This window comes from Battus philenor, unplaced genomic scaffold, assembly GCF_028537555.1.
Source record: "Battus philenor isolate CCGP_79_NKW_IND1 unplaced genomic scaffold, ilBatPhil1.0.hap1 SCAF_27, whole genome shotgun sequence".
Lineage (NCBI taxonomy): Eukaryota > Metazoa > Arthropoda > Insecta > Lepidoptera > Papilionidae > Battus > Battus philenor.
Window position 1 is genome coordinate 7,065,744 of NW_027181690.1, and position 278,541 is coordinate 7,344,284.

At 36.2% G+C, this 278,541-nt stretch overlaps 58 protein-coding genes across 58 annotated transcripts in view; 29 read left to right on the top strand and 29 right to left on the bottom strand.

The window, feature by feature from the left end:
• Window positions 1-5,421: 5,421 nt before the first annotated feature.
• On the top strand, window positions 5,422-46,809 carry LOC137925537 (solute carrier family 2, facilitated glucose transporter member 8-like). Its single transcript, XM_068768996.1, has 9 exons — window positions 5,422-5,503; window positions 20,012-20,179; window positions 29,507-29,736; window positions 35,853-35,969; window positions 37,694-37,900; window positions 40,067-40,199; window positions 44,760-44,989; window positions 45,479-45,673; window positions 46,295-46,809. Exons 1-9 carry the CDS (start codon window positions 5,467-5,469, stop codon window positions 46,562-46,564), a joined length of 1,587 nt encoding a protein of 528 aa, XP_068625097.1. The 5' UTR covers window positions 5,422-5,466; the 3' UTR covers window positions 46,565-46,809.
• A 4,017-nt stretch (window positions 46,810-50,826) lies between these two features.
• Window positions 50,827-61,729, bottom strand: Gmppa (GDP-mannose pyrophosphorylase A). The gene is made up of 9 exons (XM_068768929.1): window positions 61,556-61,729; window positions 61,098-61,296; window positions 59,833-60,001; window positions 58,621-58,832; window positions 57,409-57,505; window positions 55,562-55,723; window positions 53,244-53,364; window positions 51,923-52,066; window positions 50,827-51,219 (listed from the first exon to the last, which is right to left on the bottom strand). Exons 1-9 carry the CDS (start codon window positions 61,593-61,595, stop codon window positions 51,119-51,121), a joined length of 1,245 nt encoding a protein of 414 aa, XP_068625030.1. The 5' UTR covers window positions 61,596-61,729; the 3' UTR covers window positions 50,827-51,118.
• An 839-nt stretch (window positions 61,730-62,568) lies between these two features.
• Window positions 62,569-62,996, bottom strand: LOC137925690 (chorion class A protein Ld2/Ld41-like). The gene is made up of 2 exons (XM_068769162.1): window positions 62,940-62,996; window positions 62,569-62,859 (listed from the first exon to the last, which is right to left on the bottom strand). Exons 1-2 carry the CDS (start codon window positions 62,994-62,996, stop codon window positions 62,569-62,571), a joined length of 348 nt encoding a protein of 115 aa, XP_068625263.1.
• Window positions 62,997-63,347: 351 nt separating this feature from the next.
• Window positions 63,348-63,904, top strand: LOC137925691 (chorion class B protein PC10-like). Its single transcript, XM_068769163.1, has 2 exons — window positions 63,348-63,401; window positions 63,479-63,904. The coding sequence occupies exons 1-2, from the start codon at window positions 63,348-63,350 to the stop codon at window positions 63,902-63,904; spliced, it is 480 nt and encodes a 159-aa protein (XP_068625264.1).
• Window positions 63,905-66,521: 2,617 nt separating this feature from the next.
• Window positions 66,522-66,949, bottom strand: LOC137925693 (chorion class A protein Ld2/Ld41-like). Its single transcript, XM_068769164.1, has 2 exons — window positions 66,893-66,949; window positions 66,522-66,812 (listed from the first exon to the last, which is right to left on the bottom strand). The coding sequence occupies exons 1-2, from the start codon at window positions 66,947-66,949 to the stop codon at window positions 66,522-66,524; spliced, it is 348 nt and encodes a 115-aa protein (XP_068625265.1).
• A 350-nt stretch (window positions 66,950-67,299) lies between these two features.
• On the top strand, window positions 67,300-67,860 carry LOC137925694 (chorion class B protein PC10-like). Its single transcript, XM_068769165.1, has 2 exons — window positions 67,300-67,353; window positions 67,435-67,860. The coding sequence occupies exons 1-2, from the start codon at window positions 67,300-67,302 to the stop codon at window positions 67,858-67,860; spliced, it is 480 nt and encodes a 159-aa protein (XP_068625266.1).
• A 1,693-nt stretch (window positions 67,861-69,553) lies between these two features.
• Window positions 69,554-70,918, bottom strand: LOC137925695 (craniofacial development protein 2-like). Its single transcript, XM_068769166.1, has one exon. The coding sequence runs from the start codon at window positions 70,916-70,918 to the stop codon at window positions 69,554-69,556; it is 1,365 nt and encodes a 454-aa protein (XP_068625267.1).
• Window positions 70,919-71,846: 928 nt separating this feature from the next.
• Window positions 71,847-72,274, bottom strand: LOC137925696 (chorion class A protein Ld2/Ld41-like). The gene is made up of 2 exons (XM_068769167.1): window positions 72,218-72,274; window positions 71,847-72,137 (listed from the first exon to the last, which is right to left on the bottom strand). The coding sequence occupies exons 1-2, from the start codon at window positions 72,272-72,274 to the stop codon at window positions 71,847-71,849; spliced, it is 348 nt and encodes a 115-aa protein (XP_068625268.1).
• Window positions 72,275-72,625: 351 nt separating this feature from the next.
• LOC137925697 (chorion class B protein PC10-like) lies at window positions 72,626-73,186 on the top strand. The gene is made up of 2 exons (XM_068769168.1): window positions 72,626-72,679; window positions 72,761-73,186. Exons 1-2 carry the CDS (start codon window positions 72,626-72,628, stop codon window positions 73,184-73,186), a joined length of 480 nt encoding a protein of 159 aa, XP_068625269.1.
• A 3,835-nt stretch (window positions 73,187-77,021) lies between these two features.
• On the bottom strand, window positions 77,022-77,449 carry LOC137925698 (chorion class A protein Ld2/Ld41-like). Its single transcript, XM_068769169.1, has 2 exons — window positions 77,393-77,449; window positions 77,022-77,312 (listed from the first exon to the last, which is right to left on the bottom strand). The coding sequence occupies exons 1-2, from the start codon at window positions 77,447-77,449 to the stop codon at window positions 77,022-77,024; spliced, it is 348 nt and encodes a 115-aa protein (XP_068625270.1).
• Window positions 77,450-77,800: 351 nt separating this feature from the next.
• LOC137925700 (chorion class B protein PC10-like) lies at window positions 77,801-78,361 on the top strand. The gene is made up of 2 exons (XM_068769170.1): window positions 77,801-77,854; window positions 77,936-78,361. The coding sequence occupies exons 1-2, from the start codon at window positions 77,801-77,803 to the stop codon at window positions 78,359-78,361; spliced, it is 480 nt and encodes a 159-aa protein (XP_068625271.1).
• Window positions 78,362-81,569: 3,208 nt separating this feature from the next.
• LOC137925701 (chorion class A protein Ld2/Ld41-like) lies at window positions 81,570-81,997 on the bottom strand. Its single transcript, XM_068769171.1, has 2 exons — window positions 81,941-81,997; window positions 81,570-81,860 (listed from the first exon to the last, which is right to left on the bottom strand). Exons 1-2 carry the CDS (start codon window positions 81,995-81,997, stop codon window positions 81,570-81,572), a joined length of 348 nt encoding a protein of 115 aa, XP_068625272.1.
• Window positions 81,998-82,348: 351 nt separating this feature from the next.
• On the top strand, window positions 82,349-82,909 carry LOC137925702 (chorion class B protein PC10-like). Its single transcript, XM_068769172.1, has 2 exons — window positions 82,349-82,402; window positions 82,484-82,909. The coding sequence occupies exons 1-2, from the start codon at window positions 82,349-82,351 to the stop codon at window positions 82,907-82,909; spliced, it is 480 nt and encodes a 159-aa protein (XP_068625273.1).
• A 4,109-nt stretch (window positions 82,910-87,018) lies between these two features.
• Window positions 87,019-87,446, bottom strand: LOC137925703 (chorion class A protein Ld2/Ld41-like). Its single transcript, XM_068769173.1, has 2 exons — window positions 87,390-87,446; window positions 87,019-87,309 (listed from the first exon to the last, which is right to left on the bottom strand). Exons 1-2 carry the CDS (start codon window positions 87,444-87,446, stop codon window positions 87,019-87,021), a joined length of 348 nt encoding a protein of 115 aa, XP_068625274.1.
• Window positions 87,447-87,797: 351 nt separating this feature from the next.
• Window positions 87,798-88,358, top strand: LOC137925704 (chorion class B protein PC10-like). Its single transcript, XM_068769174.1, has 2 exons — window positions 87,798-87,851; window positions 87,933-88,358. Exons 1-2 carry the CDS (start codon window positions 87,798-87,800, stop codon window positions 88,356-88,358), a joined length of 480 nt encoding a protein of 159 aa, XP_068625275.1.
• Window positions 88,359-91,507: 3,149 nt separating this feature from the next.
• On the bottom strand, window positions 91,508-91,935 carry LOC137925705 (chorion class A protein Ld2/Ld41-like). The gene is made up of 2 exons (XM_068769175.1): window positions 91,879-91,935; window positions 91,508-91,798 (listed from the first exon to the last, which is right to left on the bottom strand). The coding sequence occupies exons 1-2, from the start codon at window positions 91,933-91,935 to the stop codon at window positions 91,508-91,510; spliced, it is 348 nt and encodes a 115-aa protein (XP_068625276.1).
• Window positions 91,936-92,286: 351 nt separating this feature from the next.
• On the top strand, window positions 92,287-92,847 carry LOC137925707 (chorion class B protein PC10-like). The gene is made up of 2 exons (XM_068769176.1): window positions 92,287-92,340; window positions 92,422-92,847. Exons 1-2 carry the CDS (start codon window positions 92,287-92,289, stop codon window positions 92,845-92,847), a joined length of 480 nt encoding a protein of 159 aa, XP_068625277.1.
• A 2,667-nt stretch (window positions 92,848-95,514) lies between these two features.
• LOC137925708 (chorion class A protein Ld2/Ld41-like) lies at window positions 95,515-95,942 on the bottom strand. The gene is made up of 2 exons (XM_068769177.1): window positions 95,886-95,942; window positions 95,515-95,805 (listed from the first exon to the last, which is right to left on the bottom strand). The coding sequence occupies exons 1-2, from the start codon at window positions 95,940-95,942 to the stop codon at window positions 95,515-95,517; spliced, it is 348 nt and encodes a 115-aa protein (XP_068625278.1).
• Window positions 95,943-96,293: 351 nt separating this feature from the next.
• LOC137925709 (chorion class B protein PC10-like) lies at window positions 96,294-96,854 on the top strand. The gene is made up of 2 exons (XM_068769178.1): window positions 96,294-96,347; window positions 96,429-96,854. The coding sequence occupies exons 1-2, from the start codon at window positions 96,294-96,296 to the stop codon at window positions 96,852-96,854; spliced, it is 480 nt and encodes a 159-aa protein (XP_068625279.1).
• Window positions 96,855-105,456: 8,602 nt separating this feature from the next.
• LOC137925711 (chorion class A protein Ld2/Ld41-like) lies at window positions 105,457-105,884 on the bottom strand. Its single transcript, XM_068769181.1, has 2 exons — window positions 105,828-105,884; window positions 105,457-105,747 (listed from the first exon to the last, which is right to left on the bottom strand). The coding sequence occupies exons 1-2, from the start codon at window positions 105,882-105,884 to the stop codon at window positions 105,457-105,459; spliced, it is 348 nt and encodes a 115-aa protein (XP_068625282.1).
• A 351-nt stretch (window positions 105,885-106,235) lies between these two features.
• Window positions 106,236-106,796, top strand: LOC137925712 (chorion class B protein PC10-like). The gene is made up of 2 exons (XM_068769182.1): window positions 106,236-106,289; window positions 106,371-106,796. The coding sequence occupies exons 1-2, from the start codon at window positions 106,236-106,238 to the stop codon at window positions 106,794-106,796; spliced, it is 480 nt and encodes a 159-aa protein (XP_068625283.1).
• A 2,594-nt stretch (window positions 106,797-109,390) lies between these two features.
• On the bottom strand, window positions 109,391-109,809 carry LOC137925713 (chorion class A protein Ld2/Ld41-like). Its single transcript, XM_068769183.1, has 2 exons — window positions 109,753-109,809; window positions 109,391-109,681 (listed from the first exon to the last, which is right to left on the bottom strand). Exons 1-2 carry the CDS (start codon window positions 109,807-109,809, stop codon window positions 109,391-109,393), a joined length of 348 nt encoding a protein of 115 aa, XP_068625284.1.
• A 9,431-nt stretch (window positions 109,810-119,240) lies between these two features.
• On the bottom strand, window positions 119,241-119,668 carry LOC137925714 (chorion class A protein Ld2/Ld41-like). Its single transcript, XM_068769184.1, has 2 exons — window positions 119,612-119,668; window positions 119,241-119,531 (listed from the first exon to the last, which is right to left on the bottom strand). The coding sequence occupies exons 1-2, from the start codon at window positions 119,666-119,668 to the stop codon at window positions 119,241-119,243; spliced, it is 348 nt and encodes a 115-aa protein (XP_068625285.1).
• Window positions 119,669-120,019: 351 nt separating this feature from the next.
• LOC137925715 (chorion class B protein PC10-like) lies at window positions 120,020-120,589 on the top strand. The gene is made up of 2 exons (XM_068769185.1): window positions 120,020-120,073; window positions 120,155-120,589. The coding sequence occupies exons 1-2, from the start codon at window positions 120,020-120,022 to the stop codon at window positions 120,587-120,589; spliced, it is 489 nt and encodes a 162-aa protein (XP_068625286.1).
• Window positions 120,590-142,598: 22,009 nt separating this feature from the next.
• Window positions 142,599-143,159, bottom strand: LOC137925716 (chorion class B protein PC10-like). The gene is made up of 2 exons (XM_068769186.1): window positions 143,106-143,159; window positions 142,599-143,024 (listed from the first exon to the last, which is right to left on the bottom strand). Exons 1-2 carry the CDS (start codon window positions 143,157-143,159, stop codon window positions 142,599-142,601), a joined length of 480 nt encoding a protein of 159 aa, XP_068625287.1.
• Window positions 143,160-143,510: 351 nt separating this feature from the next.
• Window positions 143,511-143,938, top strand: LOC137925718 (chorion class A protein Ld2/Ld41-like). Its single transcript, XM_068769187.1, has 2 exons — window positions 143,511-143,567; window positions 143,648-143,938. The coding sequence occupies exons 1-2, from the start codon at window positions 143,511-143,513 to the stop codon at window positions 143,936-143,938; spliced, it is 348 nt and encodes a 115-aa protein (XP_068625288.1).
• Window positions 143,939-147,474: 3,536 nt separating this feature from the next.
• LOC137925719 (chorion class B protein PC10-like) lies at window positions 147,475-148,035 on the bottom strand. The gene is made up of 2 exons (XM_068769188.1): window positions 147,982-148,035; window positions 147,475-147,900 (listed from the first exon to the last, which is right to left on the bottom strand). Exons 1-2 carry the CDS (start codon window positions 148,033-148,035, stop codon window positions 147,475-147,477), a joined length of 480 nt encoding a protein of 159 aa, XP_068625289.1.
• Window positions 148,036-148,417: 382 nt separating this feature from the next.
• LOC137925720 (chorion class A protein Ld2/Ld41-like) lies at window positions 148,418-148,845 on the top strand. Its single transcript, XM_068769189.1, has 2 exons — window positions 148,418-148,474; window positions 148,555-148,845. The coding sequence occupies exons 1-2, from the start codon at window positions 148,418-148,420 to the stop codon at window positions 148,843-148,845; spliced, it is 348 nt and encodes a 115-aa protein (XP_068625290.1).
• Window positions 148,846-152,383: 3,538 nt separating this feature from the next.
• On the bottom strand, window positions 152,384-152,944 carry LOC137925721 (chorion class B protein PC10-like). Its single transcript, XM_068769190.1, has 2 exons — window positions 152,891-152,944; window positions 152,384-152,809 (listed from the first exon to the last, which is right to left on the bottom strand). The coding sequence occupies exons 1-2, from the start codon at window positions 152,942-152,944 to the stop codon at window positions 152,384-152,386; spliced, it is 480 nt and encodes a 159-aa protein (XP_068625291.1).
• Window positions 152,945-153,326: 382 nt separating this feature from the next.
• LOC137925722 (chorion class A protein Ld2/Ld41-like) lies at window positions 153,327-153,754 on the top strand. Its single transcript, XM_068769191.1, has 2 exons — window positions 153,327-153,383; window positions 153,464-153,754. Exons 1-2 carry the CDS (start codon window positions 153,327-153,329, stop codon window positions 153,752-153,754), a joined length of 348 nt encoding a protein of 115 aa, XP_068625292.1.
• A 3,536-nt stretch (window positions 153,755-157,290) lies between these two features.
• On the bottom strand, window positions 157,291-157,851 carry LOC137925723 (chorion class B protein PC10-like). The gene is made up of 2 exons (XM_068769192.1): window positions 157,798-157,851; window positions 157,291-157,716 (listed from the first exon to the last, which is right to left on the bottom strand). The coding sequence occupies exons 1-2, from the start codon at window positions 157,849-157,851 to the stop codon at window positions 157,291-157,293; spliced, it is 480 nt and encodes a 159-aa protein (XP_068625293.1).
• A 382-nt stretch (window positions 157,852-158,233) lies between these two features.
• Window positions 158,234-158,661, top strand: LOC137925724 (chorion class A protein Ld2/Ld41-like). Its single transcript, XM_068769193.1, has 2 exons — window positions 158,234-158,290; window positions 158,371-158,661. The coding sequence occupies exons 1-2, from the start codon at window positions 158,234-158,236 to the stop codon at window positions 158,659-158,661; spliced, it is 348 nt and encodes a 115-aa protein (XP_068625294.1).
• Window positions 158,662-162,198: 3,537 nt separating this feature from the next.
• LOC137925726 (chorion class B protein PC10-like) lies at window positions 162,199-162,759 on the bottom strand. The gene is made up of 2 exons (XM_068769194.1): window positions 162,706-162,759; window positions 162,199-162,624 (listed from the first exon to the last, which is right to left on the bottom strand). The coding sequence occupies exons 1-2, from the start codon at window positions 162,757-162,759 to the stop codon at window positions 162,199-162,201; spliced, it is 480 nt and encodes a 159-aa protein (XP_068625295.1).
• A 382-nt stretch (window positions 162,760-163,141) lies between these two features.
• LOC137925727 (chorion class A protein Ld2/Ld41-like) lies at window positions 163,142-163,569 on the top strand. Its single transcript, XM_068769195.1, has 2 exons — window positions 163,142-163,198; window positions 163,279-163,569. Exons 1-2 carry the CDS (start codon window positions 163,142-163,144, stop codon window positions 163,567-163,569), a joined length of 348 nt encoding a protein of 115 aa, XP_068625296.1.
• Window positions 163,570-167,105: 3,536 nt separating this feature from the next.
• Window positions 167,106-167,510, bottom strand: LOC137925728 (chorion class B protein PC10-like). Its single transcript, XM_068769196.1, has one exon. It carries the CDS (start codon window positions 167,508-167,510, stop codon window positions 167,106-167,108), a length of 405 nt encoding a protein of 134 aa, XP_068625297.1.
• Window positions 167,511-168,047: 537 nt separating this feature from the next.
• LOC137925729 (chorion class A protein Ld2/Ld41-like) lies at window positions 168,048-168,475 on the top strand. Its single transcript, XM_068769198.1, has 2 exons — window positions 168,048-168,104; window positions 168,185-168,475. The coding sequence occupies exons 1-2, from the start codon at window positions 168,048-168,050 to the stop codon at window positions 168,473-168,475; spliced, it is 348 nt and encodes a 115-aa protein (XP_068625299.1).
• A 5,696-nt stretch (window positions 168,476-174,171) lies between these two features.
• Window positions 174,172-174,732, bottom strand: LOC137925730 (chorion class B protein PC10-like). The gene is made up of 2 exons (XM_068769199.1): window positions 174,679-174,732; window positions 174,172-174,597 (listed from the first exon to the last, which is right to left on the bottom strand). Exons 1-2 carry the CDS (start codon window positions 174,730-174,732, stop codon window positions 174,172-174,174), a joined length of 480 nt encoding a protein of 159 aa, XP_068625300.1.
• A 351-nt stretch (window positions 174,733-175,083) lies between these two features.
• LOC137925731 (chorion class A protein Ld2/Ld41-like) lies at window positions 175,084-175,511 on the top strand. Its single transcript, XM_068769200.1, has 2 exons — window positions 175,084-175,140; window positions 175,221-175,511. The coding sequence occupies exons 1-2, from the start codon at window positions 175,084-175,086 to the stop codon at window positions 175,509-175,511; spliced, it is 348 nt and encodes a 115-aa protein (XP_068625301.1).
• A 2,395-nt stretch (window positions 175,512-177,906) lies between these two features.
• Window positions 177,907-178,467, bottom strand: LOC137925732 (chorion class B protein PC10-like). Its single transcript, XM_068769201.1, has 2 exons — window positions 178,414-178,467; window positions 177,907-178,332 (listed from the first exon to the last, which is right to left on the bottom strand). The coding sequence occupies exons 1-2, from the start codon at window positions 178,465-178,467 to the stop codon at window positions 177,907-177,909; spliced, it is 480 nt and encodes a 159-aa protein (XP_068625302.1).
• A 348-nt stretch (window positions 178,468-178,815) lies between these two features.
• Window positions 178,816-179,234, top strand: LOC137925733 (chorion class A protein Ld2/Ld41-like). Its single transcript, XM_068769202.1, has 2 exons — window positions 178,816-178,872; window positions 178,944-179,234. The coding sequence occupies exons 1-2, from the start codon at window positions 178,816-178,818 to the stop codon at window positions 179,232-179,234; spliced, it is 348 nt and encodes a 115-aa protein (XP_068625303.1).
• Window positions 179,235-180,928: 1,694 nt separating this feature from the next.
• Window positions 180,929-181,484, bottom strand: LOC137925734 (chorion class B protein PC10-like). The gene is made up of 2 exons (XM_068769203.1): window positions 181,431-181,484; window positions 180,929-181,354 (listed from the first exon to the last, which is right to left on the bottom strand). The coding sequence occupies exons 1-2, from the start codon at window positions 181,482-181,484 to the stop codon at window positions 180,929-180,931; spliced, it is 480 nt and encodes a 159-aa protein (XP_068625304.1).
• Window positions 181,485-181,866: 382 nt separating this feature from the next.
• On the top strand, window positions 181,867-182,286 carry LOC137925735 (chorion class A protein Ld2/Ld41-like). The gene is made up of 2 exons (XM_068769204.1): window positions 181,867-181,923; window positions 181,996-182,286. Exons 1-2 carry the CDS (start codon window positions 181,867-181,869, stop codon window positions 182,284-182,286), a joined length of 348 nt encoding a protein of 115 aa, XP_068625305.1.
• Window positions 182,287-186,694: 4,408 nt separating this feature from the next.
• LOC137925737 (chorion class B protein PC10-like) lies at window positions 186,695-187,255 on the bottom strand. Its single transcript, XM_068769205.1, has 2 exons — window positions 187,202-187,255; window positions 186,695-187,120 (listed from the first exon to the last, which is right to left on the bottom strand). The coding sequence occupies exons 1-2, from the start codon at window positions 187,253-187,255 to the stop codon at window positions 186,695-186,697; spliced, it is 480 nt and encodes a 159-aa protein (XP_068625306.1).
• Window positions 187,256-193,046: 5,791 nt separating this feature from the next.
• On the bottom strand, window positions 193,047-193,599 carry LOC137925738 (chorion class B protein PC10-like). Its single transcript, XM_068769206.1, has 2 exons — window positions 193,546-193,599; window positions 193,047-193,472 (listed from the first exon to the last, which is right to left on the bottom strand). Exons 1-2 carry the CDS (start codon window positions 193,597-193,599, stop codon window positions 193,047-193,049), a joined length of 480 nt encoding a protein of 159 aa, XP_068625307.1.
• Window positions 193,600-193,981: 382 nt separating this feature from the next.
• On the top strand, window positions 193,982-194,409 carry LOC137925739 (chorion class A protein Ld2/Ld41-like). The gene is made up of 2 exons (XM_068769207.1): window positions 193,982-194,038; window positions 194,119-194,409. Exons 1-2 carry the CDS (start codon window positions 193,982-193,984, stop codon window positions 194,407-194,409), a joined length of 348 nt encoding a protein of 115 aa, XP_068625308.1.
• Window positions 194,410-195,710: 1,301 nt separating this feature from the next.
• On the top strand, window positions 195,711-196,885 carry LOC137925740 (chorion class A protein Ld2/Ld41-like). Its single transcript, XM_068769209.1, has 2 exons — window positions 195,711-195,734; window positions 196,595-196,885. Exons 1-2 carry the CDS (start codon window positions 195,711-195,713, stop codon window positions 196,883-196,885), a joined length of 315 nt encoding a protein of 104 aa, XP_068625310.1.
• A 3,291-nt stretch (window positions 196,886-200,176) lies between these two features.
• On the bottom strand, window positions 200,177-200,727 carry LOC137925741 (chorion class B protein PC10-like). The gene is made up of 2 exons (XM_068769210.1): window positions 200,674-200,727; window positions 200,177-200,596 (listed from the first exon to the last, which is right to left on the bottom strand). The coding sequence occupies exons 1-2, from the start codon at window positions 200,725-200,727 to the stop codon at window positions 200,177-200,179; spliced, it is 474 nt and encodes a 157-aa protein (XP_068625311.1).
• Window positions 200,728-201,078: 351 nt separating this feature from the next.
• Window positions 201,079-201,499, top strand: LOC137925742 (chorion class A protein Ld2/Ld41-like). Its single transcript, XM_068769211.1, has 2 exons — window positions 201,079-201,135; window positions 201,209-201,499. The coding sequence occupies exons 1-2, from the start codon at window positions 201,079-201,081 to the stop codon at window positions 201,497-201,499; spliced, it is 348 nt and encodes a 115-aa protein (XP_068625312.1).
• Window positions 201,500-202,656: 1,157 nt separating this feature from the next.
• On the bottom strand, window positions 202,657-203,802 carry LOC137925743 (chorion class B protein PC401-like). The gene is made up of 3 exons (XM_068769212.1): window positions 203,749-203,802; window positions 203,265-203,671; window positions 202,657-202,753 (listed from the first exon to the last, which is right to left on the bottom strand). Exons 1-3 carry the CDS (start codon window positions 203,800-203,802, stop codon window positions 202,657-202,659), a joined length of 558 nt encoding a protein of 185 aa, XP_068625313.1.
• Window positions 203,803-204,186: 384 nt separating this feature from the next.
• LOC137925744 (chorion class A protein Ld2/Ld41-like) lies at window positions 204,187-204,613 on the top strand. Its single transcript, XM_068769213.1, has 2 exons — window positions 204,187-204,243; window positions 204,320-204,613. Exons 1-2 carry the CDS (start codon window positions 204,187-204,189, stop codon window positions 204,611-204,613), a joined length of 351 nt encoding a protein of 116 aa, XP_068625314.1.
• A 1,635-nt stretch (window positions 204,614-206,248) lies between these two features.
• Window positions 206,249-206,668, top strand: LOC137925745 (chorion class A protein Ld2/Ld41-like). The gene is made up of 2 exons (XM_068769214.1): window positions 206,249-206,305; window positions 206,378-206,668. Exons 1-2 carry the CDS (start codon window positions 206,249-206,251, stop codon window positions 206,666-206,668), a joined length of 348 nt encoding a protein of 115 aa, XP_068625315.1.
• Window positions 206,669-210,757: 4,089 nt separating this feature from the next.
• On the bottom strand, window positions 210,758-211,321 carry LOC137925746 (chorion class B protein PC10-like). Its single transcript, XM_068769215.1, has 2 exons — window positions 211,268-211,321; window positions 210,758-211,183 (listed from the first exon to the last, which is right to left on the bottom strand). Exons 1-2 carry the CDS (start codon window positions 211,319-211,321, stop codon window positions 210,758-210,760), a joined length of 480 nt encoding a protein of 159 aa, XP_068625316.1.
• Window positions 211,322-211,706: 385 nt separating this feature from the next.
• Window positions 211,707-212,126, top strand: LOC137925748 (chorion class A protein Ld2/Ld41-like). The gene is made up of 2 exons (XM_068769216.1): window positions 211,707-211,763; window positions 211,836-212,126. The coding sequence occupies exons 1-2, from the start codon at window positions 211,707-211,709 to the stop codon at window positions 212,124-212,126; spliced, it is 348 nt and encodes a 115-aa protein (XP_068625317.1).
• A 2,739-nt stretch (window positions 212,127-214,865) lies between these two features.
• Window positions 214,866-215,429, bottom strand: LOC137925749 (chorion class B protein PC10-like). Its single transcript, XM_068769217.1, has 2 exons — window positions 215,376-215,429; window positions 214,866-215,291 (listed from the first exon to the last, which is right to left on the bottom strand). Exons 1-2 carry the CDS (start codon window positions 215,427-215,429, stop codon window positions 214,866-214,868), a joined length of 480 nt encoding a protein of 159 aa, XP_068625318.1.
• A 349-nt stretch (window positions 215,430-215,778) lies between these two features.
• LOC137925750 (chorion class A protein Ld2/Ld41-like) lies at window positions 215,779-216,199 on the top strand. The gene is made up of 2 exons (XM_068769218.1): window positions 215,779-215,835; window positions 215,909-216,199. Exons 1-2 carry the CDS (start codon window positions 215,779-215,781, stop codon window positions 216,197-216,199), a joined length of 348 nt encoding a protein of 115 aa, XP_068625319.1.
• Window positions 216,200-219,713: 3,514 nt separating this feature from the next.
• On the top strand, window positions 219,714-220,133 carry LOC137925751 (chorion class A protein Ld2/Ld41-like). The gene is made up of 2 exons (XM_068769220.1): window positions 219,714-219,770; window positions 219,843-220,133. The coding sequence occupies exons 1-2, from the start codon at window positions 219,714-219,716 to the stop codon at window positions 220,131-220,133; spliced, it is 348 nt and encodes a 115-aa protein (XP_068625321.1).
• Window positions 220,134-221,839: 1,706 nt separating this feature from the next.
• LOC137925752 (chorion class B protein PC10-like) lies at window positions 221,840-222,395 on the bottom strand. The gene is made up of 2 exons (XM_068769221.1): window positions 222,342-222,395; window positions 221,840-222,265 (listed from the first exon to the last, which is right to left on the bottom strand). The coding sequence occupies exons 1-2, from the start codon at window positions 222,393-222,395 to the stop codon at window positions 221,840-221,842; spliced, it is 480 nt and encodes a 159-aa protein (XP_068625322.1).
• Window positions 222,396-267,909: 45,514 nt separating this feature from the next.
• The window catches only part of LOC137925578 (uncharacterized), a 12,101-nt gene continuing 1,469 nt past the window's right edge, over window positions 267,910-278,541 (top strand). The window contains exons 1-5 of the mRNA XM_068769039.1: window positions 267,910-268,735; window positions 269,423-269,609; window positions 269,854-269,953; window positions 271,256-271,364; window positions 278,057-278,148. Coding sequence (XP_068625140.1) covers window positions 267,910-268,735; window positions 269,423-269,609; window positions 269,854-269,953; window positions 271,256-271,364; window positions 278,057-278,148 — 1,314 coding nt within the window. The remainder of the gene's footprint in view (window positions 268,736-269,422; window positions 269,610-269,853; window positions 269,954-271,255; window positions 271,365-278,056; window positions 278,149-278,541) is intronic.

Sequence of the window (278,541 nt, forward strand, 5' to 3'; positions counted from 1 at the left end):
GGAACGCGAAGATGTGGCCGCCCAAAGCAAACCGGGCGGCGGACGATCACTGCAGAAGTGAAGGCATTTGGAATGACGTAGACGGAAGTAAAATGCGAGGCTCAAGACCGTTCGAGATGGTGACATACTGTGGAAGCCCTCGGCACCGTCTTGGGGTCATAGGAAAAAATTATGAACAGAGAATAAACATTAGTTAATACTGCTTCGAAAAGACACAAGGAGTGGCAGAAGAAATTCCAGCAACGCTTCTATCTATTACTATGTAATAACTTATTAAGGCCACCTAATGCTTCTAGGCATTTTCAGATTTTCTTCTGACTTTCCTGTCTGGTTTAGAAACGTTACATGTATATCTAACTCTCTCACGATATACTTCTAACTCTACGACCAAGTAAGGAAGTACACGGTTTATCATCATTTTAGCTGTTTAATACAGCCCCACTGCTTTATAATAGGACTGGTTAAAAGTCTTCAGCGTGTTCCGAAGACTTTGAGTGTGTACTTCTTGTACTGTCCTTGTGTGGTTTCCACTTCAGAAGTTTAAGATCCACGTAGCTTATATTAACTGTTTGACTATCAAGCAATTCTTGCAGGAACGCACGAAAACTGGGGTACATATTCTGACTTTATATTGTCAAATAAAACACTTTCATTTGGACAAATATCAATCAATTTTAATAAATCTAGTATTATCGAGATTTATTCTTCTAGTATTATCGAAAAATAAAATAATAATGTATAAAACGGTCAAGTTATTTTTGTAATGATTCTTTTTACAAAGTACACGTGAGGCCAGACTACGTTCACTTCTATGGAGCAACAAAGACACACTAAAACTCGGAGCGCAAAAGCGATGCATCGCAGTTTTAAATACAAGACAACGCAGCGCTTTTTCGCCATGTAGCATTCAAAGGTTTAAGATATTTTTTACTCTGGTCGTTTATTTTTTTTTAATGATATATTTCTATATCAATTAAATGCTTACTTGTTGTTTCTAGTTTACCGTGTTCTCTCGTATCAAGGTCAACGTGAGCTCGTAAAGTGAATGTAATACACTTATTACCTAACTTCAATTAAAACGCATGTATGCAAAAGTTATTACTGTATACACAAAGGTATAATATATGTATTAGTGTGTAAAAAGAAGTGTTTGTAAATAGATTTGCAACGTTTGCTTAGTCTATAGAGGTAAAGTTAACTAAACCGTGGTATTAAAGATATTAACGAACATATTTGTTCAGTCGCATCACAAATCATTTTATAATAAAGAAAGTACAATACATTGTTTAACGCTTGGTGACAATTAATTTTATATTGAATGCAGGAAAAAAGGGAAATTATTTAAAATAGACAAAAAAAAAATTTTAATATGTTACCTCGCATTTTGTGATGCTGATTTTTAATCCAACAGTGTATTAATTTATTTTTAATTTTATTAACTTATCATAAAAAAAACATTACAATTAAGTACAATGTTCATGTACAATATATTGTTAAAATACAAAATACTAATAAAACAAACCCATTCGACTTATATGAAAAATAAGAATTTTATAATGTTATACCCTATACAAGTAAATATAAATATAATAGAAATGAAAAGCATTTATACCAAAAAAAAAATATTTTTTTGTCTGTCTGTTCCAGTTAATTTTTGAAATAGCTAAACCGATTTTGACGAGACTTATAGTGGCACTTAGCTGATTTAACAAAGAGTAATTTAGGCTATTTTTATTATAGAAACATTCTTAAACAAAAAAAAAACTAAATAATTTTATTGTTAAATTCCACGCGGGCGAAGTCGTAGTCAGCTAATATAAATAATAAAAATGTTACCACTATTGTAAGATTATCTGACAATGTATAAAACAGCGAATTTTTCTCGTCCATTATCCATGTGTCTTTAAACGTACAAGACGTTTCAATGATCTTAATTATATGAATAAGACAGTAGCATGTAACGCCACTGCTAAAACATATACATGTCCTGATAAACACGATAAATTTATGGAAACCCTAACAACATTGTTTGACATCTCAGGTTAAGTCAACAGTAGTGTAATGCGGTAGTCGACGGCCGTTTTTTATCAGAAAACACACACAAAAGAACGACACGTTTATCAATGTTAATATAATAAACTCTATGGGGTTTTCATATTTTAATTTAAAATAACTAGTTTATTTCTAGTTCGTTATCTAATTGATGTAGCTTATTAATAAATACTACAAGACGAATTATATGTAATCAATGCAATTAAATACATGTGTAACAACTAGGAACTTGATATATTACAAATACGTACATATACAGGATGATTGATCATAGCTGTTAAAGCTTTCAACTAGTGTATAGCGTATTTACAGTCAATTAATATATGGTACAGAATATTCAACAATGGTTTAAGAAATAATAAACAACCTAATTTTAATAAGAAAAATCGTTTTTAATAATCGACTTACTACATTTTTATCTTTCATTTCTGTCAGTAAAAAGTCTGCGGGGACAGACTTTGTTTTGTGTATCGTCTGTGGAATTGAGTTTTAGAGTACTTGCTTTATACAGGAAGTTTGGAAATAGATGTGAAAGCTTTATTTGATGAAAAATATGGAATATATTTACACCTATAATCAATCACCCTGTGTATTACGTACATACAAAAACTAGAATAGAACTTAGAGGATCACCTTCAACGTAAATGGTTTACAGTTAAACTATGTAATCTTATATCCGTGTACGTGTTAGATTCGATTCTTTGAATATACACATTGAAAACCCGAATAGACATCTCACTGTCTAAAGTTATTATAATGAATTTGAAGTCACTTCAAAAATATTTTTTAAACATCATTTTTATTTCGATTGACGTCATACATATATTTGATAAATACAGAGAGGCGTTTTAGGTCACTTTGGAATTTGTTTTTTAAAAAAAACTGATGTTTTTGCTATTCTTCATAATTTTTAATTTTCATTTTTCTCACCGCATAAACGTTCCTAGTATCTTAATAAAAATAAAAGAATTATAATAGCCGAATAGATATTTGGGGAATAATTTTATTTATATATCAATTTATGCGATGCTTTTAAGCAACCTAGATATAAAGTTTTCGCTTGAATATTTCCAATTATTTTATTTCGTTGTTAATATATCACCGATTTCTCCGAGTAATGATATATGTGTGTTTTGCTTTTCATCGATAGTTGCTGTTTATCCGTTTCCACTTACAACTTCACCGTGTGTGATATAACGGAGCTGTTTTACATGATTAAGAAAGTGAGTTTACAAATTACATTAAAAATACACAGATGATAATCTATGGTATTTCGTATATATTATGATCTATTTTTAAAAATATACACGAACGAGACTGGTTCTTTTTACCCATGTACAGGGCCGCTTTATCTACGCCCCCAGAAAAATCCACATCTGTGCCCTCAAACTAGACTCCTGCATTTGTTGAATTTTAAAACACCACGCGTTCTACAAGTTACAATTTTTAAATAGTAGTAACACGGAAAAATCACTTTGGCACCTATACGTATAGTTGACTTAAAACATAAAAAAATAGAATTTATATTATTATAATTAGTTAAAACATACCTAGGAGTGAAGATTATTCAAGTGTATGTATCACATACATTGAATTTCTTCATCACCATCATAATCTCTGCAGTAGAACGTCTATCGCTATATATACACTTTCCTTACATTCAAGTTTTTGATTAGTTAAATTATTAACTACTATATCACTTATTTTATGTATGTTTTCGAAAAATATCTACAATTGTAAGAATAATATATTATACAAGTAATATATACAGATTATTTGTTTGTTATTTTGTGTATAAACTAAAAGAAGCGGAAACGAGAAATCATTGTTAGAAACTTTTTTGTCTAATTCACGGCCGGGACGATTGGTTGAAAAACTATATAGATATGATGATGTAATTTCTATTCCCGTAGAGCTGCCACAATGTTAATTGGTCGGCGACCCAAAGACGTTCTACGTGTACGCATGTTACGGAGATATTAAGAATGGCTATAGGCGCCATATGCCATAAAATTAACAAAATTTTCAAAGAGTCAATAACCAAACAGATCGAATGGTTCTCCTCAATAGGTGTATGAATATTAGGATCCCAGATAATTTCTAGAAAGCTCCTAATGCTAGGAAAAAAAATATATGCCAAGTTATTTCTATGTCTATCAAATATGTAATGAATAATTCAATACGTTATTTTAAATTGTTATAAAAAAAATATTGTCCCGCTAAGTTTCTTTCGAAGATAAGTTATTTATTTTGTAAACAATTGGTGAACTCTAAATTCATTCTTTGTAAAATAGTTTTTTTTTTTTAATTTGAATTTGACACTATAGTAACTGGTCGAGCTGAGCTTCGGCTCTCCTAAGATTCCTCGAAGCATAACGGTAACTGCCTATTAAATCACATCTTTCTTCCAAGTCAATTCAATTTTATTGAATTTAATTATCTTCTTACAAATGGCGTACACTAAAAGTTACACATTTAATTTTTAATTGAATGTGTAACTTTTATACATTTTAAGTATACATCAATATCTAAATATACTGTAATAAATATACTCTCCCGCTGAGTAAATTTCGCCTGATTTTCAATTTTCAATTAAATTTTGCTGTCTTGGTTATACACGATTGAAATGTAAAACGAGTTTTGATTGAAGGTTCAAGACGAAGATCGCTCAGGTGACCTTACCCAGTTATATTACCAAGAGTCCGCCTGGGTAAGTTTATCGGGCTCCTAATCCGGTGAACAGAATAACGGTACGTCCAAGCTAAGGCTAATCAAGCTAAAAACCCCCTCCGCCCGATGGAGTCTTGAGCGTGCTTAGCTTGCTGAGGGCGCTTAGTTACTGTAAAGAGGTGTAGAGGTCTCTGCCAATTCAAGCCGTTGCCAACGGACAAACAACAATTACTAATTGCAAAAATCTTTAAACCCTGTTAGGTTTTTAGCAGAAAATTTTATAATTTTCTTACTAAAAATAATATTATAATATTATTTGTTGATAAGAAAAAAATATTTACATTTCCAACAGATTTTGTAGACAAAAACTCTGCCGTAAGGTCATTGGCATTTGCAACTCAGTGAAAGTTTGACATTAATTCTATCGGTAGTCTAAACAAAATGTATTTCTAGTTTGAATCGTGAAAAATTCCTTGTAATTTACTTTTTTACTGGAATATGCATTTAAAATTAATTATCGCTTAAATTTTTAATGTTTTTTCAACAGACGATATGAACTGTAAAAAGTACTTTCAAAACAAATTGTTTTAAACGGTCCAATCTTCACGTTTCTATTAGCATGCATTAGTTAATATACAAAGTTAAACATTCAAACGTATTATTTTGTCAACGACATTGTGTCAGTGTTGTAGAATTAACTTCAGGAGAGGGGGTTCTAAAGTGTGTTTTGTGGTACCGGTTGGTATGTACACCAACAGAAGATGGCGCTCTTCAAAAATAGGTATACAAATCATTAAATTTCGATCCAAATTAAAACAGCCTTTGCTTTTATAATTTATCCCAAATATTTTTATTTATTAATCAAAATAGAATTTATATTAACATATTTAATTAGTACATCATTTAGTAATTTGGCATAATCAAAGTTAACATATGTTGAAAATCTTATATTCTTAAAAAAATTTAAAATATAATGACATTAATTCCTATTAAAAAATTAAGAAAAAGTAAGAAACAGTAATTAATAATAAAATATTTAAATCATAGTCTAAAACTTAAATACAGCATTATTAATATTGCCCAACGTGTTTATAATTTGTTTAAATAGAAACTAAACGAGTTTAGCAATAACACGGCTAACGTATGTTAACCAAAATAAATTACAAGTGTAACTTTCCTTGCCGAATCGGCGTCATTGTACGCCGCCATTTTGGCCGATGATCGATGACTCATTCATTCATCGTTCATTCCACACACGTGCTCTGAATTTTACTGACGGATAGATTGTATTTTTGTGTTGTTAGTTGTGATTAAAGCGTTACGATAATTCTGCGTTTTTTTTATTACACCACGTTACGATATCTAGTCAAGACGATTCTTTGCATTACCTATTAGCTTTTATTTAAGTGAAAATACTCGAAGACACTAAACGATTCCTTCCATACAAGCTCAGAAATGTTTACTAAAAAAGGTAGATACTTTTGAATTAATAACTCACTTTTAATTATTATTCTCGTAAATTATTATTTTATTTTTTGTGTTTTATCGAAAAAAATTTAACAATATTTTTGTTAAAAAAATCTTGTTTATACATTGTACTATAACAAAACGAATGTTATCTCTCAAATGTAACGAGATGGCAGATGACTTTACGGAACATTTGTGACGTAATAACATTCTGACGCTCAATGTAACTGTATTTTGTTTTAAATATTGAACTATTTGTATATATTACATAAATAGTGTGATTGCTTTTAGTGAATTAATAATGCGTGAATAATAGGAAATATCATTATTGTTCAGAAAATAAATATTATATTTATTAATAAAATATCCCTGCGTCCTTTAACACGAATTCGCGGTGGATTTATTTATATTATTTAGTTATTATATATATATTTATAATTATATATTATTATATATATTTATAATTTTATAAAACAATTAAGTGTATCGTTATTAAAGTTTAAGTATTAACATAAATAAATAAATTTTCAAGGAAATCCTTGTGTGTCCTGTGCCTAAAATATTTATTAATTTTTTTCGTAAAATAAAACTCAAAATTATTTAATCAACCTTTCAAAAATATAGTAACGTATTATGGTATAGGTGCTTAGGACCAACCGTGTTGACATTTTAGTATTCATTTTCGTCGCGTATTTATTTTACGGAAAATACAGTGTTCTATTTTAGACTTAACAATTATAATAAATATATATATATACATATATATATATATATATATATATATATATATTTATATTTATATGTATGTATATATGTATACATATATACTTAGAAATATGTGTATATATATTTATATATGTGTGTATGTGTGTATATATTTATATATAACATGCAGTCGACTGGTAGAAATTATCATTAAAGTTCACAATGCGGATGATGATGATGACGAAATGTAGCATGTTGTTATGTAAATTTGCTAATAGCATTGTCAACAAAAAGTTTTAGCTACTTAAAAAAAAGTAATAAGACTTAAACTTTTATTGTGTTTGTATTTGGATATTTCGTTGTCTTATTTGGGAATACCTGATAACCATAATTGGTGGCCAATTTTTCGATGCGGGAAAGAAACGAAGATTTTGTTTATGTCGGAAGAAATCTAAAAATTTATCTTATTATATATTTGAACATTTTAAAAATACTTATTTATTTCCACTTTTTAAACATTGTGCATTAGCCGATGCCTGCATTATCATCACTTCAGTCGTAGGACCTCCTGACATAGGTCACCCTATAAACTGCGAAAAGAACTAGTCTCCACCCTAGAACTAATTGTTGATTTTCTCTAATATTGGTATCTAATTCATTCCTGATTTTTGCGTTTCGGTTCTTCCCCAGCTTACTCAGTAAAAACTTATCACTGTGTAGATGTATTCCGTGAATTGGAAGTTTGTTTACATAAACCTCGTAGCAAGAATTGCAACTTACAAAAAAGTTTTAAAAAAAGTTATTTAGCGAGAAAAAAATTGTGACGTGTTTTATAAGTTATGCTAACATATTTTTATGACTTTCACGCAGTTGGGCATACTCGCTGCGGTGGGAATAATCATATCATCACCGTCTTCATAATTTCAACCATAGACTGTCCAATGCTGGACATGAGCCTTCCACATAGATTTTCAATTAGACCGATTGAAAGCGGACTAATTTCAAATTCTTCCTCTCCTATTTTGAAAGGAAAGCAGCTTACTGATACATTTTGTATATACACATATGTTGTTTTTTTATTGCTATTGCGTAATGTAGTTTTAGCGCCTTTAGGCTCATCACTAGATGATTATTGAAAGTCAGAGTTAAGATGTGATTTATATCACAACATGCTTGGTCACCTACCATTAATGTAAGCAAACAGCTACTGTTGTTTTTTTATCAATTCATTTCATCATCATCATGATAGCCTTTAGAATTCCACTGCAAGGTAAAGGCTTTGCCCACTGCCACTTCAGACTTCACATAACCTGTATTTATTTATGTTGAAATAGTTTTTCATATTTTTACTGATTATATTTATTACTCGGCCGTTTTAGTGAATCTTTTTTATCGGATCGGATCGGAGATCGGATAACCAGATGTGTTTATGGAGTCGGCTTTTATTATTTACTTACAGATAAATTAAACACATATATTTTTAGTTTATCAGATAAGGTACTATTTTTGGAGTCTACTAGGATATGTCTTGTTTGTACTACTATTTAGAATCAGGTTACCGTTTACCGGTTATCCGTGTATAATACAAAAGCGCTTTCCATATTATCACGACAGCCGATGGACCTCCATTGTAAGACATCAGACTCGCCCAAAGCTCGCCTCGACGTCCGGTTCCTTTAGCATGGAGTCTACATAGACCGCGTGCACCGGTTCTTTGTCGCCACTCGTGAACCTTTCATGCCCAATGCCCTGCGGTTGCACGAGCGATGTGCCTCTCCCACTGCCACTTCAGACGAGCAACCTTTCGAACCACGTCGTCCTTATATTGTGGCTGTTACTTGCTTCGCTGCTATCCAAGTGGCATTAGAAGTTTCCGTGGGTTTGAAGGAGTAAGGCGCTAATGGTTCTTAGCTATCACCATTGAGATAGCGAAGCTTGGCTCCCTCGAGAGTATAAGCTCAGGCCGTTGTTTTTCGGTTTACCTGATACGTACAGCTATACTTTTTTATAATAGACAAGTACGTCCCTCTATTATTGCCATAATTATATTCAAGGACTTCCTTATAAAGAGGAAAAAAAATTATGAAAAAATAGTATATTGTTATTATATTTATAGTGACCTTAAAGGTTTACTTCGAAGAACCAGATGAAAACATCAATGTTTTTCGAGGACAACTGTGTGTATTACACTCCCGTATAATATCAATTAATTATCATGTAATAAATTTACGAAGTTTACTTGATAAAAACTACTTTTTACTCGGTAAAAAATTCTTCATAGTTGCTATGAATTGCTTTACTAATGTACTGTGAAAGTGACCACATTAAAAAAAAATCGACATAGTTTGTTGTGAATTCTTATATATATAAGTTGAAGGATGTCATTATAAAAGAGCTCGTTTTGATTCAAGTTACTGTCGAATTGGGCTCTTTTGGTGGCATTCTCATGAGGTACACGAGTGGTCACAGTAAATGATCATGTGTGGATAATAATACAAATTAATAATTAAAATGACCCTATGTATCATCTCAGTTATGATACAGTTAACAGTCAAGCATTTGACTTTATTACTTTATGACTGACTTTTTTATTCACGTGTTTTGGCAGCAAGTTTCTATATTATATCAACATCATGTCAGCCCTACATAGATAAACGCCCACTGCAAAGCATTGAACTTCTTCAAAGATCGCCACGATGGCCTTGCGCTGTTCGTATCCAGCGACTTCCCGTGACCTTGACTATGTCCTCCATCTACCTAATGAGAGGAGGGGGGGGGGTCGGATGTAACATCGGGTCTACCGGTCGTAGTCATCTTTCGAAAACTTTTCCTACTGCCACTTCAGATTATAAAGATGTAATTTTTCAAGCTACGTCTGTGACCTTGGTTATTTTGCGTGGTTTTCTATATTCTGATTCAATCTCCCAGCCAAGTTCAGAGCATAGCCATCTCCACTGTTCAATATCACGCCACATCTCGGATCCATAAGTCATCACCGGCAACAAACACTGGTAAAAGACCTTAGACATCAGACATTGCGGTAGTTTGAACAAGACGATGTTATAAAATGGCTCATGTTATTTGTACTGACCCATTGATTAGTGTCAGACGATTGGTTACAACAAATGCGGTAGTAGACTTCCTCGTGGGTACTTTTTATTATCTCATTACATCGATCTAAATTATCGTATTATTTCGATACTGACATGCATCTAATGTTTTATCTTTTAATTATTGATACAGTTTTTGACGAATTGATAAGTGGGAAGTTTTGTTATACATAATGCAATAATCAGTTATCAGAATCATTTTTGGAAATTGAATCACCTTATTTATGTAATAAAATCTTGAGGTAAAACGGGTGTTTTATCTAGACCTTTCTATTGTTTTACTGATTTATTCATTTAAAAAAGAACACCAGAAGTAAATGCGAGAAGCCAATAACTTATTAAGTCGTTAATAACTTCTGGCTATACAAAGTCTACAGGAACATATATAAAATAATAATTTAATTTAATATGTAGTAATACGGATTGTACACATTTTATTTACGTTATTTATTATTTATGTCATCGATAAGTTAGGGATAGGAATTAATTAAATATGCATTATAACAATTACGTTTACAACATTCGCAATATTTAAGACGTATAACAGAAAATAAGTAAGAAAAGTAGGTTTATGATCTTATAATATACGTACATTAATACATATGTATATATACATAAACCATATATTAAAAAAATGGAAGAAAAATTAAATAATTATTCATATTTATCTACCAATTGTGTCAATGGTTCCCTTTCGGAACTTGCATAAAGATGTATCAAAGAAGTCGACACCAGGCGATGTTTCATGTTGCATATATTTGTATATACAAAAAAGTTTATATCATTTCTGGATATTAATTGCGGCTGTTAGACTTTTTAAAGATAGTCGTGATGTAGAGATTTCTGTACAGCAACTATTTTTTAAATAAAGAACAGATCTTGAAAAGACAATTCGTAAACATATAATTAATTACAATTACATTTGTGAATCGCGAGTAGTGGTAGCCCAGTGGTAGAGGACGGAGTCTTGCGATTGTAGGTCGCGGGTTCAATTCTCGGGACACGATCTTATATAATTTACACGTTGTGCTTTAATTATATAAGATTGCCACTGCTTATAACAAAGTTTCCATTGGATGGGCAGCAACGTCTTCTGCGTATCATAATACCATTTCGCGATCGCCAACACGTTTGTCAATTGTGGCAATTTATTATACAGATATATTTGAGGGAGACCTATACCTTGCAGTGGGCGTCTATGAGCAGAAACGTCGACATTTGTAAACTATTTTCGACTAATATTAGATAAACCCCACAAGACTACCCTGTTAAATTCGTCGGAAGATGTTGGATATTAGCCGCTTTCATGCGGTAGTATTGGAAATCTATCTGATGAACTATGTCTAGCTGTGAATGGCTGTAATGGTGATGACAAATGTTATGGTACGTTTGAAAACCTAAATATGCTAGGTAGATGTTTATCATATTCAGAATATTCTATCAAATTCTATTTAATGCCTACATATATATTTATATATACACACACGCGCAAAGTAAGCTCTTTGAACTATTATAAAATCATAACACGTAGCATATGGTTTATATTAGTTGTCGTAATAGCAGTGTGCTGGATCATTATGGTAGTGAATTAATTATTTATTTTTTAATCGGATGATGTTATATGTTTTGTTAGGTATGGCATTGATTGAGATATTAAAATTTAAGGAAAATGCCGTTCGTCGATCTGTAAAATAAGCTTTAGTCACTATTTTTGCAAATTATTTCATCACTAGTAAATATTTCTTGGAATTCAAGTGTGAAAATACGAACATTACTTGCCATTTAGAGAGGAGATAATGATATGAGGGATTTCTTAGCATAACTGTCTCCTCGAGTGTACTTTAGATTTTAGTATTGTCTTATATATTGTCACTAATTATAAACATTTAGTTACGACTAATTTATTTAAAAAATTATCTGTTTGGTATGTAATGTGAAGAAAATCGACTTATTAAAGCTATACTTATCATCTATTGTTGACAATATAAATGTAGAAAAAATGCATCTAATGGATGAAGTAAAGTAAAAAATTAAAATGGTGAAGTAGGCATATTTATAAGATGATTAATAATTAAATATTAATTATCGACATATCCCGGATTGGCATGTTAAAATGATAGCGGGCGGTCTACATAGCGCGAAAAAGAGATTGCCGCTGTGGCTCAAGTCCCTCGTCCACGGCGACCTTTTGCGACGACAGCATCGCTACTAACGTGTCTTAGTTGTATTTGCAATGTGTTATTGCGGGAGAACGGAGATTACTGAATATGCACCGCGATAGAAGGGCAATAGTATGCGTTTGAATCACGACTGAATCCTAGACGAGAGCACACAGCTAGTCACTGCTTTGCGACTGTATCTATGTGTATGCGTAACAACATCGCTACAAAAGGGCCTTAAGATTCTGAAGTAAAGACTATAGACCGGAAAGTGTAGCGTACGACATCAGAATAGAAAATGAGGAAACGTCATCAATCAAATGTCATCATCATATAAGTTAATAGACGCGTTAATAGACTTAGGCTTCGAGCAGAGACCGCTACGATGACCGATCTTGCGCTACCCACATCCCGCGAACTATGTCGACGAACCACGTAGTGGTGGGTCTTTCCACACACGCTTTAACAGGCTCTTATATAATATAGATATATTTAATAAATATCACGATAAGCTGTTTCGAAATTAAGTTCGGCCCGTCTGGCTGGCTCTTTGTAACACCGTATTGACCGACTGGGGAAGCTACAAAATCAAGATAAGTTACACTATGCTGATATATTTTGTTTTTACACTTAAACCGTCTGATGAGGTATTAAGGATGATTGATGACTTAGATTATATGCAGACAATTAACTTATCATTGATTTTCGACAAAGATCTGATATTACTGCAGACACTGAAATCCAAAAATATTTCAGTTTACACTTTGGCGCAACTTATCATATAGGAATCCTGCAACGATTTTTACTGGTTACCGTCATAAACAATATTCTGTATTCGTGTTCTTCGACTTATTTTACCTTCTCTTTACGTTAACATGCGTTGTATGTATCTACATTAATATATCGGTATATACCATTGCTCAGTGGTGGTAGCCCAATGATAGAGGATTGAAACTTACGATTCTCGGGATAAAATCTAATATAATTCACACTTTGTGCCTTAACCATATGGAATTGCTACTGTTTACACACAATTTTTAAAAGGATAGGCCGCAGCGTTTTCTGCCTACCGTAATATCAAACTCCGATCGCCAACCCGCTTGCCAAGTATGGCGATTACGGTATATCCTCCTAGGTAACTTTGGGAAAGGCCTATGCTTTACAGTAGGCATCTATGGTCTAAAACGACGATGATATACAAGGTGATTGGTAGAAAAGCTTTAAAGGTGTGAATGGGAACAAAGAGCTTCAAAACTTTTTCAAACATGTTACTTTAGTTAATTTTTTCTACTGGTTAATTATAAACCACCAGTTCTTATAAATCGAAAATCATCGTTCCAATAATATTTTTATTGTTTGATACAATGTAATGTGTTTTTATTATATGACAGATATTAAAATATTAATAACATTGAATTGTTTACAAAAGCTTTGAAGTGGTGAATGTATAGTTCATTACTCAGTAAAAATATTTAAAGCCTTTACACCAAATAACGCTGAATAAGTGATCTTTTGGAAATACGTGACAATAATTTATTTTTCATATTGGAATGCGACAAGCTAATAACTTTTTGCCGTACAGTCTGCGGGAATAAATAGTAAACAATAATTAATTTTAATATGTAATAATCCGAATTTTAAACGCTTTTTTACTATAGTATCATTACGTTATTAATTCAGAAACCATAGTTTTTTGCATAGGGTGTACCATGCATTAATTGTCAGCTGACAAAAGCTACATACATCCATTTAAACCTTTTACACATATAACTAATCATCCTGTATTTATAAATACTAATTAGCAGCGCAGTTAAATTAAATTACGACTTCGTTGGGAATATCAGATGATAACAGGTACTCTCTCAGCATTACGTAGTATTTACACAACTTATTCCAGTGCGTATCATATATTCCTAGACGTAACATTTGTTCGGTCATGATAATCACGATTCTTGTAAATGTTTGTAGCGGGATTTTTTTTATTTCTACCCTCGGTTTTCTTTACAGATTGCCACTGCAATACTTTACCACATAATAGAGCAAAAGGCTGTAATTGAAGGAGAAGTCGCTCTCAAATTTTTATAACTTACGTTGGTTTGGTTAAACCGCTTTATCATTGATATGTTCATAACAAATTACAATTACACAAAGAATTGCACTTTCGCTTAGCTTTATATTTCCACTGTATTTAAAATGTTAAAATCAATAGAACCGCAGTTAAAGTCGAAAGGGTTTTATTTTCAAGCCACTATCAAATCGAATGACAAACGAAAAAGGATGAAGGTAATTAGTTTACCTGAGGTTTAAGTGATTACCTGTTCATAAAACCGCTATGATATCTGGCTTCACAAATGTGAAATTCGACATCGTTTGCGTTCGTAACTATAAATACTAATGCTTCGATCCATTATGACGTGAAATTTGGTTCGAGGTTTTCATCACAATTTTTGTATAATTCGCCGCCATGAATAACACTTCAATATACATTTTTATGGTGACAAAATAATAGGCTCTTCCGCCTACCTCCTGCTGTGGACCACCTACCGCTTATATGATGGTAACATCCAATGGTGTTAAAAGGATTTCCATTTATTAAGTTCACAACAGTCAAATGAGTGTTATGTTGTCAAAGAAATGGGGAATTAATGAGTTTCGCCGAAACCGGAAAATTATCGCTTCGAAATTGCAATGTACCGATTAATATAAATGAGTAAAAGTGATAACCGGTTATAGTCTTTTCTTACTTAGGTATATTAGGGGATAAGTTATACTGTTCTCATTTGGCCAATAGCCTTCATCTAGTTCCATTTAATTTTATTCAAAAATATGTTTGTACATTTTCAAATGGTCTCCACTAACAATAGACATATTACGCTTGTGAGTTGGTTTTTTAACATTTTGTGTAACCCGAGAAAATTTATTATGACAGAAGATATTCTAATTTGAACCAAATAATTGGTTATAAAGGGTCTCATAAGAAGACACAAGGTCACCAAGACAACAATGGTTGAGGGTTATGTTCAGAGTTTTGCTGTGAGATCGAATCAGAAATGAGGTGATGGGCAGAAGAACCAAGATCACCGAAGCATCTCGAATAATTGCTCGTCTTAAGGCAGTGGGCGGGGCACATCGCTCGGGCAATCGATGGCCGTTGAGGCCGAAAGAATCACGACTGGCGACCATGTGTCGGTAGACTCCACCAAGTGAACCGACGACACAGTTAATGGATGCAGGCAGTGATCAGGACTAGTTATCGTGGGCATCTTTGGAGAGGCCTATGCCTTGCAGTGGACATCTATCGGTTGAAAAAAAAAAGAACCAAGAATTCAGAGTAAAGACGTCCGCTTCACGCACAAAATCAAAAGATACCGAAACTCTTAAATTTGTTATGCTTTATTTAACTTTTTTACGATATAACTACCTTTTTTTCTATGAAATATCGTATTATCTATTATGGATAGTATTTAATATTCCTAAAAAATATTCTGGACAAGTTTTACGTTCGTTCCGTTCCGTTTCGTTCATAAAAATCATATTTTCTAACAGCTCGTGTACTCTTAGAAAATATGATTCTTCAATCACCTTATAGGTGGAATTTCTTGAAATCCGTTCTTAGCTGGCCTTTAATTGGAAAAAAGGACGTTTTGACTAAATTTCAAGTTTTTCAGACAAATAATACCAGAGATATCATGATGAGTCATCACAAAGGTAGAAATCTCTTATGTTTGTATAGATATGTCCAAGTTAAAATAGGGTATTAAAAGATTTAGAATCTGTCTGTTTTCCTGTTTGGCCCCTCTATGTTAAGTATTATGATAACAGCCGTTCTCTTCGAGATAGCGCGTACAATTTTTAACATGCATATAAATTTAATTAAATAACAATTTGCAAATCTCTTCAATTTGATAAGATATGGAGTCAAAGTTTACAGCAAAACTGTAAGGACAGTGCAATCGTGGATTATAATACTAATATCAAAATATTGGATCTTTGAGCACGAAATTAGTTATAAATAAAAAAAGGGTAAAGATAATCTATTTGGATGGTTTTGCCTGTGTCACTATTTTTAATCTGAAGTTGTTTTTTTTATTATGATAATGGATGTACTAATGATATAAGATGGAGAAGCAATGATAATACAAAAGTATAATCTATTTAGTGGTAGGATTTTTATATGTTAAAGTTTTAATACTGAATCTGTATTCACATGAGATCAATGGTATGTTCTGGCCAGTAGTATTCCTTTCTGTATTTAGTCATACATGATTCAGCATTTTTTATGATTAACATTTATGAATCCGTATGGAATCTTATAAAAACTATTTCACTAGTGTTTATTCAGGTCGCATGAGGCTTTCTTGGTATATATCACAGTAATACACGTACCTAATCAGTGTTATAGTTTGAAAAACGTCATAGTTACCGGGATAAGGAGGTGTAAGATCAAAAGTTGACATATAATATTGTAATAAATACGTTTATATTGGCTTATGAAAGCACTTTTGTTTAAAAAAAAATCTTGTAATGCTTATGAGCAAGTGTAATAGGGAATTAAATCTGATTGTGTTCAGTCGTCACGTCAGAAACTTCTTCCATAATTTCTAAATGACGAGCTTAAAATTATGGGATTTTGTACTAAAATTATACCGTTCAAGTTTTTAGATAAATTGTATAATGTACAAGACGTACACTTCTGATTATTAGATAAATATAGGTCGTAACCCAATTGAGTAGGTGACCTTTTCGATACAGATTTCAAATAACCTTTATTTTTATCAAAGAAGTATTTGATCACGCCTTTCCGTAATGCACTTTTTAAATGCGTAATTGTTTGCCCTATTTATTTCGGGTGAGATTAATATTAAATAAAGTTAAGCTTATAGTAAATTTTAACTAATGTATGCATAATAAATAGCATACATTAGTTATTAGCGATCTTGTTCGTCAGAAAGCGTTGGAAACTGGCAGTTTTTATCTGGGCTCTTTGGATATTAACAAGTAAGGCTTAGGGTCTACAGTGGACATCATACGGTTGACTTAATACTGCGTTCAAAAAGTAAGGTAAATTTGTTTATAAAATGTAATTTTTTATTTATACTTCCAAATCAATTCATTCTCTTCAAAAGTAATCCCTGACGGATAAAACGTATATTTGCCAACGCTTTTTCAAGTCTTCGAAACAGTCTCAACAGTCTTATTCCGGTATATCTTTCAAGGCTCTTCAATTCGGTTTTTATCTTCTCAATCGTTTCAAAACAGCGTCCTCGCATTAGCCTTTTGAGTTTGCAAATAGTCAGACGTCGCACGAAGCCAAATTAGGTGAATACGGTAGTTGCGGAACGATAGGAGTTGAGATTTTTGTGGGGTTTTTTTTCCAAAAAAATTGAGAGACTGACGCGTTTGAGACACTAAACTTAAAAATGGTTTGGGCTGAGCCAAATGATATTCCAAATGTTGACAAACAGATGGATGGAAATGTTTTAGACAGTCCTATCAACATAGGAAAAAAATTGCCTACCTTCCTAATGCCCGGGAGTTTTGAATGACAGTTTCACCTTCATTTTTTATCAATGTTACATATTGTTACATGTTAAATCATTATGTAAAAGTTTACGAGATTTTCATATTTTGATTATTTTCTTATATTAAAATATATTGTTACATGAACGAACTATGAGCGCTAAAGAAATCAGCTAAATGCTTTAGAAATCTTTTAAATTTATTTAAAGAACTATCCTTAAAGGGTTGTACTTGTGATCAACATATAGGTAATTGGACGTATTCTTGTTGGGAGATTGATTGCATATACATATAAGTTTAAGACCTTGTTAATGTCGTCGGACGATTCTAGATTCAGGCTACTTCCAAGCGGTCCTATAGGAAATCTATGTGTGAAGACTATTTCCATTAGCGGACGTCATATGGTTGCAAAAATTAAAAAAAAAAATTGATGCTACTTGTGAGATATTTCCATTTTACTTTCGTTACTTACCCAGAATTGTACATTTATTAAGTGTATAATAAAAATAAAGTTTGTTATCCTCTCAACTTATTTTTGTAAGTTAAATTTTAATTAGGCTTCTCCTAGGTCAAGTAGATCTTTCACAATTAAAAATAAAGGACTAGTACAAAAAAAAGCAAAATAAAATTGCATGTTATAAAATAGCACAAAATTATCATGATGTGTAGGAATATACACATCATGATATTTTTGATGACATTTATAAATGTATGTCCCGATTTCTAAAAAGGTGTTAAAATAACGATATGCTATGTTGTTACTGAATTCACTTTACCTTATCGGTATTTATAAAACCATATACCTTAATATATATATCAAGCTTGTATATTAGTAATAAAAACATTGACGCATAAAAATAACGTTTTTAAATAAATGTAACAACTCAAAAATAAATCAAAAATATCTGTGATAATATTATAAGATTACTGGATATTAGATAATATTACAATTACGCACAAAATTTTGCACACAAATTTAAAGTGCGAAGGTGCCAAGATATGTAATAGATTACCTAAAGATATGAAAAGAATCAAAATCGATATACATACGAGTATTTATGGTCTTACTTTATAACAAGACTGAAGGTCAACCAGATAGCTATGCTTCGAAGCTTCTCTGGGACATCGAATCCGAAATGAGATGCAGAGCAACTAAAGTCACCGATATTGCTCGTAGAATTTTGAGGTGGCAGTAGGCTGGTCATAACGCTCGTGTAGCCAATGGCTGTAGTGGCCAAGAGGTTCTCGTCAGGCGACCAGGGGCTGGTAAACGGGACACGGGTAGGCTCGCCACTAAATGGACGGACCACATAATCAAGGTCTTGGAAATTCGCTGGATGCGGACAACACAAGACCGTTTATTGTCGCGATTTTTGGGGACAGACTATGCCTTGCTTAGTCATACATGTATGAATCAATGAACACATATTTATAAACCTAAAGCACAATTTTATAAAAAACAAATAAGGACAAGTTTTTTGTAGAAGTTATAATAAAAAAGAGTAGTATTAATAACAGGCATTATACCAGAACCAGTTATTATTATATAAGCAACATTCAATCATTCGGTCTGTTTCCACGAACCACATTTCACGAAGGACCAGCGCAGGTTGAAAACCTCTGTTGTCGCACCGGTTTTAATGTTTTATTTTCAACTAAATGTAAAATTTATTTAAATTGTTGTGATTTATTATAATTGGTGCCCTTAATAAAGTGTACCTAATAATAGAAACGAAAAGTAGGTAATATATTTTATTAATACCTGTAGTAAGTGAAATAAATTCAAAAATCTTATGAAGTCCACTCCTTTTTTGTGTCAGTGTCAGTTTTGCCCTTTTGGCATTTACAATGTTATTAGTTTGAGGAGAGAGACCGTTGAACTCGCTTGGCTATAACCTTTTTACTGTAACCATGTTCGACGGCGTATTGGTTATTCCATGAGACTGATGTGATGCCGTGTTATTAAATCGCTTAAGCTCGATAAAGACTCCTGCAAGTGAGGACTTGTAACTCAATTCCTGTTTGAATTCAGATCCGAGAGTCATACCTAGGCAGTCCATCCCACGTTTCGATTAGTTGAAATTGTTGTTTTGTTGAAAATTGTACAGCTAACACTGTTATCTTACCACAGTAACCACTGTACTGTGACAAGGTCAAGGGTAGTCGCTGTTTACAGACAGCGAAAGATCAATCATCGATCAATCAAGATCAATATCTTCTTGAAGGCCTAAATCTTGGAGGGAGAAATGATCGTGATAATAAAAATCTAGCTTTCCCCTACTTTTTTAATATATATGTATTAATATGTATGTTTTTAATTTGCTACAGATACTTCGGGTCTCGGGTACGATGCGCCTCTGATAAAACCAGTGATAGCGGTGGTTGTGAAACAGCCCGAGACGGAGCCGCCCGACATGCTGGCACTGCTGCCGACGCGATGGCTCGCCAGGATCAACGAGGGCGGCATCGCGAACCAGTTCTTTATGGCGCTTATGGGTGAGACGGATATTACAAAATGAAACACACATTATTTACTAACGTAGCTCGAAAATTTACTCATATCGGCAGTGGGAAAGGCACATCGTTCGTGTAAACGATGACAATCATAGCGTCACGAATAGGCCCCTGACTAGGTAGACAGATGACATAGTTAAAATCGCAGAAAGTAGCTGAACAGCGTAAGATACATCGTGGTTATTTTTGATGATGATGACGTACAATAATTATTTCGATCACCTCGATAACGAGCACCAAAAGAAAAAAAATCATTCGTTATACATCTACTGCTAAACACGAGCCTTCCCCTTTGATTACCTTATAGGACCTGTTGTTTATTTCTCTACTTTATGGGTGTACGTTCACGCTGCGCTTGCTGATCCATGGTCTCCTGTGCAACACCTTAAAGCCCTAACGGCTATCTTTTCTATGCGTTATACGGTCTGCTCATTGTTATAAGTACTGTTTAGCTGTTGTTTGTTTGTTCATCGTCACGTTGAGGGTGTCGTTTTGCACATGTGATCTATTGTGATATTCGTTGTGTATTTGTTGTCTTTTAACAGTTTGTGTCTTCTGTAAGAATATGATAAGACCAAAAAAAAAAAAATAAAAAAAAACAGTAACTGTTTATATTATTATTTATAAAAAATAGTAAATACATTTTAAATACACCAGCTTGGACGTGTTGAATGAGCTTTTTAATTATTTATTCATACTTTGACTGTGATTATAAGAAAGACAGAAATTCTCCTTTGATAATACAAAAACTTTTCAATTCATAATATACACAGTTAATATCAGAAAATGCATTACATATACTCTTAGAGATAAAAAGGAAAGGATGCCTTCATACGAAAGCAAAATGTTAATCTCCATCTTTCTACTGCACAGTGTAAACGCTTTTTCTCGCACTAATGGTGATTGTTTGTATTTTATCTATGACGTCTACCTATTTGCATAAATACATATGCGTTGTTTGTATATCTCTTAAAAAATTAAAAAGTAGCTACGTGTAAACGTATCTTTAAATTTCTTTACAACTGTTGACGCCAATAGAAACCAACAAAGAGATTATTATGGCAATTTTTATAAACAGAATAAGCGGTTGTTGAAAAAAAAACAATAAAATAGCATACCAAAATTGTTATATGTGAAATAATTAAATTTGTTTACAGATATTTATGACAAACACAGTTTTTTTCATATGTTTAAAAAAGTTCGTGGCAAGAAAGTTAAAGCTTACACGTGTGACAGCAATTAAATTTCTAAAACTGTTTAAGTAAAAATAAAACACAAACACCTGACAAAACCTACCTATAGCAACAGTTAATTTCAATTCCATTAGAAATACAACAACACAAGAGGCGTTGAAAGGATTTCTTAAAAATAATATAAAGAGCATATTTGGAATCGTGCAGGTACCTGCAACGATCTATATTTAGAGTAGAACGTTGTCGCACGCTTACGAGAATCGTTTCATGATTATGGAGAATTAAAAGATAGACATATCTTTGTCCAAGAGGAAAATTAAAATATTTAAAATACGTGGTAAATATTATATGATATGCATATTATGAATTATCAACATCATCATCATTACTTCAGCCGTAAGATATCCACTACTGGACATAGCCTTCACCAAAATTTTTTCTCTTAGCACCCTCGCATCCCAAATTAGTTACATTAATGTTAGGTGTATATATTATCTCGGTATTCCGATGACAGTAGCCGATCTCGTTTGGGTCTGACGCGGAACCTTTTCCAGCGATAGCCCAAACTATGGTCCCCCAAAGGGAGATTTCGCTTAGTCACTAAACGACAATTCACATACACAACAACTAGCCAATACAAAAACAAAAAAAAAAACACAAATTAATCAAATTTTGTTTTTGTTTCAATAGTTTCATTGTTTATAACGCAATTATTCTTTATTTCATGTGTATTTATGATTCATTTTTTTATAGCTTTTAAAAAATTAACTCTTTTATACTTAATCTGAATAAAGAAGTTTATGAACATATTAAAGCACTAGTTTTAAGAATTTGTTTAATATTTTTTATCTATGTCGATGTGCCTTAACATGTAAAATTGAATAATAAGTACTCTGCCTGTCTGACTTAATGACATGGCAATGTGATGGTAATGTTACGGCATCGGTATCACTCGTCTGTAAACTTCCTCGACTTCGTAAAAGGCGGGATGTTGTTAACCACATATTGATATACCATCGTCGTCTTTCGGTAACCACGATAATGTATGTAATATTTTTTTTAATTATTTAAACTTATTAAAAAAGGAAAAAATCTTTTTCATTTAATATTTTTGTAATTGAAAAATGCTATTTACTCTTTTGGATTAAGAACTTTGGTTTCGGTGTGCTAGAACTAAAAACCTGCTGCGGGGTGCTAAAACTAAATAAGATTTGGGGTACCCTCGGAAGCCTCAGATTACGTATATTAAAATCAAAATTGATTTATTATATAAGATCATTACAATCACCAATAATCGTGTAGGTGATCTTTTAATCATAGGTAACGCGCCACCTATTGAGAACAAGCAACAAGTTTTATAATTTTTTTTTGATATTTGTATTGACAAAATTTTCCTCCCACTTGAAATTAGAACACATTCTAAAATAGAGTAATAATTCGTTGACAGATCCTTTGCTCAATAAATTTATTGGATTTACTAAAAGATAAATTTACCGTGTCATAAACGACCTAATTATATAAATTACACAGAAAATTATAATCGTTTTATTGGAACCTCATGTTTAGGTGTAATTTCAGATTGAATAAAATGGTTGTTTACAAATTATGGTCACAGTAAGAACATCTTAATGTCGATGTAATTGATAAAACAAAACATGATACTTTGACCTTTGGTTATATTCAAAGAATAAATGGAAGTAGTACAGGGCAGATTATAATTTGTGTAAGTTATAACCTATCATTCATACCTTACAATTTATATCTACGTGTCATTGTATCAAAATCTGCTGTTGATGTTATGATTAATGAGTTGAAACAAGCTGTTTTTCAACCTTATTATTATCATTTTTATTTTTTAATAACTAGCTTGATTAATGTGTGAGATTTAAATTTTTTTTATTTTTTTACGGAAATTGATTCGTTATGCCTATTCATATACCTGTTTCACATTGGTTATTTTTTATATCAGTTACTTCAAAGTGGTTTCAAAAACTACTTAACTAGAGAAAAAAAAATATTAATTTTGGATAATAATGTGGTTTTTTCCACGATAAGTTTATATTTCTAGTTATTTTCGAGGTTGAATCCGTAAAGAACCTTATAAATGACTACAACGTTTAAGGAAGGTAATAGACAATCCAATCACAGCTTAGGAAAATAATAAAAATATACAAGTACGTAGCAACTTGCTCGCCAAGAGACGAGTTGTTGTTGCTTTGTGATGTTTATTTTCATTTAGAGTAATAATGATACTCTAATAGATTAAATAAAAAATGAGTACATTATTAGACGTACGGGAGTGACCAGATGGCAGCTGCTGCAATGTACGTGATGTACTAAAAGTGATTTTTTTACGTGATCGAATCAGAAATTAGGACATCCGTAGACAAACGAAAGGACCCAATATAGCACAGTGAATTCGGCAAGTTAAAGTAGTAACGAGCAGGCTATATAGCGCGCTGAACAAATGGCGTCTGGGACCTTAAGGTTTTGGAGTGGAGACCAAGAACCGGCAAGCGCAGTGTAACTATGGAAGCTGCTGGATGCAGTCAGTTTTCAACCGATACTAAAGAAAATGTGTGCCTAGGTTCAGCAGACGTCGTATGAGTAAAACAATTATGATGATTATGCAAGTCATTCAAAGAAGACAATTTAGCATATAATTATACATTTACAAATTGGATATGGGTTTGTTCAAAGTGTTTTAGTCTAGTAATATATTTCATAGGAGCTAAAGTTCGATACGATATAATTATAGACTTCGAGGAAGTAAAAATAAAGGGAAAAACATTAAAATTAATAAACCGGGCGTAGACGTCTGCACCATTTCTTTGACTTCCAAGTGAAACTATAATAAATTTAAAACAAGTCTGTGACTCAGCCGCTAAGATATGTCCGAAACGGGTTTTCTCATTTACACTACCGCTGAGAGCAGGGAAAAGGTTTTATTCTATATACAGAACGAATGGTGAAGGTTGTAAAAGCTTTGAAGGGGTAAACCTATTGCTAATTTCTTAACAAAAAGCTTTAAAGATTTTACACCTACTTTTAAATCATCCTGTATATAGTGATTTGAATTTTGTTGACAGAGCTATAACTTTTGGCAGTTGAAAGCCTAAATGGATAGATAATAAACAATAATTAATTTTAATATATTGTAACCTTAATTTTTGAAACGATTTTTCTTACAATATTATTACGTTGATTTAATCTGAAACTATTGATATTTAGACATTGTGTACCATACAAAATTTCATTCCTTAAATCGTTCACATCTGTAGCGATCGCCTTGTACAGGGATAAGTTTTAAACCGTAATACAAATATGGAGATTAATGAAAACCTCTATTAATAAACGCCTAAAAATTTTACGTTAAAATCATTTATATACAGTATTACTAACTTTTTATAGAATTGTTAAACTTCTGAATTTATAACCTAGTTATAATAATTAAAAATGACATAATTGTTAATTAAAAATAATATTATTGTATTCCTGAATTAAATTCGATTAATTGGTTTCACTTTTCGTTACATATTTTCGTTACATTTGCATTATTATTTTATTTTTCCTTTCAAATATCTATTTAGTTTGTTTACATTGCATGAACGTTAATTAATATTATTATTTGAATGTTATATTTATACGATTTTGTAGGAAAATATAGCGCCTTATTACTTTTATATATTTACTATTGAGAACTGTTTTACCAATGTTTAAACAAATAAATAATTTATTATTGTTATGGGGATGGCTATAGTCGGAATTTCTTTCAAAGTAACCGACTAATCTTAGTGAATTAGCAAGTGAAGTTTGCAGGCCACATAGTGCGCGGAAGAGGCATAGGGCTGCCTAAAAGATATCTATGGGGAGATATACAATCACCACTCTTGACAGACGAGTTGGCGATCGCAGTGTGGTCTTATTGTTCGCAGAAGAGGTTGCTGCCTATCCTCTGGAAACTTGTTTGTAAGAAGTGGCAATCCTATATAATTAATGCACAAAGTGTGAATTATATTACTTCGAATATAAGAATTGGGAATCGAATCCGCGACTTGTGATCGCAAGATTCAGATCCGTAGCGCAGGGCTACCACTAGTCATAAAGAAAATGAATATTTATTTATTCGTTTTAAGTTAGTAATTATAAATCCATGGGTTTATAACGGGAATTATTGAAATTTCTTTCCTCACAAAGTTATACACCAAAAACTTACGTTAATTATACGAGTATTATACGATAGTTCATTATTCGCATACGCTCTTTTGTTAATACTACTTAGTCATTCTAATTATAAAAAAATTTATCAATCTGAGGTTATCAGGCAGTTGGTGACGTCATTTGATGACCTTAAGAAAATTTCGGCCTAATCTGTCTTTTCGTATCTTGTCATACATTTTTATTAAAATAATACACGTATGTTATTTCGAAATCGGTAATAATTAACGATGAAACCAGGAACAAGGTTACGTAGACGAACCAAAGTAAATAGACCTATGAATAGACCAGTGGTTTGACAAGTAGAAGTGACAGTGGACAAGCCACATAGCGCAGAAGAGATGGCTGCTAGAACCTTAAGGTTCTGGAGTGAAGATTCAAACCGGTAAGCGCAGCGTCGGCTGTAGCTGACTAAGGAGGTTAAATGCAAGCCGCTTTGAATCATTAGAAATCTACGGGAGAGGCCTATGTTCTACAGTAAACACGGCTGATGATTACCTCGATTAAGTATAAAGTAAAGGGGTTGATTTGTTAACACTTCAACGAGCTTATTTATTTAAAGTAAAGGTAGTAAGTAGTTAAGGAATATTTTTTGACGGATGATTAATGTTGCCTTAGCTTAATTCTTAACAAGGACCAAGCGCTTCCTGAGAAGTCCCGGCTAGGCTGCTGTACATTTTTTACCGAATTGAAAGAAGATATGCAATCGATGTACAGAATCTCGTTTAAAAGCTGTGTTCATCTATCATGGTGAACATATTTGATTGAATATAAAACTTATAATGCAGATAATATTGTACTTGACAGTCTGTCATACAATTATTCCGTCTGAAGTTAACTTGGACCGTTGTCTAGAACGGTAATTACCGGTTAGGTCGGTCGAAGGCGAGGTTACACAGCAAGATATTATTGATCTGAGGACTCGAGATTGTATTATATCATATTTATGAATAAAACAAAACGAATATATTGATAACTTTATCAAATTTCATGTAGTATTTTTAGTTTATGACAACTAGGGAGATAGACCTCTGATGGTCAGACTAGGTCGACCCATAAGGCCAGGCTCTTAGAGTTATGTTTCAAGGATTTTCTTAATTGTTACATAGTCGATCAGAACAGGTGTTACAAAATTCTAATTTTGCTTATGTCGGAAATAGAACCCGCAATTCCTCAACTGCAAGTCACAATTCCATTCATTTACCACTGCATAGAAATAGTATGGTATGCCCATTCGTAGACTCCCTATGGTTAAAGTTATTATGATGATGATTGTAGCGTTTTAATAGCGCACCATATTACATATACACTGGCCTAAGCGGTCTTCAATTTTTAGAATTAGTTTATTTTCGTTAATTCATTTTGTTCTCCAAATTCAAATTAGATTCAAACACGAATTTGTAATTGGACGCTGACAGTCATTTTTCTTACCAGTGAAGAAGGAAAAAACACTAGTAAGGATGGTTCGTATCTGCAAAACGCTTTTAGTATATTTCTAGCAAGTCTAAAATTACACTGTCCATGAAAGGAAATAATCTAACCTTAATGAATATGTTAGATATACATATACAGAACATATATAGATTCAAAATTTATGACTTACAATTATTTATAAATGAGCCGTGTTTTTTAAAGATGGCACATGTCACTTTGTTTTGAAGTCCAGATTTTTTTAAAAAAAATGAAAAGATACCTTACAGTTGTATTTAGGTGTTACGATTAACTCGATTTAATAAAAAAAGTATAACATTGAATGGTGTTGACTCTTACGTATGCTAAGACAGAAAAGCTCTTAGAGCTTGTCCTAGTTTCATTTGTACTTAGTTTTCTTGATCTGTACACACACACAACCTCACTCGTATACACGCACCAACTATTATTAGTTCTATTTCTTGTTTTTTCTACACTTAATTATACTATCTGTGTGTTTGTATGCATTTTATAACGATGTTGCTATCCGGAGGTAGGCGTTGCATACATCGACACGGTTATTATACCTACTGCAGTTAGCAACAATAAACCGGCCTTTCTCGTTCAGGTATTAATAGTATCAAACTAATAAATATAAATATTAGAGTCTAAAAAATCTCTGAAATGACATTAACAAACGTAGAAGACGTTCTTTCAAATAGCAGTATAATACGATCAATTGAAACAATTATTCTAATGTTAATTTAAACGCGGATGTGTTTATATAAATGTCATATTGAAATGTGCATTATATGTGTCCTTGTTATACATGACAACAAACTCGACAATTAAATTGATTTATTTGTAATTACGAACAAGTTCGCATATGTTACCATAGATCATACTTTTTAATTCTGCTTTAATAATTGTTGCAATAATGCTTTCGTGAGTAATATTTCCGTTCTTAGTACCTGCTAGAAATCTATCTGTAATGTTTGCGGCATTTCGACCAAATTGGATGGTTACATTACAAACTTACGAAGCTCAGATATAGTAATCTTTATTCTTGGTTCTTATTACTAATGACTTTACAGTACATTTAAACGTTCCAGAATCTACGTATCCAATACTCAAGATTCTCTTATTGTTGGAAGTCTTTAAAGTTATGACTTCGACTAAAATTAAATGAAAAATATTGTAGATTAGTAATGATTCGTGACAAGGCAGAGAAAAAAAAACTTATTTAACATATTATTCATTACATCTCTTACTGTCGTCAAGAGTCTAACACCTGTTCAGATGATGAATGCGTCATACGTGAAAAGATCAGACGAAAATTACATACATAATTAACACAGAAACAGCCTGTAATCAAACTTTTTCTATGAACACGTTTATAATGTAGAAGTTCGCAGTACGTAAAAGTTCTTAGAGATTTTTAAGTCTAGCAATGGAGTTTTCTATACATCACCTGGGATCTTATTTCAAAGTGTATAATTTACCAATAGAAATATTTACTAACTTGATGAAGTCGAGTAGAGTAGGCAAAATTTGCTTTTGTTCTGGTTTTTGCTATGCCTGGGAAAATCGGTCATGTCTTTGTGAACATACATTTTCACACGCATTTAGAAGCAACAGTCAATATTTTAGATAGAAAAAATAGTCTGCTAAATGACCTAGTAGACCAATCATGAACTCATTGTGAAGTTTTTTGCTCTTTTCATTGTAAAAACTGATCTGATGTCGTGAAACACGCTGATAGTTTTATAATGAAAATTTCTGCGTATTATTTAGCAATGGGTATAGTATATATGGGTAGGTATATATATCCAAATAAAACATTTTGCTGTTCTAATACAAATATATAATGTAAATTAAAAAGTTTTTTAGATATATTACATTATGAACAATATTCCCTTTGTTAAAATATGAACGGATCATACGTGTTATTTCAAACCGTTGATAAGCACCGTCGTAATTGAACGTCTTGTTAAGAGGGAATGAAATGAATGATCTTTTACCAGACTCACCGAATGAGTTACAGTCTTTATGAAATTACATTCTGCCATGTCTTTTTATTCCATTATGAATTTTAAAGGTTTCTTTAATCATCACGAGAAATCTTTTAATGTTTTGATTATACACATTGTTGTTAATATGTTTAAAATCTTTAATATTACTTCGTGTGTTTCCGATATCTGAACTTAAATGATAATTAAAAAATGAATTCAAATCGCGAATTAGCAACATATTTAAGAAGTTCTTGAGTTGTAAATAATTATACGTAATAAAATAGTTTTTTTTTTGTATTATTTGTAAGTGAACAATTTCTTTGCGAAACTTTGGACTCTCTTGGACTATTTCACTTTGTTTATCATGACTATTTTGAACTAATATGCACGTACTTTTTATGTATTCTCTATTTCTTCTCATTGTAATTAGTTTTCTTAATAACTGTTGGTTCTAATTCTAATTTTATAATTTACAGTGACAATCCCAGTATTAAACTTCGGAATGCTGATGGGATGGCAGTCGCCGATGACGCCGATTCTTCAGGACCCTGGGGGCCCAGCGCCAGAGCCCATAAGCGATGAGACCATATCCTGGATGGCGTCGATCACATTCTTCCCACCGATATTCTGCGGCTTTTTGATTGGTGATCTGGCTGACCGGTGGGGAAGGAAGTTAACTACCCTGCTGACATCACTTTCGCTTGTGGTAAGTTTTTAGATTAATGTTATCACTGTCCAGGAGACACCTTTTCAATTAAAAAAAATCGTACCAAAAGCTCTTTATCGAATGAGGAGATTTTAATTTAGTCATTTATTTTATTAAATTATGTCTGTATACAGATATCGCAATTTATTATAATATAAACCATACACACTAGTTAAGAATAACTTGTACAACTAATTACAACCAAACGCTAAATTCGAACAGTGCAAACACGAAATATATAGTAAAAAATAAACAATACAGTTGTGGACCGTAGTCAGTAGACAGGTGGTGTAGATATAATAAAACGGCGGACTGTACTTATTTGGACAAGAGAAACTCATTTACACACTATAAGAACACAAGGTGTAAACGAAATATGATTACGTTGAAGTTGCCAACAAAGACAAATACGTGCTAGAAGAATATTATGGTAATTTATTCCATTTATTATTAGGACAAAATTTAGTGAGGTAGACAATTTTGATTTATCCTTTCTAGCTAAGGACGCTCTCTACAAGGCCTAACCACCAAAAGATTGCCACAATCACTGGTCTTGTGACCCCCGCATTAAAGACTTCCTGTGACCATTAATATATCTCCGCACAGGACATCGGATTATACAAAACCAAACTGTACTAACCATACCACAACACTCGTTTCTAGGGAGCGGCCGCCCGCTTCCTAACCGCGAACAGCGTGGGCAACCCGAATTAGGATTCGGATCCCTCCTTGGCTCACCTGTGGTCCACGCGGCCGTCCGAAGGCGCATACATACAACATCAACACTACATAGACCTACTCAATTACGTACAAACGACTTCATACAACTGGTACGCGCCTGTCTAGCTTTTTTAAGTTCACGGACCATTCCTCTCCGTGAAATCAGCTCCGACGAAGCTGTAAAAGCCCCCGGGCTAACAACAATAACTTAGATAATTTTTGTAATTATTAGATTTAATTATTCTTTTTAAGTCAAGTACTTCTCACGGTCATAGACTTTTATTCTTAATGTAATCAGTGGAAAAAAAGGCTTCATGCATAGTTGCGTTTGTTGAGGTATTTTAAAAATCACAGCAATGTCACACAGGTATTAGACGATTAGATTATTAGCTTCTAATGATTCGAATAACATATTTGTAATATATTACAAATATGTTATTACGGTATACCGAGTTATATACGGTATACCGAGTGCAGTAAGATACATCTATTGATGGAAATCCTTTATAATTGTCACAGAGACATGATCCAACATTAAATGTTGTTCAAAGGAATTTGTTTCCCGTCAACAAGATACGTTGCTGGTTTATCTTCCCGATTTGAATATAATATTAATTTTATTAAAATAATCTTTTTCTGGAAAGCAAAAAGATAAAATGTAGAAGATAAAAAGTTTCAACAAGAAGAGAAGGGTCTTTGATACTGCTAGACATAAGCATCTCCGATGAATTACTAATAGGATCGGTTTTAAGCAACTTGCATTCAGCGTCCTTCCACCTTAAAAATGCCTTAGGCAGAGGCTGCGCTTGTCGGTCCGTTGCGTCTACTTGAGAAACTTAAGCCTCCAGCAGCCATCTGTTCTGCGCGCTATGTGACCTGCTCAATGCGACTCCAACTGGTCAATTCGCTGAGCGATGTCAATTACTTTTTCTCGACTACGTATCTTCTCATTACCTCATGTATCACTGACTATTAGTGAACGGCTCGTGTTCTTTCAACTTTCATTACAAAAAAAAAAATACTCGGGGATTAATTCTTCAAGAATTAAACAAATATTGCACAAGGATTTTTAAAAAAAAATATTACAAAGTCGGATGTTTTTCTTGGAACTTTGCGGTTAAAGTTGGTATTACCACGAGGTATTATAACTTTTTCGATCGCTTTATATTATTATTGATTTCATTATATTTCCTGTATTTGGTAAATATCCATTCGGTTATCACATTTCTGATGAAAACCGTTATTTTTTAAATGAACCAGAGTTTGACAATTAGTGTTAATTAATTTATTGTAATGACTCACTAAGTTTTTTTGGTAAGTACTAGTTGCTCAAATGACTTTTGCAGTTGTCGCGGGCTTAATGATGCAGCGTCCGATGACGCAGATCCTAAACCTTTTTTTTAAATAGTAAAGCTCAGAGACTCCAATAGAACCATTGACTCGGGTCGCTATATTCTACTACATTACCGGATTGGAAAGCCATCGAGACCTTGGGTCGCTTAGGTAAGCGCGAGAGTGAGCTGACGAGACGGGGGGGGGGGGGGGGACCTTTGGCATGGGCTGTCACTGACGACGCATTTAGCATTCCGACAAAAAAGTGGAATTTCAATTTAATACACGTCGTCAGTTAAAGGCCTTGATATTATTATCGCAAATATGTAATAAATCAAACGCATACAACTGATCATTGTAAATGATACTGTGTTGATAATAATACGCATAAATGAATAACATGAATATATAAAAGTGCGAAATGAGGTTGCAAATTCTTTTAAACGTGTTACTAACAATAAGACGTAAATACTCCGCTTGTTCTTAAAAGCTTATATTTCGAAAATTCTTCGCAATTAATGAAAATTAATGCTTATACCATCGTTATTCTATTCACCGATCTACTTGTTATTCTAGTTATCATTTGACTCTTCGTTATTAATGCAGTAGCAAAGAAATGAACTTGTGCTCAAAAGAATAAAATTGAGTGCTTAAAAAACCAATTATCAATTACAGGGAAGAGCAACATGTGCCCGATAAACATGTTTATACGACCCGCCAAGCATTTCTAAAATTGAATTTATTGAATTTCTTTCTCACATTTCTCACAATGTATTATTATAAAATTAATTATAATAAAATGCTAGTACGTGATACACTGAAACAATTATTTAATAATAACGATCGATTAAAGCTGAGTGATGCACGATTAGAAAGCTGCCCCCGTATTATATTTACAGTACCCGGCGATAAATATTGCACATCGACCTTTGGAAAGAGACAATCGTCTAATTTCGGCTTTGTAGAGCATTATCTCTGTCCACACTACCTATATGACGTTTTGTCAGTCGTTTTATTTCGTGCGTACATGTAGCCTAATTAAAATTACTTCTCATTAAAATTTTCATGTATATTTATTTTTCCGTACTTACCTTTATTTTTTTTATTTTCCATTAAAATTTATGTATTTTCTAAAGTTATATATTATAAAGTTTTGTAAATTATTAATAAGTACATTTTGAGCGGCCCGCCAAAAACATTTTAGAGACTAAAACATGAACTGTATTACAACTCTGTATTGTTAGAAATGATTACCTACGTATGATATGGAATACATTAAACTAATAAATAAATTAAATTTATTATAAGTTCAATTTTATTTTTAAAAACTTGCAACTTAAGTTTATATGGAGAATGCTTTACATTTTGCCTACGGATATTACAGTACCACTTAAGGTTATATTATCATTATCATGTCAATCGATAGACGCCCACTGCAAGATATAGGTCTCTCCGAAAGATCGTCACGATGACCGATCTTTCGCTTCCCGGGATACATACTTTGTTAAAGATTTATCAGTCGTAATCAAAGAAGGAACCCTTAAAGTAGTTTTATATCTTTGAACTATTAGTATTGTTTGCGCTAAAGCTTTTATTGTTAGTAACCTTAGACCTCGCTCATAAAGCTGAAATTGGCTTAAAGCGACCTTTAATAATAATTAAACTTGACACAAATCATTGCGGTCGTAACCAACCGTTACCAGTGAATGTACTAACGATAATTATCCGTCTTGTATTTATCACGAAACTCGCTTCAGTACAATCAAACACATAAATTTATGTACAATACTTTGAAATTTTGACTTACTACAGGGCCGTAAAGTTCACAAGTTAATCAAGTTAATAGTACCACGTTTAATGTACGTGATTGTACATTATTATTTTCTTTATTGATCCGTATCGAATATCTAACAGTGTGTTATTTATAAAACTTATATTCTCCGTAATACATCTCTTACGTTTTTCTGGAAAGACTTAATAATTTTTATGACTGGTTTAACCAGCAGACGTTCTTAGCTATGAGTAATAAATTTTAGTCTTAATCAAAAATGTTATTTAAAAATAATAGTCATATTTTATACACATGATTATTATTTCTATTTTATGGTGCGTAAATAAGTAAAGGTACTTTTTCAACACGGGAACAAGTGACTTACAATTGGTCATATTAAAAAATATGTATTTTCGAAATAGATGACAAAAACACTTAACGATTGTTCTTGTGATTTATTTATCGACATTGCAAATTTAAGAGGCATTGAAAATTTTTTTATAAGGAATATGTCTTTAAAAGTATTACTAAATTTCTAAAAAAGTAATGAATGAAATCGGTAAAGCCGTTCCCCAAGTTATGGCAAAGCCAAGGGAAATTGGGATTATTTTCATACAGTTTGGTTATAAGTGTAGAAGCTTTAAAGGGGGTTAATGTTTAGTTCATTTGTTATCAATTAAAATATTAAATTACGCATTAAACTTGATTATTTTTTTACTATCTGTCCCAAAGGCTTAGTGCCAGAAATTATTGACCTGTCCCATTACAATAGAAAATATAAATTAGTTTTTTTTTATTTAAAAACTTTATATGTAAATAAGTGAAATGAGCTGTAGTATATAGCAGTGCTCCTCAACCTTTTCTCATTTACGGCACACTAAAATCTTTCCTAGAATCTGGCACACCGAAAGCTAAATTCGAGACACGAGTGAACGTGATGTGCAACTGTGTCTCAAATACAAAATATGTACAATGAAAAATTGTTAAATTTCAATTTATTAATTTTTTCCGTAGAACAGTTGTATTTGACCTACGGCACACCGGTTGCAGAGCACTGGTATATAGTGTTAGGTATGTTGTTGTGTAGATTTTAGCGATGTTGGGTTTATTTACAAATTATTTAGTTTTACCTCTTATATAGTTTTATAGTCTGTTATATAGACTTCGTCAAAAGTTATCGTTTATTTCTAAAAAAACCGTCTTTGCATCAATATATTCTAAATTTTTAACTGTTTTTTCAATTTGCGTTTCTATAGCGATTTCATATAAAATAAAAAAAATATTAATTTTATTCCACATTATTTCAAATTAAAAACGATTTCTTGGTAAAGTAATTCCAATTAAAACATAGTTTTGATGGCTGATCTGATAACTAAAATATATTTAAATAAATACGGTATATCCAACAGGCCTTCTTAGAAGGCAATACATTGAGTGATAGTTTATTTGGTGTTATCTTCGCCTACCACATACATACACGTTCCAATTAAAAAACAAACTTTTTCTTAGAACACAGGTATGCAGATTGTCTGATTAAAGACTGGTTCTGTACTGTGGACTCTAAGAATATTTATCTTGAGATATGGCTATATAATTATTTAATGGAATTTTTGGACGGTGTTATAAATATATTTAAGTACATAGGAGTGTACATTATTTGTAGTAGTTTTAGTCTCTGATGAAAATTGTAATAATATGTTCGTCTTTCAAAGACGTTCCGTTGCTTGAAATATCATCATCATCATCATTTCAACCGTAGGAGCCTCCCCTATGGATCCCGAATGGAATCAGTTGGAAGCGACCTGAGCCCAGTGATTTCTGAAGACTTTAATAACTTGAACCTTGTAGGCGGATCTCCTACACTACGCTTGTCAATCCTTGATCACCACTTCAGAATCTTAAAGCCTATGCAGTCATCTTTTGACTGGCACCTAGATATTAAAAGTAATCATCGACGGGAAAAAACTTTTATGAATCATGTTATGCAGAGCTAATACCTTGGTTATTAGTAAATTGTGCCAATAGTGAAAGTGCAAACTAAATCTTGTTATTTGAATCATATGTCCTTGTTTAGTAGTTAAAATAATCGACTTTATTTGTTGATATTTTGTACACAATTTATAAAATTTTAAAACCAGTAAGCGTAATTCAGTAAGTAGAAAGTTTACTGTATACTCTTTACGAAATTTGTGGGGGAGGCATACATCTAACAGTTGACGTGATACTATGGTTGAAATGATAACTATGCAGAAGCTCTAAATTATAAATATGTCATAATTTTTTCTCTCATCAGATCTGCTGGGCGATAACGTTGTTCTCTCTACGACCCTGGGCGCTTATCACCTCACGCGTAGTGGCCGGACTGGCGTGTTCGGGCTGTTATGTCGTCACGCCCCTCTACCTAAAGGAGGTGAGTACCACTTGTAAAAGATTAAACGTGATTTGAATAACGCTCTATTCTCTATTTCGATTGAGTACTTGACCTAATATGTAATGTTTTGTTATGTATCATGTCCTTAACTATTGTATTGCATTTTTCTATACTGGCAACTTTGAATTAAAATTGCTGACACGTAGTTAGATTCCAAATTCAAATTTATTTCAAATTATAGCTAACACAATTTTAATTCGAAATTAGTCATTCATTTGTCATTGTCCAATTCAATTTTGTATCCTGTAATTGACAAGTAGTGATAGACAAACAATATATTTATTACGATGTCATGAAGGAATGTGCAGGGTTTTGATTTTATAAAGTCTTGGTGGTGGTCCATTTTTTAGCAAACAGCACGTATGACTAATCAGCAGAACGCCATGTTTGAATCGTGATTATAAAATAAACATGGTCTTTATTTGGTTCAACGGAATACATAAATATTAGTATAGTAGATTATTGCTGATCAATTATAAAATAACTTCGTCGCAACTACACCCACCAACATACTTATAAAATGTATATGAACACAGCATGGTTCGAAAATTGGTCGATTATAGGTTTAAATGCTTTAAAAATTTTAATGGAATCAGGCGTTACCTTGCGGAAGTCCATCCTAAGTAAGAAAAGTACCAATATTTAGCTACTTCCGCAATGCGACTCTGTGTTTGGCACTAATCGGTGTAACATAACTCTTGATGATGCCCCGTCGGGGGGTGAAACACGTGTTGAGTGATTTGACGGTGGCAGTTGTGTAATTCGCATTGTTTGACGCATACACATTTATCAGCGGGCTGGCGGGTGGTACACTTTATTGCACAACTACCACGGCATGTGCGGAAGTGGCTAAATATTGGTCCTTTTCTTGCTTTAAAAAAGTAAATGTATAGGTCGTTTTCTGTCAATTAATGTATGTTACACCCTATCTATTATATATGGAGCAGTGAAAACACAGCGGACTGAGACTTATGGTCATAAGTCGCGGTTTCGATTCCCGGGGTACAATCTTATATAACTCCCACTTTGTGCATGAACTACATGGTATTATACCTGTTCACAAACAAGTTTCCAGAGGATGGGCAGTAGCATCCTGTGCATAAAATAACATCAGACTGGGATCGTCAACTCTGACAAGCATAGCGAATATTGTATATCCCACATAGATATCTTTGAGGTAGGTCTACGTCTTGCAGTAGGTGTCTATGGGCTGAAACGATAACGACACATTATAATATCAACTACAACAACAAGCGTTGATTAAGGCATATCCCCCCATAAAAATATCTTTGGGGGAGGCCTAGGCCTTACAGTGGGCGCCTTTGGTCTAAAACGACGACGACGATACCCCATCCAATAATCAATGGTTTCAGAAATAATAAATGACGTTATACATAAAAACTGTTATCAAAATACGGATTACTACATACCCATCCACACCGCGTCTATCGACATGTGTTCGCAATTCGAAAACCTTTTGGCCTCAACGGTCGCCTAGTTCTGATTCTGGGCATCTCCAGAATTTTAAATGATATATACTATCATCACTATCATTCCAGCAGAAGGACATTTAATGCTGGATATAGACTTTCTCCGTAGATTTACAATAATACCGATTGCAAGCGGATGACTTTAACAAGTTCATCTGTCCGCTTTATAGGCAAATGGAATATGCATTGATTTAATTGTTTATTATCCAACAGATTGCATCGGACAACGTGAGAGGTGCACTGGGCTCTCTTTTCATTCTGTCGCAGAACCTCGGTTACCTGGTGGTGTACGTTGCGGGAGATGTGATGTCGTTCGATGCGGTGATGTGGATATGCACTGCGGTGCCGGTGCTGCACATGTTCGCATTCCTCGCGATGCCTGAGACACCTGTCTTTCTTGTAAAACAAGGCAAATTCAAGGTATGTAATCAAACAATAGTGATCAGCAAAACTGAAAATTCAAAATTATTTATTCGAGTAGGCATTTATATGCTTTTGAATCGTCGATTGTTTTAACATTATAAGTAGTACAACTGGCTCGTGACGCTGATTTGCTGTGTCGGAAACTCAACAGTTGCTTTTAAAAATGAAATTTAACAATTTTTGATGTATACAATATAATATAGCAGTAGTAGCCCAGCGGCAGAGGTCAAAGAATTGTTATCGGAGGTCGCGGGCTCGATTACCGGGACAAAATTTTATGTTATTAACACTTTGTGCATTAGTTATATACGATTGCCACTGCTCAAAAACAAGATTCCCGAGAATGGGCAGCAGTGTCCTGTGCATAAAATAATATCACACTGCGGTCGTCAACCCGCCTGTCATGCAAGGCGATTATTGTTTTTTCCCCCATAGATATCTTTGTGGGAAGCCTTGCAGTCGACATCTATACAACTACATTATGATACCAACTATGTAAATATGTCAGCCAAGTGCCACACATTTCGGTCTGCTAAAAACTCTTGAAAGCTATAAGATTTGATTAATAATATAATTTTAAATTAGAACTAAGAAAAGGAAGTACCAAGATATATCGCGGAACTTTATTATATATGCGTACACTCAGAACGGTGATTGTTAATGCTTTGAAGACGAAATTTTAGCGTTACGAATATTTTTAACTCTCGTACTTCATGTGTTTGTAAAAATTTTTACATAAAATTTGAAATTATGTCGCATAAATTATATGTTGTTAAAAACGTATTGTGAAGCAAAAGTTAGAATACAACTTTCTTTAAAAGCACCTTTTAGGGAATATTTATCTTTTAAGATAAAAATGGCCTCTACAGCTGTATTTTATAAATATTGAATTAATATTAGAAGTACTGCTCATTATTATAACACAATAAGAGAGGATGCTATGAAAACAACGTTTGATTTGGAAAATTTGAAAATATCTCTACTATGTTTAAGATAAATTAAAATTCTAACTTTTTTATGAATGAAGAATAATTCTCAAACCAGACGTAATTTCTTAAGACTACGAATCGTAATATTTGTGTTAAGGATACAAGGCTTGATTGTCCTCGACAAACAAAATAATAAATGAAGCCTTTATTATTGTCTTTTTTATTACACTCTACATTACTTTAGATTTGAATCTATGATTTTACTTGATACTGTTTTGTTTACTTCGGCTGTTTAAACAGTATATACACGTTCAATTGTATGTTTGTTTCTTTGGGAATTTCTAATCTAAAGAATACAAAAAAGGTACATACAACTTCATATGATTAAAATGGTTGTAATTTACTGCATCTTCAATTATAGATGGATAAATCATGTCAGCCGATAGACATCCACTGCAAGGGATAGGCCTCCCCCAAAGATATCTATCTATGAGGGATATGCCATAATCGCCACGCTTGACAGTCAGGATGGCGATCATAGCGTGGTATTAAGGCTACACAGAGGATGCTGCTACCCATCCTCTGAAAAATTCTTTGTGAGCAGTGGTAATCGGTTAATCGGTGTAACATAACTCCTGAAGATGCCCCGTGGAGGGGTTAACCACGTGTTGAATAGTTTGGCGGTGGCGGTTGTGTGATTCGCATTGTTTGCCGCATACGCATTTATCAGCGGGCTAGCGGGCGGTGCACTTTGTTGCACGACTACCACGGCATGTGCGGAAGTGGCTAAATATTGGTCCTTTTCTTACTTACTTAATATTGTATCCCGCGATTCGAACCTACAACCTACGATCGTAAGTCTACTTTTGGGCTATGACTGCTCAGGTCCGAGCGTGGTCCTCTCCATTTCTCTCTGGGTGATCTTCAGCCTTCATAAACTACTACGTTTTAATCCATCACCGATAATACGCACTGGTCACAGACCTTCGTCTTGAGATATTAAGATATTTTGGTCGATAATACATCTAATATTATACACTATCATTATCATGATATAAATATTAGAAGTAATCATTATAATCAATAAAAATAATTTGCATATAAGTTCAAAGAAATTATGTTTACCTGTTAAAAATGAACTACAGTTTACATCAAGGGTTAATAGATGTAGGTTAAAACATTTATAATGACAAAGACAACGGTTCAGTGTAGTAAATAAATAATAATCCCCCAGGAAGCACGAGCTGCATTGGCCTGGTTGAGAAACACGAGTGTAGACGATAAGAACTTGGAAGAGGCGGTGCAGCAGCTCGAAAGAGAGGAAGAAATCGCAAAATCTACGAAAAAAGCCAGCTGGAAGAGCATAAGTAAGTTTTAATTATCTTAAGATTTTGATCAGACTCGTGATCGCTTCATGAAATATTTAATAAAGTTTTTTTGGCAATCCCTGGCTTACATTTTGTGTGCAATTAAAAATTGAACTCACGACCTACACTCTGAAATAGCAATCTTTAACCATTAGATCATCACACTTTTCAAATATAGATCTAGACTCTAGAAATATATAAATATATTGATATGATTAATATCAGGAAAATCATTAGGTAAACTATTTACTTTGCTCGTAATTTCATTAAGGAACATCATAGGAAGTTAGATGAGATTTTTGAACATATTTTTTGGCACCTATTGGCGGTATAATCGTTGAACCATTTCTCTAATTGCGTTCTATATAGTAATGTAAATGTGTATCTGCATTTTATGTTTATTTTTTATTCTTCTATTCTCTCTATTTATCATGTATGTATAGCATAATATTACATATATTTTATTAACATTTACACTCCTATTTACTTGATATCTCTGCTGCCTAATAGTGAAATTTATATGACTTTAAGTCCGCTTTTAAGCAATCTTTTAAAAAATGAATAAATTATGAGGGACGAAAAGACAAAATACATTACAAAGGTAAGATATCGATATCATAAACATATTTTTTAAAAATTCGCAATTCGAAAAAAGAAAAAACTGCAACCCATTAAACATTAAAATTAAATACGAGTATCTCTTGTTTGTTTTGCAAGTCGTCTCACTGTCTGGTCTACTTCAGTGCAAAGTAATTGCCTTCAGTTAGTTTACATCTTTTGTTTTGATATGACATATCTTTATTATAATTATTTATTTAGTTATCTTCTGTCTACAGACTGCATATGACAATTTGTTTGACCTGCAAATCACTGATTAAATTCATTCTATACACTGCACTTGCTTTAGAGCACTGTTTTCCTACCTTTTTTGTGCCATGCTCCACATAATTATTTCTAAAATTATGGTCCCCTATGTTATATTAATAATTTTTATATTAAAGAGATAAGATTAAAATCGAGTCGAGTTTATTTTCGATTTGTCTCTCTTAACAATGAAATTGCCCCCTTGCGTTAGCCCCGCGTTGTGAAACACTGCTTTAGAATTGTTTATGTAGAAGTACTAGTAATGCAAAACACTGTTATAAGCTCCGTGTGTAAAATAACCACTACTTCCTCCTACTCTGTAGAAAAATAATAAGCAAAGTAATAGATAGAAATAAAAGCTAATAAAAATGTAAAAGAGTAATGAGGGATGTATGAAAGGCGTTACAGAGCGAAAGGGAAAGACAGAAGAATTGTGGCAAAAATAATAAGAACGAAAGATCATATGATGTATAAAAGAAGATAATGAAGGGGGTACAAGAGGCTCCCAATAGCGGGGGCCATTAAAAAAAAACTACTATGTCGACATAATTACAAAGATCAACACTATGTTAAAAAAAAATTAAAATGTCGATAAAATATAATAGAAAAGTGTTGCAGGGATTGCATTCCTCCAGTGTCCAGTATTTAAAAATCGATAAAATCTATTGTTTATCTCCATCAAACTGATTTGTTAAAATAGTATATTGCGTATGATCGAAACATTCGTATTCCGTATCCCCGCTCGATCAGTACAGTGTGGCATTAAATCGATTACTTGCAGTTGATTCCCGTGATAACTAGTTATAGCAATGCGATGACAACACGCCATATGATTACATCGATTGTATGGACGATAATAAAGTGATATTATTGAATGTAAAATAGGCGTATTGGAACCTTATTATCAACTTCGATCGTAGATCACAGATTATGTTTAATAAATTCATGTGTATTATATAATATAAGACTTTTTTTGTTTATTTTGTCATTATTATCTTTGCTCTAATTTTTTGTTTGCTTATGTATTTAATTAAGAAAATAATTTTTGTTGATACTAATTTAAATAAAAACATCGTGAATGTTTTTCTAACAACTTTATGTTAGCATTGTGAAATACAAAGAATAATATAAAAAATACAAAAATCCGTGAGGTAACAGCTATTTCCTAGATCTACTAAGACCAGATTTATTTGGGTAGTGTGTTTTGAAATATTAGGGGGACCGGAAAGTAATGTCGTTTCTGCGCATGTCGATATTTGATTCTCATTATGTACTTGGAAAACCTTGTATACTAGATGTCAAAAGGTTGTTGATAACGAAGGTGAATATATTGTTGATTAGGAATAAAAACTTGTTAAAAATGTAGTTGTGTGAATTAAATTTAAGAAAGCGACATTACTTTCCGATCCCTATAATATATGATATATTATTAGTTACTGTAGTATAGTATCAATTATAAATTATATAACACTTCTTAGTCTTTTTCTCATGATTGAGGATCGTAGTCAATGTCATGTCATGTCTGTCTCCACTTCCATTTATCTACAGGATTTCCTGTTTTCTACAGAACTTACAAATTCGATTCGTCAGTCTTGCTAATAAGTGACCGTCCACAAGGCCTTTTATCATTTATATTACCAACAATTATAAGTCTTCAGATTTTCTTCTGCAATATGATCGAAGTACTTATGGATTCATAGGAAGTAAACTGTGGATAGTCGGGTCTTTATTTTGAGCTCTTTGAATATTGACTAATTAATACGATGCGCTTTCTACAAAATTCTTTACATTAGACGCTAATACCATATCTTAAATGCATCCATCCTTTGCTTTTTACAATACTTAAGCGTACAAGTTTCCAAGAAGAAAAGAGATTCATTTTGATGTTTCTGTATTACTATTTGGATGTGTTTACATTTCGGTACTTCCTTCAGTCGATAAAAGGTCATTGGATTCCAAATTGTATGCAATTCATCCTAAGGTTAACAAATTTTTTCTACTAACAAAAGTATCACGTGTTTTTTTATTATCATAAATTGACATTATAGAAAACAAATGTGTGACATTTTCACAGCAATTTAAAGCAAAAACCGTTCATTAAGAAAACAAAATTTTGCCTTGCCTTTTATCATATGTACAAGTTTAACATTACATATGCAAATTTAAAGTCCGATCTTAGCCGTTATTCGCCTTTCTCTTGATCAAGTTTCACGTTTTCCCTACGTGCTATGTTAATCATATTCTCGTATTGACATGTACTGCCATTTATGGATATTATTTTTTTCTATCTTAAACTAGTTCTCAACTGTGAAAAATCTGTATTTCTAAATATTAAGACCTGTAGGAGGAGTAGTGTTTTAAAATTTAACAGATGTTAGATTCTGTTATTAAAATGGGTGTCGCTGTGGGCGTAGGGAAAGCGGCTATGTATCTGGCTGCACTCGATTGCTAGTGTCCGACTTGGCTCCGCGTACCGCAAACATTAAAAAAAGGTTTAGACGCATTACAACAACACGTAGTGTATATAGTTAAAAACGGATTGTATTATACACGAAATCCACTTAGATAGTCGTCTATATAGATTCATTCGTTAAACCAATCGGAAGGGTGCATTACAGACTTTTCGAAACGTATTGTTACTAAACCTTAACTTAACCTTACTTAAAGCACCGGTTTAATAATATAACATTTGTCGAGTTAGTCGTTCGATTGTTCAAATTCTGTACGATGGCATATTTGCTTACACAGCAGTTAATAACTTGACACAGCTTCATTGCCAGCATTGTTGTCATATTACTTCGCACGATGCCGGTGCATAAAAATTGGTTTGACGCGAGAACAGCAGCTTATTTTTAAACACTAATGTTTTCTGAATTTGTGTTTTGTTTCTTTTAATAATTTGAAGTATTATTCATATTATTATCCAAATAGAATCATTTATTATGACCACTTATACAATATATACATCACGAGACGAATGCTAGAAGAGCGCGAATTTAAAAGAAAATAGATTCAGATTGAACTCGCTTGTAATGAAATCCTTCAAATCAATGCTACGAAGGCTCCTAACGCAACCTGAAGAAGACCCCATTTGATTTTTATAAACACTTTCACAATAACCTTAATGAGAAATTCATTCCACAGCTCTATTATTACTTAGAAAATGTTTTACACTGAAATAGGATTTTTAGAAGTTTTTAAATTTATTACATGACAATTCAGATGTGAAATCGTACACGATCACCAACAACAAGTTACAAATTTCATGTAGTTTTGAGTAAAGTATTACCAGCTTATCTTTATTTATATTGTTAACATAACTTCTTATATGTGTTAAGATTATTATGCACATAAAGAAAATTATTATATATAAGTCGACTATATCCACGGTCGTTTGATCTCTTTCCTTCCATTTTCCTGACTCTATCAAGAATTCCAATTTATAGTTAAATTAACACAAGCGCTGTGACAAAAATATCGCGGTATACGTTGCCAGCTATTTGCATAATTTAATTATAATAAAAAAAATATCCAATCAAGTTTTTTTACAAGTTTATTTTAATAAAGTTTTTAAATTTATTGCAAGGTAATTCATCAGACATTATACCTGAGTTAATATCGTATGGGTACGAAAAAATGGCTTGATTACTCTAGTATGTTTCTATTTTACATCGTAATATGTGATAACATTTCCAGTTCAAGATAAAGCGACGTTCAAAGCGTTCCGCATCGCAGTGAATGTGATGCTGTCGCAAGAAACTTGCGGTTACCTGGTGGTGCTCATGTATGCCGGGTCCATCTTCGAGCAGGCCTCTGAGTCTATTAGTCTGAAGCTCAGCCCCAACAAACAGACTATCGTCGTCGGCGCGATACAGCTGCTGGGATCAATAGTCGCCAGTTGCATTGTGGAGAAGACTGGGAGAAAGGTAAACGAGTTGCATTTTTGGGTTTGACTTACTATTTAAGTGTAATTTTTTCTGTGCCCCATTTTTGCGGCCTCTGGTTCAACCACTCTTGCGGACGGGGCCTTTTTTTCCACTATATTATTTCAAATAACTATGTAAGTGGTATTAGCAGTTTGTATTTGTATATATGGAACTTAGTCTAAATCTCTTATGTAAGCAGCATTGGTCGAGAATCCACTCTGGAGCCTCTCAGTTTTGCATTGACTTTTTTATGAACGTGACCATTGCATAACAAAAGCCAGCGCATTGGCAAGTTGAAGTGGTAACGGACAGGTCATCGGAAAGCCCAGCGCAAGACGTCCTGGATCTCCTCGTCTTTGGAGAACGCAGTATACAGACTTACAACCGCTTTTATTAGAAATCCATGAAGGAGGCTTAGATATAGCAATGGAAGTCCTACTGCTGAAATGGTAATAAACAAACATCTATTCAAACATTGTTATATTTCAGTGGCTGTTGGCGAGTACATCGTTCGCGACGGGGCTGTCGATGTTGGCGCTGGGCGCGTGGTTCTACATAACGTCGATGTCGATCTGGCTTCCGGGCTGGTTACCCGTGCTGGCTATGTGTCTCTGCATATTTGCGGACGCGGCAGGGTACCAGCCGGTTCCCTATGTCATCACCTCGGAACTCTTCTCTTTCCAGGTAAGCGGAGGCACAAGTGCTTTCTTTTATTTATTTATTTTATTGTGGTATGGGAAATCAAAGTTACCAATATAGCTCGAACAATTCGTTCTGGTTCAGGTTAGTCGTTGGGACTGAAAGGTGCTCGAGTGGCGACCACAAGCTGGTAGACGCAGCGAGGGTAGGCCTCGTAGGCCAGGTGGATCGCTAATATAGTTAATAGTCCAGGTCAGGATAGGATACAGGGAGTGGCATTCTTTTGGGGAAGTCTATGACTTGCAGCATGCGTTTAACGGTGTACATGATGATAGTAGAGAGTGAGACACAAAGAGTGTTATATATTTTTATCCTTTGAGGGGTCCCCTCATAGAGTAGATCCCTTAAGTATAAACTAACTGTAGTTTCAATGAAAGTCGATGTATGCTATAAATTGTTTCTATTTTATAAAATTTATATTATTTTGACTTTTATAATGAAGTCAATTTTTTGATAAATGGTGAATGTTTTGCGGATCCTAAAATAGCTTTAACTTTACTTTTAGAAATAAAATTAGGGGAGCCCCATAAAAAACCTCGATTCGGACTGTTACATATATATTTTTCAAGTTTTTTAGACCGAGTTATATATCTTTATTATTCACAGCACCGTGGTATGGTTACTTCATTCGTGAGCAGCGTGGACGCGCTGAGCGACTTTCTCCAAACAAAAGCCTACGACCCACTTCTAAAACTTCTCGGCATCCATTGGGTATTCATCATGTTTTCTTTGGTCTGTTTCGTTGGAACCGTCTACACGGTTCTCTACGTTCCGGAGACGAAAGACCGAAGTATAGAAGAGATTTACGCTATTCTAGACCGCAAGAAGGAAAAGAGGAAAGACATTGAAATAGGAAAAGAGTCTAGTCGTCTATAGACTATAGGTTAATTGACAAATTATTATTAATTACAATTCCTTTTTTATTGTTATAGTTCATTTTTAATACTTAACGCAAAAATATATTAATTTCTTAAAACAAAGATACTTAATGAATAGTTAATAAATTATTTTAAAATGTCATTAAAATTACCTTTAAATAATTAATAATATAAATGAAATATCAAAACATAAGATCGATTATAATTTATGAAGTACTTTATGGCAAAAATAATGAGATCTATTTATATTGGAGTTAAGAAAAGAGTGACTTTAACTACAGCCCTTGACCGAATTATAAGGGCTTAAAACTGGTCATTATGAACATGGATTTATAGTTTATCCACTGTAAGTAAAAGACGGTATATTAGTTAATATGATGAGTCACTATTTTCTTAAACCTACTTGACTATTGTCTTCAAATATACAAAATAGTATCATTCCAAAATTAGATCAAATGTATGCCTGTATATCGTTAGTAAAATCTCTTTATTTATTAACACAAATAGTGATAGCTGAGACTTTCAGCAACTTTCTTTACGTACCATAATAGCACACTGCGATTGCCAACCCTCCTGCCAAGCGTAGTGAATATGGTATATTCAAACAACACCAGTCACAGAACGTCTGTCTGTATTAAGAAAATCAGAAGGTTCTGGATGCAGGCTGCTCTGATCCTATTTTAATTTTAGCGGTCAGGCCTGTGATCTGCAGTGGACATCCTATGACTGAAATGACAGTGATGATCATGAATAGTGATATGATTAAATTTTGGATCAATCTATTGAATATATAAATTTGTCATACAAGTGTTTTAAAAAGTTTCGAATTATTCAAGCGTTTTATAACGAAATCCGTTTCAATTTTAAAGTCAATACTAATCGATCATGTAATTAACGTTTAATTATATTTGGGGACCAATCAATTGAAATTTGTCGCCCTGAGCTAAACCTCCCAAGAGAGCTCTAAAGCCTAGTCACTGTTAAAGGTGCTTCAAATCTAATGTTATTAACAAAAATTAGGGAATTTTATAAAGGCGGAAGAACCATCGGTTATTTTGGACAGGAAATGAAATATACACTAAGTCTGCTTATTTTGATTGATAGTGACAACCATAATTAAAAAAGTAAGGGAAAACTTGTAGGTAAAAGCATTTTTATATGTAACTATAAAAGAGGTTATTTTTGGGATATAAGTGTAATTTGGGTGTGTAATTTTGTATGCGTAAAGAATAAAAAAAAATGTAAATATGCTTTTACACCTTACTTCTGAATTGTTATGGTTTAGTTTGGTTTTAGCCGAAAATTTTTATTTGAATCTTTGTAAATCACTACTAATTTGCAGGTTCTCTTCTTTTAAAATAAAATTAAAAATAAGAGGTTTTACCACCGCGAAATTTTTACGGAATGATTTTTATAATATCCTGATTATTTTTTTAAATCAAAAGTTATATTATTACAAACAATATATAATTAAACAATATTGTTATAATATTAAATTGCCAATATCAGCTCACGAAATGTTATAAATGATCTACTACTTATGTATAATATCTGTGTAATATAAAAAAGGAAATGAAAAGATATTGTTCCATTTGTGTATTTAGATATAAATGAATAGATTTGTTCAAAGATAAACGCATTGTGCCTTCTGACTTGTGATATTAATGACGAATTATTACTGTTTAAATCCTGGTATTATTAGCTTTAAGTTCGTCTGAAGGACAATAAAATATGTTTATTTTAAATGCTTATTTATTTTAATACCTTACAAAATTTTACGTTCCCATAAATCTTAAAATTTTTCCTTTCACTACTTTGATCGCCTTTTTGCAGACTGAAAAATCTTAGCCTTCCACGTAAGAAATCATAAAAAATTCGGTTCTCTTTAACCTAACTTCACTTAAATATTTGACACCGATTGGCGCCAAAATCAGAGAACATAATAAATATAAAAATGACAAATTCTAAATTCAAACTTTATATAACGTTTTTTTATTTATTGTAACAGTGTTAATGGCCAGAGTAAATATATTGTTTATAGCATAAAAATTGGAATTGTCTTTAAATTCGACAATTCACATTTAAAATAAAAAATAAAAAAGATTTTAACTCGATATTTTAATAGGTGAGTGAATGAATATTGAAGAATAGAAACTTAGAATAATAAGACTTTTTTCAACTACGCTTTATGATAAACTCGCCACTTGCAAAATCCAAGTCCTATCTAAAAACTTAGCATAGAACTTTAAACTTGATGATGATATTTTATTATTGATTGATATGATATTTCTTTTAAAATTGTAATGTTAAAACTGACTTTGATGTTAATAATATTCATAAGTATATTTCATTTTAGTTACAATTTTGATAAAAAATCAAATAACTTTTTACTACATTTTAATTTTTATTCTAAATTGAATAGTTACTGATCTGTCAAAATATGAATGCAAGTTAATGAAAAAAATCTTTCTTTTCTGTACCATGCGATCAGTCGTGATTATGAATAGATGTGTTGGAAGATGACGGACGGTAATCGTCGATTCCCCGTTAGAAATATCTCTGCATGTAATTGATGCTATCATTGCCCAAAATTTGTTTTTCCCTCAGCAGGCGCATTGTCTGAGGGATCACCTGCACAGCAAGTTGATTAGGATGACTTTCACGTATCGCTTTACATTTCTTGCAACCGGGTTTCGTTTCCTGTTGCATTGTGTTGATTTTAAAGTACTCGTGCATTTTCGACATTTTTAGAAACCAAGGAGCATTGGACACTTGCTTAAGAATGAAGTTCTAAGATTTATGAATTTTGGTTATATTGAAGTCATAGATTGTGCCCCAAAGCTCAACTCCCATAAGACTATTGGTTTTATCTGTGTAGAAGTAGAGAGTTCTCTATCAAAATATAACGTATGACTGTTCCGTATGGAAGGTTACACTTCTAAGAAGAAGGATTTCTAGTCACGCGGCGTAGTGACCCCTTTTGGCGAAGTTTATGTACGTGGTGCACGTTAGGCTTTCTCTCTTCGCTTAAAATATGTAGTCAGTACTCGCGGGTTTGCAATTTGAATTAAAAACTCAAATAACAAAATGCGTTTGTCTGAGTTTTTGACATAAAACTTATCTTTCGGGAGCCATCTATCTTTCTGCCCATAGATGCCCACTGCAAGACAGGCCTGTCTCAAAGATATTTATGGACGATTATACTATAATCATCACGTTTTGTATGTGAATTGACAATCGCAGTGTGGTACTATGGCACATAGAGGGCGCTGCTACTCATCCTCTGGAAAGTTCGTTAGTGAGCAGTGGCAATCCTGTATACTTAATGTATATCATGTTTTATCGGGGATAACGAACCCGCAACCTACGAACTCAAGTTTCAGTCCAACTGCTGGGTTTTCTCTGCTCGGTAACCATACTAAATAAAAACTCTAGAAAGGAATAAGGTAATAATAAAAAAAAACTTTATTCATATAATTTATTACATTTCTTAGTAAAAATTAAATAATCATAAATAATAGAAATCGTATTAAAAGTTTATGAACATTGTGCATCACTTTGGTACGGCCATTTTAATATGATATTATATAAAGATTGCTTGTTACATTGTTGTTCATGTAAAAATTGATATAAATTTTTCACAACCGGTTTCATTGTAAGAGAATATAAACATTATCTTATGAATTCATCATTAATCGAAATTTAAAATTTTTAACAAAAAATATCTAACATTCTATTATGGGTTGAATTAAAACTGCATTCATCGAATTTTTATTGATAAACATAATAAAAATAGCGGTGCGCATAAGGTTAGTGCTAAAACTGAAAAAAAGATTTTATGTATATTTATACATGTCATAAAAGTAGTAACTATTTTGTGGCTTATTGTGTACGGTTTTACAATACATGAACACGTCATAAAAATTTCTTTATTCAAATAGGCACATGCGCTTTTGAACTGTCAATTATTTTAACATTAAAAGTAGTAAGCTACCACCGACTCGGAATGCGGACCTGTTAAGAGCCGGCCAAAAACTCAGCAGTTGCTATTTTTAAATGAAATTATACATTTTTTATGTATACATTATAATATCTATAATGGAAATGACTTAATAAACCAAGTTCCTCACATTTCTAGGAACAAAAAATTCTCAAAGCTATGATAAGATGTTTTTAATAACATACTTTTAAATATACTCATGTTGTGAAAGATTATTCATCACGTGTCACTAATTATACATTAAATATTAAATGCGCATAAAAAATGTATCAAATATACAACGAAACGATAGCGCGATGCAATCTCCTACTAGCGCCATCTATCACCGATCCGTAGTAACAGCATTCTGATGTTTATTTCATTGAACGCTATTTTAAAACCACCGAGACTAAATAAAACTAGTAATATTTATACAGTAGAATAAACACAATTTTGTAATAAAAATTAATCTTATAGGGAAAAGGGTTTAAATTCGTATAAAAAGTAATTATTTTAAATAACAATAGACAATATCAACAGTCTATATATACATTTTAGTCGCATGAGAAAATACTATAAAATAATTTCGTGCTTGAAACTTCTTGAAAGGAGTTTATGTGGCAACACTATGGAGTTTAGCAACATTGTTTCAGCCGGAACCACTACACTTGCACCTGGGGACATTTTAAAATAATAGTAAAACAATTGACAAGGAATATTATTAATATTTGTATAGTGTTGTGTTGTATCCCTACAAGCAGATATGGAATATATTCAGATAAATATTATGTATTCTTGGAATGTTGAACTATTAAGAAAAACAGTTTGAATCGAAAAAATTCCCAGATTCAAATGGGAAATTGAGACGAATAATCATATCTGTTAACTATTAGTAAATAATTATAATATATATTTATTGCAATTTACAAATAAATAAAATGAATATTAATTTAAAGTTTGGTTGATAGATCACACATGTCTGCATAAATAACTTTAGTTTTATATATATATACATATTTATATATTTATATATATATATATATATATATATGTATTATTTATGTTTGTGTGAATATATGGGTCATTTGGCAGCGAAAGGTATTAAAACCTATTACCAATCACGCTGTATAAAATGACCATTGAAAAATCTTACATTAACTATTTTTTCTTATTGAAATAAGACAGGCAAAAAACTTTTGGCATTGTTAAATATGCAGGGAGAGATTGTAAACAATAATTAATTTTCACATGTAATAACCTGAATTTTAAAAAGTTTTATCTTAGTATATTATCATTATGTTATTTATTATATTAGACAATTTTGATTTCTGGATACAACATAAGGTATATTGTATATAGGTTGTAACTACCACTCACCTAATATAGTGATTGAAGGGTTTAACCGTCCATCTGTGTTGAACAATGGCTGATTGTCCATTTTTGCAAATGGCTTATTCGGATCAGGGTCGGATGGTGTACCTTCAACCCTTGACCACTCCCCCACCGTAGCCTCTTGACCAACTGGAAGGATATAAATTATTTTAATTAAATATACGAGTAAGAATCTGGCATCAATTTATATACAGATTCTAATTAATGTTATTGGAAATCTGTGGGGGAGGCCCTTGTTATACCTCCTATGACTGAAATGATGATAATGATGAATTAATGTATAATTTATAGTATCACACAGTTTGTGGAATGTATTATCTGAATTATTTATGTTGTTTGTGTATATATTATGTCTATTAAGACCCTTTCTTCTCTTTCTTCATTTTCAAAGTTTGTTGGTTGCCAAGACTGCCTCTAGTGCCTCTGTTGCATAAAACGTATTACTCGAATTTTTAATATTTTTTTAAAATTGTTTTTTGTTTTTTATCCAACTGCCCAGAATAACTAGTTCAACAGTTTTATTATTTTTAATCCTTTGCATTGTCTTGTGTGGGTGTAATTTTCTCATTATTGAAAACTCTTAACATGCCTACATATTAGAAACTAACTGACAAAATAAAATTTCCTTACCAAAGATTAAATCAAACACCACTAATAATATAAAAAGAAATGGTGATATTTTAAACTATATATAATCTTCTAAACTTCATTGGAGGCCTCACATTCAATCAAGTTGAGATCAGGCTTAGTGCTGCAGCTTATGCTGTTAGGTTAGGTAGAAATCCCACTCTGATATTGATATTGTTAGGATAATGTATTATAGTTATTTTCACAGCATTACTTAATAAGGATTGATGCTTTGGGATAGATAAGGGGATATTAAAAATATATTTGTTTTGCAAAAGAGCAATCCGAGCTATTTACAGCTTAGGGCCGCGAATCTCCTTGAGAAAGCGATTTAAAGAGGTCGATGTTCTTACAGTGACCTCACAATATACTTATGAAAATATTTTGTATGTTTACAATAATTACAATAAATTAAAAAAAAGTAAAAACCAGCTGTACTAATAGACGGAATCAGATTCTTTAAATAAAATTCCGGAAGACATTATTGTGTTTTTTTAAGTAGTCGAAAGTTTAAGTTATATCAAGCTTTATAGTTCCAGAGGTATTGAGGTAGGTGTAAAGTCAATAATATAGGTGAGTATCTCTCATATGACGATGTAAATGTCGTAGCAAACTTGTATTTTCACTCTGACAACTACTGGAACATTTATAAACAGCTTAAAAAACTAGCAGTACTCACCGACAGAATGCATTACAAGGGCATGTTCATTTATCGTGGCGTTGTCCAATATAATCGACTCTTTGATTCTGGCACCGGCCTTTATAGTCACACCTGCACCAATCGATACATTCGGGCCAATCTGTGGAAATAAAACCGAAGTCAAGCAGTTGTAGTAATTATATTATACACAAATCAAATATTATTATATATATATATATATTTATATATACTAGCTGATCCCGCAAACGTTGTTTTGCAAAAAAAATTAAAGTTTTTAATTAACAAATAAAAAATAAGGGTTAATCGTAGAGGGGTGAAAATTTAGGGTTGTATGCATTTTTGTATGCTGTATCATAATAAGAGAAAAAAAAACTAAAAAAAATTGTCTAAAAAATAAAAAAAAATTAGGGGTGGACCACCCTTACCACTTAGGGGTATGGAAAATAGATAGTAGCCGATTCTCAGACTTACTGAATATGCATATAAAATTTGGTAAAAATCGGTCAAGCCGTTTCGGAGGAGTTCAAATTCGAACACCGTGACACGAGAATTTTATATATTAGATATAGGTGTGATTGCATTGTAAACACTGATTGTTATATAATTAATTGTTAAGATTGAATCATGTTTTCAAGGCTTTGTTGAAGATAGGCCAGTATTTTCGTAATCTTTATATAGTTATAAAAACAGAAAACGCCTTTTTGCATATTAATGCATTAATGATAAAATTGTGAAACAGGATTAAGAAGTACAAAATTAAAATAGCCAAACAAGATAGACAAGTAAAGTAAGCCGAAGAATAGAACAAAAAAAAAACAAAACAAATCAAAACCATATAACTAGTCTAGCCATAAGTTCTTTTACAAAGAAAATATTTGGATTTCGACGAATTCTGACCTTCAGATGATTAACGGCGGATCTCTCACGGTCATCAACAGACATGATTTCATTGTACTCTTGGATGTTACGATACACAAACATTCGGCTAATCCCTAGCTTTTTCAATGTATCAAAAATGTCGGCTGGCTCCTTACCTACTTTGTACAGTGCAAATACTGCAATCGTATTCTCTTTAATGCCACATTACATTTTCAAAACAAATAATTCTAATAAAAAAACACAATAATAGCGGGAAAGAAGTTCGAAATTCAAATTAATATTTTTTTAAATGTATGTAAACAGCCAGTAACAGAATTTATGGCTACCTAGTCTAGCATGTCATTAGTATTTCCGAGGGAAGGAAACGGAAGTGAGCTGATGCATCGAAACATGAAATATAAACAGGATTGAAAGATGTTGGTGTTGAATAAAATAGTAAAGAATGTATGAGATTTAGACGAAGATGAAATGTATGAAAATGTATTTAGTCGAAAGTTGCTGTAACCATAACAGGGAGTGAACGAGGTCCACAAAAAAGAAAACATGTACTCTTTAGACTTTTCTTTGGGGAATAAGCTGTCTAGAAGATGGTGTAAACATATAGTGTTAGATATTAATTTCTAGCTTAGACTCGGAGCTTCTCAAAATCTACTTTAGAGGAATCTCCCTATTAGGAATAGAGGCTTCATACTGGCTCTTAATAACATTAAAACATTGTTAAGTAACAATAGTGTGACAAATGAAACAAGACTATAAAGTAAACACTTATTTTGTTAATCTTGTCAATGTATAAGTAATAATGTACTATAGAATTATTACAGTTAAAATACCACTCAAATGACCAGAGTGTTATAATCTCGCAAGATATTAGTTGAAAATAAGATTCCCCAAACTTGTGTTTTAATGGAAGGAGGGTAATCACTAAAATCAAATTACTAATATTGGCAACACTGATATCATCCATGAGTGTACAGCTCCTAGACATATATCTTATATTAATAACTTCATTATGAATTTATTACTTTGTCATAATTTAGTACAAATTAAATACAGATAAATAATAAAAAAAAACATTTTTTTTAATTTGCACATTCAGTTAATAATAAAAAAATTTCTACCTTTCACTACATTTCAACATACACTGGGAAAAAAAGGAAAAGATAAGATAATCATCATCATTATTTTAATTGTAAGACATCCCACCATTGGACATAAACCTTTCCCAGTTTTCCAATTTGACAATGTTATCTATACACGTAACAGTAAAAAATTAAGCAATAGAAAAACCTTCCAACATTAAAATGGATTATGCAACTAAAGCGCCATTGGTGCTTTAGAAAAACAGGTCTTCATTGTTTCCAATGACAAATAAATATTTTATAGTGTTAAAGCAGTCTCTATATTTTCTTAGCTATACCAACTTTTCAATCTCTGCTTAAATGTTAACATGTTATTACCACAGCTGTGCTGTCAACGACAGCGGTTGGATGTAGGAATACATCTGGTATTATGTGACACGGTGGAGGCTCCAGCTGCTGCTTTCGGTTCAGTTCTAAATAGTGGCGGTTGGCGTATATGGCTGATCCAGCTGTCTTGACCTGGGACCACCAATTCGTCACCTGTAAATGTAAAAGTTAATTTCCTTAGCATGAATCATAATTAATGTTAGAGCATAATTTCTGTAAAGATATTTAGGTCTGCCACCTTAAACTTTGTAAGCTGATAATGCCAGCAAACAACATGTATTTGGTCATGACAAATAATAAAACAAACCATGTTTGTTCAGTTATGAATACACATCCCAATACTAGGTGGATAGAGCTTTATTTATTAATGCAAACTTAATTTTATGCTTGGAACCTTTTGTTGAGAGAAATAGTGTAATAGTAAAGAATTAGTTCCATATTTAAAATATTTAGAAAAATATAACTTATGTTTGTTTAGAAAATAAAAATTAAATATATATGTATAAATACATATGTTTATATAAATATATCAACTAAAGTATTCCCAAAGTATAAATGTTTGATTTGTAATGTTTACATTGAAAATGTTCTATTTACTGTTAATAATGTTTATCAATTTTGTGACATATTGATTTTACCTCATTTAACTGGTACCTCTGAAACAATTTGAATATGTAATTGTTATAAAATGTATCAAACTAGTTTAATATGCAACATAAAGAAATTATATTGGCCATGAATTCTAATTGGTGAATATATTATTGACTCCTGTCTCGCAGGTTAGTTTGTAAACGAGCTGAAGTTGGTTCTAGAGTTTCAATATACACTAGGGAACACTCTAAATAAATTTATTAGTATGAATAAATATATAAATATTTAAAAAGTTAAATTAAATGATTAAATTTTAATTAAGTGGTAGAAGAACTGTATAACCAAAATAAAAATTTTATCATAAGCCAAAGCACAATAAGATGTACAAATTTTTTTGCATTCATTTGATTGTTTATTACTAAATAGGTTGCTGTGACCTCTGTAAATAAATCTTAATAACCTGATATCTCTTCCTGTGTAGATAATGAATACTGTTATATAAATACATATTATGTGTTGTTAGTTATTTCTAAAACAATATTAATAGTAATTAAAAAAATAAAATGTTTATGTTATGACAGTAGGTATGATCTTAAGCACAGCACATACAATCTTATTTGTGAATAAAAACAAGAATATTAATTTTATTACACAAGCATAATGTTTTTTATGTATCTTCAGTTAAAATATGAGTAGCTTTGGTTACTTTAATGTTTTAAGTTGACCTAGTTCTATAGGTACCAGGAAAAACATGAGATTTTAGTAGACAAGATGCCAAACAATTGTTTAAAACTAAATACAGATATTCTGGACTTTTTCCATAGTTCGACGGTGGTTAAAAATAATTATATACCTTTTGATTATTATGCATCACTTTAAGTACCGTTAAAATAAAAAAAATACAATAATTTAATATGCAGAAGTTGCATACATCAACTAAATGACAGTAATTGTGATATTCATAAAAAATATTTTTGCAATTTTTTTTGTTCTTTTATTCCAGTCTTGCGAACCAAAAAAAAAATTAAATTTGTATTATTATAGTGTCAATAAACATTTCATTAAGCTTTGATTGTAAGTGAATTTATTAAATTTCCTGCAAATAGAATGGCAGTCCTTAAAAGAAACCTTTGTGCTGGAGTATCTCCAATCACCTAAATATAAAACATATTAACAAATTGTACAATATATTGTTAATTATTATTACAATATATTCACATTTACTATATTTTCCAAATGTTTAATACCTGCATTGCATAAAGCTTGTTTGTTCCCGCCAATGGAGCCAAAACATCCTGCTCCCAGGACATGTAACCAGGGTGTGCGCCATTTTGACCATTAGCACTGAAAATTTAACAAAATAAAAAAAACACCCATAAATCTAGTAACCTTTTTCCACGGATGACCAATGTAATACATATTAAACTTGTAAAAATAACTTAAGAAAAAAAGAGACAACAGATGTTATGGTATACAGAATTGAATATTTAGTTAAATATGATTTTGGTTATATTCTCTACATATACAAGATGTCTTATAAAACAAATTGAGGACAAAATGGGATGTTGAAGCAGGTAGCCCTTAAAGGTTATTTAAATATCTATGACATGTGTTTTAAATTGCCATTCATAAGAATACATTAATTTTATGTACCAAGTGATTGCCAATATTTCTATTACTATAAAGTAATGGAAAGCATATTTCATCAGTCATCCACAATTCTTTACAATTTTAATACTTTTTCACTTTAATGTTCTATTGAGTAACCCTTCTGTAAACTACAAAATTCATACTATAATTGCCTGATTTTTAAAACAATAATTAATAACAAATATATTTATTAATTGAATTTCTAGTGTTAATTAGGTTGATTGACACCTTGTTTATTGAGGAATCACTTAGAGATACATGAGGTCACATGAGGGAAACAAATGAACTAAGAATATGTAACAATCACCATTGTAATATTTCAGCACTATGGATACTCTAAAATCTTTGCTAACATATGAACAATAAATAAATATTATTAGTTTTTCATCATCATGTTCATCAGCAGATATACACCCACAGCAAGGCAAAGGCCTATCCCAAAAACAGGTGCAGTGACCCCGGTGTAGTGCTGGCCGCATCCCATGACTTGGCCCTAGCTCCTATTGCCTTGTCTCTAGCTTTTGTGACGTTATATTTCCAGGCGACTCACAGAAAGTATACCATAGCATGACAATCAGGGAGGAAGTGATTTGGAAATGTAAAAGTCCAGGTAACATATTTTATGAATAGCCCCAAACAAATATTGGCAAATAAACTTGTTTTACATTTGTTTTTAAAAAGAACTCTTATAGTACATGCTTCTTGTTAATTAGTGCCTGTCATTTATGCCCAATTACAAGGAAAGAACCGAAATATACAATGTAACGACCTAAGTGAAAGCGAAAAATAAAGAGAAACGTTGTTCTTACCTAAAATACCCATCCTGCTTCCTTTGAAATGCCTCAGCCATAGTATGAAAAACTTGAAGCGAGCACATGTAAACTCCACAGTTTATAAGTGTGGATACATAAGAGTTAGGTTTCTCTACATAATGTGTCACAGCTTTTGTGGCCCCCTCGCATACCATGCAACCATAATGTACAGATTGCTGACGCGTAGCCTCTGTTCCCATTATAGTGACCTAGAATGTGTTACCAAATTTATTATTTACCAAATTTTTTATCTTTAACTATATTAATATATTAACATTATTATTCACATAGAATCATTTACAGTGACCACTTGTGTATGACATAAGAATGCCAGAAGAACCCAATTCAATAAAAACCAGAATCAGCTTAAGCCACCCAACAAGGCATCCTTCAACTTAAGATTAAAAAGGGTCCTAAATGCACCTTCATCTGAGATGAGCCTACATGAAACTCAGACATTCGTTGTCGCTTTTACAATATTACCAAAACAATAGTAGAGCAATTCATTCTCAAGCTATATAATCACTTAAAATTGTTTCATACTCTAATAGAATTTTTTGTTCATATTCTTATTTTGTTTACAAAAATTCGACAAATTTTTGTTTAATACACTTCTTAAATTGTTTACATGATAAAATAGTTGTACAAAATAAGAAGTTCAATTTTTATTGTCATTGGCCCAGTAATAGTAATAGATTCTTTTTTCACTGAGCAATTGTACAGATTCAAATCAGAGTCAAATCCACAACCTACTATCATAGTACAGTCTTAAATAATAATAAGCTTCCTCAAACTCAGTAAGTACATATTATATTATATAAGAAAGTTAATAGAATGTTTACTTAAAAGCTATGTGAGTAACAGCAATTCTGCATTATTTAAAAATTTAGACACATTCTAATTCTGCAGTAGACATTCACCTAGTAGCACAAATGAGCCGAGTCATACTGTGGAGTAGCCTGAACCCTGCACAGTATTAAGGCAGTGTTTTTGGGCCAAATTACAAAGAAGGCATAAGTTTTTGCAAAACATGCCTAATGTGTTGCTGTGCTGAGATGGACCCATCAAGGTCCTGATACCATTATTACATTGGATACATAAAGTTTAAAAACCTAAAGTAATACTCCTGATTTTTATGTCATAATTTGTTTGATACACATGTAAAATTTGAAGCCTGTTCATTTTCTGGAATATGTTAAAACAACCTACCAGAGCATTAGGCCTTTCTTCATGGAACGCCCACAATTCCTTCAATGGAAAATCAGCACACACATCACCATTCAATAAAAAGAAAGCACTGGGGTTGCCAGCTCTCACTTGGTCCCTAAAGTGATATAGTCCTCCTCCTGTGCCCAACGCCGTGAACTCTTGCAAATATCTGCAGAAGATATTTCCTATACTTAATTGAAAGTGAAAAAACATGGCAACATTTTTTGCCTTAAATGGGTATTTCTTAAAATTACAGGATTTTTACAATAAAAGCTATTACAATTTTTATAAAACTATTAATGGTGTTATCAACAAAATTATTTGTTATTAGAATACCATCAAGGAAATATTAAATCTACAAAATGGAAATAGGTGGATTAATTGAAAGACACCGAAGAAATATAAAAGAGCTACCAATTCCAACACATAATTTTTATATCATAGTTTTTATAGTAAGTTAACAATTTTTTAATGTCTTAAATAAATTGACTAGTAAGTGTTTTACTAATTGCTAGTTTATGCAGTTGAATAGAATCGCCTGTGGCCTTTATCATGTGATAATCAACATAAACAGACATAAAAAAGTAAGTTATCCTAAAATGCTTTTTCTAATTTAGTAAATTATGATTTAAAGTTTGCATTAAAAGGGTTAGTTTTAAAAGTATTAAATTACCTAATTAAAAACAATAACAACAATAAGCAAAGATAAAACCTTTTACATAATTATTTTGAGTTTATTTTAATATTTGATTGATGATGATGATTTTTACAATAAAAAAGGCATTGTAATCAAATTTGAACTTCTATAATAGCCATCACTCTTTTCAATATCAAATTGAAATTTTATATTTTTACCATTTTGACACTTGATATTAGGGGGACTGGAAAATAGTATTGCTTTCTTAAGTTAAATTCACACAACTACATTTTTAACAAAATTTAATTTCTAATAAACAATATATTGACCTTCCTTATCAACAACCCTTTACCATCTAGTATACATTGTCTTACAAGTATGTAATGAGCTACCAAGTGACAATCAAATATTGTCATGCGCAGAAACGACATTACTTTCCAGTCTACCTAAAAGCATATTTTAATTAGTTACAAATGTGTGTCACATTGGTTTTTTATAAAATCAATTGCATTCATGTGGACAAACCTTCCCGTAGGTTGTACAAATGGATAAACATAATAATATGAAAATAAAAAGTACATAGAAACAAGACTAAGAGTAAAGTTGGTAATAATATTCATACAATTACCTTATGATTACATGATATTCTTTCTGCATATCACTCACAAATTGTGCCATGTGTGTGGTAGTGTAAGAACCTATAATTAATATCTCCTTACATTCTACCAGCTTAGCGCATGCTGCTATGTGGTGTTGTATAAGCGGGAGGCCTGCTAGAGGAAACAGTGGCTTTGGGGTATCCAAGGACAAGGGCCGAAACCGGGTACCTAAAATTAAAACGGTAATATCAACATATGCTAGTGATAATGGAAATCTTTTACTAATATGGCTATATTTGTTCGGAAATTTTACATCGCATATATGTAATAAAATAGGACGAATATAAAAGATAAAATAATCAGACGTAATGTTTAAACATTATCAACGAAATATGTCTTTTTGTATGCATATATGTATTATGTGTTTTTGCAATATTAACACTAGTTGATAAGGAATACCGGTGACGTTGACAAAGTTAAGAAATACCTTTTTGCGGTCCTCCGATTAATATCACAGCTTTTAACATGTTTAAAATTTACGTTAGGTAAGAGTTTGACGGTTTGTACTCTATTAAATCGTTTAAAAATTCTGATAAAAGTAAATAGTGTATGTGTCAACTTTGAAAGTTAACGCTACTCTTTATGATAAAATACCATAGTGTTCAAATAACAAAAACATTGTATGAAGTGTATGTAGTGTCAAAACACACGTATTAAGCAGTATGGTTGCCATGTTAAAAAATATAAAAAATAAGTAGATATGAAAAAGCCCAAAAAACCATTAATTTGAAATGCCTAAGTAAATAATAATTATTTAACTAAGAGTATTTGTCTCATAGTTTTATCAATGGCGTCAAAAAGACCGCACAAATTCATTAAGCGGGAGTCTTTTTCATTACTGCCGAAAATGAAAAAAAGTTATAACATATTTCCAAAAAAGGGTAAATTTTTCTAGTTGCAGCTGTGTGCCCTGGCGAGATCCTGAAGGAGATGTGGGTAAGAGCAATCCACTAGGCTCAATTGCAATTTTTGCAATTTTAGTAAATAAAAATATGTATATCCTAAAATTATTAGGCATGGTGTTAAAAAAAATCAAGATATTTTCCGGGTATTATCTTAATCAACTTGTTCATCAAACACTTCTCAACAACTATGTAAAGTACGTTTTTGTTTGCTAAGGTCTTGATAGTTTTATACGGTTAAAATAGAGTAGTGGGCATTTTATTTAAGACATTAAAATTATTCATATAATTATAAAGGATATATTTTTCGAGAAGGGTGATAATGTCATTCATTATCCTAATTATTGTGCTTGTTGAGTATCGCAAGCCAACACGAATCCGGTACTAATTGATTTGCTTCATAAATTCGATACCTAATTTTCAGTTTTTTATTTTTTTATATTATATTTTGATTATTTAGTCGCACGTTTAGTAGCAAAAAAAACTTAAAAACAGCAATATTGGTATAAAACTTTATTGAAAACTTCTATTTTCATGATCAATACAGCAGGTTGCCATGGCAGTCACAGCCGCACTGTCCTACGATGGTGACCACGCCTGCCGAGGGCACCTCCCCTGCGAACTGCACGGCGCCCAATATCGGTACCTGTCCGGCGACGAGCGTGGTGCCCGCCACGGGCAGCTCGCCGGCGACGTCCAGGTCACCCGTCCCGGCCCCGCCGTACGCGCCCACCGGCTCCGCAGCGCCCCTGCTGCAGCCGCCCAGACCGCGGCCTCCCAACGCGACACCCGCTCCGTATTGTGGCATCACACACTGCCCGATCGCATCCTGAACATTAACAAATACGTTCAAAACCTTTTTATGATACGAGTAGACAAATATGTTTATGGACTATGCTCCTCTTTTACCTGAACCCCGCACGCGGTCATGCACAACAGTGCTCCGAGGAAGGCGAACGGTGACATGTCTGTTTCTTTCTTCTGTTTCACTGACTTGGTAAATTATTTTCACGCGTGTATGCTTTTATACTATGATTTTGTATTAGTTTTGAAACCGCCTTCAATTAATCAGCGTGTACGTGGTTTCGCATCAACAAAGATTTCTGAACCACAATCTTAAGACAATAAGTTCATCGTTTTGACGGAAATAAACAATTTAATTGCAAATTATCATCTACTTTCATAATTTGGTCACGTATAATTTTCAACAATTGAGAAACATAGGTATGCCTGGGCTGTATAAAAGCCGGGAATAAAAGCGTAAAGTTACTAACTACTCACTGGTTCATACAAAGTACTGAAGTGCAAGCAAACAAAATGCCAGCCACGAACATCGTACGCCTCTGCAGCTTCCTCGGATTTTTAGTATCGGTGAGTTTAAAGAGAAATTTTTTTTAAAAAATATTGAACTAGTTGTAAGCATTTGTCTTAATTGTGATTTGGTTCAGTTGCAGAGTGTCCGCGGGCAATGCGTGCCGCTGCGCGGGTACAGGGGGTGCAGTGGGGGGCGGTACGACGTGGTCCCGGCTTACCATGAGTGTTCTCTGGCCGCCGCCGCCGCGCTGGCCGCCGCCGACGGCGGAGGCTTTGCCGTGACCAGCGCCTCCCCCGTGCCACCGCACGGCGTGTCCGTGCTGTCGGAGAACGAGTACGCGGGAGTGCTGGCTGTGACCGGGCAGCTGCCATTCCTCGGCAGCACGCAGCTGGAGGGCGCGGTGCCCTCCGTCGGTGCGGGCGCCGTGTCGTACGGCTGCGGCTACGGCGACGTGGCCATCGTGAGCGAGGACTTGGCCGGCCCCGCGCCGGCCGCCGGTCTACTGCCTGAAGGCGCTTTCAGCGGCTTGCGAGGGTGCGGGTGTGGAGCTCTCAATTAAATACGTCATTAATGATCTACATAATAATATGTTCACGAACTGAATTCGGAAAATAAAATTAAAGAAAAAAAAACAATTATGTTAATCCTTATTTTTCTCATAGCGTAGCCAGTAATTTTCCTTTTTATAAAATTTACAATTGACATGTATAAAAAAAACTAGCTAAATTAAAAATAATATTTCGACTGTGATAGCAGCTTGATCACTATATACAAAAAATTAATGGTATATTGGCTTTGTGTTTTGATATCGAATTATTAACGAATAGATGAACCTTATTGTTTCGAGCACGCGGCGACTGTCGGTTTCCTTAGTCACGATACTCCTACGGGGGTATAAATAGTTTTTAGGGAGGTACAGACTGTTTTTGCAATTAATGCCTCTTGAGGACCTCGGTTTCGGAAGTCCAGTTGAAGCCGTCAAAGCCGCAAGGATAACAGCAACAACATTAACCAAAAAAAAAGCCACTTTAAACGTATTGCGTTTGCAGTAAAGGTGCGGGTGGCTATAGGAATAATAAACGTGCATAATTGATTGGGGGGTTTGGATGAAAATGACGTCTAGAATAATTGCAAGCCTCTCATTCAACATATTTCAATAGGACATGTTAAACATTAATAATAACACTATGCTTTTGTAAAACATCCTTCAATTTAGTTCTTTGTGAGAAGAGTAACTATACCTGCTTGTGCAAAGTAGACGACAGACTTTATTTGTTTACGTGCGAGTAGAGACTCTGAAATAAATCCTTTTGTTGCTAATATAAAAAATAATGTAACGTTTTTCAGAGTGATCACATTAATGTAATAGGAGTAATGCAAAATATGGAATAGGTGTAAAAGCTGTAAACGTGATGATCGTGATAGATTCATATCACGTTATTGCACATTGCTCATAAAATATCGTTGTTAATCAAAATTAATTTTTCACTGCTACACCTTGATTTAATTGAATAGTCTTAATTATAGATTGCTAGAAAATATCTACGTTCATCGGGCGCCAACGACAATGTCTTCGATAGATATAATGATATAATAAATGTGCTTAGATGTCGTTGAATGGTTTAAAATAATTTCGCTATTAGTTTTTGTAAGTTACAACTGAATTTCGTCCATTAAGCAAGCTTTACCTTCAGTTCAAATCTACTCCGCTTAAGTTTTGTAATCTCGAATAATTACTAAAACTTTGGAAATATCTGAACTGTTCTGAACAGTTTTGTTTATACAGCATTCGATTATAACATGGTTTCGGTTATGGTTCGATGACATCTAAATCTATTTACACTTTGCTATTTTATCGACAGAGCTTTAGTTCTGCAATATAAACAACAACAAGATGCAGAAGAATCTTACAGATTTTTTTGAATCTAGGATAGCATGTGTGTATTTTATATTTAACTTTCAATTTCCTAATTACTCGTTTTCAGAAATAAAGAGAATATCACCAAAACTATTTAAGCGTGCCTAGTTACCTTTTTTATAATAAAACTGCTGAAAGTATTGTAGAACTCAATAACGAAGTTGCACATTTTGTCCATAAAATTATAACGCGGCCGTCATTTTTTGTTTTAATTTAAGGAACTAGTTTAGTTTCGCAACATGTGATGTAAAACAAAATATTCTCATATGAGAGTTTGTTTAGAATCAGTAAAAACAATTAGGCTTTGCGTTTTAAGAAGGCTGGATTTATAAACTTATAACTGTCTGCCCAGCGAAAGCGTATCCCTTATGGGATTTCATGACGTGACAAAAAAGATAAATTTGTCGATGAAGATTTACCCGTCGCAGCTCGTCTAATGTAGCCACCGTCTGTGGACTAGTGTGTGGCAAGGCGATGTTCTGATAGAGCAGGAGCCAGGAACAATCAAGCGGGCATAGTTGTTAAGTAGCGAGTGTGGTTTGCAATTTTTGAAAATACAAGTACACTGAAATAAACTGGCATGAGCTTCATAAGCTGTAGTAGACAATGCCAGAGGAAAGTCTTGGACAAAGACATGTCCATGGATTATAATATGTGATGTAAAACAAGTGACAATAAAATTAATGTGCGGTAGTAAGTAAACTTAGTCGGTAAACAAAATAGGGCAGTAGTTTATCGACAAAGTATTGAAAGAGTTGTCAATTACAAGATGGAAGTTTTCATAGACAACTAAAACTATTTTTAATATATATCAGATGGACATTTCAAATATATTAAAGTCTGTTAAATGTCAGTAACGATTTGTAACGATACGACGCAGAAGAGCCCTTGAACCAGATTTTCACCATCTGAAGACTGCAGGACATACAAGTCAACTTCTTGCACAGGGCCAGGAGCGTTAGTGCTACGTATAGATTTGAGCAACCAAGACTAGATTTTTTATTCTTTAAAATTAAAAAGTAATTTCGTTTTTCGTGCCGACCGGGTTGCAAAATGATATGCAAGTTTGTTGATGGCTTATTATAATATAATAATAAAATGTAAGAGTCAGATGACGTATTATTAGATTTAAATAAAACTTGAATTATTTATCACTTTGCAATTATACGAATACACTGCACAAATAATGATTTGAAATAAAAGTCAAAAGTCGAAAACATAAGATCAAATTTATTTAAATCTTGAATTAATGAATTGATCAATACAGCAGGTTGCCGTGGCAGTCACAGCCGCACTGTCCTACGATGGTGACCACGCCTGCCGAGGGCACCTCCCCTGCGAACTGCACGGCGCCCAATATCGGCACCTGGCCGGCGACGAGCGTGGTGCCCGCCACGGGCAGCTCGCCGGCGACGTCCAGGTCACCCGTCCCGGCCCCGCCGTACGCGCCCACCGGCTCCGCAGCGCCCCTGCTGCAGCCGCCCAGACCGCGGCCTCCCAACACGAGACCCGCTCCGTATTGTGGCATCACACACTGCCCGATCGCGTCCTGAACATTAACAAATACATTCAAAACCTTTTTATAATACGAGCAGACAAATATGTTTATGGACTATGCTCCTCTTTTACCTGAACCCCGCACGCGGTCATGCACAACAGTGCTCCGAGGAAGGCGAACGGTGACATGTCTGTTTCTTTCTTCTGTTTCACTGCCTTGGTAAATTATTTTCACGCGTGTTTGCTTTTATACTATGATTTTGTATTAGTTTTGAAACCGCCTTCAATTAATCAGCGTGTACGTGGTTTCGCATCAACAAAGATTTCTGAACCACAATCTTAAGACAACAAGTTCATCGTTTTGACGGAAATAAACAATTTAATTGCAAATTATCATCTACTTTCATAATTTGGTCACGTATAATTTTCAACAATTGAGAAACATAGGTATGCCTGGGCTGTATAAAAGCCGGGAATAAAAGCGTAAAGTTACTAACTATTCACCGGTTCATTCAAAGTACTGAAGTACAAAAAACAAAATGCCAGCCACGAACATCGTACGCCTCTGCAGCTTCCTCGGATTTTTAGTATCGGTGAGTTTAATGAGGAAATTAAAAAATGAAATGCTATTCAATTAGTTTTCATGAGTGTGACTTAATTGTGATTTGGTTCAGTTGCAGAGCGTCTGCGGGCAATGCGTGCCGCTGCGCGGGTACAGCGGGTGCAGTGGGGGGCGGTACGACGTGGTCCCGGCTTACCTTGAGTGTTCTCTGGCCGCCGCCGCCGCGCTGGCCGCCGCCGACGGCGGAGGCTTTGCCGTGACCAGCGCCTCCCCCGTGCCACCGCACGGCGTGTCCGTGCTGTCGGAGAACGAGTACGCGGGCGTGCTGGCTGTGGCCGGGCAGCTGCCATTCCTCGGCAGCACGCAGCTGGAGGGCGCGGTGCCCTCCGCCGGTGCGGGCGCCGTGTCGTACGGCTGCGGCTACGGCGACGTGGCCATCGTGAGCGAGGACTTTGCCGGCCCCGCGCCGGCCGCCGGTCTATTGTCTGAAGGCGCTTTCAGCGGCTTGCGAGGGTGCGGGTGTGGATTTCTTTTCTAAATATATCATAGATTATCCGTACAATAATGCGCTTACGAAATAAACTTGAAATTTAAAATAAAAAACGAATCATTATTTGTTTTTCAACTCTGATGTTTTATTTCTTTTCGTAAGACGTTAACATTATATATGTAAAACAGTATTGAAAGTTTAGAAGAGTTTAACGTATTTTCGCTATGTATTTTGATAACGAACAGGTAACGGATCGATAATTCTCGATGATGTGATCACGCGTGGGAATATCAGCTTCATGTATGGCAATATTACCTTCTTCTTCTTGAAGTGCCTCTCCAACTAGTGGAGGTTGGCTATCAGCTTCCTGCTCTCTTCCTTATTTTTAGTTCTGCGTAATAGCTCAGCAGCGCTGGCGATTCCGGTCCACTCTCTAGTATTACGAAGCCACGACTTCTTTCTCCTACCAACCTTCCTTTTACCAGCGACCTTTCCCATCATGATAAGTTGAAGGAGATTGTATCGTTGGTGTCGAAGAACGTGTCCTAAGTTAGCGATTTTCCTTCGTTTAACTGTGAGCATTAGTGCGCGTATATGGACGATTCGTTTCAGAACTTCGACGTTGGTTACCTTCTGAGTCCAGCTTATGGACAGCATGCGTCTATATGTCCACATTTCGAAAGCCTCTATACGTTTACGAAGGTCTTCCTTTATGGTCCAGGCCTCACATCTGTACAGTATAATAGGCCAGATGTAACAGTGAAGCAAACGGGTTCGCAGCTTGATGTTGATGCTGCGACTACATAGCACTTTCTTCATCGCGTTGAAAGCGCCACGTGCAATTTCAATTCGCATCTTTATTTCTAAGTCGCTATTCCAATCTTCGTTAAGCCATGTACCCAGATATTTGTACTTTTGAACCATTTCCAGATTTTGGCCTGATACCGTGATGTTCGTGGTGGTGTCAGATGCGTTAGAAATGACCATAAATTTCGTCTTCTTAACGTTCATTCTGAGACCAGCTTCGCTGCTGTGCACCTCCAAGGTTTCAACCATTTTTTGAAGATCAGCCGCTGTAGATGCTATCAAGACTGTATCATCGGCGTAACATAAGTTGTTAATATTGCGGCCGTTTATTTTTACGCCACAGTCAAGGTTGTAAAGAGCCTTTGTTATTATGTCTTCTGAGTAGAGGTTGAAGAGGAGAGGTGATAAAATGCATCCCTGTCTTATCCCTTTTTGAACAGCAACAGCGTTGGTTTCTTCTCCGTCTACTCTTATAGTGGCCTGTTGATTCCAATACAAGTTTTTGATGAATCTGATGTCTTTGTCGTCAAGGCCAATGTCCTGTAGTATGTCAAACATTCGATCGTGAAGTACTCGATCAAATGCCTTTTCATAGTCGACGAAACAAAGAAAGACATCTTGTTGCATTTTTCTGCATTTTTGGACCAAAACCTGCAAACAATGCTTCTCTCGTGCCCATTCCAGATCTAAAACCAAACTGACTGTCCCCAAGTTGTTCGTCACATTTGACCCTTATGCGCTCGTGAATGATTGAGAGGAGTATTTTAAGCACTTGGCTCATTAAACTTATTGTCCTAAATTCTTCACACTTTTTCGCATTCGGCTTCTTTGGGATAGTAATAAAGACAGATCTTATCCAGTCATGCGGAATCTGGCCCGTATCATACACCAGGTTTAGAAGCTTTGTTAAGGCACCCATGTTTTCCTCTTTGACTTATTTAAGCACCTCTACGTAGACGTTGTCTGGACCCGCAGCTTTTCCTGTTTTTGCCTTGAGTAATGCCTTCCTAACTTCGTCTTTTAGAATTGGAAGTCCCTCGAATGTGTTTGTATCGGCATTAAAACTTCTTGAGGCGTCTGCAAACATGTTCTTAATGTATTTCTCCCAGATGCGTTTCTTCTCTTCCGGGTCCAATACAGGGAGATTATTGGCGTCCACTAGTTGGTGCGTTGGGTATTTCTTTCCTACCATGGCTCTGATCTCTTTATGCAGATTGAATGCATCATGTTTGTTGTGAAGCTCTTCAAGACGATCACACTTCTCACTATACCAGGTGTTACGAGCATAGCGAACTTCTCTTCTAATTTCTATGTCTGTGCTTTTGTACAGCTCGTCGTCGTTTTTGTGAAGTCTTCTTTTCTCCATTAGCTGGTAGATTTTTTCAGTCATCCATAGCTCTTTGGCAACCCACTTATCTGGTTTTAGAATATCTGCGTTGATTTTGTGTACTTTAGTTTTCAGTTCGTACCACTGCTGTTCTACAGACTCATGAGACTGCTTAGCTTCTGTAGCCCATTTATTGATCTCTCTTATCACCTCGGATTTGCAGTTCATGCAACTTATCTTCCGAATGTTGGCTCTATTGTTAGCCTGTCGTTTTCGTATGCTCTTTAAGACAAGTAGCATTTCTGCAACCACTGGGTTATGATCCGATCTTATATCAGCACCTGGGTATGTTTTAGCACTCTTCACACAGTTTCTGAATCGGCTGTTAATCATAATGTAGTCGATTTGATTTCGAACAATACGGTCGGGTTTATGAAGGGGCGAGGTCCATGTGTACAGTCTCCTATGCGGTAATTGAAAATACGTGTTCATAATGACAAAGTCTTGATCTTGACAGAACTGGACTAACCTATCTCCTCTATCATTTCTTTCGCCCAGTCCATATTTTCCCACTGTACCTTTTACTTCTCTCCGACCAACCTTGGCGTTCATGTCTCCTAATATGATGTTAATGTCATGTTTCTTGGTGACTTTTATTAGTTGTTCCGTCTGCTTATAGAATTCTTCGACATCTTCATTTGTGCCTTCCGTGGTGGGGGCGTAGAGTTGAATAATATTTAAGTTCAAGGGTTTTGACTGGATTTGAATCATCATAGCACGGTTTGAAACTGGCACAAATGTGATAGGTGTGTTTAACGATCTTGTATTTATGATCACGGCTACATCATGCATGTTTGACGATTCTTCCGACCCAGAATAATACATTACATGGTTGTTATCCACCCGATGTTCACCATGATGTTTCCATCTAACGTCGCTTATTCCAAGAATATCAATGTGGAGTCGATCCATTTCCTTGCATACGTTGTATATTTTCCTCTGGGCTGTTAAGACTTCGTACATTCCAGGTTCCTATTTTTAATGGCCGCCCGGGGATTCTTCGCACCCCTGTCCCATCTAAGGGACGCCGGGCACTCGGGGCCGTGGCTTTATCTGACTTTTTCATGCTGATTTACTAGGGAATTTTAATGCAGTGGTTTCCCGTTGCCTTCTGCATCAGTCCTTTTGGCGACTATTTAGGTCGCCAGGCTGCTGAAACCTCTTCTGGCAGGTGTTCTTGCCATGTAAGTGCGTGGTTATACCGCCACTTCTCGGTCGCCATATCCTCGTCTGTTGTCTAGCAGGGGGCACCGCGAACAGGTGAGGTTGGCCATTGGGGTCGACTAGATGTTATTGTCCTTCTCCCCCTTACCCCCCAATATTACCACTGGGATATAAATATTAATTTTCGCAGCAACCTGTTTCTGCAAATATTAGCTTTAGAGAACGAACGTCTGCTCCGGAGGCCCAGTTGAGTCGAAGCTGTCAAAGCCACAACGTCAACAGCAATAACACTATGGACACTACAGACCTTCCATAAATACACGTCAATCTAGAGTCCAAACACCAAACGCTACTACAACAACGTAAACGTCTCATTGGTGCAGCAGTTTAGATAATTGCAACACTCTAACGACAGCACAGATTTATTCGAAGGAGAGAGAGAAAAAGAGGTCTTATTTCCAAAAACATCACATAAAATTGAGCCAAAGTCCCTTTAACCGTTTTCATTTACAGTACGCAGCATGTCATGAATACAATATATATTTTACTAAGTTCATCACATGTTGTTGTCACTTTGCGATGTTACGAACACACTGCACAAATAATGATTTGAAATAAAAGTCAAAAGTCGAAAACATAAGATCAAATTTATTTAAATCTTGAATTAATGAATCGATCAATACAGCAGGTTGCCGTGGCAGTCACAGCCGCACTGTCCTACGATGGTGACCACGCCTGCCGAGGGCACCTCCCCTGCGAACTGCACGGCGCCCAATATCGGCACCTGTCCGGCGACGAGCGTGGTGCCCGCCACGGGCAGCTCGCCGGCGACGTCCAGATCACCCGTTCCGGCCCCGCCGTACGCGCCCACCGGCTCCGCAGCGCCCCTGCTGCAGCCGCCCAGACCGCGGCCTCCCAACACGAGACCCGCTCCGTATTGTGGCACCACGCACTGCCCGATCGCGTCCTGAACATTAACAAATACATTCAAAACCTTTTTATAATACGAGTAGACAAATATGTTTATGGACTATGCTCCTCTTTTACCTGAACCCCGCACGCGGTCATGCACAACAGTGCTCCGAGGAAGGCGAACGGTGACATGTCTGTTTCTTTCTTCTGTTTCACTGACTTGGTAAATTATTTTCACACGTGTATGCTTTTATACTATGATTTTGTATTAGTTTTGAAACCGCCTTCAATTAATCAGCGTGTACGTGGTTTCGCATCAACAAAGATTTCTGAACCACAATCTTAAGACAATAAGTTCATCGTTTTGACGGAAATAAACAATTTAATTGCAAATTATCATCTACTTTCATAATTTGGTCACGTATAATTTTCAACAATTGAGAAACATAGGTATGCCTGGGCTGTATAAAAGCCGGGAATAAAAGCGTAAAGATACTAACTACTCACTGGTTCATTCAAAGAACTGAAGTGCAAGTAAACAAAATGCCAGCCGCGAACATCGTACGCCTCTGCAGCTTCCTCGGATTTTTAGTATCGGTGAGTTTAATGAGGAAATTAAAAAATGAAATGCTATTCAATTAGTTTTCATGAGTGTGACTTAATTGTGATTTGGTTCAGTTGCAGAGTGTCTGCGGGCAATGCGTGCCGCTGCGCGGGTACAGCGGGTGCAGTGGGGGGCGGTACGACGTGGTCCCGGCTTACCATGAGTGTTCTCTGGCCGCCGCCGCCGCGCTGGCCGCCGCCGACGGCGGTGGCTTTGCCGTGACCAGCGCCTCCCCCGTGCCACCGCACGGCGTGTCCGTGCTGTCGGAGAACGAGTACGCGGGCGTGCTGGCTGTGGCCGGGCAGCTGCCATTCCTCGGCAGCACGCAGCTGGAGGGCGCGGTGCCCTCCGCCGGTGCGGGCGCCGTGTCGTACGGCTGCGGCTACGGCGACGTGGCCATCGTGAGCGAGGACTTCGCCGGCTCCGCGCCGGCCGCCGGTCTACTGCCTGAAGGCGCTTTCAGCGGCTTGCGAGGGTGCCGTTGTGGAGCTCTCAATTAAATATGTCATTAATGATCTACATAATAATATGTTCACAAACTGAATTCGAAAAATAAAATAAATTAAAAAAAAACAATTATGTTAATCCTTATTTTTCACATAGCGTAGCCAGTAATTTTCCTTTTTATAAAATTTACAATTGACATGTATGAAAAAAGTAGCTAAATTAAAAATAATATTTCGACTGTGATAGCAGCTTGATCACTATATACAAAAAATTAATGGTATATTGGCTTTGTGTTTTGATATCGAATTATTAACGAATAGATGAACCTTATTGTTTTGAGCACGCGGCGACTGTCGGTTTCCTTAGTCACGATATTCCTACGGGGGTATAAATAGTTTTTAGGGGGGTACAGTCTGTTTTTGCAATTAATGCCTTTTGAGGACCTCGGTTTCGGAAATCCAGTTGAAGCCGTCAAAGCCTCAAGGATAACAGCAACAACATTTACCAAAAACAAAGCCACTTTAAACGTATCGCGTTTGCAGTAAAGGTGCGGGAGGCTATAGGAATAATAAACGTGCATAATTGATTGGGGGGTTTGGATGAAAATGACGTCTAGAATAATTGCAAGCCTCTCATTCAACATATTTCAATAGGACATGTTGAACATTAATAATAACACTATGCTTTTGTAAAACATCCTTCAATTTAGTTCTTTGTGAGAAGAGTAACTATACCTGCTTGTGCAAAGTAGACGACAGACTTTATTCGTTTACGTGCGAGTAGGGACTCTGAAATAATTCCTTTTGTTGCTTAATGTTTGAGTAAATTATTAAAGCTGCGTCCATAATTTCAAAGCTTAACCGGTCACATACTGATTGAAAAAATATTGTAACGTTTTTCAGAGTGATCACATTAATGTAATAGGAGTAATGCAAAATATGGAATAGGTGTAAAAGCTGTAAACGTGATGATCGTGATAGATTCATATTACGTAATTGCACATTGCTCATAAAATATCGTTGTTAATCAAAATTAATTTTTCACTGCTACACCTTGATTTCATTGAATAGTCTAAATTATAGATTGCTAGAAAATATCTACGTTCATCGGGCGCCAACGACAATGTCTTCGATAGATATAACGATATAGTAAATGTGCTTAGATGTCGTTGAATGGTTTAAATTAATTTCGCTATTAGTTTTTGTATGTTACAACTGAATTTCGTCCATTAAGCAAGCTTTACCATCAGTTCAAATCTACTCCGCTTAAGTTTTGTAATCTCGAATAATTACTAAAACTTTGGAAATATCTGAATAATTTTATTTATAGAGCATTCACTTTTAATATGGTTTCGGTTTTGGTTCGATGACATCTAAATCTATTTACACTTTGCTATTTTATCGACAGAGCTTTAGTTCTGCAATACAAACAACAACAAGATGTAGAAGAATCTTACAGATTCTTTTGAATCAAGGATAGCATGTCTGTATTTTATATTTAACTTTTAATTTCCTAATTACTTGTTTTCAGAAATAAAGAGAATATCACCAAAACTATTTAAGCGTGCCTAGTAACCTTTTTTTATAATAAAACTGCTGAAAGTATTGTAGAACTCAATAACGAAGTTACACATTTTGTCCATAAAATTATAACGCGGCCGTCAGTTTTTGTTTTAATTTAAGGAACTAGTTTAGTTTCGCAACATGTGATGTAAAACAAAATCTTTTTCATATGAGAGTTTGTTTAGAATCAGTAAAAACAATTAGGCTTTGCGTTTTAAGAAGGCTGGATTTATAAACTTATAACTGTCTGCCCAGCGAAAGCGTACCCTTATGGGATTTTATGACGTGACAAAAAAGATAAATTTGTCGATGAAGATTTACTCGTCGCAGCTCTTCTAATGTAGCCACCGTCTGTGGACTAGTGTGTGGCAAGGCGATGTTCTGATAGAGCAGGAGCCCAGAACAATCAAGCGGGCATAGTTGTTAAGTAGCGAGTGAGGTTTGCAATTTTTGAAAATACAAGTACACTGAAATAAACTGGCATGAGCTTCATAAGCTGTAGTAGACAATGTCAGAGGAAAGTCTTGGTCGGTTTGGTTATTTTATAAATCTATATATTCTCTTAATTGCTATTAAATCCGTGCATATTTGCCTTATTTATCTCTATATTTAATGCTGTTTCTTCATTATTTATTTTTTAATCGCGCACACGCCGGTCTATATTGTGTGATGCTGATGTTAATAATTTTGTTTTCACCGAATTATAACGTTTGTTTCAGAAACAAATCAATGTGTTTAATTTTGTAGTCTAGTTATTGCAATTAGTGTTCTCGTGAGTACCATATAATGTTTCGAAGCTTCGAAACAAACACCGGGTCGTAGAGCAATTCGTTAGCGCGATAATGACACACGCCAGACCCTTCGTTTTGCATACTTTATCCCTTACCACGTTTATTTATATGAGGTTAAATCTGAAAATTAATTAAAATACAGACATTTAACTCAAAGACATGTCCATGGATTATAATATGTGATGTAAAACCAGTGACAATAAAATTGATGCGCGATAGTAAGTAAACTTAGTCGGTAAACAAAATAGGGCAGTAGTTTATCGACAAAGTATTGAAAGAGTTGTCAATTACAAGATGGAAGTTTTCATAGACAACTAAAACTATTTTTAATATATTGTGCCGTTATAGGAAAAAAATTAAAAATGAAAGGGTAACGGTAGAAGAAATAGATTTATTTAATTAATTAAGGGTAGTGGGCAGAAGGCCTGGTCTAATTTTGCACCGCAGCTCGGTACTCCCCTGATGGTGGTCAGCCGCACGATCTCCCAGGACTGGTCAGGCGGCAGCAAGTCGAGAGCAGGGAGCGCCGGTAGTTTACTGGTGTGTCGGTTCCGGTGCAAGGTTATGAATTCTACCTCGATGATAGTAGGTATTTTTAAATGGAAAACTCGCAGTGTAAAAGTCGCAGTGTAAACCTTGCAGTGTAAAACTTGTAGTGTAAAACTCGCAGTGTAAAAGTCGCACCCCTTTGGGGTGCGAGGCGATGTAAAAGTTGTGGCGTGAACTAAATGATGCCCAGAGAATGAATAGGACCAAGGCGTGAATTTATAGCGTAAATTCTAATTGGCCCCGGTGCGTGAGACGAAACCTAGCTAGTGAACGCGACCGAGGCCAGGATCCTTCTCCGAGCACTGGTGTAAACTCTGTGTCCTGGTGCGCGGGCGCATTGGAATTTTTGTTATAAAAACAAAGATCCGTTGAACCAATAGCATGCTCCCACGACCCCACGCCACTTGATATGTACCGTTACCCGCTAAGGGTTGAACAATTTTTTGCTGTATTGCGATTTATGAGACGTTTCTCGTGTTTATATTTTTTTGGTTAAAATTTTAACTAAGATTTATGGGACGTTAACTTGCAACGTTACAATATATCAGATGGACATTGCAAAAATATTAAAGTCTGTTAAATGTCAGTAACAATTTGTAACGTTACGACGCAGAAGTGCCCTTAAACCAGTTTTTCACCATCTGAAGACTGCAGGACATACAAGTCAACTTCTTGCACAGGATCAGGAGCGTTAGTGCTACGTATAGATTTGAGCAACCAAGACTAGATCTTTTATTCTTTAAAATTAAAAAGTAATTTCGTGTTTCATGCCGACCGGGTTGCAAAATGATATGCAAGTTTGTTGATGGCTTATTATAATAATAAAACGTAAGAGTCAGATGACGTATTATTAGATTTAAATAAAACATGAATTATTTATCATTTTGCAATAATACGAATACACTGCACAAATAACGATTTGAAATAAAAGTCAAAAGTCGAACACATAAGATCAAATTTATTTAAATCTTGAATTAATGAGTTGATCAATACAGCAGGTTGCCGTGGCAGTCACAGCCGCACTGTCCTACGATGGTGACCACGCCTGCCGAGGGCACCTCCCCTGCGAACTGCACGGCGCCCAATATCGGCACCTGGCCGGCGACGAGCGTGGTGCCCGCCACGGGCAGCTCGCCGGCGACGTCCAGGTCACCCGTCCCGGCCCCGCCGTACGCGCCCACCGGCTCCGCAGCGCCCCTGCCGCAGCCGCCCAGACCGCGGCCTCCCAACACGAGACCCGCTCCGTATTGTGGCACCACGCACTGCCCGATCGCGTCCTGAACATTAACAAATACATTCAAAACCTTTTTATAATACGAGTAGACAAATATGTTTATGGACTATGCTCCTCTTTTACCTGAACCCCGCACGCGGTCATGCACAACAGTGCTCCGAGGAAGGCGAACGGTGACATGTCTGTTTCTTTCTTCTGTTTCACTGACTTGGTAAATTATTTTCACGCGTGTATGCTTTTATACTATGATTTTGTATTAGTTTTGAAACCGCCTTCAATTAATCAGCGTGTACGTGGTTTCGCATCAACAAAGATTTCTGAACCACAATCTTAAGACAATAAGTTCATCGTTTTGACGGAAATAAACAATTTAATTGCAAATTATCATCTACTTTCATAATTTGGTCACGTATAATTTTCAACAATTGAGAAACATAGGTATGCCAGGGCTGTATAAAAGCCGGGAATAAAAGCGTAAAGTTACTAACTACTCACTGGTTCATTCAAAGTACTGAAGTGCAAGTAAACAAAATGCCAGCCGCGAACATCGTACGCCTCTGCAGCTTCCTCGGATTTTTAGTATCGGTGAGTTTAATGAGGAAATTAAAAAATGAAATGCTATTCAATTAGTTTTCATGAGTGTGACTTAATTGTGATTTGGTTCAGTTGCAGAGCGTCTGCGGGCAATGCGTGCCGCTGCGCGGGTACAGCGGGTGCAGTGGGGGGCGGTACGACGTGGTCCCGGCTTACCATGAGTGTTCTCTGGCCGCCGCCGCCGCGCTGGCCGCCGCCGACGGCGGAGGCTTTGCCGTGACCAGCGCCTCCCCCGTGCCACCGCACGGCGTGTCCGTGCTGTCGGAGAACGAGTACGCCGGCGTGCTGGCTGTGGCCGGGCAGCTGCCATTCCTCGGCAGCACGCAGCTGGAGGGCGCGGTGCCCTCCGCCGGTGCGGGCGCCGTGTCGTACGGCTGCGGCTACGGCGACGTGGCCATCGTGAGCGAGGACTTGGCCGGCCCCGCGCCGGCCGCCGGTCTACTGCCTGAAGGCGCTTTCAGCGGCTTGCGAGGGTGCGGGTGTGGATCTCTTTTCTAAATATATCATAGATTATCCGTACAATAATGCGCTTACGAAATAAACTTGAAATTTAAAATAAAAAACAAATCATTATTTGCTTTTCAACTCTGATGTTTTATTTCTTTTCGTAAGACGTTACCATTATAGATGTAAAACAGTATTGAAAGTTTAAAAGAGTTTAACGTATTTTCGCTATGTATTTTGATAACGAACAGGTAATGGATAGATAATTCTCGATGATGTGAGCACGCGTGTGAATATCAGCTTCATGTATGGCAATATTACCACTGGGATATAAATATTAATTTTCGCAGCAACCTGTTTCTGCAAATATTAGCTTTAGAGATCGAACGTCTGTTCCGGAGGCCCAGTTGAGTCGAAGCTGTCAAAGCCACAACGTCAACAGCAATAACATCTTCCGAAACTATTCTAATGTAAGCATTCCTTTATGGATCAACCGGTCGGTTTACTTCAGACAAGAGTACTTTATTTCAGTTACCGTGGAGAAAACCTCTACATCCATGATTTTAAAACGATATTACTTTAAGTTTAGATATTTTGTACCTTGAGACTAATAATTTTCTTGAAATTTGTAAGCGCAGTTGTAACAAATCGAATGACATTGTCCACCGCCAAGTTGGTTTGCTTGCAAAATAAATTAGGTTGATTACGTGTTACAGATATATATATATATATATATATATATATATATATATATATATATATATATATATTAATATCAATCAAAGTCTTTTATTCGATAAACGTAGTAATTAATTACGTTGTGCGTTTAGCATAAAGGAGTGGGTTGACATTAAAAATTATAAAGGCTTGGGAGGATAAAGGATTAGTAAAATTTGTACGATAAGAGCATATTTGATGAATAAACATATCATTGATTTATGGGATTAGGTAAATGTTGATGAAAATATATTTTAGGATTGTCGAAACCTTCAATACAAAGTATTTTAAAACGACATGTAAACATTAATATGAAAACTATACTTTTGTTAAACATCTCTTTATTTAGATTCAAAGTTGTTTGAAAGTTTTTAACAAATGTTATAATGAAGTTGGAAATTTATTATTCTTTCTTTATCTAGTACTTGTTTGGAAATGAATATTACCTGTGTGAAGGAGAAAATCTGAAAACGTTGCTGCGCTGTTTGACTCGACTGAGCTGTATTTTCGCTACACGGGCTTCTAGTGCACGTTTAATGCAGGAAAGCTTAAGCTTCCGTGCATTTGTTAATAAATTATTAATATTTATAAACTAGCTGTGTCTGCGACATCATGCGAACAAAAAACGAAAAGCAAGTAAATAAACTATTCAATTTATTTAGTTTTTTTTTCCTTTAAGAATTTTCCTAAAATACAAGTTTCCCAAGTTATATCTTATTACATAAGGTACCTGCCAGTATAAGTCTCTTCAAAATTCATCAAGCCGCTTCAGAGATTAGTTGTCACTAGAACACAGACTTACCAAAAATAATAAAGATGTAAATTTGGTTCATGTACCATTTAAATATTCATATGCATTAAATAAATGGTTACTCTTTAAATTATTAAAGGGAGGATCAAATATTACACTAGCGTTTCATCAATTATTTAAATATAAATGAATTGTGTTACGCAGTAGCTTACAGAAAAAGGAAACACAGTGTTAGTACAAAGTAAAAAACAAATAAAGTTGCAGATTATTATTTACTACTCTTTGAATTATGACAACTACATAACAATATTATTGAGTCAATTCTGGATGCGTATAAAATACGAAATACGGAAATATTAAAGACACCATAAACTTATATTTCCAATCGCATTCAATTAAAAGAATTCATAATATCGATATGCTATGTTTATAACACGTCTTCAATCAGATTGAGAACACGCTGGGATCAATTAAAACATGTGATTATGTGAATTATATCTGTTGATTTTAATGAAAAACGAATATTCAATCTCTGATTATGAAGAAATTCATTATCGCGATGCGTAGGTACCTCAAGTTCACGTAGTAGCTTATTATGGAAACCACTTTACGTACTTATGAGTGAGACGGATAACAATACCTGCTTGTTCGTGGGAGATGACAAATTTTATTTGTTTGTCCTATAGAATATACTGCTAAAAATATTTTGGTTGTTTCATTTACTTGTAACTTCCTGAAGTCGCCTCCATAATTTATTACCTTAAAAAGTTACATTGGCTTATATATATAATTATTCGATCTCCGTTAATAATATTTTATGTAGTTTGTCATCGTTATAGACAATTTAGTGTACGTACCCTTTCTGTTAACTTCCCGCTGGTAGTACCGTACGCGTGCGACGTACACGAGAAGCCCATTTGCAGCTAAAATTGATAAGTCGTGTTATACGAAGTTTTCTGCGAATACGATCGATTGTACTGCGTGTTACGAGAGAGGGAGATTTTATCTTCAATAAAAACTATGTTGCTAAACACAAGGCAAATGTATCTATCTCAAAAATAAACTTTCTGTAAATGGTAAATAACGCAATGTTGGTGTGACGGTTAATAACAGGCTTTTCGAAATTCTAATTACGACATAATAAAATTAATCATTGTTTACTTTCTGTCCCTCTAGACTATTTACTGCCAAAAAATAGTGTTACATATTCAGAGCGATCCCTTTACACAGGTTGATTGGAAATAAATTGGTGTAAACGTTTTAAAGGGGTGAATGAATAAAGATAAAAATTATACTACATTGAATTTAATTTATTTTGTTGGAAAATCTAAATAATACAAAATGATGAGATTTCTGTAATAATACAATATGATCTTTAATATTTTCTGAAATATATGTTATTTTATATGGATACTACAGGCCTTCCACAAATACACGTTAACCTAGAGTCCATACACCAAACCCTACTACAACAACGTAAACGTCTCATTGGTGCAGCAGTTTCGATAATTGCAACACTCTCTAACGACAGCACAGATTTATTCGACGGAGAGAGAGAGAAAAAGACTTCTTATTTCCACAAACATCACACAATTTTGAGCCAAAGTCCCTTTAACCGTTTTCGTTTACAGTACGCAGCATATCAAGAATACAACATATATTTTACTAAGTTTATCACATGTCGTTGTCACTTTGCGATGTAACGAACACGCGGCACTAATAATGATTTGAAATAAAAGTCAAAAGTCTAAAACATAAGATCAAATTTATTTAAATCTTTAATTTATGAATTGATCAATACAGCAGGTTGCCGTGGCAGTCACAGCCGCACTGTCCTACGATGGTGACCACGCCTGCCGAGGGCACCTCCCCTGCGAACTGCACGGCGCCCAATATCGGTACCTGTCCGGCGACGAGCGTGGTGCCCGCCACGGGCAGCTCGCCGGCGACGTCCAGGTCACCCGTTCCGGCCCCGCCGTACGCGCCCACCGGCTCCGCAGCGCCCCTGCTGCAGCCGCCCAGACCGCGGCCTCCCAACACGAGACCCGCTCCGTATTGTGGCACCACGCACTGCCCGATCGCGTCCTGAACATTAACAAATACATTCAAAACCTTTTTATAATACGAGTAGACAAATATGTTTATGGACTATGCTCCTCTTTTACCTGAACCCCGCACGCGGTCATGCACAACAGTGCTCCGAGGAAGGCGAACGGTGACATGTCTGTTTCTTTCTTCTGTTTCACTGACTTGGTAAATTATTTTCACGCGTGTATGCTTTTATACTATGATTTTGTATTAGTTTTGAAACTGCCTTCAATTAATCAGCGTGTACGTGGTTTTGCATCAACAAAGATTTCTGAACCACAATCTTAAGACAATAAGTTCATCGTTTTGACGGAAATAAACAATTTAATTGCAAATTATCATCTACTTTCATAATTTGGTCACGTATAATTTTCAACAATTGAGAAACATAGGTATGCCTGGGCTGTATAAAAGCCGGGAATAAAAGCGTAAAGTTACTAACTACTCACTGGTTCATTCAAAGTACTGAAGTGCAAGTAAACAAAATGCCAGCCGCGAACATCGTACGCCTCTGCAGCTTCCTCGGATTTTTAGTATCGGTGAGTTTAATGAGGAAATTAAAAAATGAAATGCTATTCAATTAGTTTTCATGAGTGTGACTTAATTGTGATTTGGTTCAGTTGCAGAGTGTCCGCGGGCAATGCGTGCCGCTGCGCGGGTACAGCGGGTGCAGTGGGGGGCGGTACGACGTGGTCCCGGCTTACCATGAGTGTTCTCTGGCCGCCGCCGCCGCGCTGGCCGCCGCCGACGGCGGAGGCTTTGCCGTGACCAGCGCCTCCCCCGTGCCACCGCACGGCGTGTCCGTGCTGTCGGAGAACGAGTACGCGGGCGTGCTGGCTGTGACCGGGCAGCTGCCATTCCTCGGCAGCACGCAGCTGGAGGGCGCGGTGCCCTCCGCCGGTGCTGGCGCCGTGTCGTACGGCTGCGGCTACGGCGACGTGGCTATCGTGAGCGAGGACTTGGCCGGCCCCGCGCCGGCCGCCGGTCTACTGTCTGAAGGCGCTTTCAGCGGCTTGCGAGGGTGCGGGTGTGGATCTCTTTTCTAAATATATCATAGATTATCCGTACAATAATGCGCTTACGAAATAAACTTGAAATTTAAAATAAAAAACGAATCATTATTTGTTTTTCAACTCTGATGTTTTATTTCTTTTCGTAAGACGTTACCATTATAGATGTAAAACAGTATTGAAAGTTTAAAAGAGTTTAACGTATTTTCGCTATGTATTTTGATAACGAACAGGTAAAGGATAGATAATTCTCGATGATGTGAGCACGCGTGTGAATATCAGCCTTATGTATGGCAATATTACTACTGGGATATAAATATTAATTTTCGCAGCAACCTGTTTCTGCAAATATTAGCTTTAGAGAACGAACGTCTGTTCCGGAGGCCCAGTTGAGTCGAAGCTGTCAAAGCCACAACGTCAACAGCAATAACATCTTCCGAAACTATTCTAATGTAAGCATTCCTTTATGGATCAACCGGTCGGTTTACTTCAGACAAGAGTACTTTATTTCAGTTACCGTGGAGAAAACCTCTACATCCATGATTTTAAAACGATATTACTTTAAGTTTAGATATTTTGGTACCTTGAGACTAATAATTTTCTTGAAATTTGTAAGCGCAGTTGTAACAAATCGAATGGCATTGTTCACCGCCAAGTTAGTTTGCTTGCAAAATAAATGAGGTTGATTACGTGTTACAGATATATATATATATATATATATATATATATATATATATATATATATATATATTAATATCAATCAATGTCTTTTATCGAATAAAACGTAGTAATTATTTACGTTGTGCGTTTAGCATAAAGGAGTGGGTTGACATTAAAAATTAGAAAGGCGTGGGAGGATAAAGAACCAATAAATTTGAACGATTAGAGAATATTTGCTATATTGTACTATATTATATTTTATTATACTGTTTGGAAATGAAAATTACCTGTGTGAAGGAGAAAATCTGAAAACGTTGCTGCGCTGTTTGACTCGACTGAGCTGTATTTTCGCTACACGGGCTTCTAGTGCACGTTTAATGCAGGAAAGCTTAAGCTTCCGTGCATTTGTTAATAAATTATTAATATTTATAAACTAGCTGTGTCTGCGACATCATGCGAACAAAAAACGAAAAGCAAGTAAATAAACTATTCAATTTATTTAGTTTTTTTTTCCTTTAAGAATTTTCCTAAAATACAAGTTTCCCAAGTTATATCTTATTACTAGGGGTACGGAAATTTCGTATTTACGAAATAGATGCGAATAAATGCGAAAAATACACATAAATGCGAATAAATGCGAAATAAATGGTAGTGTTCGTACGATGGATTATTAAATTATTATCGTATCGCCCGAGTCGCGACTCGCGTCAATTAAACTTGAGTGAAGTTCGTTTTGGACGAAACGGTCGACGCACTTTTTGGACACGAACTGACTCGACAGAACGAAAGCTTTCGAGTCTCTCTTGTTCGTTGCCTATCGCTCGAGTTGGGGATGTTGCATATGAGCACTCGAGCAGTGTTCATTTGTAACGCTTTAGGCACGCAAGTGTTTTACAAAAATATTTTTTTTTGTGCTCTTAAAATGGGACGCCCTAAGAAAGATTTGACAGATAGAATACTAGAATTTAAGAAAGATGGTCTGTATGTGTCCAACACAAATATTTTGATGTGCCAATATTGTAACATTCGTTTGTCTTAAGGACTATGAAGGAATTGATGAGACAATGAAAACTATGTTGAAATCAGCAAGCGACAAAAGTTTCAGTAAGCTTTCTCTTCACATGAAATTAAATAAGACGAACGAGGCTTTCTTTCACATTGGCCAATTGTTTTCCTCATCTGCGGCTGCAAGTTCAACCACATTAAATATAAACGTATTGCTGGAAAGCTTTTCGAAAATTCCTTTTTTCCAAGGATTTCCTCAAAATTAGTTAATTGATGGGCATGCGCACTTTCATAGGTTAATTCTTCGGTCTATTAATATAAATGAAAACCCCAATGTAAGGAACATATTGTTGGCTGTCAAATGCAACTTTCCGTCCTTTGCTGAAGCAGCATTACAGAGTATTTGGAGTCCAACCAACAGCGTGGACGCTGAACGCTTCTACAGCATATACAATGTCGTCGTAACGGACCGAAGAATGTCGCTTAAGGAGTCAAATGTTGAAATTTCCACAATGTTATCTTTTAATTAATTAAAATTGTTTTATGTTAAGACTTGTAAAAAATTACTAAACAAGTATTTTTGTTTAATAAATACCTAATTTACCCAAATTTTACAATTTCAAAAATATAAATGCGAAATTTATGCGAAATTTTTAAATTTTGAAAAATATAAATGCGAAATTGGTGATTTTTTTTGCGAAATTTCCGTACCTCTACTTATTACATAAGGTACCTGCCAGTATAAGTCTCTTCAAAATTCATCAAGCCGCTTCAGAGATTAGTTGTCACTAGAACACAGACAAACCAAAAATAAAAGAGATGTAGATTTGGTACATGTTCCATTTATATATTCATATGCATTGAGTAAAAATTTGGTTACTCTTTAAATTATTAAACGGAGGATCAAATATAACACTAGTGTTTCATCAATTATTTAAATATATATTAATTGTGTTACGCAGTAGCTTACAAAAAAAGGAAACACAGTGTTACTACAAAGTAAAAAACAAATAAAGTTGCAGATTATTATTTTCTACTCTTTAAATTATGACAACTACATAACAATATTATTGAGTCCATCTTGGTTGCGTATAAAATACGAAATACGAAAATATTAAAGACACGAAAAACTTATATTTCCAATCACATTCAATTAAAAGAATTTATAATATCGATATGTTATGTTTATAGCACGTCGTCAATCAGATTGAGAACACGCTGGGATCAATTAAAACATGTAATTATGTGAATTATATCTGTTGATTTTAATGAAAAACGAATATTCAATCTCTGATAATGAAGAAATTCATTATCGCGATGCGTAGGTACCTCAAGTTCACGTGGTGGCTTTTTATGGAAACCACTTTACGTATTTATGAGTGAGACGGATAACAATACCTGCTTGTTCGTGGGAGATGACAAATTTTATTTGTTTGTCCTATAGAATATACTGCTAAAAATATTTTGGTTGTTTCATTTACTTGTAACTTCCTGAAGCCGCCTCCATAATTTATTCTATCTCCGTTAATAATATTTCATGTAGTTTGTCATCGTTATTGACAATTTACTGTACGTACCCCTTCTGTTAACTTCCCGCTGGTAGTACCGTACGCGCGCGACGTACACGAGAAGCCCATTTGCAGCTAAAATTGATAAGTCGTGTTATACGAAGTTTTCTGCGAATACGATCGATTGTACTGCGTGTTACGAGAGAGGGAGATTTTATCTTCAATAAAAACTATGTTGCTAAACACAAGGCAAATGTATCTATCCCAAAAATGAACTTTCTGTAAACGGTAAATAACGCAATAATGGTGTGACGGTTAGTAACAGTCTTTTCAAAATTCTAATTACGACATAAGAAAATTAATCATTGTTTACTTTCTGTCCCTCTAGACTATTTACTGCCAAAAAATAGTGTTACATATTCAGAGCGATCCCTTTATACAGGTTGATTGGAAATAAATTGGTGTAAACGTTTTAAAGGGGTGAATGAATAAAGATAAAAATTATACTAAATTGAATATAAATGATGAGATTTCTGTAATAATACAATATCATCTTCAATATTTTCTGAAATATATGTTATTTTATTTGGACACTACAGAACTTTCACAAATGCACGTTAACCTAGAGTTCAAACACCAAACCCTACTACAACAACGCAAACGTCTCATCGGTGCAGCAGTTTAGATAATTGCAACACTCTCTAACGACAGCACAGATTTATTCGAAGGAGAGAGAGAAAAAGACTTCTTATTTCCACAAACATCACACAATTTTGAGCCAAAGTCCCTTTAACCGTTTTCGTTTACAGTACGCAGCATATCAAGAATACAACATATATTTTACTAAGTTTATCACATGTCGTTGTCACTTTGCGATGTAACGAACACGCGGCACTAATAATGATTTGAAATAAAAGTCAAAAGTCTAAAACATAAGATCAAATTTATTTAAATCTTGAATTTATGAATTGATCAATACAGCAGGTTGCCGTGGCAGTCACAGCCGCACTGTCCTACGATGGTGACCACGCCTGCCGAGGGCACCTCCCCTGCGAACTGCACGGCGCCCAATATCGGTACCTGTCCGGCGACGAGCGTGGTGCCCGCCACGGGCAGCTCGCCGGCGACGTCCAGGTCACCCGTTCCGGCCCCGCCGTACGCGCCCACCGGCTCCGCAGCGCCCCTGCTGCAGCCGCCCAGACCGCGGCCTCCCAACACGAGACCCGCTCCGTATTGTGGCACCACGCACTGCCCGATCGCGTCCTGAACATTAACAAATACATTCAAAACCTTTTTATAATACGAGTAGACAAATATGTTTATGGACTATGCTCCTCTTTTACCTGAACCCCGCACGCGGTCATGCACAACAGTGCTCCGAGGAAGGCGAACGGTGACATGTCTGTTTCTTTCTTCTGTTTCACTGACTTGGTAAATTATTTTCACGCGTGTATGCTTTTATACTATGATTTTGTATTAGTTTTGAAACTGCCTTCAATTAATCAGCGTGTACGTGGTTTTGCATCAACAAAGATTTCTGAACCACAATCTTAAGACAATAAGTTCATCGTTTTGACGGAAATAAACAATTTAATTGCAAATTATCATCTACTTTCATAATTTGGTCACGTATAATTTTCAACAATTGAGAAACATAGGTATGCCTGGGCTGTATAAAAGCCGGGAATAAAAGCGTAAAGTTACTAACTACTCACTGGTTCATTCAAAGTACTGAAGTGCAAGTAAACAAAATGCCAGCCGCGAACATCGTACGCCTCTGCAGCTTCCTCGGATTTTTAGTATCGGTGAGTTTAATGAGGAAATTAAAAAATGAAATGCTATTCAATTAGTTTTCATGAGTGTGACTTAATTGTGATTTGGTTCAGTTGCAGAGTGTCCGCGGGCAATGCGTGCCGCTGCGCGGGTACAGCGGGTGCAGTGGGGGGCGGTACGACGTGGTCCCGGCTTACCATGAGTGTTCTCTGGCCGCCGCCGCCGCGCTGGCCGCCGCCGACGGCGGAGGCTTTGCCGTGACCAGCGCCTCCCCCGTGCCACCGCACGGCGTGTCCGTGCTGTCGGAGAACGAGTACGCGGGCGTGCTGGCTGTGACCGGGCAGCTGCCATTCCTCGGCAGCACGCAGCTGGAGGGCGCGGTGCCCTCCGCCGGTGCTGGCGCCGTGTCGTACGGCTGCGGCTACGGCGACGTGGCTATCGTGAGCGAGGACTTGGCCGGCCCCGCGCCGGCCGCCGGTCTACTGTCTGAAGGCGCTTTCAGCGGCTTGCGAGGGTGCGGGTGTGGATCTCTTTTCTAAATATATCATAGATTATCCGTACAATAATGCGCTTACGAAATAAACTTGAAATTTAAAATAAAAAACGAATCATTATTTGTTTTTCAACTCTGATGTTTTATTTCTTTTCGTAAGACGTTACCATTATAGATGTAAAACAGTATTGAAAGTTTAAAAGAGTTTAACGTATTTTCGCTATGTATTTTGATAACGAACAGGTAAAGGATAGATAATTCTCGATGATGTGAGCACGCGTGTGAATATCAGCCTTATGTATGGCAATATTACTACTGGGATATAAATATTAATTTTCGCAGCAACCTGTTTCTGCAAATATTAGCTTTAGAGAACGAACGTCTGTTCCGGAGGCCCAGTTGAGTCGAAGCTGTCAAAGCCACAACGTCAACAGCAATAACATCTTCCGAAACTATTCTAATGTAAGCATTCCTTTATGGATCAACCGGTCGGTTTACTTCAGACAAGAGTACTTTATTTCAGTTACCGTGGAGAAAACCTCTACATCCATGATTTTAAAACGATATTACTTTAAGTTTAGATATTTTGGTACCTTGAGACTAATAATTTTCTTGAAATTTGTAAGCGCAGTTGTAACAAATCGAATGGCATTGTTCACCGCCAAGTTAGTTTGCTTGCAAAATAAATGAGGTTGATTACGTGTTACAGATATATATATATATATATATATATATATATATATATATATATATATTAATATCAATCAAAGTCTTCTATTCGATAAACGCCAGTAATTAATTGCGTTGTGCGTTTAGCATAAAGGAGTGGGTTGACATTAAAAATTGGGAGGGCTTGGGAGGATAAAGAACCAATAAATTTAAACGATTAGAGAATATTTGATGCATAAATATACCATAGATTTACAGGATTAGGTAAATGTTGATGAAAATATATTTTAGGATCGTTGAAACCTTCAAATCAAAGTATTTTAAAACGACATGAAAAAAATTATTATGAAAACTATACTTTTGTTAAACATCTCTTTATTTAGATTCAAACTTGTTTGAAAGTTTTTAACAAATGTTATAATGAAGTTGGAAATTTATTATTCTTTCTTTATCTAGTACTTGTTTGGAAATGAATATTACCTGTGTGAAGGAGAAAATCTGAAAACGTTGCTGCGCTGTTTGACTCGACTGAGCTGTATTTTCGCTACACGGGCTTCCAGTGCACGTTTAATGCAGAAAAGCTTAAGCTTCCGTGCATTTGTTAATAAATTATCAATATTTATAAACTAGCTGTGTCTGCGATATCATGCGAACAAAAAACGAAAAGCAAGTAACTAACTATTCAATTTATTTAGTTTTTTTTTCTTTAAGAATTTTCCTAAAATACAAGTTTCCCAAGTTATATCTTATTACATAAGGTACCTGCCAGTATAAGTCTCGTCAAAATCTGTCAAGCCGCTTCGGAGATTAGTTTTCTTTAGAAGACAGACAGACCAAAAATAAAAAAAAAATTATTTAAATTTGGTACATGTACCATTTATATATTCATATGCATTGAGTAAAAATTTGGTTACTCTTTAAATTATTAAACGGAGGATCAAATATTACACTAGCGTTTCATCAATTATTTAAATATAAATTAATAATGTTACGCAGTAGCTTACAGAAAAAGGAAACACAGTGTTACTACAAAGTAAAAAACAAATAAAGTTGCAGGTTATTATTTTCTACTCTTTAAATTATGAGTACTATATAACAATATTATTGAGTCCATCTTGGTTGCGCATAAAATACAAAATACGGAAATATTATAGACACGAAAAACTAATATTTCCAATCACATTCAATTAAAGGAATTCATAATATCGATATGTTATGTTTATAACACGTCGTCAATCAGATTGAGAACACTCAGAGATCAATTAAAACATGTGATTATGTAAATTACATCTGTAGATTTTAATGAAAAACGAATATTCAATTTCTGATTATGAAGAAATTCATTATCGTGATGCGTAGGTACCTCAAGTTCACGTGGTGGCTTAATATGGAAACCACTTTACGTATGTATGAGTGAGACGGATAACAATACCTGCTCGTTCGTGGGAGACGACAAACTTCATTTGTTTTTTTCCTCTAGAATATTCTGCTAAAAATATTTTTGTTGTTTCATTCATTTGTAACTTCCTAAAGCCATCTCCATAATTTATTCGATCTCCGTTAATAATATTTTATGTAGTTTGTCATCGTTATAGACAATTTACTGTACGTACCCCTTCCGTTAACTTCCCGCTGGTAGTACCGTACGCGTGCGACGTACACGAGAAGCCCATCTGTAACTAAAATTGATAAGTCATGTCATACGAAGTTTTCTGCGAATGCGATCGATCGAACTGCACGTTACGAGAGAGGGAGATTTTAACTTCAATGAAAACTATGTTGCTAAACACAAGGTAAATGTATCTATCCCAAAAATAAACTTTCTGTAAATGGTAAATAACGCAATGTTGGTGTGACGGTTAGTAACAGCCTTTTCTAAATTCTAATTACGACATAATAAAATTAATCAATGTTTACTTTCTGTCCCTCTGGACTATTTACTGCAAAAAATAGTGTTACATATTCAAAGCGATACTTTTACACAGGGTGAATGTATAAAGATAAAAATTATACTACATTGAATTTAATTTATTTTGTGTTGGAAAATCTAAATTTTATGTTTACATATACAAAATGATGAGATTTCTGTAATAATACAATATCATCTTTAATATTTTCTAAAATATATGTTATTTTATTTGGACACTACAGGCCTTCCACAAATACACGTTAACCTAGAGTCCATACACCAATCCCTACTACAACAACGCAAACGTCTCTCATTGGTGCAGCAGTTTAGATAATTGCAACACTCTCTAACGACAGCACAGATTTATTCGAAGGAGAGAGAGAAAAAGAGGTCTTATTTCCACAAACATCACATAAAATTGAGCCAAAGTCCCTTTAACCGTTTTCATTTACAGTACGCAGCATGTCATGAATATAATATATATTTTACTAAGTTTATCACAAGTTGTTGTCACTTTGCGATGTTACGAACACACTGCACAAATAATGATTTGAAATAAAAGTCAAAAGTCGAAAACATAAGATCAAATTTATTTAAATCTTGAGTTAATGAATTGATCAATACAGCAGGTTGCCGTGGCAGTCACAGCCGCACTGTCCTACGATGGTGACCACGCCTGCCGAGGGCACCTCCCCTGCGAACTGCACGGCGCCCAATATCGGTACCTGTCCGGCGACGAGCGTGGTGCCCGCCACGGGCAGCTCGCCGGCGACGTCCAGGTCACCCGTCCCGGCCCCGCCGTACACGCCCACCGGCTCCGCAGCGCCCCTGCTGCAGCCGCCCAGACCGCGGCCTCCCAGCACGAGACCCGCTCCGTATTGTGGCATCACGCACTGCCCAATCGCGTCCTGAACATTAACAAATACATTCAAAACCTTTTTATAATACGAGTAGACAAATATGTTTATGGACTATGCTCCTCTTTTACCTGAACCCCGCACGCGGTCATGCACAACAGTGCTCCGAGGAAGGCGAACGGTGACATGTCTGTTTCTGTCTTCTGTTTCACTGACTTGGTAAATTATTTTCACGCGTGTATGCTTTTATACTATGATTTTGTATTAGTTTTGAAACCGTCTTCAATTAATCAGCGTGTACGTGGTTTCGCATCAACAAAGATTTCTGAACCACAATCTTAAGACAATAAGTTCATCGTTTTGACGGAAATAAACAATTTAATTGCAAATTATCATCTACTTTCATAATTTGGTCACGTATAATTTTCAACAATTGAGAAACATAGGTATGCCTGGGCTGTATAAAAGCCGGGAATAAAAGCGTAAAGTTACTAACTACTCACTGGTTCATTCAAAGTACTGAAGTGCAAGTAAACAAAATGCCAGCCACGAACATCGTACGCCTCTGCAGCTTCCTCGGATTTTTAGTATCGGTGAGTTTAATGAGGAAATTAAAAAATTAAATGCTATTCAATTAGTTTTCATGAGTGTGACTTAATTGTGATTCGGTTCAGTTGCAGAGCGTCTGTGGGCAATGCGTGCCGCTGCGCGGGTACAGCGGGTGCAGTGGGGGGCGGTACGACGTGGTCCCGGCTTACCATGAGTGTTCTCTGGCCGCCGCCGCCGCGCTGGCCGCCGCCGACGGCGGAGGCTTTGCCGTGATAAGCGCCTCCCCCGTGCCACCGCACGGCGTGTCCGTGCTGTCGGAGAACGAGTACGCGGGCGTGCTGGCTGTGACCGGGCAGCTGCCATTCCTCGGCAGCACGCAGCTGGAGGGCGCGGTGCCCTCCGCCGGTGCGGGCGCCGTGTCGTACGGCTGCGGCTACGGCGACGTGGCCATCGTGAGCGAGGACTTCACCGGCTCCGCGCCGGCCGCCGGTCTACTGCCTGAAGGCGCTTTCAGCGGCTTGCGAGGGTGCGGGTGTGGAGCTCTCAATTAAATATGTCATTAATGATCTACATAATAATATGTTCTCGAACTGAATTCGGAAAATAAAATTAAAAAAAAACAATTATGTTAATCCTTATTTTTCTCATAGCGTAGCCTGTAATTTTCCTTTTTATAAAATTTACAATTGACATGTATGAAAAAACTAGCTAAATTAAAAATAATATTTCGACTGTGATAGCAGTTTGATCACTATATACAAAAAAATAATGGTATATTGGCTTTGTGTTTTGATATCGAATTATTAACGAATAGATGAACCTTATTGTTTTGAGCACGCGGCGACTGTCGGATTCCTTAGTCACGATATTCCTAAGGGGGTATAAATAGTTTTTAGGGGGGTACAGTCTGTTTTTGCAATTAATGCCTCTTGAGGACCTCGGTTTCGGAAGTCCAGTTGAAGCCGTCAAAGCCGCAAGGATAACAGCAACAACATTTACCAAAAACAAAGCCACTTTAAACGTATCGCGTTTGCAGTAAAGGTGCGGGAGGCTATAGGAATAATAAACGTGCATAATTGATTGGGGGGTTTGGATGAAAATGACGTCTAGAATAATTGCAAGCCTCTCATTCAACATATTTCAATAGGACATGTTAAACATTAATAATAACACTATGCTTTTGTAAAACATCCTTCAATTTAGTTCTTTGTGAGAAGAGTAACTATACCTGCCTGTGCAAAGTAGACGACAGACTTTATTTGTTTACGTGCGAGTAGAGACTCTGAAATAATTCCTTTTGTTGCTTAATGTTTGAGTAAATTATTAAAGCTGCGTCCATAATTTCAAAGCTTAGCCGGTCACATAGCGATTGAAAAAATAATGTAACGTTCTTCAGAGTGATCACATTTATGTAATAGGAGTAATGCAAAATATGGAATAGGTGTAAAAGCTGTAAACGTGATGATCGTGATAGATTCATATCACGTTATTGCACATTGCTCATAAAATATAGTTGTTAATCAAAATTAATTTTTCACTGCTACACCTTGATTTAATTGAATAGTCTAAATTATAGATTGCTAGAAAATATCTACGTTCATCGGGCGCCAACGACAATGTCTTCGATAGATATAACGATATAATAAATGTGCTTAGATGTCGTTGAATGGTTTAAATTAATTTCGCTATTAGTTTTTGTAAGTTACAACTGAATTTCGTCCATTAAACAAGCTTTACTTTCAGTTCAAATCTACTCCGCTTAAGTTTTGTAATCTCGAATAATTACTAAAACTTTGGAAATATCTGAACTGTTCTGAACAGTTTTGTTTATACAGCTTTCAATTATAACATGGTTTCGGTTATGGTTCGATGACATCTAAATCTATTTACACTTTGCTATTTTATCGACAGAGCTTTAGTTTTGCAATACAAACAACAACAAGATGTAGAAGAATCTTACAGATTGTTTTGAATCTAGGATAGCATGTCCGTATTTTATATTTAACTTTTAATTTCCTAATTACTTGTTTTCAGAAATAAAGAGAATATCACCTAAACTATTTAAGCGTGCCTAGTTAATTTTTTTTAATATTAAAACTGCTGAATGTATTGTAGAACTCAATAACGAAGTTACACATTTTGTCCATAAAATTATAACGTGGCCATCATTTTTTTTTTAATTTAAGGAACTAGTTTAGTTTCGCAACATGTGATGTGAAACAAAATCTTCTCATATGAGAGTTTGTTTAGAATCAGTAAAAACAATTAGGCTTTGCGTTTTAAGAAAGCTGGATTTATAAACTTATAACTGTCTGCCCAGCGAAAGCGTACCTTTATGGGATTTTATGACGTGACAAAAAAGATAAATTTGTCCATGAGGATTTACCCGTCGCAGCTCGTCTAATACGTAGCCACCGTCTGTGGACTAGTGTGTGGCAAGGCGATGTTCCGATAGAGCAGGAGCCCAGAACAATCAAGCGGGCATAGTTGTTAAGTAGCGAGTGAGGTTTGCAATTTTTGAAAATACAAGTAAACTGAAATAAACTGGCATGAGCTTCATAAGCTGTAGTAGACAATGCCAGAGGAAAGTCTTGGACAAAGACATGTCCATGGATTATAATATGTGATGTAAAACAAGTGACAATAAAATTAATGTGCGGTAGTAAGTAAACTTAGTCGGTAAACAAAATAGGGCAGTAGTTTATCGACAAAGTATTGAAAGAGTTGTCAATTACAAGATGGAAGTTTTCATAGACAACTAAAACTATTTTTAATATATATCAGATGGACATTTCAAATATATTAAAGTCTGTTAAATGTCAGTAACGATTTGTAACGATACGACGCAGAAGAGCCCTTGAACCAGATTTTCACCATCTGAAGACTGCAGGACATACAAGTCAACTTCTTGCACAGGGCCAGGAGCGTTAGTGCTACGTATAGATTTGAGCAACCAAGACTAGATCTTTTATTCTTTAAAAAAAGTAATTTCGTTTTTCATGCCGACCGGGTTGCAAAATGATATGCAAGTTTGTTGATGGCTTATTATAATAATAAAACGTAAGAGTCAGATGACGTATTATTAGATTTAAATAAAACTTGAATTATTTATCACTTTGCAATTATACGAATACACTGCACAAATAATGATTTGAAATAAAAGTCAAAAGTCGAAACCATAAGATCAAATTTATTTAAATCTTGAATTTATGAATCGATCAATACAGCAGGTTGCCGTGGCAGTCACAGCCGCACTGTCCTACGATGGTGACCACGCCTGCCGAGGGCACCTCCCCTGCGAACTGCACGGCGCCCAATATCGGTACCTGTCCGACAACGAGCGTGGTGCCCGCCACGGGCAGCTCGCCGGCGACGTCCAGGTCACCCGTTCCGGCCCCGCCGTACGCGCCCACCGGCTCCGCAGCGCCCCTGCTGCAGCCGCCCAGACCGCGGCCTCCCAACGCGACACTCGCTCCGTATTGTGGCATCACACACTGCCCGATCGCGTCCTGAACATTAACAAATACATTCAAAACCTTTTTATGATACGAGCAGACAAATATATTTATGGACTATGCTCCTCTTTTACCTGAACCCCGCACGCGGTCATGCACAACAGTGCTCCGAGGAAGGCGAACGGTGACATGTCTGTTTCTTTCTTCTGTTTCACTGACTTGGTAAATTATTTTCACGCGTCTATGCTTTTATACTATGATTTTGTATTAGTTTTGAAACCGCCTTCAATTAATCAGCGTGTACGTGGTTTCGCATCAACAAAGATTTCTGAACCACAATCTTAAGACAATAAGTTGATCGTTTTGACGGAAATAAACAATTTAATTGCAAATTATCATCTACTTTCATAATTTGGTCACGTATAATTTTCAACAATTGAGAAACATAGGTATGCCTGGGCTGTATAAAAGCCGGGAATAAAAGCGTAAAGTTACTAACTACTCACTGGTTCATTCAAAGTACTGAAGTGCAAGTAAACAAAATGCCAGCCACGAACATCGTACGCCTCTGCAGCTTCCTCGGATTTTTAGGATCGGTGAGTTTAATGAGGAAATTATAAAATGAAATGCTATTCATTTAGTTTTCATGAGTGTGACTTAATTGTGATTTGGTTCAGTTGCAGAGCGTCTGCGGGCAATGCGTGCCGCTGCGCGGGTACAGCGGGTGCAGTGGGGGGCGGTACGACGTGGTCCCGGCTTACCATGAGTGTTCTCTGGCCGCCGCCGCCGCGCTGGCCGCCGCCGACGGCGGAGGCTTTGCCGTGACCAGCGCCTCCCCCGTACCGCCGCACGGCGTGTCCGTGCTGTCGGAGAACGAGTACGCGGGCGTGCTGGCTGTGACCGGGCAGCTGCCATTCCTCGGCAGCACGCAGCTGGAGGGCGCGGTGCCCTCCGCCGGTGCGGGCGCCGTGTCGTACGGCTGCGGCTACGGCGACGTGGCCATCGTGAGCGAGGACTTGGCCGGCCCCGCGCCGGCCGCCGGTCTATTGTCTGAAGGCGCTTTCAGCGGTTTGCGAGGGTGCGGGTGTGGATCTCTTTTCTAAATATATCGTAGATTATCCGTACAATAATGCGCTTACGAAATAATATTGAAATTTAAAATAAAAAACGAATCATTATTTGCTTTTCAACTCTGATGTTTTATTTCTTTTCGTAAGACGTTACCATTATAGATGTAAAACAGTATTGAAAGTTTAAAAGAGTTTAACGTATTTTCGCTATGTATTTTGATAACGAACAGGTAATGGATAGATAATTCTCGATGATGTGAGCACGCGTGTGAATATCAGCTTCATGTATGGCAATATTACCACTGGGATATAAATATTAATTTTCGCAGCAACCTGTTTCTGCAAATATTAGCTTTAGAGAACGAACGTCTGTTCCGGAGGCCCAGATGAGTCGAAGCTGTCAAAGCCACAACGTCAACAGCAATAACATCTTCCGAAACGATCCTGATGTATTCTATTCCTTTATGGATCAACCGGTCGGTTTACTTCAGACAAGAGTATTTTATTTCAGTTACCGTGGAGAAAACCTCTACATCCATGATTTTAAAACGATATTACTTTAAGTTTAGGTGTATTGGTACCTTGAGACTAATAATTTTCTTGAAATTTGTAAGCGCAGTTGTAACAAATCGAATGGCATTGTTCACCGCCAAGTTAGTTTGCTTGCAAAATAAATGAGGTTGATTACGTGTTACAGATATATATATATATATATATATATATATATATATATATATATATATATATATATATATATATATATATATTAATATCAATCAAAGTCTTTTATTCGATAAACGTAGTAATTAATTACGTTGTGCGTTTAGCATAAAGGAGTGGGTTGACATTAAAAATTATAAAGGCTTGGGAGGATAAATGTCTACGAAGGAAATTTTTTTGGACATTCAGCAGACATTAGGGGGTGATGCTGTACCCTATTCTACGGTTGCGTACTGGGTGGCTGAATTTAAAAGAGGTAGTTCAAGCTGTAAAGATGACCCGCGTTCTGGGCGGCCTTCAACCTCCGTTACAGAAGAAAATGTCAAAAAGGTTAAAAATCTGGTTTTGGAAGACAGAAGAATGACTATAAAACATATAGCTGAGATCCTACTGGACTGACTGGTTTCTGATGATGATGATGTTGTTAGCCTTGCGGGCTTTAACAACTTCGTCGGACTCAGGGCTCGCGGGTCGAAGACCCGCGAGCTAATATTTATATACTATCCTACTGCTGACTCTCGGCGCGTGTGTGCGCTGCAAGAGACTAGCTAGTGTTGCTGTGGCTTTCCTCCTTCGATGTTGGTGTTGGAGTCGGCGTCGGCTTTATCGGTGTTTTCGTCTTCATGTCTTCTGTGTTGATGATGATGATGTCTTCGTTTTCTTCTTCGATGTTTTCTTCTCGCTACTGTCTCTTGGCAGTAGCTATTCGGTGCGCCCTCTTCGTCGGGCGTGTCCTGGCCATCTTGAATGTGGTCTACTTGGTGGTGGCCCCCTCTGATGTTTTCAGGGGGCGTTTTTTAATGCCTTTCGGGGTCGGAGCGTCCTCGTCCGGCACTGCGTGGCGTGGCCTACGCTTTGTTGTCGTTGCGTGTGTGTCTGGTATGTAGTTGGCCGCTTGGACCACCAGACGGTTCCGATGGTGTATGGCGTCATGGAAGTATCTCCTTGACGCCTCTCCAAAGTATTCTCTGATTGTGGGGAGGTCTAAGTCGCTGTGGAGGTCGACGTCCCTCTGGTATGGTGCCACACCGGTTGCTTTCCGGATGAAGCGGTTTTGAATTACCTGCAGGCGATTCAATTTCAGCTCGCTGACATGAGCGAAGACTACGCTTGCGTAGGACAGTATAGGTCTTACGCAGGCTTTATAATGTGAATTTTGTGCTTCAGCGATAGTTTGCTGGAGGCACAGAGTAGAGGGTGGAGTTTACCCAATACGAAGGCTGCTTTGTTCCTCACGGTTTTGATGTGAGGTGAGAAGTTTAGTCGGGAGTCTAGGGTGACTCCTAGATACTTGACCGATGCTTTCCATGGGATTGGACGGTCGAAGAGGGTGATGTTGCCTAGTTTCCTTCTCTCAGGTACTGGCTTGAGTCTGCGCATCGGCTTTCTTTCGAATTTCCGGCCGAAGAGGACAGCTTCGCTTTTGTCCGGATTGATGTTGATTCTCCACTTCCGGAACCATTCGCCTAGGCGGTTGGCCGCGGTTTGGAGTCTGATCGTGATTCGGCCCTGATGCTTGTCTGTGTAGAACAGGGCCGTGTCGTCGGCGAACATAGCTAGTCCGACCTGGGGGTCTTTTGGTATGTCGCTGGTGTACAGCGAGAATAGGAGCGGTGAGAGGCAGGAGCCTTGTGGTACTCCTGCCAGGAGCGGTCTTTTGGAGGACCGGGCTCCTTCCACACGATATCTGAACGTGCGGTTCTTCAAGAAGGCTTGTATGGTGAGCACAAGCCTATCGGGCACCTTGAGTTGAGCTATATAGAGCTATATAGAGCTTATATATTAAGCCCTCGTGCCAGACTTTGTCGAACGCTTTTTCGACATCGAAGAAAAGTGCGCCGGTGAGGACGGGCTTTTTTGATCTTCCTTGACCTGACAGTATGTGTTCTGTCAGTCTGTGTACTTGGTGTACACATGAATGCTTCGGTCTGAACCCGAACTGTTCGTCCGGGATGAGGTTTTGACCGAATGCGAATTTCTTCAATCTTGATAGGATTATTCTCTCGTACACTTTTCCCATGGTGCAGAGGAGGCTGATGGGGCGGTAGCTGCTTGGCAGCTCTCGGGGCTTGGCTGGCTTGGGGATGCCGATGACGACCGCTTCTTTCCACTCGTCGGGGAAGGTGCAGCTGGCTAGCAGGACATTGAAAATACCTGCAAGCAGAGTTAGTAGCTGCCCGGGCAAGGCTCGGAGCACCCTATTGGTGATGCCGTCCGGCCCGGGTGCCTTATTAGGTTTGAGGTCTATTATGATCTCGGCGACTTCCTTTTCTGTCACTTCCGGTAATGCATCTCCCTCTGGGGGGAGTGCGGTTCTCCTACTTACTTCTGTGTTTACCAGATGTAAGTGAATAGGGTCGGTGTAGTGCGTAGATGGTGTGCACTGGTTTTCTAGGCTGTCGGCCTTTTCTGAGTCCTCGAAGGCGAGATCGGCATTGTTTGTCCTAACTAAGGGAGGGATGGTTGCGCAGTTGTCCATCTTCAGGCTTCTGGCCAGCCGCCAGAACGCGTACTGCGACGGTTCCAGGTCCTGAAGCAGCGCATCCCACCTATCGTGTCTAAAGTCTGAGACGCGCGCTTTCACTTGCCTTTGTAGGCGGCGCAGTCTCTGTTTGTTTACCTGAGAAGGATGTTTGTCATGCTGCCTCATAACGGCATTCTTTTCCCTAATCAGCCTCCGAATGGAGCCTGGGAGAGCCCCGAGTCGGTGTTCCGATTCGGGTATCACCCTTGTGGCTTCTTCGATTGCTGATGAGAGGTGAGCTGTTAAGGATTTGATCGCTCGGCATGCTATGTCGGGCGTGTCAATTACGTCTGGAATCTCATCCAGGTACTGGGATTTCGTGGCCTCGAGTTTGACCCCGAAGCTACGCCAGTTGACGACGGTTTTGGTCAGAGGGACCTCGCCGCCGGACCGGCCCAGCTTCATGACTACTGGTCGGTGGTCAGATGTAAGATCTTGTACCACCTTTATAGCTGCTACTTCTAATGTTATGTTTTTAAGCAGCGCTATGTCTAATGTTGACGGCCGATGGGTGACTGAATGTGAGTACCTCGTCGGCTTATTTGGAGCAACTATGTCATAGTTAAGTGTCCCCGCTAGCTTGAAGAGCACCTTACCGTTTTGATTTTGACCTGATGCGTTCCAGGAGGTGTGTTTACTGTTGAGGTCACCTGCCAGAAGCACTGCTGGACCTAGATTCATAATGGATTCCAGGTCCGATTTTAATATTGGTTTCTTGCATTGTTGGTATGCAGACACAATTACTAGGGACTGATGGCCCGTCATTGCCACCTTGCAGATGGTGGCTTCTAAGTTAACTAAAGGGGGGGGGGGTGTGATAGGCACACAGTGGAGTTTTCTTTTGTAATAGATCAGGGTGCCGCCTAATGGTCCGGTCAGCCTGTCCTGTCTAACTATTTCATAATTGGCTATCTTGGGGTCGCGAGTTGCTGGTTTAAGAAATGTTTCTTGTATGAGCATGATGTCTACATCGTGCTCCCTAAGAAACAAGCCGATCTCGTCCCTCTGAGACTGGAGTCCGGCCGCGTTAAAGTACGCGACAGTAAGTGTTTTAGGTTTAGTCCTTTTTATGTTTGTACTACCCATTGTGGTTAGTTCTAGTGTTTAGTGCTCTGCTTTGAGAGCCCTGATTGTTGCGGCGTGTCTGATCGCCACCTCCATCCTTTCTTTCCACCCGCTAGCGGCGTGGAGGTCATTTGATAGCGCTAGAACGCTATCGATGTCTATACGGTCCAAGAATCCCGTAAGGGACTCTAGTCCCGCACCTAAGTCTGTCATACCTGCCCTGGGGGTGGGTCTTCTTGCTGCTGGTGCTGGTGGTTGCGGCCTTGCGGCCGCCGCAGCTCGAACTGACTAGGTTCCCGGCAGGGGTTTGGCCCATGCCGAGACTAGTGGAGCCGGTGCCGGGCGCAGTGGCGCTGGCGGTGGCTGGGTGGCGGTTGTGGTACCGCGTGGTTCCGGGCGGGGGCGGTGCTGGTAGCGCTGATTGCGCTTAGCACCCCCGCGGTGCCTGCGCGGAGCTTTGGAGCATCCGCGATAGTTCGCGGGATGTCCTTCAGCCTTACACAGGCAGCAGGTTGGTGGGTCGGCCGAGTTGGCCGGTCTATCGCACTTAATTGTGCTGTGATCGCCATCACATTTAACGCATCGGGGGCGGGCGTAACAGTTACGCGCCGAACGTCCATAGAGCTGGCAGTTGTGACACTGCCCTACCTGTCCTTTTCTATGCGGGGTTTCTATTTTAATACCGCTGAGCTGGCACAACGTTTTTACGTTGTACACTTTTTTGCCCTCCGGGGAGAGCTCAATTGATGCCATCAACAAGGGGATGGGTTGCTTTGTCCTAGAGTTGGACATCCTGTAGACACTCCTCGCCGGAATGCCTTGCGCTTTAAGGTCTTCGAAGGCCAGGCCTGCGTCAACCTCAAGAGGGATGCCTCTGATGACAACCCTTAGCTGTTTATCCTCCGGGAGAGCATAGGTGTGAAACCCTATGTTCTGTGCCCTAAGGTGCTTTGTAAGTTTACGGTAATCGTCTACCGTACCTATATTGATAATGATACCCTGCTGGGTATTTTTTGCCTTAAGGCAGGAAATCTTGTTTCTGGCTATCCATTTGGATAGCTCATCCCATTTGCCCTTCTCCTGAAGGATAACGGGCGGAGGGGGTTTGGGACCCCCTGGGTGCCTGTGGTTCGATCTCTTGGGCGGGGGACGGAGCTTTGCGCTCCGTCTGGGCCACTTTCTTAGGCGGCGACGCGCCTGGGGATGGGAGGACCGAGGTGTCCTCAGTTTCGCTTTTTTTGAGCGCACGTTTGCGCTTTTTAGTGACGAGAGTGAAGCCCTCGTCACCTGTCGTTTTTACCTGTTCAACCTCCATGTCGGAGCCACTAGACTCCGACTCTGAGGACGTTTTGGACCTCCCGTAGGAGGTGGAGGGCCGGCCCTGTGGGGTCGGACGGGCCTCTGGCCTGTGTGCGGCCTTTGAGTTTTTTTTTTCCGGCACTGCTGTGCCATCGTCAGATTCGCTTCCGAGGAAGCGTTTATGCTTCGCTAGGAAGCCTTCCCATAACTTGGGGTGGGATTCTTGGAGGAAGAGGACTAGGTGCCTCCCTAGATCCTCCATCGTGATGATGTTTCGGTGGTCTTGGTTTGAGTCGCGTCAGTTACTCCCCGCCTAGCGGCAGGGAGAGAGAGTCTTTCCTCCCTCGGTAGCCTGCTCGCTTGCGCGGCAGCCACCAATGGGAGGTAAGGGCGTCGAATTGGTCTCCCAAGGGAGACGAAATAATTGGTGTACTTACCCCACTGGAACCCAGCGGCGTTTTCCACCTCAGCGTGGCACGTGCACACTCACACACTCGGGCGCTCTGAGCGCACCGTCGGCTGCGCGCACTTGCACAAGACACGACCGCCCGGCGGGCTGTCGCGTCGAACACTGAATCACACAACTACTCGTCGGTAACTTTGGCGGGCAGCATGGGCTGCCGGGGACTGCACTATGGGAGCGCACGTCCGTCCGCGTCGACTACCTGCGAGCGAGTCCGCTGAGATTCTAAAGAGATCCTTTTGGTAGCGTTCAATCCATTTTAATTGATTCACTGGGGTTCAAAAAAGTGTCTGCAAGATGGGTGCCACGAATGTTAACCGACGAAAACAAAAAGCGACGTTTGGAAATTTGCAAGCGTAATCTCGAAATGTTCCAGCGTGATTCGGATAATTTTTGCCGTCGTCTTGTCACCATGGATGAAACGTGGGTCCACCATTTTGATCCTGAAACTAAAAGACAAAGCATGTCTTGGAAACGACCATCCTCTCCATCCATTAAGAAATTTCGAGTTGCTCCTACCGCTGGCAAAGTTATGGCCTCTGTGTTCTGGGATAGTGAAGGAATCCTTTTTATTGATTACATGCCAAAAGGCCAGACGATTACTGGACCCTATTATGCAAATTTAATCCCGAAAGTGCGTGAAGCGATTAAAGAAAAACGTCGTGGAAAACTGTCGTTGGGCGTGTTGTTCCTTCAAGATAACGCTCCTGCTCATCGATCGGAAGTTGCGCTCAACGCAATCCGCTGTGCTGGCTTCAATCTCCTTGACCATCCACCATATTCTCCGGACTTAGCCCCAAGTGATTTTCACTTATTTCCAAAATTAAAACAGGAAATTCGTGAAACAAAATTTCACGATAATGACGCGGTTATAGCTGCCATAGAGGACTTTTTCGAGAGTCAAGGAAATAATTTTTTTTCACAAGGAATAAGGAAGTTAGAAACGCGTTATTCTAAATGCATTGCATTGGAGGGAGATTATGTAGAAAAATAAAATATTATTATTTAAATCTTTGCATTTTTTAATATTAATTCCAAGAATTTTTTGATTCACCCTCGTATATAACAATATTATTGAGTCAATTCTGGACGCGTATTAAATACGAAAAACGGAAATATTATAGACACGAAAAACTTATATTTTCAATCACATTCAATTAAAAGAATTCATAATATCTATATGTTATGTTTATAACACGTCGTCAATCAGATTGAGAACACGCTGGGCTCAATTAAAACATGTAATTATGTGAATTATATCTGTTGATTTTAATGAAAAACGAATATTCAATCTCTGATTATGAAGAAATTCATTATCGCGATGCGTAGGTACCTCAAGTTCACGTGGTGGCTTATTATGGAAACCACTTTACGTATTTATGAGTGAGACGGATAACAATACCTGCTCGTTCGTGGGAGACGACAAACTTCATTTGTTTTTTTCCTCTAGAATATACTGCTAAAAATATTTTGGTTGTTTCATTTATTTGTAACTTCCTGAAGCCGTCTCCATAATTTATTACCTTAAAAAGTTACATTGGCTTATATATACAATTATTCGATCTCCGTTAATAATATTTTATGTAGTTTGTCATCGTTATAGACAATTTACTGTACGTACCCCTTCTATCCACTTCCCGCTGGTAGTACCGTACGCGTGCGACGTACACGAGAAGCCCATTTGCAGCTAAAATTGATAAGTCGTGTCACGCGAAGTTTTCTGCGAATACGATCGATTGAACTGCATGTTACGAGAGGGAGAGATTTTTACTTCAACGAAAACTATGTTGCTAAACACAAGGCAAATGTATCTATCCCAAAAATAAACTTTCTGTAAATGGTAAATAACGCAATGTTGGTGTAACGGTTAGTAACAGCCTTTTCGAAATTCTAATTACGACATAATAAAATTAATCATTGTTTACTTTTTGTCCCTCTGGACTATTTACTGCCAAAAAAATAGTGTTACATATTCAGAGCGATCCCTTTACACAGGTTGATTGGAAATAAATTGGTGTAAACGTTTTAAAGGGGTGAATGTATAGCTTATCTGCTGACGTGCAGAGTTTATGAGCTTCGTAAAAAGATAAAAATTATACTACATTGAATTTAATTTATGTTGTGTTGGAAAATCTAGATTTTGTGTTTACATATTTTCTAAAACATATGTTATTTTATTTGGACACTACAGACCTTCCATAAATACACGTCAATCTAGAATCCAAACACCAAACCCTACTACAAAAACGCAAACGTCTCATTGGTGCAGCAGTTTAGATAATTGCAACACTCTCTAACGACAGCACAGATTTATTCGAAGGAGAGAGAGAAAAGGAGGTCTTATTTCCACAAACATCACATAAAATTGAGCCAAAGTCCCTATAAGCGTTTTCATTTACAGCACGCAGCATGTCATGAATACAATATATATTTTACTAAGTTCATCACATGTTGTTGTCACTTTGCGATGTTACGAACACGCGGCACTAATAATGATTTGAAATAAAAGTCAAAAGTCGAAAACATAAGATGAAATTTATTTAAATCTTGAATTAATGAATTGATTAATACAACAGGTTGCCGTGGCAGTCACAGCCGCACTGTCCTATGATGGTGACCACGCCTGCCGAGGGCACCTCCCCTGCGAACTGCACGGCGCCCAATATCGGTACCTGTCCGGCGACGAGCGTGGTGCCCGCCACGGGCAGCTCGCCGGCGACGTCCAGGTCACCCGTTCCGGCCCCGCCGTACGCGCCCACCGGCTCCGCAGCGCCCCTGCTGCAGCCGCCCAGACCGCGGCCTCCCAACGCGACACCCGCTCCGTATTGTGGCATCACACACTGCCCGATCGCGTCCTGAACATTAACAAATACATTCAAAACCTTTTTATGATACGAGCAGACAAATATGTTTATGGACTATGCTCCTGTTTTACCTGAACCCCGCACGCGGTCATGCACAACAGTGCTCCGAGGAAGGCGAACGGTGACATGTCTGTTTCTTTCTTCTGTTTCACTGACTTGGTAAATTATTTTCACGCATGTATGCTTTTATACTATGATTTTGTATTAGTTTTGAAACCGCCTTCAATTAATCAGCGTGTACGTGGTTTCGCATCGACAAAGATTTCTGAACCACAATCTTAAGACAATAAGTTGATCGTTTTGACGGAAATAAACAATTTAATTGCAAATTATCATCTACTTTCATAATTTGGTCACGTATAATTTTCAACAATTGAGAAACATAGGTATGCTTGGGCTGTATAAAAGCCGGGAATAAAAGCGTAAAGTTACTAACTACTCACTGGTTCATTCAAAGTACTGAAGTGCAAGTAAACAAAATGCCAGCCACGAACGTCGTACGCCTCTGCAGCTTCCTCGGATTTTTAGTATCGGTGAGTTTAATGAGGAAATTAAAAAATGAAATGCTATTCAATTAGTTTTCATGAGTGTGACTTAATTGTGATTTGGTTCAGTTGCAGAGCGTCTGCGGGCAATGCGTGCCGCTGCGCGGGTACAGCGGGTGCAGTGGGGGGCGGTACGACGTGGTCCCGGCTTACCATGAATGTTCTCTGGCCGCCGCCGCCGCGCTGGCCGCCGCCGACGGCGGAGGCTTTGCCGTGACCAGCGCCTCCCCCGTGCCACCGCACGGCGTGTCCGTGCTGTCGGAGAACGAGTACGCGGGCGTGCTGGCTGTGACCGGGCAGCTGCCATTCCTCGGCAGCACGCAGCTGGAGGGCGCGGTGCCCTCCGCCGGTGCGGGCGCCGTGTCGTACGGCTGCGGCTACGGCGACGTGGCCATCGTGAGCGAGGACTTGGCCGGCCCCGCGCCGGCCGCCGGTCTACTGTCTGAAGGCGCTTTCAGCGGCTTGCGAGGGTGCGGGTGTGGAGCTCTCGTTTAAATATGTCATTAATAATCTACATAATAATGTGGTCACAAATTGAATTTGGAAAGTAAAATCAACAACAAAACTATTTTAACTATTTCATTTATATGGTGTAGCCAGCAATTATCCTTTCATAAAATTTCGCTATTAACGCTATTGAGCTATTGTATATATAAACTAGCTAAATATTAAATAATATTTTGATTGTGATAGCAGTTTGATCAGTATCTACAAATGACTAAACTTATACTTGCTGTTGATAACGAATAATTAATGAATAGATGAACATTATTGCTTTGAGCACGCGTGCTGCTGTCGACTTCCTTTGTCACATTACTCCCTCAGGGGCTTGAATGGGTTTTAGACAGTTTTGTTTATAGGTATTTTTCGCAAATAGGGCCTCTTGAGGAACACGGTTTCGGACACCCAGTTGAGTTGGAGGTGTAAAAGCCGCAAGGCTAATAGCGATAACGTCTAACTCAACCATGCCGATATAAGCACTCCGTATAGATCAACAATTTTTTTAATTCTTAAGCATTATTAAAAGGCGCTTTATTCTGAAAATGTTAGCTCTTGCGGACCTCGGTTCCGCAAGCCCAGTTGGGGTGATTTTGTCGGAGCCGCAAGGCTAACAGAAATAACATCTACCGTCACCGTGCTAATACAAACTTTTCGTATGACCAAACATTTATTTTACTTTACATAATAATGTTTACAGCTAACTTAGAAAAATCTCTCATAAAATTATAAAACACTATAATTTTAGTTTTAGGTATATGTTTTAGGATTTGTAAGCACCGATGCTACAAATTAAATGACATTCTGTTTTATCGCTAATCTAGTTCCGTTTGCTTTCAAAATAAATAATATTGAATAAGTTTTATTGCTATACATCAATATCCTTATTTAATAAACATAGTCGCTAATAACGTATCGCGCTTTAAGTAAAGTGGGTTGACGTTAAAAATTAAAAACTAATAAAATTTTTGCGATACATTTTGTATAATGGTTATATATAATTGAATTATCAAATTAGGATTGATGAAAATGAGGTCTAGAATTATTGAAAGCCTCTCATTCGATGTATTTTAATACGACTTGTTCAAACTTTACTTTTGTAGAATATCTCTTTATTTAGTTTTTTATATGTCCGAATGTTTTCAACAAAATGTTACAGATAAGTTGGAAATATATTCCTATTTTATTATCTAGTAATAGTTTGTGAATGATGAATAACACCTCCGTGAAGGAAACATCTGAAAACGTGTCAGCGCTTTTTGACATGACTTGTCAGTTTTAACGCCAAAGGGGCTTCTCTGGAAAGAAACTAATAATATTTATAATCTAGCTGTACACTCGACTTCATTCGCGTGGAATTTAACCACAAAGTTATTTTGTTTATTTTGTCTTTATACATTTAAGGATTTTTCAAAAATAAAATTATCTTAACTTACGTCTTATTACATTAGCTGCCTGTCAGTACAACTCTTGTCTTTTGACGTGTATTGACAGTCATCCGAAGAGCCATTTCAGAGATTAGTCGGAACAAACAGACAGACCGATATAACTTCAAAAAATGTAATTTTTGTTTATGTACCGTAAAAACCTATATTATTATGCATGTAATAAAAAGCGGTAATTATAATATTACAAAAAGACACTCCTGTTTTATTTATTTATTTAGGTTAAAATCTGAAACAGAGTTTTTAATGTGGTGGTACAATGGTATCTATTTTTTGTTACTACAACTAATTTTATTTATTTAGATACTGGACGCTTTGCATAAGTACATGTTAACCAAGAGTCCGAACACAAAACGATTCACATGAACAGAAACGTCTGGATAGCGCAGCAGTTTAGATAATTGGATAACTCTTTAAGGATAGCACAAATTATTTCCCGAAGGAGAGAGAGGAAGAGAGATGTTATGCTACGCCCTTAATACCGTTAATGCCAAAAATTTAATATGGAAACATTTTTCCCTCTGAAGCTTACAACACGATATGCTCTGCATTTTACTAAGATTGTTACATAGCAGTGTCAATAGGAGATAAGGAGGAATGAATGGATTAGCACAGTCTCAATTTAATTGTTTATTTCTTTAAAACACACAACACTCTTGAAATATTTTACTATAGCAAACGCTTAGTATCATGCCTTTAGAAATGAGTACTCACGGTTAACATCATGCCAGGCGATAGACGCCAACTGCAAGGCACATGCCTCTGCCAACGATCGCTACGAAGGTGGGTCCTGCCTAGCCCTCTGCCACTTCCTGCTTTGTTCCAGCAGAAGAGTTGCTCGCGTAGCCCTCTCCTTAGCTCTTTGGGCGATCTCTAACTTTCTTATAGGGTCCAAAGAAAACGATCACTTCTCGGATCCATAGGTCACAACCAGCACCATACACCGGTCGAAGCCTTTTGCCTTCAGGTTTTCGATATTTAGGACGAGAAGATGTTTGTGCTTCGCGAACGCTGCCCATCCGAGTTCGATTCGGCGAGTTATCTCTTTCTCCGAGCTGTACTATCAAAAGAGGTGCTAGCGGGTATTAATAAAATTTAAAAGCATGAAATGAAGTATTACATTTTATTTAAATCTTGAGTTTATCATCAATGCAATAGATTGCCGAAGCAGTCACAGCCGCACTGTCCTACGATGGTGACGACGCCTGCCGCGGGCACCTCCCCTGCGAACTGCACGGCGCCCAATATCGGTACCTGTCCGGCGACGAGCGTGGTGCCCGCCACGGGCAGCTCGCCGGCGACGTCCAGGTCACCCGTCCCGGCCCCGCCGTACGCGCCCACCGGCTCCGCAGCGCCCCAGCCGCAGCCGCCCAGACCGCGGCCTCCCATCACCACACCGGCTCCGTATTGTGGTACCCCGCACTGCGCGACTGCATTCTGGGCGATAACAATTTCATTAAAAAAATTATACGCAAAAAATATGTTTATAAACTATGCTCCTCTTTTACCTGAACCCCGCACGCGGTCATGCACAACAGTGCTCCGAGGAAGGCGAACGGTGACATGTCTGTTTCTTTCTTCTGTTTCGCTGTTTTGAAACCGTCTTCAATTAATCAGCGTGTACGTGGTTTTGCATCAACGAAGAATTCTGAACCACAATCATAAGACAACAGGATAACCGTTTTAACGAAAATAAACGATTTAATTGCAAATTATCACCTACTTTCATAAATTGGTCACGTTTAACGTGCCTATCATATTTTGCTAATTTTGTAATTTTCAACATTTGACAAACCAATCCATGACTCGACCGTATAAAAGCCGGGAATAAGAGTTTAAAGTTACTCACTGACTACTCACTCGTTCATTCAAATGAGTTTTAAGAGAATTTGTTTTCAAAAAATTATTGAACTAGTTGTAAGCATGTGTCTTGATTGAGATTTGGTTCAGTTGCAGAGTGTCTGCGGGCAATGCGTGCCGGTGCGTGGGTACAGCGGGTGCAGTGGGGGGCGGTACGACGTGGTCCCGGCTTACCATGAGTGTTCTCTGGCCGCCGCCGCCGCGCTGGCCGCCGCCGACGGCGGAGGCTTTGCCGTGACCAGCGCCTCCCCCGTGCCACCGCACGGCGTGTCCGTGCTACGAGAACGAGTATTTTTTTTTTTTTTTTTTATGACCCCCGCTATTGGGGGCCTCTCGTACCCCTATCTGATTTTTGGGACAGGGACCTTTTTTACAATTATTTTTTCACATAAATTTTTTTATTTTCATGATCTTCTCTTGTTCATCTTATCATCCGTTCTTTTCTGTCTATCATGTCACATTTCTGTTCTTTTATGCCCTTATACTCTATTCCTCTTTCTTTCGTCCTCTTATTTTTTTACAGTTCTTATTTACTAGGTACATTTATCACAGTTGTTTTCTTATACAATTAATTATTTATTTTACTTCAGTCTTGTTTAATTTTGTTTTGTTTTTACCTACTTTTATTTTTATTAATTGCTTGTATTATGATTATTTTACAGTACTCGAGGAAGTCATTTCTAGTTTCAATTTCGCCTATCAGGGAGGCTATTGATTCCTCCCTGATTTGCACACCAGACCGGCACTCGAAGCCGAACCGGAGTCCCCCGAATGCGGGACACCGGGCCACAAGGTGGATCACGGTCTGGTCCACGCCCGGTTCACAGAAGCACGAGGGGTCCTCCTTGAGCTTAAACCTATGAAGGTACTCAGAGAACCCCCCGTGCCCCGTGAAGAGCTGGGCCGAGACCGCGTCCACCTCGATGCTGCGGAGCACGCGGTAGGCTGAGACGGCGTCCGGGAAAAACATCCTCGTTACCGAAGCCGTCGTTCCTTCCACATACCTCCTGTTCCATTCGTCGAGCGACTCCAGTCTCAGTTGCCGCTTGACGAATGAAACAGGGCATCTCTCGTACTCTGGTCGTCTTTTACTCTTCAGGGCCGCTTCCTTGGCCAGCTGGTCCGCCCTCTCGTTCCCCTCCATCCCCGCGTGCGCTTTCACCCAGAACAACCTTACATCCTTCCCTTTTTCTCTCGCTTTCATTACATTCTCCTTCACTCTTAACGCTAAGGGATGGAGGGTGTCCGATCTTGCGACAGTTTCGAGAGCGGACCGCGAGTCGCTCAGTACGACGCAGACTTGCGCCGACTCGCCGGCCGCGTACCCTGTTGCCTCAGCTAGAGCCAGCAGCTCTGCCTGGTATACGGTGCAGAAGTTGCCCAACTTGAGTTTCTTTGTGTATGACTCTACGGCGCCCCGCTTGACGCAGAACGCCGCACCCACCTTATCCTCTATGCGGCTGCCGTCGGTATAAATTACCAGATCGGCAGCCGCGGTGGCAAGTCGGACTTCCTCCGCACTTTCCCCCAGACAGGAGAACTCCACACCAACTTGACCAGACGGGTGTGGTAGTCTCAGGTAGCTGACCGGTACCTCCAGGTCTCGGTCCTTTACCACCTGCCGGGAATGACCCTTTCTTATTTCAAATAAGCGGGCTGCTTCTTGGACCCGAAGGTCCAGGGGAAGCAACCCGGCAAGTATAAGGGCCGAGTGCAGGGACGCGGTCCTGTGGGTCCTCGCGATCTTCTGCGCGAAGCCCCGCTGGACCGCGTCCAACTGCCTGCGGACCAGCAGCTTCCTAGCCGCCGGCGCCCATGCACTCGCTGCATACAAAATCGTCGGCTCCAGCACCGCCAGATACATCGCTCTGATCACCTCCGAGTTCAGACCCCAAGATACCTTCGCAGCCCTGCACAGCTGACGATAGAGGCCCTGTGCCTTCTTGCTCACGTTCTTCACGTGACTGTTGAACGTGAGCCTATCGTCAATTGTGAGGCCTAGTATCCGGACCTCCCCAGTCCGGCCAAGCGGCTCGCCCCCCATGCTCAGTAATGGGTAGTCGAACTTCTGCTTGTTGGTTAGCACCATCACCTTGGTTTTGTGTGGTGCGTACCTCAGCTTGTTCCTAACCCCCCATTCATGAACATGGGCGAGAACGGCATTGGCCCGACTCGAGATGTCCTGGGCCTTCTGCCCCGAGAAGACCAGCACGACGTCATCTGCGAACGCCTGGCAGTGTGTCCCGGTCTTTACCACCTCCTCCAAGAGAGGGTTGATGAGGAGGGTCCAGAAGGTTGGGCCGCCTACGGATCCCTGCACGCACCCCTTGGTGGTCTCTCTGGCCCACTCTGCCCCCGCGTACCGTACGGACACCTTGCGATCGCTAAAATAGCTGTCGGCAAGGCGCCGCAGATTCACGGGGCAACGAGTTTCTGCCAGTCTGCACCGTATAGCAGGCCACCAGGCGTTATCGAAGGCTCCCTCCATGTCCAATGATACCAGCACTGCGATCTCCTTCTCCTTCAACCGAGTTCGCAGATGCTGGATCAGGACATACAGGGAGTCCTCGGTACACCTCTGCGGCATAAAGCCGTATTGGTGGCTGCTGACATACGGCGCAGTGTACCACCGGATCCTACGGACCATCATTTTCTCTAGGACCTTGCCGAGAATCGGCAGGAGTCCGATGGGCCTGTAGGATTTCGGGTGCGTGTAGTCCTCCTTGTCCGGCTTCCGCAACGCTACGACCACTGCCTCCTTCCATCTCGTGGGGAAGTGGGAAAGCGCGAGACACCGGTTGGAGAGCGCGAGGTACAGAGCGGGGTCCACGGCGACGGCCGCTCGGCAGATGTCCGCGGTGAGTCCGTCAGAGCCAGGTGCCTTCTTGGCATTGAAGGTCGATACGGACCATCGGAGCTCCTCCATCGTAAACGGGGGATCGCATGTTCCGTCATGGTCCCCCGAATTGACTTCATCGGCCTTAGCTCTTACAGTTCTGTGGTCCGCATTGTCCTTCCCGGGGTCATCCTCCGGGAAGAAAACCTCCGCCAACAACCTGGCTGATCCCGCTGCGTCCAGCACTTTACCTGACTGGACGAGGGGGACGTCCTCTCGCCTCACCTCCGTGCGACGCATCACACGGTGGATCCCGTCCCACATGGTCTCGCGATATTGCCTCTCGCAGAAACGCTTCCAGCTATGGGTCTGAGCGCGCCTCGCCTCGAGGCGGTATGCCTCCTTCGCGTCGCAGTACTCGCGCCAGACCAGCTCCTTACGAGCCGGCCTCGCGGCCCTGATCCTTCTCTTCTTCCTCAAGACATCCGCCTTGAGGAGAGAGAGCTGTTCGGACCACCAGGGCAATTCCGTCCTCTTCCGCTTGGAGGCCTTCGGCAGGACCAACTCGCAAGCGTCCCTCACGGTTTCCACGTACCGACCGACCATGCTGTCCAACGCCCCCTCCTCGGTGATTTGATTCACCTCGGCAGACGTCAGGCAGCGATCCGATAGCAGCCGGGCGACAGTTCGATGGAACTCGCCCCAGTCTGCCCTACGGGTAGTGTACTGCCGTGTGGTCCGCTTGACGTCCGTGCCTCGGGACCTGTCAAGCTTCAGATTGAACACAATTGCCCTGTGATCCGACGGCTCAGACCCCTGGTTCATCACGTGCACCCCCAGTTGGTCGAGGGCGGCTGTGATCTCCACTCCCCTTCGGTCCGTGGACCGGCTACCCCACCAGGTGTTATGCGCATTGACGTCGCCACTCAGCACCACGTTGGCAGTCCCCAAGCCCTCCACGGCCGAGCCGATCCGGTCCAGGTATGGTCCGACGGGCGTATTAGGCTCCAGGTAGACGGACACCACCCCTATCTCCCAAGCCCCAGTCCTCAGCCTGGCCACGGCAACGTTGCCAGACGTGAGTTGGGGACATTGAGTGATATCGATGGTGTCGTCGAATAGCACAATGGCCGCCTTGACAACCTCCCCGTTGCCTCGCGCGACACATTGTACCACCCTTGTCCCTGGGTAGTGCCTCATCTCGCCAATAGCGCCGATATACGGCTCCTGGACCAATGCGAACGCCCAGCCTCTCTTCGGCGCTTCGCATATCAGCTCGGCAGTAGCGAGCTTGGACCTTTGCAGGTTTAGCTGCGCCACGCGGTACTGGTGGTGCCCTGCGCGGAGAGTGCGGTGAGTCACCTGGGTGCCCTTAGCAATACGCTACGGACGCCCGTGCAATGGTGTCCCACTTTCTCCGCACAGGACAGTCTTCGTCGAATGCGCCGTGGTCCCACCGGTCTGCCTTAGCTTGTCGGCAGTTCCGGCAAGCGGGAGGTTTCCCGGCTTGCCGATCCGGACACTCGGCGCGTAGGTGCCGGCCACCACAATGGCTGCAGCGGTCTTCGCTCTCCGCGCAATGCCGTTTGGTGTGGCCGTAACCCAGGCACCGAGTGCACTGGACTAGCGGGGAGTGGTCCTGCACCCGCACTCGCTGGAGGTCCACGTGCATATAGCCCGCAGCTGTCAGTCGTCCCCAGAGCGCAGGCGACACGCGCATGACCACATGGATCGTCTGCACATTTCGCGCCCTCCTCCTAAACCTTACCTCGCGGCTACGGCGACGTGGCTATCGTGAGCGAGGACTTGGCCGGCCCCGCGCCGGCCGCCGGTCTACTGTCTGAAGGCGCTTTCAGCGGCTTGCGAGGGTGCGGGTGTGGATCTCTTTTCTAAATATATCATAGATTATCCGTACAATAATGCGCTTACGAAATAAACTTGAAATTTAAAATAAAAAACGAATCATTATTTGTTTTTCAACTCTGATGTTTTATTTCTTTTCGTAAGACGTTACCATTATAGATGTAAAACAGTATTGAAAGTTTAAAAGAGTTTAACGTATTTTCGCTATGTATTTTGATAACGAACAGGTAATGGATAGATAATTCTCGATGATGTGAGCACGCGTGTGAATATCAGCTTCATGTATGGCAATATTACCACTGGGATATAAATATTAATTTTCGCAGCAACCTGTTTCTGCAAATATTAGCTTTAGAGAACGAATGTCTGTTCCGGAGGCCCAGTTGAGTCGAAGCCGTCAAAGCCACAACGTCAACAGCAATAACATCTTCCGAAACGATCCTAATGTATTCTATTCCTTTATAGATCAACCGGTCGGTTTACTTCAGACAAGAGTATTTTATTTCAGTTACCGCGGAGAAAACCTCTACATCCATGGTTTTAAAACGGTATTACTTTAAGTTTAGATATTTTGGTACCTTGAGACTAATAATTTTCTTGAAATTTGTAAGCGCAGTTGTAACAAATCGAATGGCATTGTTCACCGCCAAGTTAGTTTGCTTGCAAAATAAATGAGGTTGATTACGTGTTACAGATATATATATATATATATATATATATATATATATATATATATATATATATATATATTAATATCAATCAAAGTCTTCTATTCGATAAACGTAGTAATTAATTACGTTGTGCGTTTAGCATAAAGGAGTGGGTTGACATTAAAAATTATAAAGGCTTGGGAGGATAAAGAACCAATAAATTTGAACGATTAGAGAATATTTGATGCATAAATATACCATTGATTTACAGGATTAGGTAAATGTTGATGAAAATATATTTTAGGATTGTTGAAACCTTCAATTCAAAGTATTTTAAAACGACATGTAAACATTAATATGAAAACTATACTTTTGTTAAACATCTCTTTATTTAGATTCAAACTTGTTTAAAAGTTTTTAACAAATGCTATAATGAAGTTGGAAATTTATTATTCTTTCTTTATCTAGTACTTGTTTGGAAATGAATATTACCTGTGTGAAGGAGAAAATCTGAAAACGTTGCTGCGCTGTTTGACTCGACTGAGCTGTATTTTCGCTACACGGGCTTCTAGTGCACGTTTAATGCAGGAAAGCTTAAGCTTCCGTGCATTTGTTAATAAATTATTAACATTTATAAACTAGCTGTGTCTGCGACATCATGCGAACAAAAAACGAAAAGCAAGTAAATAAACTATTCAATTTATTTAGTTTTTTTTTCCTTTAAGAATTTTCCTAAAATACAAGTTTCCCAAGTTATATCTTATTACTAGGGGTACGGAAATTTCGTATTTACGAAATAGATGCGAATAAATGCGAAAAATACACATAAATGCGAATAAATGCGAAATAAATGGTAGTGTTCGTACGATGGATTATTAAATTATTATCGTATCGCCCGAGTCGCGACTCGCGTCAATTAAACTTGAGTGAAGTTCGTTTTGGACGAAACGGTCGACGCACTTTTTGGACACGAACTGACTCGACAGAACGAAAGCTTTCGAGTCTCTCTTGTTCGTTGCCTATCGCTCGAGTTGGGGATGTTGCATATGAGCACTCGAGCAGTGTTCATTTGTAACGCTTTAGGCACGCAAGTGTTTTACAAAAATATTTTTTTTTGTGCTCTTAAAATGGGACGCCCTAAGAAAGATTTGACAGATAGAATACTAGAATTTAAGAAAGATGGTCTGTATGTGTCCAACACAAATATTTTGATGTGCCAATATTGTAACATTCGTTTGTCTTAAGGACTATGAAGGAATTGATGAGACAATGAAAACTATGTTGAAATCAGCAAGCGACAAAAGTTTCAGTAAGCTTTCTCTTCACATGAAATTAAATAAGACGAACGAGGCTTTCTTTCACATTGGCCAATTGTTTTCCTCATCTGCGGCTGCAAGTTCAACCACATTAAATATAAACGTATTGCTGGAAAGCTTTTCGAAAATTCCTTTTTTCCAAGGATTTCCTCAAAATTAGTTAATTGATGGGCATGCGCACTTTCATAGGTTAATTCTTCGGTCTATTAATATAAATGAAAACCCCAATGTAAGGAACATATTGTTGGCTGTCAAATGCAACTTTCCGTCCTTTGCTGAAGCAGCATTACAGAGTATTTGGAGTCCAACCAACAGCGTGGACGCTGAACGCTTCTACAGCATATACAATGTCGTCGTAACGGACCGAAGAATGTCGCTTAAGGAGTCAAATGTTGAAATTTCCACAATGTTATCTTTTAATTAATTAAAATTGTTTTATGTTAAGACTTGTAAAAAATTACTAAACAAGTATTTTTGTTTAATAAATACCTAATTTACCCAAATTTTACAATTTCAAAAATATAAATGCGAAATTTATGCGAAATTTTTAAATTTTGAAAAATATAAATGCGAAATTGGTGATTTTTTTTGCGAAATTTCCGTACCTCTACTTATTACATAAGGTACCTGCCAGTATAAGTCTCTTCAAAATTCATCAAGCCGCTTCAGAGATTAGTTGTCACTAGAACACAGACAAACCAAAAATAAAAGAGATGTAGATTTGGTACATGTTCCATTTATATATTCATATGCATTGAGTAAAAATTTGGTTACTCTTTAAATTATTAAACGGAGGATCAAATATTACACTAGCGTTTCATCAATTATTTAAATATAAATTAATAATGTTACGCAGTAGCTTACAGAAAAAGGAAACACAGTGTTACTACAAAGTAAAAAACAAATAAAGTTGCAGGTTATTATTTTCTACTCTTTAAATTATGAGTACTATATAACAATATTATTGAGTCCATCTTGGTTGCGCATAAAATACAAAATACGGAAATATTATAGACACGAAAAACTAATATTTCCAATCACATTCAATTAAAGGAATTCATAATATCGATATGTTATGTTTATAACACGTCGTCAATCAGATTGAGAACACTCAGAGATCAATTAAAACATGTGATTATGTAAATTATATCTGTTGATTTTAATGAAAAACGAATATTCAATCTCTGAATATGAAGAAATTCATTATCGTGATGCGTAGGTACCTCAAGTTCACGTGGTGGCTTATTATGGAAACCACTTTACGTATGTATGAGTGAGACGGATAACAATATTTGCTCGTTCGTGGGAGACGACAAACTTCATTTGTTTTTTTCCTCTAGAATATACTGCTAAAAATATTTTGGTTGTTTCATTCATTTGTAACTTCCTAAAGCCGTCTCCATAATTTATTCGATCTCCGTTAATAATATTTTATGTAGTTTGTCATCGTCGTAGACAATTTACTGTACGTACCCCTTCTGTTAACTTCCCGCTGGTAGTACCGTACGCGTGCGACGTACACGAGAAGCCCATTTGCAGCTAAAATTGATAAGTCGTGTCATGCGAAGTTTTCTGCGAATACGATCGATTGAACTGCATGTTACGAGAGGGAGAGATTTTTACTTCAATGAAAACTATGTTGCTAAACACAAGGCAAATGTATCTATCCCAAAAATAAACTTTCTGTAAATGGTAAATAACGCAATGTTGGTGTGACGGTTAGTAACAGCCTTTTCGAAATTCTAATGACGACATAATAAAATTAATCATTGTTTACTTTCTGTCCCTCTAGACTATTTACTGCAAAAAAAAATAGTGTTACATATTCAGAGCGATCCCTTTACACAGGTTGATTGTAAATAAATTGGTGTAAACGTTTTAAAGGGGTGAATGTATAGCATATCTGCTGACATGCAGAGTTTATGAGCTTCGTAAAAAGATAAAAATTATACTACATTGAATTAAATTTATGTTGTGTTGGAAAATCTAGATTTTGTGTTTACATATACAAAATGAAGAGATTTATGTAATAGTACAATATCATCTTTAATATTTTCTAAAACATATGTTATTTTATTCGGACACTACAGACCTTCCATAAATACACGTCAATCTAGAGTCCAAACACCAAACCCTACTACAACAACGTAAACGTCTCATTGGTGCAGCAGTTTAGATAATTGCAACACTCTCTAACGACAGCACAGATTTATTCGAAGGAGAGAGAGAGAGAGAGAAAAAGAGGTCTTATTTCCACAAACATCACATAAAATTGAGCCAAAGTCCCTTTAACCGTTTTCATTTACAGTACGCAGCATGTCATGAATACAATATATATTTTACTTAGTTTATCAAATGTTGTTGTCACTTTGCGATGTTACGAACACGCGGCACTAATAATAATTTGAAATAAAAGTCAAAAGTCGAAAACATAAGATCAAATTTATTTAAATCTTGAATTAATGAATCGATCAATACAGCAGGTTGCCGTGGCAGTCACAGGCGCACTGTCCTACGATGGTGACCACGCCTGCCGAGGGCACCTCCCCCGCGAACTGCACGGCGCCCAATATCGGCACCTGTCCGGCGACGAGCGTGGTGCCCGCCACGGGCAGCTCGCCGGCGACGTCCAGGTCACCTGTTCCGGCCCCGCCGTAGGCGCCCACCGGCTCCGCAGCGCCCCTGCTGCAGCCGCCCAGACCGCGGCCTCCCAACGCGACACCCGCTCCGTATTGTGGCATCACGCACTGCCCGATCGCGTCCTGAACATTAACAAATACATTCAAAACCTTTTTATAATACGAGCAGACAAATATGTTTATGGACTATGCTCCTCTTTTACCTGAACCCCGCACGCGGTCATGCACAACAGTGCTCCGAGGAAGGCGAACGGTGACATGTCTGTTTCTTTCTTCTGTTTCACTGACTTGGTAAATTATTTTCACGCGTGTATGCTTTTATACTATGATTTTGTATTAGTTTTGAAACCGCCTTCAATTAATCAGAGTGTACGTGGTTTCGCATGAACAAAGATTTCTGCACCACAATCTTAAGACAATAAGTTCATCGTTTTGACGGAAATAAACAATTTAATTGCAAATTATCATCTACTTTCATAATTTGGTCACGTATAATTTTCAACAATTGAGAAACATAGGTATGCCTGGGCTGTATAAAAGCCGGGAATAAAAGCGTAAAGTTACTAACTACTCACTGGTTCATACAAAGTACTGAAGTGCAAGTAAACAAAATGCCAGCCACGAACATCGTACGCCTCTGCAGCTTCCTCGGATTTTTAGTATCGGTGAGTTTAATGAGGAAATTAAAAAATGAAATGCTATTCAATTAGTTTTCATGAGTGTGACTTAATTGTGATTTGGTTCAGTTGCAGAGCGTCTGCGGGCAATGCGTGCCGCTGCGCGGGTACAGCGGGTGCAGTAGGGGGCGGTACGACGTGGTCCCGGCTTACCATGAGTGTTCTCTGGCCGCCGCCGCCGCGCTGGCCGCCGCCGACGGCGGAGGCTTTGCCGTGACCAGCGCCTCCCCCGTGCCGCCGCACGGCGTGTCCGTGCTGTCGGAGAACGAGTATTCGGGCGTGCTGGCTGTGACCGGGCAGCTGCCATTCCTCGGCAGCACGCAGCTGGAGGGCGCGGTGCCCTCCGCCGGTGCGGGCGCCGTGTCGTACGGCTGCGGCTACGGCGACGTGGCTATCGTGAGCGAGGACTTCGCCAGCTCGGCCGTCAGTCCGGGGTCTGTCAACGGTGTCATCGCTGAACGCGGTTTGAATGGTTTTCCCTATTGCGGTTGTGGTTTGTTTTGACAAAGTTAATTTCTTTATTTCTGTTTCAAATTTTCGTTTAAAGTTCAATTATTTATAAGTAATTACCGAAACACATGTACAAGTTTGTAGAAGCAATTTTATTATAAAACAACTAGTTTAATCTTTTCATTTATTTGCTCAAAATGTATATCGTTTAAATAGGCTGCACGACGGGCCTTTGAGGTTTACTGTTAAGCGGGCTTTTATAAATGACTGGTTTTAATATGGTGCGATGCGGATGCGTTTACTTCTCAGATTATTCTCTTATATTCTTTTTAGGGATTTAAAATGAAATGAAAGCATAATAAAGTACGACCCAAACACAAAACTTTGCAGTTTATAAAGTTTTATTTAATTTTCATCTTACTATCAGTGTTACTTTGGACGGCATGTTTCTTATTAGTGATCTTTTTTTCTACACTTAATATTGTGGTACAACTACAAAGTGGAACTGGATAGCATTGTCATACCTGAGTCATCGCGAGCTCGCTCGTGAGATATCGAAACTTGATACCGCCATCATAGGTGAGATTAGAGAAACAAGTTCTTTAAGCAGTTCGTTCGTTAACAGTTTTATTGAAAACTTATATTCAAACGTACGCGCTAATGAAAATAAGCTATAAATAGGTATAAAAACATCTATGTGATGGAGATTCTGCATATTAATACGATGTATGCGGGATTCATTTCATGATTAATGTACCGATATTATGGGTACAACGTGTTTATTCTATGTTCATGCGTGACTCTGGTACTTCAATGGCTAAAAGAGATACAAAGTGTACCTATTGCACGTCAGCTGAACCTTAAATCGATCAAATTATAAAAGGTTCTCTTTAAAAAAACTGTAAAAACTTTCATTTCTACCAAGAACTGTACAAGCAGTGTGCCAACACCTGCCGTCTAAACCGTCTATCCTTTTCTCTCCAATAAAGCTCGGTCTTTATCTTTTTTATCAACTTGACATAACCTCGCATACGAAAATCGCGTATTTTACAACAGGGAGAGACTCCGAAATAGTTCCTTGTCTTGCTTCATGTATCAGTAAACTATTAAAACCGCTTCCATAATTTGGCCCATCGCGTTCCAATAAAAAAATAATGTAACATATTTAATGGTATCAGGCGTTACCTTGCGGAAGTCCATCCTATGTAAGAAAAGGACCAATATTTAGCCACTTCCACACATGCAGTAGTAGTCGTGCAACAAAGTGCACCGCCCGCCAGCCCGCTGATAAATGCGTATGCGGCAAACAATGCGAATTACACAACTGCCACCGTTAATTCACTCAACATAGAGCCTCTGTGTTTGGCACTAATCGGGGTATCATAACTCCTGAAGATGCCCCGTGGCCCCTCCACACACGATGAAACACGTGTGACTTTGTTGCACGACTACCACTGCATGTGCGGAAGTGGCTAAATATTGGACCTTTTCTTACTTAATGTACGTATTTCAGAGTGTCCATTTTAATGCAATAGGCGTAATATAAAAAATGAAATTCATAGATTTATATTACATTATTTTTCCTTGTTTTATAAAATACCGTTGTTAATCAAAATAAAATTTTAACTACACCTTGAATTAATTACATCGTCATATTATAAATTGCTGCGTTAGAAATTATAACATAAAATATTTACGTTTATCAGCCGCCAACGACAATATCTTCGATAGATGGAACAATATAATATGTACATTAAATTACAAAACTTTAAATTGATTTAGTGGATAGCTTTAGTAATCTTAAATTGAATTTCTCCCATTAAAACGATTACGTTCAGTTCAGATCAACTTCAAGTTAATTTTGTTATCCTTAAGGCTTTATTTTATATAATTTGAATACACATAAGTTAATTTAATTATCTTGAAAAACAGCTTTACTCAAGTTGCAAAACAGAACATTTTTGATAACTTTTTCATTCTAATGGCTCAGACAGGCATTTCCATTTTCATAAAACATTACTACTAATGCATATAAACCAGTGATCATCCCTTTATTAAAATTTAAATATAATTAAAAGTATCAAAAATGTCCACAAGCTATTATTTTATCGAAACAACTTTATTGATTCTTAAATATGAACAACAGGCAGAAGAATTTAATAAAGTCTTTCGAATCAATAATTGCTTGTCTTGGGTCTTAGGGCACCTTTTAGTTTAATCTTTAAAATTCTTTAATATGTTTTAGTGCTTTGAAAACTATGTATACTCAATAGTGGAGTAATAAATTTAGTCCATATTATAGTTTTTTACGGTTAAGCTTTGACGAAATTACAACGGGGTCATCATGTTTGTGATTTATCGAACATATTGAAAAACGCAATATATATAATTACAAAAATCGTTTGAATCATTCGTAACTAGTCCCTGTGATTGTTGAACTCAATTTGATTCTTGTTTCCATAAATCTTACTCTTCTAATCTATCTCTTCTACCATTATATATATTTTTTTAATATTTAAAAGCCCGTTAAAATAATTACGGCGATTGTCATTTTATTAGGCGGTGGCGGCGATGTGATGATCCATATCACATTATTGTATATTCTTCTATATAATGTCGTTGTTTATTAAAAATATTTTTTTTATTACTTGAATTTATTACAACTTATTAATTATAGATTGCTGTGTTAAATGTCCAAGTTCATTGGCCGCTAACGACAAAGGCATCGATAGACTTATCAATATAATATAATTAAATTATTTTGACAGGTTTAAATTAATTTTGCTTAGCTTTGTAATCTTAAATTGAATTTCGCCCATTAAACTATTATCTCCAGTTGAAATGTACTTCACTTTAATTTTGTAAACTCAAAGGATTTATTTAACTTTAGAAATATGTAAGCAGTTTTGTTTCTACAGAATTTAATTTTAATATAGGCTCTGGATTTCGATGATATATGATATCATAAATTTTAGTATTATATAATTTTCTCAAATAAAGTTTCAGAAATTTGCTTCCGCACTATATATGAAGATTTGGTTGTATTGATTAATAAATAGATAAACAAATCTAGTCACAAATGGTAGTTTTTTGTTTTATAGTTTTAATGAAGAGCGATGTTCCATTTTCAAAATTGTTTCGCTCCACTCGGCTCTCTCGATGTATCTCCAGGGGCGATTGATTGCTTTGGGCTTCGGATTGATTCATCTATCTGTGTGAAGGGAATGTATGCATGAAAGGTTCGCTTCATGACGTGATACAGAAGCCGGGATTCTGCAGGGTACCATATTATGTCCTATGTTTTATACAAATCTTAAAACGGATGAGTTTTGAGTTTTATATTCTAGTAATTAATAAAGACCTTGAAGAACAGATATTGTCTAAGAATTAACATATACAAGAAATGAATGAGATATATTTCTTGGAAAGTGAAAATTGGACACTAAAAGATTTTTAAACATGATATATTAATCGCGTTCCCTCTTTTTTGTTCTATTCTCTGCCTAACAACCGATCGAGTTGGTTTTCAACCGTCTCAGTACCAAATGTTTAGTTCTACAGAAAAGCGTGTTTTGACATGTGTCTTACACAAAATACATTGAATTTTATCTAATTCACTGACCCTTCCGCTCCGTGAACTCAGTACCGATGAAGTTATAAAAGCTAAAAGATACTTAACACGCATGTAACACCTATTGTCTCAGGATCAATCGTTTTTAGGATCGACGACCTTTATTAAATGATAAAAATCTCATGATGAAAATTCAGCTACAAGTCCCGCTGTGGCTCGATCTCGGTTTTAATTTGAATACTTCACATATATCGCATGTTATCCCAAGCCGAAGATGCGATATGGAGTATCTGTGTAAACGACCTAAGATCATGGCATTCTTCCAATTTGGAAAATGAACTAATAAGATAGTTATCTTGGCCGAATATTTTGAGCGCGTTCTTAAATTTAATTACAGTAAAAAAATCTACACTAAGCACAATGTGTGTCTGACACATAAAGCACTGGCACGCACTCGGCGAAGTTGCCATACGCTTAGGACGAAACAATATTTGTAAGTGACTAAAAAATTATGATAATCTTATTTACTTCATAGTACTCAAAACAGAAGTGAGTCAGTAAGAAACTAATATGGAGCCATAAAAAGGCGACTTATGAGAAAGACCATCTGCCCGTAATTCTATTATTTCTTTAAGGTACTTTCCTTTTTTAGTTAATTGAAAATGAACCGCATAAAACTGTATAGCAAACTCTTCTAAAACTGGTTTTATTATGTCAACTAAAATTTAATAGTATCTGTATAGATTTTTTTCGTTTTTAAATCAAAAATATATGAGATAGAAAATATTAATTTAAGCGTAGATTTGTGAAGCGAAAGAAGTCTTGTTAGCGGTAAACATGGCGTTTCTCGAAGAAATCTGTCGTTTGCACGGCTTTCGAGTGTTTGCCAAGCTTCTCATTCCTCTATACATACATACATACATACGTGAGTACAAAGCAAACATGCGCTTAGAGGAAACTACACCGAACATTTCTCCTTTGATAAAAATATGTATCCGTTAAAATTTGTCGCAAATGTTTCGACTGAAAATCATTCATATTACAGGTGTACTGGACTCTACGGTCATCAACACTTTTTCATCATCATCATCATCATCATCATCATCATTCAATAGGACATCCACTACTAGTAATAAGCCTCCTTCATAAATTTATAATAAAACCGTTAAGAGGCGCTAATCGGCCTGCATCCAGCGTTTTCCGACGGTTTTAACAAGATTATCTGTCCCTCCACAAGGTGGACAATCTTGTCCACTCCAGAATCCTAAGATCCCAGCCGCCGTTCTTCGTTCTATGACGCCTTCCCATTGCCACTTCAACTTCCTAATATTCATCATATGTTATTGCTTTTGTGAATTCAAATTCGAATGCCGGTTTGAATTTGAACGCTTATATTATTATATAGTTAGTTATATATAGTTACGCTTATATAGTTAGCCTGCAATAATTCTTGGGTCAAACGTAAATAATTTCCTTAATATTTACCAGACGAACTGTTTTTTTATTTTCCTCAAAGAAAGAATAAATATTTGTTCGGGTCGTATTCTACAACCTTCCCGAGTTAGATAACATGAAGTTTTATAATTACAGTCTTTCTGTTCATTATCATATCCAGCGCAATGATGAAAATGAAGTTTTTAAACTATGGAGACACTGACATTTTCTCATTTGATCAATCAAATTTCTTTTTTTTTTTGATTAATTGAGCATTAAATTAATTTAATGCTTAATTAAATATAATTCTAGAATTATTACAGTTATATCGTATTAATTACCATTATTGACTTACGTAACAATGTTAGTATCCGATTGTTCATTAGCAAAGGCTTCCCCTAGGCATTGTATTACTTCTATTGTATTTCTTCTATTCATTGTATATCTTCTATTATTAACAAAGGGTATGTTAACAAATTCTATTAAGCTAAATTTAATTTATAGTTAAAGCAATGTAAATACAAATTTGAAAACTGTCTTCATTTGTATAGTTGAAACTAAATACTAAATCACGTAATCATTTGTATATTAATATTTTTTTCAAAAAAGTTCAAAAAAGTTTTTTACAAATATCATTCTCAGCGACTTAACATAGAATGTTCTTATATGTTAAATAGTCGCAAAAAACTATAATATTTATTGCAAACCTCGGAGAATTTCCCAGTATCATAAATTCACGAAAGACAATTAATTGACAACCTTTTTGGAAGTTTTAAAATTAAACCAAACAGCACTGTAACATGCGGAAGCTATTACTAACATTAATTTTTATTAATTAAGTATAATTAGTATCGCTAGTGTTTTGCTCACAAGGTATTTTTCTTGCGTTCACTTAGCGCAGAGTAGAAAGAGAGAATGCCGCTTTCACTGCTGTGAGTCGAAGTAAAAATAAAATTTACATGTATTGGAATGTAAAATTTATACAATATATTTCAATAATCCTATATATATTTTACTCGACGTCACTGCCCAAGCGCAACGGTCAATTAAATGCCTCTAAGTTTAAAAGAATGTGCCGGGTCAGGAGATAAAAAGATTCTGCAGTATCATTATTGCAAAACTTTTCTCTTTCTGATACAAAAACAGTTGAATGATTTTCGTCAATATTTATTTCTATATTTAGATGACCAGTGTGACCTGCAGTGCAGGAACTTCTAGACTCATCGCAAGCTGACAGATCTATAGGTAAACGAAATAAAGCATATCGTGCAGAACAGATAGCGGCTGGTTCTTTAAGATTCAGCTGTGAAGACCACGAATCGGTAAGTACTGTAGGAGATGATCATCGTCAGAAAATGCTAGATGCAGGTTGTTCCTGGTCTTATTGAATTTTTATGGATGTGTTTCGGCTGAAATGATGGCAATATTTAGATTTAAAAAATTGAGTTATTTTTTACAAAACGTATTTATCTATCCATATAGCAATATTTAGCGTATATAACCCATTCAAATAAGTTAGTGGATATTGTTAATTTTGCAAAACAGAACGTGATGAATCCGCAAGGCGGTTATAGCGCGACGTGACCGCAATCAGTTATAAATTTCGCACGCAAATGACTTTATTGACACATTGAATGATATTAGTTGATTGTGAATAATTGTGTGGCAATGCAAATGGTAACTATGTTTCATAATTATTAATTGCGATCTCTAGTTTATTTGGCTGACGTCGGTGATGATAAATTTATATTTACTTAGTTTTAAACATATATTTTTTTTTACAATATGAATGACTTATGTTTTGAAAATTAAATATGTTCAGCAAGACAACAATCTCCCGAATTAATTTAGACTACCGTGGTGTAAAATCTGGGTCCGAACGAATATAAAACAAATCTTTAAACATTATTTCTTTGTCAACTGAACGGTATGTGAACTAGTGAAAGGGAGATTGCTTCGTAAATAAGTAAGTTTCGAAGATCGCTTCGAAACCTTTTTAGATTCGATTGAATGATGATGAAATTAAGAATTGAAGGATTTACAGATAGTCGACTAGAACAAGGTACAAAGATTTTTCAATCTATGTAACTACATATATACATATATACCTTACATTTATATACTTTTGTATACCTATATATACACACAATCATACAATCGTTCGTACTTCTAGATGCAATCATATATAATTTACACTTTGTGCATTAATTTTATGGAATTGCCAATGCTCACAAACAAGTTTCCAGAGGATAGAAAGCAGCGTCTTTTACGTACCTTAAAACCACACTGCGATCGTCAACCTGCTTGCCAAATGTGGCGATTATGGTATATCCTACCATAGATATTTTTGGGGAAAGCCAATGCCTAGCAATGGCTGTCTACAGGCTGAAACAACGATGACCACACATACGAAGAACAAAAAAGAAGAAAGGAGAAATTTAATTTGAGTACACGTTTAATGTTTTGGTGTGATTTTATTTTTGATTTACAAAAGTAAATTATATGTTGGAGTGTAAGACTCTGTCATATTCTTTTACCACTTTTTCGAATGAACAATACATCTTTATTTATATTATTTAAGTAAAAGTTGTAAGTAATTCATTAAAGTCATTTTTGCAATAAGCATATGTTAAGAAAAGAAGCTTACAAAAACTTCACATTGAGTTAGATTCAAGTTGTTTCAACATTCATTTATCAGCTAATTTTTCTAATTCTAACATTGAAAGCATTCTCGATTCGTATTTATGTGAAAATTGTGTTGAGGAGTTTTCTTTATAAAATATTCAGTAGACAATTTCTATGTTTTATAACAATGCTATCCGACAGACTGAATGACGTTTATCAGACGTTTACGGTTCGGTTGGCAATGGCATAAAGACTGTTTAGAGATGCTTCAGCGGTAGTAAAAAAGAAATGTGTGCTTTTGGCCAGTACTGCGTCGTAGCATGATTACGAAACTAAACTTTAATGTGTTTGTTGGGGGCTCCTGTCAGACCCATTTGCAAATTGTTTGTGTGTTGTGATGTGTGTTTAATATATATATTCCATAGACATTAGCGTCAATGCCTTTGTTTTTACAACAGTTATGTTTTTTTTGCGAGCGTTTTGGCAGGTTAAGATATTCTAGTTTCTTCTTAAACGTTTTCGTAAATTAAACTCCAAACCAAGAGTGAGCAACTTTTTTTTTTCTAAAAGACTAATTTAAATTTTTTAAAAATTGGTGATGATCTTAAACGGAAGTTCAGTTTGAATCTAGACGACCGAAGCCAAGCTTTGATATCATCTGGACGAGCGCTTCAAGGAGCAAAGGCTTGGGCTAAGAAGGAAGTACCTCGACTTGCTCGGTTGCTATTGTCTGACTGACAAATTTGATTAAATAATGAAAAAAAAGGCATTCCCCAACAGACAGCTACAGTCTTGTTCAATGCATAATAGCCTGTGCTCTAGAAACCCAATCACCAAATTTAGCGTAAAGAGTTATGTTTAAAAAATGTATACTAGTGCTTTTTTGTGAAAAGGATGCAAATGGCGCTTGATTTACTGCGATTCATCAATACACATTTACATTTTGTTTTGTCCTGTCTCAATAGGCTAGTTTTTCCAAATGATGTTCCTCTCATTTTGCGTGAACAAATTTACATTACATTACATATTTAAACGTAGAAATGAATTAAACAATTATAACTATCAATAAAATAATGGGCTTTGAAAATAATTTTGATAGTAAATATATTTAAATTTTTACAATATTTTTCATTATTATCATCATCATATTAGCCGGTAGACGCCCACTGCAAGGAATAAGCCTCCTCCAAATTCCCCACGATGACTGGACTTGTGCTACCCGCATCCAGGGACTTCCTGCGACCTTAGCTATGTCGTAGGTCTGTCTACCTTATTTTTACGTGTAATTAACTTTCGTTATGCTTCTTTGCACATAATTAAATTCATATAAAATTAGCTATCCGTTTAAATATATAATTTACATCGAAGTATTTAGTTTTAACAACAAAAGAATTCAGCGATATAGCCATTAAACAGACTCAGCAACAAACTCGGCAGAATCACTCCGAAACTACTTATGTACTAAAACTTTTCAATACCTCTGCTTTAAAAACTTTACAAGCGAAGCGAGGTGGTGCGGGTAAAGTTTTTAGCAACTTTTGAAAACAACTTTTATTTTGTGTATTTATTTAAGAAGTGGATTGAATTAATTTGTCAAAACGAGGTTGCAATTTTGTTGATATATCGATTAATAAATATTATTATTCATAAAGCAAGTCGTGAGAAGAGTTCAGGAAAAGCTCATTTTGATAAAAACTAGATTCCGATAGAGCTCCCGTATAGTGATATTTTTAATTTAAGCGGCAAAGTTTCCAAACACGCCCTTATGTAATCTTAAGTGAAGAGCCCACAATAAACATAGACGGGTTCTTTTTTGTGATCACTTTCTTACTACAGTAGTACAGCGATTCATTCCCACGTTTTATTTAAAGAATCTTCTTAAAGAATCCGACTCAACAGGTTTTTTTTACTAAATAATAATAATGAAGAAGCATTATTTAGGAGTGTGTTGTTAAGCTAAGAAACAGATTTTTTAATAACATTCCGCAAAACATTATTGGAATACGATTCATAAAATTCAACTTGCATATTAAAAGTAAATTGACGGAAATGGCATATCCTAAAAAGGAATATTTAAATGAAAAATCATTGGCAATTAAGTAAAAGTTCCAATGTTGAATTAATTAATTTTATTTTTATCTTATCTTAAAACGATACACCCAAGAAAGACTTATTGATTATAGTAATCAATTAATTTAGACTTCAAATTGAAATTATAATTTAAAGACATTATTACTAATTAATTGTTAATATAGCTGTGAATTTTGAAATTAAAGTCTTTGGACGGGCGCTTTCTAGACTATTTATCAGTGGTAAATACCGACATAGCCGCGAGTGTTTTGAATTTAAAAGGTTAATGACCAATTATGTATATAAACGAATTCAACGCCCTTTTATATTTGCAAACAATATTTCGACATTTATTTTGTATAAAGTAATATCTAAAGTGATAATTATAATATGAAAATTTAAATATTGATGCAGATAGCTTATAAGTATCCAACACATTAGCAGAGGAACTTTTCATTTATTTCATTTATGTGACGAAGAAAAGCAGAGACAAAAAATAGTTATTATCAATTCAGTTGTTTGATATCCACCACTGGACATGGGCCTTTCCCATAGACATTGAGTTTAAGACCGGTTTAAAATGGTCTGCTTATAGCGTCTTCCGTCGAGCTTATCAAGTTCGTTTATCTCCCTTGTGGGCGGACGTCTTCTTTTCAGAACCTTAAAGCCCTAGCAGGCATCAGCCCCGCACTATATAGCCTGCCTATGGTACCTTTCTGTTATGGTGGATGCTTACATTAGTATATGACCCAAGCTTTAACAAATAAAATTGAGGAATTATTGTGTTTGTTATCTCTGAACCCGTATACAGTATTTCCCATAAATCAACGTCAAACTAAATTCAGACGATTAGTCTAGTAGTGGTATCCCCGATTTAGACTTAACCTTGATTTTGATGCCCTGTAAAACCTAGTCCTATGCAGTAACAGTCAGTTAAGTAAGCCGATTAAATAATGCCTTTAGTACTCAATAATTTTTAAATTTTATGGAGGAGGCCTATGTCCAGCTGTGGACGTCCCACGACTGATTATTATTATGATCATTTAAAATATTATTTTTCAGCATTAGTGTAATGTAGTATTTATTGATTTAATTACTATAAAAATAACAAAAACTTTGAATTTATAGAATTTTTTTCTATTAATAGCGCTTACTGAGGCTGTTTCTTCGTTCATCGCGTAACTTCATCCATTATAACCCACAGGACCATTTTAGCGGTATCTTGAAACTTAATATTAGCTAATTAGTTCCACTAACTACGGAGCGTTACTCCGGAAGCATAAAATTTCAATAAAAACTTAGAAATGAATATTAAAACTAATTTATTTCGTTAATGTTATTATAATGCAGTCTTGAGGTAAGTAAATAGACTTCTTTAATAATATTCTTCTGATTGTCGCATCGTTGTCATCATTGCCGAGGGTCGTGTGAATGAATATTGCTACAAGTCCAGGGGGACTTGTATTAATATTCATTCTTACTGAACTATGCCTCCTTTTCCCATATTTATCATGTTGGAATGTAACATGAAGATTGGGGTCACGGGATGAATGAATTTGATACATTCAACTGATGCCTATACCACTTCTCGTATGTTTTGAACTGGACACGGGTTTGGTTCAAATGTTCACAGGGCACGGGGGACTCTGCAGGGAGAGTCCCTTTTGCAACTGTGATCCTGGTATGGACTAGACCGTGGTGCACTTAATCACCGGCTGTGATCTATTTGGCGCGGCAAGATCTGAATATTAGTCTCAGTTAGCAGAGAGGGTAGATAAGAATATCCCCACATTGATGAGTAAAGAGGAATGTTGCCAGAACTTTTTAAAGTTTTTCAAAAATATCATAGGACATTAAAAAACAATAAATAACTATAAAAAACGAAAACAATGAAAATAGTTAATAAGAGCGATAAAATAGCTATAAGATTAGAAATATAAATTAAGTGCAGTAAGAATAACCATAAATATTGTAGAACTTTGAACGGAAGGCGTAGAAGTGAGACGATGTATGTAAAGAAGGTGAGATTGGAAAATTATTAAAATTATTTGAAAAATTATAGTGTAAATAAGGAACCCGTCCACTGAACAAGGTCTTAAAAACTCTAAGATATTTGCCGTCGATTTGTCATCATTAGTTGTTGGAAGCTTACACATATTAGTATGGAATGCAGTCCACGGGATTTGTTACATCCTATTTCAGCATGACACCTCCACACATCTACATGACCTTGATTCTATATTCACATTTCTGACTCGTAGCTGAACATGCTTAGTTGTATTTCTCGTGAAGTTCTTTTCTTTATTCATATTTTTGCAGCTGCGAAATAATATTTGTAGTCATATTTACGGGTTATTTCTTTTTACAGTAACATATTTGTTGATATCATACGACGACATACTGTATTGAGCTGTGGGAAATAAAGTTATACAAAATATCTTAGACTTTCCTTTTCTTTGTTTTAAATCTAAGTTCTTTGTAAAATAAGTCTCAGTGTAGCATTCAAAATCGTAATTGATATATATATATATATATATATATATATATATATACATATATATATATATATATATATATATATATATATATACATATATATACATATATATATATATATATTTATATATATACAGCATCTGAGGAGTTTCTGGCTGGCTCTTTTCAACAGATCACCATTCTCAGAAAGCAATCATAAATCTCTTACAAACATTAAAAAATATAATGATAACAATAAAATAAAGAACGTTTTAACATCACAGAGTCTATTCGATACGTTATGGTTCATGAATTAAAACTACTTTAAGCGAAAACTATTTTGAACCTCCTTTGATGTCTCTTGTATACTACTTGTGTACTAAATAATTCAACAAGTGGATTAATCATACAACAGAATGAAGTGATGTTAGCCGACAGTTTATGTGGTCTAGAAAATATGGATTTAAATTGTAAAAAAACAAGACAATTTACAAATTTATTTTTTACGTGATGGGTTTTCCGGATAACTACACTCCGAAATTGGCCAAATTTTCTCTGATTTTAATTTATTTAATCCCATAATATATCAGTTTTTGAATCTTCACCAGCCACAAAGTATGCATCCTTTTTATCTCCGATTTACGGAGCAGTTATTCTTACATAGGTGGTCCCTGGTAGACTTTGTGGAACAATTAAGAATTATTACTTTATTATTGTTAATTATGAATTTCTAAGACATATCCAAAAAAATAATATACACCTACAAGCATTTAATCTTAAAACTAATAAATTTATGAATAATAATAACTTTATTTAAATTAGGTACTATAAATATTATCCTAATTGAAATTATTAGCATAACAAAAAAATAAAACATGTAGTAAAAATAAAGGAATGTTGTTGTTGTGTTATGCTTGAACTTTGGCCTTCGTTACAGATTAAAATAAACAATAGGAACAATGTTTGAAGTAGATTTATTTCTGAATAGTAAAAAAACCTGTAACATTTTTAAGTGATTTTCCGTACAGTCTTCTTTGTTAAGGGACAGAAAAAATTAATAAAATGTTAGTTATAAAAAGAATTTCTAAATTGTAAAATAAATATTCAATTTTTGTTAAGAAGGTATAAATGAGTTCTAGTCTAAATATAATATAGTGCTTTGCTAATGAGCTAATTTGAACAAGCCAACGCCGGCGCCGTGGAAAAAGAAATTTTAATGAATTTTAAAGAAAAAGGTCCACAAGAAAATGAACCTCGTCGGAGATTTTATTTAAAGTTAAAATACACACAATTTGTAGTTATTTTAGCTTTTACATAGATATTTGCTAAAAATAAAAATTTAAGGAAATTGTTAGCTCGTTTATTTGTCACATTATATATATGTAATAGCTACAGATAGTGGCGATAGATGGCGCTGACAGTCCATTGCCTCGTGCTAGCTCTACCGGGTGGTCGCACAATATTGAAGAATCTTTAGTGCACACCTCGCTACAGCGCGGAAAAAGACGGCTTCAGTTCTCTTTCTCAACTTATACATTTAAAGCACTTACAAACAACTTGTCTTAACCTTTTCTTACATATGCAAGTCCGTGTTTTGCGCAAGCAAATACGTTTATCGTACATAGCCTCGGGGTCATAAAGAACAGTAAGTAATATATTGGGGAATGAGTTCCACCAAACCCCTAATTAGTTGGGATCAGGGTCTTTGTTTAAAAATAACTTTTTCAGATTTATCGTCTTTATTCTTTACTTACTGTCATACTTCTCAATTTCTTTTATTCTTACCTTATTTCCATCACAATATCTTTCATTTTGTTCTTTCATTCCTTCTTGCTTTCATCGCTTTCCTTCCATCATCTTATTACTCTTAGGTGGCTAGGTACACCGAAGACCTTTCAGCTGAATTGACATCAGAGTTGGAAGAGTATCGGTTTTAGTCGCCAGTGCTTGTGGCATTACATCGCACACCGACACGAGGGCGACGCGTTTTATAACTGATTCGGTTGTCAACGAGTCTTGAGCTAGCGGGGTGAGCTTATGACGTCGTGATATTTTACTTTCTAATAATGATATTGTAATTTTAATTTTTTATGTTCGTATGCGAATCCTCTACTAGCTCCCTGGACTGCCTTAATTAAACCTTCTATTTATTGGTCGTTATCTTGATGAATTTCTTAAAGTGCTGCCATATATTATACCGAATTGCCTACATATACAAGATAAGGTATATCAACTAAAATGAATAACAAAACCTAATATATTAAAATAAAAATCACAACAGTCCGAAACGCAGTGACTTGTCAAAAATTGCGTAATTGCGAAACAAAAACCTTTATTATTGCCAAAGGATTATTGAACTTTCCATAAAGCGATCACCTTCTTCTCATATCAACTCTCATTAACAGTTTGTACAAAAAAAAATATAGTTGAAAATACACGTCGGGTATTTTCTTAAAGTATACATCTTTACAGAACTGCGAAGAAATTCCAATGAAGTCGGAAACTTCACGTTTGAAACTTGATGTTGAGGATTAAAGGAAACTAAAAGTTATACGACTTTACAAATTTGATTCACTTTATAATGAGTTTGGTCGATCGGCCGAGATTTGATTAGATGTGATACAAACGTAGAGAAATACTTTTAAACCAGCACTAATTTTTAGCATACAAAAACATTGCTTTATCTTAAGAATTTTTTTTGTATCAACTGAATCTTTTTCAATTCAATTTAAAAATAAAGTTGAGCGTCTTTAAAAGTTCTGTATTAGTTTTATATTTGAATTCCGAAAATGATGTTTTCGAATTTCGCGTTAAACTCAATTGGTTACCCTTAAGGCTTCGCCGGAAGGCTCGCATATTTTATCTACTCTGTAATATTCTTTTCAATCCGCTCACACCCTTTTATCTCAAATCAAGGTTTCAATTTCTTCATGACCAAGTGCAATCTAAGTCAGTCTAATCATAAATGTTTTGTACACGTTAACTACCCATTATTGATACTTCTATTATCTCCATACTATAGTTGTCTACAAAAGATCATCTCAAGTGATAAGACCGCTCATTATACTTTTTTGTTTATTATTATTATAAAACTATTTAAATGTTTTCAAGTAATATTTTTATTACTGTACACACAAACATAAAAATATTAAATAAAAAAAGTCTAATATCGCACATTCAAAGCTTTGTTGTAAGAGTATCGCATTATTTTATTTTTCAAATTTTCCTAAAGCTCATTACATATACATCTTTATAAAATTAGCTTTTTACTATAAAACTTGATCGATCTAAATAACTTTATCGTGACTTGACCTCTGCAATAATGGTCAAGTATTACATAAAGATGCAGAATGTTTTTCAAAGTTATTAAAATATATATTGTGATGAGTCAATTTCATAGCGTTTTTTTTAATTTAAAACAACGAGTTGTCATCGCCTCTGAAGCTATTTCTCCGATATGTTTACTTAAAATAATTATTTTTTTTTTTGAAGTGACCACTACTAACGATCCAAAGTTGATGATTGAATTTGATTTTTTTAAATTTAAATAAAGAACGCATTATTTAGAGCCAGCTACTAATGTGCCGCACCGTCCAAGATTTAACAACGTTTTAGTATTTTTGTAGAACTATAGCAATACTATTTTCATAATTTATAAATGTCACCCTTTGAAATAAAATAATAATTTAAGTTTCATAAATATAACAAAGATTTTTATTTCTTTTTAAGAAACTCTCCGTTTTAATTTTCTTGGACATAAAAATCAAAAGTTTTTTTTAGATTAAATCAAACTTCATCTTTAAAAATACCAAAATCAATGCTGGTTAAAGCCTTAACATCTAATATTAACGAAGTAAAATAAAAAAAAAATACACAGCTATGCGAATTTTTCGATAAATTGCTGCGTTACTAGTTAAGAAATCACGAGGTTTAATAAGAAAAACTTCTATGTATAGTTAAAAAATAACAATGTGTAATCTGACAATTAAATAATCCTATTTACACAAAAATATTAAAATACGTATAAATATTCATAAAATTCAAAGAGCAAATGTTGGACGCAATCTATAATTGATATATAAAAAGCCTAAATTCAATTCCAACGAACAATATAAGAGCGTTTCAAAGCTATTCAACGCAAATTGAAAAGTTATGCCTATTGTTAATTGTAATAAACCGACACTCAAACTCATTGAGCCGACTGGAGTAATGTTTAAAAAATAATTGACTTTTTATATTCCATTCTTAAACTTTAAAATAATGAGCTATGTATTTATTTAAGATTAAAAGCGTAAAACTAACATATAACTGTATTTTAATTATAAAACCTTGCTCTATTTCAGGAGTTGTTTTGGTATTAGATTACATACAAATCAATAACTTTAACAAATTAGATGACATTAATATCTAGTTCACGGACTCTTCCGCTCCGTGAACTCAGTACCGATGAGGTTGTAAAAGCCTTAGGGCTAACAGCATTAACATCTTTAGAAACAATAGAACAATAGATGACATTAATGTTTATAAAAAGCGACACTCTAGTAATACTTTATTAAAGTTTGTAATCTTTTATAATACTATATTATGTTTAGATCCCTATATTATTTGATTCGTCATTATATATAATGTCAGCAAATAGACGTCATTGCAAGTCGTAGACCCTGAATCGGTATTGCTACTGTACTGTTTCGAAGAAGTTAATGCTGCTAGTCCTAAGGCTTTTACAGTTGATAGAGCTGAAAGGTCGGAGAACTATACTAAAAACTAAACCATTAGTGTTTCTGAGCCTACATGTAAAACTCCGACGGAAGTGGAAGCGGCAAAGGCGCGGCTTACCTGATCGTGCCAGTGTTATTGTTAGTGTAGTGAATGTAGAGTGTGGATTGGAGAGCAGCGTGGACCACACAGCAATCTAAGGAAGGATACTGATTTTACCTCGGATCGCCCACGCTGTTCGGGAAGATGGGGTTGGGCGGCCGACGCCGTTTATGTTTCGGTCGGAGAAGATTGTGGTATTTAGCGTTTTTGCGTGCGGTGAGCGGACGTCATGCCCGCATCAAGCAATCTTGTTAATTTAGTTGGTACACCTAGGGGGGATTTTAACCTTATTATTAACCATTACGGTGCTATAATTGAAAATAAAACATTTTGTCTTACATTTTTATCCTTTTGGGTATTTGTGGTGATTCTTTAGAGAATACATAGAACGTGTTTCCTTGTATTTTAGGTAGTTTTAAACGTACCGTATGGAAGTACACGGCTCTCAGTTGATTCCTCAAATCCCGTTCTTATAAAATTACGACACAAGTTAGTTAACATATTTTGCGAGGCGATGTTTTATGAGCAAAATATATAGCTTACTATAAGTTAATGAAGATTCCCCAACTGTCTTGTTAAATGGCATTAACATTTTACAATAAATATACTTAATGATTATATACAAGAATATTTTAGAACGATCAATAGTTCAGTGACCTTTAGAACTTGTTACAGAGGGCTCCCATGCTGTTCTAGACATTTTCAACCCGACCTAATGAGATACTTGAGGTTCGTGGCGGACGAGTTGGCTGAAATCCAAGCATAGCCTCTCTAAAGAACGTTTAGATGCAAAAGAATCATCTATAACTACTGCTATTCTTTTGAAAGTCACTGCTCCTTCTGATTTACTCTTCGTCAAATATGCGGCTTACGAGATCTATTGAAAAAATATCGCCTATTTTTAATTTACCAGGACTACGATATTCGATTTTTGAATGTTTGGACTGTGATGTTGGCACTCATTTAACTAACTTGTGCTGACAATTTGAACTTTTAAATATTCGGTTAATTTTTTGACAGCTATTTTGCGTAATACGTGATGTGTAAAGCTTAATATTCTATATAAATAATTAATCCAGAGAGAGTGTAAATTCGACGACTTTATTCTATAGAGGGAATAATAAGTCATCAAATATTTGATGAAACATTTGATTTATTGAAAGAATATAATACTCAAATGCGATTTGTATATTATATTATATACGTCACGTAATCGAATAGGTAATAAGCGTAGTCCGTAAACGAAAGAAAGTAAACTATATAGTCCAAAAGATTGGTGGGCTTAAGTAGCAGTAGGCAAACCACATAATGCCTTCAAGACATGGCCGCTGGGACCTTAAAGTTCTAAAGTGGGAACAAAGCAGTGGAAAGCGCAGCGTAGAACGTCCATCCATAAAGTGGAAAAATAGCCTTGTTAAGTTCGTCCAAAGATGCTGGCTGCAGAACGCTCCCAACGGTCCTATTGGAAATCTATGGTAAAGGCCTACGCCTAGCATTAGATGTCTTAGATGTGATTAGTAGTTCCCCGAGCTAATAATGTGTAAATATGTTATAAACGTGAGCGTTACCTAAAATATATACTCAAAAAGAGGTTATAAATAAATCTTATAGTAAAAAATATACATGCACACATAGATCATAACGGAAGACAAAGCGGTGGCGTCGCTTCGGATAATAGGCCAGTTCCGAGACGAAGGGATGTACGGACGATTACGCATTAAGCTTGTCTACAATATTACTTTCCTTTTATAAAAGGAATTCGGAACGTTGCTGTGCGTCTTTAAATATTTATATCGTTAATATTGCTTTTTATATAATTCCTATGGAATATACAAGGAAATGTGAGAAACTTTTTACAAATTTTCTCTAGAAAGAAATGTCTCACTCATACCACACGAAGTGGTAAAGTTATATATTTTCAAATTTATTTTATTTATATTTTATTAAAATTGAATTGTTACAATTTTAAGGAAGAGAAGTTTTTGTTATTATAATTATCAAAAAAAAAATGCAAACCCTACTTTCTTATAAGTTCTAAGTTGTAATGGTGCGTTACTAATGTAAATTTAATTTTAAGCTGACGAATTTAAATGATAATAATGATCTCATATACTAAAGCTATTTCGACTTTGACTTTCGTAAAATGTAAAAAAATTATATCAATAAAGTTACGTTTACAGTAACACACGGAAAATAGTCTTCTTAGACGATTTTTTTTAAATGACGAAAATACTTCAATTCAAAGTTTTAATTTCCAGCCAAATGGTTGTTGGAGAATATTATAGAAAAACCCTAAGTTAAAGATAATATCAGTTGTCGCAGTAGCAGAGTTGTAATTAATAAAACTAAAAATAGTCTAGTTAAGAGACCCTGTAATAAATTGTGTTTCTTGTCTAAGTCCCAAAGTGAATACCCATAGGTTAAATTTTCTATACATGATAGTGTGTTCTTTGAAAGATTTGTTTTATTTACTAGTGTTTACAGGAGTATTTAACAGTAAGTTATTTTTGGTATAATTTTTTTTTGTTAGAAATTTCATAAAATTCTTAATTTTTGTGTTTCAACAAAAATATGTGAGTTATTTTCTTTATTCATGCTTTGTGATGGGCGGTTTGTTATTTAGAATAATATTTAAGAGTTAGTGTCGTGGCGTCCATTTAAAGGTACATGTAGTCATGTGAGGCTATTTGTATTGATGTTTGTTAAAATGCCTATCATATTTTACAAAATTACGTAATTTTTAACTATTGACAAACAAATATGCGACTGGACAGTATAAAAGCCAGGATTAACAGTTTAAATCTACTTTTTTTCACTGGTTTACCCAAAGTACCGAAGTACAAGTAAACAAAATGTCAGCCAAGAACATCTTACGCCGCAGCAGCTTCCTTTGATCTCTTGTATCGGTTAGCTTGATCGGTGATAAGACTGCGTTCTGTTAAAAAGTCTTGGTAACCTGGATTATGATAAAAATTCTATATTTTAATTACTTATAATAAAATTTTGCTAAAATCTTGTTTAATCTCGGGATGTGAACATTTACTATTAATTTTTAAATATTTAAAATGTGTAGCTTAATATCAACACGTTTATAATTTCTGCTATTTCATTTGTTGCGACAACTGAATAACTAAATACGGTCTTTCGCTAATTTCCAATTTTAACTCGACTTATGATTTTTGATATTTCTGTAAAAATGAAGATATGTTAAAATAATATTATTAAGTTCACAATGTGATCAGTATGATGAAATTCAATAAGGGGCCAAGGCTCCCTAGGGCGACCTCGACCTTCGACATGCATTATGATTTTTTTCTGACAACTTCGTCACTTATGTCAGTTTTCAGAATATAGTATAATATATACTCAATATTTTATTTACGGAAGATGAACTGACGAACGTACTGCCGTACATAAAAAACGGACGACGTTTAGTTTAAAATTATCGCTCTTTTATTTTTGACGTTATTCAAATTATAAGTGTTAAGAATTCTTTCAATAAAACTATTACATAGCAGTATTAACTTGGATACATCTGGTGAAAAGAATAAAAGTACGATAAGAATGAAAGAAAAAATCACTTTTGCAATTTCATTTAATTTAAGCTTCATCTTAACAAACTTTACTAAATTTTAATAAGTTACTAAGCTAAATTAATAATAATAGAGAGAATGACGTAATAATTGTAATAAGAAATAAATTACTTTTTTTTTTAATTATTTTTATTATTTATGTTGATCAAGAATTTGTTGATAGTTTTTTTAACAAATTCCCGTAAACTAAGACTAAGTAATGCTTACCACATGCATTAAACATACCCAAGAAGCCTATTTGGCACCGAAACTGACAAGTCATGTCAAAATACTGGCAGGTTTTCAGATTGCTTCCTTCGCAAAGTTCATATAAATCGTTACTAAATTATTACTTTTTTTATTTAAGAATAAATTTCCAAATTTAATGTGGTAATAAAAAAAAACTTTCAAACTAATCGTAATAAAAATTTAAATGAAAGATAGGTTTGACAAAACTATATAGAGTAATACCAACGTTTTAACATGTTTTGTTAAAACAAATTGAATATGTCTTACAATAAATATATAAGTAACTTTTATTAAAATCTAAGTAATAATGTAGTACATTTGCGGATTAAGTATTCTTTTATCGCACGATATTTATTACACCCATAGCCTCCCACGCTTTTATTCTCTTTAGAGTCAACCTACTCCTTAACTATAAACATGACACGTGTAAAGTAGTCATCTAGTAATATATATATATATATATATATATATATATATATATATATATATATATATATATATATATATATATATAATTTTCTACCACTGTAACACGTAATAAACCACATTTGTTTTAAATTAAACAGTTGCGGTAGAGAGCCAACTTACCGTGCCATTTGAAAGTTGAATATGAATTTGTAACTCCAATAAACTTGACTTTACATTCGTGACATAATTACATACAAATCGTAAAAGTGTTAATATTACCTAGTGCCGAAATATTTAAACTTAAAATTATAGTTTTTTTTTTAACTTTAAGAATACAGATATTCTTAATCATGTCTAAAATAAAAACAGACTTATCTTCCATACAGAATTGTTATATTAGCTTGGTTTCGGTAGATGATATTGCTGTTAGCCTTACTTTAGTTTTTTACTTTACTTTAGTTTGTTAGCCTTACACCTTCACCTCAACTGTGCTTGCGACATCAAGATCCGAAAGAGCAAAAATTTATAAATTCCAATGGATAGTTGTAATATATAAATAAAGCACTTTGCATGTAAACAAAAATATGATACATTATTTTATTAATATTGCTCAAAGTAATATTTTTATTAAACGTTATTAAAGGTCATTAAATTCTTTACTAATTTGAACAAATTTCAATAATAAAATTTTATAACAAGGAAAATGGCGGGCTCCGTCACTAGAATAAATAAGTTATTGTACCTTTGGTTTTTATTGTAATATCTGAATAAATTTCGTGGGAACATTATTATATAGTTCTGATAATATATATGATTCTAGAAAATAATTATTATGATATTTTTAAATGAGAGCTCCACACCCGCAGCCACGCAAGCCGCTGAGAGCGCCTTTAGGCAGTAGACCGGCGGCCGGCGCAGGGCCGGCGAAGTCCTCGGTCACGATAGCCACGTCGCCGTAGCCGCAGCCGTACGACACGGCGCCCGCACCGGCGGAGGGCACCGCGCCCTCCAGCTGCGTGCTGCCGAGGAATGGCAGCTGCCCGGTCACAGCCAGCACGCCCGCGTACTCGTTCTCCGACAGCACGGACACGCCGTGCGGCGGCACGGGGGAGGCGCTGGTCACGGCAAAGCCTCCGCCGTCGGCGGCGGCCAGCGCGGCGGCGGCGGCCAGAGAACACTCATGGTAAGCCGGGACCACTTCGTACCGCCCCCCACTGCAACCGCTGTACCCGCGCAGCGGCACGCATTGCCCGCAGACGCTCTGCAACTGAACCAAATCACAATTAAGTCACACTCATGAAAACTAAATGAATAGCATTTCATTTTTTAATTTCCTCATTAAACTCACCGATACTAAAAATCCGAGGAAGGTGCAGAGGCGTACGATGTTCGTGGCTGGCATTTTGTTTACTTGCACTTCAGTACTTTGAATGAACCAGTGAGTAGTTAGTAATTTTACGCTTTTATTCCCGGCTTTTATACAGACCAGGCATACCTATGTTTCTCAATTGTTGAAAATTATACGTGACCAAATTATGAAAGTAGATGATAATTTGCAATTAAATTGTTTATTTCCGTCAAAACGATGAACTTATTGTCTTAAGATTGTGGTTCAGAAATCTTTGTTGATGCGAAACCACGTACACGCTGATTAATTGAAGGCGGTTTCAAAACTAATACAAAATCATAGTATAAAAGCAAACACGCGTGAAAATAATTTACCAAGGCAGTGAAACAGAAGAAAGAAACAGACATGTCACCGTTCGCCTTCCTCGGAGCACTGTTGTGCATGACCGCGTGCGGGGTTCAGGTAAAAGAGGAGCATAGTCCATAAACATATTTGTCTGCTCGTATCATAAAAAGGTTTTGAATGTATTTGTTAATGTTCAGAACGCGATCGGGCAGTGCGTGATGCCACAATACGGAGCGGGTCTCGTGTTGGGAGGCCGCGGTCTGGGCGGCTGCGGCAGGGGCGCTGCGGAGCCGGTGGGCGCGTACGGCGGGGCCGGGACGGGTGACCTGGACGTCGCCGGCGAGCTGCCCGTGGCGGGCACCACGCTCGTCTCCGGACAGGTGCCGATACTGGGCGCCGTGCAGTTCGCAGGGGAGGTGCCCTCGGCAGGCGTGGTCACCATCGTAGGACAGTGCGGCTGTGACTGCCACGGCAACCTGCTGTATTGATCAATTCATTAATTCAAGATTTAAATAAATTTGATCTTATGTTTTCGACTTTTGACTTTTATTTCAAATCATTATTTGTGCAGTGTGTTCGTAACATCGCAAAGTGACAACAACATGTGATAAACTTAGTAAGATATATGTCGTATTCATAATATGCTGCGTACTGTAAATGAAAACGGTTAAAGGGACTTTAACCGTTTTCATTTACAGTATGATGTGATGTTTGTCGAAATAAGACCTCTTTTTCTCTCTCTCCTTCAAATAAATCTGTGCTGTCGTTAGAGAGTGTTGCAATTATCGAAACTGCTGCAACAATGAGACGTTTGCGTTGATGTAGTAGGGTTTGGTGTTTGGACTCTAGGTTAACGTGTATTTATGGAAGGCCTGTAGTATCCAAATAAAATAACATATATTTTAGAAAATATTAAAGTTGATATCGTACTATTACATAAATCTCTTCGTTTTGTACGTGTAAACATAAAATCTACATTTTTCAACACAAGATAAATTTAATTCAATGTACTATAATTTTTATATTTACACTTTCACCCCTTTAAAACGTTTAAACCAATTTATTTCCAATCACCCTGTGTAAAGGGATCGCTCTGAATATGTAATACTATTTTTTTAGCAGTAAATAGTCTAGAGGGACAGAAAGTAAACAATGATTAATTTTAGTATGTCGTAATTAGAATTTCGAAAAGGCTGTTACTAACCGTCACACCAACATTGCGTTATTTACCATTTGCAGAAAGTTTATTTTTGGGATAGATACATTTGCCTTGTGTTTAGCAACATAGTTTTCATTGAAGTTAAAATCTCCCTCTCTAGTTCTAGTTACAAATGGGCTTCTCGTGTACGTAGCACGCGTACGGTACTACCAGCGGGAAGTTAACGGAAGGGGTACGTACAGTAAATTGTCTATAACGATGACAAGCTATATAAAATATTATTAACGGAGATCGAATAATTGTATATATAAGTCAATGTAATTTTTTAAGGTAATAAATTATGGAGACGGCTTTAGGAAGTTACAAATAAATGAAACAACAAAAATATTTTTAGCAGTATATTCTAGAGGACAAACAAATGAAGTTTGTCGTCTCCCACGAACGAGCAGGTATTGTTATCCGTCTCACTCATACATACGTAAAGTGGTTTCCATAATAAGCCACCACGTGAACTTGAGGTACCTATGCATCGCAATATTCAATCTCTGGTAATGAATAAACATTTGCCTTGAAAATTAAAAGGTATAAGGTAAAGGTTTTGTGTTCTTAATCTGATTGACGACGTGTTAGAAACATTACATATCGATAGAACGAAACGTTTTAATTGAATGATTGCAAATATATATATTCGTGTCTATAACATTTCCACATTTTGTAATTTATACGCTTCCAGAATTGACTCAATTATATTTTTAGATAGTACTAAAAATAACTAAGAAACATCTGGTATAAAGAATAAAAGAAGATACGATACGAAATGAATGATACGATAGTGAAAGAGCAAGTCAATTCTGCACCCTAATTCGTTTTCTACTTTACATTAACATGTGTTTTTTTTTCTATAAGCTGCTACGCTACATTAATAACTCATATTAAAAGAATTGTTGATACGATAGTGTAATAATTGATGCTCCGTTTAATAATTTAAAAAGTTAGTAAATTTTCATCAAATTATCTATACAAATATATAAACCTTGAGTGTCTGTTTGTAATATTAAAATAACTGTTTTTTATTAAATGCTGAATATATAAACAAGGCGTATACCAAATATACATTTTTTTTCTTAATCTGTCCATCTATTTGTTCCGACTAATCACTCAAATGGCATGACGAATTTTGACGAGACTTATACTGTCAGCTATCTAATGTAAAAGGATATAACTCGGTCTAGTGTAAAAATCAAGGAGGAATCAATAGCCTCCCTGATAAGAGAAGAAATAACAAAGGAAGTCTTCCTATTACTCTGTAGAGATATAATTAGTAAAAATGTAAATAACTAAAATCAATTAAAATAATGTAAAACAATGTGATAATGTAATAATTTTATATAGAAATAAAATAAAAATATAAAATAAAGAAAATGTAAATGGGTAATGAGGGATGAATGGAAGGCGTTATAGAGCGAAATGGTAAGAAAGAAGGAATGTGGTAAGAAATATCGAATGAAAGAACATAAAATGCATGTAAGAAGAGAGAGAAAATAAAAAAGATCGTGAAAAAATTAATAAACTGTAAAACAAAAGTCCCTGTCCCCAAAAATTAGGGGTACGAGAGGCTCCCAATAGCGGGGGCCATATAAAAAAAATATAACTTAGGAAACTTTTAGGGTAGAAATATTCTTAAACGAAAAAAAATCACAATAAGTTGGAAGTTTTTTTTATTTTCTGTCCGGATGAAGTCGCTGACACAGCTAGCTTATAAATGTTAATAGTTTGTTAACAAAAGCTCGGAGGTCTAAGTTTTGCTGCGTTAAACAAACCAGTCATACCAAGCGCAGATCTGTTTACAGATTTTTTCTTTCACACAAGTATTTCAAAATTAATTGTAACATTTATTGAAAACTTTCAAACAATATAAAACCAAATAAAGATATATTTTATAAATGTATAGTATTAATATTAATGTTAAAACCTGTCGTATTAATATATTGAATGAGAGCTTATTCAATACTTCTTGACCGCATTTTCATTAACATTTACCTATACCTGTAAATCAATGATATATTTATGCATCAAATACTCTCTTATCGTACAAATTATATTAGTTCTATTATCATCCAATCCTTTATTCGTAGTTAATAGTTACCATGTTTATCGAATAAAAAGACATAGACATTAATACATATACATAACACATAATCAATATCATTTATTTTAAAAGCAAACATTACTAGATTGGCGGTAAAAAAACAATGCCATTTGATTTGTAACATTAGCGCTTACAAATTGCAAAAAAATCTCTCTCTCTTAAGGACCGAAATACATAGAGTCATAATAATAGCGATTAAAAATAATAGGTGTATAGATTGGTTCCATGATATCTGAAATAAAATACTCTTATGTGAAGCAAACCGAATGTTGGATTCATAAAGGAAAGCTTAGTCTAGCATGGTTTCGGTAGATGTTATTGCTGTTATCTCTGTGGCTTTGACAGCTTTAACTCAACAGAACGTTCGAAATCGGGGTCCTTTGTAGCTTATATTTATAGAAACTTGTTGCTACAAATTTGATATTTATACCCCTGAGCGAATAATATAACAAATGGAGCTAAAATTCGCTTGTGTGGTCATATTACCGAGAATCGTCTTTTCATTACCCATTCGTTATTAAAATAGAAAGCAAAAAGAACTAAAATGCATTAACACATGTATTATATTGCACATAAATTACAATGGTAACGTTTTACCGAACAGAATAATTGCTGCTAAACCATCACAATGAAAGAGCTAATGTTGATTTGTTTTTTATTTTAAATTCCGAGTTAATTTCGTAAGCGCATTATTGTATAGATAATTTATGATATATTTAATGGAGAGCTCCACACCCGCACACTCGCAAGCCGCTGCAAGCGCCTCCAGATTGTAGACCGGCAGCCGGCGCGGGGCCGGCGAAGTCCTCGCTCACGATGGCCACGTCGCCGTAGCCGCAGCCGTACGACACGGCGCCCGCACCGGCGGAGGGCACCGCGCCCTCCAGCTGCGTGCTGCCGAGGAATGGCAGCTGCCCGGTCACAGCCAGCACGCCCGCGTACTCGTTCTCCGACAGCACGGACACGCCGTGCGGTGGCACGGGGGAGGCGCTGGTCACGGCAAAGCCTCCGCCGTCGGCGGCGGCCAGCGCGGCGGCGGCGGCCAGAGAACACTCATGGTAAGCCGGGACCACGTCGTACCGCCCCCCACTGCACCCGCTGTACCCGCGCTGCGGCACGCATTGCCCGCAGACACTCTGCAACTGAACCAAATCACAATTAAGTCACACTCATGAAAACTAATTGAATAGCATTTCATTTTTTAATTTCCTCATTAAACTCACCGATACTAAAAATCCGAGGAAGCTGCAGAGGCGTACGATGTTCGTGGCTGGCATTTTGTTTACTTGCACTTCAGTACTTTGAATGAACGAGTGGGTAGTCAGTGAGTAACTTTGAACTCTTATTCCTGGCTTTTATATTGTCCTATCATACATTTGTTTGTCAATTGTTGAGAATTACATAATTTGCAAAATACGATAGGCATATTAGACGTGACCAAGTTACGAAAGTAGATGATAATTTGCAATGCAATTGTTTATTTTCGTCGAAACGGTTAACCTGTTGTCTTAAGATTGTGTTTCAGAATTCTTCGTTGATGCAAAACCACGTAAACGCTGATTAGTTAAAGGCGGTTTCAAAACTAATACATTCCACAGTATAAAAGCATACGCGCGTGAATAACTAATCAAGTCAGTGAAACAGCAGAAAGAAACAGACATGTCACCGTTCGCCTTCCTCGGAGTATTGTCATGCATGACCGCGTGCGTTGTTCAGGTAAAGGAGGAGCATAGTCCACAAACATATTTGTCTACTCGTATTATAAAAAGGTTTTGAATGTATTTGTTAATGTTCAGAACGCGATCGGGCAGTGCGTGATGCCACAATACGGAGCGGGTCTCGTGTTGGGAGGCCGCGGTCTGGGCGGCTGCGGCAGGGGCGCTGCGGAGCCGGTGGGCGCGTACGGCGGGGCCGGGACGGGTGACCTGGACGTCGCCGGCGAGCTGCCCGTGGCGGGCACCACGCTCGTCTCCGGACAGGTGCCGATACTGGGCGCCGTGCAGTTCGCAGGGGAGGTGCCCTCGGCAGGCGTGGTCACCATCGTAGGACAGTGCGGCTGTGACTGCCACGGCAACCTGCTGTATTGATCAATTCATTAATTCAAGATTTAAATAAATTTGATCTTATGTTTTCGACTTTTGACTTTTATTTCAAATCATTATTTGTGCAGTGTGTTCGTAACATCGCAAAGTGACAACAACATGTGATAAACTTAGTAAGATATATGTCGTATTCATAATATGCTGCGTACTGTAAATGAAAACGGTTAAAGGGACTTTAACCGTTTTCATTTACAGTATGATGTGATGTTTGTCGAAATAAGACCTCTTTTTCTCTCTCTCCTTCAAATAAATCTGTGCTGTCGTTAGAGAGTGTTGCAATTATCGAAACTGCTGCAACAATGAGACGTTTGCGTTGTTGTAGTAGGGTTTGATGTTTGGACTCTAGGTTAACGTGTATTTATGGAAGGCCTGTAGTATCCAAATAAAATAACATATATTTTAGAAAATATTAAAGTTGATATCGTACTATTACATAAATCTCTTCGTTTTGTACGTGTAAACATAAAATCTACATTTTTCAACACAAGATAAATTTAATTCAATGTACTATAATTTTTATATTTACACTTTCACCCCTTTAAAACGTTTAAACCAATTTATTTCCAATCACCCTGTGTAAAGGGATCGCTCTGAATATGTAATACTATTTTTTTAGCAGTAAATAGTCTAGAGGGACAGAAAGTAAACAATGATTAATTTTAGTATGTCGTAATTAGAATTTCGAAAAGGCTGTTACTAACCGTCACACCAACATTGCGTTATTTACCATTTGCAGAAAGTTTATTTTTGGGATAGATACATTTGCCTTGTGTTTAGCAACATAGTTTTCATTGAAGTTAAAATCTCCCTCTCTAGTTCTAGTTACAAATGGGCTTCTCGTGTACGTAGCACGCGTACGGTACTACCAGCGGGAAGTTAACGGAAGGGGTACGTACAGTAAATTGTCTATAACGATGACAAGCTATATAAAATATTATTAACGGAGATCGAATAATTGTATATATAAGTCAATGTAATTTTTTAAGGTAATAAATTATGGAGACGGCTTTAGGAAGTTACAAATAAATGAAACAACAAAAATATTTTTAGCAGTATATTCTAGAGGACAAACAAATGAAGTTTGTCGTCTCCCACGAACGAGCAGGTATTGTTATCCGTCTCACTCATACATACGTAAAGTGGTTTCCATAATAAGCCACCACGTGAACTTGAGGTACCTATGCATCGCAATATTCAATCTCTGGTAATGAATAAACATTTGCCTTGAAAATTAAAAGGTATAAGGTAAAGGTTTTGTGTTCTTAATCTGATTGACGACGTGTTAGAAACATTACATATCGATAGAACGAAACGTTTTAATTGAATGATTGCAAATATATATATTCGTGTCTATAACATTTCCACATTTTGTAATTTATACGCTTCCAGAATTGACTCAATTATATTTTTAGATAGTACTAAAAATAACTAAGAAACATCTGGTATAAAGAATAAAAGAAGATACGATACGAAATGAATGATACGATAGTGAAAGAGCAAGTCAATTCTGCACCCTAATTCGTTTTCTACTTTACATTAACATGTGTTTTTTTTTTCTATAAGCTGCTACGCTACATTAATAACTCATATTAAAAGAATTGTTGATACGATAGTGTAATAATTGATGCTCCGTTTAATAATTTAAAAAGTTAGTAAATTTTCATCAAATTATCTATACAAATATATAAACCTTGAGTGTCTGTTTGTAATATTAAAATAACTGTTTTTTATTAAATGCTGAATATATAAACAAGGCGTATACCAAATATACATTTTTTTTTCTTAATCTGTCCATCTATTTGTTCCGACTAATCACTCAAATGGCATGACGAATTTTGACGAGACTTATACTGTCAGCTATCTAATGTAAAAGGATATAACTCGGTCTAGTGTAAAAATCAAGGAGGAATCAATAGCCTCCCTGATAAGAGAAGAAATAACAAAGGAAGTCTTCCTATTACTCTGTAGAGATATAATTAGTAAAAATGTAAATAACTAAAATCAATTAAAATAATGTAAAACAATGTGATAATGTAATAATTTTATATAGAAATAAAATAAAAATATAAAATAAAGAAAATGTAAATGGGTAATGAGGGATGAATGGAAGGCGTTATAGAGCGAAATGGTAAGAAAGAAGGAATGTGGTAAGAAATATCGAATGAAAGAACATAAAATGCATGTAAGAAGAGAGAGAAAATAAAAAAGATCGTGAAAAAATTAATAAACTGTAAAACAAAAGTCCCTGTCCCCAAAAATTAGGGGTACGAGAGGCTCCCAATAGCGGGGGCCATATAAAAAAAATATAACTTAGGAAACTTTTAGGGTAGAAATATTCTTAAACGAAAAAAAATCACAATAAGTTGGAAGTTTTTTTTATTTTCTGTCCGGATGAAGTCGCTGACACAGCTAGCTTATAAATGTTAATAGTTTGTTAACAAAAGCTCGGAGGTCTAAGTTTTGCTGCGTTAAACAAACCAGTCATACCAAGCGCAGATCTGTTTACAGATTTTTTCTTTCACACAAGTATTTCAAAATTAATTGTAACATTTATTGAAAACTTTCAAACAATATAAAACCAAATAAAGATATATTTTATAAATGTATAGTATTAATATTAATGTTAAAACCTGTCGTATTAATATATTGAATGAGAGCTTATTCAATACTTCTTGACCGCATTTTCATTAACATTTACCTATACCTGTAAATCAATGATATATTTATGCATCAAATACTCTCTTATCGTACAAATTATATTAGTTCTATTATCATCCAATCCTTTATTCGTAGTTAATAGTTACCATGTTTATCGAATAAAAAGACATAGACATTAATACATATACATAACACATAATCAATATCATTTATTTTAAAAGCAAACATTACTAGATTGGCGGTAAAAAAACAATGCCATTTGATTTGTAACATTAGCGCTTACAAATTGCAAAAAAATCTCTCTCTCTTAAGGACCGAAATACATAGAGTCATAATAATAGCGATTAAAAATAATAGGTGTATAGATTGGTTCCATGATATCTGAAATAAAATACTCTTATGTGAAGCAAACCGAATGTTGGATTCATAAAGGAAAGCTTAGTCTAGCATGGTTTCGGTAGATGTTATTGCTGTTATCTCTGTGGCTTTGACAGCTTTAACTCAACAGAACGTTCGAAATCGGGGTCCTTTGTAGCTTATATTTATAGAAACTTGTTGCTACAAATTTGATATTTATACCCCTGAGCGAATAATATAACAAATGGAGCTAAAATTCGCTTGTGTGGTCATATTACCGAGAATCGTCTTTTCATTACCCATTCGTTATTAAAATAGAAAGCAAAAAGAACTAAAATGCATTAACACATGTATTATATTGCACATAAATTACAATGGTAACGTTTTACCGAACAGAATAATTGCTGCTAAACCATCACAATGAAAGAGCTAATGTTGATTTGTTTTTTATTTTAAATTCCGAGTTAATTTCGTAAGCGCATTATTGTATAGATAATTTATGATATATTTAATGGAGAGCTCCACACCCGCACACTCGCAAGCCGCTGCAAGCGCCTCCAGATTGTAGACCGGCAGCCGGCGCGGGGCCGGCGAAGTCCTCGCTCACGATGGCCACGTCGCCGTAGCCGCAGCCGTACGACACGGCGCCCGCACCGGCGGAGGGCACCGCGCCCTCCAGCTGCGTGCTGCCGAGGAATGGCAGCTGCCCGGTCACAGCCAGCACGCCCGCGTACTCGTTCTCCGACAGCACGGACACGCCGTGCGGTGGCACGGGGGAGGCGCTGGTCACGGCAAAGCCTCCGCCGTCGGCGGCGGCCAGCGCGGCGGCGGCGGCCAGAGAACACTCATGGTAAGCCGGGACCACGTCGTACCGCCCCCCACTGCACCCGCTGTACCCGCGCTGCGGCACGCATTGCCCGCAGACACTCTGCAACTGAACCAAATCACAATTAAGTCACACTCATGAAAACTAATTGAATAGCATTTCATTTTTTAATTTCCTCATTAAACTCACCGATACTAAAAATCCGAGGAAGCTGCAGAGGCGTACGATGTTCGTGGCTGGCATTTTGTTTACTTGCACTTCAGTACTTTGAATGAACGAGTGGGTAGTCAGTGAGTAACTTTGAACTCTTATTCCTGGCTTTTATATTGTCCTATCATACATTTGTTTGTCAATTGTTGAGAATTACATAATTTGCAAAATACGATAGGCATATTAGACGTGACCAAGTTACGAAAGTAGATGATAATTTGCAATGCAATTGTTTATTTTCGTCGAAACGGTTAACCTGTTGTCTTAAGATTGTGTTTCAGAATTCTTCGTTGATGCAAAACCACGTAAACGCTGATTAGTTAAAGGCGGTTTCAAAACTAATACATTCCACAGTATAAAAGCATACGCGCGTGAATAACTAATCAAGTCAGTGAAACAGCAGAAAGAAACAGACATGTCACCGTTCGCCTTCCTCGGAGTATTGTCATGCATGACCGCGTGCGTTGTTCAGGTAAAGGAGGAGCATAGTCCACAAACATATTTGTCTACTCGTATTATAAAAAGGTTTTGAATGTATTTGTTAATGTTCAGAACGCGATCGGGCAGTGCGTGATGCCACAATACGGAGCGGGTCTCGTGTTGGGAGGCCGCGGTCTGGGCGGCTGCGGCAGGGGCGCTGCGGAGCCGGTGGGCGCGTACGGCGGGGCCGGGACGGGTGACCTGGACGTCGCCGGCGAGCTGCCCGTGGCGGGCACCACGCTCGTCTCCGGACAGGTGCCGATACTGGGCGCCGTGCAGTTCGCAGGGGAGGTGCCCTCGGCAGGCGTGGTCACCATCGTAGGACAGTGCGGCTGTGACTGCCACGGCAACCTGCTGTATTGATCAATTCATTAATTCAAGATTTAAATAAATTTGATCTTATGTTTTCGACTTTTGACTTTTATTTCAAATCATTATTTGTGCAGTGTGTTCGTAACATCGCAAAGTGACAACAACATGTGATAAACTTAGTAAGATATATGTCGTATTCATAATATGCTGCGTACTGTAAATGAAAACGGTTAAAGGGACTTTAACCGTTTTCATTTACAGTATGATGTGATGTTTGTCGAAATAAGACCTCTTTTTCTCTCTCTCCTTCAAATAAATCTGTGCTGTCGTTAGAGAGTGTTGCAATTATCGAAACTGCTGCAACAATGAGACGTTTGCGTTGATGTAGTAGGGTTTGGTGTTTGGACTCTAGGTTAACGTGTATTTATGGAAGGCCTGTAGTATCAAATAAAATAACATATATTTTAGAAAATATTAAAGTTGATATCGTACTATTACATAAATCTCTTCGTTTTGTACGTGTAAACATAAAATCTACATTTTTCAACACAAGATAAATTTAATTCAATGTACTATAATTTTTATATTTACACTTTCACCCCTTTAAAACGTTTAAACCAATTTATTTCCAATCACCCTGTGTAAAGGGATCGCTCTGAATATGTAATACTATTTTTTTAGCAGTAAATAGTCTAGAGGGACAGAAAGTAAACAATGATTAATTTTAGTATGTCGTAATTAGAATTTCGAAAAGGCTGTTACTAACCGTCACACCAACATTGCGTTATTTACCATTTGCAGAAAGTTTATTTTTGGGATAGATACATTTGCCTTGTGTTTAGCAACATAGTTTTCATTGAAGTTAAAATCTCCCTCTCTAGTTCTAGTTACAAATGGGCTTCTCGTGTACGTAGCACGCGTACGGTACTACCAGCGGGAAGTTAACGGAAGGGGTACGTACAGTAAATTGTCTATAACGATGACAAGCTATATAAAATATTATTAACGGAGATCGAATAATTGTATATATAAGTCAATGTAATTTTTTAAGGTAATAAATTATGGAGACGGCTTTAGGAAGTTACAAATAAATGAAACAACAAAAATATTTTTAGCAGTATATTCTAGAGGACAAACAAATGAAGTTTGTCGTCTCCCACGAACGAGCAGGTATTGTTATCCGTCTCACTCATACATACGTAAAGTGGTTTCCATAATAAGCCACCACGTGAACTTGAGGTACCTATGCATCGCAATATTCAATCTCTGGTAATGAATAAACATTTGCCTTGAAAATTAAAAGGTATAAGGTAAAGGTTTTGTGTTCTTAATCTGATTGACGACGTGTTAGAAACATTACATATCGATAGAACGAAACGTTTTAATTGAATGATTGCAAATATATATATTCGTGTCTATAACATTTCCACATTTTGTAATTTATACGCTTCCAGAATTGACTCAATTATATTTTTAGATAGTACTAAAAATAACTAAGAAACATCTGGTATAAAGAATAAAAGAAGATACGATACGAAATGAATGATACGATAGTGAAAGAGCAAGTCAATTCTGCACCCTAATTCGTTTTCTACTTTACATTAACATGTGTTTTTTTTTCTATAAGCTGCTACGCTACATTAATAACTCATATTAAAAGAATTGTTGATACGATAGTGTAATAATTGATGCTCCGTTTAATAATTTAAAAAGTTAGTAAATTTTCATCAAATTATCTATACAAATATATAAACCTTGAGTGTCTGTTTGTAATATTAAAATAACTGTTTTTTATTAAATGCTGAATATATAAACAAGGCGTATACCAAATATACATTTTTTTTTCTTAATCTGTCCATCTATTTGTTCCGACTAATCACTCAAATGGCATGACGAATTTTGACGAGACTTATACTGTCAGCTATCTAATGTAAAAGGATATAACTCGGTCTAGTGTAAAAATCAAGGAGGAATCAATAGCCTCCCTGATAAGAGAAGAAATAACAAAGGAAGTCTTCCTATTACTCTGTAGAGATATAATTAGTAAAAATGTAAATAACTAAAATCAATTAAAATAATGTAAAACAATGTGATAATGTAATAATTTTATATAGAAATAAAATAAAAATATAAAATAAAGAAAATGTAAATGGGTAATGAGGGATGAATGGAAGGCGTTATAGAGCGAAATGGTAAGAAAGAAGGAATGTGGTAAGAAATATCGAATGAAAGAACATAAAATGCATGTAAGAAGAGAGAGAAAATAAAAAAGATCGTGAAAAAATTAATAAACTGTAAAACAAAAGTCCCTGTCCCCAAAAATTAGGGGTACGAGAGGCTCCCAATAGCGGGGGCCATATAAAAAAAATATAACTTAGGAAACTTTTAGGGTAGAAATATTCTTAAACGAAAAAAAATCACAATAAGTTGGAAGTTTTTTTTATTTTCTGTCCGGATGAAGTCGCTGACACAGCTAGCTTATAAATGTTAATAGTTTGTTAACAAAAGCTCGGAGGTCTAAGTTTTGCTGCGTTAAACAAACCAGTCATACCAAGCGCAGATCTGTTTACAGATTTTTTCTTTCACACAAGTATTTCAAAATTAATTGTAACATTTATTGAAAACTTTCAAACAATATAAAACCAAATAAAGATATATTTTATAAATGTATAGTATTAATATTAATGTTAAAACATGTCGTATTAATATATTGAATGAGAGCTTATTCAATACTTCTTGACCGCATTTTCATTAACATTTACCTATACCTGTAAATCAATGATATATTTATGCATCAAATACTCTCTTATCGTACAAATTATATTAGTTCTATTATCATCCAATCCTTTATTCGTAGTTAATAGTTACCATGTTTATCGAATAAAAAGACATAGACATTAATACATATACATAACACATAATCAATATCATTTATTTTAAAAGCAAACATTACTAGATTGGCGGTAAAAAAACAATGCCATTTGATTTGTAACATTAGCGCTTACAAATTGCAAAAAAATCTCTCTCTCTTAAGGACCGAAATACATAGAGTCATAATAATAGCGATTAAAAATAATAGGTGTATAGATTGGTTCCATGATATCTGAAATAAAATACTCTTATGTGAAGCAAACCGAATGTTGGATTCATAAAGGAAAGCTTAGTCTAGCATGGTTTCGGTAGATGTTATTGCTGTTATCTCTGTGGCTTTGACAGCTTTAACTCAACAGAACGTTCGAAATCGGGGTCCTTTGTAGCTTATATTTATAGAAACTTGTTGCTACAAATTTGATATTTATACCCCTGAGCGAATAATATAACAAATGGAGCTAAAATTCGCTTGTGTGGTCATATTACCGAGAATCGTCTTTTCATTACCCATTCGTTATTAAAATAGAAAGCAAAAAGAACTAAAATGCATTAACACATGTATTATATTGCACATAAATTACAATGGTAACGTTTTACCGAACAGAATAATTGCTGCTAAACCATCACAATGAAAGAGCTAATGTTGATTTGTTTTTTATTTTAAATTCCGAGTTAATTTCGTAAGCGCATTATTGTATAGATAATTTATGATATATTTAATGGAGAGCTCCACACCCGCACACTCGCAAGCCGCTGCAAGCGCCTCCAGATTGTAGACCGGCAGCCGGCGCGGGGCCGGCGAAGTCCTCGCTCACGATGGCCACGTCGCCGTAGCCGCAGCCGTACGACACGGCGCCCGCACCGGCGGAGGGCACCGCGCCCTCCAGCTGCGTGCTGCCGAGGAATGGCAGCTGCCCGGTCACAGCCAGCACGCCCGCGTACTCGTTCTCCGACAGCACGGACACGCCGTGCGGTGGCACGGGGGAGGCGCTGGTCACGGCAAAGCCTCCGCCGTCGGCGGCGGCCAGCGCGGCGGCGGCGGCCAGAGAACACTCATGGTAAGCCGGGACCACGTCGTACCGCCCCCCACTGCACCCGCTGTACCCGCGCTGCGGCACGCATTGCCCGCAGACACTCTGCAACTGAACCAAATCACAATTAAGTCACACTCATGAAAACTAATTGAATAGCATTTCATTTTTTAATTTCCTCATTAAACTCACCGATACTAAAAATCCGAGGAAGCTGCAGAGGCGTACGATGTTCGTGGCTGGCATTTTGTTTACTTGCACTTCAGTACTTTGAATGAACGAGTGGGTAGTCAGTGAGTAACTTTGAACTCTTATTCCTGGCTTTTATATTGTCCTATCATACATTTGTTTGTCAATTGTTGAGAATTACATAATTTGCAAAATACGATAGGCATATTAGACGTGACCAAGTTACGAAAGTAGATGATAATTTGCAATGCAATTGTTTATTTTCGTCGAAACGGTTAACCTGTTGTCTTAAGATTGTGTTTCAGAATTCTTCGTTGATGCAAAACCACGTAAACGCTGATTAGTTAAAGGCGGTTTCAAAACTAATACATTCCACAGTATAAAAGCATACGCGCGTGAATAACTAATCAAGTCAGTGAAACAGCAGAAAGAAACAGACATGTCACCGTTCGCCTTCCTCGGAGTATTGTCATGCATGACCGCGTGCGTTGTTCAGGTAAAGGAGGAGCATAGTCCACAAACATATTTGTCTACTCGTATTATAAAAAGGTTTTGAATGTATTTGTTAATGTTCAGAACGCGATCGGGCAGTGCGTGATGCCACAATACGGAGCGGGTCTCGTGTTGGGAGGCCGCGGTCTGGGCGGCTGCGGCAGGGGCGCTGCGGAGCCGGTGGGCGCGTACGGCGGGGCCGGGACGGGTGACCTGGACGTCGCCGGCGAGCTGCCCGTGGCGGGCACCACGCTCGTCTCCGGACAGGTGCCGATACTGGGCGCCGTGCAGTTCGCAGGGGAGGTGCCCTCGGCAGGCGTGGTCACCATCGTAGGACAGTGCGGCTGTGACTGCCACGGCAACCTGCTGTATTGATCAATTCATTAATTCAAGATTTAAATAAATTTGATCTTATGTTTTCGACTTTTGACTTTTATTTCAAATCATTATTTGTGCAGTGTGTTCGTAACATCGCAAAGTGACAACAACATGTGATAAACTTAGTAAGATATATGTCGTATTCATAATATGCTGCGTACTGTAAATGAAAACGGTTAAAGGGACTTTAACCGTTTTCATTTACAGTATGATGTGATGTTTGTCGAAATAAGACCTCTTTTTCTCTCTCTCCTTCAAATAAATCTGTGCTGTCGTTAGAGAGTGTTGCAATTATCGAAACTGCTGCAACAATGAGACGTTTGCGTTGTTGTAGTAGGGTTTGATGTTTGGACTCTAGGTTAACGTGTATTTATGGAAGGCCTGTAGTATCCAAATAAAATAACATATATTTTAGAAAATATTAAAGTTGATATCGTACTATTACATAAATCTCTTCGTTTTGTACGTGTAAACATAAAATCTACATTTTTCAACACAAGATAAATTTAATTCAATGTACTATAATTTTTATATTTACACTTTCACCCCTTTAAAACGTTTAAACCAATTTATTTCCAATCACCCTGTGTAAAGGGATCGCTCTGAATATGTAATACTATTTTTTTAGCAGTAAATAGTCTAGAGGGACAGAAAGTAAACAATGATTAATTTTAGTATGTCGTAATTAGAATTTCGAAAAGGCTGTTACTAACCGTCACACCAACATTGCGTTATTTACCATTTGCAGAAAGTTTATTTTTGGGATAGATACATTTGCCTTGTGTTTAGCAACATAGTTTTCATTGAAGTTAAAATCTCCCTCTCTAGTTCTAGTTACAAATGGGCTTCTCGTGTACGTAGCACGCGTACGGTACTACCAGCGGGAAGTTAACGGAAGGGGTACGTACAGTAAATTGTCTATAACGATGACAAGCTATATAAAATATTATTAACGGAGATCGAATAATTGTATATATAAGTCAATGTAATTTTTTAAGGTAATAAATTATGGAGACGGCTTTAGGAAGTTACAAATAAATGAAACAACAAAAATATTTTTAGCAGTATATTCTAGAGGACAAACAAATGAAGTTTGTCGTCTCCCACGAACGAGCAGGTATTGTTATCCGTCTCACTCATACATACGTAAAGTGGTTTCCATAATAAGCCACCACGTGAACTTGAGGTACCTATGCATCGCAATATTCAATCTCTGGTAATGAATAAACATTTGCCTTGAAAATTAAAAGGTATAAGGTAAAGGTTTTGTGTTCTTAATCTGATTGACGACGTGTTAGAAACATTACATATCGATAGAACGAAACGTTTTAATTGAATGATTGCAAATATATATATTCGTGTCTATAACATTTCCACATTTTGTAATTTATACGCTTCCAGAATTGACTCAATTATATTTTTAGATAGTACTAAAAATAACTAAGAAACATCTGGTATAAAGAATAAAAGAAGATACGATACGAAATGAATGATACGATAGTGAAAGAGCAAGTCAATTCTGCACCCTAATTCGTTTTCTACTTTACATTAACATGTGTTTTTTTTTCTATAAGCTGCTACGCTACATTAATAACTCATATTAAAAGAATTGTTGATACGATAGTGTAATAATTGATGCTCCGTTTAATAATTTAAAAAGTTAGTAAATTTTCATCAAATTATCTATACAAATATATAAACCTTGAGTGTCTGTTTGTAATATTAAAATAACTGTTTTTTATTAAATGCTGAATATATAAACAAGGCGTATACCAAATATACATTTTTTTTTCTTAATCTGTCCATCTATTTGTTCCGACTAATCACTCAAATGGCATGACGAATTTTGACGAGACTTATACTGTCAGCTATCTAATGTAAAAGGATATAACTCGGTCTAGTGTAAAAATCAAGGAGGAATCAATAGCCTCCCTGATAAGAGAAGAAATAACAAAGGAAGTCTTCCTATTACTCTGTAGAGATATAATTAGTAAAAATGTAAATAACTAAAATCAATTAAAATAATGTAAAACAATGTGATAATGTAATAATTTTATATAGAAATAAAATAAAAATATAAAATAAAGAAAATGTAAATGGGTAATGAGGGATGAATGGAAGGCGTTATAGAGCGAAATGGTAAGAAAGAAGGAATGTGGTAAGAAATATCGAATGAAAGAACATAAAATGCATGTAAGAAGAGAGAGAAAATAAAAAAGATCGTGAAAAAATTAATAAACTGTAAAACAAAAGTCCCTGTCCCCAAAAATTAGGGGTACGAGAGGCTCCCAATAGCGGGGGCCATATAAAAAAAATATAACTTAGGAAACTTTTAGGGTAGAAATATTCTTAAACGAAAAAAAATCACAATAAGTTGGAAGTTTTTTTTATTTTCTGTCCGGATGAAGTCGCTGACACAGCTAGCTTATAAATGTTAATAGTTTGTTAACAAAAGCTCGGAGGTCTAAGTTTTGCTGCGTTAAACAAACCAGTCATACCAAGCGCAGATCTGTTTACAGATTTTTTCTTTCACACAAGTATTTCAAAATTAATTGTAACATTTATTGAAAACTTTCAAACAATATAAAACCAAATAAAGATATATTTTATAAATGTATAGTATTAATATTAATGTTAAAACATGTCGTATTAATATATTGAATGAGAGCTTATTCAATACTTCTTGACCGCATTTTCATTAACATTTACCTATACCTGTAAATCAATGATATATTTATGCATCAAATACTCTCTTATCGTACAAATTATATTAGTTCTATTATCATCCAATCCTTTATTCGTAGTTAATAGTTACCATGTTTATCGAATAAAAAGACATAGACATTAATACATATACATAACACATAATCAATATCATTTATTTTAAAAGCAAACATTACTAGATTGGCGGTAAAAAAACAATGCCATTTGATTTGTAACATTAGCGCTTACAAATTGCAAAAAAATCTCTCTCTCTTAAGGACCGAAATACATAGAGTCATAATAATAGCGATTAAAAATAATAGGTGTATAGATTGGTTCCATGATATCTGAAATAAAATACTCTTATGTGAAGCAAACCGAATGTTGGATTCATAAAGGAAAGCTTAGTCTAGCATGGTTTCGGTAGATGTTATTGCTGTTATCTCTGTGGCTTTGACAGCTTTAACTCAACAGAACGTTCGAAATCGGGGTCCTTTGTAGCTTATATTTATAGAAACTTGTTGCTACAAATTTGATATTTATACCCCTGAGCGAATAATATAACAAATGGAGCTAAAATTCGCTTGTGTGGTCATATTACCGAGAATCGTCTTTTCATTACCCATTCGTTATTAAAATAGAAAGCAAAAAGAACTAAAATGCATTAACACATGTATTATATTGCACATAAATTACAATGGTAACGTTTTACCGAACAGAATAATTGCTGCTAAACCATCACAATGAAAGAGCTAATGTTGATTTGTTTTTTATTTTAAATTCCGAGTTAATTTCGTAAGCGCATTATTGTATAGATAATTTATGATATATTTAATGGAGAGCTCCACACCCGCACACTCGCAAGCCGCTGCAAGCGCCTCCAGATTGTAGACCGGCAGCCGGCGCGGGGCCGGCGAAGTCCTCGCTCACGATGGCCACGTCGCCGTAGCCGCAGCCGTACGACACGGCGCCCGCACCGGCGGAGGGCACCGCGCCCTCCAGCTGCGTGCTGCCGAGGAATGGCAGCTGCCCGGTCACAGCCAGCACGCCCGCGTACTCGTTCTCCGACAGCACGGACACGCCGTGCGGTGGCACGGGGGAGGCGCTGGTCACGGCAAAGCCTCCGCCGTCGGCGGCGGCCAGCGCGGCGGCGGCGGCCAGAGAACACTCATGGTAAGCCGGGACCACGTCGTACCGCCCCCCACTGCACCCGCTGTACCCGCGCTGCGGCACGCATTGCCCGCAGACACTCTGCAACTGAACCAAATCACAATTAAGTCACACTCATGAAAACTAATTGAATAGCATTTCATTTTTTAATTTCCTCATTAAACTCACCGATACTAAAAATCCGAGGAAGCTGCAGAGGCGTACGATGTTCGTGGCTGGCATTTTGTTTACTTGCACTTCAGTACTTTGAATGAACGAGTGGGTAGTCAGTGAGTAACTTTGAACTCTTATTCCTGGCTTTTATATTGTCCTATCATACATTTGTTTGTCAATTGTTGAGAATTACATAATTTGCAAAATACGATAGGCATATTAGACGTGACCAAGTTACGAAAGTAGATGATAATTTGCAATGCAATTGTTTATTTTCGTCGAAACGGTTAACCTGTTGTCTTAAGATTGTGTTTCAGAATTCTTCGTTGATGCAAAACCACGTAAACGCTGATTAGTTAAAGGCGGTTTCAAAACTAATACATTCCACAGTATAAAAGCATACGCGCGTGAATAACTAATCAAGTCAGTGAAACAGCAGAAAGAAACAGACATGTCACCGTTCGCCTTCCTCGGAGTATTGTCATGCATGACCGCGTGCGTTGTTCAGGTAAAGGAGGAGCATAGTCCACAAACATATTTGTCTACTCGTATTATAAAAAGGTTTTGAATGTATTTGTTAATGTTCAGAACGCGATCGGGCAGTGCGTGATGCCACAATACGGAGCGGGTCTCGTGTTGGGAGGCCGCGGTCTGGGCGGCTGCGGCAGGGGCGCTGCGGAGCCGGTGGGCGCGTACGGCGGGGCCGGGACGGGTGACCTGGACGTCGCCGGCGAGCTGCCCGTGGCGGGCACCACGCTCGTCTCCGGACAGGTGCCGATACTGGGCGCCGTGCAGTTCGCAGGGGAGGTGCCCTCGGCAGGCGTGGTCACCATCGTAGGACAGTGCGGCTGTGACTGCCACGGCAACCTGCTGTATTGATCAATTCATTAATTCAAGATTTAAATAAATTTGATCTTATGTTTTCGACTTTTGACTTTTATTTCAAATCATTATTTGTGCAGTGTGTTCGTAACATCGCAAAGTGACAACAACATGTGATAAACTTAGTAAGATATATGTCGTATTCATAATATGCTGCGTACTGTAAATGAAAACGGTTAAAGGGACTTTAACCGTTTTCATTTACAGTATGATGTGATGTTTGTCGAAATAAGACCTCTTTTTCTCTCTCTCCTTCAAATAAATCTGTGCTGTCGTTAGAGAGTGTTGCAATTATCGAAACTGCTGCAACAATGAGACGTTTGCGTTGTTGTAGTAGGGTTTGATGTTTGGACTCTAGGTTAACGTGTATTTATGGAAGGCCTGTAGTATCCAAATAAAATAACATATATTTTAGAAAATATTAAAGTTGATATCGTACTATTACATAAATCTCTTCGTTTTGTACGTGTAAACATAAAATCTACATTTTTCAACACAAGATAAATTTAATTCAATGTACTATAATTTTTATATTTACACTTTCACCCCTTTAAAACGTTTAAACCAATTTATTTCCAATCACCCTGTGTAAAGGGATCGCTCTGAATATGTAATACTATTTTTTTAGCAGTAAATAGTCTAGAGGGACAGAAAGTAAACAATGATTAATTTTAGTATGTCGTAATTAGAATTTCGAAAAGGCTGTTACTAACCGTCACACCAACATTGCGTTATTTACCATTTGCAGAAAGTTTATTTTTGGGATAGATACATTTGCCTTGTGTTTAGCAACATAGTTTTCATTGAAGTTAAAATCTCCCTCTCTAGTTCTAGTTACAAATGGGCTTCTCGTGTACGTAGCACGCGTACGGTACTACCAGCGGGAAGTTAACGGAAGGGGTACGTACAGTAAATTGTCTATAACGATGACAAGCTATATAAAATATTATTAACGGAGATCGAATAATTGTATATATAAGTCAATGTAATTTTTTAAGGTAATAAATTATGGAGACGGCTTTAGGAAGTTACAAATAAATGAAACAACAAAAATATTTTTAGCAGTATATTCTAGAGGACAAACAAATGAAGTTTGTCGTCTCCCACGAACGAGCAGGTATTGTTATCCGTCTCACTCATACATACGTAAAGTGGTTTCCATAATAAGCCACCACGTGAACTTGAGGTACCTATGCATCGCAATATTCAATCTCTGGTAATGAATAAACATTTGCCTTGAAAATTAAAAGGTATAAGGTAAAGGTTTTGTGTTCTTAATCTGATTGACGACGTGTTAGAAACATTACATATCGATAGAACGAAACGTTTTAATTGAATGATTGCAAATATATATATTCGTGTCTATAACATTTCCACATTTTGTAATTTATACGCTTCCAGAATTGACTCAATTATATTTTTAGATAGTACTAAAAATAACTAAGAAACATCTGGTATAAAGAATAAAAGAAGATACGATACGAAATGAATGATACGATAGTGAAAGAGCAAGTCAATTCTGCACCCTAATTCGTTTTCTACTTTACATTAACATGTGTTTTTTTTTCTATAAGCTGCTACGCTACATTAATAACTCATATTAAAAGAATTGTTGATACGATAGTGTAATAATTGATGCTCCGTTTAATAATTTAAAAAGTTAGTAAATTTTCATCAAATTATCTATACAAATATATAAACCTTGAGTGTCTGTTTGTAATATTAAAATAACTGTTTTTTATTAAATGCTGAATATATAAACAAGGCGTATACCAAATATACATTTTTTTTCTTAATCTGTCCATCTATTTGTTCCGACTAATCACTCAAATGGCATGACGAATTTTGACGAGACTTATACTGTCAGCTATCTAATGTAAAAGGATATAACTCGGTCTAGTGTAAAAATCAAGGAGGAATCAATAGCCTCCCTGATAAGAGAAGAAATAACAAAGGAAGTCTTCCTATTACTCTGTAGAGATATAATTAGTAAAAATGTAAATAACTAAAATCAATTAAAATAATGTAAAACAATGTGATAATGTAATAATTTTATATAGAAATAAAATAAAAATATAAAATAAAGAAAATGTAAATGGGTAATGAGGGATGAATGGAAGGCGTTATAGAGCGAAATGGTAAGAAAGAAGGAATGTGGTAAGAAATATCGAATGAAAGAACATAAAATGCATGTAAGAAGAGAGAGAAAATAAAAAAGATCGTGAAAAAATTAATAAACTGTAAAACAAAAGTCCCTGTCCCCAAAAATTAGGGGTACGAGAGGCTCCCAATAGCGGGGGCCATATAAAAAAAATATAACTTAGGAAACTTTTAGGGTAGAAATATTCTTAAACGAAAAAAAATCACAATAAGTTGGAAGTTTTTTTTATTTTCTGTCCGGATGAAGTCGCTGACACAGCTAGCTTATAAATGTTAATAGTTTGTTAACAAAAGCTCGGAGGTCTAAGTTTTGCTGCGTTAAACAAACCAGTCATACCAAGCGCAGATCTGTTTACAGATTTTTTCTTTCACACAAGTATTTCAAAATTAATTGTAACATTTATTGAAAACTTTCAAACAATATAAAACCAAATAAAGATATATTTTATAAATGTATAGTATTAATATTAATGTTAAAACCTGTCGTATTAATATATTGAATGAGAGCTTATTCAATACTTCTTGACCGCATTTTCATTAACATTTACCTATACCTGTAAATCAATGATATATTTATGCATCAAATACTCTCTTATCGTACAAATTATATTAGTTCTATTATCATCCAATCCTTTATTCGTAGTTAATAGTTACCATGTTTATCGAATAAAAAGACATAGACATTAATACATATACATAACACATAATCAATATCATTTATTTTAAAAGCAAACATTACTAGATTGGCGGTAAAAAAACAATGCCATTTGATTTGTAACATTAGCGCTTACAAATTGCAAAAAAATCTCTCTCTCTTAAGGACCGAAATACATAGAGTCATAATAATAGCGATTAAAAATAATAGGTGTATAGATTGGTTCCATGATATCTGAAATAAAATACTCTTATGTGAAGCAAACCGAATGTTGGATTCATAAAGGAAAGCTTAGTCTAGCATGGTTTCGGTAGATGTTATTGCTGTTATCTCTGTGGCTTTGACAGCTTTAACTCAACAGAACGTTCGAAATCGGGGTCCTTTGTAGCTTATATTTATAGAAACTTGTTGCTACAAATTTGATATTTATACCCCTGAGCGAATAATATAACAAATGGAGCTAAAATTCGCTTGTGTGGTCATATTACCGAGAATCGTCTTTTCATTACCCATTCGTTATTAAAATAGAAAGCAAAAAGAACTAAAATGCATTAACACATGTATTATATTGCACATAAATTACAATGGTAACGTTTTACCGAACAGAATAATTGCTGCTAAACCATCACAATGAAAGAGCTAATGTTGATTTGTTTTTTATTTTAAATTCCGAGTTAATTTCGTAAGCGCATTATTGTATAGATAATTTATGATATATTTAATGGAGAGCTCCACACCCGCACACTCGCAAGCCGCTGCAAGCGCCTCCAGATTGTAGACCGGCAGCCGGCGCGGGGCCGGCGAAGTCCTCGCTCACGATGGCCACGTCGCCGTAGCCGCAGCCGTACGACACGGCGCCCGCACCGGCGGAGGGCACCGCGCCCTCCAGCTGCGTGCTGCCGAGGAATGGCAGCTGCCCGGTCACAGCCAGCACGCCCGCGTACTCGTTCTCCGACAGCACGGACACGCCGTGCGGTGGCACGGGGGAGGCGCTGGTCACGGCAAAGCCTCCGCCGTCGGCGGCGGCCAGCGCGGCGGCGGCGGCCAGAGAACACTCATGGTAAGCCGGGACACGTCGTACCGCCCCCCACTGCACCCGCTGTACCCGCGCTGCGGCACGCATTGCCCGCAGACACTCTGCAACTGAACCAAATCACAATTAAGTCACACTCATGAAAACTAATTGAATAGCATTTCATTTTTTAATTTCCTCATTAAACTCACCGATACTAAAAATCCGAGGAAGCTGCAGAGGCGTACGATGTTCGTGGCTGGCATTTTGTTTACTTGCACTTCAGTACTTTGAATGAACGAGTGGGTAGTCAGTGAGTAACTTTGAACTCTTATTCCTGGCTTTTATATTGTCCTATCATACATTTGTTTGTCAATTGTTGAGAATTACATAATTTGCAAAATACGATAGGCATATTAGACGTGACCAAGTTACGAAAGTAGATGATAATTTGCAATGCAATTGTTTATTTTCGTCGAAACGGTTAACCTGTTGTCTTAAGATTGTGTTTCAGAATTCTTCGTTGATGCAAAACCACGTAAACGCTGATTAGTTAAAGGCGGTTTCAAAACTAATACATTCCACAGTATAAAAGCATACGCGCGTGAATAACTAATCAAGTCAGTGAAACAGCAGAAAGAAACAGACATGTCACCGTTCGCCTTCCTCGGAGTATTGTCATGCATGACCGCGTGCGTTGTTCAGGTAAAGGAGGAGCATAGTCCACAAACATATTTGTCTACTCGTATTATAAAAAGGTTTTGAATGTATTTGTTAATGTTCAGAACGCGATCGGGCAGTGCGTGATGCCACAATACGGAGCGGGTCTCGTGTTGGGAGGCCGCGGTCTGGGCGGCTGCGGCAGGGGCGCTGCGGAGCCGGTGGGCGCGTACGGCGGGGCCGGGACGGGTGACCTGGACGTCGCCGGCGAGCTGCCCGTGGCGGGCACCACGCTCGTCTCCGGACAGGTGCCGATACTGGGCGCCGTGCAGTTCGCAGGGGAGGTGCCCTCGGCAGGCGTGGTCACCATCGTAGGACAGTGCGGCTGTGACTGCCACGGCAACCTGCTGTATTGATCAATTCATTAATTCAAGATTTAAATAAATTTGATCTTATGTTTTCGACTTTTGACTTTTATTTCAAATCATTATTTGTGCAGTGTGTTCGTAACATCGCAAAGTGACAACAACATGTGATAAACTTAGTAAGATATATGTCGTATTCATAATATGCTGCGTACTGTAAATGAAAACGGTTAAAGGGACTTTAACCGTTTTCATTTACAGTATGATGTGATGTTTGTCGAAATAAGACCTCTTTTTCTCTCTCTCCTTCAAATAAATCTGTGCTGTCGTTAGAGAGTGTTGCAATTATCGAAACTGCTGCAACAATGAGACGTTTGCGTTGTTGTAGTAGGGTTTGATGTTTGGACTCTAGGTTAACGTGTATTTATGGAAGGCCTGTAGTATCCAAATAAAATAACATATATTTTAGAAAATATTAAAGTTGATATCGTACTATTACATAAATCTCTTCGTTTTGTACGTGTAAACATAAAATCTACATTTTTCAACACAAGATAAATTTAATTCAATGTACTATAATTTTTATATTTACACTTTCACCCCTTTAAAACGTTTAAACCAATTTATTTCCAATCACCCTGTGTAAAGGGATCGCTCTGAATATGTAATACTATTTTTTTAGCAGTAAATAGTCTAGAGGGACAGAAAGTAAACAATGATTAATTTTAGTATGTCGTAATTAGAATTTCGAAAAGGCTGTTACTAACCGTCACACCAACATTGCGTTATTTACCATTTGCAGAAAGTTTATTTTTGGGATAGATACATTTGCCTTGTGTTTAGCAACATAGTTTTCATTGAAGTTAAAATCTCCCTCTCTAGTTCTAGTTACAAATGGGCTTCTCGTGTACGTAGCACGCGTACGGTACTACCAGCGGGAAGTTAACGGAAGGGGTACGTACAGTAAATTGTCTATAACGATGACAAGCTATATAAAATATTATTAACGGAGATCGAATAATTGTATATATAAGTCAATGTAATTTTTTAAGGTAATAAATTATGGAGACGGCTTTAGGAAGTTACAAATAAATGAAACAACAAAAATATTTTTAGCAGTATATTCTAGAGGACAAACAAATGAAGTTTGTCGTCTCCCACGAACGAGCAGGTATTGTTATCCGTCTCACTCATACATACGTAAAGTGGTTTCCATAATAAGCCACCACGTGAACTTGAGGTACCTATGCATCGCAATATTCAATCTCTGGTAATGAATAAACATTTGCCTTGAAAATTAAAAGGTATAAGGTAAAGGTTTTGTGTTCTTAATCTGATTGACGACGTGTTAGAAACATTACATATCGATAGAACGAAACGTTTTAATTGAATGATTGCAAATATATATATTCGTGTCTATAACATTTCCACATTTTGTAATTTATACGCTTCCAGAATTGACTCAATTATATTTTTAGATAGTACTAAAAATAACTAAGAAACATCTGGTATAAAGAATAAAAGAAGATACGATACGAAATGAATGATACGATAGTGAAAGAGCAAGTCAATTCTGCACCCTAATTCGTTTTCTACTTTACATTAACATGTGTTTTTTTTTCTATAAGCTGCTACGCTACATTAATAACTCATATTAAAAGAATTGTTGATACGATAGTGTAATAATTGATGCTCCGTTTAATAATTTAAAAAGTTAGTAAATTTTCATCAAATTATCTATACAAATATATAAACCTTGAGTGTCTGTTTGTAATATTAAAATAACTGTTTTTTATTAAATGCTGAATATATAAACAAGGCGTATACCAAATATACATTTTTTTTCTTAATCTGTCCATCTATTTGTTCCGACTAATCACTCAAATGGCATGACGAATTTTGACGAGACTTATACTGTCAGCTATCTAATGTAAAAGGATATAACTCGGTCTAGTGTAAAAATCAAGGAGGAATCAATAGCCTCCCTGATAAGAGAAGAAATAACAAAGGAAGTCTTCCTATTACTCTGTAGAGATATAATTAGTAAAAATGTAAATAACTAAAATCAATTAAAATAATGTAAAACACTGTGATAATGTAATAATTTTATATAGAAATCAAATAAAAATATAAAATAAAGAAAATGTAAATGGGTAATGAGGGATGAATGGAAGGCGTTATAGAGCGAAAGGATAAGAAAGAAGGAATGTGGTAAGAAATATCTAATGAAAGAACATAAAATGTATGTAAGTCGAGAGAGAAAATAAAAAAGATCGTGAAAAAACTAATAAGCTGTAAAACAAAAGTCCCTGATCCTAACAAATTAGGGGTACGAGAGGCTCCCAATGGCGGGGGCCATTTAAAAAAAATATAATTTAGGAAACTTTTACGGCAGAAAAATTCTTAAACGAAAAAAATCACAATAAATTAGAAGTTTTTTTTTGTTTTCTGTCCGGATGATGTTGCAGACACAGGTAGCTTATAAATGTTAATAGTTTGTTAACAAAAGCTCGAAGGTCTGAGTTTTTCTGCGTTAAACAAACCAGCCATACCAAGCGCAGAAACGTTTACAGATTTTTTCTTTCACTCAGGTATTTCAAACTTAATTGATAACTTTCAAACTCGGCAGGCGTGGTCACCATCGTAGGACAGTGCGGCTGTGACTGCCACGGCAACCTGCTGTATTGATCAATTCATTAATTCAAGATTTAAATAAATTTGATCTTATGTTTTCGACTTTTGACTTTTATTTCAAATCATTATTTGTGCAGTGTATTCGTATAATTGCAAAGTGATAAATAATTCAAGTTTTATTTAAATCTAATTATACGTCATCTGACTCTTACGATTTATTATTATAATAAGCCATCAACAAACTTGCATATCATTTTGCAACCCGGTCGGCATGAAAAACGAAATTACTTTTTTTTAAAGAATAAAAGGTCTAGTCTTGGTTGCTCAAATCTATTCGTAGCACTAACACTCCTGGCCCTGTGCAAGAAGTTGACTTGTATGTCCTGCAGTCTTCAGATAGTGAAAATCTGGCTTAAGCGCACTTCTGCGTCGTAACGTTACAAATCGTTACTGACATTTAACAGACTTTAATACATTTGCAATGTCCATCTGATATATATTAAAAATAGTTTTAGTTGTCTATGAAAACTTCCATCTTGTAATTGACAACTCTTTCAATACTTTGTCGATAAACTACTGCCCTATTACGTTTACCGACTAAGTTTACTTACTATCGCACATTAATTTTATTGTCACTTGTTTTACATCACATAATATAATCCATGGACATGTCTTTGAGTTAAATACCTGTATTTTAATTAATTTTCAGATTTAACCTCATATAAATAAACGTGGTCAGGGATAAAGTATGCAAAACGAAGGGTCTGGCGTGTGTCATTATCGCGCGAACGAATTGCTCTACGACCCGGTGTTTGTTTCGACGCTTCGAAACATTATATGGTACTCACGAGAACACTAATTGCAATAACTAGACTACAAAATTAAACACATTGATTTGTTTCTGAAACACACGTTTTAATTCGGTGAAAAAAAAATATTAACATCAGCATCACACAATATAGACCGGCGTGTGCGCGATTAAAAAATAAATAATGAAGAAACAGCATTAAATATAGAGATAAATAAGGCAAATATGCACGAATTTAATAGCAATAAAGAGAATATATAGATTTATAAAATAACCAAACCGACCAAGACTTTCCTCTGACATTGTCTACTACAGCTTATGAAGCTCATGCCAGTTTATTTCAGTGTACTTGTATTTTCAAAAATTGCAAACCTCACTCGCTACTTAACAACTATGCCCGCTTGATTGTTCTGGGCTCCTGCTCTATCAGAACATCGCCTTGCCACACACTAGTCCACAGACGGTGGCTACATTAGACGAGCTGCGACGGGTAAATCTTCATCGACAAATTTATCTTTTTTGTCACGTCAGAAAATCCCATAAGGGATACGCTTTCGCTGGGCAGACAGTTATAAGTTTATAAATCCAGCCTTCTTAAAACGCAAAGTCTAATTGTTTTTATTGATTCTAAACAAACTCTCATATGAGAAGATTTTGTTTCACATCACATGTTGCGAAACTAAACTAGTTCCTTAAATTAAAAAGAAAATGATGGCCGCGATATAATTTCATGGACAAAATGTGTAACTTCGTTATTGAGTTCTACAATACTTTCAGCAGTTTTATTATAAAAAAAGGTAACTAGGCACGCTTAAATAGTTTTGGTGATATTCTCTTTATTTCTGAAAACAAGTAATTAGGAAATTAAAAGTTAAATATAAAATACAGACATGCTATCCTTGATCCAAAAGAATCTGTAAGATTCTTCTAATTCTTGTTGTTGTTTGTATTGCAGAACTAAAGCTCTGTCGATAAAATAGCAAAGTGTAAATAGATTTAGATGTCATCGAACCAAAACCGAAACCATATTAAAAGTGAATGCTCTATAAATAAAATTGTTCAGATATTTCCAAAGTTTTAGTAATTATTCTAGATTACAAAACTTAAGTGGAGTAGATTTGAACTGAACGTAAAGCTTGCTTAATGGACGAAATTCAGTTGTAACTTACAAAAACTAATAGCGAAATTAATTTAAACCATTCAACGACATCTAAGCACATTTAATATATCGTAATATCTATCGAAGACATTGTCGTTGGCGCCCGATGAACGTAGATATTTTCTAGCAATCTATAATTTAGACTATTCAATTTATACAAGGTGTAGCAGTGAAAACCAACGATATTTTATGAGCAATGTGCCATAACGTGATATGAATCTATTACGATCATCATCTTTACACTTTTTACACCTATTTCATATTTTGCATTACTCCTATTACATTAATGTGATCATTCCGAAATACGTCACATTATTTTTGTCTGTCGGAATGTGACCGGCTAAACTTTAAAATTATGAAAGCAGCTTTAATAGTTTACTCAAACATTAAGCAACAAAAGGAATTATTTCAGAGTCTCTACTCGCACGTAAACAAATAAAGTCTGTCGTCTACTTTGCACAAGCAGGTATAGTTACTCTTCTCACAAAGAACTTAATTGAAGGATGTTTTACAAAAGCATAGTGTTATTATTAATGTTTAACATGTCCTATTGAAATATGTTCAATGAGAGGCTTGCAATTATTCTAGACGTCATTTTCATCCAAACACCCCAATCAATTATGCACGTTTATTATTCCTATAGCCTCCCGCACCTTTGCTGCAAACGCGATACGTTTAAAGTGGCTTTGTGTTTGGTAAATGTTGTTGCTGTTATCCTTGCGGCTTTGACGGCTTCAACTGGACTTCCGAAACCGAGGTCCTCAAGAGGCATTAATTGCAAAAACAGACTGTACCCCCCTAAAAACTATTTATACCCCCGTAGGAATATTGTGACTAAGGAAACCGACAGTCGCCGCGTGCTCAAAACAATAAGGTTCATCTATTCGTTAATAATTCGATATTAAAACACAAAGCCAATATGTTATTAATTTTTTGTATATGGTGATCAAGCTGCTATCACAGTCGAAATATTATTTTTAATTTAGCTAGTTTTTTCATACATGTCAATTGTTAATTTTATAAAAAGGAAAATTACTGGCTACGCTATGAGAAAAATAAGAATTAACATAATAGTTTTTTTTTTTTAATTTTACTTTCCGAATTTAGTTCGTGAACACATTATTATGTAGATCATTAATGACATATTTAATTGAGAGCTCCACACCCGCACCCTCGCAAGCCGCTGAAAGCGCCTTCAGGCAGTAGACCGGCGGCTGGCGCGGAGCCGGCGAAGTCCTCGCTCACGATGGCCACGTCGCCGTAGCCGCAGCCGTACGACACGGCGCCCGCACCGGCGGAGAGCACCGCGCCCTCCAGCTGCGTGCTGCCGAGGAATGGTAGCTGCCCGGTCACAGCCAGCACGCCCGCGTACTCGTTCTCCGACAGCACGGACACGCCGTGCGGCGGCACGGGGGAGGCGCTGGTCACGGCAAAGCCTCCGCCGTCGGCGGCGGCCAGCGCGGCGGCGGCTGCCAGAGAACACTCATGGTAAGCCGGGACCACGTCGTACCGCCCCCCACTGCACCCGCTGTACCCGCGCAGCGGCACGCATTGCCCGCAGACGCTCTGCAACTGAACCAAATCACAATTAAGTCACACTCATGAAAACTAATTGAATAGCATTTCATTTTTTAATTTCCTCATTAAACTCACCGATACTAAAACTCCGAGGAAGCTGCAGAGGCGTACGATGTTCGTGGCTGGCATTTTGTTTACTTGCACTTCAGTACTTTGAATGAACCAGTGAGTAGTTAGTAACTTTACGCTTTTATTCCCGGCTTTTATACAGACCAGGCATACCTATGTTTCTCAATTGTTGAAAATTATACGTGATCAAATTATGAAAGTAGATGATAATTTGCAATTAAATTGTTTATTTCCGTCAAAACGATGAACTTATTGTCTTAAGATTGTGGTTCAGAAATCATTGTTGATGCGAAACCACGTACACGCTGATTAAATGAAGGCGGTTTCAAAACTAATACAAAATCATAGTATAAAAGCATACACGCGTGAAAATAATTTACCAAGTCAGTGAAACAGAAGAAAGAAACAGACATGTCACCGTTCGCCTTCCTCGGAGCACTGTTGTGCATGACCGCGTGCGGGGTTCAGGTAAAAGAGGAGCATAGTCCATAAACATATTTGTCTGCTCGTATTATAAAAAGGTTTTGAATGTATTTGTTAATGTTCAGGACGCGATCGGGCAGTGCGTGATGCCACAATACGGAGCGGGTGTCGCGTTGGGAGGCCGCGGTCTGGGCGGCTGCAGCAGGGGCGCTGCGGAGCCGGTGGGCGCGTACGGCGGGGCCGGGACGGGTGACCTGGACGTCGCCGGCGAGCTGCCCGTGGCGGGCACCACGCTCGTCGCCGGCCAGGTGCCGATATTGGGCGCCGTGCAGTTCGCAGGGGAGGTGCCCTCAGCAGGCGTGGTCACCATCGTAGGACAGTGCGGCTGTGACTGCCACGGCAATCTATTGTATTGATGAATTAATAAATTCAAGATTTAAATAATACGTAATACTTCATTTCCAGCTTTTAAATTTTATTAATACCCGTTACCACCTCTTCTGATAGTGCAGCTCGGAGAAAGAGATAACTCGCTGAATCAAACTCGGAAGGGCAGCGTTCGGGAAACACAATATGTTTGCTATAGTAAAATAATTTCAAGAGTGTTGTGTGTGTTTTAAAAAAATAAACAATTAAATTGAGATTTTGCTAAGCCACTCATTCCTCTTTATCTCCTATTTACACTTAGTAAAACGAATGAATAAATAGAAAATGAATGAATGAAAAGAATCTTAATAAAATGCAGAGCATATCGTGTTGTAAGCTTCAGAGGGAAAAATGTTTCCATATTAAATTTTTGGCATTAATGGTACCCCTCTCTCCTTCTGGAAATAATTTGTGCTATCCTTAAAGAGTTATCCAATTATCTAAACTGCTGCGCTATCCAGATGTTTCTGATCATGTGAATCGTTTTGTGTTCGGACTCTTGGTTAACATGTACTTATGCAAAGCGTCCAGTATATGAATAAATAAAATAAATTGTAGTAACAAAAAATAGATAACATTGTACCACCACATTAAAAACTCTATTTCAGATTTTAAGCTAAATACGTAAAATAATAATTGATCCTCCATTTAATAGTTTCATAGGTTATCAAATTAGCATCAAATTATCTGTGCAAAAAAATAAAACTTGAGTGTTTATTTGTAAAATTCTATTTACCGCTATTTATTACACGCATAATAATATATGTTAGTACGGTACATATACGAAAATTACATTTTTTTAAGTTTTATCGGTCTGTCTGTTTGTTCCGACTAATCTCTGAAATGGCTCTTCGGATGCCTGTCAGTACTCGTCAAAAGACGAGAGTTATACTGGCAGGTAGCTGATGTAATAAGACGTAAGTTACGATATTTTTATTTTTGAAAAATCCTTAAAAGGAAAAAAAAGCAAAATAAACACAATAACTTTTTGGTTAAATTCCACGCGAATGAACTCGAGGGTACAGCTAGATTATAAATATTAATAGTTTATTTTACGAGAAGCCCCTTTGGCGTAAAAACTGACAAGTCATGTCAATAAGCGCTGACACGTTTTCAGACGTTTCCTTCACGGAGGTAATATTCATCATTTACAAACTATTACTAGATAATAAAAAAGGCATATATTTCCAACTTTTTTGTAACTTTTTGTTGAAAACATTCGGACACATAAAAAACAAAATAAAGAGATCTTCCGCAAAAAGTAAAGTTTTGATATTAAAGTTTGAGCAAGCCGTTTTAAAATACATTAAATGAAAGGCTTTTAATAATTCTAGACTTCATTTTCATCAATCCTTATTTGATAATTCAATTATATATAACAATTATACAAAATGTATCGCACAAATTTTATTAGTATTTAATTTTTAACGTCAACCTACTAAACTCAAAGCGCGATTCGTTATTAGTCACTATGTTTATTGAATAAGGATATTGATGTATAACAATAAAACGATTTCAATATCATTTATTTTAAAATAAACGGTACTAGATTGGCGATAAAACAGAATGTCATTTAATTTTTAACATCGGTGCTTACAAATCGCAAGAATATTATTATTGTCAATGGCCGAAATACTTAAAACTAAAATTATAGTGTTTTATAATTTTATGAGAGATTTTTCTATGTTAACTGTAAACATTATTATGTAAAATAAAATAAATGTTTGGTCATACGAAAAGTTTGTATTAGCACGGTGTCGGTAGATGTTATTTCTGTTAGCCTTGCGGCTCTGACAAAATCACCCCAACTGCGCTTGCGGAACCGAGCTCCGCAAGAGCTAACATTTTCAGAACACAGCGGCTCGTTATATTGCTTAAGAACTAAGAAATTCGTTGATCTATACGGAGTGCTTATATCAGCATGGTTGAGTTAGAAGTTATCGCTGTTAGCCTTGCGGCTTTTACACCTTAAACTCAACAAAGTGTCCGAAACCGTGTTCCTCAAGGGGCATTATTTGCGAAAAATTCCTTTAAACAAAACTTTCTAAAACCTGTTTAAGCCCCTGAGGGAATAATATGACAAAGGAAGCCGACAGTTGCACGCGTGCTCAAAGCAATAATGTTCATATATTCATTAACTATTCGTTATCAAAATCAAAAGCAAGTATAAGTTTAGTCATTTGTAGATACTGATCAAACTGCTAACACAATCAAAATATTATTTAATATTTAGCTAGTTTATGTATACGACAAAAGCGAAATTTTATTAAAGGATAATTGCTGGCTACACCATAAAAATGAAATAGTTAAAATAATGTTGTTGTTTATTTTACTTTCCAAATACAATTCGTGAGGACATTATTATGTAGATCATTAATAACATATTTAAACGAGAGCTCCACACCCGCAACCTCGCAAGCCGCTGAAAGCGCCTTCAGGCAGTAGACCGGCGGCCGGCGCGGAGCCGGCGAAGTCCTCGCTTACGATGGCCACGTCGCCGTAGCCGCAGCCGTACGACACGGCGCCCGCACCGGCGGAGGGCACCACGCCCTCCAGCTGCGTGCTGCCGAGGAATGGCAGCTGCCCCGCCACAGCCAGCACGCCCGCGTACTCGTTCTCCGACAGCACGGACACGCCGTGCGGTGGCACTGCGGAGGCGCTGGTCACGGCAAAGCCTCCGCCGTCGGCGGCGGCCAGCGCGGCGGCGGCGGCCAGAGAACACTCATGGTAAGCCGGGACCACGTCGTACCGCCCCCCACTGCACCCGCTGTACCCGCGCACCGGCACGCATTGCCCGCAGACACTCTGCAACTGAACCAAATCACAATTAAGTCACACTCATGAAAACTAATTGAATAGCATTTCATTTTTTAATTTCCTCATTAAACTCACCGATACTAAAAATCCGAGGAAGCTGCAGAGGCGTACGATGTTCGTGGCTGGCATTTTGTTTACTTGCACTTCAGTACTTTGAATGAACCAGTGAGTAGTTAGTAACTTTACGCTTTTATTCCCGGCTTTTATACAGCCCAGGCATACCTATGTTTCTCAATTGTTGAAAATTATACGTGACCAAATTATGAAAGTAGATGATAATTTGCAATTAAATTGTTTATTTCCGTCAAAACGGTTATCCTGTTGTCTTAAGATTGTGGTTCAGAATTCTTCGTTGATGTAAAACCACGTACACGCTGATTAATTGAAGACGGTTTCAAAACTAATACATTTCATAGTATAAAAACATACGCTCGTGAATAATTAATCAAGTCAGTGAAACAGAAGAAAGAAACAGACATGTCACCGTTCGCCTTCCTCGGAGCACTGTTGTGCATGACCGCGTACGGGGTTCAGGTAAAAGAGGAGCATAGTCCATAAACATATTTTTTGCGTATAATTTTTTTAATGTAATTGTTATCGTTCAGAATGCAGTCGCGCAGTGCGTGGTGCCACAATACGGAGCCGGTGTGGTGTTGGGAGGCCGCGGTCTGGGCGGCTGCAGCAGGGGCGCTGCGGTGCCGGTGGGCGCGTACGGCGGGGCCGGGACGGGTGACCTGGACGTCGCCGGCGAGCTGCCCGTGGCGGGCACCACGCTCGTCGCCGGCCAGGTACCGATACTGGGCGCCGTGCAGTTCGCAGGGGAGGTGCCCGCGGCAGGCGTGGTCACCATCGTAGGACAGTGCGGCTGTGACTGCTTCAGCAATCTATTGCAGTGATGATTTAATAAATTCAAGATTTAAATAAAATGTAATACTTCATTTCCTGCTTTTAACCTCTTCTCGTACACGTACAGCTCGGAGAAAGAGATAACTCGCCGAATTGAACTCGGAAGGGCAGCGTTCGGGAAGCACAAATATCTTCTCGTCAAAAAAAAAAAAATATATATATATATATAATATTTGCTATAGTAAATGCATTTTAAAGTGTTGTGTTTGCTTAAAATAAATAAAGTATTCAAATGAAACTGTGTTTTAGTCATTAGTATTGCATGCTATTAAATTAAATACATCTGTTGTGAATAATAGAAATAGATACGACACGATAATGAAAGAGCAAGTCACTTCTGCAACCTAATTTGTTTTTGATTTTCGAGTCAAAACACTGTATTTTTTATTAAGCTACTGTATTATATTAAAAGCTAATATTTAAAGAACGTAAGATATGATATTGTAATAAGCGACCCTTCGTTAAATTTATGTAAAGTTTATGAAATTTGAATCATTTTATTAATAAATAATAATAATTTCTTTATAAATGTCGAAGTCTTAAGTTTTCCGACGTTAAAGGTGCTATTTGAAGCTCATTTGGCACCGAAACTGATAAGTCGTGTCAAAAAGTTAAAATTAAATTGAACATATTTTGTTAAAACAATATTGAATTAGAGGCTTTCAACATTTTTAAACCTCAGTTTAATCCACATCTACTAAATCGTGTAAATAAGTTATATATATATATATATATGTATTGGTCAAATATTCTTTTATAGCACAATTTTTATAACTTTTATAGCTAGCAACCCTCTCGGTAGCATTCTTCTCTTTATAGAGGCTCTCTTTATCATCGAAAACTAACCCCAGATATTCATGTAGACCATAATAAACAGTGCCGTTCGATTTTAGTTGCGAGCTTGAAACCCCGCTAACGTTCACTTTGTGATTTGCATGCAGTTCTTACAATTCGTAAGAATATGATAATTCGAAGGTTCTAAATACCTAAACCAAAAATTATAGAGTTTTAAAATTTTAGGAGAGATTATTCTGTGCTAACTGAAATAAAACATTCTTATATAAAGTAATCCAAATGTTTGATCATACGAAACGTTTATTTCAGCACGGTGTCGGTAGATGTTATTGCTGTTATCCACGCCACTCTAACAGCTTCATCTAGACCGGACTCGCGGAGCCGAGACCCGCAGAAGTTAAAAATTTCATGAAATTAAATACAATGGCTATTTATATTCGCTTGAGAATTAAGATGATTGGTTGATCTACACGAAATGTTTATATAAGCATAGCAACCAATTTCTTTGAGAAACCTTATTTGCAAAAACTTCCTATAAACAAAACAGCCTACAAACTATTTAAAGCCTCGAGGGAATAATGTAACAAAGGAAGCCGTTAGTTGCACGCGTGCTCAAAGCAATAATGTTCATCTATTCATTAATTATTCGTAATCGAAACACAAAGCAAATATACGATTAATTATTTTGAGATACTGATCTAACTGCTATCACTATGAAAATATTATTTCATATTTAGCTAGTTTATATATACGTCAATAGCGAAATTTAGTGAAAGGATAATTGCTGGCTACACCATAAAAATGAAAAAGTTAAAATAGTTTTGTTGTTTATTTTACTTTCCAAGTTCAATTCGTGAACACAATATTATGTAGATTATTAATGACATATTCAAACGAGAGCTCCACACCCGCAACTTCGCAATCCGCTGAACGCGCTTTCGGGCAGTAGACCGGCAGCCGGCGCGGGGCCGGCGAAGTCCTCGCTCACGATGGCCACGTCGCCGTAGCCGCAGCCGTACGACACGGCGCCCGCACCGGCGGAGGGCACCGCGCCCTCCAGCTGCGTGCTGCCGAGGAATGGCAGCTGCCCGGCCACAGCCAGCACGCCCGCGTACTCGTTCTCCGACAGCACGGACACGCCGTGCGGCGGCACGGGGGAGGCGCTGGTCACGGCAAAGCCTCCGCCGTCGGCGGCGGCCAGCGCAGCGGCGGCGGCTAGAGAACGCTCATGGTAAGCCGGGACCACGTCGTACCGTCCCCCACTGCACCCGCTGTACCCGCGCACCGGCACGCATTGCCCGCTGACACTCTGCAACTGAACCAAATCACAATCAAGACACATGCTTACAAATAGTTCAATAATTTTGTAAAAAAATTCTCTTTTAACTCACCGATACAAGAAATTCAAGGAAGCTGCAGAGGCGTACGATGTTCGTGGCTGGCATTGTGTTTACTTGCACTTTAGTACTTTGAATGAACGAGTGAGTAGTCAGAGAGTAACTTTAAACTCTTATTCCCAGCTTTTATACAGTCGAGTCATGTATTGGTTTGTCAAATGTTGAAAATTACAAAATTAGCAAAATATGATAGGCACGTTAGACGTGACCAAGTTATGAAAGTAGATGATAATTTGCAATTAAATTGTTTATTTTCGTTAAAACGGTTATCCTGTTGTCTAAAGATTGTGGTTCAGAATTCTTCGTTGATGCAAAACCACGTACACGCTGATTAGTTAAAGACGGTTTCAAAACTAATACATTCCATAGTATAAAAGCATACGCGCGAGAATAATTAATCAAGTCAGTGAAACAGAAGAAAGAAACAGACATGTCACCGTTCGCCTTCCTCGGAGTATTGTCATGCATGACCGCGTGCGTGATTCAGGTAAAAGAGGAGCATAGTCTATAAACTTATTTTTGGGTATAAAAAGGTTTGAGAGTAATTGTTAATCTACAGAATGCAGTCGCGCAGTGCGTGGTACCACAGTACGGAGCCGGCGTGGTGATGGGAGGTCGCGGTCTGGGCGGCTGCGGCAGGGGCGCTGCGGAGCCGGTGGGCGCCTACGGCGGGGCCGGGACGGGTGACCTGGACGTCGCCGGCGAGCTGCCCGTGGCGGGCACCACGCTCGTCGCCGGACAGGTACCGATATTGGGCGCCGTGCAGTTCGCAGGGGAGGTGCCCTCGGCAGGCGTGGTCACCATCGTAGGACAGTGCGGCTGTGACTGCCACGGCAACCTGCTGTATTGATCAATTCATTAATTCAAGATTTAAATAAATTTGATCTTATGTTTTCGACTTTTGACTTTTATTTCAAATCATAATCAGTGCAGTGTGTTCGGAACATCGCAAAGTGACAACAACTTGTGCTAAACTCAGTAAAATATATATTGTATTCATGATATGCTACGTACTGTAAATGAAAACGGTTAAAGGGACTTTGGCTGAATATTACGTGATGTTTGTGGCAATAAGACCTCTTTTTCTCTCTCTCCTTCGAATAAATCTGTGCTGTCGTTAGAGATTGTTGCAATTATCTAAATTGCTGCATTAATGGACATTTACGTTGTTGTAGTAGGGTTTGGTGTTTGGACTCGAGGTTAACGTGTATTTATGGAAGGCCTCTAGTATTCAAATACAATCTGATGTATTTTAAGAAATATTAAAGATTACATTGCACAATTACATAAATCTTTTCATTTTGTTTTTATAGGTAAACATAAAATCTAGATTTTCCAAAACAAAATAAATTAAATTAAATAAACTAAAATTATTAATTTTTATACGGAGCTCATAAACTCAGCATGTCAGCAAGTAAACTATACATTCACCCCTTTAAAGCGTTTACACCAATGTATTTCCAATCATCCTGTGTAAAGAGATCGTCGTGAATATGTTACATTTTAATTATTTTTTTAAGAATGAGTTTGATTAATAACTTATGTCAGTAAATATTCTACAGGGACAGATAGTAAACAATAATTAATTTATTTATGTAGTTATTCGAATTTTGAAATCTCTTTTTCTCACCATCATAACGTTACGATGTTTATCATTAAATTGCATTGCAAAACATTTGCCTTATGTTTTGCCACCTAGTTGTCATTAAGGTTAAAATCTTTCTCTCTCGTAACATGCAGTTCAATCGACCGCATTCGCAGAAAACTTCGTATGACATGACTTATCAATTTTAGTTACAAATGGGCTTCTCGTGTACGTCGCACGCGTACGGTACTGCCAGCGGGAAGTTGATAGAAGAGGTAAGTATAGTAAATTAACTACAACGATGACAATCTACGTAATATGAGCCGTGCTATAAACGGAGATCGAATAGTCGTACGTATATGCCAATGTAATTTTTAAGTTTATTAATTGTGAAGACGGCTAAAAAAAAAGTTACAACTAGATGAAATAACGAAAGTACTTTTTAGCAGTATATTATAGAGGACATGAAAATGAAGTTTGTCGTCTATAGTTTCACACGCTTTTATATAGTAGTATATATATTTAAAGTCACCCACTCCTTTATACTAAACTCGATACCTTATTAGTTACAACGTTTATCGAATAAAAGACATAGATATTAATATATATCTATAACACGCAAACAACATCATTTCTTTTAAAAGCAGTGTCAAAATAAAGCGTTTACACCAAAGTACTTCCAATCACCCTGTGTAAAGAGATCGTCCTGAATATGTTACATTATAATCCTTTTTTTAAGAATGAGTTTGATTAATAAATTATGTCAGTATATAGTCTACAGGGACAGATAGTAAACAATAAATAATTTAATTATGTAATAATTCAAATTTTGAAAACGCTTTTCCTCACCATCATAACGTTACGATGTTCATCATTTAAAGAATGTTTGTTTTTTAGATAAAACATTTGCCTTATGTTTTACAACCTAGTTGTCATTGAAGTTAAAATCTTTCTCTCTCGTAACATGCAGATCAATCGATCGCATTCGCAGAAAACTTCGTTTGACATGACTTATCAATTTTAGTTACAAATGGGCTTCTCGTGTACGTCGCACGCGTACAGTACTGCCAGCGGGAAGTTAACAGAAGGGGTAAGTATAGTAAATTAACTACCACGATGACAATCTACGTAATATGAACCGTGTTATAAACGGAGATCGAATAGTCGTACGTATATGCCAATGTAATTTTTAAGCTTATTAATTGTAGAGACGGCTTTAAGAAGTTACAAATAGATGAAACAACCAAAGTGATGTTTTAGCAGTATCTTCTAGAGGACAAACAAATGAAGTTTGTCGTCTTCCACGTACAAGCAGGTATTTTTATCCGTCTTACTCTTACATACGTAAAGTAAGTACGAATAAGAATAAACATTTGTCTTGAAAATTAAAAGGTATAAGGTAAAGGTTTTGTGTTCTTAATCTGATTGACGACGTGTTAGAAACATTACATATCGATATAATGAAATGTTTTAGTTGAATGTAATAGCAAATATTTATATTTCGTACCTATAACATTTACACATTTTGTAATATATACGCGTCCAGAATTGACTCAATTATATTGTTACATAGTACTAAAAATAACTAAAAAAACATCTAGTATAAAGAAGAAAAGTAGATACGATACGAAATGAATGATACGATAGTGAAAGAGCAAGTCAATTCTCCACCCTAATTCGTTTTTTTTCTATCAGTTGCTACGTTTTTAATTTTAATTATTGATACGAAAGTGTAATAATTGATCCTCCGTTTAATAATTTAAAAAGTTAGTAAATTTTCATCAAATTATCTATACAAATAAACAACACTTGAGTGTCTGTTTGTAATATTAAAATAACTTACTACTTTTATTACTACTTTTATTAATTCTTATGAATATGTAAACGGGTCGTATAAAAAATAAACATTTTTTTCTTAATCTGTCCGTCTATTCGTTCCAACTAATCTCTGAAATAACATGACGAATTTTGACGAGACTTATACTGATAGTTATCTAATATAATAAGATATAACTTGGTCTGGTGTAAAATTCAAGGAGGAATCAATAGAGGGAGGCTATTATAGGATAAGAGAAAAAACAACAAAAGAAGACTTCCTATTACTCTGTAGAGAAATAATTAGTAAAGCGATAGATAAAAATAAAAGCTTATAAAATGTAAATAACTAAAATCGATAAAAATAATGTAAAACAATGTGATTATGTAATAATCTTATAAAGAAATAAAATAAGAATATAGAATAAAGAAAATGTACATGAGTAATGAGGGATGAATGGAAGGCGTTATAGAGCGAAAGGGTAAGAAAGAAGGAATGTGGTAAAAAATATCGAATGAAAGAACATAAAATGCATGTAAGAAGAGAGAGAAAATAAAAAAAGATCGTGAAAAAACTAATAAACTGTAAAACAAAAGTTCCTGATCCCAACAAATTAGGGGTACGAGAGGCTCCGATTAGCGGGGGCCATTTAAAAAAAAATATAACTTGGGAAACTTTTATGGTAAAAAAATTCTTAAACGAAAAAAAAAATCAAAAGTAATTGAAAGTTTTTTTTTGTTTTCTGTCCGAATGAATTCGCAGACATAGCTAGCTTATAAATGATAATAATTTGTTAACAAAAGCTCGGAGGTCTAAGTTTTTCTGCGTTATACAAACCAGTCATGCTAAGCGCAGAAACGTTTACAGATATTTTCTTTCACACAGGTATTTCAAACTTAATTGAAAACTTTCAAACAATTTAAAACCAAAGAAAGATATATTTTACAAAAGTATAGTATTGATATTAATGTTAAAACATGTCGTATTAAAATTTATTGAATGAGGGCCTTCCAACAAATCTTAACCGCATTTTCATTAATATTTACCTAAACCTGTAAATCAATGATATATTTATGCATCAAATATTCGCTTGTCGTACAAATTATATTAGTTCTATTATCACCCAATCCTTTATTCGTAGTTAATAGTTACTATGTTTATCGAATAAAAGACATAGACATTAATACATATACATAACACATAATCAACATCATTTATTTTAAGAGCAAACATTACTAGATTGGCGGTAAAAAACAATGCCATTTGATTTGTGACATCAGTGCTTACAAATCGCAATAAAATTATTACTCTTAAGGGCCGAAATACATAGAGTCATAATAATAGCGGTTTAAAATAATAGGTGTATAGATTGGTTCCATGATAACTGAAATAAAATACTCTTATGTGAAGTAAACCGAATGTTAGATCCATAAAGGAAAGCTTAGTCTAGCATGGTTTCGGTAGATGTTATTGCTGTTATCCCTGTGGCTTTGACAGTTTCAACTCAATAGGGCGTTCGAAATCGAGGTCCTTTGTAGCTTATATTTACAGAAACTTGTTGCTGCAAAATTTGATATTTATACCTCTGAGCAAATAATGTAACAAATGAAGCTAAAATTCTCTCGCGTGCTCATAATACCGAGAATCGTCTTTTCATCACCCATTCGTTATCAAAACGCAAAGCAAAAATAACTTAAATGCATTGACACATTTATTATATTGTACATAAATTACAATGGTAAAGTCTAACCGAACTGCTAAACCATCACAATGAAGAGCTAATGTTGATTTGTTTTATATTTTAAATTCCGAGTTAATTTTGTGAGCTCATTATTATGTAGATCATTAATGACATATTTAAATGAGAGCTCCACACCCGCACCCTCGCAAGCCGCTGAAAGCGCCTTCAGACAGTAGACCGGCGGCCGGCGCGGAGCCGGCGAAGTCCTCGCTCACGATAGCCACGTCGCCGTAGCCGCAGCCGTACGACACGGCGCCCGCACCGGCGGAGGGCACCGCGCCCTCCAGCTGCGTGCTGCCGAGGAATGGCAGCTGCCCGGCCACAGCCAGCACGCCCGCGTACTCGTTCTCCGACAGCACGGACACACCGTGCGGTGGCACGGGGGAGGCGCTGGTCACGGCAAAGCCTCCGCCGTCGGCGGCGGCCAGCGCGGCGGCGGCGGCCAGAGAACACTCATGGTAAGCCGGGACCACGTCGTACCGCCCCCCACTGCACCCGCTGTACCCGCGCACCGGCGAGCATTGCCCGCTGACACTCTGCAACTGAACCAAATCACAATTAAGCCACACTCATGAAAACTAACTGTATAGCATTTCATTTTTTAATTTTCTCATTAAACTTACCGATACTAAAAACCCGAGGAAGCTGCAGAGGTGTACGATGTTCGTGGCAGGCATTTTGTTTACTTGCACTTCAGTAGTTTGAATGAACGAGTGAGTAGTCAGTGAGTAACTTTGAACTCTTATTCCTGGCTTTTATATTGTCCTATCATACATTTGTTTGTCAATTGTTGAAAATGACATAATTTGCAAAATACGATAGGCATATTAGACGTGACCAAGTTACGAAAGTAGATAATAATTTGCCATTAAATTATTTATTTTCGTCGAAACGGTTATCCTGTTGTCCTGAGATTGTGGTTCAGAATGTTTGATGCAAAACCACGTACACGCTGATTAATTGAAGACGGTTTCAAAACGAATACATTTCATAGTATAAAAGCATACGCGCCTGAATAGTTAACCAAGTCAGTGAAACAGAAGAAAGAAACAGACATGTCACCGTTCGCCTTCCTCGGAGCACTGTTGTGCATGACCGCGTGCGGGGTTCAGGTAAAAGAGGAGCATAGTTTATAAACATATTTTTTGCGTATAATTTTTTTAATGCAATTGTTATCGCCCAGAATGCAGTCGCGCAGTGCGGGGTACCACAATACGGAGCCGGTGTGGTGATGGGAGGCCGCGGTCTGGGCGGCTGCGGCAGGGTCGCTGCGGAGCCGGTGGGCGCGTACGGCGGGGCCGGGACGGGTGACCTGGACGTCGCCGGCGAGCTGCCCGTGGCGGGCACCACTCTCGTCGCCGGCCAGGTGCCGATATTGGGCGCCGTGCAGTTCGCAGGGGAGGTGCCCGCGTCAGGCGTCGTCACCATCGTAGGACAGTGCGGTTGTGACTGCTACGGCAATCTTTTGTATTGATGATTTAATACATTCAAGATTTAAATAAAATGTAATACTTCATTTCCTGCTTTTAAATTTTATTAATACCCGTTAGCACCTCTTCTGATAGTACAGCTCGGAAAAAGAGATAACTCGCCGAATCAAACTCGGAAGGGCAGCGTTCGGGAAGCACAAATATCTTCTCGTCCTAAATATCGCAAATCCGAAGGCAAAAGTCTTCGACCGGTGTAAGGTGCTGGTTATGACCTATGGATCCGAGAAGTGATCGTTTTTTTTAGACCTTATAGGAAAGTTAGAGGTAGCCCAAAGAGCTAAGGAGAGGGCTACGCTTGCAACTCTACTGCTAGATCAAAGCAGGAAGTGGCAGAGGTCGAGGCAGGACCACCATCGTAGCGATCGTTGGCGGAGGCATGTGCCTTGCAGTGGGCGTCTATCGCCTGGTGTGATGTTAACGGTGGGCACTAAACGTTTGCTATAGTAAAAGAATTTCAAGAGTGTTGTGAGTGTTTTAAAGAAATAAACAATTAAATTGAGACTGTGCTAAGCCTCTCATTCCTCTTTATCTCCTATTTACACTTAGTAAAACGAATGAATAAATAGAAAATGAATGAATGAATAGAATCTTAGTAAAATGCAGAGCATATCGTGTTGTAAGCTTCAGAGGGAAAAATGTTTCCATATTAAATTTTTGGCATTAATGGTACCCCTCTCTCCTTCTGGAAATATATTTGTGCTATCGTTAAAGAGTTATCCAATTATCTAAACTGCTGCACTATCCAGACGTGTCTGTTCGTGTGAATCGGTTTTGTGTTCGGACTCTAGGTTAAAATGTACTTATGCAAAGCGTCCAGTATCTGAATAAATAAAATAAGTTTTAGTAACAAAAAATAGATAACATTGTAGCAACGCATTAAAAACTCTATTTTAGATTTTAAGCTAAATACGTAAAATAATAATTGATCCTCCGATTAATAATTTAATAGGATATCAAATCAGCATCAAATTATCTGAACAAATAAATAAAACTAGTCTCTATTTGAAATATAATAATTACAGCTTATTATTACATGTAAACTAATATGGTTTTGTACGATACATATACAAAAATTACATTTATTTTTAAGTTTTAACGGTCTCTCTGTTCCGTTCCTAATCTCTGAAATGGCTCTTCGGATGCCTGTCAGTTTACGTCTAAAGACGAGAGTTATACTGACAGGTAGCTGATGTAATAAGTAAGTTACGATATTTTTATTTTTAAAAACCCTTAAAAGGAAAAAAATTAAAATAAACAAAATAACTTTTTTGTTAAATTACACGCGAAAGAAGTCGAGGGTACATCTAGATTATAAATATTAATAGTTTATTTCACGAGAAGCCCCTTTGGCGTAAAAACTGACAAGTCATGTCAATAACCGCTGACACGTTTTCAGATGTTTCCTTCACGGAGGTAATATTCGTTATTTACAAACTATTACTAGATAATAAAATAGGAATATATTTCCAACTTATTTGTAACATTTTGTTGAAAACATTCGGTCACATAAAAAACTAAATAAAGAGATATTCTACAAAAGTAAAGTTTGAACAAGTCGTATTAAAATACATTGAATGAGAGGCTTTCAATAATTCCAGACCTCATTTTCATCAACATTTGCCTAATTTGGTAATTCAATTATATATATACAACAATTATACAAAGTGTATCGCACGAATTTTATTAGTTTTTAATTTATAACGTCAACCCACTTTACTTAAAGCGCGATACGTTATTAGTGACCATGTTTATTAAATAAGGATATTGATGTATAGTAATAAAACTTATTCAATATCATTCATTTTAAAAGCAAACGGTACTAGATTAGCGATAAAACAGAATGTCATTTAATTTGTAGCATCGGTGCTTACAAATCGCGAGAATATTATTATTCTCAAGAGGCGAATTACCTAAAACTAAAATTATAGTGTTTTAAAATTTTATGAGAGATTTTTCTATGTTAACTGTAAACGTTATTATGTAAAATAAAATAAAAGTTTGGTCATACGAAAAGTTTGTATTAGCACGGTGACGGTAGATGTTATTTCTGTTAGCCTTGCGGCTCCGACAAAATCACCTCAACAGGGCTTGCGGAACCTAGGTCCGCAAGAGAATTTTCAGACACATTTTCAGAATAAAGCGCCTTTTAATAATGCTTAAGAATTAAAAAATTCGTTGATCTATACGGAGTGCTTATATCGGCATGGTTGAGTTAGACGTTATCGCTCGCACCCCCCGGCACAGCCGTGGGAGTGGACGGATGAGACGAGGGTAACGGCGCAGGAGCTGGATCGAGCCGTGAGCCGTCTCAGAGCGCGAAACACCGCGCCGGGGCCCGTCGGAATACCGGGTCGGGTCTGGGTACTTAGTCTGGCGTCTTTGGGGGGTAAGCTGGCGGAGCTTTTCACGAGCTGTCTCCGCCGAGCCATGTTCCCCACGCCTTGGAAGGAGGCACGATTGGTCCTCTTGAGGAAAGAAGGCAGGGCCGTAGAATCTCCCTCTGCGTACCGTCCCATATGCCTGCTGGACGAGTGCGGCAAGCTGTTCGAAAGGATACTTGCCGCCCGTATCGGCGGGCATCTGTCTCGCGTCGGCCCCGATCTTGCCGACAGCCAGTTTGGCTTCCGTCGGGGGCGTTCGACCGTCGACGCGATCATGCGCGTTCGGTCCTTGTCGGAGCAGGCCGTGTCTCGGGGTGGTGTAGCGTTGGCGATAAGCCTCGACATCGTCAACGCTTTCAACTCACTGCCCTGGGACGCGATAAGGGAGGGACTGATCCAGCATGAGGTCCCTCCCTGCCTGCGAGGCGTCATCGGCGATTACTTGCGAGACAGGTACATCGTGTACATGGACCAAAACGGAAGGAGTAACCGGAGGGAGATCAAGCGCGGGGTGCCGCAGGGGTCGGTCCTAGGACCACTCTTGTGGAACCTCGCGTACGATGCGGTTCTGCAAGTCAGTCTCCCCGCCGGCGTGAGCGTCGTTTGTTACGCCGACGACACGCTGGTAGTCGCCAGCGGAGACAACTTCGAGAGGACCAGGGAGCTCGCCGAGCTTGGGACGGAAGTCGTCGTCGCTAAAATACGCGGGCTGGGGTTGGAAATAGCGCCAAACAAGACCGAGGCGCTATGGTTCCACCGGTTGCCTCGAACGAGGGAACCTCCCGACTCGCGCGTTCGCGTCGGTGGGCACGATGTCACGGTGGGGCGGTACATGAAGTACCTCGGCCTCACTTTGGACAGTCGCTGGGGCTTCGAAGAGCACTTCGATCGCCTCGTCCCCCGGATTGAGAGGATAGCGGGTGCCATGCATAGACTGCTGCCTAATCTCGGGGGACCCACGGAGGAAGTCTGCCGCCTCTATGCAGGGGTCGTACGGTCCGTAGCCTTGTACGGGGCGCCCGTGTGGGCAAAAAGGCTGGCGATTCGACGCTGTAGTACTAAGATCTACAGCGTCCAGCGGAGGATGGCCATACGGATCGTACGCGGATATCGCACGATATCGTTCGAGGCGGCGACAGTCCTGGCGCGCTTTCCGCCCCTGGACATTCTAGCGGAGTCGGATGCGAGGGTCTACGACCAAGTCCGCACCCTCCGCCGAGACGGCGGTGGCGAGCCGAACCGTGTGCTCGAGGCGGTCAGACGGCAGGAACGGCGCAGGGCGCTCGCGACGTGGCGCGCTAAGCTCTCGGAAGAGCGCTATGCGCGCAGACGCGTCGTTGGAGCGATCCTGCCCGTCTTCGAGGCCTGGATGCAGCGACGAGACGGAAGGCTCACCTACAGGCTTACGCACATGATCACCGGGCACGGTTGCTTTGGTGATTACCTGTGTAGGATTGGTCGCGAAGCGACGGCGAACTGCTTCCACTGCGGAGGAGCCGCCCAGGATTCCGCCTCGCACACGTTTGCGGTCTGCCCGGCGTGGCAGTCGGAGCGGCGGATTCTGGCGGACGAGATCGGACAGGACCTTTCCTTGCCAGCAATCGTGTCGGCGATGCTGAGTGGGTCATCGGCGTGCAGGGCCGTGGCCTCTTTTTGTGAGACCGTCATGGTCCAGAAGGAGGCAGCCGAACGGGATCGGCAGAGGACAGATCCCGCTCGGAGACGACGCCGTCAGCGCAGAGACGTGCCTCGCGACGGCCCTCCGATGAATTGTGCTCCCCCACCATAAACGGGGCCTTCAGAGTCGCGGGAGTTTAGGGTGGGGGCCCTAAACTCCCATTAGCTTCGGCGACTCTGAGGCGGACGATGGTTCGACGTGGTCCCGAACCATCGTGATAGTACCACGAGGGTTTCGGGGGTAGCGTATCCACGCATACCCCGGGACGGGCTATCGAAAAATAGCAAGTCGCGAGGGAAGACCGCGTGGCGATCCCTGACCGGGAGATACCGCGGTCCCCCGTTTAGCGCAGAGGGCGACCACCGGGGAGGGGTTTTAGTGGGTAGGAATCCCACATACCCCTGTCCTCCCCCCAGAGGCAGGGTATCTTGAATACCTGAAGATTTCCCCAACAGAAAAAAAAAAAAGACGTTATCGCTATTAGCCTTGCGGCTTTTACACCTCCAACTCAACTGGGTGTCCGAAACCGTGTTCCTCAAGAGGCATTACTTGCGAAAAATACCTATAAACAAAACTGTCTAAAACCCATTTAAGCCCCTGAGGGATTAATGTGACAAAGGAAGCCGACAGTTTCACGCGTGCTCAAAGCAATAATGTTCATCTATTCATTAATTATTCGTTATCAGAATCAAAAGCAAGTACAAGTTTAGTCATTTGTAGATACTGATCAAACTGCTATCACTATGAAAAAAAAAATTAATATTTAGCTTGTTTATATATAAGTCAATAGCGAAATTTTATGAAAGGGTAATTGCGGGCTACGGCATGAAAATGACAGAGTTAAAATAGTTTTGCTGTTTATTTTACTTTCCGAATTCATTTCGTGAGCACATTATTATGTAGATCATTAATGACATATTTAAATGAGAGCTCCACACCCGCACCCTCGCAAGCCGCTGAAAGCGCCTTCAGACAGTAGACCGGCGGCCGGCGCGGGGCCGGCGAAGTCCTCGCTCACGATAGCCACGTCGCCGTAGCCGCAGCCGTACGACACGGCGCCCGCACCGGCGGAAGGCACCGCGCCCTCCAGCTGCGTGCTGCCGAGGAATGGCAGCTGCCCGATCACTGCCAGCAGGCCCGCGTACTCGTTCTCCGACAGCACGGACACGCCGTGCGGTGGCACGGGGGAGGCGCTGGTCACGGCAAAGCCTCCACCGTCGGCGGCGGCCAGCGCGGCGGCGGCGGCCAGAGAACACTCATGGTAAGCCGGGACCACGTCGTACCGCCCCCCACTGCACCCGCTGTACCCGCGCAGCGGCACGCATTGCCCGCAGACACTCTGCAACTGAACCAAATCACAATCAAGACACATGCTTACAACTAGTTCATTATTTTTTTTAATTTCTCTTAACACTCACCGATACAAGAAATCCAAGGAAGCTGCAGAGGCGTACGATGTTCGTGGCTGGCATTGTCTTTACTTGCACTTTAGTATTTTGTATGAACGAGTGAGTAGTCAGTAAGTAACTTTAAACTCTTATTCCCGGCTTTTATACGGTCGAGTCATGTATAGGTTTGTCAATTGTTGAAAATTACAAAATTAGCAAAATATGATAGGCATATTAGACGTGACCAAGTTATGAAAGTAGGTGATAATTTGCAATTAAATCGTTTATTTTCGTTAAAACGGTTATCCTGTTGTCTTAAGATTGTGGTTCAGAATTCTTCGTTGATGCAAAACCACGTACACGCTGATTAGTTGAAGACGGTTTCAAAACTAATACATTTCATTGTATAAAAGCATACGCTCGAGAATAATTAATCAAGTCAGTGAAACAGATGAAAGAAACAGACATGTCGACGTTCGCCTTCCTCGGAGCACTGTTGTGCATGACCGCGTGCGGGGTTCAGGTAAAAGAGGAGCATAGTCCAGAAACATATTTGTCTACTCGTATTATAAAAAGGTTTTGAATGTATTTGTTAATATTCAGGACGCGATCGGGCAGTGCGTGATGCCACAATACGGAGCGGGTGTCGCGTTGGGAGGCCGCGGTCTGGGCGGCTGCAGCAGGGGCGCTGCGGAGCCGGTGGGCGCGTACGGCGGGGCCGGGACGGGTGACTTGGACGTCGCCGGCGAGCTGCCCGTGGCGAGCACCACGCTCGTCGCCGGACAGGTACCGATATTGGGCGCCGTGCAGTTCGCAGGGGAGGTGCCCGCGGCAGGCGTGGTCACCATCGCAGGACAGTGCGGCTGTGACTGCCTCGGCAACCTACTGTATTGATTAATTCATAAATTCATTAATAAATTCAAGATTTAAATAATATGTAATACTTCATTTCCAGCTTTTAAATTTTATTAATACCCGTTACCACCTCTTCTGATAGTGCAGCTCGGAGAAAGAGATAACTCGCTGAATCAAACTCGGAAGGGCAGCGTTCGGGAAGCATAATATGTTTGCTATAGTAAAATAATTTCAAGAGTTGTTGTGTGTGTTTTAAAAAAATAAACAATTAAATTGAGACTGCGCTAAGCCACTCATTCCTCTTTATCTCCTATTTACACTTAGTAAAACGAATGAATAAATAGAAAATGAATGAATGAAAAGAATCTTAATAAAATGCAGAGCATATCGTGTTGTAAGCTTCAGAGGGAAAAATGTTTCCATATTAAATTTTTGGCATTAATGGTACCCCTCTCTTCTTCTGGAAATAATTTGTGCTATCCTTAAAGAGTTATCCAATTATCTAAACTGCTGCGCTATCCAGATGTTTCTGATCATGTGAATCGTTTTGTGTTCGGACTCTTGGTTAACATGTACTTATGCAAAGCGTCCAGTATCTAAATAAATAAAATAAGTTGTAGTTACAAAAAATAGATACCATTGTACCACCACATTAAAAACTCTATTTCAGATTTTAAGCTAAATACGTAAAATCATAATTGATCCTCCATTTAATAATTTAATAGGTTATCAAATTAGCATCAAAGTATCTGAACAAATAAATAAAACTGGAGTCTCTATTTGTAATATAATAATAACAGCTTATTATTACATGTAAACTAATATAGTTTTGTATGGTACATATACAAAAAATTACATTTTTTTAAAGTTTTATCGGTCTGTCTGTTTATTCCGACTAATCTCTGAAATGGCTCTTCGGATGCCTGTCAGTACACGTCAAAAGACGTGAGTTATACTGACGGGTACTACATTGGCGATAAAACAGAATGTCATTTAATTTGTAACATCGGTGCTTACAAATCGCAAAAATATTATTATTCTCAAAGGCCAAATACCTAAAACTAAAATTATAGTGTTTTATAATTTTATGAGAGATTTTTCTATGGTAACTGTAAACATTGTTATGTAAAGTAAAATAAATGTTTGGTCATACGAAAAGCTTGTATAAGCACGATGTCGGTAGATGTTATTTCTGTTAGCCTTGCGGCTCTGACAAAATCACCCCAACTGCGCTTGCGGAACCGAGGTCCGCAAGAGCTAACATTTTCAGAACACAGCGGCTCGTTATATTGCTTAAGAATTACGAAATTCGTTGATCTATACGGAGTGCTTATATCAGCATGATTGAGTCAGACGTTATCGCTGTTAGCCTTGCAGCTTGTACACCTTCAACTCAACAAAGTGTCCGAAACCGTGTTCCTCACGAGGCACTATTTGCGAAAAATATCTATAAACAAAACACTTTAAAACCCATTTAAGCCCCTAAGGGAATAATGTGACAAAGGAAGCCGACAGTTGCACGCGCGTTTATGTTCATCTATTTATTAGTTATTCGGTATCAAAATCAAAAGCAAGTATAAGTTTAGTCATTTGTAGATACTGATCAAACTGCTATCACGATAAAAATATTATTTAAAATTTAGCTAGTTTATATATACGTCAATAGCGAAATTTTATGAAAGGATAATTGCTGGCTATACCATAAAAATGAAATAGTTAAAATAGTTATGTTTATTTTACTTTCCAAATCCAATTCGATATACACATATATATAAATATATATATATATATATATATATATATATATATATATATATATATATATATATATATATATATATATATATATATATATATATATATTTATAATATTTGCTATAGTAAATGCATTTTAAAGTGTTTGCTTACATCTGTTGTGAATAATAGAAATAGATACGACATGATAATGAAAGAGGGAGTCACTTCTGCAACTTAATTTGTTTTTGATTTTAGAGTCAAAACACTGTGTTTTTTTATTAAGCTGCTGTATTATATTGAAAGCTAATATTTAAACAACGTAAGATATGATATTGTAATAAGCGACCCTTTGTTTAATTTATATAAAGTTTATGAAATTTGAATCATTTTATTAATAAATATTAATAATTTCTTTATAAGTCCTGTATGTAGTCCTGAAACATACTTTTTGCGTATTATTTTTTTTAATGTAATTGTTATCGTTCAGAATGCAGTCGCGCAGTGCGTGGTGCCACAATACGGAGCGGGTGTCGTGTTGGGAGGCCGCGGTCTGGGCGGCTGCGGCTGGGGCGCTGCGGAGCCGGTGGGCGCGTACGGCGGGGCCGGGACGGGTGACTTGGACGTCGCCGGCGAGCTGCCCGTGGCGGGCACCACGCTCGTCGCCGGACAGGTACCGATATTGGGCGCCGTGCAGTTCGCAGGGGAGGTGCCCTCGGCAGGCGTGGTCACCATCGTAGGACAGTGCGGCTTTGACTGCTACGGCAATCTATTGCATTGATGATTTAATAAATTCTAGATTTAAATAAAATGTTATACTTGATTTCCTGCTTTTAAACTTTATTAATATCCGTTAACACCTCTTCTGATACTACAGCTCTGAGAAAGAGATTACTCACCGAATCGAACTCGTAAGGGCAGCGTTCGGGAAGCACAAATATCTTCTCGTCCTAAATATCGCAAACCTGAAGGGAAAAGTCTTTGACCGGTGTATAGTGCAGGTTATGACCTATGGATCCGAGATGTGATCGTTTTCTTTGGACCTTATAAGAAAGTTAAAGGTCGTTTAAAGAGCTAAGTAGAGGGCTACGCTTGCAACTCTACTGCTAGATCAAAGCAGGAAGTGGCAGAGGTCGAGGCAGGACCACCATCGTAGCGATCGTTGGCGGAGGCCTGTGCCTTGCAGTGGGTGTCTATCGCCTGGTATGATGTTAACGGTGAGTACTCATTTCTAAAGACGTGATACTAAACGTTTGCTATAGTGAAAGAATTTCAAGAGTGTTGTGAGTGTTTTAAAGAAATAAACAATTTAATTGAGACTGTGCTTAGCCATTCATTCCTCTCTATCTCCTATTGACACTGCAATGTAACAATCTTATTAAAATGTAGAGCATATCGTGTTGTAAGCTTCAAAGGAAAAAATGTTTCCATATTAAATTTTTGGCATTAATGGTGTTCGTCGTAATATTACGTAATTTATTACTGTGAGCATAACAACTCTCTACCTCTTTCTCCTTCGGGAAATAATTTGTGCTATCGTTAAAGAGTTATCCAATTATCTAAACTGCTGCGCTGTCCAAACTTTTCTGTTCACGTGAATCGGTTTTGTATTCGGACTCTTGGTTAACATGTACTTATGCAAAGCGTCCAGTATCTAAATAAATAAGTTGTAGTAACAAAAAATAGATAACATTGTACCACCACATTAAAAACTCTGTTTCAGATTTTAAGCTAAATACGTAAAACAATAATTGATCCTCTATTTAATAATTTAATAGGTTATCAAATTAGCATCAAATTATCTGAACAAATAAATAAAACTAGAGTCTCTATTTGTAATATAATAATTACAGCTTATTATTACATGTAAACTAATATAGTTTTGTACGGTACATATACAAAAATTACATTTTTTTTAAGTTTTATCGGTCTGTCTGTTTGTTCCGACTAATCTTTGAAATGGCTCTTCTGATGCCTGGCAGTACACGTCAAAAGACGAGAGTTGTACTGACAGGCAGCTAATGTAATAAGACGTAAGTTAAGATAATTTTATTTTTGAAAAATCCTTAAAAGGAAAAAAAGCAAAACAAACAAAATAACTTTTTGGTTAAATTCCACGCGAATGAAGTCGAGGGTACGGCTAGATTATAAATATTAATAGTTTATTTTACGAGAAGCCTCTTTGGCGTAAAAACTGACAAGTCATGTCAATAAGCGCTGACACGTTTTCAGATGTTTCCTTCACGGAGGTAATATTCATCATTTACAAATTATTACTAGGTAATAAAATAGGAATATATTTCCAACTTATTTGTAACATTTTGTTGAAAACATTCGGACACATAAAAAACAAAATAAAGAGATATTCCACAAAAGTAAAGTTTTGATATTAAAGTATGAACAAGTCGTATTAAAATACATTAAATGAGAGGCTTTTAATAACTCTAGACCTCATTTTCATCAATATTTGACTAATTTGGTAATTCAATTATATATAACAATTATAGAAAATGTATCGCACATATTTCATTAGTTTTTAATTTTTAATGCCAACCCACTAAGCTCAAAGCGCGATACGTTCTTAGTGACTATGTTTATTGAATAAGGATATTGATGTCTAGCAGTAAAGCGTATTCAATATCATTTATTTTAAAAGCAAACGGAACTAGATTGGCGATATACAGAATGTCATTTAATTTGTAGCATCGCTGCTTACAAATCGCAAGAATATTATTATTCACAATGGCCGAAATACTTAAAACTAAAATTATAGTGTTTTATAATTTTAGGAGAGATTTTTCTATGTTAACTGTAATCATTATTATGTAAAGGAAAACAAATGTTTGGTCATACGAAAAATTTGTATTAGCACGGTGGCGGTAAATGTTATTTCTGTTAGCCTTGCGGCTCTGACGAAATCACCTCAACTGGGCTTGCGGAATCGAGGTCCACAAGAGCGATATTAAAGTTCGAACAAGTCGTATTAAAATACATTAAATGAGAGGCTTTCAATAATTCTAGACCTCATTTTCTTCAATATTTGCCGAATTTGGTGAAACAATTATATATAACAATTAAATAAAATGTATCTCACAAATTTTATTAGTTTTTAATTTTGTACGTCAACCCACTACACTCGAAGCGCAATACGTTATTAGTGACTATGTTTATCGAATAAGGATATTGATGTATAGCAATAAAACGTACTCAACATCATTTATTTTAAAAGCAAACGGTATTAGATTAGCGATAAAACAGAATGTCATTTAATTTGTAGCATCGATGCTTACAAATCGCGAGAATATTATTATTGTCAAGAGCCGAAATACCTAAAACTAAAATTATAGTGTTTTATAATTTTATAAGAGATTTTTCTATTTTAACTGTAAACATTATTATGTAAAGTAAAATAAATGTTTGGTCATACGAAAAGTTTGTATTAGCACGATGTCGGTAGATGTTATTTCTGATAGCCTTGCGGCTCTGACAAAATCATCTCAAATTGGCTTGTGGAATCGAGGTCCGCAAAAGCTAACATTTTCAGAACACAGCCGCTTTTTATATTGCTTAAGAATTAAAAAATTCGTTGATCTATACGGAGTGCTTATATCGGCATGGTTGAGTTAGACGTTATCGCTATTAGCTTTGCGGCTTTTACACCTTCAACTCAACTGGGTGTCCGAAACCGTGTTCCTCAAGAGGCATTACTTGCGAAAAATACCTATAAACAAAACTGTCTAAAACCCATTTAAGCCCCTGAGGGAGTAATGTGACAAAGGAAGTCGACAGTTGCACGCGTGCTCAAAGCAATAATGTTCATCTATTCATTAATTATTCGTTATCAACAGCAAGTATAAGTTTAGTCATTTGTAGATACTGATCAAACTGCTATCACAATCAAAATATTATTTAATATTTAGCTAGTTTTTATATAAGTCAATAGCGAAATTTTATGAAAGGATAATTGCTGGCTACACCATATAAATGAAATAGTTAAAACAGTTTTGTTGTTTATTTTACTTTCCAAATCCAATTCGTGATGACATTATTATGTAGATAATTAATGACATGTTTAAATGAGAGGTCCACACCCGCACCCTCGCAAGCCGCTGAAAGCGCCTTCAGGCAGCAGACCGGCGGCTGGCGCGGGTCCGGCGAAGTCCTCGCTCACGATAGCCACGTCGCCGTAGCCGCAGCCGTACGACACGGCGCCCGCACCGGCGGAGGGCACCGCGCCCTCCAGCTGCGTGCTGCCGAGGAATGGCAGCTGCCCGGCCACAGCCAGCACGCCCGCGTACTCGTTCTCCGACAGCACGGACACGCCGTGCGGTGGCACGGGGGAGGCGCTGGTCACGGCAAAGCCTCCGCCGTCGGCGGCGGCCAGCGCGGCGGCGGCGGCCAGAGAACACTCATGGTAAGCCGGGACCACGTCGTACCACCCCCCACTGCACCCGCTGTACCCGCGCACGCATTGCCCGCAGACACTCTGCAACTGAACCAAATCACAATCAAGACACATGCTTACAACTAGTTCATTAATTTTTTTAAAAAATTTCTCTTAAAACTCACCGATACAAGAAATCCAAGGAAGCTGCAGATGCGTACGATGTTCGTGGCTGGCATTTTGTTTACTTGCACTTCAGTACTTTGAATGAACCAGTGAGTAGTTAGTAACTTTACGCTTTTATTCCCGGCTTTTATACAGCCCAGGCATACCTATGTTTCTCAATTGTTGAAAATTATACGTGACCAAATTATGAAAGTAGATGATAATTTGCAATTAAATTGTTTATTTCCGTCAAAACGATGAACTTGTTGTCTTAAGATTGTGGTTCAGAAATCTTTGTTGATGCGAAACCACGTACACGCTGATTAATTGAAGGCGGTTTCAAAACTAATACAAAATCATAGTATAAAAGCATACACGCGTGAAAATAATTTACCAAGTCAGTGAAACAGAAGAAAGAAACAGACATGTCACCGTTCGCCTTCCTCGGAGTATTGTTGTGCATGACCGTGTGCGGGGTTCAGGTAAAAGGAGGAGCATTGTCCATAAATTTATTTTTCGCGTATAATTTTTTTTAATGTAATTATTATCGTTCAGAATGCAGTCGTGCAGTGCGTGGTACCACAATACGGAGCCGGTGTCGTGTTGAGGGGCAGCGGTCTAGGCGGCTGCGGCTGGGGCGCTGCGGAGCCGGTGGGCGCGTACGGCGGGGCCGGGACGGGTGACCTGGACGTCGCCGGCGAGCTGCCCGTGGCGGGCACCACGCTCGTCGCCGGACAGGTACCGATATTGGGCGCCGTGCAGTTCGCAGGGGAGGTGCCCTCGGCAGGCGTGGTCACCATCGTAGGACAGTGCGGCTGTGACTGCTTCGGCAATCTATTGCATTGATGATTTAATAAATTCAAGATTTAAATAAAATGTTATACATCATTTCCTGCTTTTAAACTTTATTAATATCCGTTAACACCTCTTCTGATAGTACAGCTCGGAGAAAAAGATAACTCGCCGAATTGAACTCGGAAGGGTAGCGTTCGGGAAGCCCAAATATCTTCTCGTCAAAAATACAATATATATATATATATATATATATATATATATATATATATATATATATATATATATAATATTTGCTCTAGTAAATGCATTTTAAAGTGTTGTGTTTGCTTAAAATAAATAAAGTGTTCAAATGAAACTTTGTTTTAGTCATTAGTATTGCATGCTATTAAATTAAATACATCTGTTGTGAATAATATAAATAGATACGACACGATAATGAAAGAGGGAGTCACTTCTGCAACTTAATTTGTTTTTGATTTTAGAGTCAAAACACTGTGTTTTTTTTACTAAGCTGCTGTATTATATTAAAAGCTAATATTTAAAGAACGTAAGATATGATATTGTAATAAGCGACCCTTCGTTTAATTTATATAAAGTTTATGAAATTTGAATCTTTTTATTAATAAATAATAATAATTTCTTTATAAATGTCGAAGTCTTAAGTTTTTTCACGTTAAAGGTGCTATTTGAAGCTCATTTGGCACCGAAACTGACAAGTCGTGTCAAAAAGTTAAAATTAAATTGAACATATTTTGTTAAAACAATATTGAATTAGAGGCTTTCAACATTTTTAAACCTCTGTTTAATCCACATCTACTAAATCGTATAAATAAGTTATATAAACATATATATTGATCAAATATTCTTTTATAGCACAATTTTTATAACTTTTATAGCTAGCAACCCTCTCGGTAGCATTCTTCTCTTTATAGAGGCTCTCTTTATCATCGAAAAGTAACCCCAGATAAACATATAAACCATAATAAACAGTGCTGTTCGATTTTGGTTGCGAGCTTGAAACCCCGCTAACGTTCACTTTGTGATTTGCATGCAGTTCTTACAATTCGTAAGAATATGATAATTCGAAGGTTCTAAATACCTAAACCAAAAATTATAGAGTGTTAAAATTTTAGGAGAGATTATTCTGAGCTAACTGAAATAAAACATTCTTTTCTAAAGTAAACCAAATGTTTGATCATACGAAACGTTTATTTCAGCACGGTGTCGGTAGATGTTATTGCTGTAATCCACGCCACTCTAACAGCTTCATCTCCGCTGGACTTGCGGAACCGAGGCCCGCAGAAGCTAAAAATTGCATAAAATTAAATACAATGGCTATTTATATTCGCTTGAGAATTAAGATGATTGGTTGATCTATGCGGAATGTTTATATCAGCATAGCAACCAATTTCTTCAAGAAGCCTTATTTGCAAAAACTTGCTATAAACAAAACAGCCTCAAAACTATTCAAGACCCCGAGGGAATAATGTAACAAAGGAAGCCGACAGTTGCACGCGTGCTCAAAGCAATAATGTTCATCTATTCATTAATTATTCGTAATCGAAACACAAAGCAAATATACGACTAATTATTTGGAGATACTAATCAAACTGCTATCACTGTGAAAATATTATTTCATATTTAGCTAGTTTATATATACGTCAATAGCGAAATTTAGTGAAAGGATAATTGCTGGCTACACCATAAAAATGAAAAAGTTAAAAAAGTTTTGTTGTTTATTTTACTTTCCAAGTTCAATTCGTGAACACAATATTATGTAGATTATTAATGACATATTCAAACGAGAGCTCCACACCCGCAACTTCGCAATCCGCTGAAAGCGCTTTCGGGCAGTAGACCGGCAGCCGGCGCAGCGCCGGCGAAGTCCTCGCTTACGATAGCCACGTCGCCGTAGCCGCAGCCGTACGACACGGCGCCCGCACCGGCGGAGGGCACCGCGCCCTCCAGCTGCGTGCTGCCGAGGAATGGCAGCTGCCCGGCCACAGCCAGCACGCCCGCGTACTCGTTCTCCGACCGCACGGACACGCCGTGCGGTGGCACGGGGGAGGCGCTGGTCACGGCAAAGCTTCCGCCGTCGGCGGCGGCCAGCGCGGCGGCGGCGGCCAGAGAACACTCATGGTAAGCCGGGACCACGTCGTACCGCCCCCCACTGCACCCGCTGTACCCGCGCAGCGGCACGCATTGCCCGCGGACACTCTGCAACTGAACCAAATCACAATCAAGACACATGCTTACAACTAGTCCAAAATATTTTTTTTAAATTTTCTCTTAAAACTCACCGATACAAGAAATCCAAGGAAGCTGCAGAGGCGTACGATGTTCGTGGCTGGCATTGTGTTTACTTGCACTTTAGTACTTTGAATGAACGAGTGAGTAGTCAGTGAGTAACTTTAAACTCTTATTCCCAGCTTTTATACAGTCGAGTCATGTATTGGTTTGTCAAATGTTGAAAATTACAAAATTAGCAAAATATGATAGGCACGTTAAACGTGACCAAGTTATGAAAGTAGGTGATAATTTGCAATTAAATTGTTTATTTTCGTTAAAACGGTTATCCTGTTGTCCTAAGATTGTGGTTCAGAATTCTTCGTTGATGCGAAACCACGTACACGCTGATTAATTGAAGACGGTTTCAAAACTAATACATTTCATAGTATAAAAGCATACACGCGCGAAAATAATTTACCAAGTCAGTGAAACAGAAGAAAGAAACAGACATGTCACCGTTCGCCTTCCTCGGAGCACTGTTGTGCATGACCGCGTGCGTGGTTCAGGTAAAAGAGGAGCATAGTCCAGTCCACGAACATATTTTTTGCCTATAATTTTTTTAATGTAATTGTTATCGTTCAGAATGCAGTCGCGCAGTGCGTGGTACCACAATACGGAGCTGGTGTAATGATGGGAGGCCGCGGTCTGGGCGGCTGCGGCTGGGGCGCTGCGGAGCCGGTGGGCGCGTACGGCGGGGCCGGAACGGGTGACCTGGACGTCGCCGGCGAGCTGCCCGTGGCGGGCACCACGCTCGTCGCCGGCCAGGTTCCGATATTGGGCGCCGTGCAGTTCGCAGGGGAGGTGCCCGCGGCAGGCGTGGTCACCATCGTAGGACAGTGCGGCTGTGACTGCTACGGCAATCTATCGTATCGATAATTTAAAAAATTCAAGATTTAAATAAAATGTAATACTTCATTTCCTGCTTTTAAATTTTATTAATACCCGTTAGCATCTCTTCTGATAATACAGCTCGGAGAAAGAGATAACTCGCCGAATCAAACTCGGATGGGCAGCGTTCGCGAAGCACAAACATCTTCTCATCCTAAATATCGCAAACCTGAAGGCAAAAGTCTTCGACCGGTGTATAGTGCTGGATATGTGTCCATAGGTCACTATGGATCCGAGAAGTGATCGATTTCTTTGGACCCTATAAGAAAATTAGAGGTCGCCCAAAGAGCTAAGCCGAGGGCTACGTTTGCAACTCTACTGCTAGATCAAAGCAGGAAGCGGCAGAGGGCAGGGCAAGACCCACCATCGTAGCGATCGTTGGCGAAGGCCTGTGCCTTACAAAGTTAAAGAGTTATCCAATTATCTAAACTGCTGCACTATCCAGCGTTTCTGTTTATATGAATCGGTTTTGTGTTCGGACTCTAGGTTAACGTGTACTTATGCAAAGCGTCCAGTATCTAAATAAATAAAAGAAGTTGTAGTAGCAAAAAATAGTTAATATTGTATCACCACATTAAAAACTCTATTTCAGATTTTAACCTAAATAAATAAATAAAACTGGAGTGTCTTTTTGTAATATTATAATTACCGCTTTTTATTACATGTAAACTTATATAGTTTTGTACGATACATACACAAAAATAACATTTTTTTTTAAGTTTTATCGGTCTGTCTGTTTGTTCCGACTAATCTCTGAAATGGCTCTTCGGATGCCTGTCAGTACTCGTCAAAAGACGAGAGTTATACTGACAGGTAGCTGATGTAATAAGTAAGTTACGATATTTTTATTTTTTAAAAACCCTTAAAAGGAAAAAAAAATCAAAATAAACAAAATAACTTTTTGGTTAAATTCCACGCGAATGAAGTCGAGGGTACATCTAGATTATAAATATTAATAGTTTATTTTACGAGAAGCCCCTTTGGCGTAAAAACTGACAAGTCATATCAATAAGCGCTGACACGTTTTCAGATGTTTCCTTCACGGAGGTAATATTCATCATTTACAAACTATTACTAGATAATAAAATAGGAATATATTTCCAACTTATTTGTAGCATTTTGTTGAAAACATTCAGATACATAAAAAACTAAATAAAGAGATATTCTACAAAAGTAAAATTTTGATATTAAAGTTTGAGCAAGTCGTATTAAAATACATTAAATGATAGGCTTTCAATAATTCTAGACCTCATTTTCATCAATATTTGCCTAATTTGGTAATTCAGGGAGTAACTTTAAACTCTTATTCCCGGCTTTTATACAGTCGAGTCATGTATTGGTTTGACGAATGTTGAAAATTACAAAATTAGCAAAATATGATAGGCACGTTAGACGTGACCAAGTTATGAAAGTAGATGATAATTTGCAATTAAATCGTATATTTTCGTTAAAACGGTTAACCTGTTGTCTTATGATTTTGGTTCAGAATTCTTCGTTGATGCAAAACCACGTACACGCTGATTAATTGAAGGCGGTTTCAAAACTAATACAAAATCATAGTATAAAAGCATACACGCATGAAAATATTTTACCAAGTCAGTGAAACAGAAGAAAGAAACAGACATGTCGCCGTTCGCCTTCCTCGGAGTATTGTCATGCATGACCGCGTGCGTGGTTCAGGTAAAAGGAGGAGCATAGTCCATAAACATTTTTTTTGCGTATAATTTATTTAATGTAATTGTTATCGTTCAGAATGCAGTCGCGCAGTGCGTGATGCCACAATACGGAGCGGGTCTCGTGTTGGGAGGCCGCGGTCTGGGCGGCTGCAGCAGGGGCGCTGCGGAGCCGGTGGGCGCGTACGGCGGGGCCGGGACGGGTGACCTGGACGTCGCCGGCGAGCTGCCCGTGGCGGGCACCACGCTCGTCGCCGGACAGGTACCGATATTGGGCGCCGTGCAGTTCGCAGGGGAGGTGCCCTCGGCAGGCGTGGTCACCATCGTAGGACAGTGCGGCTGTGACTGCCACGGCAACCTGCTGTATTGATCAATTCATTAATTCAAGATTTAAATTAATTTGATCTTATGTTTTCGACTTTTGACTTTTATTTCAACTCATTATTAGTGTAGTGTCTTTGTATTATCGCAAAGTGACAACGACATGTGAGAAATTTAGTAAGTATCGTAATATATATAAGAAATTTAGTAAGTAACGTATATTATACACACGATATGTTGCGTGCTGTAAATGAAAATGGTTAAAGGGACTTTGGCTCAATATTACGTGATGTTTGTGGAAATAAGACCTCTTTTTCTCTCTCTCCTTCGAATAAATCTGTGCTGTCGTTAGAGAGTGTTGTAATTATCTAAACTGCTGCACCAATGAGACGTTTACGTTGTTGTAGTAGGGTTTGGTGTATGGACTCGAGGTTAACGTGTATTTAATGAAGGCCTGCAGTATCCAAGTACAATAAGACATATTTTAAGAAATATTAAAGATTACATTACATACATTGCACTATTGCATAAATCTCTTCGTCCTGTATTTATAGGCAAACATAAAATCTAGATTTTCCAAAGCAAAATAAATTAAATTCAATAAAGTAAAATTTTTATCTTTATATGGAGTTCATAAACTCTGTATGTCAGCAAATAAGCTATACATATATTTTCAATCACTCTGTGTAAAGAGATGGCCCTGAATATGTTACATTATAATTATTTTTTTAATAATGAGTTTGACCAATAATTTTTTCCAGTAAATAGTCTACAGGTACAAGTAGTAAACAAAAATTAATTTCATTATGTAATAATTTAAATTTAGAAAACTCTTTTTCTCACCATCATAACAGTACTTTTATCATTTAAAGAAACTTCGTTTTTTTGAAAAATACAATTGCCTTATGTTTTGCAACCTAGTTGTCATTGAAGTTAAAATCTTTCTCTCTCGTAACACGCAGTTCAATCAATCACATTCGCAGAAAACTTCGTATGACATGACTTATCAATTTTAGTTACAAATAGGCTTCTCGTGTACGTCGCACGCGTACAGTACTGCCAGCGGGAAGTTAACAGAAGGGGTAAGTATAGTAAATTAACTACAACGATGACAATCTACATAATATGAGCCGTGTTATAAACGGAGATCGAATAGTCTTACGTATGTGCCAATGTAATTTTTAAGTTTATTAATTGTGGAGACGGCTTTAAGAAGTTACAAATAGATGAAATGTCCAAAGTACTTTTTAGCTGTATCTTCGAGAGGATAAAAAAAGAAATTTGTCGTCTATAGACTCCCACGTCTTCATATAGTAGTATACATATTTAAAGTCACCCTCTCCTTTATACTAAACTCGAACCCTTATTAGTTACAACGTTTATCGAATAAAAGACATAGATATTAATTTGTCTATAACACGTAAACAACATCATCTATATATATAAAAGAAAGTCGTGTTAGTTACACCACTTATAACTCAAGAACGGCAGAACAGATTCGGCTGAAAATTGGTAGGGAGGTAGCTTAGAGCCAGGAGATGGACATAGAATACTTTTTATCCCGTTCGACAGCGTTCCCGTGTGACTTGACATGAAACGTCAGTCACTATAAAACGTGGTATAACAAAAAAGAATCAGACTTGGAATAACAAAACGCAAATGACAACTATGTAATTGACGTAAAATGACAGCTATGTATTGACGTATGGATGACAATTTGATATTTGTAAGAAATCAATATTAAAACTATTTCTATTAAATAAATAATTAACAAGTGGATTGAAGTGAAGTGATGTTTAATTAATAATGCCGCGACCAAGACGATCGAATCTTTCCCGACAAAGCCGTAATGCAAGAAGAATACAAAATACTGCAAATGAAAGGACTGAAGAAGAACAAGAAATTGCACGTGAACAGCGCCGCGATAGTATGGCTCGACTTCGTGCTTCTCAATCACGAGAGCAAAGTGAAGCAGCCCGTGAAACAGCTCGGTTGGCAATGCAGAATCGTCGAGCGAACAACAGAAGGCAACAAATAGATAATGTGCGACGCAGAACAAGATATTTAGCTGATTTGAATCGAGCAGCGTTTCGATACGATTGCAGCAATGATTACAGCTTGCATCCTAGCTATATATATATATCTAATATATAAAATTCTTGTGTCACGGTGTTCGAACTTCTACTCCTCTGAAACGGCTCGACCGATTTTTACCAAATTTTATATGCGTATTCAGTAGGTCTGAGAATCGGCTACTATCTATTTTCCATACCCCTAAGTGATAAGGGTTGTTCACCCTTAATTTTTTTTTTTAATTTATTGACGATTTTTTTTGTTTTTATTTCTTTACGATACAGCAAACAAAAATACATACAACCCTAAATTTTAACCCCTCTATGATAAACCCTTATCTTACATTTGTTAATTTTTTTTTTTGCAAAACAATGTTTGCGGGATCAGCTAGTTTATTATAAAAGCAAAAGACACAGTACTAGATCGGCGGTGAAAACAATGTCATTCGATTTGAAACATCAGTGCTTACAAATCCTAAGAAAATTATTACTCTGGCGGCAATACCTAGAGTAAAAATAATAGCGATTTAAAATAATAAGTGTACAGATTGGTTTTATGGTAATTGAAATAAAATACACATGTGTGAAGTTAACCGAATGTTTGATCCATAAGGCAATGCTTATTCTAGCATGGTTCCGGTAGATGTTATTGCTGTTAGCACTGTGGCTTTGACAGCTTCAACTCAACTGGGCCTCTAGAACCGAGTTCCGCTATATCTAATATTCGCAGAAACTGATTGCTGTAAAAATTGATACGATAATGAAAGAGCAAGTCACTTCTGCAACTTAAATTGTTTTTAACTTTAGAGGAACACTTTGTGTTTTTTTTTGACATTTCTAAAGTATATTTAAAGAACAGATCATACTTTAAAAAAAGACTCTTGGTTTAATTTACAAATAGGTTATTAACTTTGAATTTTATTATTAATAAATATTAATAGTTTCTTTACAAATGCCCGAAGTCTTAAGTTTACCCGCATTAAACACAAGAAGCCCTTTTAGCGCCAAAACTGAAAATTCATTATTAAACTGGTACCGCAAAGAATACATTTGCAGGTCAAATATAATTTTTATCGATAACAAGTTCGAACAAGTAATGAAGTAAATAGAAAGACATTTTAAAAACTATAGTTGTACTCTCAATTATTAAACATGTTTTATTGTAACACATTGAGCTTTCAATATTTTTAGACAGCAGTTTCATCCACGTCTCCTTAATCCTATTAAACAGTTATACAATTAAGGAACAAATACTCTCTAATTACACAATTTGTATTACTTATGCAGCCTCCAACCCTTTGCTAGTGTCCTCCTCTTTATAAGGGCTATGTTCATGGAATAATAAACACAGATATTTATATAAACCCATAACGCATAATGAACCTCATTTGTTTTAAAAGTAAACAGTACCAATTTAGGTGCAAAGAACACAGTGCATTCGATTGTTGGTTGTGAGCTTCAAACCCCACTAATATCTATTATAAGAATTGTAACATAAGGGCCAAAATAATAAACTTAAAGGTAAAGCGTTGTACAATTTTAAACTTAAATTAATTAAACCTTTTTATGTAAATAAATCATATGTTTGATTATACCAAACGCTTGTATTAGCATGGTGTTGCTAAATGTTACCACTGTTAGCCTTGCGGCACTGAAAATTTCCTCTCAACTGGGCTTTCGGAACCGAGGTCCAGAAGAAACATAATTTGCAAGAACTGCCTTTACCTGTTTAAAAACTATTTTAACCCCGAGGAAATAATGTCACAAAGGAAGCCGGCAGTCGCACGCAAGCACAAAACAGTTCATCTAATTATTAATTATTCGTTATCAAAACACAAAACAAGGATACACGTTACTCTTTTTGTAGATACTGATCAAACTGCTATCACTGTTAAAATATTATTTAATTTTTAGATTATTTGTATATATGTCAATAGCGAAATTTTATGAAAGGATAATTGCAGGCTACACCATAAAAATGAAATAGTTAAAATAGTTTTGTTGTTTATTTTACTTGCCGAATTCAATTCGTGAACACATTATTATGTAGATCATTAATGACATATTTAATTGAGAGCTCCACACCCGCACCCTCGCAAGCCGCTGAAAGTGCCTTCAGACAGTAGACCGGCGGCCGGCGCGGGGCCGGCGAAGTCCTCGCTCACGATGGCCACGTCGCCGTAGCCGCAGCCGTACGACACGGCGCCCGCACCGGCGGAGGGCACCGCGCCCTCCAGCTGCGTGCTGCCGAGGAATGGCAGCTGCCCGGCCACAGCCAGCACGCCCGCGTACTCGTTCTCCGACAGCACGGACACGCCGTGCGGTGGCACGGGGGAGGCGCTGGTCACGGCAAAGCCTCCGCCGTCAGCGGCGGCCAGCGCGGCGGCGGCGGCCAGAGAACACTCATGGTAAGCCGGGACCACGTCGTACCGCCCCCCACTGCACCCGCTGTACCCGCGCACCGGCACGCATTGCCCGCGGACACTCTGCAACTAGACAAAATCACAATTAAATTACTCGCATAAAAACTAGTGTAATAGTTTTTAATTTTTTTTTAATTTTGTCTTAAAACTCACCGATACAAGAAATCCAAGGAAGCTGCAGAGGCTTACGATGTTCGTGGCTGGCATTGTGTTTACTTCTTTAGTACTTTGAATGAACGAGGAGTGAGTAGTCAGTGAGTAACTTTAAACTCTTATTCCCGGCTTTTATACAGTCGAGTCATGTATTGGTTTGTCAAATGTTGAAAATTACAAAATTAGCAAAATATGATAGACATGTTAGACGTGACCAAGTTATGAAAGTAGGTGATAATATGCAATTAAATTGTTTATTTTCGCTAAAACGGTTAACCTGTTGTCTTAAGATTGTGGTTCAGAATTCTTTGTTGATGCAAAACCACGTACACGCTGATTAATTGAAGGCGGTTTCAAAACTAATACAAAATCATAGTATAAAAGCATACACGCGTGAAAATAATTTACCAAGTCAGTGAAACAGAAGAAAGAAACAGACATGTCACCGTTCGCCTTCCTCGGAGTATTGTCATGCATGACCGCGTGCGTGGTTCAGGTAAAAGAGGAGCATAGTCCAGAAACATATTTTTTGCGTGTAATTTTTTTTAATGTAATTGTTATCGTTCAGAATGCAGTCGCGCAGTGCGTGGTACCACAATACGGAGCCGGTGTCGCGTTGGGAGGCCGCGGTCTGGGCGGTTGCGGCTGGGGCGCTGCGGAGCCGGTGGGCGCGTACGGCGGGGCCGGGACGGGTGACTTGGACGTCGCCGGCGAGCTGCCCGTGGCGGGCACCACGCTCGTCGCTGGCCAGGTGCCGATACTGGGCGCCGTGCAGTTCGCAGGGGAGGTGCCCGCGGCAGGCGTCGTCACCATCGTAGGACAATGCGGCTGTGACTGCTACGGCAATCTATTGTATTGATGATTTATTAAATCAAGATTTAAAAGAAATTTAATACTTCATTTCCTGCTTTTATTAATACCCGTTAGCACCTCTTCTGATAGTACAGCTCGGAAAAAGAGATTACTCACCGAATCGAACTCGAAGGGGCAGCGTTCGGGAAGCACAAATATCTTCTCGTCCTAAATATCGCAAATCCGAAGGCAAAAGTCTTCGACCGGTGTAAGATGCCGGTTATAACCTATGGATCCGAGAAGTGATCGTTTTCTTTGGACCTTATAAGAAAGTTAGAGGTCGCCCAAAGAGCAAAGGAGAGGGCTACGCTTGCAACTCTACTGCTAGATCAAAGCAGGAAGTGGCAGAGGGCGGGGCTGGACCCGCCATCGTAGCGATTGTTTGCGGAGGCATGTGCCTTGCAGTGGGCGTCTATCGCCTGGTATGATGTTAACGGTGAGTACTCATTTCTAAAGGCGTGATACTAAACATTTGCTAGAGTGAAAGAATTTCAAGAGTGTTGTGAGTGTTTTAAAGAAATAAACAATTAAATTGAGACTGTGCTAATCCATTCATTCCTCCTTATCTCCTATTGACACTGCTATGTAACAATCTTAGTAAAATGCAGAGCATATCGTGTTGTAAGCTTCAGAGGGAAAAATGTTTCCATATTAAATTTTTGGCATTAACGGTATTAAGGGCGTTCGTAAGAGCATAACATCTCTCTTCCTCTCTCTCGTTCGGGAAATAACTTGTGCTATCCTTAAAGAGTTATCCAATTATCTAAACTGCTGCGCTATCCAGATGTTTCTGTTCATGTGAATCGGTTTTGTGTTCGGACTCTAGGTTAACATGTACTTATGCAAAGCGTCCAGTATCTAAATAAATGGAATAAGTTGTAGTAACAAAAAATAGATAACATTGTACCACCGCATTAAAAACTCTATTTCAGATTTTAAGCTAAATACGTAAAATCATAATTGATCCTCCATTTAATAATTTAATAGGTTATCAAATTAGCATCAAAGTATCTGAACAAATAAATAAAACTAGAGTCTCTATTTGTAATATAATAATAACAGCTTATTATTACATGTAAACTAATATAGTTTTGTACGGTACATATACAAATATTACATTTTTTTTAGTTTTATCGGTCTGTCTGTTTATTCCGACTAATCTCTGAAATGGCTCTTCGGATGCCTGTCAGTATACGTCAAAAGACGAGAGTTATACTGACAGGTAGCTGATATATATACGGTAATAAGTAAGTTACGATATTTTTATTTTTTAAAAACCCTTAAAAGGAAAAAAAAAAAAAAAAAAACGAAATAACTTTTTGGTTAAATTCCACGCGAATGAAGTCGAGGGTACAGCTAGATTATAAATATTAATAGTTTATTTCACGAAAAGCCCCTTTGGCGTAAAAACTGACAAGTCATGTCAATAAGCGCTGACACGTTTTCAGATCTTTCCTTCGCGGAGGTAATATTCGTCATTTACAAACTATTACTAGATAATAAAATAGGAATATATTTCCAACTCATTTGTAACATTTTGTTGAAAACATTCGGACACATAAAAAACTAGATAAAGAGATATTCTACAAAAGTAAAGTTTTGATATTAAAGTTTGAGCAAGTCGTTTTAAAATACATTAAATGAGAGGCTTTCAATAATTTAGACTTCAATTTCATGAATATTTGCCGAATTTGGTGAAACAATTATATATAACAATTAAATAAAATGTATATCACAAATTTTATTAGTTTTTAATTTTTAACGTCAACCCACTACACTTAAAGCGCGATACGTTATTAGTGACTATGTTTATTGAATAAGGATATTGATGTATAGTTATAAAACTTATTCAATATCATTTATTTTAAAAGTAAACGGTACTAGATTGGCGATAAAACAGAATGTCATTTAATTTGTAGCATCGGTGCTTACAAATCGCTAGAATATTATTATTCTCAATGGCCGAAATACCTAAAACTAAAATTATAGTGTTTTATAATTTTATGAGAGATTTTTCTATGTTAACTGTAAACATTAGTATGTAACGTAAAATAAATGTTTGGTCATAAGAAAAGTTTGTATTAGCACGGTGTCGCATATGTTATTTCTGTTAGCCTTGCGGCTCTGACAAAATCACCCCAACTGCGCTTGCGGAACCTAGGTCCGCAAGAGCTAACATTTTCAGAACACAGCAGCTCGTTATATTGCTTAAGAATTAAGAAATTCGTTGATCTATACGGAGTGCTTATATCAGCATGGTTGAGTCAGACGTTATCGCTGTTAGCCTTGCGGCTTTTACACTTTCAACTCAACTGGGTGTCCGAAACCATGTTCCTCAATGCCTCTTGATAAAAAGGACTACTTGCAAAAAATACCTATAAACAAAACTGTCTAAAACCCATTTAAGCCCCTAAGGGAATAATGTGACAAAGGAAGCCTGCAGTTGCACGCGTGTTAAAAGCAATAATGTTCATCTATTCATTAATTATTCGTTATCAAAATCAAAAGCAAGTATAAGTTTAGTCATTTGTAGATACTGAACAAACTGTTATCACAGTCAAAATATTATTTAATATTTAGTTAGTTTATATATACAATAGCTCAATAGCGTCAATAGCAAAATTTTATGAAAGCATAATTGCTGGCTACACCATAAAAATGAAATAGTTAAAATAGTTTTGTTGTTTATTTTACTTTCCAAATTCAATTCGTGAGCACATTATTATGTAGATAATTAATGACATATTTAATTGAGAGCTCCACACCCGCACCCTCGCAAGCCGCTGAAAGTGCCTTCAGACAGTAGACCGGCGGCCGGCGCGGGGCCGGCGAAGTCCTCGGTCACGATGGCCACGTCGCCGTAGCCGCAGCCGTACGACACGGCGCCCGCACCGGCGGAGGGCACCGCGCCCTCCAGCTGCGTGCTGCCGAGGAATGGCAGCTGCCCGGTCACAGCCAGCACGCCCGCGTACTCGTTCTCCGACAGCACGGACACGCCGTGCGGTGGTACGGGGGAGGCGCTGGTCACGGCAAAGCCTCCGCCGTCAGCGGCGGCCAGCGCGGCGGCGGCGGCCAGAGAACACTCATGGTAAGCCGGGACCACGTCGTACCGCCCCCCACTGCACCCGCTGTACCCGCGCAGCGGCACGCATTGCCCGCAGACGCTCTGCAACTGAACCAAATCACAATTAAGTCACACTCATGTTACTCACTAATTGAATAGCATTTCATTTTATAATTTCCTCATTAAACTCACCGATACTAAAAATCCGAGGAAGCTGCAGAGGCGTACGATGTTCGTGGCTGGCATTTTGTTTACTTGCACTTCAGTACTTTGAATGAACCAGTGAGTAGTTAGTAACTTTACGCTTTTATTCCCGGCTTTTATACAGCCCAGGCATACCTATGTTTCTCAATTGTTGAAAATTATACGTGACCAAATTATGAAAGTAGATGATAATTTGCAATTAAATTGTTTATTTTCGTCAAAACGATGAACTTGTTGTCTTAAGATTGTGGTTCAGAAATCTTTGTTGATGCGAAACCACGTACACGCTGATTAATTGAAGGCGGTTTCAAAACTAATACAAAATCATAGTATAAAAGCATACACGCGCGAATAATTAATCAAGTCAGTGAAACAGAAGAAAGAAACAGACATGTCACCGTTCGCCTTCCTCGGAGCACTGTTGTGCATGACCGCGTGCGGGGTTCAGGTAAAAGAGGAGCATAGTCCATAAACATATTTTTTGCGTTTATTTTTTTTTTATTGTAATTATTATCATATAGAATGCAGTCGGGCAGTGCGTGGTACCACAATACGGAGCCGGTGTGGTGATGGGAGGCCGCGGTCTGGGAGGCTGCGGCTGGGGCGCTGCGGAGCCGGTGGGCGCGTACGGCGGGGCCGGGACGGGTGACTTGCACGTCGCCGGCGAGCTGCCCGTGGCGGGCACCACGCTCGTCGCTGGCCAGGTGCCGATACTGGGCGCCGTGCAGTTCGCAGGGGAGGTGCCCGCGGCAGGCGTGGTCACCATCGTAGGACAGTGCGGCTGTGACTGCTACGGCAATCTATTGTATTGATGATTTAATAAATTCAAGATTTAAATAAAGTGTAATATTTCATTTCCTGCTTTTATTAATACCCGTTAGCACCTCTTCTGATAGTACAGCTCGGAAAAAGAGATAACTCGCCGAATCAAACTCGGAAGGGCAGCGTTCGGGAAGCACAAATATCTTATCGTCCTAAATATCGCAAACCTGAAGGGAAAAGTCTTCGACCGGTGTATGGTGCTGGTTATGACCTACAGATCCGAGAAGAGATCGTTTTCTTTAGACCTTATAGGAAAGTTAGAGGTCGCCCAAAGAGCTAAGGAGAGGGCTATGCTTGCAACTCTACTGCAAGATCAAAGCAGGAAGTTGCAAAAGGGCGGGGCAGGACCCACCATCGTAGCGATCGTTGGCGGAGGCCTATGCCTTGCAGTGGGCTTCTATCGCCTGGCATGATGTTAACGGTGAGTACTTATTTCTAAAGGCGTGATACTAAACGTTTGCTATAGTAAAATAATTTCAAGAGTGTTGGGTGTATTTAAAAAAAATAAACAATTAAATTGAGACTGCGCTAAGCCATTCATTCCTCTTTATCTTCTATTGACACTTAGTAAAATAAATGAATAAATAGAAAATGAATGAATGAATAGAATCTTAGTAAAATGCAGAGCATATCGTGTTGTAAGCTTCAGAGGGAAAAATGTTTCCATATTAAATTTTTGGCATTAATGGTACATCTCTCTCCTTCGGGAAATAATTTGTGCTATCCTTAAAGAGTTATCCAATCATCTAAACTGCTGCGCTACCCAGATGTTTCTGTTCATGTGAATCGATTTTGTGTTCGGGCTCAAGGTTAACATGTACTTATGCAAAGCGTCCGGTACCTAAATAAATGAAATAAGTTATAGTAACAAAAAATAGATATCGTTGTACCACCACATTAAAAATTCTGTTTCAGATTTTAAGCTAAATACGTAAAATATATATTTTTCGGTAGAAAAATAAATTGTAATAAAAATTATGAAATTTGTATATCAGCTAATGAGCTACACATTCATTCAGCATGTGCTAAATCTGATTAACTACATGTTATAAACATTACACATCGATATAAATGAATCCTTTAATTGAATGTGATTGCAAATTTTAACTTTTCGAGTGTATAACATTTCCACATTTTGTATTTTATACGCGTACATAATTAACTCAAAAACATTGCACTGATAATAACTTAGATACACCTAGAATAAAGAATTGAAGTAGATACGATACGAAATGATATGATTGTGAAAGGGCACGTCACTTTTGCAACTTTATTTGTTTTTTGCTTTAGAGTACTGTATGTTTTCTTTTTCTATAAGCTGCTACGTTACATTAATAACTTATATTTAAAAATTGATGAAACGATGGTGTAATAATTGTTCTTCCATTTAATAATTAAATATCTTATCAAATAAACATAAAATTATCTAAATAAATAAAACTGGATTGTCTATTTGTAATAATTACCGCTTTTTATTACATACATAATAATATAATTTTGTACGGTACATATACCAAAATTATTTTTTTTAAGTTTTATCGGTCTGTCTGTTTGTTCCGACTAATCTCTGAAATGGCTCATCGGATTTTGACGAGACATACTGGCAGGTAGCTGATGTAACAAGAAGTAAGTTACGATACTTTTATTTTTGAAAAATCCTTAAACGTAAAAAGACAAAATAAACAAAAAACCTTCTTGGTTAAATTCCAAGTAAATGAAGTCGAGGGTACAGCTAGATTATAAATATTAATAGTTTCTTTCCAGAGAACCCCCTTTGGCATAAAAACTGACAAGTCATGTCAATAAGCGCTGACACGTTTTTAGATGTTTCTTTCACGGAGGTAATATTCGTCATTTACAAACTATTACTAGGTAATAAAATAGGAATATATTTCCAACTTATTTGTAATATTTTGTTGAAAACATTCGGACACATAAAAAACTAAATAAAGAGATATTCTACAAAAGTAAAGTTTTGATATTAAAGCTTGAGCAAGTCGTATTAAAATACATGAAATGAGAGGCTTTCAATAATTCCAGACCTTATTTTCATCAATATTTGTCTAATTTGGTAATTCAATTATATATAACAATTATACAAGATGTATCGCACAAATATTATTAGTTTTTAATTTTTAACGTCAACCCACTTTACTCAAAGCGCGATACGTTATTACTGACTATGTTTATTAAAGAAGGATATTGATGTATAGCAATAAAATTTATTCAATATCATTTATTTTGAAAGCAAACGGTACTAGATTGGCGATAAAACAGAATGTCATTTAATTTGTAGCATCGGTGCTTACAAATCGCTAGAATATTATTATTCTCAATGGCCGAAATACCTAAAACTAAAATTATAGTGTTTTATAATTTAAGGAGGGATTTTTCTTTGTTAACTGTAAACATTATTATGTAAAGTAAAATAAATGTTTGGCCATACGAAAAGTTTGTATTAGCACGGTGACGGTATATGTTATTTGTGTTAGCCTTGCGGCTCTGACGAAATCACCTCATCAGGGCTTGCGGAACCGAGGTCCGCAAAAGCTAACATTTTCAGAATAAAGCGGCTTTTTATATTGCTTAATAATAAGAAATTATTTGATCTATACGGAGTGCTTATATCAGCATGGTCGAGTTAGACGTTATCGCTGTTAGCCTTGCGGCTTTTACACTTCAACTCAACTGTGACTGAGTGTCCGAAACCGTGTTCCTCAAGAGGCATTGATTGCGAAAAATACCTATAAACGAAACTGTCTAAAACCCATTTAAGCCCCTGAGGGAATATTGTGACAAAGGAAGCCGACAGTTGTACGCGTGCTCAAAGCAATGATGTTCGTCTATTTATTAGTTATTCGGTATCAAAACTAAAAGCAAGTATAAGTTTAGTCATTTATAGATACTGATCAAACTGCTATCACAATCAAAATATTATTTAATATTTAGCTAGTTTATATATATGTCAATAGCGAAATTTTATTAAAGAATAAATGCTGGCTACACTATAAAAATGAAACAGTTAAAATACTTTTGTTGTTTATTTTATTTTCCAAATTCAATTCGTGAGCACATTATTGTGTAGATAGAAGCTGCAGAGGCGTACGATGTTCGTGGCTGGCATTGTGTTTACTTGCACTTTAGTACTTCGAATGAACAAGTGAGTAGTCAGTGATTAACTAAACTCTTATTCCCGGCTTTTATACAGTCGAGTCATGTATTGATTTGTCAAATGTTGAAAATAACAAAATTAGCAAAATATGATAGGCACGTTAGACGTGACCAAGTTATGAAAGTATGTGATAATTTGCAATTAAATCATTTATTTTCGTTAAAACGGTTATCCTGTTGTCCTAAGATTGTGGTTCAGAATTCTTCGTTGATGCAAAACCACGTACACGCTGATTAGTTGAAGACGGTTTCAAAACTAATACAAAATCATAGTATAAAAGCGACGCGCGAGAATAATTAATCAAGTCAGTGAAACAGAAGACAGAAACAGACATGTCACCGTTCGCCTTCCTCGGAGCACTGTTGTGCATGACCGCGTGCGGGGTTCAGGTAAAAGAGGAGCATTGTCCATAAATTTATTTTTTGCGTATATTTTTTTTTAATGTAATTGTTATCGTTCAGAATGCAGTCGCGCAGTGCGTGGTGCCACAATACGGAGCGGGTGTCGTGTTGGGAGGCCGCGGTCTGGGCGGCTGCGGCAGGGGCGCTGCGGAGCCGGAGGGCGCGTACGGCGGGGCCGGAACGGGTGACTTGCACGTCGCCGGCGAGCTGCCCGTGGCGGGCACCACGCTCGTCTCCGGCCAGGTGCCGATACTGGGCGCCGTGCAGTTCGCAGGGGAGGTGCCCGCGGCAGGCGTGGTCACCATCGTAGGACAGTGCGGCTGTGACTGCCACGGCAATCTATTGCATTGATGATTTAATAAATTCAAGATTTAAATAAAATGTAATACTTCATTTCCTGCTTTTAAACTTTATTAATATCCGTTAACACCTCTTCTGATAGTACAGCTCGGAGAAAAAGATAACTCGCCGAATTGAACTCGGAAGGGTAGCGTTCGGGAAGCACAAATATCTTCTCGTCAAAAATACAATATATATATATATATATTTATAATATTTGCTATAGTAAATACATTTTAAAGTGTTGTGTTTGCTTAAAATAAATAAAGTGTTCAATTGAAACTTTGTTTTAGTCCTTAGTATTGCATGCTATTAAATTAAATACATCTGTTGTGAATAATAGAAATAGATACGACACGATAATGAAAGAGGGAGTAACTTCTGCAACTTAATTTGTTTTTGATTTTAGAGTCAAAACACTGTGTTTTTTTATTAAGCTGCTGTATTATATTAAAAGCTAATATTTAAAGAACGATATGATATTGTAATAAGCGACCCTTTGTTTAATTTATATAAAGTTTATGAAATTTGAATCATTTTATTAATAAATATTAATAATTTCTTTATAAATGTTGAAGTCTTAAGTTTTCCCACGTTAAAGGTGCTATTTGAAGCTCATTTGGCACCGAAACTGATAAGTCGTGTCAAAAAGTTAAAATTAAATTGAACATATTTTGTTAAAACAGTATTGAATTAGACGCTTTCAACATTATTAAACCTCACTTTAATCCACATCTACTAAATTGTGTAAATAAGTTATATATATATACATATATATTGATCAAATATTCTTTTATAGCACAATTTTTTTAACTTTTATAGCTAGCAACCCTCTCGGTAGCATTCTTCTCTTTATACAGGCTCTCTTTATCATCGAAAAGTAACCCCAGATATTCATAGAAACCATAATAAACAGTGCCGTTCGATTTTAGTTGCGAGCTTGAAACCCCTATAACATTTACTATGTGATTTGCATGCAGTGCTTACAATTCGTAAGAATTTTATAATTCCAAAGGTTCTAAATACCCAAAATTATAGCGTTTAAAAAAATTTTAGGAGAGATTTTTCTGTATTAACTGAAATAAAACATTCTTATGTAAAGTAAACCAAATATTTGATCATACGAAACGTTTATTTGGGCATGTTGTCGGTAGATGTTATTGTTGTTATCCATGCCGCTCTAACAGCTTCATCTAGACCGGACTCGCGGAGCCGAGACCCGCAGAAGTTAAAAATTGCATGAAATTATATACAATGGCTATTTAAATTCGCTTGAGAATTAAGATGATTGGTGGTTCCATACGGAATGTTTATATCAGCATAGCAACCAATTTCTTCAAGAAGCCTTATTTGCAAAAACTTCCTATAAACAAAACAGCCTCAAAACTATTCAAGGCCCCGAGGGAATAATGTAACAAAGGAAGCCGACAGTTGCACGCGCGCTCAAAGCAATAATGTTCATCTATTCATTAAATATTCGTAATCGAAACACAAAGCAAATATACGATTAATTATTTGGAGATACTGATCCAACTGCTATCACTATGAAAATATTATTTATATTTAGCTAGTTTATATATACGTCAATAACGCAATTTAGTGAAAGGATAATTGCTGGCTACACCATAAAAATGAAATAGTTAAATAGTTTTGTTGTTTATTTTACTTTCTAAATTCAATTCGTGAGCACATTATTATGTAGATTATTAATGACATATTTAAATGAGAGCTCCACACCCGCACCCTCGCAAGCCGCTGAAAGCGCCTTCAGGCAGTTGACCGGCGGCCGGCGCGGGGCCGGCCAAGTCCTCGCTCACGATGGCCACGTCGCCGTAGCCGCAGCCGTACGACACGGCGCCCGCACCGGCGGAGGGCACCGCGCCCTCCAGCTGCGTGCTGCCGAGGAATGGCAGCTGCCCGGCCACAGCCAGCACGCCCGCGTACTCGTTCTCCGACAGCACGGACACGCCGTGCGGTGGCACGGGGGAGGCGCTGGTCACGGCAAAGCCTCCACCGTCGGCGGCGGCTAGCGCAGCGGCGGCGGCCAGAGAACACTCATGGTAAGGCGGGACCACGTCGTACCGCCCCCCACTGCACCCGCTGTACCCGCGCAGCGGCACGCATTGCCCGCAGACACTCTGCAACTGAATTAAATCACAATCAAGACACATGCTTACAAATAGTTCAATAATTTTGTAAAAAAATTCTCTTTTAACTCACCGATACAAGAAATCCAAGGAAGCTGCAGAGGCGTACGATGTTCGTGACTGGCATTGTATTTACTTACACTTCAGTACTTTGAATGAACGAGTGAGTAGTCAGTGAGTAACTTTAAACTCTTATTCCCGGCTTTTATACAGTCGAGTCATGTATTGGTTTGTCAAATGTTGAAAATTACAAAATTAGCAAAATATGATAGGTACGTTGGACGTGACCAAGTTATGAAAGTAGGTGATAATTTGCAATTAAATTGTTTATTTTCGTTAAAACGGTTATCCTGTTGTCTTATGATTGTGGTTCTGAAATCTTCGTTGATGCAAAACCACGTACACGCTGATTAATTGAAGACGGTTTCAAAACTAATACATTCCATAGTATAAAAGCATACGCGCGAGAACAATTAATCAAGTCAGTGAAACAGAAGAAAGAAACAGACATGTCACCGTTCGCCTTCCTCGGAGTATTGTCATGCATGACCGCGTGCGTGGTTCAGGTAAAAGAGAAGCATTGTCCTGAAACATACTTTTTGCGTATAATTTTTTTTAATGTAATTGTTATCGTTCAGAATGCAGTCGCGCAGTGCGCGGTACCACAATACGGAGCCGGTGTGGTGATGGGAGGCCGCGGTCTGGGCGGCTGCAGCAGGGGCGCTGCGGAGCCGGTGGGCGCGTACGGCGGGGCCGGAACGGGTGACTTGCACGTCGCCGGCGAGCTGCCCGTGGCGGGCACCACGCTCGTCTCCGGCCAGGTGCCGATACTGGGCGCCGTGCAGTTCGCAGGGGAGGTGCCCGCGGCAGGCGTGGTCACCATCGTAGGACAGTGCGGCTGTGACTGCGACGGCAATGTATTTTTTTGACTGAATCATTATTTTTATAATCAATAATTTATCATGTATAAAAAATCTGTCTCCTACATTTTTTCTATTAATTCATTTTTTCTTAATTGTATACTCACATAAAGTAAGGTATGATTATCATTGCTGAGATCTCGTACGTAGGTGTACAAATAATTACAAGTATGTGTGTGTACAATGAGTTACACGTGTTGTCTTTACGACAACATAGGCTATATGCAACTTGTTTTTTGTTTACTTGATATTTACAAAAGATAATGTAGTGAATCCCACAAAACTTAATTAGCGATGATATTAAAAAAATCTGTAATGTACGTTGTATTGAAAAGTAAATTGTGGATTTATAAGTTATACAATAAGTTCGTGGTTTTCCATTCGTAAAAAAATAAGTGATTTTGTCACTTGGTTAATGAAAAAAATATTAAAACTTTGTCTAATATTTGTTTATAATTGGCTGTAGGCGCTTTCTAACGAACGCGCGATGTCATCGAAGACCACTGCTTGATCACTGCTGCCCAACTACTTGCTGGACACATCATAGTTGAAGGTTTTTAAAACAGAACTGCACTTATGTATATCACAGTAACATACCAGCACGATGATTAATTACTATAGTGCAACCGAAATCGCTGTACCGCGCCTCGGGTATGTGCAAAACGAAAGGGGCGGGAGTATCTTCCGCTCATTTCAGCCAGTAGATCACTGACGTCTACAGCGACTGTGCCGTTTTTCTGGACCCTCGCGATTTCTTGAAGATCGGCAAAGGAGTTTTGTTATCGCTATAGTTTCTAATTTAAACTCTTATATTTCTTTACCATAAGAAAATATATTTTTTTTCATCAAATATCTGAAAGCTTGGAAATATTGCTATGAAATAAACTATCTATAAGTCAAGGAGACAAACGATTAATTCAACAACTACTTGTTTTATTTTTGTGTCATATCTTTGTGTTTGGCAATTACTCGTGTTCATTATTTAATAATACGTTAAAGTTATATTGGTGTTGGCAGTAATACTGAGAAGTTAAAATAGTAGAACTTCTTCATTGTCACTTTAACCGTAGACTACACGACTAGATATAGGCCTCTTCAATAGACTTCCAATAGAATTGGGTGGAATCGGCTTGCTTTTAGTTTACCTGCGACTTTAGTTTCTATCTACCTTGTGTCTTGTGTGGACATCCCTAGTGCCCTCTCCTGAACTTTATGGCTCCAACATCTGTTCTGCATGCTATATGGCCCGCACCGCCTCTCAAACTTACCATGTTTATTTATAATTACAATATTTAATGTACAAAATATTTTGTTTAAATTTAACCTTGTAAGTATCAATAAGTACATCATGTAGACTTCGAGAAGAATGGGGCACATCTTAACTCAATAGAGGTATCAAAGGTTTTCTAATAAATAAAATGTCTTTCTAAGGAATAAAAGAATTAATAATAACTAATATATTAATAATTGCTAATAACTTATCTAAAGTTAATATACAATATTTTCTGAACAGCCAGAGTGACGTCATACGGACGTAGACTGGCGAGGGTTGATAAATAATCTCAAATCGACTTAGACATTTCGCAATGAATTATTCATACGCTTTGCTTTAACGTCATTACCAACCCCTTGTACTTAATACTTATTGCGTGTTTTTAAGATACGAGCTGATTCATTATGTTAAACAATATTAATAGATGATAATTTTAATTGTCACCCAAACGCGTCCCTAGCAAATGAACCGCCAGAGAGCAATTATCTTAGCACCCTATAGTAAGCTCGTGGTCAAAATAGAATAAGGACAAATGTTACCATAGATAAATATAATATATATTTTATGTCAATGTAAAAAAATCCTGAATCAAATCGACGATGAAATCGATCAACGACTTGCAACACTGTTCCATCTGTGCGCAATACGCGTAATAATAAAGGTTACTTTTGATAGTACAAGGCTACCTCTCGTAAACCCTATCTTGTTTTGAGACTTTTATACCCCTTTTATGATTTTTTGTCACATCCTGTTTTTTATTTTTATGCTCCTCTTAAGATCCATCTTTCTTTTTCTTTCTTTCTTCCGTTCATTCATAGCCTCATCTCCTTCGTCTTGTTCCTCAAATATCTAAAATAATACATTGGAAGTTATTGTATGGAGAACAAAGTACAATGATTTGTTTAATTTAAACGACTATAGTTCTTAGCTTAGTCGTAGTTCAAACTAAGTCAGTCTTAGTTAATATTTTACGCTTGAGTGTTCCTTCTTTATAATAACTATTAGATTTATTATAACGCTGAGCGGTTTTCATTTTCAAGACCCCTTTCTGACCTCTTCTGACTAATTATATATACCTTATGTAAATTTCGACAAAAATCCCAATGTATAAACTTAAAGTAATTTTACTTGACGTATAAATAAAGTACATTAAATCGTCGCTAAAGGCTTACAAAAAAAGAGTGTTGTAAAAGTTGTTTTTTACATTGACAAATGCAGACCATAATATAACTAGACCCATGGAGAGAACTCGGAGTGTAGTCACTATCATCGCGTGTACTATTATAATATTATATAAAAAACTGTTAAAAAGCTTTTTACGTCATACTTTGTTAAAAAAAAAACAATTTTTGCAATCTGTCATTTTAAATATTTAATAATTATATTAAATAATTTTATTCTAAATAAATTGATACCATAATATAACCATTTGTTAAAAACCATCTTCGTGTATATACCTATATATAGAGTTGATTATAATTATAATAACTTTAACGTTTAAAAGTCTAGATAATTTACTGTCAATAAATGGTACATCCTTTCGACAAATCGATCGTTAGCGAAATACTAAATAACGTAATGACTGTAGTATAGTATAAAAAAGCTTTTAATTGAATTTGAATTACTACATATTAAATTAATTGTTGTTTACTTTTTGTTGCTGTAGACTTTGTACTGTCATAAGTTAAGGCGGCATTCCTATAGAAAAATTAATTTCCGGTGTTCACTTTATACAGGTTGAATGTAAATATGTGTAAAAAATCTTTTGCTGACATCTTTGTTATACATCCACCCTTGAAGCTTTTACACCTGTAACCAAACAACCTGTATAGCTGATAAACAAATGGATGTATTGATGTGTAAACTGAACAAAGAGACCGATCTGTTATAGAAAATGTGGTTTGTTCGCGACAAGATATCGCGGCCTCCGGCTGTCTGCAACTGAATGGTTTAACGATTGGGTAGTTCCTTTGTCTGATGCTTTCAGTTGTTTTCTGCACGAGATATTAAATATAATAATGTGAACAAACAAACCGTATTTCATTGTTTTCATGCAAATTACTGATGTTATAGAGAAGTATACAGGCACTAAAAGCTACGACTTTATCATGGCCGCATATAAACTAACAACCATTATGGCCGAAAGTTTCTTGGGTTCTGACCACGAGCCGGGATATATTTTGAAACTTTTGTGAACACACCTTTACAAGGAAAGAAGGAGGATCTTTGGTCTCTATTATCTTGTTTTTTGTGTCCGATAATCTGGGCTACAGATTTTCTCACTCGTTTCGAGTTATGTAAAAGTAAATCTATAACATGTGTTAATAGTGATGACTACCAGTAGTGATACGTGGTCTCTCACTTTGGGTCTTATTGCATCTCCCATTTAATTAAAGTTTATAAAAAAAATATTTTTAGCATTTTCTTCGTGATGTTCAAAATTGATCACTGCAAACTATTTTAAATCGAGAAGAAAAATTAGATGTCTTACCCTAATGCTAGTGTGTAACAGACATCGATTGATGGGTTTATCTTATCTGTAGTGTGAAGTTAATGTTTTATTTATGTTTTCGATACCGTCTTTCAATCAAGATTCGAAAGGGATTGTAAAGATCCCAATAGACTTCTGAAACGTAAGATATCATGTTGGAATTTGTCTGTTTAAAATTGTTTTATAAATAAAAATCACTTCGTTGTTATTGGTAAAGTATGTTACAAACCAGAACAGCCTATAGAAAAGCTTTTGGGGCCTTAAGTTTCTGGAATTGTGACAAGGTTGCTTGCAACAGGTCCTTTTAAAAATCTACGAGGAAGATCAATATCCAACAATAGACGTCTTACGGATGAAATGAATATGATTACAAGCCATCCGATGAAATCTCTGTGAATTCGTGACTTTATTTTAGAAATAAATTGTTTAATATTAGATTTTTTTCTTTTTATAACATAATACCGCTACGTTCTTTTGTAATAAGAGATATGAAAAATATTTAAGATAGTAAAACTCGAGGGAAAAATCCTCAAAGAGGATTTTTGAGATTTGGCACGTTAACGAACAAAATACGCATTAGCTTTGCGAAAATGATCTGAAAGATTATGGGATAAGATAAAAAATAAGAGCATTTTAAGTATAAAGTTAAGCTCGCCGGAATGAATCTGCGTATTTCCCACGGAGACTCCATCCTTTTGTGAATCGAAGTAGAGATAAATAACATAAATGATAAATTTGTAATATTTATTTCGGCTTAACTAAGACGCGGTTGCAAAAAATATGCATAATTTTGTTTTCAAAATTTAACGTTTTTATTTACCTCTCTTCTCTTTTCGTTTTCGTTTTTATTTACCACTCTATCTTATTTTAGGGGTAAGGATATTATAATCTATAAATTTTTTCATCTTACATTTTATTTTCATGCTTCACAAATTGTCTTTCTTCCTTCTTTCACACTTCACATTTCTCTTAGGTTTTCATATTTTGGTTGCTATAGATAAAATGAAATCACACCAAATAGTAAAATATTAATTAATTTATTAGGTCATAGACGCCCACTACAAGGCATAGGCCACCCTGAGAGAACGCTGCTGCCCATCTTCCGAAAACTTGATTGTGAACAGTGGCAATCCTATATATTAAATGCACAGTGTAAATTATACATGATTATATTTCAATATGTTACCAGCTATGATATTAAGTCTATTATATACTTTTTTACAAATTGAAGACTTGTTATTCGCTATCGATGAATTAGTTTAGAATTAAATAGGTGTTTATTAGTTGCTGTAAATTTTCTAAATATTACGCCATTACTTTATTTTTTATCTTTTTCTTTTATACGTTATAATTTTATAGAAAATGATATACAAAATCTTGATTGTGGTCTCACTCCCTCTCTATCTCTCTCTCGTCTAGTTACGTAATAAAATTGAAGAATTAAAAGAGAAATTAGGTAACTAAATAAAAATATGTTAATAACATTTGTTACTACCGAAAATAGTCCGTCTAAAAGTAAATATTATGTAAAAAGAATAAGTTATTTACTTGATTTTGCACAAAAAATTAATGATCAAACTTTTATTTCTTAACACAAAAGAATTCTTTGTAACTCTTAGTATCTAAACGACTAACAAAAACTATAAGTTTTTCATTCTTCGCTTTGTCGAAAGGAACGCTTAAATTGTTCATAATGTCTGTACGAGTAATACTTTTTAACTAATTACATCGTAATATTATTCAAAAAAAGTATAAACTACTTTTGTAATTAACGATTTGAAAAATAAGGTCGTGCCCACCTAGTCAAAAAAGTTTGAAAGTATGTCTTTTTATTACATAATTTATGACGAACGGCTTAATAACAATTTGTCAATTATGTAAATAAGAATTTTCACGTCTAGCTTATGTATTACTCGTTCGGTTTTTATTATTTGATGAAAGTTGTCTATGATAAAAATGGACACAAAGCGTTGCCAGTGACAAGTTATAAACAACTAATTAACCTAGTTTTGCAGCTGATTTCTTGAGAATTTTATACACAAGTTCTATAGTTGGTTTTGGTTGCGTACATTTTACGTAATGAAAGCCTGGTATAAATCAAACACTCCTAGTTTAGGTCTTATTGTAATAAGAATAATTAAAATAATCTTCAATCCTATTTTACATCTATACGTCATTTTTCTTTTGTACTTTATACTTAAAAATCACTTACTTATAAATCATTTCTTGACAATGCTTATCTTACATGTCTGTTGGCTTAAAAATTAAATGTAAATTGCTATTATTTTCCGATAATAATTAATAATAAATATAATAATTAAACTTTTTTCATGGAATCGCGCAGGAAAGTATTATATATTGCTAGTAGATATTTTATATGGATTCCACAGTAACGCTCTCAGGTTAAAATGTATGTCGCTAATTAGAATTTTTTTTTTATTGTTATTTAACAAAGCTTGCAAAAGCAGTGCTAAGCATGCTATTGTATTTCGTAGCGTATTACAGGTTATTAAGTCCCGTTTATTTTTTCTTAGAGTTACAAAACGGTAAAAATAACCTACCCGCAACAATATGATGATTCAAATAGTAAAAATTATTATTTGTTTAATTTTGTTACCCTGTCTAACTTTTATAGTTTGGTCAGTTAGGAGGCCTTCTGGAAAATCATTGGCAGTTCACCTCCACCGAAATAACTTTATTTATTTTATAGAATGTACTTTAAAGACAGCATAACCAAATTTAAAATGACCTTACCAAAGCTTCTTTGCGTTAAACGCTTCAACAGGTGGCAAAAAGAGATTTTACCACCGCATACAAATTCACTATGAGTTTATTTCCAGTTATTTTATTCGCACGATCGTAGTACTTGTTTACCTTAGTTGAACGGTATTTAAATAATTTTGTTTTTCAGCGACCAGTAAATTCTATAAATGTATAGTGTCCAGTGGCAGAATTCGGATTTAAAATTCTAACAACAATAAATTTTTACTATTAAACATTTATTTTATTAAAAATAAAAAAGAATAGTAATGCGGATTTTATTTTTTAAAAATTCTCTTGGCTAAATGTTCACTAGCATGTCAGGCACACTCTTGGAGTCCGGTCAAGATATAATATTTTGTGCCACTCGCAACCTAAGTGATCGTAGGATAGCCATAACCTCACAAACAGTATTTTCTTCAAGCTAAGATTGTCACAATTTTCGTTTCATATGCTTTATCCATCAAATACCACCACAAAAAAGTTCATGGGGGTAACATCAGTTTCTGGTTGTGTGACCAACGTGACAAATCAATTTTTCTTCGCGACTGGCTAAACATGTCAATCTCCGCAACAAAAAAACATGTCCTTTGATTATAAACTTTGATACAATATCCAAATTTAATAAAACAGAAAAGAATTTCGAGTGAAATTATTAAGTACTTTTAAAACCAAAAATAAAAATTATTTGGTGAAATATATTTAATAAATCGACAGGCAAATAAATTGTAATCTGTTGTTTTATTTACTTGATAATAAGTTTTGAAATTAACTTCGTGAAGGTTATTTGCTTAAAGACACAGCGTCAACGTGAAGATGAGTTGACAAAATTGAATAGGGTCGCGTCATTTTCGGGTAAATATTTCAAGCTAATAACGGCGAATACGGCATACGTTATTATAAAAAATATACACTCCATTATTGAGGGTGTATTGGTCGCAGGTTTTTTTATAGATGAATATCCGGTATCACTTCGCATACAATCCTGCCGCCGAATTTAAGAAAAATAGGTACTATATTAAAGCCCTAAGTACCCCATTAATGCTTTTACATGTATATCTAATTTCATTGTAATGTGCACGGAAGTGTAATTCGCCTCCTTCCGTATATATTCGGGAGAACGTAAATAGACATTAATCAGTAAGTTCTTAAATATCTCAAGTGTCTTACGCTCATATAATTCAGGTGGTAACTATAGCGTCCGAGTAAATCAAATGATTACCTATGGTAAGCGAACGGAAGGATGGAGGAAGTAAACAAAAGTCAAGCCATCTGTTCTTAGACATCTCGTGTACATCTTGTCAATGGCTCACATACCTCTAATCCCAAGCTATAGTCCCCTTAAAAATCTGTTAAAGTTTTCCATGAAATGTAAGAAGAACGTAGAAATGAACTTGTCTAGGTTGGTGGATGTTTAAAATCTTCGTCAAGTTTTCCAAGAGATTTTTCAAATTCAATCACTGTAAAGAGGCTTAACCTCTGCCACCATACACCTGGTGGTATTGAATTTAAAACAGCATTAAGCAGCTAAAACAATTTTTGACCTTAATAAGGTGGTCTTTCAACCTTGCTGTAGTCCTCACTCCAGTGTCATAAGGTCCCGGCGACCATCTGTTCTGTGCGTAATTTGGCCTGCCTACTTCATCATTCCAATCTACTGTTAGTTGTTACTTTCATTCTCCTGTTTTAATATTAATAGAAAATATTATTCTCGAGTGCCTAATTAATATCACTTAACACTGTCCAGATCATACTTATACGTGTTCATTAGGTCTCTATGATCATGTGCGGATCAGCGTTGGAAGCGGAAATTGCCGGCATTCGCAACAAAAGCTCGTTTGATCCAGCCATGATTACTGTGGTTGATTACGGCCGGCGATTCTCTCTAGTTAAGTTTTATTGTTGTCCTTTCATCAAATGCCAAGTAACCATGCGTTGTTTTTTATTCTGGGACTTGTGAGTTACTTGCGTATGTAACATCGAACCAATGATAACTTCTTGCACTGTAAGTTATGCTTAAACAATTATAAAATGATAGACGTATATGTAAATAATAAATTTTTTTTTTCAGTTTCAAAATACGAAAGTTATGTTCATATATTGATTTTTGTTAAAAGAGAACTTATACAGGGTTTCAAGTTATACCTTTGTACAAAAGAAGTGCAGAATAAAATAATTTTTTTTTGATTAATATCATGTTTATGTTTAGTCCTTTATTTTTTTTTATATAAATATCTTTCCACGATTTATTAAAAAAAGTAAGGTTTGTCTCTTGTAATAAATTTAATAAAAAATAGCGATGCACACAAGGTTGGCATAAAAAGCAAAGATAAGCTTTTTATACCTTTCTCTTCGCTGCATAAAATTAGGATCCTATTTTTGGACAGCTGTGTATGGTTTTACAAAACATGTAACCAGGTGATAAATTTAAAAATTCGGGAATGGATGCGGCCAATACAAGACAGGTCTTGGAGGAGACCTATGTCTATAAGTGTCCGTTTCGAGGAACTTTCTATGGCTGATATGTTGCTAAAAATGTAATATATATGAGTAAAATAAGCAAAAACATACTCCGATTCATTAGCATAAATTTAATATGAATACTGTCTATTTAGTATCGCATAGCTAATGAACGCGCTAACATCCAGTCAAAGAACCCAATGACCGTGTCGAAGCCGCTCGGGCTTTTCAATTTCAGCCACGTCAACAGCACGCCGGCCGGAGGTAAAAGGTGAAAAATATCCGTTGCTTTGATGTCCGGCCCGTGAGCGACCGCGGAATTGAAAAGTGTACCGTGAAAACATTGTGGCTCCAATCCAAAACAGGTTTGACTTTTACGCAAAATGCTAATTAACTGGTAATCGTGTTGTGAATATAAGCAAACTAATATATTATTTAATGTATTACGTAAAAGTCTTAATCCATTTTGTACAGTGAGGTGATACAACAAGCAATACGCTGTAATAATGCATGGTCTTGAAATATATAATCCTGTACGTGACTTCGATTGTGTTCGTCGTCTTTCTTTATTTTGTATTTATTAATTCATGGCTCTCTATTGTTTCAGTTGAAGTAAATGACATTAGTCTTATAGATCTTACAACTTCATCAGTTCCTAGAACTGTGTGCTAAATAAATAAAAACCCTCCAGATAGCCATACGGAGGACATTGAAGTTTAAGGATTTGTTCTACTTTTTAAGGCATAAAATGAATTACTGTTGATACTTAACTGAATATTAACTTTTAAATTATTATGAATGCTTATATTTAAGTACTTATATGGAACTCTGTGTGCTGTAAGACTAAGATTGAAAAAAACAAGATATAATTAAAAATGTCTTACCACTGGTAAACATTATTTAAAATTAAAACTTCACTTGACATTCTGAAAATGATTACGTCATAGTCAATTTGCCCGGGTAAATCTGTATAAACTGAATAAAGAACGAACCGCCCCCGGCACGAGAGATAAGTCTGTGAATTGAATTTATCTGAGACGGGATTGCTCACCACGGGGGCTGCGTGGAAGGCGAACGCATTTAGCTTTGACTGCGGGATGCATTTCTATTCCATTAACTGAAGCGAAGCCTTCATGCACTTAGCCACAATCTACGATCGAGTATAAATAAAAGCTTTGAAAGCTTCTTAACTTATCCAATAAATTATTGCACTTTCATCACATGTATTAAAAATGAGATTACTGATTGGGTCTGAGCGTATATTTTAAAGTTTCGCAGAAAAAAAAAGAGTAACTGTTGAGCGTCTGGGCGGTTCTTCGCAGCTGATGACTCCGAGCCTGTAGCTTACAATATGTAACGTTAAAATCATTGCCGATTTAAAAGTCCGTGTTAATGCCTAATTGAATAAAGGTATTTTGAATTTGGATTGAATTTAAATTATATTATTAAACACGAACGTATAAAACTGACATAGAGATCAAATAAAACGTAAAATTACATGCTGTTCGATTGTGGAATGACGTTATTGGAATCTATAATACATGCGAAATCACAACTGATTTTAAAGAAAACGGTTAAGGGTTATTTTATTATTAGTCGAATTTTTATATTTTTTATTTTGTTTGGCAAGAGACAGATTTCGGCAAACTTCAGACAAATACTAGACAATATTTTTCTGATATTTTGTTCTTCGTTTGACATTTTTTTTCTTCAATAAAATATTATTTTATTAATTTTTGATTAAAAAGGTGTTTGGTTTATAAATGTACAACTGGTTCTCATTTAAAAAATATGTCTAAGACGTATACGACTAAGTACGTGTAAGTTTGAAGATAGCTCAGAATAATTATGATGTATGGTTGTACGTATCTATCGCCTCAGTTCTATCAGTTTGAATAAACATAATAGATTATTTTTTACTGCATTTTAAGAAGGTTCAAGATCATTTATAGATTAATAGAGAGAGCTATGCTTGCAGCTCACCTGCGAAATCTGACAAATGCAGATCTCAGGGAGCTTGAATCTTCTACCAAGAACACCGACGAAGCTCGAAGAAATTGAACGTCTGAATTATTGTGCGAGGTACATCGCTTGTGCAGCTAACGGTCGTTGAAACCGAAAGATACCTGAGTGTCGAACACTAGCCAGTAAAGATGACGTGGGTAGGTCCCACTTGGTGCAGCAACGACCCACAAGTTTGCGTGAAGATGCTGCGTGTGAGAGGTCAGTACAAGCCAGCCATCGGCCAGTTATCGTGGTGATCTTTGGAGAAGGTCTATGCCTTATAGTGAGCGCCAAATGACTGACAAGTTGCTAATAATAACTGCATTGTAATTTAAATATGTTTTACGATTAGTGAACTGTAATTTTGTACCCATATTACAAAATATGAACCATCTTATTCTAAATAATAAAGAACAATATATAATTTTGATTTAAATCCTACACCCTGTTACAATGGCACCCGTGAGATCCAGAAATGAGATAAAAGGCCTTGTAATTGCGATAATTTCACAAGCAACAACATTTTCTGTAATAAAACACGGTAAGTCAATGATAGAAGATAGTCGATAATTATTATTATCGTAAGCATTAGATTCGCTAACAAAAATATCTTCACAGATATTTTCAATCAATCATAAATTCTGTTTTAAATGGTGTTATCAAATAGAATCTTATTTTAATATTAAATACAAATATATACAACATATTTATAAACTATATCTATAAACTATTGAAAGTAGTTTATAATTTTTTAACCTTTTTTATTTAACCATTAAATCGTTATGCTGCTTTGAATGAATTTTAATCGGTGTTAGCACATTGTGAAAGTAATTTAAAAAACTCATCCGAGTTTATTTTTATCTTTTTTAAGTAGCGAAGTTTGAAAGCTCTCGAAGCCGTTTGAACACGGGCCACTACATATTATAGTTTCACCTGATTGGGAAGCCGTGGAGTTCATAGATCGCTTCGGTAGACGCTCCAAGGAGTGACTAAGGTCGGGGGCTCCCATAAGAGAACCTTTACACGAGGGTGCCCAAGAGGGCGGAACCTTAACTTGGACAGTTCCTATTGCTTGGCTAATGTCACTAATACAAACTCGGAAAGCGTTAGCGCTGGGAGAAGAAGTCGTTGAATATTTAATGGAATCAGGCGTTACCTCGCGTAAGTCCATCCTAAGTAAGAAAAAGACCAATATTTAGCCACTTCCGCACATGCAGTGGTAGTCGTGCAATAAAGTGCACCGCCCGCCAGCCCACTGATAAATGCGTATGCGGCAAACAATGCGAATCACACAACCGCCACCGCCAAATTACTCAACACGTGTTTCACCCCTCCACGGGGCATCTTCAGGAGTTATGTTACACCGATTAGTGTCGTTGAATAAACTCCAGCAACGCCTCCATCTAGTATGATCGGGGGTCGACGTCCGCTGTGATAAGCCATCAGACCTCGTTTTAGACGAGACCGTTTGATTATCGAATGGCATAGTTATGATCTTTTCTCCGTTCAAATCCTGTTTGAACCCATGTAGTTTTACTTTAAGAGTTGTAATGTTAAACGGTCTTAACGTCCTACTAACATTGTTCAAATTACATTCTTCTATTATTTACAAAGTGATAATAATATTAGATTCTACATTAAAAATAAAGTGAATAAATGAAAAAAAAATGATTTTCCCGGGTGCATCTGGGACCGGTGTTTGCCATTTCGACATGTATAATAAAGATAATGCCGACGTCGACAGTTTATATAAATAATACTAGATAAACTTCTTTGAATTTTATGTATAGATGCAATAAAATTAATGTATAACCTTCTTCGGCGGTGTAACGTAACATCAATAGAGTTATTAAATTTTCATAAATAGAATCGTAGCTTGGATTTTATAAGCTTTCGAAATAAATATCATCTTCATTAAGGTAAGTGCTTGCCATCGCAGACAGTTTCATAGATTCTCTTTCTGCCAGCAAACAATTGCGCCTATGGCTCAATCTGATTCTAGACTATATAAAGTTGGGTTCTTCTGGTTGTGGCTGCATTATATATTATCTTTACTATTCACAGTAATATGAATAGTTAAAATAAATTTATTTTCCATTCCTGTAGTATTTTTACGAATGCAAATCTATACTCACAACTGTGTACTGTTTCACTGTACATTGCTGTATTTTGCTCCTAGAGTACCATGTAAGAAGTTATTAAACTAAAAATTGTAAAATGTCTTATTACTGTATAAAAAAATATTTAATTGATAATAAAACTTGAAAACCAATCGCTGATTGACTGTATCGTGGATAGCTGTAAAAGTGATTGCATAAAAAAACTTGTCTGAGTTTGTTGTGGGCTCACCCTAGATCAAGAGCGTTCGCAACCTTCGCAGCTTTAAATTAAAGAATGTAATTATAAAGGAACTAAATTATACTCTAGTTTATACAGAATTAAGCACTTCTGGAATTCTAAAGATGCGCATAAGCAATCAATTTTAATGATCTAAAATGAAATACGTTAATGAATAAATAAAGAAATTGGTGAAACAATTTAAAATGAATTGAATTAAAAATGTTATAGTTCAAATTCCTAGCAGAAATGATACTAACTTAGTAAAAAGCTTTAACTTCGAAAGAATAGTTCAAGGCATCTTTTAACTTTTATAATAAAAAACTGCAGTTTATATCTCGATCTAAAAATAGACATGTACACAAACACGATAAGTACAAATTTCTTCAACATATTATAGACTAAGTTAAATTAAAAGAGCCTAGTTGAACTCATAGAGAAAACGTAGCTGTGGAATATTATGAAATGGAAATTGAGTTAATATAACAACTGTTTCTTCTGGCTAAGAATATAATAATAATTTAAAAAAATAGAAAATTCATCCTAATCACTATAATTTCAACCAAAGCACGTCCACAGCTGGACATAGGCCTCGCCCACGTTTTTTCAATAGTCATTTCCAAGTTCATTAGTCCACCTTATCAGTGAACGTCCTGAGTTTGCCAGTGTGTGATCTGCCCTCCAGAAACTTAAGAAAAGAACCCAGCTGTAATTTGTCTAGCGTGCAATGTCTGTTGCAACTACAACTTGCCAATCTGCTAAGTAAAATATGTCAGTAACTTTTATTCTTCCATGAGAATCTTCATTCCCCATTAGATTACATCGTTGTCGTCGCCGTTTAGCCCTAAGATGTCCACGGCACAAAATGGGCCCAATGTCCCCTAATGATTATATATCTATATATATATATATATATATATATATATATATATGTGTGTGTGTGTGTGTGTATAAATATTTATACATATATATATATATGTATATATATAGTTTGATGGTATGCAGGGATGCTGCTGTCTATCCTCTGAAAACCAATGTCATTCCTATATAATTAATGCACTGGGTGTAAATTATTTAAGATCGAGAAGATAGAATTATTTAGGATCCCGGGAATCTAACCCACGACCTACGGTCGCAAGTCAGTCCTCTACCGCTGGGCTACCACCGCTTATTAGTTGGTCACAAATATATTCCCTAAAAATCTCTTACAGTTAAACATAGCTTTGAGTATTCAAAGAAAAAAATTCTTTTTAATATACCTTTTGTTATAACCATTATTAAACAAATGAAAATAGATAAATAATGGTACGCAGTGTGGTGAATGCATTTTAATTTTCTACAACTTTAATGGCTTCCTGTCGTTGGCTAATCGGTTATTAAAGTTAATACTTTATTAAGAGGCTTATACTGTACTGCGCACTACGGGAGCTATCCAAAAATAGTTATTTTTTATTAACGAATGCTGTTGGCACGCTGGCATTTATATATCCATTTTAATCAGGTTTTTTTTAACCAACTGTTGTTAAAATTGATTTTGCAGATTCCTCGGATTCGAGGCAGTAGGGCACAGGGGGCGCCTAGCTTAGCCTAAGATCTCTTTTAAGGTGTCGAAGCTGAAGGTCTTTTAAAACCACAGCTTGAGCCGCTCGATATTTTTTTATTATACTATTTTTTTATTTCACTACATTGGGAGGCTGCCAGGCTCTTAAATCGCTTCGACAGATGCTCCATGGAGTGAATTTGGACAAGGGCACCCGCGAGGGGACTTCAGCTTGGTCTGACACTCATCGATATTATAATGATCATTTACAATGACAGCGATTAGCACGTCAGACGAACACAATTTGATAGAAAAAAGAATCAGATTGAACTTCCTTATAAAGGCATCCTTCAACTTAAAGCTATGAGGTTTCCTAACGTTTACTTATCTGAAAAGAGTTTACAACACATTCAGACTGTTTTTTTTTGTGGGCGCTTTTACATTATTAATAATAGTAGTAGAGGATTAATCGTCAAGCTTTATTAATTTAAAAGATCTTATATACGCTATAATAGGATTATTAATACATTTTTGGTCAATGATATTCTTATTATGCGATCATTTGGAGATACTATATAAAAGTGTATTGTAATACAGCTGCCCAAAATATAGTTACTAATTTTATGAAGCTTATAATAAAGTATAACAAGCTTATTTTTATTTTTAAACTTTACATACTTAATTCATTCAAGTGTCATAGTGCATATTTTCGTTTATAAACTTTTCTGTCTGTGTCTCTATATATCATAGTAGAGAAAATTTTACCAATACGTTTTTTGTACTACAAAAACGATATCAATATTAGCAGCATTATTTCATAAAAATATCTCGTATATATTTATTACTTTTACGGGATTGCTGTGAAAACAACGCTTTTGACGCTTATCGTAGGCCTCTTTACAGTTATCCTCTAGGATTACATCAGAAATATCGACTTGAGCCGTTACATTACTTATTTTATCGGCTTGGGAAGATGCCCAGGTGTTAAGTCATTTAGGTAGATTCTATTTGTACGGCTCGAAACGCGTTTAGATATTCCAAAGGTGCTTGACAAGTTTGAATCTCAGTACTTTTATGATAGTTGTACAAGTTTGCTGAATCATAAATAGAAAAAATATTTAAAGTTCTCCGCGAATAATGTGTATAAAATATCGCAGCGATAAAATAAAACGTTAGTTAAAATGTAACCATAACACTAAGGTGCCAAAAGGTATCCTGTTTTCATTAAATACAACCGTAATGACTAAGAAATTAAGCCTAAGAGTCGCTAATGGAAACGTCGGTTCGACCACAATTAGGCTGAAAAGGATTCGCTTTCCCCTGCGCCTCCCGATCTTCCATAATAACATCCTATAAATCCCCAGTCGAGCCGAGCCAGCGCGACGTTCGGACGTGTCGTAGCCAACGCGTTTTAATAAAACAGTAAATTTATTTCAGTTTTCTTGTGAGAAAGTATCAAGATCGTAAAGAGTTTGTGTGTGTTTAGATGCATTCGTGACTATTCGCACGTATTTATTTCAAGGTAAGTTAATTTTGAATTACGAGTTGAAATAGGTAATTTGGTACCTGTTGAGGTCTCACCCGGTGTGGAGCAGTGGGATGAAATCGTGTGTATTCTAAATATTGTTCACTTGTTGACGTATTTTCTTTGCATAAAAATATTTACGAGTACAGATTAAAAACGACATGTGATGCATAAGGTTTATCGTATCGATCGAACAATTTTTTGCCGTGTAATCTGTGCGGATTATTAATTTCATGACACCATTGACACAGACGTTTAGCACTTTATTAAAATACTGTGAATTATTGTGTTATAATATTAATAAATGGAGTTACACGAAAATTTAGTTTATTAATTATTTTTATCCGTACTTAGATTTACTTTAAGTGTTATTTAATTTATGCAAACTAAATGCTACTTTTCAATATAAATAAACAGTCAGCTAAAAGTGTGTATTTGTTAAAACTTAATATTGTTTATCAGAATATTTTCAAAAATATAATTGAGTAGTAAGGCGGATACAAGCCAATTACAATCAGTTCTAGTGGGAATTTATGGGAAAAGCTTATGTGCTGCAGTGCTGGATGTCCTAATAAACACTAATATTTAATACATTACATTAATAATTGTTATTCTAATTAATGAAAATAATGAAACGTATATCCAATCTATTATCTAAGATTTATTTTCTTCTTTAATAGCAAACTGTATGTTATTATTTATAAAAGTAAATATATTGTTTTAAAATGTATCCTTAGTACCTTAAGTTTCTTGGTCGATTTTAATTATTCTTGTGTTTCTTCCGTTATTTCTTTGCGTTCATCTAGGCGTATAAAATATGGATATCGGAAAAAACAGACTAAAAACAGTACAGGGGCTAAATAGAAAACATGTCATTGCATTGACGGTTTCATAACAGATATACGAAAATAGAGGTAAACACTTTTAATAAATGATCATCGTTATTCATCATCAACCGTTTATCTCTTTCATACTATTCCAACATTCACTCCTGGCCTCTTCCATAATGTTGTAATGAGTATAGGACCAGATGTTTCTTCTCTAACATCTCCTCACTATAAGAAAGTCACATACAAGGCTGTTGGTCCACTAGTACCCTATGCTGGGCTTGCTGGACCTTGGTTAATCAGACCTTTTTCATTAAGGCCCTAGCGACCATCTGTTCTACGACATGGCCTGACCAATGCCACTTCGTCTTGCAAATCAGCTAGGCTCTCAGTCACTTTCGTTCATTTACGATCTTTACGGGGATCGCACTATTACTGATATAGCCTCGTAAAGAAATCCTGATCATAGCCACGTAGAAGGGCCATTAGGTTAATAATTAAGCCACAAGGGAGAGAACACGTTTCTACATACACAATAATTATACAGGTTGATTGGCCATAAGTATAAAAGCTTTAAGGGGTGTGAATGTATGCATAATTTGTCAGCAATAGCTTGATCAATCACCATGGATATACATTGTTTATAGATATATATTTATATATCTTTTCACTATTTTACTAACGATTTGATGACATCGTTGTTCACTAAATTAAACCAACTATCAGAAATATATAGGAATATTATTTTTAGAAAAAACATCGCTATTTTCCTATTTAGGTTTAAGGTTAATATAGACACCACCCACGCAACAGAATGTTACGATACATTTATATTCTCATCCAGAAATAATTTTCTATTCATTACACTTATCGAGCCTATAATATTTTCGGGTGATTTTCTCCTACACATATACGAAAAAATATTCGAAAGTAACTTTGTCCGGCTACTTCTATTAGTAATACAGCTTATAATAAAATATTACGAGTAATTATATTATATAATATTTATTCTTTAATAATAAGATTTGATAATGAATGAGGAGATACGTACGAAAATAACTAATAGAGCTCTGCGGATTTGCGAGATGAAATGGCAGTGGTAACGGATGGTTATTGCTTAAGATTTTGGAGCGGAGACTAAGGAGTGAAAAGCGCAGTATAGGACGTTCACCCATGAAGTTATCAGATGATAGTGTTAAGGTCAGATGACCTCGTTAAGATCAGACGACTATGTTGTAGCGTAGTATGTCCATTGTTATTCTCACTATAGGAACACAGGATTCCTTTTAGAAAAAGGCTAGGCACGTAATCAACTACACCGGTCTATGTGCATTGTTTGACGAGAATATCTTTAAGATTTTATTATTTTCTTTTCTTTTGGTTTTACTTATCTTTTCCATCACCATTTATACAGAGTGATGATACATAAAATTAACATTTATTGTATTTTCAAGAGTTGAATTAACGACTAAGGAACGTAAGTGATATTCCTTAACAAATATACTATGACAGTCTAATGTCTTACATACATACCATGATATTTATTAATAGCTACAGAGCTAGCACTTATAACATTAATTTTGTGTTCGCAACGACTTGTATGGAGTCAAATATACAATTCCATATTATATTTCCTCTTAAATAATATTATGTTATCAATATTAATAATATTATTAATTCGGTAAGCATAAAACATATAAGCTTACACACACAGTCTCTTGTGCGTCCTGGATAGAATAAAATAAAAATTAATATTGACGAGGAAAAACATATGTATGTCCTATAACAAGTATTGCTATTCCTAAAATGAGACACCAAAAACTTTTGTTGTTAATGATTTACTTGGCGAAATGAAACATTTAATTTCATATTTTATAAATCAAAACGCAACCTGTGATAAATGAACAAAGCTATCTGGTATAAATAAGGAGTTTTATGTAACTTATATAAACCGAAATGTTGTTATAAATCTATGTATATTATTACAATTTAGTTGTCACCTTGTAAGTCTTTCTTGATGAAAATATTTCAAATAATGTACACATAAATAATTCATGTTGTTTTTTTTTTGCATTAAAGTTTAATTAAATCGGTCTAACATCGAGGCAACCTCTTGCCAGACACTCTTAATTGTTAATAAATTTATTTTACTCGTGTTACAGTACAAAAGCTACCTTATACTTCAAATAAATAAAATTGGAGAGTCTGTTTGTAATATTAAATTAACTCCTCTCTACTATATGCATATTAGAATATGTATACGGCACATATACCAAAACAATATTTTTTTAATTTTTTGTCTGTCTATCTACCTGTTTGTTCCGGCTAAACTATGAAATGGCTAAACCAATTTTGACGGGACTTATGCAGGCATATAGCTAATATAATAAGGAGTAATATAGGTTGCATTAATTAAAAAAAATAATGAAAAAAACTAAATGAAGTAAACATTTTTTTGTTAAACTCCAGGCAGATAAAGACACGGGCACAGCTAGTATTTAGATATAATACTTGGATAATAATTACATGATGTTTCATCATTACCCAGGCGTAATTGATAGTTCTAACCAGTATAAATGTAGCTAGGTGCGTGTAATAAGAAAAAAATATTAAAGAAATAAAGAGATTTATTGAAACATTTGATCAGTTTATTAATCTGTTCAGCTCAGAAGTACCAAAAAGATTTATTAAACGTTTCATCAGGTAAAGCTTTGGATCTGGTAGAGTTATCTCTTCTTATTCTTGAAGAGATACTTATATTCAGAGGGAAAATCACACTTTATAACTTGACAAAAGTATTTCGGTGTTTTACAGGCCTTTAGTACCGTTTACTTACTAAAGGTACTGTTACCCAAATTTCATAACGGTTCATCATTCTTACCTGTATTGGTAGTACATGCTAACAAATTTTCAGCTTTCATAAAATGACGGAGGTCTTAAATACACGAGCTTTTGCTCTATATGAGTGTTTATTGAAAAATACAGACTTATACTGTAGTCTTTTCAGCCGACGAACGCCCACTATAAGGCTTAGGCCTCCCACATGTTTTGCCACGATGACCGGTTCTGCGCTGCCCGTGTACAGCGACTTTCCGCGACCTTTAACTATGTTGTTGGTCAACCTAGTGAGGGGCTTACCCATTCCGCCTATACCGGCTTATGGTCTTTTGGTGGTTCTTTCGACCACAACGGCCATCGGCTGCACGAGTAATGTATCCCGTTCACTGCCACTTCAGATGGGCAACTATTCAAGCTACAACGGTGATATTGGTTCTTATACGAATCTCTTTCATACTTTAAAATAGCTATTAATGCTAACCTTAAGCGCTACCATGGAAACCCAATTTCGAATTATTGCAAATACAGCTGAGGTAAACATGTAAGCAGGAATCGCCAGGAATTTCATTCACAGGTTAATTCAAAACATTTACGTAGTGTACGTTATACAGTGAACTTAAAAGCTGCACCACTAAAAGCATACCCTAGAGAGTTACGAATATCATGTTTATAAAGCTAATGACTTGCGATATCATGTTTTAATGAGGTTGCGTAAATTATATCTCATCTTAATGTTATAAATGATTTGATAAAAAAGCTTGACGGATGTAACAAATGCTGACACCATCCTGTACTAAGCAATTAGGTAAAAAAATTGGAGTAATTAATTAGAGAAGGTTTCGCAATATCTGTTTGTAACAGGTGTTTTAGAATTACAGGCCCGGAAATTATGTTTGTAACGTTTTTCTCGTAGCAATTATTCTAATTAAAAGACAAAAAATATTATTGACATTTTATCCATAGTATACTTACAAGGCACTTTCGGTCTTTAATTCTTTTGTAATAAACGGAATAAAATTAGTTAATAAAAATGCCGCAAAATATTATTGGACTAACATTAACAAAATTTAAAACGCGTATTAAAAAAAATTGACGGAAAAATCTTATTATGCCATAAGCGGATATTTAAATGATAAGAATCCTTGGCAGTGATGTCGTCCGATTATTTTGATTTAATTTAGGCTATTTCTGATAAAATGTATACATATAAATATGTTTTAACCTTTGTGTTAAAAGTTGGGTTGTTGTAGCTTTTTTATAACTATAACACATTGCGAAGCTAGTAGGGTCAAACATAAAATAAATAATAAATTGGCAATCAATTAGAGTTCTATTAAAAGTTTTTATGTTGAATAAACGTATTTTATCTTTATCTTTTTATCTTATCATCATCATTACCTTTTCATGCGCATTAAGTTAAATGTTGAATACACACCTCTCCTATAAAAACGGCCCGTATCCGGCATTATCCAACGTCCTTAACAAGGCTAATAATTATATCAAAGTAGTAAATGAATTGAATTTTCCCAGAATTCCCAAGAGGGAGAGAGCGTCCAAAAGCTACGTGGTGGTCTAATATCAGAAAGGAACTGGAAACCCTTCAACTTGACGCAGAGACAACCCAGGATAGAGTGGCCTGGCGCAAATTGATAAGGAGACCCGACCCCAAATAAAGGGGAAAGGGAAGGAAGAAGAAAAAGAGTAATTGAATTGAAAATAATGTGTGATAAAACGGCATTCCAATTAACAAACTTTTAAACAATAATTTAAACCTCACCAAAGAGTTTACGATATTTTCCTAAAGAGTTTAACAAAAATTTAAAATTTAAAAAAGTAAAGAAAAAAGTACAATGAGCGGTCTTATCAAACGAGGCAATTTCTCCCAGACAACCACAGTAAGGACACAGGAGAAGGATAAATAACGGGTAGTTAACGTATACATATAGACAAAACGGACATATACGAATATACAAACATACAAACGTAATAAGGTGTGTTTCACGTGTATATTACAGACTTTATCCGCATATAAAAGTTTGTCTTATTTAAAAACGAATGTAGTAAAAATGTAACGAAAAATGTTTTATATCGAATTTCCGATTTACTTTGTTACTTATTCGAATGTAACTTTTCGGTGGGCATTAATCACAAACGTCACCTGCTGCCTCAAGTTTTACTAACCTCCTGGTTATTTAATTTGAACTCAAGTTATACTTCGCTTCTGTTTGGTGAACGGCTGTGTTTTATCACTTTGGAACGATTACGTGGAAAAATTTTTATAACATTCACTTACATTTTTGAATAATAACTTATAAGTGGCAGGTGAACGGAACAAGTGGTCGCTCGGGCCTAAAGATCGTCGTTAAAGCCCATAAAGACCTCCGCCGCAAGACATAGGCCTCCCTCAGAGATATCTATGATGGGGTATAATTGCTGCCCTTAGTAGACGGATTGGTGATCGCAATGTGATATCATGGCACGCAGAGGACGCTGCTACCCATCTTCTGTAAACTTCTTTGTGAGCAGTTGCAATTCAATATAATTATTGTACAAGTGTGAATTATATAAGATTGTACCCCGGGAATCGTTCCAGCGACTTACAATCGCTAGATTTACTCCTTACCGCCGAGGTACCACTGCGCAAGCGTAACGTAGAAAACTTAAAAGGTGGACAGACCTTGTTAACGTCATCTAAAGGTACACCATATGCACCTTAAGGAAATCTGTGGGATAAGCCTGTGTCCAACTATGGATGTCTAACAGCTGAAGTAATTTGTTTAATAACTTGGTAACATTATGTGTGTTATAGTATTCTTATTAGGTTATGCAATAGTCTGCATTTATGAAAGTAAAAATTGACGCATTTGTTCAAAATTTCGTAAATTATTATGAATGAACTAAAAAGAATCTAAAAATAATGAAGACAATGAATAAAAGTTAAGCATGACTTATTCTATTATTTTACTAAGGATAAGATAAGGATGTATAATACCACGAAGAAAACTCGTCTGAGTTTTTATTAATCTCTTCAAGGTGCGTTTGAAATCCCCGTAGCTTTAAATTGAAGGATGCCATTATGGGGAAGAACTATTTGATTGTAATGTTTCTCAAATTGGATTTTTTGGAATTTTTCTGCTATTGAAATCACAATGATGAAAAATACACAATCCATTAGAGATATTAAGGGAGTGGTATATTTTGTACTAATACTGTTTACAATCAATCAAGCTTAAAATTTACTATTTTGCGTGATGTGACTTGCTTGGTCCCGAGAGTAATATTGTTCACATTTTTGTTTGAATAAATAGTTTAAGAGGAACTCTTAATGCAGCTATGGGGCTCTGTGAAGAAATACAATTAATTTTATTTTGCCGTATTTTCATCAATTTGCATAAAGCCTTCATGGTGGAAAACGGGCGGTATTTAGTCGCTGGGTTATTTCTCAAAAATGTCAATATTACGAGGCGAAAATCCCAAAAACCGACAACAAACGTAAGAATGAGAAATATCAAAATATTTCGAACTCAGAAATTTAAATTTATTCAATTACTATCTGTCAGACTTTGTTCTATCAAAAGTTGTAGGCCTGTCGCAGTATATTAGGAAACGTAATTCAGAGTAAAACTTTATTTATTGATTTAGCATCCTATTAATATTTACTATAGGACTACATCTTTAGAAAAATGAGTTTTCTGTTATACATTTAAATTTTAGTAACAATAAGATTATAATTTCATTATAATTTTTATGGTACACACAATACACTTTATTATCGTCATTAGTATAAAATATGAGGAAGTCGCTGTACGCGAGCAATGCAAGACAAGGCCATCGTGGCATGGCGTGTATATGTATATATATTTATAATGACAAGTTAATTTACTCCATAGTTGGTAGGTGAAAGAAAAAGTATTGTTTTTACCATTTTCCTATAATTTTCACATTTAATCGTCTTTTATCATACTTTAGCTGACTAGATCGAGACGTTTTAGCGATTACAGATATCACTAACCGCGTACAACAACGTAACAAACGATACCAACTGACAGACAGGTGGAAAATAAACGGGGCAAGCATTGAACGGTTTCAGTAAACATTGAATTGGCATTAATCGCCGGAGCCCGAGCACAGAATCTATTTTCGCTTGATATATAAAAAATGTTATTACTTGTACCCGTACTTTATTGTCTTGGATATTTTATAGTCATAACAGTGATAAATACAAAAGTCGTCATATTAAATCATCTTCTTAGTCGTTTCTTCATGACTTTAGGTCGTGACCATTTCAATTTCTCCGTGTTTTTTTTTATGTTTTCTAACAGTCTTATGAAGCTTTTCATTGGTGATGGTAGCGAGTAGCGAGGAGGTGACTTCCTTTGGCCCTTTTACTGTATATATTGCCTACAATTGCAAGCCTTTTACATTAAGTTGATTTGAGACACTTTAAATAATAAAAATATGTGTGAATGATTTATATACAACATGACAAGCGGATCAAAGCAATGTAATTTTGTAAAACGACTTTATTATTGTTAAACTTATTATTTATCTGCTGTGCTCTAAGGGGATCGTTATATAACTCCCTGTACAGGATTTTAAAAACATCAACAAAAAATATTAAAAAAGCGAGATTTGTTTTCATTTGTCAGCAAAAAGCTTTGAGGATTTTACATCTAATTCCAAATAATGTGTATAAAGTCTTATAAAGAATTTTCTATTGAAATGCGATGGGCCAATAACTTCTGGCAATACAGTCTGCAGGAACAGATAGTTAACAATAAACGTTTGAAATAGCACACAAAGTGTGAATTATATAAGATTGGATTGCGGAAATCGAACCCGCGACCCACAATCGCAAGCCTCAGACCTTTACCTCCAATTTCATGTTTTAATAACATATTACAAATAGTCTTCATTTAAGTCCATAGACGCCCACTACAGGGTATAGTCTTTTATCAAAGACATCTTATGGGGGAATATATATTACCATATAATAATCGCCAGGCGAGTTGGCGATTGCAGTGTGTAGTGGGAGACTGTGACTAAGACAGTGCATCTAGTTGTAATAATGGCGCACGAACATACGAAAGAACTACGAAAGTCGGACGGTGGGTTTGTGTTACGAACCAAATACGATATCGTGTAAGATATATCAATATTATGTGGAAGCTTAAAATGGGCTTACAATTATTTCTATTCAAATATTAAGACAGTCCCATAACTCTTTTGTTATCTTTGTTTCGACTTTTAATATCTGAAGTTATCCTATGTGAAATATCAAAAGAGAATGTTTTATCGTGTGTACGAAAATATAAACTTTCAATGACAAAAACGCGTCAAAATATTGAAACGGTAACTCAAGGGGTTAACCCACATCAATAACTTTATAAACTAGAAAGATGTTAAATTTTAATGCTATGGATTCCCATGATTATGGAGTATCTTTCATTTCGCAAGATATTTAGTAATTTAAAGTTATGACTTTTGATATAGACATCTATCTGTATGTATGAACCGAGAGGTAATATGTTGTACAACAAGACGCAACAGACGATAGCGCGAAGCAAACAACTACGAGCGCCATCTATTAGCAAAGTCCGAATATGTGTTATTATATATAGATACTAGCTGATCCCGCAAACGTTGTTTTGCAAAAAAAATATTTTTAATTTTCAATTTAAAAATAACGGTTGATCGTAGAGGGGTGAAAATTTAGGGTTGTATGTATTTTTGTATGTTGTATAATAAAAAAATTAAAACAAAAAATTTCGTCAAAAAATAATAAAAAAAATTTAAGGGTGAACAACCTTTATCACTTAGGGGTATAAAAAATAGATAGTAGCCGATTCGACCTACTAAATACGCATATAAAATTTGGTAAAAATCGGTCAAGCCGTTTCAGAGGAGTTCAAGTTCGAACACCGTGACACGGCAATTTTATATATTACATACATTTTTATATGGAATAAAATAGTTATTTCAGGGATTTTGTTCAATAAAATTTCGATGTTTAAATAAAAAATAAAGACCCGAAAAAAAATCTAATGTCTTTTCTTATCTTGACCTCCATCAAGCTACCCACAAAAATTCTTGCGAACAAATAAAATAAATCGGGCCATGGTATACTATTAATCACTTAAGTAAGACATTTATATTGACTCCTAGGGTCCAACTTACAATTCACCCAATGTTTAAGATGTTTCGAACAGTGTACAAGTTGCAATTGGAACGTTCCAACAAGTCGTATTCCGTACATCTGCAAGAAATAGCCGCTTCTTCTTAATTGCTTTTTTGATTGGCCGCCCGTGTATTTTCTCGGGAATGTTTGTTCTATAACGTAATTTGCGTCGGTGGCGGGAATAGAATTACTTCACGTTATTACGCAATATAAAACGTTTGTTATAAAACTTGACGATTTCTTTAATGAATTTCGTTTAACTTTTACATTTTCATAGTAGCATTAAACAGTCGTGTAGTTCATTAACCTGATTAGTTTACTAATATTCAAACTTCCGTGTAGATATGTATAATATGAGTTTATTTTTTTAATTATTTAAAATGATATTGTCGCCAAATTTGGTCATGAAACATTGGACGGCGTGATTGCATCTAATATCCTCGTTATTTTAACTTAAATATTTCCATGGTGATTGGTCTGTTTGCATTTATTAATTTACTTTCAACATGATTAACCTATATCTTAAATTAGGACGATCACTGCTGGTGTTTAAACTCCGCCGTACTTTTTTCAATAGGATTACTTCTAGCTTACAGCGACTTTCAACGATCGTAAAAATATCGTCTGTGCAACTCGTTGCGTGGGTAGACGTTTAAGCTGCGCTTGCCGGTTCATGGTCTCCGTTCTATAATCTTAAGACCCCAGTCATCCATCCGTGGCTTGTTACATTGTTCCCCACTGCCACTCAACTAGGCAATCTACTGGGCTATAGCGGTCACTTTCGTTAATCTACTGTGTTAAACAAATCGACTATTTATATATTGCAATAGTGATATGCACAACATACTTTAGACATTTATTGAATATATATCTTAACCATACCAAAGCTTACGCATAAAAGGTAAAGTCAGTATTCTATAATAAGATTTTTTTTTGATTCCAGTCAGAAATAAATAATACAATTAACAAACTTTGTGAAATAACGGACTTAATGCTTTATAGACATTCTCTTCCGGTTAATCTAGGGTGCAGAAAAGATGTAGGAAGGGATGCAAATTCTATATTTAAGATACTATATCATTTATATAAAATGTGATGCAAAAGTAATGTCATAATGTGAGCGTGTCTTCATTTTTACAAATGATGCCAAATATCATTGTGCTATAATATTCATGATGTAAATATATGGACAATTAGTTATCAATAAGTGATGGCATATATCTGTCCATTTACATGATCATATTATGACGTTACTTTAGTCACCTGTTACATAATACACACTACACATATTGTATAATAAATATAAACATATACATAAGAAGTAATACATATGATGAATAAAAAATTACAGATACAATGTACTATACAAGTAAAGTATCTCTAATTCCCCTAATAGACAGAGTAACAATAAAAGAAGTCGGATTTGTGAGAGAGGGACCAAAGTAATAAAATATTATTTGATCATCATAGACATCGCTCGTAGTAAAAGAATTGTTCGTATAGAGTTGAGTAGGTAGGCGAAGTATTAGATATAGAATAGAGAGTAAAAAAGACGCAATATTTCTCATGAAAAGGCTTTTGAATTTGAAATCGGATCGTCGAGCAGAAACGTGATCATATTTACGAAGGTTAAAAACGAATCGAATGCAGTTATTGAGATGACGGTCTATTTTGTTGAGTTGATCTATCTATATTCAAGTCTCTTGTTTTATTAGTTAGATACTAATAAAACAAGAGATTCTTATTCTATAAACATTGGCGAGCATTCGTTTGTGTCTAAAATTACGTTTAATATTTCCATTTTTTTTATTTCTTTGCTCACATTATTGCATGTTACAGTTATGTATCTCAAATTATTTTCTAAATTTAACTAAGTTGAAGTTAAAATGATTATGAATACATATTTTTAAAATAAATAGTGTCTTATTTGTTTTAGCAACGCCCTAACAATGACAAGTTTTTTATCCGTTCAAGGCGTTCTTGCAATCGTACTGAGCCACTAACACTAGGCCCTACCCAAGAGAGACTCGCCAGTGCGAATGCGTTGAAGCCTGATTTTCGCGATACGAGATGCTTAAGGTTTTCATATATGACCATTCCATCTTTATTCAAGCCGAAATATATGAGTAATTTATATAAGCATTGACAATAATAGGTAAGATAAGGCACTGCACGAACATTAAATCCGTAGTTACTTAACATACGCATGTGTATATATCTAATGGGTTAAAATCAAAGCAGATTGGATGTCGAGTCTGCACTAGTGTTGGCAGAAGCTTGTCAAAGTTATGCAAATTATTCATGATCCTGATCATGTAAGACGTTGCGTATCACTCTATGAATAATAATTAATATTGCAACTATTTTAATACATAAATCAATCCTGCCCACACAAATTATAGTACAATCCGGTACAGATTCGACGAAGCTTTGATAAATATAACATAAAATATTAATAAATAGCTATTGCTTTTCACGCAGTCCGCACTGCAGTTTATGGGTGCAAGTTAAGAAATAATTGTTTTTTAATAAGTACCTCCTACCCCTCTTGCGGGCGAAATGCCGTTAAAATCCGTTCTTGAAATAATATAATATTACGTGACATAAAATATTAACGACAAGCTATCGCTCGCACACTACACGTAGCCTGCACTCCTATTTATGGGTTCAAGTTAAGAAATAACTGTTTTTTAATACATACCACCTACACATCCTGCGGGTGAAATGCCGTTAAAATCCGTTCTAAAAATAATATAACATTACATATTATAAAATATTAATTACTAGCTGTTGCTCGCCTACTTCACGCAGCCCGCATTGCCGTTTATGGTTGCAAATTAATTTTTTTTAAATAAACGTACTTAACTCCTGCGGAAGAAATTCCGTAAAAATCCGTTCTAAAAATAATATAATATTACATAATATAAAATATTAGGCTATCGCTAGGCGCCTGCAGTGGCCTGCCGCCCATAAGCTTATAAAAATGCCGCTAGGGCAGTAACAAAGGTCCAGTCCAAATAAAAAAAAAATTCGTATATAACATAAATATACTTTTTTAAATTTTCCACCGGTTGGAAGGAGTTAAAATAAACATCAAAAATGCTCACGGTCTATCATATCTGACATAGGGTTTTACTAAAAATAAACAATTTATTCTCCACGTCGGCAACAAGTTTATTTTTTTATTACCATTGTCTAACCATAACCCAAGTCGGTTAACTTTCATTCTAATCAACGACTGTATTTATTTACATGCCATTTAAAATAACGGTAAACACATACATCGAAGCTTTCGTCATCTTAAAAGATTTATAAGCCACCTATTACCCGGACAGATTGTAATTCCAGAAGTTATTGGCCTATCACATTGCTTTAGAAATAATAAATTTACGTAACGCATTTCAGAGTGATCACTTTATTTATTGAATAAATATAAAGCAAAATAAAATAAATGTAAAAGCAAATAGCAATACATATTTGCAAATCGTAAACTATAAAATGCTGGAAATATAAAATGTGTGAAGTTTATAGCGAACCGTATGTAACGCGAAATGATTTAATAATTATTCAAGTTTCGAAGTAATTTTATATTTCTTGAATAAGAACTTTTAGCAAGGTGTAAGGAAACTTAAACGTATAAAAAGATGAGTAAAATCGGTGAAGTCGTTCACAGGTTATGGCGTTGCAAGGAAAATAGGGGTTTGTTATACATGGTGGATTATAGATGTTAAAGCTATGAAGGTATGAATGTACAGCTATTTTGCTCTGCATTAATGTAGGGTACACCGTAAACAAAAATTAGAGGTTTCGAGATAATAAATGTCATATTTATTAATGATGACATAGTAAAAAATATAATAAATTAGTTTACAATGAAATTAATAAAAATGATTATGGGTAATCATTTTTATTTATTTCAACAAATATCAGCCTCTGCAGGCTTTGCACTGCCAGTAGTTATTGTTAATATACATTTTAATAAAAAAAATAATTTAATGTTACATATTTCATAGTGATCACTTTGTACAGGTTGTTTGGAAATAAGTGTAAAAGTTTTAAAGCTGTTTGCCGACAAATAAGCTACACATTCATTCCTTTAGAGTTTTTACACCTATAACCAATCACCTAACCTGTAACTCCACCTGTAAATAAAAAGTTTATCTTAATCATCATCATATCATTCTGAGTACCGATATAGATTCAAACTCAGGGAGAGTGTCTCGTGAATTGTGAATGAAAGTAAGAGAAAAAAAAAGAAAATGTGATATATGAAAGAGGATGTAGCAATAAAAATTGTGAAAAATGTGAAAGGACGAAAATAAAAAAGTAACAATAAAAATATATTGCTAAATAAAATCACTGTCACAAATAGTATAGGAGTATGAACTATGTCATGAGGCGACCTAGTGGGTAAATGTCTCTTACTTTAATATAAATCTTTTGTATAAAATTTTGCTGTTATATACTAAGATGGACCTATTTAATATCTTTTTACTTATTATTGTAGTTTTGAATACACAAATTTGACACAATTCGTATAATGAATAATAACAAATCTAAATTATATAAATAAAATAATTGAAATGCCGTAAATGGAATCAATATCAAGAAACCAGCGCTTTGAAAGAGTGAAGAAAGCATTTCCGTTAGAAATAATCGAATATTCTAGCGGCAATTTCTCATTTATTGTGAATATGTGTTTTTAAAATACTTGTAGTACAGCAATTTTACCAATATAATTTTCTACAGAACCAGAAAAAAGCAATTTATCAATTCAAAAATTCAATAAAACTTATTTGATTCTTTTTTATCCCAATTGATAAATACTCTATTTATCTCTTTAATTTCTCGTCTAATAACTTAACTAATAACGGAATCAATATGACGGTCTATGACTATGTGTGTTATCGGTGACTAAACTGGAACGTGAAAGAGACGATTGTACCCATAATACTTGATCTATATTTCTGATTAAAACACTTGTTTTGTATAATTCTTGCGTGTTCGAATTTAAATTCGAAGTAATGATCGATGATTGATTTCTGTTTAGATAATGGTAAAAAATATATAAACAACATAGCGACGCGGAGATCTATTTAATTTTTTTGTACTATTTGTTTATATTATGTAGTTAATTTACACTCAGTGTGTGTGCGTATCGGTGGACTGACGACTCCTTCTCAAGAAAAAAAATCTCCTCTTTTAAAGTTTATTTTAGCCACAACAATAGGAAATATTTCGATGGCAAAATAATATGTTTTTTTTTTTATTAAAACAAAGTTATTTAATAACACTCACCATTCGCCTTGGAGCAAGCAACCCCCTGAAATGCTTCAAAACCCAGGAGGATCAGAGGAACCAGAGGGCAGAAATGCCCATATCGCGGGAAAAGACGATGAAGAATATAATATGTACATAAAGTTTTCCAACGATATACGAACTCATCACTATATCTCCGGAATCATAAGGTTTAGAGACTTGAAATTTAGTAAGAATGTATTTTTGCCAAGTAGAAGCTAGCTTAGAATAAATTTTTAGATATTCCAATCACAATAGGGGTTGGAAGCTATTTAAAAATGTATATATTAAAAAATTATACTGGTTGATGATTCGAAAGAGCTTGTAGCAGTAGACTTTGTGGATGGCACTAATCGGTGTAACATAACTCCTGAAGATGCCCCGTGAAACACGTGTTGAGTGATTTGACGGTGGCAGTTGTGTAATTCGCATTGTTTGCCGCATACGTATTTATCAGCGGGCTGACGGGCGGTGCACTTTTTTGCATGACTACCACTGCATGTGCGGAAGTGGCTAAATATTGGTCTGTTTCTTACTTAACTTGTAGCAGTTTATATATTATTAAAGAATATATGATATTTAATGTATATTTTTGTAATTACTTCTTTTGTTAACTATAAAAAGCCAGTTATTTTATTCCGATTAAAAATGTCCAAGAACGGATTTTATTAAATTGCGCCCACACACTACGCGGAGTGGGCGTAGAATAGTTAGTAATTAAGGTTGTTTCACATATAATAATTAATTAATATTATGTTTATCGACGAATCTATACTGGCTTTAAATAAGTCTTGCGTTTTAAATATTCCAAAGAATATTTTAAACGCCAATTTGAATTTGGAATTAATACACGTCCGAATCATTCACCTCCATCCGCCAAACGCATACGCAATGATTGACTAACTTACAGACTGAATGAATTATTAATATAGACTGAAAGTCAGCTAGTTATCTATCTGTATAAAATAAAACGAAGAACGAAATATATTACTCAGGATAAAATTTGATAACAGCCCCGGCTCGATAATAAATGTGAAAATGTTTCTTATTTTTGCGTAAAGTGCAATGTAAAATACAAACTATACTTTTCTTTATACACATTTATTTCCTATACGCCATTTGACGTCAATCGAAAGCAAAAAGGCGTGTTATTATAGTACAATGAAGATATATTAAAATAAATTTCTTTTTGTTAGTAATCATTATATAAATTAAAATCAATTAAGTAAGCGATCAATCGAGAAAACGTTTTATATAGTATTGTAAAAAACACTTATGTTTAAATTATGATGCACATGCATGATGATAGAAAATCTCGGTATATCCTGGCCTGAGAAACCCTCCACCGTAGATCTCCGGAAACTCTGTGGTGAGATGCCGATCGATCTACAGATCAAAAGCCGCAAGTAGAACTGGATAGGCCTACACTCCGAAGAGACCCTGATCACAAGCCCTAGAATGGAATGCTCACGGAAAGCAAAGACGTGGCCGCCCAAAGCAAACCTGGCGGCAAACGATCACTGCAGAAGTAAAGGTTGCAAACACTGCAATTGATATGACGTGGAATAAAATAAAGCGCGAAACTCAAGACCGCTCGGGATGGCGACGTACTGTGGACGCCCTTTGCCTCATCTTGGGGACATAGAAATAAAATAAGATGAATGATATAGATAGAAAAACCCTTTTTAAAATATATTCCTTATTTATATTTTGGCGTAGTGTAATTTATGCATTTACAGATTCTAGAGATTTCTGCCTGTATATTGACTCATCGCGATTGCACTATAACTATAAGATATAGAGACTTTAAATTTAGTAAGAATATTTTTTGGACCAAGTAGAGATCAGTTAAGAACAGATTTTAAGAAATTAAATCAGCAACGGGGTTCGAATTGCATTCGTTAAAAAAAGTACATATTTTCAAACTTTACGTGTAATACATATATATAGGTATATAAAATTGTCAAAATGTTTCTTAAGTCATTATAACAATTCTAGAAAAGTTCACCCACAAAAGTCAGTGTGGGCCACAAAGCGGGCGGAGTACAGATAGTTTATTAATATAGCTCATAAAGTATTTGATATATATAAAGGCAACTTAACTACGTCGAATTAGATATCATGAGGCAAGTCACACCCTGCACCTATGAAGTGCCATTCCTTTCGAGGTTGGTGAGATGTTTATTGTTTCTATTTACGCTTACAAGGTGTTGGCTCCAGTTGCGACATGACGCCACAGTAATTGACTGACCCCAAGCCGGCTTTATTCCATTTGTTTATTACCACATAAACGCCTACCAGGTGTTATGGGATTATAATTAACTGCCTACCGTTATGTCGCTTCATTTAAAATGGATTACGGTAGAAATTAACGCTGTTTAACGATTGCCACCAATTATGACGTCATGTATTATAAATGTCTATTTAAGGCTGTGTTTTAATAGCGCTTAGAAATTATTTTTTTTCCCTTGGGTAACATAGCAATTGGAAACTGTTACTATTTATTTTTCTCTTTAAAATACTTTTATTTAGATACGTATTCCATATATAGCATGACTCCGCATTGGAGAATATTGCCCGCGGCATTTCCCTACATCCTCTCATATTTGAGATCACTTAATATATCTGAGGCAATCATTAAAGTTGTGACGTTCATGTGGAAAAGCTCAGTATTACTGGGCACTACGGCTACAATACTTATTATCGATAAATTATTCTCGTATGTTCGAATTTACAAACTAACACTGTGGCGATATTTAGTATAAAATTGCACCTATCTTACACCGCCAATTATTGTTCACTATCGCATCTATTTTACGGAGCGTTAATTGGGATCTAATCTCGGGAGCTAAAAACACGCACCCTTCTCTCTGTTAACTAGCTTTGCAACCCATTATGTGATACGTTAGTGAACAACCGGCAACATAAAACTATAATACGATGATAATGAATTTTGTATTATTTTCTGTAAATTGCTTCGTATTCGATTAGGGTGAGGAGTCTGCTCGGTGAAGATGAACACCAATGCATTGCAAAGAAATCTCCATAAACCATCCAATATTACACTTCTCCCAACTACTCGGTCGATCCGGCGCCCGCACAGTGAAATTATAGAATGTTGAGAAATTACATCTTTATTGCATGTACAAAGTATGCTTAGAGCCGTTTAACATTCTTGTCAAGTCTACACACGGGACTATGAAGTTTTAAAGCTATTGCATATTAATATTACATATGCTGAAGGTGCAAACATAAGTGTTGTATACAGGATGATCGGTTATAAATGTAAAAGTTTTCAATGAGGAAATGTATAACACATTTGCTGTGGTATGTAACGTAATGTGTGGTACATTCTATTCAGTGGTTTCAGAGATTATAAATAACTTTACAAAAGCGTTTACAAAATTTGGATAGCTACATATAAAAATTACACTGCAAACTGCACCGCCATATGACATTGGCCTATCGCATTCCAATATAATAAATAAATTATTGTAAAATATTTCAGAGTGATCAGTTTAAATCTTTTTGCTGAAAAATAATCTACAGATTTTCCGATTTGAATAGACACCTATAATCAAATACGATGTATATTTTCGAATCAATGCAATGTCATGTACTTAAAAACATCTATACTTACTTGAAAGTGCTATTTTAAAATAGCAGTTCGTCAGTTTAGCACCGACCAATTCTAAATCGGTTACAAGTTATTTTGACGCGGCGCAATAAGTCATTGGTAATTTCTAACACTTTAAATAACTCCGAACGGGCTAGGTCATAATTATACACGTAGTAAATGTTACAGTGGTACACGAGCGAGTCCGTATGTTGCTGAATCGACATGGGCTGAAACGAATATAGATTGAATTGGGTTTGAATTTAGTGAAGTTCTAACTTCTATGTGTTTAAAAAAATCTAAGTCATGTTTAATCGTGAACGTAGAACACCAAACTATGCTCTAATATTCAGTTTAATAAAGATTACAATAGCATAATAAAAAAAATCAATATTGTATATCCTCGATGTTGGATCACATAAATAAAACAACTCAAGGACAATTTAAATTAATGACCTAAATTTGTGACTAAATTGCAACCCAATAGATAGGTTTCCATTATCATGACTGATCGAGTAGCCTTTATTCTAACAGCGGTTATTATAAGTAGCTCTCTTCTACAATTCCAACTTAGACAACATCCTTTCAGACGATCGACGCCCACTTCAAAGAATATATAATATTAGTCCCACGTCCTTTACTATGTCGTTGGTTCCTCTAGGAACCATCCTCGTTTCCTCCCGTGTGTGTTGTACGAGGCAACAGAGGGATCAGTTACCGGATTACCATAATACTACACCAGCCTGCCAAGCGTGGCAATAATGGTCAATCACCCCATGTATAATACCGCCACTTAGTGCAATATATAAATATATTTTGAAACACTGAAAAAAGAATATATCGTAGTAAATGTTTCTATCTCTATTAAACAAATAATTCGTACAAAATGACTAAGCGCAGTCATCGATTGCAAGTCCGTGACACCAATACGCGTAAAACAATCGAACATTAACAGAACATCAATCATGTCGTACCTGAACAACCGCCAGTATATTTCGTATATCAAATACCCAAATATATTGTTATAGTGTTCCAGTTTGAAGACCGTTAATAATGAAATTAATGAACAAATGAGAAATGATGTCTAAGAATTTGTTTTTAACTTACGCGGTCAATGTGTTACAAAACCTGAAATTTTATTATTTATGTATGATAAACCACTAAGTAGTTTATTATTGCTGTAAATACAAATATAAGAAAACGAATAAATAAGTAAACTATTTTTTATTTATAATTCGTACTCAGCAATGTATACATAAGTTATGCATGTACTCATACCTCCACAACCACTGTCATTTGGCCGACAGCAACAAGACTACTTCGATCATACAATTCGGAGGCAACCAGAGGGTTTTAATAAGCCGGTTGTCGTAGAAAAAGTAGAGAGAAAGAGACCGAGAGATAGATTGCCAACTCGATGGGTTGATTATGAGCGTGTAGTGACGGAACTCACAATAGCGGATGCACTCAGAAAAGCAAGTGATACGACACGCATTAATTTATATATTTATATGGTACACCAATAGTACATATGAGATAAAAAACACATTAAAAGTTACAGTACAAATTATGGTTCTGTTGTATATTTCTTTATAGATTCAACATAAAATGACCACATCACAGGACCACATCAAATTGAAAAAAGATTAAAGTGAATCATTGCACGTAAGAGGAAACATCTGGCTTTATAACTTTAGATACCAAAAGAGCTCTTAATTTGAAGCGTTTCCTCCAGTGCGCAGTCTTCTTCAAGGGAAATTAAAAATCTATTATGGATACGGCAAATTATTAAGTTGGTTTCCAAAGACTATAAGAGCTGCGAAAGACATAGATGGCAGGCAGATTCTTATGAAGGGAACTCGTGTAATGACCAAGGCTTTTACAGAAAGAGCGTGATTTTCCGCAATAAAGATAAACGATTAATTGAAGTACTAGACATGAGGATAGAAAAATCGAAAAAATAGATCAATGTGACATTTGTGAAACAGACGTAAGGCTGACGAAATATGTCATAGTATTTTATTAATAATAATTTACTTTATATAGGACATGTCAAATTTAATATTTAATAAATTCAGTCGTAGTTATTAGTAACGTATGAAAAAACAAAATGATAATCAATCTTGTTGTCGCCAAAATATCTATTCGGTGATGTGTCTGCCAATTTAATTTGTGTCTACAAATGGCTTTCTATGTTATGTTCGAACATGCAGAAGTATATATATATATATATATATATATATATATATATATATATATATGAGTATTTACTATAATGCAGTTGAAATATTCTTTTCTTCATATATCTCTCTTACTTTTATACGGCCCATATTGAAACCACTCAACAATAATCCCCAAGCATTATAGACTTTTCAATGGGTATTAAGCTGAACGTAGATATGGTATAGTTGTGAAATCTACGACTTTATATCTATGATTAGGTATTTTATGAAATATTGTTTAAAAGTAAAGATACTAAAATACAGCGATGTCAGTGTGTGTTGCCGGGTTGAACTCTGAGTTTCGTTGCAAGATCGAAATAGAAATGAGAAGATGCACACAAGAACCAAGATCTCTAAGGAATTGCTCGTCAAAGTACGAGCAAATCGCTCGCGCAACTGACGGCCGTTGAGGCTGAAAGGTTCTTGAGTAGCGACCACGAGCAGGTAGACGGGGCAAGGGTGCCATAACGTATGCACAAAAGCTATTCCTGGAAAAAAATATTAAAGCTCCTAGATTAAAAAACTTTTTAACTTGATTTAATGGTACTGCCAATACTAATATTATTTATTTGGCTTTGTTTTATTAAAAATCCACAAGTATACAACTATATAAATACATAATAAAGATTATCGAATTTGTAATTTTAACAAGAAATATTTACAAAAAAGAGCAAACGTGTTGAAAAATTTTCAATTTATTAGTTAATGTTTGTTTAACAAAATCTCTACTATGCAATCGATCATTCGAAATTCAATTTATTATCTTTGTGTCGAAACTTATAAGCTCAGAGGCTTTCGAGCCTTAATTCTTTCTTAAATAATAATATATTGAGACGTCAGGGGTTTATTGATGAACGATGAAAATTTAACAATAATTTATTATTCTTTTTTGTTTACCTTCATTGCTGAAAATCGTACTCTTCATGCAAAACCTGAGTCGAGAATTTGAAGAGTTGCCTCCACAGGATTCTATGACCTGCTTTTTTGAGTGCTTCGGTTATTGGCTTCGATTATCGGAAGCTCGTCTCCATCCGCACCTTCTCTGTGTATCGGATTGATTCTCTTCCTTTTGGTCTCATTCTGTCTACTTTTAACCAGCTTATCCAGACTCTGTAATTAACTCCGAGCTTTATAGCTGAGGTGACCCAGAACACAGGAGGACCTGGACTTTACAGTAGTTGATCGATAACATATCTTTTGGTTCTATCAAATAAGTTATGTAATCAGAATCAAACTAGTTCTGGTTTGAGGATCTTGTCTCAAAACTGAACTGAACAGGAATTTGCTCTAATTATTTCATTTATTTAAGTTATCACCAACATTTGTGGCTGCCTGTAATTGAAAACCATGAATTCGTTTCATTATGTCAAAACAAAATGGTTATTAAAAAACAAGTACATATTTACGTATTTTACTTTATAATGATTCTAATAATTTAAAACAAATTAATGTCAACACTTTTATTTCAAACTTTTCGCTTCTTTTATTAACGACCAGTAATTATTCATTCCGAAGAAACAAAGGCCAATGTCGTACGATTACAAATTAAAAACGTCAAATTCCATTTAAAAAAAAAAACAAATATAAATTTAGATAAAGCAAGATCATTACAAAAACAGATTTTTAAGCTCTAATATTTTTTGTTTATTATTTATTATTAATAGTTTTATTGATATATAACTAGGCTCTACGATCTCTTCTACTGTGTTTAGCACTGTACGTTCCCATTCGCTCAAATAATGCGTGGATTAACGAACGAAGAACAAATTTGCACTTTCGTTAACATTACACATTAATTAAAAAATATCACAAATAATCACTACAGCTGCAATGTTTTCCGAAGCGTGGCCTTCAGCAATTCTCTACAAACTGCTTTAAATAGCCCTGATCATTGGTGCTAACATACACAATAAATATAAAAATAAATCACATAAACAAAGTTCTCACATAAAAATAATAAGTAAAATGGGCGGTTTCATCGAAAAGCGATTTCTTTCAGAACGACTTCTAATCTTAGTACAGTAATCATAAAGTCTCCTTTCTTACTGGTGAATTTTGCGTGCGTGGAATTATTATGGAAGTAAATTTATTTATTAGATTTGGTGGAGCCACGACATAGTAAAGATTATGTGAGATCGTTGGAAGCGGGCATAGCAAGAGCGGTCATTCTGGCATCGTTTTAGGGAGACCTATGCCTTACAATGCGTGTTTCAGCTGAAAAAAAAAAGAAGAATTACTGTAAGAATTTGACATCATCCATTTATGGTTAAATGAAAATATAACCAACCAATGTTCACCAACCCATTCTTGGTTTGATTAGTAGATTTATATCTGTAATCTGATTTTTTCCATCAAATTAATTTTTTTGTCTACTTCTCACACGAATTGTTAGCTAGTATTTTCTGTATAACACACAAAATATCGTTTTATAATTCGGAACACTAATAACTACAAATTACTGTTTTACACCTATACAGTAAATGTAACCTACCACATAAGAAGCTTTTTTGATGTAAAAGCGAGCAAAAAAATAAGCTGTTTTAGGACTAAACAAAGGCTTACAAATGTATCCGTTTATACAAATCCCTTGTAATGTTTTGACATAAGCAAATACCGAACACTAATATCCTGCGACGGCTGAATCCGACGGAAAATCAATATTTTATCTCCCCCTGATAGTGACGTCGATATCTAGAAGTTATAATGTAACATTTAACTGTATCTCTGTATAGCACGCAATTCATTTATTTATTGATTTATTATTGACTTAGGATTTTTTAAAGTGATCTCTCGTCTACATCAGGAGAAGAATGCTAGAAGAGCCCAATTTGATAGAAACTAAACACAAATTGTGCTTCCCTATAATGTCATACTTCTACTTCAAGAATTCAAAGCGCGCCATTATTTATAAAGAGCACGCAAAAAAAAACGAGTTTTGTGATCAGTTTTACTTTATTACCACTTTATAACCTTTTACACTAACATTTTTAAAATTATTTTTGATTTAGTAATATTTAAATTTTTATATACTAATCCAAAAAGTATTGTTAAGATAAGCCGGTACACAGAGTTTTAAGCCGTGAAGAACCAAAAACCGTTGTTTATTAGTTATTTATCAGTATGTAAGAGGCATTGTAAACGGTTCCGCGTGTTTTCTACATAAATTTGACAAAATTTAAACACAAAGCTTTTGTTTCAGTCAACCACCTACTTTTGATCGCCTTTGCCATTACCTCCAAATATTTATAGCGTGTAAATGTTTAATACCGTACACAGTTGTTCACAAAAGAGGTCCTAATTTATGATGCCTAAACCAAAGTATAACCAGATTATCTTAATTTTTTTTTAATTTACTAATATATTTATGCACATAAACAAAATTATTGTGTAAGCAGTGTCACTCTGAAATATGTTACATTAACATATTTTTCTATTGGAATTCGATAGGCTTGTTATTTCTGGCAGTAATCAGCAGGGATAGATAATAAACAATAATTAATTGTCAAATTTTATTTATTTATTTATTTGCACTTTATTGTAAACTAAAACTTTAGATAAAAAAATCAAAAAGGAAATGTGAATATTCTGTTAGAATAAAAAATATATAGTTTCGAATTTTGAAAACGCTTTTTCTATATTATTCTTTTACTGTATTCCTCTTCGTCTTCTTTTTAGTTGATTAACACTCGCTATAATGCATAGACCTCTCGCAAAGATAGCTATGATGACCAGCAGCAATGTGGTCACCTAGTGGTGGCCAACACAAGCCGAGTCTACTACCGGCTCGTGATCGCCACTCGAGAACCCTTCGGTCCTAATGGTCATCAGTTTCACGATCGATGTGTCCCGACTATTGACACTTAAGACAAACAATTCTTCGAGCAACGCCAGTGAACTTGATTGTTCTGAAATCTGATTCGATCTCGTAATAAAACTTCGTGCATAGCTCTCTGAGACCTTGAGTCTTATTACAAGGCCCACCGTAAGCGATCACGTCTCTAATCTATAAGTAGTAGTAGTACACGCTGATCAATGACATTCGTATTTAAGCATATTTCGGACGAAATGTTACTATGTTACCATTGCACTATTTATTGTTTTTTATATTTTGGATAGGCTTTGCCATATATAATCTAAAAATAAATGATTTCATTCAATTACACCTTTAAAGTTTTTACGCCTATAACCAATCATATGTACAGGACATAGACTGTGTAGTGTCATATTTTTTATTTTCAATACGTTTCTCGAAACGAGTCTTTGAATTTTATTTTACAGTTTGGATAGCTTTTAAACATTAAATGTAAGTCCAGCAATAAGAATAAAAGAAATCGAAACCTGCTAGGAGTTAAGCAAATAAAACGAAGCTCTCAATTTTGATTGCCGATCCTTTCGTTAGCAACTTGAATTTTTCGTGATTGCAAAAAGCCTTTATATCTTTGTTTGGAATCTCTCGGAAGAATATTTATAGCTGTTTTTAAATTACACTTATTTTAAGAACGTTTTTTGGAAGTTACTATTAACAAAATGTTACTTGATTAATTGTATCTCTAGAAACTAAGACTTAAAGGTTATAACTAACAAGTTTTCTTACATTAACCGATATTCAACTAAAAGTTAAAGAATTAATTATTCTACAAATCAGCTCAATTTAATAGAAGCTAAAATCAGATAGAGTGGGGGAGCCTACAACAGCATTCATAAAATTCAGCTAGACTTAAACGAGAATTCCTAACGCGTAACAAAATCGGACAGGTATTATATCACTTTTACAATATAAACAGTAGAAGAAAAATTAATCTCCTAAACTTTATCATCGCTTACAAAATCCTTTAAATTATAACAGATTTTTTTTAATTCAGAAACTTATAAGTCACAAAAGTTCCTAATTTTATGCAGCCTTATGAACATCGCTATTTTTTTTATTTATTTATGTTCTCATACATAAAGTGTCGATGGAATCATCACGATAATCAAATTTTATTATTTATTATATGTATATAAATAGTATATGTAGATGTTAAAATATTGGAGGACCAAAAAGTAATGTCGTTTCTGTTGACATATTTTTACCGCTCCAGCATTAAAAAATTGTATATTAGATGTCAAAAAGTTGATAACGAAAGTGAATATATTGTTGATAAGAAATAAAAACTTATTAAAAATGTAGTCCTGTCAGCTTAACTTAAGAAAGCGACATTACTTTCCGGTCCCCCTAATATACATTATGGTATATTTATATATAATTATAGTAAGTAGTAACAATTAGTATATTTATAAGATTTTTTATGTGATTATTTTCCCTCTCAATTTGATGTAACTTTTTAATTTTATTTTGTGTTATGATATTACCTACCTATCACTTACCTTTATTAATTTATCTCTGCACCGCCTAGCGGTTAATAGGCAGAAAATGCCTTCAGCATTAAGTTCGCCGCTATACGTAAAATGTTTATAAAGTATTTTTAATTTATAAATAAAGTTGATCTTAAGCACTTACATTATGACGTCATTTTATCGAGGTCAGTAAAAAAAGGATTTTACAAAATTCCATCGTCACAGGGACTGATGTCTGTTCAAAAAGCATATTTTCAAATTATAGCTTATATACAATTGTATACAGGAATATTTTTTTTTTAAATGGTAAAAATTACAGAAAAAAAAATTATGTTATTACACTCATAAAAGGCAAATCGAAAAGCGAAGCTATATATATACATATTTACTACTAAACTTCTATAACACCTGTAAGTTATAAAACTATTAATAATAATTGAGCCACTTATATTTCAATAACATTAAACCGTCTTCGTTAAAATAGGTTAAACTTAGAGAAAGTCTGTTTTATCTCAGTATTCCACGCGTCCTAAACCAAATGTTGCAATAACTATACAAAGAACAGAACCCTCCGACCCTAAAATGTCACTATCAATTGTCTAAATTCCATTTGATGTTCAAAGCGTGTTATGTTTTTAGATTGAAATAGATTTTTCCCTTACAATGTTTTATAACAGTTTAGCCGCGTTGGATGTAATATTGCGTATATCGTTTTCAATGCCCTTAAGCGCTGTCTTCATAGAATATTACACAAAAACTTTACAGCCACAATTTTTACTTAAAGGTTATCTTAGTAACAGATTTGTGTTCTTAATTTGAAAATAAATAGTTTCATTAAGACAAAAATTTAAAAAAAATATTGAATATTGATCACCATAATTTCAGCCATAGGACCTCCACTGCAGGAGTTAGGCCTCCTCCGCACATTTCTCTGAGTACCGATTGGAAGTGGCTTGAATCCAGCCTTTTTCGATGACCGTATCAAAGACGTCTGAATGTTTAACTCTACGAATAAAGTCTACGGCAAGGACCACCGACCACCTTTTGAGTGGACGTACTGCACTACGCTTGCCGGTTCAGGGTCTCCATACCAGAGCTTTAAGGTCACAGATATTGATGATTCATTATCATCATCACGTCAACCTATTGACGCTCACTGCAAGTCATAGTCCCAAAGATCACCACGATGATCGGTCTTGCGCTTGACGCATTCGCCGACTTCCCGCGATCTTAAGTGTTTTGAAAAATATAAATCAATAATATTAAAAACAAACAAAAGGAGATTGTTAAAATGTGTTACAACCAGTTTTTATTATTATGTACTTAGTGTAAAAAGTAGCAGCAGTCATTTGGACATGCTTCTCAGGATAACTTTTATTAAATATATCTTTATAATGGCATTCATTAACATGGTGTTAGTAGGATGATGAACGAATTGTAAATGATTGTGCCGAAAATTATTATGAAAATTCAAACATATTTTAGAACCATATACTTTACAACACCAATTTAAGATTTAACGTGTGCCTACCACCGTCATATTAGCGGTATCACGTCTGTTCCTTGACGTTCGCTATAATAATCTCAAAATTTATAAATATAATAAATAATATTATTATACTTATTTTTTTATATAAAAATATCAGGCATTCACGACTGACGACCACGACTCGGTTATTGGTTGAAAAAAAAATACAAGAAGAAGAATTAGTAATTAAATAATTACAGTAATACGTAAAAATGATGGCGAAGGAATTTCTTCCGTGGGCACATTTCATTTTCAAAAATATTGTATACATCGATGTATTTCTCCCATAACATTAAATTCGATAATTTGTTTCATATAATTCAATCAATGTCAATGGTTCAGTCATGTTCAATCATGGTCAATGGTTGTCAAAGTGAATATTCTTAAAATTCCATAATATATTTATCTTAAAAGTTAATTTTATTTTTTGCAGATCGGAAGCGAAGTGATGCGTCTTAATTTATTACACTAAAGTAAAGCTTAAATAATGGCAGTGAACAGTCCGGGCGGATATCCGCCAATATCTCCAAAACCATTAACACCTAAAAGTCCACGACATTTCATTTTCCCTCAAAAAAGTCCCTCAATTACCTCAAGCACTTCTTCTTCCGGATACTTCACTCCACAGTCTGGATGTAGCTATGATAAGCACAATCCGCCACCCAAATCACCAATAGCACATGGCCATAGAAGCCCCATGAGCCCTAGACATTTCAACTTCCCGCAAAAGTCACCATCGGGTCGTTCCAGCCCTTGCAACTTCGATAGAATACCCCACGGACTTCACTACACGACATCGCTGAAACACGTGCGCCGAGAGAAATCTCGATCACCAAAACCTCCTCCGGTACATATTCATACCAACCCTGGTTACGTCTCCCCGAATAGGACGAGGAAAATATACGGTTCCACGTCCACTGTCAGTTCTCCTCGTCTTGTGACGTCACCGAGCATTGTGTCTAGTCACACTGATGATTCGACTGACGCAATGCCCGGCACTCCCTCAGCAACAGTCCACGATGCAGATGACGAAGCCACGACCACTTCTTCGAGGATCTGTCGTAAATCCACTTCGGACTTGACAGACTTAACTGATGATACGCCGTGCACTCGTTCCACAAGTATTAGCCGACCCTGTTCGCCCATGCGCAGGGGCTCCATGAAAGGTGGTTTAGCATACTTAGCAAGTAGACGCGGATCAAGAGAATCCACCATGTCCAACTGTGACTCCGTAGAAGACATTGGACCGCTGAATTTCCAAAACACGATGCGAGGTAGACAGCGGAGAACATCAAATTTCTTAGAGTTGCCAGGTAAGAAAAGCACTTTATACTTTTATTATAAAAACAGATATAGTTTATAAGCGAATTTACTTAATAGAATACTATCTTATTCAAACAATATATTGATTTACGGTAGGATAAATAGATATATTCTTAGGATTTATGGTAACAATATGTCAACTAGTAAATATTGTCAACTTGAAAAAAATGTGTAGATTACAATTGATTCTTCACGTAATCACACAATCCACGTCCATACGTAACAAAAAACAGGTGATGTTTGGTTTGGGTTTAAGAAAATACATCCTCAGATTCAGGATCTTGTTTTTAACTTATTTTTAATAGCATAATAAAATAGTTTTAATATCTCATTTAACCAAAGGTGATAAATGCAATCTAAAATAATAAAAAAATTCTCTAGCTAAAATTACTGCATTTTTTCTCATTTTACCTTAATATGTCCAGTTTCCTCGAGCAACCCTTTTATTCATACGATGACATGCAATAACAAATATTTTAAATTACAGAAATGTATGTTAACGTTTATTTACTCAAGAGCTTGTCACAATTTAAACGAAAATGACAATGATTAGTTACGAACATTAATTATTTAAAAGCTAATATTTATATGAAAAAAAGAGGTTATTTACGAAAAACTATTACAAGGTTCGGTAGCATTATTTTATATATAATATCTGTTAATGTTTTCAACATTAGTGGTGGACCACGCACGTCCCCGCGTATGTTCACTACCGGAGAAGCCTTACAACCCTCGGCTGTCCGACGACCTGTACAGATTGAGGACGTTCTCGATTACGACTAAGGGCGGTGTCGTCAATTGCGGCGACTCTATATGCAACAGGCGAAGCCGTTCCAACACATCTGTTAATTCCACGAACAGCAGGTAAAATTAAAAGATTTATTTTTCTTCCCTTATAAAGAGTGTTCGTATTTTATAGACGTAGCTTTACAAGATAGTCAGACAACATTGTTAGACTGTCGGAACACGCTTTATACGAGTTTTTACCAACTGGTCCTATTGAAAATATGCGAGGTAGGACTTTCTCTAGTATTAGACGCCCTACGACTGAAACAATGATGACGATGAAATCTAAAAACATATTATTTTATTAAAATATTTTTTACAGGGCATCAGATAGGTCACCTTTCGACGGATCTTGCTGCTCCGGATACCGGCCTGTTGATTCTGGAAGTTTGACAACCCCTGACGAAGACGATTTGGATCCGGTAATGAGATAAATGATTTTAAATACTAACAAATTATTTCCAACATAAGCTTTATTATCTAGGGGCAGTCGAAGTAACCGCAAACTGTATTCCCCTATGGGGAAACTATGGGGGTAACTAATACAGTTTTGCGGTGTGGGTAGGTTCGCCACTACGTAGACTGACATAGACTAAGTTGCGCGAATCCTTTGGATACGGACAGTGCAAAACGCATTATCGTTGCGATCTTTGGTGGGAACGTATGCCTTGTAGTAGACGTCTATCCACTGACATGATAATGATCGTGAATAAATTGTGACTTTTTTATCAGTAAAGTGTTATTAAAAATGATGATAACTTTCTATAACATTACTGTTGAAGTTTATAATTTTCAATTTAAATTATATTTTCATAACAAATCAATAAGCCTTAATTTATCAGATCATCCATCACTAGGGAGATCAGCACCTATGAAGATTAGATTGCAATAAATATAAATATAGGAAATGAGGTGAAGCAATGTTATACATATAGTTATACATTTAGCCTTACGTATATGTTTAAGTAAAATTATTGCAACCGTTATTTTGATAATGTGGTTTACTCATTAGAAACTCTGTATGGCATGTCTAAAACCAATTTAAACTACGACTGAAATTCGATATCGAAGTACGACTGTGATTATTTTGATGAATTTAACGTCACAGAAAATAAATATTAAGCCTATTTTTTCCGTGGTTAAAACATAACCAGCATTTAATGAGAGAATATTTGTATATTCTTAGATCAGACGTCGCAACGGTCAAACCCACTTTAAATATTTGTATATATATATATGTGTGTGTGTGTGTGTGTGTGTGTGTGCGTGCGCGTGCGTGTGCGTGTGCGTGCGTGCGTGTGTGTGTGTGTGTGTGTGTGCGTGCGTGCGCATGATTGTGTGTGTGCGTGTGCAACATGTAACATAACAAGAGAACGATTTTGACGATTTTATCTATCTTAATTTTGTTTCTTAATGCTTTTATAAGTAATTGTTACAGAAGAAAAAGTTGCGCGGTAGGTTGTAAAAAAAATCAAGAATTAAATATCATTAATTGTTTTAACTTTGTACGTTTGACAGTTCGAGTCGGTACATCGTTTTAATAAACTAACGCCACCTTTTTGTTTAAATCTATATGTTTTAACTCCGTGTATAGCTCATATATAATTTTAATTAATGAATTAATGTAAAATTTATATTTATAATTAAGTGTTTACTAATTGCTTCATTATTATTGTACCAATTTCTAATTAACTAAAAATTGCATGAAGAAGATTTGTTTGCAGATACCAAAGTATCGAGTGGTATTACTAGGTGACGCCGGTGTCGGGAAAACGGCTCTAGTGTCACAGTTTATGACTTCAGAGTACATGAACACCTACGACGCGAGCTTGGGTGAGTTATTAAACCGTTTAGATTGCATTAGCCTAGTCGCTTGACGAATATTATCAAGATTTTCAGGGAACTAACTGAAATTCACACGAGGTACTTGTTTGAAAGCAACACGATTTATCAATCCAAATTACCTTAAGCGATTTTTGATCATAATCACATCGTAAATCAATCATCTCCATATTTCTAACAGGACTGATAGGAAGCGGTCTGATTTTATCGCCTTCTGACAATCTTTACAAGGTCGTCTGTCCTGCTTCGGTTGGATATCCTACGCTATGATTACCAGTCCGTGGTCTTTATTCACGAACTTTAAAACCCCAGCGGCTATTCGTTCTGCGCTATATAGCCTTCTTACTGCCACTAGAACTTACCACTTTGCTGAAATATGTCGGTAACTTTCTTTTGTCTACGGATCTTCCCATACGTATAAAAACCAGACCTAGAAGGTATTTCAGAAAACACTTCCAACACAGTTTTACTTAAGATGGTTTTAGTAGACAATAATTATCAACGGTAAGGCCAGGAGTTATAAAGCTATAAAAACTGTCGGGGTACATTCCTATATACCCCTATTCCTATGTTCTTACATATTATAATAGTTATCCGTGACCTTTAAAATTCAGCTTTTTTATAACCTAAGTACTAAACCTTTGTCAAATATATCTTACTTTACAAATTTAACTTTACATATGTTGACGTAAAAGTCGTATTTAATTTACCTTATTGGCGCCTTGAACTGATAAAGTCGAATAAAGATTTCTTTTTAGATTTCCATTGCAGCTAGATCTAAACGTACGTCATCTATTGTCAAATAATTATTAACTAGTTTGTAGATAACTGTGTGCGTTATTACAATAAACCATCTTGAATTATGACATAATAAGTTTATTGAACAATATCTTAAAGTACGAAAATCATTGTTGAATTTAGACGAATATTTATTAACCTTGATGGTGGGTATATAAATAATAATTCTCCAGCTAGATAGACAGTTGCCCCACACCTATAATGTAGGTTGCGACTCTCATACAATTCAGGTATGCAAAAAACTCTCCTTTTTTCTACTTCAATTTACAATAAATGGCAAAAACCAGTATTGCTACATTTCTCCGTTCTTATTAAAGAATACGTGGTAGCATTTTTTTATTTACTTGGAAATACGTTGAAAAAGTATAGGTACTATTGTCCGGAACAAACACCCGTTTTCAAAGTTAATGATCACTTCACTTGGTCTACGGCATCTACCACCTCACGGCAATATTAAATCAACGTTCATTTTCCCAAAAAAAGACTTCTTTTGTTGTTTCATGGATTTAATTAATGATGGAGGTTTTTTTGAACAGTTTGTTTTGAAAACGCTCGCCTGCATGATTTCATCTTAGTGAAATTTTTTACTTCATTTTTCTTTTGATAGAGTGATAATATATACCTACATATATATTATTATGGTCTCAAAAAATGTTGTAAATTACGGAGGAAAAGTTAAACAAAACCTTGAAAATTATTCGTAGTTACATGTTATGTGGAGGTAGGAGAGGAAAGTAACAGCGAAACTTTTTATAAACTGCTGAAGGATTCAGGACTGTCAATAAGTGAACTCTGGTTATTTCTGGAAAAGGCTTCAAAAGTAGCATTGATGGGATCTTTTAAATATTTGTTTAGGTAGGTATGGGAATCTGGTCGTTGAAGTTGAACACCTGGTATACGAGTCCTCTTCTTACAACGCGGTGGATCCAGTACTCACACGGTGAATAAAATGAATGCTCGAAAGTAACGTCGCAAATTCCAGAAGCATTATCTAAGAAAGTTATTTTCGTACTTCCGTAATATTTAGGACTTGCGTGGTTTTTCCGCCTCATCGAATTCAGGCCTAAAATTCAATAAAATATTATATTGAATTGACATAATTTATTTCAAGGTTACTTATGAGAACATTTTCTTTAGTAAGAATTATTTTTTTTACTACTACAATTTATCCTTTTAACTAAACAATGATTTTTTAATAATATCTTCAACACCATTACATATAAATACGATATAATAATCATGCCACGATCGATTACAAACAAATATACAAAATTGTGTGTAATGGTTTCTGTAACTGGCGTCAAATATTCTGTAGATTCCGCAAACATTTAAAAAGCTTATTATACCTTTCTAGGTTCATTACCTTTTATTAACAAAAATATGTAGTAATCATTATCGAACGGAGAATGATTTAACAAGAAAAATTTTCTGTTCTAAACAGGTGATTGTTTATAAGTATAAAAGCCTTAAATGGGTGGGTGTATAACTCTTTTTTCATTTCATTTGCTGTAAATTTATATATGGTACATACACCCCATGTAAAAACAATAGTTTAAACAATAGTAACTAACATAATATAACAAGTGCTTCCAAAATTCTGCTTTTAAGCTTTGCACTTACAAATGAGGTTTACATTCACCCCTTTGAAGCTTTTAAACCTATAACCAATAAACCTGCAAATAGTATATCTTTTACCATTACAGATAAAACATTAAAACTACATTGCGAGATAGTAGTTTCTTTAAATTGAACCATATTTTTCGCTGGCAGGCAATAAATATAAAAATAGAAATTGGAGAAGCCATTTTCGATTGGACATATGTATTTACGAGGTCCCTTCTCCTCGGAGACATAAAACAACAAATTGATACAGAAGCGTTACGTTGCGTTACGAAACGAAGTTGGGGAGAGTCAATTATATACTCGTCTACACAAGTACTCTTATTCACTCGTATTATAGTTAAGGAATGAAACAATATTTATTTGTCTGTAGTTGGATGTTGTATCATTTTATTCCACCATGCACTTCCATCATGAGTTACATATCTGATACGATAATTAAACATAAAAAAGTTGATCATTTTGTCATGACTATCTTTTTTTATTTTAATATTTTAAAAGACGCATTAATTATAAATAGACATTTATCGAAAACCATATATTACCATTCACAAACTATTTTTTTAAAAAACGGTTATGATATAATACTATTTTTACAATCATCCTATCGATACATTTATTAAAGGCTACCTGTGCCCGCGAATTCGTCCGCGTGGAATTTGACAAAAAATTGTTTATTTAGTTTTCTTCTCTTATAAGAATTTTTCTAAAATAAAAGCCACCTATGTTACTCTTTATTACATCAGTAATAAGTTACGCCAAAATCGGTTCAGCAATTTTAGAGACTAGCCGGAAGAAACAGACAGACTGACAAACAAAAATTTAACAACAAAAGAAATTTAATGTTTATATATGTATTAAAAATATATTTGTAAGCATGTAGCAAGATAATCATATTTTAATATTGCAAACAAACACTCTAATTTTATTTATCTGTATAGATATGGTTTCGTTTTACAATAATAATTTTATTGTTACAAGCACCTGTCAATGCCGGGAACGACATTGGAATAAATAAATAGGTTTATTTCGACAGGCTTTTAAACATAGCATTAATATCATCATCATTATCATTTCAGATGAGGATCACCTCATAAATTAATTTCAGACGAACTGATTCAAATCGAATCTATTTAAAGGTATCAGTTCATTATGCTGTGTTCATTTCACTAACCTTTAATGAATTTATTTTTATTTTAGTCTGAAAAACCTTTCATACATTATTTACTCGTATTGATTGTGTTTGAATTAATAACGGATATTTTATTTTTTATTACATATCGTAGTAAATATTGTATGCCATCACTAACAAAAACTATTACATTCATTTCAATAATTTGATAATTATATTTTCCTAAAGTTTCGATTAGAAGTTAAAATGTGTTTTCCCAGTGGAAGTTGTTTATTTTATTAAAAGGAATTGTTGGATCAAACGCACGTCGTACCCTCAGGGGTAAAACTTTAATTTAATGGAGATAACTCACAGCCCGACTATGAGTGTTTGTATTGTATATAAGTTTATTTTGCTTATTACTTGGATGGCATATTTTAATATTTTTTTAATTGTCGTTTTTACACTGACTCAACACTATGGTTCAGTGTTAATGGTAATTTGAGATTGGTAAGTTGAAATGGCAGTAAACAAACCATATGGCTCGCAGAATAGATAGCTACTGAAGCCATTAAGAGACAACAGACTAACTAGTGCAGCGTTGGACGTCCACTCTCAAGGTGTACTAACGTGTTGGTTAAATCTGTTGGAAAACGCAGCTCGTAGGCCTTTTTTTTGGTTTCGGGGAAAACTCCGGCATTTCCAAGTTACCCAGCGTCTAGAGGAGGACAGGGTTATGTGGGATTCCTACCCTCTAAAACCCCTCCGGCGATTACCATCTGCGTTATGCGGGGGACCACGGTATGTCCTGGTCAGGAATGGCACATATGCCTCTTCCATCGGTCCTGTTGTAAATCTATGAGAGACGCCTATGTCCAGCAGTAGACGATGATATTGATAACTGATTGATGAGTAGCGGTAGCTCAGTGGTAGACGAGTGAGCCTTGCGGTCGTAGGTCGCAGGTTTTATTTCCGGATTACAATCTTATTCAATTCACGTTTTGTGCATTAATTACACTACTCATTAACAACTTTCCAGAGGATAGGCAGCAGCGTCCTCTGCGTACTGTAATACCACATTGCGATCATGAACACGCCTGTCAATCGTGGCGATGTATCCCATAGATATCTTTGGGAGACGTATATGCCTTTCAGAAAGCGTATATGGGTTGAAACGACGACGACGTTATAAACATTTATATCCATGTTAAAATGATTTAAGCCCACAATATATGAAATACCTTTAACATTAATGTTAATTTATTTATAAAACATAATGCAAACAAAACTTGCTCTCAAGTGTAATAAGATCTTGGTATAATATATAAATACACCTGTATCTATGTCATCCTGTAGTTGCACTTAATATTTTAAATACTTTACATTGTACATTTACTTACATTTACAAATTAGGCGTAGTAATAGATTTAATATGACAAAACAGGATCAGTTTTCACATTGTGATAAAATTGTATTAAATCCTTAAATACAAAATTATTTTATCGTCATGGTTTTGATCGTCGAGCGTTATAAATTTTTTCTGGTTGGCTTGTGCATGTATTCTATACGCTTACTTATTTATTATTCATATTATTCAAATGCAAGTTAGATATAATGTCTTTTGGCTGGCTAAAACGCTAACTCTTTTGTAAATAACTTAACTTCTTTTTACTTGCTATCGTCTGGTGAAGCTAAACGAGGTAAGTTCTGTATATTTCCTGTAATTATTTATATGTTTATTTTCATAGTTTCTCTTATCTTCTTCTATCGCTCACGAAAATTAGTTGCTTTGTTTTTAATACCTTTATATTTTTAATGTACATATTACGCAACGTAACCGGTGTTGATGCAAAATTTTGTAATAGTTTAATGTATAGCTCATTTCTTAGGTACAGAATAGTTTTTTTATCAACTAAAGGCAATGAGCTTGACCTCTGTATCACTTATGTTAAATGATGACGAGGTCTTCGACGCTATATGTTTGCCTGAAAGAAACCTATTTACTCTTGACTTGAAAACTTACAAGTTATACTTAGCTGGAAATGACGGGGAAGGTTGTTCCCTATCTTGGCTGTCTACACTATAAAAATAATATCAAAATGTTTAGTGCTGGTTGAATGGATTTCAATTTTAGTTATAGATATCATGAACCCGTGCATTTTGTTATCCGATGGAAAAAAGAAGGGAGAGAGACACCCTATCAAAAACGTTTGGTTTCAGAAATAATAAATAACTTAATGGTAATATGGTAAAAATCGACTTTAAAATTCAGATTACGTATTCAAATTAACTATTGTTTTCTATTGGTTCTTGTAGACTTAGTACTGCCAGAAATTATTGGACTATTGCATTCTGGTGAAAGAATAATGTAACCTTTTTCGTAGTGATTACTTCATACAGGATAATTGGAAATAGGTGTAAAATGTTTGAAGATTTTGCTGACAAATGAGCTGTACATTCAAACCTTTTATTGTTGTAACAAATCACCCTACATTTTACTTTATACTTTTTAAACTTAAATTCTTCACGTAATGAATGGTTTTCAATATGACCACCATTATTTATGTCGTGCTTTAACAAATCTCTTATATGAACATAAAGAATGTAACCTTAGACTGACTTGTTTTATCGTGATAGAGCTACCAAAACATATTATTTCCTTATTAACGTTATTCTTATTTGCTATTTCAATAATGTTATTATTACTCATTAGTGTGTATGTTAAAATTCACTAATAAATTATTACTTTGAACGTTTCATTGTTTAAATGCATGCTCGCTTATTAAAAATGTAATATTGACAAGCTTGATATATTTATGTACCTTGTAATCTTGTAAAATAATTTTTAATGATTATTTTGATGAAAACAATACTTTTTAAAACTGGTTAAAGCATTTAAAAGTATATAAGAATCTAAATATACATACAATAATGCATTTAACAGCACACTTCAAATGACTACACTATTAATCCAGTTTTATCAATATGCAGGTCGTGTTTACTTCAACGTTTTTTAATATTTTCTGATTTTGAACCATTTTGATTATTTTCAAATATCTCGTTTATATTTTTATGATTTAATTCGTATATCATATTAAAACAGGTAATGGACTATAAATAAAAGAAATAACATTTATAGATACAATTGTTGCAGATGATGAATTTGGTGAAAAATCAGTATCGGTCCTGTTGGACGGTGAGGAATCCGAACTGATTTTCATTGATCATCCTAGCACTGAAATGTCGGTAAGTTTTTGTATTTTAAAATATCGTTTATAATAGTTTGATTGTCAATAAATTGTCTATAGCAGTTCATAGAAATATTTTTTATTACTGTCTGTACCGACAGTCTTTGAACTGTCAGAAGTTACTGGCATGTTGCATTGCATTAAAAAAATGTAACATATTTCAGCTTGATCACTTTATTGATTGATTAAATAAGAAATGAATAAATGAATTTTTTAATTGGTGTATACTGAACGATGAATCTTTTAAGTACTACATAAATTTATAGCACGTTGACTGTCAAACTCTAAAGTCTACAAAGTATTAGGAAGTTTATAAAAATAAGATAAACGAAATCGTTAAATCGGTATACAAAATTTGACGAGACCACGGGAAATAGAGATTTATTTATAT

Excerpts from the sequence above, each read along its gene's own strand:
- LOC137925537 (XM_068768996.1), top strand. The coding sequence starts at position 5,467 with ATGTACACCAACAGAAGATGGCGCTCTTCAAAAATAG. Across the intron at positions 29,737-35,852 it reads TGACATCACTTTCGCTTGTG|ATCTGCTGGGCGATAACGTT; the intron begins GTAAGTTTTTAG and ends TTCTCTCATCAG. Across the intron at positions 45,674-46,294 it reads CGGAACTCTTCTCTTTCCAG|CACCGTGGTATGGTTACTTC; the intron begins GTAAGCGGAGGC and ends TATTATTCACAG.
- Gmppa (XM_068768929.1), bottom strand. The coding sequence starts at position 61,595 with ATGTTAAAAGCTGTGATATTAATCGGAGGACCGCAAAAAG. Across the intron at positions 61,297-61,555 it reads AATCGGAGGACCGCAAAAAG|GTACCCGGTTTCGGCCCTTG; the intron begins GTATTTCTTAAC and ends TTTTAATTTTAG. Across the intron at positions 53,365-55,561 it reads TCGTTGACAGCACAGCTGTG|ATTGGCCCGAATGTATCGAT; the intron begins GTAATAACATGT and ends TTATTTCCACAG.
- LOC137925690 (XM_068769162.1), bottom strand. The coding sequence starts at position 62,996 with ATGTCACCGTTCGCCTTCCTCGGAGCACTGTTGTGCATGACCGCGTGC. Across the intron at positions 62,860-62,939 it reads TGACCGCGTGCGGGGTTCAG|GATGCGATCGGGCAGTGTGT; the intron begins GTAAAAGAGGAG and ends GTTAATGTTCAG.
- LOC137925691 (XM_068769163.1), top strand. The coding sequence starts at position 63,348 with ATGCCAGCCACGAACATCGTACGCCTCTGCAGCTTCCTCGGATTTTTA. Across the intron at positions 63,402-63,478 it reads TCCTCGGATTTTTAGTATCG|TTGCAGAGTGTCCGCGGGCA; the intron begins GTGAGTTTAAAG and ends GATTTGGTTCAG.
- LOC137925693 (XM_068769164.1), bottom strand. The coding sequence starts at position 66,949 with ATGTCACCGTTCGCCTTCCTCGGAGCACTGTTGTGCATGACCGCGTGC. Across the intron at positions 66,813-66,892 it reads TGACCGCGTGCGGGGTTCAG|GACGCGATCGGGCAGTGTGT; the intron begins GTAAAAGAGGAG and ends GTTAATGTTCAG.
- LOC137925694 (XM_068769165.1), top strand. The coding sequence starts at position 67,300 with ATGCCAGCCACGAACATCGTACGCCTCTGCAGCTTCCTCGGATTTTTA. Across the intron at positions 67,354-67,434 it reads TCCTCGGATTTTTAGTATCG|TTGCAGAGCGTCTGCGGGCA; the intron begins GTGAGTTTAATG and ends GATTTGGTTCAG.
- LOC137925695 (XM_068769166.1), bottom strand. The coding sequence starts at position 70,918 with ATGGATCGACTCCACATTGATATTCTTGGAATAAGCGACGTTAGATGG.
- LOC137925696 (XM_068769167.1), bottom strand. The coding sequence starts at position 72,274 with ATGTCACCGTTCGCCTTCCTCGGAGCACTGTTGTGCATGACCGCGTGC. Across the intron at positions 72,138-72,217 it reads TGACCGCGTGCGGGGTTCAG|GACGCGATCGGGCAGTGCGT; the intron begins GTAAAAGAGGAG and ends GTTAATGTTCAG.
- LOC137925697 (XM_068769168.1), top strand. The coding sequence starts at position 72,626 with ATGCCAGCCGCGAACATCGTACGCCTCTGCAGCTTCCTCGGATTTTTA. Across the intron at positions 72,680-72,760 it reads TCCTCGGATTTTTAGTATCG|TTGCAGAGTGTCTGCGGGCA; the intron begins GTGAGTTTAATG and ends GATTTGGTTCAG.
- LOC137925698 (XM_068769169.1), bottom strand. The coding sequence starts at position 77,449 with ATGTCACCGTTCGCCTTCCTCGGAGCACTGTTGTGCATGACCGCGTGC. Across the intron at positions 77,313-77,392 it reads TGACCGCGTGCGGGGTTCAG|GACGCGATCGGGCAGTGCGT; the intron begins GTAAAAGAGGAG and ends GTTAATGTTCAG.
- LOC137925700 (XM_068769170.1), top strand. The coding sequence starts at position 77,801 with ATGCCAGCCGCGAACATCGTACGCCTCTGCAGCTTCCTCGGATTTTTA. Across the intron at positions 77,855-77,935 it reads TCCTCGGATTTTTAGTATCG|TTGCAGAGCGTCTGCGGGCA; the intron begins GTGAGTTTAATG and ends GATTTGGTTCAG.
- LOC137925701 (XM_068769171.1), bottom strand. The coding sequence starts at position 81,997 with ATGTCACCGTTCGCCTTCCTCGGAGCACTGTTGTGCATGACCGCGTGC. Across the intron at positions 81,861-81,940 it reads TGACCGCGTGCGGGGTTCAG|GACGCGATCGGGCAGTGCGT; the intron begins GTAAAAGAGGAG and ends GTTAATGTTCAG.
- LOC137925702 (XM_068769172.1), top strand. The coding sequence starts at position 82,349 with ATGCCAGCCGCGAACATCGTACGCCTCTGCAGCTTCCTCGGATTTTTA. Across the intron at positions 82,403-82,483 it reads TCCTCGGATTTTTAGTATCG|TTGCAGAGTGTCCGCGGGCA; the intron begins GTGAGTTTAATG and ends GATTTGGTTCAG.
- LOC137925703 (XM_068769173.1), bottom strand. The coding sequence starts at position 87,446 with ATGTCACCGTTCGCCTTCCTCGGAGCACTGTTGTGCATGACCGCGTGC. Across the intron at positions 87,310-87,389 it reads TGACCGCGTGCGGGGTTCAG|GACGCGATCGGGCAGTGCGT; the intron begins GTAAAAGAGGAG and ends GTTAATGTTCAG.
- LOC137925704 (XM_068769174.1), top strand. The coding sequence starts at position 87,798 with ATGCCAGCCGCGAACATCGTACGCCTCTGCAGCTTCCTCGGATTTTTA. Across the intron at positions 87,852-87,932 it reads TCCTCGGATTTTTAGTATCG|TTGCAGAGTGTCCGCGGGCA; the intron begins GTGAGTTTAATG and ends GATTTGGTTCAG.
- LOC137925705 (XM_068769175.1), bottom strand. The coding sequence starts at position 91,935 with ATGTCACCGTTCGCCTTCCTCGGAGCACTGTTGTGCATGACCGCGTGC. Across the intron at positions 91,799-91,878 it reads TGACCGCGTGCGGGGTTCAG|GACGCGATTGGGCAGTGCGT; the intron begins GTAAAAGAGGAG and ends GTTAATGTTCAG.
- LOC137925707 (XM_068769176.1), top strand. The coding sequence starts at position 92,287 with ATGCCAGCCACGAACATCGTACGCCTCTGCAGCTTCCTCGGATTTTTA. Across the intron at positions 92,341-92,421 it reads TCCTCGGATTTTTAGTATCG|TTGCAGAGCGTCTGTGGGCA; the intron begins GTGAGTTTAATG and ends GATTCGGTTCAG.
- LOC137925708 (XM_068769177.1), bottom strand. The coding sequence starts at position 95,942 with ATGTCACCGTTCGCCTTCCTCGGAGCACTGTTGTGCATGACCGCGTGC. Across the intron at positions 95,806-95,885 it reads TGACCGCGTGCGGGGTTCAG|GACGCGATCGGGCAGTGTGT; the intron begins GTAAAAGAGGAG and ends GTTAATGTTCAG.
- LOC137925709 (XM_068769178.1), top strand. The coding sequence starts at position 96,294 with ATGCCAGCCACGAACATCGTACGCCTCTGCAGCTTCCTCGGATTTTTA. Across the intron at positions 96,348-96,428 it reads TCCTCGGATTTTTAGGATCG|TTGCAGAGCGTCTGCGGGCA; the intron begins GTGAGTTTAATG and ends GATTTGGTTCAG.
- LOC137925711 (XM_068769181.1), bottom strand. The coding sequence starts at position 105,884 with ATGTCACCGTTCGCCTTCCTCGGAGCACTGTTGTGCATGACCGCGTGC. Across the intron at positions 105,748-105,827 it reads TGACCGCGTGCGGGGTTCAG|GACGCGATCGGGCAGTGTGT; the intron begins GTAAAACAGGAG and ends GTTAATGTTCAG.
- LOC137925712 (XM_068769182.1), top strand. The coding sequence starts at position 106,236 with ATGCCAGCCACGAACGTCGTACGCCTCTGCAGCTTCCTCGGATTTTTA. Across the intron at positions 106,290-106,370 it reads TCCTCGGATTTTTAGTATCG|TTGCAGAGCGTCTGCGGGCA; the intron begins GTGAGTTTAATG and ends GATTTGGTTCAG.
- LOC137925713 (XM_068769183.1), bottom strand. The coding sequence starts at position 109,809 with ATGTCACCGTTCGCCTTCCTCGGAGCACTGTTGTGCATGACCGCGTGC. Across the intron at positions 109,682-109,752 it reads TGACCGCGTGCGGGGTTCAG|AATGCAGTCGCGCAGTGCGG; the intron begins GTAAAAGAGGAG and ends GTTATCGCCCAG.
- LOC137925714 (XM_068769184.1), bottom strand. The coding sequence starts at position 119,668 with ATGTCACCGTTCGCCTTCCTCGGAGCACTGTTGTGCATGACCGCGTGC. Across the intron at positions 119,532-119,611 it reads TGACCGCGTGCGGGGTTCAG|GACGCGATCGGGCAGTGCGT; the intron begins GTAAAAGAGGAG and ends GTTAATGTTCAG.
- LOC137925715 (XM_068769185.1), top strand. The coding sequence starts at position 120,020 with ATGCCAGCCACGAACATCGTACGCCTCTGCAGCTTCCTCGGATTTTTA. Across the intron at positions 120,074-120,154 it reads TCCTCGGATTTTTAGTATCG|TTGCAGAGCGTCTGCGGGCA; the intron begins GTGAGTTTAATG and ends GATTTGGTTCAG.
- LOC137925716 (XM_068769186.1), bottom strand. The coding sequence starts at position 143,159 with ATGCCAGCCACGAACATCGTACGCCTCTGCACCTTCCTCGGATTTTTA. Across the intron at positions 143,025-143,105 it reads TCCTCGGATTTTTAGTATCG|TTGCAGAGCGTCTGCGGGCA; the intron begins GTGAGTTTAATG and ends GATTTGGTTCAG.
- LOC137925718 (XM_068769187.1), top strand. The coding sequence starts at position 143,511 with ATGTCACCGTTCGCCTTCCTCGGAGCACTGTTGTGCATGACCGCGTGC. Across the intron at positions 143,568-143,647 it reads TGACCGCGTGCGGGGTTCAG|AACGCGATCGGGCAGTGCGT; the intron begins GTAAAAGAGGAG and ends GTTAATGTTCAG.
- LOC137925719 (XM_068769188.1), bottom strand. The coding sequence starts at position 148,035 with ATGCCAGCCACGAACATCGTACGCCTCTGCAGCTTCCTCGGATTTTTA. Across the intron at positions 147,901-147,981 it reads TCCTCGGATTTTTAGTATCG|TTGCAGAGTGTCTGCGGGCA; the intron begins GTGAGTTTAATG and ends GATTTGGTTCAG.
- LOC137925720 (XM_068769189.1), top strand. The coding sequence starts at position 148,418 with ATGTCACCGTTCGCCTTCCTCGGAGTATTGTCATGCATGACCGCGTGC. Across the intron at positions 148,475-148,554 it reads TGACCGCGTGCGTTGTTCAG|AACGCGATCGGGCAGTGCGT; the intron begins GTAAAGGAGGAG and ends GTTAATGTTCAG.
- LOC137925721 (XM_068769190.1), bottom strand. The coding sequence starts at position 152,944 with ATGCCAGCCACGAACATCGTACGCCTCTGCAGCTTCCTCGGATTTTTA. Across the intron at positions 152,810-152,890 it reads TCCTCGGATTTTTAGTATCG|TTGCAGAGTGTCTGCGGGCA; the intron begins GTGAGTTTAATG and ends GATTTGGTTCAG.
- LOC137925722 (XM_068769191.1), top strand. The coding sequence starts at position 153,327 with ATGTCACCGTTCGCCTTCCTCGGAGTATTGTCATGCATGACCGCGTGC. Across the intron at positions 153,384-153,463 it reads TGACCGCGTGCGTTGTTCAG|AACGCGATCGGGCAGTGCGT; the intron begins GTAAAGGAGGAG and ends GTTAATGTTCAG.
- LOC137925723 (XM_068769192.1), bottom strand. The coding sequence starts at position 157,851 with ATGCCAGCCACGAACATCGTACGCCTCTGCAGCTTCCTCGGATTTTTA. Across the intron at positions 157,717-157,797 it reads TCCTCGGATTTTTAGTATCG|TTGCAGAGTGTCTGCGGGCA; the intron begins GTGAGTTTAATG and ends GATTTGGTTCAG.
- LOC137925724 (XM_068769193.1), top strand. The coding sequence starts at position 158,234 with ATGTCACCGTTCGCCTTCCTCGGAGTATTGTCATGCATGACCGCGTGC. Across the intron at positions 158,291-158,370 it reads TGACCGCGTGCGTTGTTCAG|AACGCGATCGGGCAGTGCGT; the intron begins GTAAAGGAGGAG and ends GTTAATGTTCAG.
- LOC137925726 (XM_068769194.1), bottom strand. The coding sequence starts at position 162,759 with ATGCCAGCCACGAACATCGTACGCCTCTGCAGCTTCCTCGGATTTTTA. Across the intron at positions 162,625-162,705 it reads TCCTCGGATTTTTAGTATCG|TTGCAGAGTGTCTGCGGGCA; the intron begins GTGAGTTTAATG and ends GATTTGGTTCAG.
- LOC137925727 (XM_068769195.1), top strand. The coding sequence starts at position 163,142 with ATGTCACCGTTCGCCTTCCTCGGAGTATTGTCATGCATGACCGCGTGC. Across the intron at positions 163,199-163,278 it reads TGACCGCGTGCGTTGTTCAG|AACGCGATCGGGCAGTGCGT; the intron begins GTAAAGGAGGAG and ends GTTAATGTTCAG.
- LOC137925728 (XM_068769196.1), bottom strand. The coding sequence starts at position 167,510 with ATGCGTGCCGCAGCGCGGGTACAGCGGGTGCAGTGGGGGGCGGTACGA.
- LOC137925729 (XM_068769198.1), top strand. The coding sequence starts at position 168,048 with ATGTCACCGTTCGCCTTCCTCGGAGTATTGTCATGCATGACCGCGTGC. Across the intron at positions 168,105-168,184 it reads TGACCGCGTGCGTTGTTCAG|AACGCGATCGGGCAGTGCGT; the intron begins GTAAAGGAGGAG and ends GTTAATGTTCAG.
- LOC137925730 (XM_068769199.1), bottom strand. The coding sequence starts at position 174,732 with ATGCCAGCCACGAACATCGTACGCCTCTGCAGCTTCCTCGGAGTTTTA. Across the intron at positions 174,598-174,678 it reads TCCTCGGAGTTTTAGTATCG|TTGCAGAGCGTCTGCGGGCA; the intron begins GTGAGTTTAATG and ends GATTTGGTTCAG.
- LOC137925731 (XM_068769200.1), top strand. The coding sequence starts at position 175,084 with ATGTCACCGTTCGCCTTCCTCGGAGCACTGTTGTGCATGACCGCGTGC. Across the intron at positions 175,141-175,220 it reads TGACCGCGTGCGGGGTTCAG|GACGCGATCGGGCAGTGCGT; the intron begins GTAAAAGAGGAG and ends GTTAATGTTCAG.
- LOC137925732 (XM_068769201.1), bottom strand. The coding sequence starts at position 178,467 with ATGCCAGCCACGAACATCGTACGCCTCTGCAGCTTCCTCGGATTTTTA. Across the intron at positions 178,333-178,413 it reads TCCTCGGATTTTTAGTATCG|TTGCAGAGTGTCTGCGGGCA; the intron begins GTGAGTTTAATG and ends GATTTGGTTCAG.
- LOC137925733 (XM_068769202.1), top strand. The coding sequence starts at position 178,816 with ATGTCACCGTTCGCCTTCCTCGGAGCACTGTTGTGCATGACCGCGTAC. Across the intron at positions 178,873-178,943 it reads TGACCGCGTACGGGGTTCAG|AATGCAGTCGCGCAGTGCGT; the intron begins GTAAAAGAGGAG and ends GTTATCGTTCAG.
- LOC137925734 (XM_068769203.1), bottom strand. The coding sequence starts at position 181,484 with ATGCCAGCCACGAACATCGTACGCCTCTGCAGCTTCCTTGAATTTCTT. Across the intron at positions 181,355-181,430 it reads TCCTTGAATTTCTTGTATCG|TTGCAGAGTGTCAGCGGGCA; the intron begins GTGAGTTAAAAG and ends GATTTGGTTCAG.
- LOC137925735 (XM_068769204.1), top strand. The coding sequence starts at position 181,867 with ATGTCACCGTTCGCCTTCCTCGGAGTATTGTCATGCATGACCGCGTGC. Across the intron at positions 181,924-181,995 it reads TGACCGCGTGCGTGATTCAG|AATGCAGTCGCGCAGTGCGT; the intron begins GTAAAAGAGGAG and ends GTTAATCTACAG.
- LOC137925737 (XM_068769205.1), bottom strand. The coding sequence starts at position 187,255 with ATGCCTGCCACGAACATCGTACACCTCTGCAGCTTCCTCGGGTTTTTA. Across the intron at positions 187,121-187,201 it reads TCCTCGGGTTTTTAGTATCG|TTGCAGAGTGTCAGCGGGCA; the intron begins GTAAGTTTAATG and ends GATTTGGTTCAG.
- LOC137925738 (XM_068769206.1), bottom strand. The coding sequence starts at position 193,599 with ATGCCAGCCACGAACATCGTACGCCTCTGCAGCTTCCTTGGATTTCTT. Across the intron at positions 193,473-193,545 it reads TCCTTGGATTTCTTGTATCG|TTGCAGAGTGTCTGCGGGCA; the intron begins GTGAGTGTTAAG and ends GATTTGGTTCAG.
- LOC137925739 (XM_068769207.1), top strand. The coding sequence starts at position 193,982 with ATGTCGACGTTCGCCTTCCTCGGAGCACTGTTGTGCATGACCGCGTGC. Across the intron at positions 194,039-194,118 it reads TGACCGCGTGCGGGGTTCAG|GACGCGATCGGGCAGTGCGT; the intron begins GTAAAAGAGGAG and ends GTTAATATTCAG.
- LOC137925740 (XM_068769209.1), top strand. The coding sequence starts at position 195,711 with ATGATTGAGTCAGACGTTATCGCT. Across the intron at positions 195,735-196,594 it reads TTGAGTCAGACGTTATCGCT|AATGCAGTCGCGCAGTGCGT; the intron begins GTTAGCCTTGCA and ends GTTATCGTTCAG.
- LOC137925741 (XM_068769210.1), bottom strand. The coding sequence starts at position 200,727 with ATGCCAGCCACGAACATCGTACGCATCTGCAGCTTCCTTGGATTTCTT. Across the intron at positions 200,597-200,673 it reads TCCTTGGATTTCTTGTATCG|TTGCAGAGTGTCTGCGGGCA; the intron begins GTGAGTTTTAAG and ends GATTTGGTTCAG.
- LOC137925742 (XM_068769211.1), top strand. The coding sequence starts at position 201,079 with ATGTCACCGTTCGCCTTCCTCGGAGTATTGTTGTGCATGACCGTGTGC. Across the intron at positions 201,136-201,208 it reads TGACCGTGTGCGGGGTTCAG|AATGCAGTCGTGCAGTGCGT; the intron begins GTAAAAGGAGGA and ends ATTATCGTTCAG.
- LOC137925743 (XM_068769212.1), bottom strand. The coding sequence starts at position 203,802 with ATGCCAGCCACGAACATCGTACGCCTCTGCAGCTTCCTTGGATTTCTT. Across the intron at positions 203,672-203,748 it reads TCCTTGGATTTCTTGTATCG|TTGCAGAGTGTCCGCGGGCA; the intron begins GTGAGTTTTAAG and ends GATTTGGTTCAG. Across the intron at positions 202,754-203,264 it reads AGCGGATTGCGAAGTTGCGG|CTTCTGCGGGCCTCGGTTCC; the intron begins GTGTGGAGCTCT and ends TGCAATTTTTAG.
- LOC137925744 (XM_068769213.1), top strand. The coding sequence starts at position 204,187 with ATGTCACCGTTCGCCTTCCTCGGAGCACTGTTGTGCATGACCGCGTGC. Across the intron at positions 204,244-204,319 it reads TGACCGCGTGCGTGGTTCAG|AATGCAGTCGCGCAGTGCGT; the intron begins GTAAAAGAGGAG and ends GTTATCGTTCAG.
- LOC137925745 (XM_068769214.1), top strand. The coding sequence starts at position 206,249 with ATGTCGCCGTTCGCCTTCCTCGGAGTATTGTCATGCATGACCGCGTGC. Across the intron at positions 206,306-206,377 it reads TGACCGCGTGCGTGGTTCAG|AATGCAGTCGCGCAGTGCGT; the intron begins GTAAAAGGAGGA and ends GTTATCGTTCAG.
- LOC137925746 (XM_068769215.1), bottom strand. The coding sequence starts at position 211,321 with ATGCCAGCCACGAACATCGTAAGCCTCTGCAGCTTCCTTGGATTTCTT. Across the intron at positions 211,184-211,267 it reads TCCTTGGATTTCTTGTATCG|TTGCAGAGTGTCCGCGGGCA; the intron begins GTGAGTTTTAAG and ends GATTTTGTCTAG.
- LOC137925748 (XM_068769216.1), top strand. The coding sequence starts at position 211,707 with ATGTCACCGTTCGCCTTCCTCGGAGTATTGTCATGCATGACCGCGTGC. Across the intron at positions 211,764-211,835 it reads TGACCGCGTGCGTGGTTCAG|AATGCAGTCGCGCAGTGCGT; the intron begins GTAAAAGAGGAG and ends GTTATCGTTCAG.
- LOC137925749 (XM_068769217.1), bottom strand. The coding sequence starts at position 215,429 with ATGCCAGCCACGAACATCGTACGCCTCTGCAGCTTCCTCGGATTTTTA. Across the intron at positions 215,292-215,375 it reads TCCTCGGATTTTTAGTATCG|TTGCAGAGCGTCTGCGGGCA; the intron begins GTGAGTTTAATG and ends GATTTGGTTCAG.
- LOC137925750 (XM_068769218.1), top strand. The coding sequence starts at position 215,779 with ATGTCACCGTTCGCCTTCCTCGGAGCACTGTTGTGCATGACCGCGTGC. Across the intron at positions 215,836-215,908 it reads TGACCGCGTGCGGGGTTCAG|AATGCAGTCGGGCAGTGCGT; the intron begins GTAAAAGAGGAG and ends ATTATCATATAG.
- LOC137925751 (XM_068769220.1), top strand. The coding sequence starts at position 219,714 with ATGTCACCGTTCGCCTTCCTCGGAGCACTGTTGTGCATGACCGCGTGC. Across the intron at positions 219,771-219,842 it reads TGACCGCGTGCGGGGTTCAG|AATGCAGTCGCGCAGTGCGT; the intron begins GTAAAAGAGGAG and ends GTTATCGTTCAG.
- LOC137925752 (XM_068769221.1), bottom strand. The coding sequence starts at position 222,395 with ATGCCAGTCACGAACATCGTACGCCTCTGCAGCTTCCTTGGATTTCTT. Across the intron at positions 222,266-222,341 it reads TCCTTGGATTTCTTGTATCG|TTGCAGAGTGTCTGCGGGCA; the intron begins GTGAGTTAAAAG and ends GATTTAATTCAG.